Source organism: Artemia franciscana, chromosome 20 (assembly GCF_032884065.1).
Source record: "Artemia franciscana chromosome 20, ASM3288406v1, whole genome shotgun sequence".
Lineage (NCBI taxonomy): Eukaryota > Metazoa > Arthropoda > Branchiopoda > Anostraca > Artemiidae > Artemia > Artemia franciscana.
The window spans coordinates 22,149,024-22,388,702 of NC_088882.1; the positions used below are offsets into that span (position 1 = coordinate 22,149,024).

General features: G+C 35.1%; 4 protein-coding genes and 1 long non-coding RNA gene across 9 annotated transcripts; 4 read left to right on the forward strand and 1 right to left on the reverse strand.

Annotated features, from left to right (window-relative positions):
- The first annotated feature begins 2,785 nt into the window (after window positions 1–2,785).
- LOC136039917 (ionotropic receptor 93a-like) lies at window positions 2,786–84,224 on the forward strand. Its single transcript, XM_065723907.1, has 15 exons — window positions 2,786–4,347; window positions 10,207–10,356; window positions 15,154–15,249; window positions 25,328–25,586; window positions 30,792–30,900; window positions 33,740–34,069; window positions 39,316–39,510; window positions 44,516–44,622; window positions 49,041–49,296; window positions 55,468–55,624; window positions 58,605–58,825; window positions 62,915–63,095; window positions 73,822–73,900; window positions 75,715–75,872; window positions 83,997–84,224. Exons 1-15 carry the CDS (start codon window positions 2,961–2,963, stop codon window positions 84,092–84,094), a joined length of 3,783 nt encoding a protein of 1,260 aa, XP_065579979.1. The 5' UTR covers window positions 2,786–2,960; the 3' UTR covers window positions 84,095–84,224.
- On the reverse strand, window positions 75,867–224,718 carry LOC136039923 (uncharacterized). 4 transcript variants are annotated; one of them, XR_010620590.1, is made up of 7 exons: window positions 224,601–224,718; window positions 217,297–217,441; window positions 189,105–190,357; window positions 166,835–166,982; window positions 163,237–163,336; window positions 84,236–84,384; window positions 75,867–76,015 (listed from the first exon to the last, which is right to left on the reverse strand). It is a non-coding gene; the product is annotated as an uncharacterized LOC136039923 (long non-coding RNA). The 4 variants fall into 4 exon arrangements; XR_010620587.1 differs by lacking the exons at window positions 75,867–76,015; window positions 84,236–84,384 and adding an exon at window positions 131,197–132,588; XR_010620588.1 differs by lacking the exons at window positions 75,867–76,015; window positions 84,236–84,384 and adding an exon at window positions 158,084–158,647.
- On the forward strand, window positions 115,446–126,943 carry LOC136039904 (TWiK family of potassium channels protein 7-like). Of its 2 annotated transcripts, none has more exons than XM_065723892.1 (3): window positions 115,446–115,545; window positions 121,667–122,308; window positions 125,347–126,943. In XM_065723892.1, exons 2-3 carry the CDS (start codon window positions 121,918–121,920, stop codon window positions 126,618–126,620), a joined length of 1,665 nt encoding a protein of 554 aa, XP_065579964.1. In that variant the 5' UTR covers window positions 115,446–115,545; window positions 121,667–121,917; the 3' UTR covers window positions 126,621–126,943. The 2 variants fall into 2 exon arrangements, with proteins under 2 accessions (XP_065579964.1, XP_065579963.1); XM_065723891.1 differs by lacking the exon at window positions 115,446–115,545 and adding an exon at window positions 116,084–116,198.
- Window positions 156,087–171,198, forward strand: LOC136039921 (zinc metalloproteinase nas-14-like). The gene is made up of 6 exons (XM_065723910.1): window positions 156,087–156,242; window positions 157,921–158,085; window positions 159,621–159,750; window positions 165,945–166,117; window positions 168,904–169,037; window positions 171,053–171,198. The coding sequence occupies exons 1-6, from the start codon at window positions 156,179–156,181 to the stop codon at window positions 171,131–171,133; spliced, it is 747 nt and encodes a 248-aa protein (XP_065579982.1). The 5' UTR covers window positions 156,087–156,178; the 3' UTR covers window positions 171,134–171,198.
- On the forward strand, window positions 183,255–197,057 carry LOC136039922 (zinc metalloproteinase nas-14-like). Its single transcript, XM_065723911.1, has 6 exons — window positions 183,255–183,365; window positions 185,191–185,355; window positions 186,875–187,004; window positions 191,672–191,844; window positions 195,330–195,463; window positions 196,912–197,057. The coding sequence occupies exons 1-6, from the start codon at window positions 183,302–183,304 to the stop codon at window positions 196,990–196,992; spliced, it is 747 nt and encodes a 248-aa protein (XP_065579983.1). The 5' UTR covers window positions 183,255–183,301; the 3' UTR covers window positions 196,993–197,057.
- Window positions 224,719–239,679: the final 14,961 nt, after the last annotated feature.

Here is a 239,679-nt window from a genome sequence, read left to right on the forward strand (position 1 = left end):
AGATGAGGCCATAACAGACTAAGCCTAAGATGTACGACTAAGTACTTTCCGTAGACTTGGTCTGGTACTGAATAGATATAGTTTTCGATACTTTTCAAATAATTGGCTATCTCAGAATTTTAAGTTGGTTGCAACTTAGTCCTCCATGGGCAAAGTCATAGTTTGGTGCTACAAAATGGTAGAACACGCCACTTTCCAGTGGCAAAATCTTTTTGGTCACTTTAAAAGGGCTTTAGAACATTTAATCTCTGTTCGAGTGAGCTCTTCCAATCTTCTAGAACGATCGGTTCGATATGATCATCCTGGGATTAAAACAAATAAACACGAATCCATGATCCTTCTTCTGAAAAAAAGCGAAATTCTGTAATTTTGTATGTAGCAGCTTGAAACCTCACACTAGGGTTCTCTAATATGTTAAATCTTGTGATGCGATCTCTTTAAAACTTTTACAACTTGCTTAACTTCTACAACTTTACAACTGTTTGATTCTATATCATATATTCTACATATATTTTGGATTATAGGTAGAATATTCCATATTCTTTTCTTTTCTTCATTCTTTTATTTCTCAATAACAGTAATCAGTAAGGAGCGACCCGGCTCAATAGTAACCAAAACTCTAAAAAATTGAATTTTGATATCAATAGCTACATCAAAAGCATGGCATTTTAATGCTGATTTTAAATATATAAGTTTCATCAAGTTTAGTCTTACCCATCAAAAGTTACGAGCCTGAGAAAATTTGCATTATTTAAGAAAATAGGGGGAAACACCCCCTAAAAGTCGTAGAACCTTAACGAAAATGACACCATCAGATTCAGAGTATCAGAGAACCCTACTGTAGAAGTTTCAAGCTCCTATCTACAAAAATGTGGAATTTTGTATTTTTTGCCAGAAGACAAATCACGGGTGCGTGTTTATTTTTTATTATTATTATTTTTTTTATCCCAGGGGTCATCCTATCGACCAAGTGGTCCTAGAATATCGCAAGAGGGCTCATTCTAACGGAAATGAAAAGTTCTAGTGCCCTTTTTAAGTGATCAAAAAATTGGAGGGCATCTAGGCCCCCTCCCACGCTCATTTTTTCCCAAAGTCAACGGATGAAAATTTTGAGATAGCCATTTTGTTCAGCATAGTCGAAAACCGTAATAACTATGTCTTTGGGGATGACTTACGCCCCCACAATCCCTAGGGGAGGGGCTGCAAGTTACAAACTTTGACCAGTGTTTACATATAGTAATGGTTATTGGGAAGTGTACAGACGTTTTTAGGGGGGAATTTTATTTTGTTTGGGGGTGCGGCTGAGGGGAGGGGGCTATGTTGGAGGATCTTTCCTTGGAGGAATCTGTCATGGGGGAAGAAAAATTCAATGAAAAGGGCGATGAAAACGTTTTGGCAAATGAAAGAAAGGAGTAGCATTGAAACTTAAAACAAACAGAGACTATTACGCATATGAGGGGTTCTAAAAATACTTTAGCATAAAGAGCGAGGTATTTAGGAGGAGATAAATACCTCGCTCTTTATGCTAAAGTATTTTTAGTAATTTCAACTATTTATTCTACGGCCTTTCTGATTCAGGGGTCATTCTTAAAGAATTGGGACAAAAATTACGATTTAGTGTAAAGAGCGAGGTATTAACGAGGGTACAAACCCCCTCGTATACATAACAAAAATATAAGATTATGAAAGTTTGTTACCTAAGTTAATTCTTAAGTTACGTATATTTTTTACTAATAAAAACATTCGTTAAAAATTAAAAGTTCTAGTTGCCTTTTTAAGTAACCGAAAATTTGCAGGGCAACTAGACCTCCTTCTCCACCCCTTATTTCTCAAAATCGTCTGATCGAAACTAAGAGAAAGCCATTTAGCCAAAAAAAGAATTCATATAAAAATTTCATTTTAATAATTTATGTGCGGAGAGCCAAAACCAAACATGCATTAATTCAAAAACGTTCAGAAATTAAATAAAAAAAAAATCATTTTTTTAGCAGAAAGTAAGGAGCGACATTAAAACTTAAAACGAACAAAAATTACTCCGTATATGAAATGGGTTGTCCCCTCCGCAATCCCTCGCTCTTTACGCTAAAGTTTGACTCTTTGCCACAATTCTACTTTTTAAAACAATTAAAAGCTTTAGCGTAAAGAGCAAGGGATTGCGGAGGGATTGCCTGAAAACTTGTATAATACCTTTAAAGGAGGGAATAATGAAGTATTGCCGAATAAGATGGAATGAGTTATTTTCAATGGTTCCATGGTCTGGAAACTGAACCTGATTTGACTTCTATATCGGGAGGGGGGTCCAAATTCTCTTCATCATGATGTCTGACTGCTGGAATGTCGTCTTCTAGAAGAAGCTGCTGAATATAAACCAAACTTGATAGGATATGATGGCTGGTGTCCGATTAATGTATCCCCAGGATTTTTTACTATTCTTACCTTAGAACGGGGGGGGGGATTCTTTGTCATCATGATCTCTCCGTAATTCCAAACTGTTTGTTAGACTATTTACTAGATGAGCTGGCGGAATTCAAACAAACCTGGCCATCAGCTAAAATTATGAAATAGATTATTATGCACTGGACAGATAGTAAGCTAGTATGAGCTTTATTTGAATGAGAACTTATTCGAGTAAATAATGCTGTGTTTAAAAATGGATAGCAAATTAATTTCATGCATCAAAATTTGATCTTCGCTCTCTCTTGGTTTTTTGTTTTCGGATCTCTATTGCCTTTTGTTTGGCATGAAACATGAGTTTACCTTTTGTTGCATTAAATAAAATATGATTAAGTGAATAATAGAACGACAAAAATGGTAAAGTCTATTCAATTATTTCAGTTGCATGATAAGTATGCCATGCATTATAAATGGGATGGGAGTTCCGAGATTCATAGTATGCTAGAGATGATCAAGTCCGGATGAATTTCTAAGAAGTCTATATTATTCCTCCATTTCCTTGAAATATGTCTTTAGTTGGCTTTCTCGTGATGTATAGTCTTGTGCCTCTGGGTTTCACAGTTTTAATTACAGTAATAGGTGCGTCCGTTACAGATAAAAATGGTGTTTCATTATATCCTAGTGTGGCTGTTAATAAGGATTTTCGTGCGACTCGTATACACTTTAAAGACTCCAAAGCAACGACAAAAAAAGAGCCTACATTCCAGGCAAGGACCTCAAGAAGAGCAAGATCAAGAGTTGAAAAACGAAGGAATCAGCAGGGACCAGAATATATGCCATCTGAATCCTATGGTGCATCAGGGACAGGACCAACTAAGTGGGGAAGAAAAGCTAGTGAGGAGGACTTGGGATTACGAGGAGGAAGAACAACAGTGTCTGGCTCCAAACAACCCGGAGTTACCAGCCCTGGGCATTCGGAGACGAATCTGAATTTTCAGGCTGAGAGAAGTGAGGATTCTGTTCAACAGACTATTAAAGTTATAACGAAGGTTCAAGGTGAAACTTTTCTGAGTGAGTTCACGCGAAAAGAAATAGGTGATGATTTAAACCCAAGTCTTAAGTCTGTTAATCTGAATTTAGAAGAAAGTGCCACTCAGTCTAGCTCTTCGAGCCAATATTTTGAACGGGACCTTCCCAGTGAAGAAAGTGCAGAAATTTATACTGAAGCGTCACATGAAGCGTTACCACTGGAAAGCGATAGAACAGAAAATAATTTTAATGAGAGCCTCAATTTTGTGTTGAATGATCAAGTGACCATAAAACCTTCTAATGGAAATACTCTGGTATTTGGTGACTTATTATATTCTCTAAACATGTCTTATTCGAGATTGGAAATTCAAGACATGTCAAAAATTGAAGCTAAGCAAGTATCTCACACTCAACTGAGTGATCCAAAAAATGTAGGTTTTGAAAATAAGGCTCTTACAAATTATGATCATGAGTTTAACATTCAAATTTCTTCATCAGACAACGCAGAAAGAAATGAAAACGTAGCAAATGAAGATGAAGATCCTCTTTTTATGGATTATGGTCTTCTTGATTCGTCAGCTGTCTATAGGCCATACATTTTAAGCTCTTTCAATACGGGTCTCGATAATATCCCCTTATCGTCTCCTCGGCTCGACCGGGCCATGACCCATTCAAATAATGTCCAATTTTTCCAATATGGGTGTGACAGTTTCTCAAGTTATTGCGATTCTGTTCATTCAAAGCTATCTGCATTGACGGCCAGTTCTAGGTCGACAGACATAAGTTTAAATTCGTCATCTGTGTCCTATACTAGTAAGTTAGAGATGGCCATTGAGAATATACTGGATGAAGGAATTGGATTTTTCGGTTCTGATGTGCCTGAATATATATGGAGACCCTTCGATGGTGTGTCCTATAATATTGGTAAGTGAACTTCGATTTCGATATGAAGAAGAACCAATTCTGATTTTAACTTTTGTTTTTGTGTCTTTTTTATCGTGTCTTTGAGGTTTTTATTAATGCTCAAAGTGACTATTAATTGGTCAGTTGGTCAAGTTTATAGATTCCCTTGTCTAAAATATGCAACGTGAAAATGTAAGCAAATTGTGCTTTGCTCTGAAGGTCCTCGTAACCTCCTTATTTGTTCTCGATAGTTTAAAGTCTGTTCAAGATGTTGAAGGACTATTTGTCTACTCGTTACTCAGCAAAAGGATTAGTTTTGGTTATTTTGTGGTTAAATTATCCCATTCCTGTTGAGGTTAAACGAAGAACCTCTTATTTTTGCAGAAATATCCTGCTCAACTCTAGTAGGACGAGGACCAAGGTAGATCAAGAAAAGGAACGCCAGGCCAAAATAAAATGAATATGAGGGAACACTCTTACTTCTATATTGGATTGTGGGAAATAGTGTTCAATCTTAATATTCAAGCGAAAGTCTTTTAAAAGTGTCCAAATTGCTTTGGTTTGCTTTTCTGTCCTAGGTAGATTTGGTCTTGGCTTATGTCCGGTCTCCTTACTAGGCACTAGGTATACCAGCACTTAACAAGGCTAAAAAATTATTTTTGATCTTCAGTTTATTTTCATTGCAAATGACAAGAACGCAAAATCTAAAATAATTCATAATAGGAAATGGTTTAAAACATTAATCTAGATGAGAAAAACACTAGTCTTCTATCTGTCAAGTGCTATGTAAATCCTTAGTGTCTAAGGAGCTTTTGTTAAGGTTGTGGTGGTTGCCTCGTTTCTTTCAAAACACCACAAAAAAAATACTTCTTTGAATTAAAATGGAATAGTTGTGGGGCATCAAGTCATGGCTAATTGTAGAAAAAGCCAAGACAGATAGTCTAATTGAGTGAGAAGAAAAACCTGGCATTAATTAAAGTCCATTTGAATTAAAATGGAATAGTTGTGGGGCATCAAGTCATGGCTAATTGTAGAAAAAACCAAGACAGATAGTCTAATTGAGTGAGAAGAAAAACCTGGCATTAATTAAAGTCCATTTGAATTAAAATGGAATAGTTGTGGGGCATCAAGTCATGGCTAATTGTAGAAAAAGCCAAGACAGATAGTCTAATTGAGTGAGAAGAAGAACCTGGCATTAATTAAAGTCTATTTGAATTAAAATGGAATAGTTGTGGGGCATCAAGTCATGGCTAATTGTAGAAAAAACCAAGACAGATAGTCCAATTGAGTGAGAAGAAAAACATGGCATTAATTAAAGTCCATTTGAATTAAAATGGAATAGTTGTGGGGCATCAAGTAATGGCTAATTGTAGAAAAAGCCAAGACAGATAGTCTAATTGAGTGAGAAGAAGAACCTGGCATTAATTAAAGTCTATTTGAATTAAAATGGAATAGTTGTGGGGCATCAAGTCATGGCTAATTGTAGAAAAAACCAAGACAGATAGTCCAATTGAGTGAGAAGAAAAACATGGCATTAATTTCCCCCACCCCCCTTCAATGCCGACGTTACCGTTTCCCACTTATGCTACACCTCTCATGTTACTCCATAATGCCGAACTAGAGTCAATCTGTTGGAGGGTCTCCCCGGCTCGGCACGCTGGGTTCTTCCATTATAATTGAAAAAATCAATTATAATGGAAAATTTTCCATTATGTCACTCCACAATGCCGAACTAGATTCAATCTGTTGGAGGTTCTACCATGTTCATCACGCTGGGTTGAGTAAATATATATATATATATATATATATATATATATATATATATATATATATATATATATATATATATATGTATATATATATATATGTATATATATATATATATATATATATATATATATATATATATATATATATCTATATATATATATATATATATATATATATATATATATATATATATATATATATATATATATATATATATATATATATATATATATATATATATAAATCAAGTTCTAACCTTAGTTAGTTTTTTGAAAAAATATCTGTCTTTTGTCATTGATTCAAAGATGTTCTTTATTATTATGTAAAACTTTCAATATTTAAACTTGTCTACCAGTTAAATTTCACTTCCAAAGTTTGATAAAATATTTGGTATTTAGAACCAACAAAAATATATTCAGAATCACTAGGAGGTTTTCACCAGTAAAAAAAACTGAAAGTTTCTTTTTATAGAAAATATATAATTTCTGAGTCAATTCAAACTGCCGTTCGGCTCAACTGAAAATTGAAATTTGTCACAAAAAGACCTGACGACCTTTTTCTTTTTTTTTTTCTGCTCTCAAAATACATGTTTTGTAAAATAATTTCTCTGTAGCTGCCATAACCAAAATATTGGTTTTTTATGGCGCTTGGTATTAATCATGTGACATATAACAATCGCAAATTCTGTCGGTCTGTCGGACCCGGTTTTGCTACTTTAGGCACTTCCAGGTAAGTTAGGACGATGAAATTTGGCAAGCGTATCAGGGACCGGACCAGATTAAATTAGAAATAGTCTTTTTCCAGATTTGACCATCTGGGGGGGGGAGTGGGGGTTCCGCTAATTCGGAAAAAATAGAAAAAATGAAGTATTTTGAACTTACGAACGGTTGATCAGATCTTAATGAAATTTGATGCTTGAAAATTTATTGTATCTCAGAGCTCTTATTTTAAATCCCGACCGGATCTGGTGCCATTGGGGAGGAGTTGGGAGGGGGAAGCCTAAAATCTTGGAAAACACTTAGAGTCGAGGGATCGGGATGAAACTGGGTGGGAAAAATAAGTACAAGTCCTAGATACATGATTGACATAACCGGAATGGATTCGCTCTCTTTATAGTAGTTAAAATTAGAAAAAAGAGGTATTTTTAACTTACGAACGGGTAATCGGATCTCAATGAAATTTGATATTTAGAAGGATATCGTCTCTCAAAGCTCTCATTTTAAATCTCGACCGGATCTGATGACATTGGGGGGAGTGTTTTTTTTTGTGGGGGGGCCTAAAATCATGGAAGACGCTTAGAGTGGAGGGATCGGGATGAAACTTGGTGGAAAAAATAAGCAGAAGTCTTAGATCCGTGATTGACATAATTGGAACGGATCCGCTCTATTGGGGGGGGGGGGGTGATTCTGAAAAATTAGAAAAGTGACGTATTTTTAACTTACGAAGCAGTGATCGGATCTTCATGAAAATTCATATTTAGAAGGACCTCGTAACTCAGATCCCTTATTTTAAATCTCAACCGGATCCAGCGTCATTGGGGGGGGGGAGGGTTGAGGGGGAGACAGGAAATCTTAGAAAATACTTAAAGCGGAGAGATCAGGATGAACCTGGATGGGAAGAATAAAAATAAGTCTAAAATACGTGACTGACATAACAGGACCGGATCCGCTCTCTTTGGTGGAGTTGGGGGGGGGGGGGTAATTCGGAAAATGAGTTATTTTTAACTTACGAACGGGTGACCAGATCTGAATGAAATTTGATATTTAGAAAGATCTTGTGCTTTAAAGCTCTTATTTTACATTCCGACCAGATCCTGTGACATTTGGGGGAGTTGGAGGGGGAAACCAGAATTCTTGGAAAACGTGAAAATTGGGGTATTTTTATCTTACGAATAGGTGATCGGATCTTAATGAAACTTGATATATAGAAGGATCTTATGTCTCAGATGGTCCATTTTCGACTAGAATTGGATCCGGGGACATAGGGGGCTGGAGGAGGGAAACAGAAATCCTGGAAAACGCTTAAAGTGGAGAAATCGGAATGAAACTTGATGGGAAGAATAAGCACAAGTTCTAGATACGTGATTGACATAATTGGAACGGATCCTTTTTCTTTGGAGGAGCTGGGGGGGTGTTAATGGTGAAAAATTAGAAAAATTGAGGTATTTTTAACTTAAGAACGGGTGACCGGATCTTAATGAATTTTGATATTTAAAAGGAATTCATGTCTCAAAGCTCTTATTACAAATCCCTACCAGATCTCTTGACATTGGGGGGAGTTGGAGGGGGAAATTGGAAATTTTAGAAAACGCTTAGAGTGGAGGAATCGGGATGAAGCTTGATGGATAGAATAAGCAAATGTCCTAGGTACGTGATTGACGTAACCTCACTGCATTCGCTCTCTTTGGGGGAGTTGGGGGGAGGGGTTCAGTGATTTGGTGAGTTTAGTGCTTCTGGACGTGCTAGTACCATGAAAATTGGTAGGCGTGTCAGGGAGCTGCACAAATTGACTTGATACAGTTGTTTTCCCAGATTCGACCATCTGGGGGGCTAAAAGGAGAGGAAAAATTAGAAAAAATGAGGTATTTATAACTTAAGAGTGGGTGATCGGATCTTAATGAGTTTTGATATTTAGAAGGACATCGTGACTCAGATTTAAATCCCGACCGGCATTAAGCCTCTGATTTTCTTTTTAAATCAATCTATTAATTCTTAGAATTTTGGTAGAGCTCATACCATATGAGCTCTTGGCTCTTAACCCTTCTTGCCTCGTCATAAGTGCCATATGACCTCTTAGCTCTTGTTCATAATATCTGAGGTTTTGTTATAATCAAGTTCTTTTTATAATAACGAAGAAATCTTTTGTAACATCATCGTTTCTTGATTATTTTCTGTTTTTTTGGTTATTGAACCACTGATAATTCTTAAAACGCGCTTTTCTTAAATGTTGCCAGTGTTTTTTATTTACTCAGTCAGCCCACAAACAGCTCCTGAAACGTTCTTAACAATCTTTAGATTACTTACGAAATGCTTTGCGCTCTAACGTGTTTTTGTCCAATTCTCTACATCGAAGAAGCCGGTTTCCTTTTTTTCCGCCAATTTTTGGCTGGCTTTAATCTTATCTGTACTCCTTCCATATTTCTAAGGCTTAGAAAAGTGCACAGAAGACATATCTACACCCGTCTTAACTTCGGAAAAAACATGTTTTTCCCTAATTTTCTATTGAATCTGCTTTTCTTTGACTAGTTTTAGAAAACAGAATTTAAATTATTTAAGCAGGATTTCAAGCCGCATTAAGGTTTTTTTTTCAATTTCAGATGCTATTTTCTAAAATTTTCAAGACCTTATAAATCGGGATAGACTGGGATGGAGAAGAAGTGTGTATATCTGTGTTGGCATCAGTTGGTTTGGTGTTGCAATATGTTGTTAGTATTTGTAGCAGTAGGATCTAAATTAATTTGCCTGAAGACATTCATACATCTATCCAAAAACGTTAAACGACTTGAGTGACAGTTATGAGTTGGGTATAGTTTGGTAAAGACGGAGTTTCAGACAGAAAAAACTCCTCTGACATGAACAAGAACATGTTACTACAATCAGTTGAACAAAGTGTGGTTTAAGTAGAAAAAAAAGCTGTCAAGACTGAAAACAGGGCCTTTAAAGACTTGTAATTGGCTAAGCATTATAGAAATAGAATCTTGCTATCACAATAATAGTGTTATGATTTTTTGACTTCTCTATATTGTTCCCTCTATTTTCTCCCCCTTCAATTTTTAGACATCCACCCAATCGACGAGAAGACGCCAAAAAGATATGAAACTTTTATAGTATATTGAATTTTTGGGCAAAAATGATACTTTTATGGCAACAGTTTTTTCAACCCCCCTTATCCTGTTGGGATAAAACTTGTAGGCTAGTCTCCATTCCCGTGACTAATTTTTTCTGGGTTTTCATAGAACAATATTTTACTTTTCCATTGATCGAGACCCTAGAAGAAGCAGGAAAAAACTTGGCTATATAGCTTATGGTTATGAATATATAGGTAATCTATTATGTGAGCTTGCTACTCCCTGGAATTTGGAACTTTGAAATGTTTCTTTCTTTCTTTTAGGTATATTGTATGATCCGTCGTTTATAAGAAGTTGGAATATATCAGTTTTGGAAAAATTTACTAGGGATATTAGAATGAAATTTCCAGATTATTCATTTAAGTCAAATTTTTCTGTAAGATTGCTGGTAATAAATGAGGAACTACCTAAAGGTAAATCTTTCCTTGTTTCAACCTTATAATTAATCATGGAAAAGAAACTTCTATATGCAAGGAATGTGCAATGTATTTTAAGATTTGTTGTTTTCGAAGGTGTTTTCATCTCCTTTTTCTATTAGTTCTTTGATTATAATACGTACATGAAAATCATTCTTTTTTCTATTGTCATCATTTTTTTTTTCAGTAAAGCTTGCCTTATTTAGGAAGGATAAATTAAACAAAGGATAAATCCAAGTCTTTTTACCAACTTTCATTTCATTGTTTAGTTGATGATTAAACAGGGGAAAATACAACAAAATTCACTTTGCCCGACAACCAGAACTTGTTTTAGTTTTGCGAAGACGTTTATGGTAAACCGAACTAAAAGGGACCCTCCCGAAATCTAAACCCTTAGGACTCCCTCGTCCTTCAACTGTCGGTCTCTCTTGACTCTATTCAGGAATTTCATCACCTGATGCCTAATCAGCGTCAGGACCGTCCCCACACGCAAACCTTAGGGTAAACTGTCTGTTTCTGTTCAACCTATTCCTGAATCTCTTACCTCATCACCTGATAACTTATACCTAATCTACCAACCCGTGTATCTGATACCAATTTACCCCGCTCCTGCCAACGGCTGACAATTAGCATTGCTAAATGTCACCCCCTTCAATCCAATGCCGTTTTCATAAATCAAGCTTCTCTTTCCGTTTCAGTTTCTATCTCCCCAGACAGCAAAGATGACGGTGACATTGGAGGTACTACCATCGATAGAAAAAAAAGTTTTGGAGCCAGCTCCTCCGAAGCGCCCTCGTTTCCAGTGTATAAGTTCTGGATTTGAAAAGCTCGTAACAAAAGTGTCTGTGGCCCTCTCCTCTCCGAGAGACGTCCCCTTGCCGCCATTTTATCATTCAAGATATTCTATCACTGACGAAAGGAAGTGGCACCGTTGTTTTGATCGTCATCCTAGTCGCAGGGAGAACCATCCTTTATTTTCGTTATCTTCTTTGTTTTGAACCCAGAACTTAGGAGGGGTGCGTTGGGATTTTTTATTTCAGTTCACTCTGACCTTTTCATTTTTCAGACCTTTTGGCAAGATGTTACCGCACGTGATTTCAATTTGTACAAGATTTTCGTTGCTTTTATAGCATTTAGTTACGAGGCATACTTTTATAAAGATTACTTTTTAATTACTTCTATAAAAAAGGGTAGAGTGAAACCTTTGTACTTCAAGTGTTGTTTAAGATTTAGCCAGGAAAGCGTGCCAACTTCTTCTACTACTAACAAATCACTGCAACACCAAGCCCTCTGAGGCCAACACAGTTGCGCACGCTCCTCCTCAGTCATTTTGTATCCTGAGCTTCCTCTTTTTCCCCTACTAAGAAGTACAAATTTCGTTCAGATTATTTCTTACGACCTCTTTTCGTCCCATTCCGGATGACCTGCTTTTTTTTACCTCAGATGAATCAAATAGTTTGTGATAACGAACTGTAAGTAAGGAGCGATGCGGCTCAATAGTAACCGAAACTCTAAGAAACAGAGTCTTGATAACAACAGATTAATCAAAAGAATCAAATTTTGATGCTCATTCAAAATATATTTCATCAAGTTTAATATTACCCACCAAGAGTTACGAGCCTGAGAAAGTTTGCCCAATTTTCAAACGAGGGGGAAAACACCCCCAAAACATTAAGTGATTTTAATGAAAATCACAACGTGATATGCAGCATATCCGAGAACCTTACGGTAGAGGTTTCAAGCTCCTATATGAAAAAATGTGAAATTTTGGATTTTTTCCCAGAAGAAAGATCGCGGATGCACGTTTTTTTTTTTTTTCCAGGGGTGATCATATTAAACCAGTGATCCTAGAGAATCGGGACAGGGTTCAATTGATCGAAAGTCTAAACTTCTACTGCCCTTTTTAAGTGACCAGAATATTGAAAGGCAGCTAGCCCCCCTCCCACACCCCTTTATCCCCAAAGTCGCCCAATCCAATTTTTGAGACCGCAATTTTGTTCAGTATATTCTAAAGATGTAATAACTATGATGACTTGACCCCTTACAATCCCCGGCGGAAGGACTGTCAGCTATGAACTTCGCACGTTGTTTACATGTAGCATTAGTTATTGGGAAGTATACATATATTTTTTGTGAAGGGGGGGGGGTATTATTCTGATGGGTGGGGTTACGTGGGAGGATATTTCCATTGAGGAATTTTTCGTGGGGAAAGGAATTTTCCGTGGAGGGGAAATCGGATATCTTTGCATCATTTAAAAAAACGATTAGAAATTAATTAAAAAAATAAGTTTTTTCAACTGAAAGAAAGCAGCAACATTAGAACTTAAAACGATATTATTACATGTATATAAGGATGTTGGCCGCTCTTCAATACCTCCCTCTTTACGATTATTATTCTACTTAAACGGTCTTTGTTTTACATGAGTCATTCTTAAATAATTGGAACAAAAAGTCAAACTTTAGCCTAAAGAGCGAGGTAGTGAGAAGAGGGAAACCCCCTCATATACTTAATAATTTCTGTTCGTTTTAATGTTGCTCTTTACTTTCAGATGAATTTTTTTTCTATGCCGCCGATCTCAGCTTATCTCAGCTTTTTCTGCTTTCGAGTGAGAAGCTCCGTTCTAACAGGCAAGCAGGCAGGCACCACTTTCAAACTGAAGATGGACTAAAATCTATAAGTGTTAAATATATGCGGCAGTTACCCGGCCCCACAGCCAATATATCTTCTTTGAGTGATAAATAGAAAAATTTACAGAAGCAACAACGTGGCATTTTCCCACGGGTCCGAAAGTGCTGCCATCTATGGTTTCTACCCATTTCTGTTCGTGATTTCAGCTGGGTTTATCATTCGGTTTTTCGGACTTGGGATTATGGTAGAGAAATGGTATCAGATGTGCCTAATAAACTTTAAAATTTCTCTCATTGCTAAAGAAATTGGAGCTTATCCTTTGCTCCTTTCTAAGTGGTGACGTTAGAAAGTTGGCCTACAGCAAAAAAAAATCAACTTTTTTTGTGCTGCTCTCGCAACACAATGATGTATATAAACGGGGATAGAATGCACCCCTGTTTAACTCCTGATTCAAAAACTAATTCCTACCTCAACCGTAGTAAAAGTGTCTCTGTACATAGTAGTAATCACCTTATTGCATTTCCCAGGTATATAACACAATAATATACAATCAAACACTTTTCATAATCTATAAAACTAAGGACTAAAACAGTCTAGTAATTCAGGCACTTCTCAATTATAAATCCTAGAGAAAAGTTTTGGATGACACTTCCTCTCTCGTTCCTAGATCATGATATTCTCTTAAAACATTGTCTACAGCATTTTTAAGTTTAAAAAATATCTTGATGATAAGTAAATCCTTTCCGACAGAATCCCAAGCTAATGCCTCTATAATTACCACATTTATTCTTATCACCTTTCCTATAAATAGGTTTTATTAAACGTTCCTTAAATCGTCAGGTACTTTCCTTTTTTTCAGAAACTATATCTATAATCTTCAGTAATTTATCTCTGAAATTCGATACCATATTATTTTAGAAAATAATTTGCCACAGTATCAGCTCTTGAGTGCTAACCTTTTTTTTGTATTGTCTCTATCTGTTTCGTGCAAAATAAGTCTTTCTTCACTTCCAAATAGTCATAGACATTTTGTTCTTTTTTATGTCATTTCCTGTAACTGTATCACGGTTTAACACATTCTCAATACGTTTTGCCCATCTCACTTTAACACTTTCCTAATCATTAATTGAGACCCCGTTCCTATCTTTAACTGGTATAGGTTCAGATTAACTGCTCCCTCTCAGTTTCATTAATATGCCAGTACAATGTTTTATTATTATGCCACCTGGCTGCATCTTTCGGATCGTCGATAATTTTATTCATAGCCTTCATTTTACACCGGCTTAGTTCATATTCTAATTCTTTCTCTGCATCCCTTACATTTTTCTTATTCACTCAAATTGTTTTTGTCTAATCCCCTCCTCTTTTCTACCTTAAGGCTTAATGCCTTTTTACCAATGTTTCTAGCTGCGTTTCTAACTTTCCACCCTAAGAAACCATCTGCCAACGTGCCTGGTGTGCTAAAAAGACTACTAACTAGAAAGAAAAGCGTATATGGAAGTTCTGTAATTTAATTTATTCCTAAAAATAAATACAATTTTTTAATGTGGGGTAAAAAGTAAAATGGCTATCTCGAAATTTTGATCAATTGTCTTTGGAGGCTATGGGGGGGGGGTAGAAAAAAGGGAAATGGAGGATGTCTTGTTGTATTCTAATCACTTTTAGCAACATGCTCTGAAAATTTTATTTTAATACCCATAGCCGTTCTTGAGTTTCGCAGATATACCCTTGTAAGAACCTGAATGCACGTATTGTGTTTTATTTCGTTCAACATCCTCTTTAACTTCCCCTGAAATTTTCAACTCAATATGCTTTGCTCCTTTAAAATTACAAAACAAGTGTTTAAGCTATTGTAAATTTACATTATTTACGGCCCCTGCCCTAGGACGTATTGGGGCTAAGTTATCCCCGGAGACAAATTTATTGAATTTTTTTTTACTCTTATGTACAATATTGCTGTCTAGGAGGGTATGGGTATTGGGAGGCTGGTTTCTCCTCTGTCATTTTTTACTCTTAAAAGGTAAAATCTAGTTGTGAGTGAACCTTAGACACGCAAAGTAAATGACCGAAAGGAGTGTCCCATTTGTATTTCGAAGTGACGATCCTAATTAATCCCACTATATTTAAATATTAAAAATATTTAATATCCGTTTTATATATGATAGATCTCCATGCCATATTTAGCTTCGGACACTGCTCTTCTATTCGATATTTGGAACAGCTTTACGAAGACATGGATGTATTGCATGTTGCAACAACGGGTAAGTGGTTTATAAAATAACTGGAAAGCTTTATTTATTTTTTTTTATTCAGGCTTTTAAATAAAATGATTATAGACATAGTGATTGCTGTCTAAGTTTGAAATTTGTTTTTGCTTTGGTTCAATACAATTTAGAAGGAATGGGTTGTTTTGCAACTTCTCACTATTTAGGGCTACTACTCTCTATCTAAAGATAAACATGAAAGGCTTATTCGAATTGCCCATTGTCAGTGCTTCCGAATTTAAAACGAAATGTTGAATTTTTTCATAAAAGGAATATAGATAGATATTTAGAAGAAAAAAATTGTTAGATCTTGGTGGATGAATAAAATAGTTGCATTATATTTTTTTTTCTCTGCTATGTTCTATTAACCTGCATCGCTACTTTTAACTCTTTCATGTTTCGTTTTACTTTTTTCAGTGCTATCATTTTGATTTAATTTAAGCCATATAATGTTTATTTATGTTTTTCCTTTGCTATCATTATTGTTAATTTTATGATTGTTGCTGTTGTTAATATTATTTGCTTGAATGTGACATGAAAAACCTAAATAGTTTATTTTGTGTGATTAAGGGTGTCTTGGACAGGCGTTAGCTTCTAGAGCTTATAGCATGTTGTATTATTTTTGTTGTAACGTCTTTTGTTAATAAATTCAATTCAAATCCAGTTCATTATACGGAATGTATGTCTAGTGTTACTAACAGTTCTACTATTTAGAATAGTAGCACACCAATTTGTTGGACAAGGAGAGAGGCCATTTGATATTTTCGATTAGAGGGTGTCTGTCTATTCCCTTAAAAGGTAAATTGTCAAATTTCTTTTTTTTTTTCATGAATGGTCCTTCATGCCAGCTTGCACGGGAGATTAGTACATTTGGAAGAATCTACCAAGATTATGCGCTCAATAGGACTCAAAAGAAGGGGGGAGGGAGTAGTCATAGCTCTCTTTCCATTGCAGAATTTTTTGAAGTTTGGAATAAAGAATCGTATTCATGTACGTACTTGAACGAAGGTGGAAAATAGGGGGTATCCATTTGTCTAATGAGCCCACCTCTATAAAAAGTCTAAATAACACGATATGGAGAATATCTTTGTGCATTTTAACCAATGTCCCTCCCTTTAAACAATCATAAGGCTACACAGTTCCGTGTGTAGTTTACATTTTTAACTGCAACGCCCATAAATACCGGGGAGCTTGGGGGCGTCGCGGCTCCCCTTAAATTTAGGACAACCCTTAATATATTGTAAACGGACAAAAGTTAAACAAAAATCATAACTTTTATTTACAATGAAAGTGAAGAGTTATGTAAAAAAACTCAAAATGAACAAAAATTATCTTCTACATAAAAGAGCCTGCAACCCCACTAAACCCCCTCTCATTGGGCCGAAGCTTAGATTAAGAATTACTCACATTTTAATTTGAGTCTTCAATACGACGAACCTTTAGCCTAAAACCCCTTAATGGCCCTTCGAATATAGGATAAAGAGTGATCTACGTCGATATTAACCGAAATGTTAAAAAGGAATTTTAATGATAATATACGAAAAAAAATTAATGCTAATATTGAATGGACAAAATTCAGCCTTATCAATTGTTCCTTAAAACATATGTAAGATTTTTTCGTTTTGCTGATAATTTTTTCATTTTCCTTTGGATGGTCATGAGTGTATGTTCATTTTCTTTTAAATACTTCAAGGGATGATCTTATTAAATAAATGACCATGGAATATCAGTAGAGGGTTCATTCTAATTGAAAAATAAAGTAGTTTACTTTTTATGCAATAATAGAGATTACACGACAACAAACTGCAGACTTAAACCATTTTTTTTTCTGAAAAACAATAAATTAGTTGAGGGAGCAAACCTTTTTTTTAATACTGCTGATTTCGGTTTATTGTAAGAAAGCGGTATGCATCTAACCTCCTTGGTTTTTAGGAAAAGCGTGAACCTTTGGCTGGACTGATATACATGACGTAACAATTTTGGAAAACTGTGTACAATTCTTGCCTGGCCCCAAAATCATGGTTGTCTGTTGCCCTTGAGCTAAAGCCTATCCTGTGAGAGCTGAAATGGTGTTTTACAGTCTGTGTCTGAGGGAACTATCTGAAGCTGTTCTGCCAAGCTTTTGTTTCTTTGCACCGTGTTTCCGCTTTCGACTAGAGAGCTCTATTTAAGTAGGAAAGCTAGCTGGCAGCAATTTCAAATTCAATTTAGTCTGAAATCAAAAAGATTAACAATTATGATGACTCCTTGGCCTATTACCAAACGTTTTCTTAGAACCCTTGATAGAAATATCTACAGCCCCAGAAAGGAATATTATCTTACTGCTCCAGATGGGCTGTCATCTATTCTTGCAAGACATTCCTGTTTGTGATTTCGTTAAGTTTACTGTTCCATTTTATTTGCATAGAATTGGGACAAAGGAACAGTATCACATGTGCTCCCAATGTTTAGCAGTCCTGTCTGTACTTAAGAAATTTGAGATTGGTTCATCCTTTTCTACCAAAATTCCTTCGTAAGTTAGACAATTTTGATATCTTCGAGGGTGTTACAACTTTTTTGAGTTGCTCCTACCGAAAGAAAAGAATAATGACTGCTAAAAAAAAAATAATAATCTATTTGAGCCAGTGGGCTCTTAGTTCCTCAAGACTCCTCTTCCCTGCTTTAGCAATGCCAGCTTCACATGAAGGACGTTAGGTATGTTGTGTTTGAGCGGGGATCACAAGGACTGTCGATCTATATATGTAACTCCAGGGAAAGGTAAATAATTTCCTAGACCACGCTGCTTTTCCATTTACAGAATTTAAGAGAGAAAAAACACGTTCGGTGGTGTTTATCAACGGGGAAAAAATTCACAATTAAATTAGATTAAACGCACCATATAACGAAAAATAAAAAATAAAAAATAAATAAATAAAAGCACATCATAATAAACCCCAAAATACTGCAATCCCTGTAAATAGCCTGAATAAGCACAGAGGAATTTTCAAAGATAGTCTAGGGTACACCGAATTATATCTCATATAATTTCAGCCTGGCAATGAGAAATTTTAATAACCTCCAAAATATTGCAACCACTTTAATAGTCTGAATAAGCGAACAGAAATGACAAAAAAAAACTGTCTATCAATCTTTTGTTATTTCTGTGTACTTATTCAGATTATTTACAGTGATTGCAGTATATTTGAGGCCATCAATATATGTTGCTAAACTGAAATTATACAAGTGACAATCTGATGTACTGTAGACAATCTTTGTCATTTCTGTGTGCCTATTCTGGCTATTTACAGCGATGGCAGTATTTTGGAGGCTATTAAGATGTGCGTTTTATTTTTATTTATTTTTGGGTCTTTTTATGGCACTTGGTATTAACCAAGTGACATATAGCAATCGCAAATTCTGTTGGTCTGTCTGTCGGTCCCGGTTTTGCTACTTTAAGCACTTCCAGGTAAGCTAGGACGATGAAATTTGGCAGGTGTATCAGGGAACGGACCAGATTAAATTAGAAATAGTCGTTTTCCCGATTTGACCATCTGGGGGGAGTGGGGGCCCGTTAATTCGGAAAAAATAGAAAAATAGAAGTATTTTTAACTTACGAACGGTTGAACAGATCCTAATAAAATTTGATGTTTGGAAAGATATCGTGTCTCAGAGCTGTTATTTTAAATCCCGATTGGATCTGGTGACATTGGGGGGGGGGGGTTGGGAGGGGGGGAAACCTAAAATCTTAGAAAACACTTAGAGTTGAGGGATCGGGATGAAACTTGGTGGGAAAAATAAGCACAAGTCCTAGATACATGATTGACATAACCGGAATGAATCCGCTCTCTTAGGGGTAGTTGGGGGGGGGAATTCTGAAAAATTAGAAAAATGATGTATTTTTAACATATGAACGGGTGATCGGATCTCAATGAAATTTGATATTTAGAAGGATATCATGTCTCAGAGCTCTTATTTTAAATCCCGACCGGATCTGGTGACATTGGGGGGGGGAGTTGAGAGGGGGAAACCTAAAATCTTGGAAAACACTTAGAGTGAAGAGATCGGGGTGCAACTTGGTGGGAAAAATAAGCAGAAGTCCTAGATACATGATTGACATAACCGGAACGGATCCGCTCTCTTAGGGGTAGTTGGGGGGGGGGGGTAATTCTGAAAAATTAGAAAAATGAGGTATTTTTAACTTACGAACAGATGATCGGATCTCAATGAAATTTGATATTTAGAAGGATATCGTGTCTCAGAGCTCTTATTTTAAATCCCGACCGGATCTGGTGACATTGGGGGGAGTTGGGAGGGGGAAACCTAAAATCTTGGAAAACACTTAGAGTGAAGGGATCGGGATGAAACTTGGTGGGAAAAATAAACACAAGCCTAGATACATGATTGATATAAGCGGAACGGATCCACTCTCTTTGGGGTAGTTGAAGGGGAGGGGGTTAATTCTGAAAAATTAGAAAAAAATAGATATTTTTAACTTACGAACGGGTTATCGGATCTCAATGAAATATGATATTTAGAAGGATGTCGTGTCTCAAAGCTCTTATTTTAAATCCCGACCTGATCTGGTGACATTCGGGAGAGTTTGGGGTGGGGGAACCTAAAATCATGGAAAGCGCTTAGATTGGAGGGATCGGGATGAAACTTGGTGGGAAAAATAAGCAGAAGTCTTAGATCCGTGATTTACATAATTGGAACGGATCCGCTCTATTGGGGGGAGGGGGTTAATTCTGAAAATTAGAAAAAATGACCTATTTTTAACTTACGAAGGAGTGATCGGATCTTCATGAAACTTCATATTTAGTAGGACCTCGTAACTCAGATCTCTTATTTTAAATCTCAACCGGATCCATTGTCATTGGGGGGGGGGGACCGGAAATCTTAGAAAATACGTAAAGCGGAGAGATCAGGATGAAAATGGAGGGGAAGAATAAAAACCTGTCTAGTGACTGACATAACCGAACCGGATCTGCACTTTTTTGTGGAGTTGGGGGGGGGGGTTAATTTTGAAAACTGAGATATTTGTAACTTACGAAAGGGTGACCAGATCATAATGAAATTTGATATTTAGAAGGATCTTGTGCTTTAAAAGCTCTAATTCTAAATTCCGACCAGATCCTGTGGCATTGGGGGGAGTTGGAGAGGGAAACCGGAATTCTTGGAAAACGTGAAAATCGGGGTATTTTTATCTTAGGAATAGGTGATCGGATCTTAATGAAATTTGATATTTAGAAGGAATTCATGTCTCAGAGCTCTAATTTCAAATCCCGACCAGATCTTTTGACATTGGGGGGAGTTGGAGGGGGAAATCTTGGAAAACACTTGGAGTGGAGAAATCGGGATGAAGCTTGGTGGATAGAATAAGCGAATGTACTTGATACGTGATTGACGTAACCGTACTGGATTCACTCTCTTTGGGGGAGTTGGGGGGAGGGGTTCAGTGATTTGGCGAGTTTGGTGCTTCTGGACGTGCTAGGACGATGAAAATTGGTAGGCGTGTCAGGGAGCTGCACAAATTGACTTGATAAAGTCGTTTTCCCAGATTTGACCATCTGGGGGGTAAAGGGAGAGGAAAAATTAGAAAAAATTAGGTATTTATAACTTACTAGTGGTTGATCGGATCTTAATGAATTTTGATATTTAGAAGGACATCGTGACTCAGAGCTATTATTTTAAATCCTGACCGGCATTAAGCCTCTGATTTTCCTTTTAAATCAATCTATTGATTCTTAGAATTTTGTTAGAGCTCATACCATATGAGCTCTTGGCTCTTAGCTCTTCTTGCCTCGTCACAAGTGCCATATGAGCTCTTAGCTCTTGTTCTTTATATGTTGCGTTTAATGCAATGCAACTTTTAACTTTTTCTTTTCCCGTTGATAAAGGCTCTAGGATGGCGAGTCGAAATGTTCATATTTTTATTATTTAAAGTTTTTTGTTCAACAGTCTTATTTAGATTATACCCGTTTTTTCTCTATTAAATTCTGTAATTGGAAAGGTAGGGACTTTGCACCTTGTTTAAATTAAAAATGCTCAATGATTATTAGCTTGCTTTATTTGATGCAATTGGTTGTCTTTTGGTCTGTTAAGAAAATTTTATTGTTCTCACTGTAAAGTTCTTATCGAAAAAACCGGCATGCTATACCTTGTTTGAAGCAAAATCAAACAGTAATTCGGTCTGTTTGTTCGGAGACACCAAGTGGACTTTTGACCATTCTATTACTACGCCCAATACAAAATTTTCAATAGAATAGCGAGTAGATACTTATTTTTTTTATTGTTGTCTTCATATTTATGAGACCAACACACAGGACCAAAGGGACAGATAATGGTGGTTTTATTTATTCCCCTTCTTCAACCTTCAATCTGCTTGATACTTATAGGGTGAGCAATATCAGCCAAGGAAACGGAGCAGATGATTTTTAGAAGTTCCTACCGCTTTTGAGTACAGTCTGCACTCAGCAGTTAAAACAATCGCATTCACTTGAAATTTGGTTAGTGGGTACGTACAGCCAAGTAACGTTCATCACAAAGCTTCAGACCGTTGAACCTTAAAGCCCAGGTGCCAGCAGGCTTTAAAGTTTCTTTGTTCGGGTTTCTAGAGTCGACCCAGCTCTAAATGGATACCTGGAGAAATCTGGGGAAGGTAAACAGGAAGGGTGTGCGAAAGCACAGGATGGTTGGCCCCCAACTCCCCATTGCACTTTCTGGCTGAAGGGTCAAGAAACGGAGATCAGCACCGCCGGTAGGGATTGTAAAGTCTAATGCCGTATTCTTTACCTTTACCTTTTGTTCGGGTTTCAGCTCTATCACAAAGAGTGACTTGTGAGGAAGAATCGCAAAGCTTTTTCTATCTCGGTGATGCGGGGTTAAATACTTACCGCAGTTGATCAACCTTTTATTCGTGTACGATACATTTTAAGGTGGGAAAAGTTTCTTCATGCAAGGTGTTAAGAAACCATTATAAATGATAATGCAATATAATGTTGTTGTCTTGCAATTATTTTTCAAGTATTTTATCTTTTTTATTATTTTATCATTTATATTATTTTTCATCAGTATTTATCAGTATTTCATTCAGCATTTCAGTATTTCATTCAGTATTTCAGTATTTCAGTATTACATCAGTATTTATATTATTTTTCAAGTATTTTATCGTAAGGTTAAATACTTACGGCAGTTGATCAACCTTTTATTGGTGTCCGATACATTTTAAGGTGGGAAAAGTTTCTTCATGCAAGGTGTTAAGAAACCATTATAAATGATAATGCAATATAATGTTGTTGTCTTGCAATTATTTTTCAAGTATTTTATCTTCTTTATTATTTTATCATTTATATTATTTTTCATCAGTATTTCAGTATTACATTCAATATTTCAGTATTTCATATCATTATTTATCAGTATTTCAGTATTTCATCAGTATTTATATTATTTTTCAAGTATTTTATCGTAAGGTTAAATACTTACGGCAGTTGATCAACCTTTTATTGGTGTCCGATACATTTTAAGGTAGTGAAAATTTTCTTCATGCAAGTGGTTAAGAAACGATTTTAAATGATAATGCAATATAATGTTATAGTTTTGCAATTATTTTTCAAGTGTTTTATCTAGTAATCACTCAGTGATAGACCTAACATCAAATTAGTGTTGCCATCAGTTATATACTTGACAATTAATGAATTTGTGCGTGTAATTACAAATTATAAGTTAAGGCGAATCAGTAAAGCATAGAGTTGGATACGTGATGCCGTTAAAAAACATGGATGTCCATAATTAGAGTATTCGGTTTTAAAAATACATAATATTAATATCGAAAATATAGCGCAGTTTGACACCGCTGTTTCGGAACCTATCATCATTTTGTCTATATATTTTTTTACGCAAAAAATTATATGACTCAATCATTTTTAAAGGTTTCAGAGAGGTTGAAAACTATGGCAATTAGTTCCAGGGTGAATAAATAAAATTAAAGGTTTCTCAAGTTGCAGTTTCAATGACTAAGCTGACCACATATTGCTGAAATAGCTCACGTTGCCCAAAGGAACTAAATTTATCTTTAACCCAAGTAGGCAAAAATGCTATCGAGTGACGATCTTGAGAGTCCTTAACTGCTCGTAACTATCGAAAAAATACCATTGTAACTTCCCTGTTTCAGAGGATGCACTGCCACGCAGCTGTATTTTTGTCCCCAAGACGTATGTAGTTCATTCACAGTGAACGGTTATTATAGATCGTTTATTCAGTAATGTTAATGATCATACAGCATTGCAGAGTTGTATATAATCTATTATAGAATATCAGAATTTTTTCGTCCAATAGTGAATTTATTGGCCAAAAATTTCAATTGTTTACTGATATGCTTGAAAATATGTTTAGGCGATGGTTGAACCCTAACCCACGACATCATAAATAGATCTTCAGGTAATTAAATAGATCATGGTAATCAAAATATTACTTTGTTTTACCACATTTACTGCGTTTTACCTGTTGCACCCATGATGTCAATTTATGCTTTTAATTGTGGATTTATTTGTGGAACCTAATATGAAAAAAAAAGAAGAAACAATATATCTAGCCCAAAAATATTCAGTTACATTCATAGATAGGAACACCCCCACTTTTTTTTCTTTCAAGGCCTCCAACTCCTCTCCAAAAAATGTGACTAGAAAAATATTGCAACTGAATGTACAAAAAGGGTACTTGGCCGAGAGGCAGAGCTCCCCTTGTATTGTACATATGGAGTTTTAATTGAAAAAAATTAATTTTTAAACATGAAAAATTGACAAATGTTGAGCTTAAGCCTAAAGAAAACTATAAATTTGGTGGTAAGTATAACAGTGTGTAATACTTAATATCCTCCTACTCAAAGATTTAGAATGCCTGGAGGGCCATTGCGAAATAGTTTAATATGAATAAAGTGTTGGATTTAAGTTCATATTTAATATGAAGTTCATATTAAATTTACCATCATATTAAATTTATTATTAAATATTGTTCATATTTTAAGTTCATATGTTCAGTTTAATATGTTCATATTAAATATGTTCATATTTAATATGAATGCCATCTTAAAGAAGTATGACTAAATATTTTAAAGAGATCTGAGTAAGGCTGGTGAAGATAAGCAAAAAAGTCATGCAGGGAGGCATGAAGGCTAAGGTGCTGTCCGATCATGGTGCTTGTCATTTGTAAGGACGGAAGGCATGAGCTATTGACCTTAGGAAGCAGAGAGACTTGACAAAAGCCCGCAAAGTTTTCAAGCCAAAAGACCTGCAAAACAGTAGTTTTTGTGAAGTTATCTATAATTATATTTATCATAGTAATTATATTGTATGCTCGTATCATAATTAATTATAATAACTGCAGTTATAGTTTATGGACAACCTCGCACAGATCTTTGAGAGCTGCTTGAACATAATTACTGTTTTCAACCGGGATAACTATGTACCTATCCACCGAAAGAACTGCCCGCAGTCGGTCGTATTGATAAGGATTTGAAAGCCTTTTCACTTTTAAATCAGAACTGGTTCAGTATTCTTAGGCACAGAAAAGGCAAATTGGTTGTTTAACTTTTGTACATATAATATTTTTGCAATATCTGATGTTAAGAATTGCAAAACTAATAGAAAAATTACTGTTTTTCTTGCAATTTTTTTTTCACCTGGAAAAAAGTACGTCGATCTTACCCAAATAAAAGCCACGCTCTCATTGTAGACATATCTTTTACTTCAAAAATGTACTGCTGGGTTGAATCATTTCTATGCCTGAGAGGGAGGGCCTCTACCTCACCTTTTACAGGTATTACAAAAAGTTTCATATATTTGGGCATATTAAAAAGCAATGAAACGATAATAAATTGTATATTCGTATTTAGTGTATATGAAACCAATGGATTGTTATACTGATTGAAACATTGCAGTGTTATATAATAGCTCATCTTTAGTAAGCGATTTTATATTTTTTTTTCTTTTTCCAAGAATAATTCCATTAGGTTAAAAATCGATAGTGTGAACATACAGTTTTATTTTTGCAGAGTACTATTTTCAGCAGAGGCTAAGCGAATTACTTTATGTTTCTTTAGATTCTGGGTGTCCGAGATCAACAAGAACTTTGTTACATGCAACACCTATGATTCGCTGGGGCACCCACCTGCGTCAAATAGTGTCAGATATGAAAGAGGACAAAACATTAATGTGGACCGATGGCTTTCTTATCTTTACGGGTGATAAGTTGCAAAGTCACGCGCTGGAAATTGTTGAATCTTTAAGAGATCATCATTTTGGTAATCCGATTTCTGTATCCATGGAAAATGTGAGGGACCCATCAAAAGGAATCCAGGAGTAAGGTCTTATTTTATGTTAGAATCACTGGAACTGTAATGATTATAGTTACTAATATTAGTTACTGGTGTCAGATTACTTGTATAAGTGTAACTGGGACTTTCCATGAAGAGGGAAGGTCTCAATAAATAAAGGTAAACAACTTATGAACTTTATAAATAACAGAAGACTGATGGAGATGAATATTCAATTTTAAGCAATGGAATATAAGCATACTTTCCTTTAGTGCTCGAAAATATATGAGATAGTTAATGCAAACTGACATAAGATATATTGACAATTTTTTATTAACTGAAGGGAAGGGGCGCTAATCCTTATCTGTGATTAAAAAAAACAACAAAAAACAGTTTTTCAACTGAAAATAAGGGACTAATTTAAAACTTGAAACGAAAGAAATCATTCTGAATATGAGGAATATTGCCTCCTCTCAAACCTCTCGCTTTTTACGATAAAGTTTCCTAGCGCTTCAAAAATTCTTTTTAGAGTGAGATCAAAATGAACGCAGGAGTTCAGCCGTTGCCCCCTCCCCATCTTCTAACCGTTTAAAGTTCTAAAGCCTATTATGCCATTTACCTTTATCGAAAACAGTTTGTATCTTGATCTGTATGCTTTGTTTTTCAAATCATTGACGACAAACAAAAAATATAGGACTATGATAATCAAGAAGACTGGAAAAAACTAGTGAAAATTAACTGAATATTTAATGTATAATTACATTGATCTATGGAAATTCAGAAATCAGGTTTTATTTTTACTGTTAGTTTTTTCTTTTTCAAAATTATATATGTAAGAAAAAAACATAGACAATAATTTGTTTTCAGTAAAGTGCAAATGGGACAATAGGATTTATATTTTTAAATGGTTAGATGAGGGTAGACTAGACAGTAGCTAAACTCCTGCTTGAAGTAATTTTTGTTCGCTTTAATTTGTTCGTTTGAAGTAATTTGGTAATTCTCCTCCGAAGTTGCTGGGGTTCATTTCTTATTTCATGTGTTACCGAAATTTAATTGCAAAGTTAAATTCCAAACTTTGTTGCGATTTAAAGGTAGTTATATGCAGACGAGTATGTGCAGTGCTTGCAGCAGGTTCCCTCTCCTCCTCTGCCTATTGGTTGAGACAGCTGTAGAACACTGCTGATAGACATTTAGACTATGATAGATGGAGATGACAATATACGGAACTAAAGGAACTAAAAAGATAACCTTATGTGAATGAGCAAAAATGTCCGATCTTCAAGAGCGAAATGATTAGACACAATAAATTTAAGTGTATCACCCTCAGCCGCTCCTTAGATAGGGTAAGACAAGATATTTAACTTATCTTATGTTTCCAACTATTATTTTTCAAAATCCCTGAAAGGCTGGTGGAAAAAACCTGGAAACCCAGATTTTCAATACCAAAACTCCTAAAAAAGAAAACATTTTCTGACTTCTTTCCAAATCGCTAGTAAAACCTTGTTTTGCAGACTTTTAAGATCAGTTTTCAAAAAAAACAAAAAAAACTGGAAACTGAAGACAAGTTACTTTTACCGAAGTATCTCCTTATGACGTTCATAATATTTTAAGTAACGACTAGTTGAGTTCGGATTTATTGATGGATTTCTCTGCCATACCCAGGAATCTGGACCATACGAAGACGAGCTGTCTGTTAACAGATCTTTTGAAATAATGTATAAAAATGAATTTGAGGAATAGAAGTTACTTCAGATGTACTTCGGGTTCAAGTAACACAAAAAAGGATAAAAAATAAAATTACTTGGGTATTGTCCATAGTAGTGTATTAAGTTTTAATAAAGTTTAGAGTCTAGCAAGACGAGTAAGAGAAACAGACTTCATTTTAATTTTTATTAGTGAATGACTAATCTTTATTAGTTTTTGTCTGCACATCAGGGACGAATATGATGATCAATTTTTTTTCTTAGCTAGTTTTATTAATAAGTTCACATTTCATATCACACCAATAAGGGACAATTTATTAGTTGCATCAGCCTCCAGATATACTGGTCAAAAATCAGGAGAAGGGGGAGTTATAGCTCCCTCCTCCAATACCTATTGTTATTTTCCTAGATTTCAAAGTTTAATTTCAGGAATGCAACTTCTTTCAGTCTCTTGGAAAAGTAGTTATTTGCAGAGTATAACAGAATGTATCCAGATTCGATTCAAAACTTGATGTATCAAACACAGCCTTTCAAATATGTAAACTTTAGTGTCTTGCAAGTTTTTACTTTTCTAAAGAAAAAATATACGAAGTTACATATATGATTTCTTTTCAGTCAAAATGCACTAGAACCATCACTACGCTACCAGGAAGTAATATGAAACACAAACCTGATAATTCAATCAAACTTTAAACTCAAAATCAGTATAAAAAAGGGATAGGTCAGGGTGAAGTCAGATCCTCCAAGAACAAAATAGCAATTGAAAAAACTCTTTCTATTCTGAAATAAAGAGATGTTTTCATAATGGACCTAGCAACAAGGTAAAAATATATAAATCAAGATCGATTTTTCCTTGTGATTGATCGAAAACATCGAAAGATACAGACAAAAGAAATATCGTTGTTTACAATTTTAAGATTAAATTTTTGTATGTGACTTTATGAAAAAATTTAGAGATTCAAGACAGTAGAAAGCTGAAGAAAAAATTGAACTTATTGTTAGGTACGTATGCAAGTTTTTTTTTATGTTGGGGAGGGGGGTAATAAAAACTAATTTGTTTGATGATTTGAATAAAAAGTTACTAGAATACAGAAAATGGTACGATTTTTCTTTAGGGGGGAGAACCTGCTCTCCTCGTTGCTTCTATTTATTTTTAGTCTGAGTCAGCAATTACTAGACTAACCTCATCACCCTTGTCCTTTTTTTCATATGGTAGCTGAAAGCTTGACTCTTTTCTTGTGCAGAAGTAGCTGCTCTTCTCTGCAAATGCATGTGGCACTTTCTTTGGTCCGCTTCATACGTATTCTGTTTTCAGAATTCCGCGAAAAGTTTCTATTTTAATTCTGTTCCGCCTGTTTGCTTTATCATTTTCACTGTACTAAAATATCTTTCGACGGCAACGTTGGTCAAAGGAAGAGAAAGCACAAGTAGTACTGCCGATCTTAAATTTGTGAATAGTTCCGTTCCGTCGGCGTTTTTCTTCGAAAAAGTCAAACGCGAATATTTTTTTTATATTGTTTACTATTTAATAACAATTTATTGACAAAAATTTAACATAAACACGTCCCCTCCAAATGCCACAGTATGATATGGAGGAGGGATAACAAAAAAAAAACAACTTAACATAAACCTCAGAAGGGGTTTAAGAACAAAACACAGCTGCAATATCATATACCCTGTAACCACCCCCTTAACACTACACACTCAATTCCTTCCTTAATTCATCCAATAAAAATAAAATACTGCATTTAGTGATTTAATACCAATCGATCAACTTTGAATCCTATTACAATAATCCTTAAAATCATATTTAGAAAACAATTCATAATTTAGCAGCTTTCAAAATCACTGAAATCACTATTTTTAATATTTTCATTTAACGAATTCCATAGATTAGCCGCTTTTAAAAAAGAGAAAACCCTGACCTAGACAAAACTAAATTATTAGCATGAATTTCGTTCACTGACCTTGTGCCATGTGAATGAAGTTCATTAACTTGCGTGAACAAACTTAGAAAAGAAGTAGAATTGCTTCTGACGCAATTATACATAAAAATATCAATATAAAAGTCATGGAGAGCAGCCGCTGGGAGTATTTTTAACCTAAAATAATCCTCATGACACGATCTAGAAGGGTTTAAATTAGTAAGTATTCTAAAAATAATATTTTGCAAAACTCGGACTGGACGAAAGATTGAGGAGAAAGTTACCAACCAAATGAACAAATTATAGGGGTGCCTAATACTAAAGTATAGCATACAGATTATTTACTTCGGAAAACAATGTTTAAGTTTACAAATTATGCCAACATTTTTGCTAATATATTTGAAACTTTCACAATATGATCTTTAAATGAGAGTGATTCATCAACAACAATATCAAGGTATCAAACACTGGAAATCCTCCATATTGCTCCCCATATTGCCCATTGCTCCCCAGCTCCAACTGAAGATACCCATGCATAACAATTACCAGACCGTCCAAAAACTACAAAATGATATTTTAGTATTTTTCACATCCATGAGATTTTGTGTCCGCCACTTTTGGTCGGTTTTGTTTGATTCCCCTGATTTTTTTTCATATTTTCGAACTAAGGGTTGGAAGGAATCAGGTTGAAGTGACTGTGCTGATACAGGGTGGATCATTTCTGTATAGTAACAAATTTCATAATCAAAATAAAATAGAGTTTCGATATGTGCATAGCTTCTATGTAAAAAAAATTGTACAAGAACTTCGTTGCTGCTCGTCTTAAATTTAATATGAATCTTTAATTTTCTAGAAAACTTTTTTAAGATATTTTTTTTATTTATTTAATCTTTGTTTACTTTCTATTGGTATATCATATTAACCAATTTCGACCTGAATTTAGGCCTCTTGCCCTAATATCTTGGCTTGTCTTACATCTAAAATCAGAATTTCTGTAGGAAATACCTATTCTCTTCTTTTGTCAGTTTATCAATAAAAATTATTGACTAATTAATCGTTAATCAGGCACAAACGAAAGAAATTTTTGATCTTGTGACCTCCAAAAACGTTGATATTTTGGCAATATTCCCTCTAACACCTGCTGTTATCGGCATAATTCCCATTTTATCAACTTGCATCTCGCTCTTAAATGCATGCCCCCTTAAGAATAAAATATTACGCATACGCCTTGTGGTGATTCTGGAAATTTGTATTTATATCAAGTATAAAAAAAAAAGTTTTTAGCTTAATAAAGATCAAATTCGTAAGAGATCTATTCAGTTAAAAATGTATTACCACAGAAATAAACCAGGATGGCAATAAGCGGGGAGGGATTTCCGTTAAAAACATTCTTTGTTTTGGTGTTTTCATTATAAATATTGGAAAAAATTTCCTCCTGCCCTAGATTCTGAGAAATACCTTTCTTTGTGCCTTCATTATCCGTTAATTGGTGCTCCTAAACTGTACAATAAGGAAAAGCAAACTTATTTCACGAAAAATCCTGTCCAAAATAACAGTTGCTTCAGCTGATCTCTTTCTAATTGATTCTTTTTCAAACTGTATTTAATGTGTATTTATCCATAGGCAAAACAAGTTTTCCGAGACGCTGAAGCAGATTCCCTTCAGTATTAAAGGGAGTAATTACATAGTTGTCACCGATTCAGAAGACGCAGCCGTCACTATTTATCAACTGGTAACTAGATGTTTTGATAAGCTACTGAATTTCTCCCTTTAGCTGCCGCATTTTAGTACTTTTTTTCTTGCCATCTTTTCTGGTCAATTTCTTAATTTTTGCGTTTTTTATTCCACTCTTTATCTTGATGTTTGTAAAATGAATATGAAAGATTTATTAATAAAACTTGGTGACGACAAAATACCACCTTGGTCAATCGAGAGTAAAGTTTGATGTGTTAACTTCATGTATAAATAAACAAAAATCAATGCTAAGTAATCAAAAATCAATAACCTTTCACACTGAGCTGTAGAACTTTTACACTAGCGTAGCTTAAGACTTTACTTTAAGTTACGTAATGCTACAAAGCAAGTTTTTTCCATAACGAAAGAAGTGCCAAATAGACGTGAACTTTGCTTGGAAGTTTAAGGTACTTAAATTTATTCGCACTACGGAAAAGTCAATATAGCAGGAACGAGACGGAGTTCTTGGATGAGTGGTTAATAAATTTGAAAACAAACTAACAATGTTTTCCTTGGCGTTATGTGACTTAACCAACTAACATAGATAGTACGTACGTGGCGTGAACACCGCTTGAAACATAGGTTGTCAAACAAGAACGAAAACAGAAATTGGGCGAGAAAAGTAAGACAAAAAGCAAAATTAAAAGAAGTTGAAGAGGGCAGTGCGATTAGAATACAATCCAAGAGTAAAGCTAAAATTCATCATTTGTAATTTCTTACAAAAGACAATCTTCAAGACACACCTTTTCACTAAAAAGTATTTTTTTTATAGCATTATAAGTCCCTCCTCGAATCCTCTTAGTAGTACCAATACCTTAAAAATACAAAACTAGTAGCTGTATTTATTGATCACCCACATTTAAAAGCAAACAAATTTAAAATCATAACTATGTCTATCAGTCCTTAAGTTTGAGCAGCTAAAAACTAAAGATTTAATTTTGGAGCTTTGTACTGCCAATTACCGTTAATAAATATCTGCCACAGCTGTTTTCCAGGATGCCTTTCCGTCATAGGACACCCCTTCCACAGTGGAACGAAAATTACTTGAAGTCAACAGTATTTTTGCTTATTTCCAAATCCCTCTGTTTACTGTAAATATCTTTCGTCCCGTTTACTCACACTGAAACGACCCAAATGAAAGACCTTGTCTTTACATGATTTTACATAGGAACTATTAGACAAGGTTTACTATTCCTATTTTTAATAATCCAACTCAATTATTTTCACATAAAACTTCCCAATAAAAAATTTCTGTATATATTTGCTTTATTTATTTTCCCTTTTTTATGAAATTCCTTTCTTTTTTCTCTTTTTGTTCTTTCTTCTCTTTTCCTAAAAGCAACGCTGTTCTCACTCATACACACATTAATTCTAGACTATCTTTCTCCACTAATAAGACTCAAACTCCCTCCTTAATTTTCTTTCTCACTTCTTTTTTTCATACACAGTGTGAAAGTACAATTCAAAATCAGAACAATATATTCTCCAATATTTTCTTATTTTCAGTAATTTAAGTTTTTTCTTTCCAAACCTTCCTTGGAGACCACTTTTTTCTTCTCCACACATAATGGTACATGTTTCCAATAATACAACACAAAGAATTTTTCCTTTTCACCTCCAGCTCCAAATTTACATCAAATTTTACCAGCTTCTTCTTTTCCTCTTCACTTTGAACCATAATACCATACTTTTCACTTAAATTGAAATCAAACTGAAAAAATGCCTTTGTTCTCTTTGCACGTGAGGAGCTCATGGTTTAAACCGTCTTCTGCTGTCACCAAAAAAAAAACAAAAAAAAAAAACACTTTCTGTCTTCATATTTCAAGAAAAGTGACAGTCTATTTCAGTAAAGCAAAATCATATGTATCACTTGAAATATAAGCTCCTTTACCTTTGGCTCCATAGGGAGTGACTGTAAATTTCTTAAAGGGCTTTCAAAATTTACCTATAGTTCTTTTGATTTTGCGTGATATTCACCATTTTCCTCTTCGAGAGTCAAGATTCTGGTTATCTCCTTTTGTAATGCTCTACTATCTACAGTGAGAAGCCATTTTTCTTGCAGCTGCTTAAGTATTAAGACTGAATCTCTCATGAAAGCTGGGGCATTTATCTCTGAATTTTCTTGAGTAGGGGGAGTAACCACTTTCTAGTCATTTCAAAGTGTTCCTGTGGTCCATTTAAAAATTCAGCTATCATTCGGACAATGATATCTTGACACATTTATCGAACATCGAAACTACTTTCGTCTATTCTAGATATTATATTCTTCATTTCTTGAATATGTTCTTCTATTCTAGATATTCTAAAAACACTATTTTAAATTATTTTACATGACATTTAATACTAAATCCACTCATATACAACAACCATCATACTTACATAATACACATACATAAATTCTATTCTTTTGCAAGGAAAAAAATTTTGGTTGTGGCCTTGAAGGTATGCTAATATGGGCCTTGGATATTTAAACATCCCAATTTTTTTGGACGAAAGAGCATCTGCTAAATGATTTTTTTAGATTTCCGTCCCATATATAACGCCACATTTATTTATTAATATTTTTGGCTTTAGATTTTAGGAGAGGTATTACTGGGGCCAGATAAAGTATTTTTGAGATGCAATACATGTTGATATGAAAGTTGATTTCTGAAACAAGAAGAGATTCCTACCTTTATCGTCCCCACATAGCAGACACTGAATCACAACAAGTTTCTCTTCCCATTCACAGTTCTCTAAAGAACACTTTTTTAAATTATGCATTATTTCAGCCAAATTAAAGCGCTTTTTGATCACTTTAATCTACTTCAAATCTCTTTAATAAATTTTATTTTCAGGCAATAGAAATGAAACTTTTAAATCCGAAAAATCAATGGCTTTTCATCTTCCCTTCGCCGATGGTCAATATGGAAAGTTTGACAAAAACTTTCCTTGAAATGACACTTGAAGGGCATAATATTGCAATGATTTTTGACCAAAGCACCAATGAAAAGTGTAAAGATTTGCTACGCTGTTTTACGGAGAGAATTTTCGAACCTTTCCTTATGGCAGTCAATAGAACACTCTCAGAAGAACTAGAATTTTATAACTCCGTTTCTGATGATGAGTGGCCCAACCTCAAATATTCCATAGCAGAAGTTAATCTAAAAGTAAAAGAAAGAATTCAAGTAAGATTTTAAAGTAATATTATTCTTTTTGGTCACTTTTTCTTCAGGGTATTAAAAGAGCCACAAACACTAACAAGAACTAGATCATCACCGAAAGTACAGATCCATTATGATAGAAAGAAACTTCTGCAATGTGATTGTTTTTTTTTTTTTTTACTTAAGACGATTTGACAGAATACTCTTTTAAGAGTACTGTACTATATTTTCCGAATACGCACATGTGCGGAAAATAAAACTGAACTTACGTATTTATCTTGTAACCAACCAAGTATACTCCTGCAAAACCATTATTATATGAGAGCTGGCAAGAAAATAATTTGGGTTTTGGAAAAAAAAGTAAATAAGCTAAGCGAAGAAACAGTTTTTGTGCACATTCTTGAAAGTTCTGCCTGTAAAGAGCTTTCGAAGGTGTTAAAAATTGAGTGTTTCCTCTAACAAAGCCTCAGCTTATTGTAAGCCTGTTTATGAAGCATCATGGCTTTAAACTTGAAAGAATTTTCCTGGAGACGGGAAGAGAAGGAGGAGCAACCCATTTCTTTTTGTAATTTTGCGCTATTTAATTCAGTGCACGTCCAGCTGGGGAATTGAAACGTTTTTTCGTTTCTCATTTTTTTTTTCCAAATAATTTTTTATCTGATTTTCCTATAAGATATATATATATATATATATATATATATATATATATATATATATATATATATATATATATATATATACATATGTATATATATATATATATATATATATATATATATATATATATATATATATATATATGTATATATATATATATATTGATATATATTGAAATTTTTGCGAGATTTTGTTTACTTTTATAGTTGACTTTTTTTCATTTTTTGTCGAATTTGAGATGCTTTTGTGTAAATGGTCGTATAAATTTCAGATTGGGCTCATTTGATTGGAAACTGAAAGCTATGAATCCCTTTTTTGGAGTGAAAAGTGATCGGAGGGCATGTAGACTCCCACAGGCTCTCTTTTTCTCAAATGCATCCAACCAAAATTTGAGGAAGCCATTTCTTCAAAATAGTCTAAAGATCAAATAAGAAATACTTCAGTATAAACACTACCCCCCTGAATCCATGGGAAGGATTTTAAGATATGCCCCAGGGGAATAAAAGACTCTTGTGGAAGAAGTGGCCGTATACACTTCAGAGGCAGGTCAAACGACTAGAAATTGAAAGTTCTACTCTCGCTTCTTAGAGTAAAAAGCGACCAAAAGGCAACTAGTTTCCCCCCCCCCCCGCCATGCCCTTTTTTCTCCAAATAGATCCAATTGTCTTTGCGACAGGTATTTTGTTCAAAAAAGACCAAAGATCATATAAGAAAACTTCAGGGTTGACAAAATCTTTCGGAGCTCGTGGGCAAGTATCGTAAGTTATGCTCCGGGGGCATTCAAGGTTTATATGGAAGGAGAGGTCTTATAAACTTCGGAGGAGGGATATTCGATAAGAAATTGTAATTTTTAGTTTCACTTTAAGAGTCAAAGAGTCCATTGTGCTCAAAATAGTCCAAAGATATTGTAACATAGTCTACGGGCTTGATGTAACCCACACAGCCCTGAGGCAAGGGATGGAAGTTATGTCTTGGGTGCACATAAGGTTCGCGACTAAGAGGTGGCCATATAGACTTTGGAGGAGGCTCATTTATTGGAAATTGGAAGTTATATTTTCCTTTTAAAGAGTCAAAAGTGACCGGAGGGCAAATAGCTTTCCCACGCCCTTTTTTCCCCAAATTCGCTCAATCCAACTTTCAAGATTGTTCAAAACAGTCCCAAAATATTTCCATATAACAATGTCCATATAACAGTACCTTCGGGGTGGACACAATCTTCAAAGCCCGATGCAAGGTTGTAAGTTGTGTCTCAGGGGCATATCAGGTCTTTATGGAAATGGTGGTCGTATAAACTTTAAAGGTAGCTTATCTGATTGAAAACTGAGAGTTTTAGTTCTTCTTTAAGAATCAGAAGTGATCAGAGGGCGACTAGATCCCCACGCCCTCTTTTTCCCTCGAAATTTAGCTCAAAATAGTCCAAATGTCAAATAACTGTGGTTCTAGGTTCGAACACACACGCACCCCTCCAGCCCGCTATAAATTATGCTAGTTACCCATGGTTAACATGTAATGTTTCTAAGGAAGGCATAACCGTATATACTTTGGAGGAGGTTGATTTGATTGGAAATCAATTTTTTTTCCTTTTTAAGAATGAAAAGTGACCAGAGCGTAACCAGTCCCCTCCTTTCCTAGCACACGTTTTTTCAGCAAATGCGTTCGATTAAGATTTTGAAATAGCAATTTTCTTCCAAATTGACCAAAATTCAAATAATTATAACTTAGGGGAAGAAAAATCCCCTTTAGCACAGGGGCAAGGTTTGTAACTTATGCACGTTGCCCATTGTTAACAAATAAGGCTTTTGTTGAAGGGGTGGGGGTGGTCGAAATAACTTTGGAGGGGGCTCATTTGATTGAAAATCGAAACTTTTTAAGAGTCAAAAGTGATCAAAGGGCAACCAGTCCCTCCCACCACCCAGCCCATTTTCTCCAAAGGCATCAGGTAAAAATTTTGGTATAGCCATTTTGTTCAAAATAGTTCAAAGGCCAAATAATTATACTTCTGCGGTCGAACCCTCTCTCATCCCCAGGGGAAAGGGCTGTGAGTTATGTAAGTTGCTTACTGTTACTTTGATACTTTCTTTATTTTGATGCTGTGATTTACTGATTTACCGGGCAATTTTGATTTACGGGACAAGGGTTGTAAGTTATTCATGTTGCTTATTTTTATTTTAATACTTTTTTTACTTTGATACTTTTATTTAGTTTTGTTGCTTTGATGAAATTTCGATGCTGACGAAACTTTTATTTTAAAATAGGAAATTTCGAAAAACTGAAACTTTGACAATCAAAAACAATCAGAAATGAATTTAAGAAAAATTAAAACAAAGTTTTTCAAAGAAAAGTAAGGGCCATATTAAACTTAAAATCAGTAGAAATAAAAGCTTATAATAATAATTCAAACTCATTAAAATATTTTACTATTCTATATTTTACTATTTTACTAATATTTTAATATTGTAAAATGTTTTTAATATTTTAATATTTAATATTTTATGTTAGCTCATTAAAATACGTTACTATTAAAGAAAAAATGAAACCCAAAACGAATGGACATTAAATAAACAATAATAGCCAACAAACATACAGCAGGTGCTAATGAAAATAAATTAATGAGTATTAAGACGAATAAACTTAAATTGAATATGCAAATCAATCTTAAAACGAAAAAAAATCACTAGTAACAAGATTTCGGCTACTGCTCCTATCCCTAACTGTAAAAGTATAAAGCCTACTGTGTCATCCGTGCTTTACTGAAAACTATATGTGTCTTGAATAGTCTTCAAAATACTGATAAAATTAAACAGAATATTTGATGTATAGTGGTATTAATTTTTGAAAGCTCATCAACTCAAGATTTTATTTCACTGCAATCGTCATTTTATTTTCATTGTTGTAATAAGTACAAAAGAAAATATTGTGTAATATAATTCGTTTTTGATAAAGCGCCAAACACGCAGTAGACTTTAGACTTTTACAGTTACGGAAACTGCAGAAACCAAACTCTTGTTCGTAGTGAAAACTATATTTGTCTTGAACAATCTTGGAAAGAACTAATAAAATTAAACTGAATATCTAATATCTAATAATATTAATTACTGAAAGCTCATCAGTTCAAGATTTTATTTCGCTCTAATTTTCACTTTTCAATGTCGTTGTAAGTACAAAATAAAATTTTGTAATATAATTTATTTTCAGTAAAGCGCCAATGACGCAATAGGCTTTATACCTCTACCGTTAGGGAAGGGGACAGTAGCCAAACTCTTGTTTGTAGTGGTTTTTGTTCGTTTTAAGCTTGATATGCATATTCAATTTAAGTTTTAATTGTTTTAATGTTTATTTATTTATTTATATGAGCACCTGTTATATGTTTGTTTGCTATGACTGTTTAATTAATTTCTGTTTATTTTGGGCTTTATTTATTTTCTAGTATTAATTTTTTTTCGTTTAAGCTTGATTCGCATATCCAGTTTAATTTTTGCTCGTTTTAAGATTTATTTATTCATCTAGATGGTACCTGTTGTACGTTTGTTCTCTATGATTGTTCATTTAATTCTGTTCGTTTTCGGTTTCATTTGATCTTTAATAGTAAGTTCAGGTCGTTTTGAGTCTGAATTATTATAGGTTTTTATTTCTGTTAATCTTAAGTTCAATATGGCTTTTACTTTTCTTTGAAAAACTTCTTTTTCGGGAAGTTGTTTTTTAATTAATAAGTCTAAATGAAGAAACGGGATCTTCAGCAAATAGAAACTACAATAAATAATTAAGAAAACTGAACGAACAGAATAAAGAGGAAAAGGCGTTTTGATCAACTTCAACAATGAAGTAAAAATCTTTACAAAGATCACCACCAGAGGCGCCATTTGGACCAAATCTTGGGGTGGGCATAAACTCCATCTTGGGCCCCCCCAACTCACTTCGTGTCGCGTAATCATCTAGGAAATGGGCATTCGACAGAAATCGAGAATTTTATTATGTATCTTACCTACTTTCAAAGTTTACAATGATTAATAGCAAATAGCGTAATTACCCCAAGGGTCGTCAAGTAATTACGCTCTTTGGTTAATAGGCGTGCAGTAATTTCAAATCAATTGGACAGAATGGATTATGTTGGACATGATGGATTATTATGGCCGGCAAAGGGCCCTTTGTGGTGGAAGCTTTGGCCCCCCTGGAAAATCTGGGGTGGGCATTTGCCCACCCTGACCCCCCCCCCAAATGGCGCCTCTGATCACCACAAAAAAAGGTAGTGCAATGGCCCCTAAAACGTATCAAAATGCTAGCATTTTTGTCATGCTTTACTAAAAAAGTAGTCATTTTTATGGTATAACATTAATGAAATTGAATGCTGATGAAATATCCAGCACCTTTTTTTTTTGCATTTTTGTAACCATATACTATTATTACCGCAACCTAATATGATATTTTTGAGGGGTTTTAAAGGTGGCTAAACGCTTTTACTTGTAATAAACATATCTTAATATAAAACTGACATAAAACATAAAACGATTAAAAGTCGACATGAAAGCCACGAGCAAAATTATAAACAGGAAGTCCCTAGACGTGTGAGTAATGAAGTTTCAATGTACTACATAACTGTTTGTTTTTTTTTCAAGGTTATATTGAACATCAGCTGTGATTGTGGTTTGAAATACGTTGTTAGGTCTGCTGAAGTAAAGAAAAGACGTCAAGCTAACACCGTGGAGGTTGGTGAATGGACACCATCTTTTGGACTACGCCACCTGGATGATCTGTTTCCTCATGTTACTGGGGGTCTTCGTGGGAGAGAACTGATCATTACCTCACTGGATGTAACTAGTTTTATATAATACTTGTAGCTGGATGAGTATTTATTTGCATACGTAAAGCCAACAGGGCTGAGAAACTGCAAAAAGTTGTTGCTGACGCATTGAATTTTCATTTCTGTGTTTCATTTATTTGTAGACTCTGAATAAATTAAACAAAAATTTTTCCATGAAGATTAAGGAGTTTACTCAAAACTTAAAATGAACACAAATTAGCTTGTACTAGATGTCAAACCTAAAACGAGCAGGATTTTTGACGAATAACGAAGGCATATCTAAAACCAACATAAACTATAGCAAATGAGGGGGAATGTATCCATCCCTAAACCTCTTAAATTACTATAGTGCCATCTTCACTTTACTGAAAACTCAATAAAAAGAATAAGTTGAGAGATTTCAGACGAAGGTTGAATTGACTAAAAACGGATTTAAAATGGAATAAAACAATGCGATTAATTTGAATCAGTAATTCAACGCTTACTTTGCCAACATTTCAAGCTAACAGAATTTAATTACTAAGCATCTTTTTCATAAAAATTAAAAACTACCTAGCTAAACATAGTATTTTCCATAGTATTTAGTCGTATTTTCTATCACAACCGCCTTCGAAGGAGAAGGTTTCACCCTTCTCATGCGAGGGTATCGTAAATATTTTTATAGGGGGGGGAGAGGAAATCTGTAAAACTATTTCCAGGGTGAGGGGGACTGAGGTTTGTAACGTGCTGTTTTTGTTGCAGGAACCTTTTATAATTTTTAATAACTTTACGCTTTATTGTTGGTTACAGAGGGGAAAAGGACCCCCAATTGCCCTTTCCTGTTTGTAGTGTCATTCCTGGGTAGCAAGAAACTTGATGAAAATATAAACTGATTTGTTAAAGAAAGAGTGCAGTTTGAGTTTCATTTGTTCATCACATTTTAGTCATGCCATTCTTTTGATAAGTTCCATTTTTTTATGAATGATCATTGAAGATATCAAATTATTACTCTGTCAATTGAAATAACTCTATGCGGGATTGACGAAAAATCGTTTTTTTTTATGGCAGAGATGTAGAGTTAATAAAACCGAGTACAATAAGTTAAGTTTTTACATGGATGGAACTTCACAGACAAATGAGAAGGAATCATATAAAAAGAGAAAGTTGAAAAAGGTGATAAAGTAAAAGAATGATTAAAACAAAGCAAACTTTCACTAATGGTTTCAAAGTTAAGTTTAAATAGAAGTTGCTATAAAGACAAAAATCCTGAGTAATAAGAGAACGAGTTGTGAAGTACCTTGTCAAAAATATCTCAGTTTTTACCTGCTGCGATTTATTATCAATAGTTATGCATTAAAACAATCTTTTTCTGTATATTTTGTGAAATGGATAATATAGCCCGGCTTTGTCCTTTACATTAAACTGAATACACTGAGTTGAGCTGAAAAAGTATGGCTTTTTAGCAAGGTTGTTTTTAACCAAGTGACACATAGCAATCGCAAATTCTGTCGGTCTGTCTGTCGGTCCCGGTTTTGCTACTTTAGGCACTTCCAGGTAAGCTAGGACGATGAAATTTGGCAGGTGTATCAGGGACCGGACCAGATTAAATTAAAAATAGTCGTTTTCCCGATTTGACCATCTGGGGGGGGGGGGAGTGGGGGGCCCGTTAATTCGGAGAAAATAGAAAAATTGAATTATTTTTAACTTACGAACGGTTGATCAGATCTTAATGAAATTTGATGTTTGGAAGGATATTGGGTCTCAGAGCTGTTATTTTTAAATCCCGACCTGATCTGCTGATATTGGAGGGGGGAGTTGGGAGGGGGAAACCTAAAATCTTGGAAAACACTTAGAGTGGAGGGATCGGGATGAAACTTGGTGGGAAAAATAAGCACAAATCCTAGATACATGATTGACATAACCGGAACGGATCCGCTCTCTTTGGGGTAGTTGGGGGGGGGGGGGGTAATTCATAAAAATTAAAAAAATGAGGTATTTTTAACTTAGGAACGGGTGATCGGATCTCATTGAAATTTGATATTTAGATGGACCTCGTAACTCAGATCTCTTATTTTAAATCTCAACCGGATCCAGCGTAAGTGGGGGGGGCAGTTGAAGGGAACCAGAAATCTTAGAAAATACTTAAAGCGGTGAGGTCAGGATGAAACTGGATGGGAAGAATAAAAACCTGTCTAAGATACATGACTGACATAACCGGATGTGCTCTCTTTTGGGTAGTTGGGGGGGGGGGGTAATTCTGAAAAACTAAAAAAATGAGGTATTTTTAACTTACAAACGGGTGATCGGATCTTAATGAAATTTGATAGTTAAAGGATATCGTGTCTCAGAGCTCTTATCTTAAATCCCGACCAGATCTGGTAACATTGGGGGAGGGGAGTTGGGAGGGAGAAACTTAAAACTCGGAAAACACTTAGAGTGGAGGGATCGGGATGAAATTTGGTGGGAAAAATAAGCACAAGTCCTAGATACATGATTGACATAACCGGAACGGATCCACTCTCTTTGGGGTAGTTGGGGGGATTAATTCTGAAAAATTAGAAAAAATTAGGTATTTTTAACTTACGAACGGATGATCAGATCTCAATGAAATTTGTTATTTAGACGGATATCGTGTCTCAGAGCTCTTATTTTAAATCCCGACCGGATCTGGTGACATTAGGGGGGAAGTGGGGGGAGAGGGAAATCTAAAACTTGGAAAACAATTAGAGTGGAGGGATCAGGATGAAACTTGGTGGGGAAAATAAGCACAAGTCCTAGATACATGATTGACATAACCGGCACGGATCCGCTCTCTTTTGGGTAATTGGGGGGGGGGGGGGTTAATTCTGAAAAATTAGAAAAAATGAGGTATTTTTAACTTACGAACGGGTGATCGGATCTCAATGAAATTTGATATTTAGAAGGATTCCATGTCTCAGAGCTCTTATTTCAAATCCCGACCAAATCTGTTGACCTTGGGGGGGGGGGGCTGAAGGGGGAAACCGAAAATCTTGCAAAATGCTTAAATATGTCGTAGATACGTGACTGACGTAATCGGACTGGATCCGCTCTCTTTGGGGGAGTTAGATGGTGGGGTTCAGTGCTTTGGCGAATTTGGTGCTTCTGGACGTGCTAGGACGATGAAAATTGGTAGGCGTGTCAGGGAGCTGCACAAATTGACTTGATAAAATCGTTTTCCCAGATTCGACCATCTGGGGGGCTAAAGGGAGAGGAAAAATTAGAAAAAAAAGGTATTGATAACTTACGAGTGGGTGATCGGATCTGAATGAATTTTGATATTTAGAAGGACATCGTGACTCAGAGCTCTTATTTTAAATCCTGACCGGCATTAAGCCTTTTCTTTTTCTTTTAAATCGATCTATTGATTCATAGAATTTTGTTAGAGCTCATACCATATGATCTCTTGGCTCTTAGCTCTTCATGCCTCGTCACAAGTGCCGTATGAGCTCTTAGCTCTAGTTTTTCAGGTGGTATCTTTTTCTTCTTTTTTTTTGGGGGGGGTGGGGATATAGAAAAACTTAAGAAATGCATAAAAAATATTTATATGCATTTTTGTTACGTTTTTGAGACAGAAAAAAATTTGAGAAGAGGGTGATAAAACCCAGCCACCCTCCTTTGATACGATCTTGCTTTTAGTGGCAGTGATGTCTCCTAGATTTTTCGCCTTCAAGGATTGTTCCTCACCGAACGTTTGATCCATCATGAAGGAGATTCATGAAACTGACTAGAATCTAATTTCTATTGGTGTGAATGACATTATAGTAGAAGCTCTGCTAAGATATTAATCTCAAAATGCTTATAAAATACAACTGAAGACGTACCAGGGTACCTTTTTTTAATTTGCAAAAAATACCTAAATATATTTTGTTGTTGTGTAACTATGTTTATGTAAACCAAGAATTGTCTATTTAAACATTAGATAGACTTGTTATAAAATGTTTTTCCCAAATTAAGATGAAAATTTCTGGTTATGGCTCTCTTGGTAACAACAGAAATACGAATCCACCAGAATTGAACCTTATATAAATCAACATGAATAAGTCCACGATTGACGTTTTTGTAGGTTTTGGTATCAAAGCACATGATCAAATTTTCACTTCGTATATTCCCTAAAACATGAGAATTTATGCAAAATGCGATAAACAATTTTTTTGCGGTCGAACACTAAATATTTATTCTAGTAAAAAATTGGAATGCACAGAAGATTATTTTTAGTGATCAAGCGCATAAGCAAACATAAGAAAACCGTTTGTCAAAAAAAGGACACCCTACATATTATAGGTGACCTTACATATACATCTAATTTTTTATGCTTATAATTAGAATTTCTAGGCTTTTCCCTCCCCTCTGGAATGTCATAATTTGACTGATATTTGCTTGTATTCGCTATAATGTTCATGTTATACCCGCACAGTTTTGGGATGTTCTCTTCTTGTAAGATTTTTTTTTTGGGGGGGGGGAGTATGAAAGAGTTTTTGTTCAGGAGATCTAGTTGTTATTTTATAACTGGATCCTAATTTTTTGTGATTGTGAATTACAATATGAATAATGACTTTATTCGTTCTTTATGTTTTTGTATTTTATTTTGTGCCTTTGCTCTGTATCAAGGCGAAGATAAATGAACAAGTACTTTGTAACTAGCTAAATGGTTTGAATTCACGATTAACTGTTCACGATTTGAAAGGACGGAAGCCCGCTCTCCTCAAAATCCCACTTTGAGGGCTATTCAAAAATGTGTCCTTGTATAGCGCATTTAATATTTTTGATACGTTATCATGTTATTCTTGTGAGCTCCTTGATTTTGCTATAACACCGAACTGTTAGTCTAGTGTTCTTTCAATGTACCCTTCAATAAATTCAGTAGCTTATCTTAATAGCTATAGTCACTTTATAGTCACTTTTATTCGTTTCAGGTTTCTTGTCTTTTTTTAGCGACATTCATTAAAGTATCAACTAGCTTTGGCTCATTTTTTTCTTTTTCTAGGGATTTAAAATTTAATCTACTATTTTTTTAGTACACTCCGTGGCAGAAATTCGTAAGAGATGAGAATGAAAATATAACTCAATACACTGGTCTCATTTTTGACATGATAAATCTGATGAAAATGCATTTGAATTTCACGTAAGTTCTGGATCCTATATAGATTTCTTTTTTAATGTTTTTGTTTATTAGTTATTCACAATTAAAAAAAAATTAAATAAGATCTATGTTGAAAAAAGTAATAATCTCATTTCTAGTTTTATGCCATTAAAAAAAAAAGAGAAAATGGGATGTTCATTAACTCACTAAGTAGAGCTTGTGGAAGGGCTAAGTGAAATATAAATATCAACATTAACATTCAAACTGAAAGAAAGTCGACAAAGAATGAACAGGGACAATATAAAGGAAGAAAAGTAAGGGATAAATTCAAAAACTTTCTTTCAACTACTAAGCATATTTTGGTAGATTTTTTATATATATTTATTTGGTAAATGGTTAAGTTGTAATTTGGCAAACTTACCGTTATAAAATATTTAAAGATGATACTCATGAAGGGGCTGGCTCAGTTATCTACTGATATAAAGTTTTTATTATCAAGAAAACAAAGACACAAGCATAAGTACTTTTGGAAATAAAATATTTTGCTGTATTATTATGATGATGCACAATCAATTAAACCTCAAAAGTGAGTTGGACCTCAGAGGGTTCTAGAATTTGTACATTTGGTATTGAAATTTTAGGTTACGTTAATAGCGTTAACTTAAAGCAAACACTATTGTTGAAAAACGTAATTCGATAAATACACTCACATTAGAAGATCCATTTCATACTTGTCCATAAATGTTAATAGTGCCCTTTTCCCCTTACTAACGGTGTAAAATTTACCCCCTTTTTCGATGGATCAGTGAAAACCTGAAAACGCTAAAATGTATAATTGAAAAAAATAATATAAAAAAATAAATTTAAAGCAAAGGAAAAAAATTCTTGGAAAGTAAAAGACATAAAATATAGATTAAACATGCAATTATAGAGAAGAAATAAGCTTAAAACTATAACCCTGTTCAGGCACGTATTTAAAATCTAGCTTAGATAGGGGTGGCGTTTTCTTTTGGGAGGCACAAACTTAATGAGAGCTCAAAAAAGGCTAATTAAGAAAATATAAAAAGTTAAAAGGAAATAATAACCTTATTAGTTAGTCAATAGTAAAAGAAAATGAGTAACCTCGTTCCTGCCATGTTTTACATAATTTCTGGAACCACGCTTGCTAAGCGTAACAATATAAGAAAACATCATGAAGAAAAAATGAAGATAATCACAGCCAGTTAAAAAGAGAACACAAGGCAACGAGATCTCTGCTTAATCAACTTCGGTACAGAATTCAGAATGAAAGATAGAAACACTGATAAAAGCCCTTGTGAGAATATAAAAAGAGAAACCTTAAAAAAAGGCTCTTTTCAAAAAAAAGCTGGGCAAAAAAAGCCCGCATTGAATAGGTATTCAGACTTTCAGTTGGGAATTTATTTCATTTAAAGCTTTTTGAATGCTAATCGCTTATTAGGCATGGTATTATCAGAGTACCTATTAGGTTGCGAAGTATGACTCTTTTTATCCAGTTTCTCCAGTATAATTCTCCAGCATCTCCTTTGGGGATAACTTTTTTGGAATTGATTTTTATTTGAACTACCCCCCCCCCATAAACCTGCGTGAGACCTTTTAAAAACGGTATTAATGGATGCGGTACTAAAGAAAATGAAGTTGTCAGGTTTTTTGTCATAAAGGTGTTGAGCCAAGATGAAATCAAAACTTTCGGGTCTTCGACGTAACTTGATGGATATGTCTATTGGAAGCTCCGAAAATCTCTCTTTCTGGGTTCTATGGAATCTACCGGTCATGTGGACTTTGGATCTACGTTCAGTGGGGGGGGGGGCTTAATAGCTGTGGTACCTCTCAGCTATAATCGTGCTAAATGTATTATAGAAGACTGTCTACACCCGAAAAATATCAATGCAAAAAAAACATCATTCAAACGTTACAATAGGCTGTAAAAATCTAGAAAATAGTAAAAAAAAAAAAAAAAAAAAAAAAAACAGGAAATTTGCCGTAACAAACGGTTGAAGGCTGAAGGGCAGAGAAAACTCTGGCAGGATTTCTTCACTTTTATTATTTGTGCGTAAAATTCCTTTTTAGAACTGTTATTTTTTGGCATTTCCTGTCTTGAATATTAAGCCTCGTTTTTAGGACTGCTGCCCCTCTTTGGGGCTAAATTTTGCAATTGTGGTTTGGATGTTTCTTATCAATGAGTTTCTTTTTTGTGTGTATTTTCTCAGTTGTTGAGTCTGATAATTGTCCTCTTTCCAATTACTGATTTCGCTATCTTATTTTAAGACTTAATAATTTGGATTTTTGACATGAATAAATCTGTGGTTCCATTTTTATTAATCACGTTGTTTGCAATAACTTCTGTACTTCATATAGTAAATTAACTTGAGCCTTGTCAAATAACCCAAAAGGATGAATTAAATGAAAATCATAGTAAAATGAAAACAAAAACAAACTATAGGGCGTTTTAAGGAGTTTTGTTGACTGAGATCCCTACATACAAAATTGGCCTTTGTTTTGTGTATATATTTTTTAAAGCTATGAGTTGCTGTTGTGCAATTCCACCTACAACCACCAGGAAACCTCTGATGGCAATGGATACGTCAAAGGTAGCTACCAGACTCTTCCTCCAGATGGCCGCGTCCAGACTGTAACCTACACTGCTGATGATTATACGGGGTATGTTGCTGATGTTCAGTATTCTGGCGAACCAAAATATGATTACAAGCCAGCATACAAGCCATCTTATCCAGCACCAGCATACAAGGCTCCAGCATACCGAGCACCAACATATGGCCCAAAATACTAGTACCTGAAAAATTAATAATGAACCTATTTTTATATAACATTTTTAGTAAATACAAAATAATCGAACTACCACGGTATTCTTAGGTTTAGACAAAGAAAAATATAACCTCTTTTCCTATTGAGTGCTTTCATGCGATAGCTTTTGAAAACCAAAGTATGCTAATCTAAAAATAGACTCTATAATCGGTTTGTTTGGTAAGACATAATAGTACATCACATAAATCAATAAAGTTGCTGTTGTGCTGCAGAATCTTGCAATGGATTAAACTCAACTAGAAATGCCTCTTCTCTATCAGAAAAAATTGGAGTGTTATTCCAAGTTTTTTTTTTCTTTTTTTAGTTTTGCGGCGATTGGTTATAAAATTTATTTATATATTGAACAGCCATTATTCACATAGCATAAGATGGAGTAGAGGAAAAAGAAAAGAAGAAAAAAGCGAACAAGTAAAACAAAAACAGATGTACGAGGATTCAATTACTGCACTAAGACTTGTCATAGCAACTACTAACTATAAAAATAAAAAATGAACTAGAATCAAATTTAACTAGTACTGCACTAAATATGGTCATGACAAATACGTACAAAAATACTATTTGAGGTATCTAATCACAATAATGTACAAAATACCTTACAATTCTTCTTGATCTCCCCCATATTATTAAGAAATTCCAGTTTTTGCTGAGAATTAAATAACCTAGATGATCAAAAGTAGTTGCCTTTCAAGATAAAGGCTTGCTTGGATGGCTAATATTCCTCCTATCGTACAGCCTGCTGTCAAATGCGGGTAACTATTTTGTTCCTTTTTTGCCGGTCTTTGCACCAGAACAGTAAAGTCCGCGTTCTTAATCATAGCGGTATAATATTACTGAAAGCTGCTTTACTTAGACTGAACCTAGGCAAAACCCAGATCCGAGAATAGGTTCAGTGGTGGGTTAAAAACACTTGATGAGATTGAGTCGGTGGCTCCATGCGGAGTATGAGTGCCAGCTATGTATGTTAGTGCCAGCTTTCTAGCTCATCAATAATGACATTGCTCACCGTCCAGCATTTGTGTTGAAGTCTTCTTCCATGATTTGCTTAAATGAATAGTGGCTTTCTTTTTATTAATTTTTTTTTCTGATTTTACAGTAATGTCTCTCCGATGGTGGTAGTCTTAACTTTGAGTCGAAGACAGGCTTACATGGTCAAATTGTTACTTTCTCTTTTTGAAAACAAACAAGCATCTGTAACCTAATTTATCTTGCAAAATGTGAATTTAAACATGCAGGGATTTGTGACGTTTAATACAGGGTACTTGGACATGGTAATTTAGGTGGCATAATGGTCCTCCTTTTTTCCTTAGCTAAATGCTCTTCCTCTCAAAAATGCTCCTTTTTTCCTCCATTTTTTTTCCTGGAGGTTTTCTTATGCTAGCAAATTTTGAAGTGTAATTTCAAAGTTAATTATTTTTCAGATTTTGAATCACTGTATAAGGTTAATTCTGTCAGCGTATACATTGCAATCAACCTTTCGTTTTTTGATCATTGATTACTATTGGCACTGGTAGTTCTTTATTTACAGTTCATTACCACAAAATGTTTGACAAAGGGAAAGAAAGAACAAAGCTATCGGTACATCTGTGTTAATTGATGGTAATTAGATATTACTTTAGGTACACCGTAATTGAACCTATGGATGGCTTATGGGGAAGTCCGGTTGGTCGTAATAGATGGAATGGTATGGTGGAAGTAGTCCGAACAGGAGAGGCAGATGTTGGTGCTGCTGCGTTCACTATCACCGAAGAACGTCAAAGAGCGATTGATTTTTCGATACCGTTTGATCTTCAGCCCCATGGATTCATAGCTTCTCGCCCGGATGAAATATCACGAGCCCTGCTTTTTATTCAGCCATTTCAGACAAGTACCTGGGTAAAAAAATTTGTATTCGATTTTTTTTTTTACTTTAGATTAAGCCTGGAATTTTCTTTGCGTATTTCATACTATTTATTCTTTGCAGACATGTTCTTCATGCTTTGCTCTTATGTATAAATTCGATATCTTCATAAATACTTTATAATTAAGCTTATTTTTTTTCAAAAGAAAAATGATATAAAAAAGCATGGATACAATGCATTTTAGACAAAGTAAAATCAGGTTCTAGTTTGGCTTAAATATTGATTTGGTATTTATGTGTTATTGACATTGTGAGAATCCCGAATGAAATATGAAGTCCAAAGACCATAAAAACTAGGAATCTATCACTAACTATAGATGTCGGCACTGGATTGAAAAAAAAGTTCAATTGAAAAACAGAGCTCTGAAACCAAAAATGTAAAGGGCCATCCAATCAGACACTAACTATTTTGCAGGAGCAACACTTACTTGTTTTTTTTCCTTTTCTTTTCTTGTGCAACCTATTTCAATATATTGCAGGAAGGTGGTAAGGGTGTAACCCCGGAGGTATTTACTGGTACTGTAAAGATCTGGCTGAATTGACGAATGTGATGTTATATTTTTGGGCAGCTCTGTATAATTCTTGCCTGGGGTAAAAAAAATGCTTTTTCCTTGTCCTTAAGCAAGCGCATACAATTTGACTTCGGAAGCAGACTTTTACAATCTATGTCAGAGAAGTTTATTGAGCAGTTGCGATTATCTTTCGTTTCTTCGAGCCATATTTATTTTTTAAAATAGAAAGCTCGAAATCTTCCAGGCAGCATTTTCAAATTGAAGTTATATTAACTTATGAAAGTGATTAAGATATATGAGGGTTCTTTGGCCCCATTTCTAAAGTTTGTTTGTTATAATAATAAATAAAAAAATAGATTAAAAAACTTTTTTTCATGGGTTCAAAATTGCTCCCATCTACTTTTACAAGCCATTTCTATTTGTGATGGCGGTAAAGTCAACTGTTTTATTCTCTGTGTTTGGTTCTGAGGCAGAAAAATAATAATAATACGTATGCTTCCTTAGTTCTCTCATTACTAAAGCAATTTCAGGTTCCCCTTTGCTTCTCTTTTAGGGAAGATGTTAGAAAGGGGTCTTAGAGCAAGAACATCAACTTTTGAACTAAGGAAGAACAATTTCTTTTTGTTACACGGATAGTACTTCTTGTAGAGTTGGTGAACGTAAATTAAATCAGTTTTTTTGCAAAAAAATTTATTCATGAAATTATTGTCTTTGAATATTTTGAGAAACTGAAAATTTCTTGGCTGTGGTAGATATTGGAAGAAAAGTTGATAATGACTGTGCTCAAAAATGAGCCACAACCTGATTCTCTGCAAAAACTAGCTGTCAATGTTGAACACTTGATGCTTCCGTCACCCCCCCCCCCTCTTCCACAACCTGCAGAAATAAAGGCAAATCGTACCTTTTGAACCAGAACCCCGCACAGATTTTTAATTTGTATGATTGAAGAGCCAATGTGGGCCAGTTTCCTCATCCCCCATCCTGCTTCCCATAGTTCCAACGTCATTGCAGAAAGCGATTTATTATGTAATTTGCGTGAAGAGGAATAGCGCAGGAGTTTTTTAATCGTTTTAATTTTAAGATCTCTGTTCTCGGACACCACCCCGCATCCTCCTTCACCAAATGTTTAGTAAAAAACATAGGCATGTTGCATCTTATTTGAATCAGAATTTTCACAAGACTTTTCAGTTGGCACTAGTAAGGATCGCAAAGCCGGTTCATGACCCCTCAAACAATCCCCCTCGTGTCCCTACACACACGAAATTTTGGTTGAAGGGCTGGCAATTTGCACCTTTTTTGAAACATATATATATAAGGATTTTCTCCTATGTATTGATGAGAACCTAATGTGGAGCCGTTGCCCCTTCAACGGTCTCTATCCCCCCTCGCTATTTTAAAATGTAGAGGTGTGCTTTTTGCACAAATTTGAGGCACAAAGTGGGCCTGTGGTCCCTCAAATGCCCCTCTTTGTCCCACTGCCAGGTTTTGGTGGGAAAGCAGGCATTTTACGCCCTGTTTGTAGCGGAATCATAGAAGAATTTTTAGTATATTCGATCTGTACAAAAAGGGGCACTTGGCTCTTCCAGGACCACCTGAAACCATTAACTTTTCAGCAGAAAGGAAAACAGTTTTTCTTCTCTCTGATCAGCTTGAAAATTTATGGGGTGAATGGTATGTACCCTGGATCAATAGGGCATAAGAATGACGATTTTCAGAGGCATATTCCCCTTCTCCAACCTCCAGTTTGCTTGAAACTTATGAGGCTAAGGGAATATACCGGATATGTTTTAATAAGAATCTTAGAGCTTGTTCGTCATTTGGGATATTGAGTTACATATCTGTGTGAATTGGTCTACCTCTTATCCGCTTCAGATACCTTTCAGGATAGGGAAGTTTGTCTTCATGCAAGTGCCTATGCAACGAATATAAATAGTAATTCAGCCCAATGATTTGCAATTGTTGGTAAAGTATTTTTTTTTTTTGGAATTTGCGTAACAACAAATAGGCTAATCTTTACGTTTTGAATGTGAGTCTTAAAAAGTACAGCGGGTGATGTTTTATTTTATGGATTTTCTGTTTTACCATCTTTGATCAAGACACATTATGTATGAAAACAAGCTATATCATTGCAATGGCTGGGCTGATCGATATGAATCTTTCAGGGATTAAATAAAAAAAAAAAGTTTTTTAACTAAAAGTAAGGAGCGACATTAAAACTTAAAACGAACAGAAATACTCCGTGTATAATAGGGGCTGTTCCTCCCTCAACGTCCCGCTCTTTACGTTAAAATTTGACTCTTTCTCTCAATTCTACTTTATTAAACAGTAAATAACTTTAGCGTAAAGAGCGGGACGTTGAGGGAGGAACAGCCCCTTTCATACACGGAGTAATTTCTGTTCAGTTTTAATGTCGCTCCTTACTTTCAGTTAAAAAAACTTGTTTTTTTTATTTAATTTCTGAACGTTTTTGATGAACGTTTTTTGCTAAATGGCTTTCTCTTAGTTTTGATCAGACGATTTTGAGAAAAAGGGTGGGAGAGGAGGCCTAGTTGCTCTCCAATTTTTCGGATACTTAAAAAGGCAACTAGAATTTTAATTTTTGACGAACGTTTATATTAGTAAAAAATATACATAACTTACAAATTAACTTACGTAACGAACTTCTATATTCGTATATTTTTATTATGTATATGAGGGGGTTTTCCCCCTCGTTAATACCTCACTCTTTACACTAACTAAAGCTTTAATTTTGTCCCAATTCTTTAAGATTGACCCCTGAATCACAAAGGCTGTAGAATAAATAGTTGAAATTACTAAAAATACTTAAGCGTAAAGAGCGAGCTATTTAGGAAGAGATGGACCCCCCATATGCGTAATAATCTCTATTCGTTTTATGTTTTAATGCTGGTCCTTACTTTCAGTTGAAAAAGCTTTTTCATATTTATTTTTTCTTTGTTTTTTTAAAAACAATGCTAGAAAATCCCGCCCCCTCTTCATGGAATTTCTCTTCTCCCTTGACAAATTCCTCCAAGGGAAGATCTTCCCACGTAGCCCCGTCCCATCAACCCCGTACCCCAACCACAAAATCATCCTGAAAAGGTCTTAATTTCCGTTAGAATGAGCCCTCTCGCGACATTCTAGGACCACTTGGTCGACACGATCACCCCTGGAAAAAAAAAAACAAACAAACAAATAAACCCGCACCCGTGATTGGTCTTCTGGCAAAAAATACTAAGTTCCACATTTTTGTAGATAAGAGCTTGAAACTTCTACAATAGGGTTTTCTGATACGCTGAATGCGATGGTGTGATTTTCGATGGTGTGATTAAGATCGTATGAGGGGTGTTTTTAAGGGGTGTTTTCCCCTATTTTCCAAAACAAGGCACATTTTCTCTGGCTCGTAACTTTTGATGAGTAAGACTAAATTTGATTAAATTTATATTTTTAAAATCAGCATAAAAATCCGATTCTTTTGACATATCTATTGGTATCAAAATTCCGTTTTTTAGAGTTTTGTTTACTATTGAGCCGGGTCGCTCCTTACCACAGTTCGTTACCACGAACTGTTTGATATATTTCTGGGTTCTGTGGGTTCCGCTGGTCATGTGGACCTTAGAACTGCGTTCGGTAGGGGGCTTAACAGTTGTGGCACCTCTCACCTATAATCGTGCTGTGTTATAGAACACTGTCTACACCTGAAAAATATCAATGCACTCAAAAAACTTTATTGAAACCTTAAAATAGGCCATAAAAATCTAAGAAATTGTAAACTTAAAAAAAAAAAAACTGAAATATGCCGTAACAAACGCTTGAAGTCTAAAGGGCAGAGCAAACTCTGGCAGAATTTCTTCACTTTTATTATTTGCGCGTTAACTAAAGGTGTGTATTGATAGAAAGCAGAAGCTCTCGTAAATTTTGCTTTCACATTCCTTCTTAGAACCGTTTTTTTGGCCTTTTCAGTCTTGAATTTTAAGCCTCCTTTTTAGGGCTATAGCCCCTCTTTGTGGCTAAATTTGACAATTGTAGTTTGGGTGTTTCTTGTCTTTGTGTATCTTTTTTGTGCGTTTTTTTTTCTAGTTTTTGAGATGAAACATCAGTATGACAATTGCCCGCTTTCCAATTACTGGTTACGCTATCTTGTTTTGAGACTTAATCATTTGGATTTTTGACATGAATGATCTTGTCGTTCCATTTTTATTAATCATGTTGTTTTTAATGACTTCTGTACATAATATGGTTTATCAACTTGAGGATTTTCAAATAAACGAAACGGATGAATTAATTGAAAACCATAGGAAAATGAAAAAAAAAAAAAAAAAAACTATAGGATATTTTAAGGAGTTTTGTGGCCTGATACCCCTACATACAAAATTGGCCTTTGTTGTGTGTAAACCTTTTTTAAAGCTATGAGCTGCTGTTGTGATTGCAGTTCTGCAGGCTGTTGCAATGGGTTAAACTAAACTAGAAATGCCTCTTCTTGTAGAAACAATTGAAGTGTTATCCATGAAACATATGAAGTGTTTTCTTTTGTTTTGTTTTTTTTAGTGTAGTTTGGATGTACAATTTTTTTTATTTATTGAATACCCATTATTCACATAACATGATAAGACGGAGTAGAGGAAAAAGAAAAGAATAATAAAAAGTAAATAAATAAAACAAGAACACATGCACTGCGCTAACACTTGTCATAGCAGCTACTAATTATAAACTAATTATAAAACATGAATTAGAATCAAATTTAAATAGTACTGCACTAAATAGGGTCATGACACAGATTTACAAAAATACTATTGAATTAAAACAGGATACCAATCATTCTATGAAGAATTAAGTTTTTGGTTACGCTTGGCAATTAATTTTGAAATTGCAAGATCAGGATCGGCGAGATTTAATTTTCGAATCAATGGAGAGTTTCGATGCTAAGGGGGTAACTGAAGCAAATACTTAGCGAACCGAAAGAAAATGAACCGGACTTTCAGACAATTGGTTCTAGTAAACAGCTAAATTTGTTCTAGTTGTTCTGTTAAAATGCAATTTGTTAACATTACTTTTCAATGTCTCCTAACTACGTAAACTGATAGTTTGAAAATTTCCCCTCATTTAACGATATAATTTAGCCATTTGTGAAGGGAATTACTTTGAAGCTTTTTGTTGTCGTTGTTTTTCTCAAATGTTTTTTTTTATGTTTAGGTTATAAGTCTTCAAAGTTTCATAAGTCGTAATACTGACTGTAATCCCTTTTTTTTCATTAATTTTTTTTCATAATTTTCATTTTTTTTTCAATATCGTTTATAATATCAGTTTTAATTATTTTGACAGCTAATTTGTTCCTAGATTTCTTGATTTCTAAGAAATCTCTTCACGTTTATTCCTCTATCAGTATGGAATGTAGGTCCCGTTACTTAAAACTTCAATTGACAACCAATTGATTTTCAGCTAAATAAATCAAAGAGATAGGGTTGAACTGGGTTCATATCAATGTTTTAAATATTTTTTTGGTGTAAATCTGAGCTAAGTTCTGGTTTAGTAAAAAAAAGAAAAAAAAAGAAAAAAAAAGATAGCCACGGATAAAATATGATAGATGGAAATTGATTCTTGCTACTTTTTAATGATAACTTTTATTCCTTTGAACAGATTGTTTTATTTCTTATGGTTCTTGCTATTGGTCCAGTTCTATGGCTGATCAATCTGGCAAATCCATATTACGAAGTGAAGAAGATACGTGTTAATGGCAATATATTTAAATTGAAGAATGTCGTTTGGTATTGCTCGGCCTCAATGCTTAACCAAGGTAAATACATCTTTTCCATTCTCGATCTGTGCTTAGGGGGGCTAAGGCTGAAAAGTAATGGGTTGGGAAGGGGGTTGGGGAGGGATATTTATTCCATTGTCCTCCAATTTTTATTAAATATGAAGAGCAAGAAAACAATCGTTAAAGCCTACACAAATCTTATGTTTCAGAGCCAATGCAGCATTGCTGGGTAAAGTAAAGAGTGGTGCCTCCATGTTTTTTCCCTACCACTTCATATGAATGGGATGTCTGTCGTTTTTTTTGTTAGTTAAATACCTACTGCTTGAGGATTTTGTAGTATGAGTAATTTATGAATGTTGAAAAATTGTAAATGATTAACGTTTGAATCCTCATTACCTTTCTTGGCAGGCAAAATATGAATAATATTCCTTTATTAATCTCGCTCTCGCTCTCTTACGCCCTCTTTCTCTCTCTCTCTCTCTCTCTTTCTCTCTCTCTCTCTATCTCTCCTATCTCTTACTCTTCTTTCTCTCTCTCTCCTCTCTCTCTCTCTCTCCCTCCCTCCCTCTCTCTCATTCAACAATTTTTGGCAAGCCTACCGTTTGTTACATACCCATTTAATCAGCCTTGTCATTTCTGAATGAAAATATTTCAAGTTTGGTAACACATTTTTTGTGGACTGACCGCAAATATCCTATGCCTGGTATTTTCTTTTGGTGAAATCATTCCTAATTTAATATCTCCTTTGATATGGGCGGATCGAATGCATTTCCAGCTCATCAGCTCCTTTTGGTCTGCAGTAATCGAAAATACTCCGAAGTCGTTATGCCTAACTCCTTTCCGTCTATGCTGAATAAAAAATATTCCAAATCTGGTTATTCCTTTTGTTTTGGGCTGCTACCTTCCTGTCCTGTTAGTTTTAGGCTGATGGGACAGCCGAAATTTTTGCATGCATTTACGTCATTTCATTTAAGCTACTACCCGAAATTAAGCTGCGTAAGTGATCAAAGTTCTTGAATGAGAGAAAAAAAAATATTATTTACGATTCCGTTGTGTGTGCACATGAGAAGTTCAGAGAGAGTTTGAATCCACATACACCCACTCCTAGTTCAAAACAAGTGCAACGTACTACCTACTCTACTGTAACCTATTTGAAAATGGGCTTCTATATTTGTTGCTTCTTTGTTCTTTGGTTGTGGTTCGCTCTTTACTAGGTTCTACCCCTGGGGGGCATTTGTGAAAATAGGCCATTTTCAAAGTTCGGGGCCCTTATCTCTGAAGCTGTGGGGATCACGTAATCTATGGAGGCATATTTATTAGACCTTCTGACTACTCTGAGCAAAGCTGCTGTGTTGAAATTTCGACCCGATGCCATGGGAGTTAAAACTTGGCACAAGGGGTAGTGAAAGCTTGGGATGTTACGAACGTATTTCTTCCTTCAATCATGCATATTATAATCCCTAGCGGGGTTCTGGTTTCAAAAACGTGTGGCTTGTCCCCTCCTCACTCTTCCAAAATATATCTGTGAAGAGTCGTGTAAGTGCATAATTTGGAGCCCTTATTCGTGTAGAGGTGTGGATCAGGTGCCCCTTGAAGTCAAACTTGATGGAGCTTTTGAAGATTCTGAATAGAATAACCATCTCCAAATTTCGGTCCTGTGTCCTGGGGGGCTTTAAAAGTGCCTGGAGGCAAAAATGGGAATGGGAGAATATGTGGATACTCTCTATTCCCTTTAGCTTTCAAAAGGACTCTAGAACCTTCGATATTCAATCGAAGGAGCCCCTTCCCAAGTTTGTATTACCACCGTTATATAGGAAGCTGCCAGTAAAAACATATTAGAGACTCATCACTCCCTACTTAGCCAATGTTGTTGCATCGGCTCTGGAATGCAAATATGAAGCCTCAGTTTTATATAGGCTGTAAGTAACTTCTTGGATCTTTTGATTTTTTGAGGGAAGTAGCTACTTTAAGGTTTTTATCTGACGCCATGGGATGCTTCTGAAATGCCAAGGGCAAAAAGAGTCTGGTGGTAAGGGACTGGCTGCTTCTCGAACTCTTTAAACCTTAATAAAAAAAGAAAGGAACTTTTAATTTACCCCCTCGTGGGAATTACTATCATGTTTCCATTTTATTCGGAGCGGCTAGGGAGCCGTATGGCATGATATGCCAAATCGGCACGATAATTTTTTTTATAAAATCGGCATACTAATATTTTCTAGTGTAAAAAAAAAGATCTAGATGGGTCACAATTTTGGAAAAGTTCGCTGTCCTCTCCCAGCGTTCTGAACATATTTTTCTTAAATCCTTTGCTAACTGAAATTAAAGAAAAAAACAGGAAAAGTGTCAAAATGGAGTACAGTTGAATAAGGATGAGTGAATATCAATCACGTCGTTACTATTCTAAAACGTTCCAACCTGGATTAATTTTGCATTGAAGTTGATCTCCTATTTGTATAAAATTTGTAGGCAGTGATTGTTTAATTAATTTGCCTCCTTGCAGGTCTATTGAACTTTGCAGGTTTACTAAACAGGTCAACCGAACTTTGACAGTGATCTGAGCAAGATATTCAAGTAAAAATGTAGTTTTTTTTTGGGATAAAATTTCTAGCAAAGTAAGTCCATTTTTCCTTTGTATAGCTCGGGGGTGTCAATTTACGAATTGACAAGGCAAAATACTAAAAAAGTAAAATGAACATCAATACAAATAAATCTGCTAAAATCATACAAAAAGGGTCTTTTCTTGTGTGAATCTGGGTATGAGGGGATTAAATATTTTGTGGGGAAAGGGAGGGATGAGGCTGAACACCGTTTTTATGCCTAAAATGTGCTTCACCGAGCTAAGTTCGGTCCCCTGGTACTTTAAAATAATACCAAAAATAGGACTTTGACGCGTCTAAAGTTGAAATATGAGCATTCTAAAAAGATATTTTAAGAAGGTTAATAATACTCAGGTGGTAAAATTGGCTATTTATTATCCACAACCAAAACTCTGGTTAACTACCCTTTTTATTGTACATAGGACAATCAGAACTGCCGTCTGCAATTTCTGGTCGAGTTCTAGTAACTTTTTGGTGGCTCTTCGTCATTGTTGTTTTGGCATCATATTCTGGTGAGCTTGTGGCTTTCTTAACATTTCCAACTTATGAGTATCCTATCAAGACTATTGATGATATTCTTGAACCTTCGAATGTGCTTACATGGGGTTTTCTGGAAGGCACTGCTTTGTTCCGTTACTTAGAGGTAAGAATCAAACATTGCAGGAGAATAAAAAGTAGAGACAGCAAATTTAAACTATGACTCAATCAGTGAACACTAAAGGTGAATTGGCGGTAAATTATAAAATATTTTGTCTTTTTATGAATTAAATAAAAGAAAAAGTTTTATTTTAATGAAAATAAAGCGTGACACCAAAACTAAAAATGAACGTTGGACCAGCACATTGGGGATAGGATAGAAATAAACCATAAGACACGGTATGCATCCAGGCATAAAATATTATATCTACAATATGCCGGTAACAGGTTGGAGGATGGAGTTGAGACTTTCAGGTAGTATAGGATAAGAAAAGAGGGGACAGGCGGCTCCAAATTTTATGTTTAGAGGGGGAGCTGCTAAAAATGTTACGTCTCTGCTCCGCCTGAACATTTTGACACCATCAGTCACTTTGAAGTTTAAAATTCATCCAAGTCTGAAGATACTGTCAGTTGCGAGATGGACTAACTTGAAACTGTGAAGGAGTTTTTTTTGGTGGGGTTGAAGAGAAGTGAACCCCGAATTGGGCCTGTTGATAGGTGTCAGATGGTTAGGTTATGAAGATTACATTCAATCTCTTTGAGATTTTTGGTACTAAGAGCCTCTGTCGGACAAGAATCTCCTCCTTGAGAAATGGCAATGTAGAACGAAAGAAATATGTTATCCAGAAACCTAGGCTATCAAAACAGCTCAAGTGTATTATCTTAGTGTTAGGGCTCTCCCTCTTTTCTTTTCAAATAAATGAACTCTTTCCTTTTTTTATTACATTTGCTTATAGTATAATTTCAGAGGACAGGCTAAATTCTTGTTGCCAAGCCAGTAACCTCATAAGAAGTAAACACTCGGTCTAAAATCTATTCATGTCCGCTTGATCTAGGCCATTGATAGATAATGCTATTCAAAAAGCATGTGGATTTGAAGCCCTCATTTACCGGATTGGCCAAGGTCGTTGTAGGGTCCACCCCTACATAAGTTTTACTTGCGTGAATATGCTGATCTTTTATGTGTTTCGCTTAGTGTTCGTAGATCCACGTTTTGTCAGACTTGACATTTGGAGAGTAAAAAAGGGTTATTTTCTCAAACCTGACAGGGTAAGGGTAACAATAAGATCGTCTAAGCTGACAGTTTCAATAACATTAGTAGCATTATTAGTAGTAAAGACTGTGGGAGCAATGAAGATATTAAAAGTAGAATGACCAAGAATCAGGGTGTTTTTTTCACAGTTGAAAAAAGTTTGGAAGAATAGGAAGAATATACCCTTGTATCTTGCATTGATTTTGCCAGTGTTCAGCTTACAATAACATAATCAGTAAGGTTAACTGTCTTAACATCGTGTATATACCATATTAACTTATGGGCCATTTTATGACCAAATACTTTATTGGCTATGCCTAGATTGTTATACCTACAAAATTGCAGCAGTTTGTAGCCATTACTGTTTTCTTTTCCTACACTAAATTTACCTAGGCTGAAACGAAAAGAAATTACAATGAAAAATTAATTCAAACTTAAAACGAACAGAAATTACCACAAACACGAAAAGGGCTAATGTTCAATTGCGCTTTGCTGTTAGCCAAATATATTTAAAAAATTTTATATTTTGTATTTTTAACAATAATAAATAAAAATTGATGACACTTCAAAGAACTAAAAGTGATATATATTAAACAATCAGTCTACTTTCATTATTTTTTTTTAGTAATATTAATTATTTAGTCATACTTTTTCTTTTATTGTCGTTGTTAGCGTTTCAGTAACTTTTCGTTTTAAGTTCGAATTATTATTTGACTTTATTTATACTTGTGTTTGATTATAATATGACTATCTACCTCTCTACCTCTTTTTAGATTTTTTTATGACTTAATTCTGAAGTTATGGTCAATGCTTCTAGTCAAGGGATGGGTAGACTCATGTACGAGCTACATTATAACTCCATCTTTACGATAAAACCGAAAGTACGCATGACTATAGCGCTATTACATAAACCATTCTTTATTTCTAGAATTGAACAATGCTCAACTGTCTAGCATATGGACTTAAAGGCTGAATTTTTTAAATTAAAATTTCGGAAGCTTAAAATACGTAGCAGTTTCAAATATATATTATAAATCTGGCGAAAGATACAAAGATGTGGTATCAAATAGTTAGGAATGAACTAGTCTTAGCACACGTTTTTAAACCAGTTTCTTGGCATTTTAGTTTTCCACTTCTGGAAAGATATGACATAGACATCAGGACAAAGCCAAGTCACTCATCAATCTTGTTTTTTTTGTTATATATATATATATATATATATATATATATATATATATATATATATATATATATATATATATATATATATATATATATATATATATATATATATATATATATATATATATATATATATATATATATATATATATATATATATATATGTATAAGTGTGACTTTCCTTTGGTCCAGCCTTAAGGCTCGTGGACCTGCAAGAGGTTTTCCTATTTCAAATAGTGTTTCCTTTAAAATTTTTTGTTAAACAAAAAATAATTTTGTTTTTCTTAGACACCTCCTATTTAAAATTTTAATTATTTGTATTTTACTTTATAAATTAGGCAGCCCTTTTTAAAACTGAATGCCATTTTTAGGTGTAAATATGATTATAATTGTAGCTATCTTTGTTTCTTTTTTACTTTTTGTAGCAATGCAGTTAAAATAAGAACTATTGCATTCTAACAACATAGATATCAAAATGAAATAAAGTAAAGTAAGAGATGTAAGCACAACAAAATTTTTATGAGGAAAATTACTCTATTTCAATTAAATTTTATTCACCGAGCTAGTGATAATTAATCTTTGCAGAAGCTCCTACAAATTTTTCCAAAGAATTTCAAGGCGAGAACTTCTGTCAAAATTCCAAATTGCTTAACTTGAATCTTTCATGTTAGAATCTTCACTAAAAGGAAAAAATAACGAAAATATTTTAGTCGAAAACATAAATGTTAAAATTTCTTTAACTGTCTAGTTTTAACTCAACCCCGTTTGTCTCCACTCTGTTCAACTCAAATCAATTCAGCTTAACCCTGGTGCATTTAGAACCCCATTCAATTTAACTCACATTTAACTCAACCCCATTCAACTGGGTCAGTCTTAACTCAACGTTCATTTCAACTACCAGAATTCAACTGAACCCTTTTCGATACAACTCAACTACCATTTAAACGTACCCTAATTAACTCAGTAATATAAATGAAGAGCAAATCTTTTGTTGCAGATGATAAAAGTTTGCCCTAAATGAAATAGTCTTTTTTCATTTATTACTTAATGTTGAGTGTCTTCTTTTTTGCTATTTTAAGGAACATAGGGATGTAATTAATGTTTGTTTGTATTGTCGCCCTGCTTTTGAGCCAGTCTCCCTGCCGGGGATGTTATGTGAATAGTTTTAAATATGTATAGTTAAAGAATAATAAAGAACTTGAACTAAGTTTCCAGCCTTTCCGAGCAGATATTTTGGTGTGTTTTCATATCCCTTTAATAGAACTATCAAATATAGAAGATTATTGCTAGTTGAATTATGTTGAAGTGAATTGGGATTACCTGGACAGGATTTTGTTAAATAAGGCTAATCACGCTTTTCAAAGCGTGATTAAGAGTTGAGCTGAATGGGTTTCAGTTGTGTTGCGTTGGGTCGTATGAGATTTAGTCGAATGAGGGTTGAGTTACATGGTCATCGTTTTGAACACGTTGAATTTGATATTGTAGCAACTTTGAGGAGTAAGATTAGACTAAACGATTGTTAAGTGTTCTGAATCAATATTAGAAGTGTTTTCTTTTTAGACTGATGAGGTATGTGTAATGTTTAGTTGTCCTTATGAAATTACACAACCCGGTAGTACTCATGATTTCTTTTTTCGAATTTATTGAATTGATACTAAATACCGGTGGGGAAATCAACTATGCAGACTGAAACACTGGAAAACTGGTTCACTGGAGATATTTATTCTACAACAGGTACTTTTAAACGAACATTGTGACAATTCTGTTTGTCATTTTGAAATTTTAAAACTAATCTTTTATTTAACTTTTTCTTTAATATAGAATTCTGATGTTGATCGATATAGAGAATTGTATCGTGGTGGAATTCAGCATAAAAAGCTAAGTGACGAAGTATTGTCCATGGTTAGATCCGAAGATCATGTTTTTATAGACTGGAAAACCAGCCTACTGTCTCTCATGAAAGAAGAATATTTAAAGTCAGAAAGATGTGATTTCTCTTTGGGTAATTCTCTATTTTTTATTAGTTTGTCAGCAGTTTAAGGAGAAACAATTGTTTTTGGCTAATGTTTTTTAATCCTCTCCTTTGATTCTTTTACGGTTGGTTTTTATTTTGTGAAAGTAAAAAAAATCCGTTAAAATGACAGAAGCGACAAAAGTGAGCCCTAAAGAATTATCTATTAAATAGCAGTTATTGTTGCCATCAAAATCTTTTATTTTGCTCTTTTTTCAGCTAGTTATTGAAGTAATTATACTTAAGCCGAGAAATGTTTCGTTTTTACTAAACTGTTTGAAATAAAGCGACCTGATGTACTTTCACTAAGTTCTTTCCTTTCTCTCCCAAGTCAGACGCGTGTATATAACTATATTTCGTTTAATTGAAGGCAGTAAATCAAAAGCTATTATGTTCTTTTTTTTGTCAATCTAATAACCCTATCATTAGATATAATCTACCTTTGTGTAAATGCTTAAATGGAGGTAAAGAAGAATTTTTAATATGAAGTAATGGAGGATTTATCTTTGTCAGTGTGTTAGCATCGTTAGTATCTGCCGGGTTAACACTGCGATGAGGTTTTTCTGTATTTGGTCTTATTTGATATTCTAGAGGCAATCCTTTTTTTTCTAAAGTTTCTCACAAAATTCCAAGTTTACGTCGAAGAAATCGTGTTCAATTCGTGCCATTTGTCCCTCGGCTTTTTATGATTGAAATTACAATATCAAAACAAAAACTTTAAATGTCATGAAATTTCCTTACATCTTTTCCTCTTGGTTTGTTTTTACGATTACAAATGTCATATGGGTCTTATAACATTTTGCCATAAACAAATTCGGTCATTGTTTTTTATGGAATTTGGTATTAACCAAGTGATATATAGCAATCGCAAATTCTGTCGGTCTGTCGGTCCCGGTTTTGCTACTTTAGGCACTTCCAGGTAAGCTAGGACGATGAAATTTGGCAGGCGTATCAGGGACCAGACCAGATTAAATTAGAAATAGTCGTTTCAAAATAATCGTTATTTTAAATCCCGACAGGATCTGGTGACATTAGGGGGGATATGGGAGGGGGAAACCTAAAATCTTGGAAAACACTTAGAGTGGAGGGATCGGGATGAAACTTGGTGGGAAGCATAAGCACAAGTCCTAGATACATGATTGACATAACCAGAACGGATACGCTCTCTTTGGGGTAGTTGGGGGAGGGGGTTAATTCTGAAAAATTAGAAAAAATGAGGTATTTTTAACTTACGAACGGGTGATCGGATCTCAATGAAATTTAATATTTAGAAGGACCTCGTAACTCAGATCTTGTATTTCAATTCCGACCGGATCCAATGTCATTGGGGGGGGGGGTTGGAGGGGGAAACCTAAAACATGGAAAACACTTAGCGTGGAGGGATCGGGATGAATCTTGGTGGGAAAAATAAGCACAAGTTCTAGATACATGATTGACATAACTGGAACAGATCCGCTCTCTTTGGGGTTGTTGGGGGGGGGGTTTTAATTCTGAAAAATTAGAAAAAACGAGGTATTTTTAACTTACGAACGGGTGATCGGATCTCAATGAAATTTGATATTTAGAAGGATATCATGTCTCATAGCTCTTATTTTAAATCCCGACTGGATCTGGTGACATTTGGGGGAGTTGGGAGGGGGAAACCTAAAACTTGGAAAACACTTAGAGTGGAGGGATCAGGATAAAACTTAGTGGGAAAAATAAGCACAAGTCCTAGATACATGATTGACATAACTGGAACGGATCCGCTCTCTTTGGGGTAGTTGGGGGGGGGGGGTAATTCTGAAAAATTAAAAAAAAAATGAGGTATTTTTAACTTACGAACGGGTGATCGGATCTCTCTGAAATTTGATATTTAGAAGGATATCGTGTCTCAAAGCTCTTATTTTAAATCCCGACTGGATCTGGTGAAATTGGGGGGAGTTTGAGGGGGGATGGAAAACGCTTAGATTGGAGGGATCAGGATGATACTTGGTGATAAAAATAAGCAGAAGTCTTAGATCCGTGATTTACATAATTGGAACGGATCCGCTCTAATGGGGGGAGGGGTAATTTAAAAAAATAGAAAAATGACATATTTTTAACTTACGAAGGAGTGATCGGATCTTCATGAAACATCATATTTAGAAGGACCTCGTAACTCAGATCTCTAATTTTAAATCTCAACCGGATCTAACGTAATTAGGGGGGGCAGTTGGGGGACCGGAAATCTTAGAAAATACTTAAAGCGGTGAGATCAGGATGAAACTGGATGGGAAGAATAAAAACCTGTCTAAGATACGTGACTGACATAACCGGACCGGATCTAGTCTCTTTGGTGGAGATGGGGGGGGGTAATTTTGAAAATTGAGGTATTTGTAACTTACGACAGGGTGACCAGAGCTTAATGAAATTTGATATTTAGAAGGATCTTGTGCTTTAAAGCTCTAATTTTAAATTCGGAAAAATTAGAAAAATGAGGTATTTTTAACTTACGAACGGATGATTGGATCTCAATGAATTTTGACATTTAGAAGGATATCGTGTCTCAAAGCTCTTATTTTAAATCCCGACCGGATCTGGTGACATTGGGGGGAGTTTGGGGGGAACCTAAAATCATGGAAAACGCTTAGATTGAAGGGATCGGGATGAAACTTGGTGTGAAAAATAAGCAGAAGTCTTAGATACGTGATTGAAATAATTGGAACGGATCCGCTCTATTGGGGGGGGGGGGTGTTAATTCTGAAAAATTGGAAAAAATGATGTATTTTTAACGTACGAAGGAGTGATCGGATCTTCATGAAAATTCATATTTAGAAGGACCTCCTAACTCAGATCTCTTATTCTAAATCTCAACCGGATCCAGCATCATTGGGGGGGGCAGTTGGGGAGGGGGATGGACCGGAAATCTTAGAAAATACATAAAGCGGAGAGATCAGGATGAAACTGGATGGGAAAAATAAAAATCAGTTTAAGATACGTGACTGACATGACCGGACCGGATCTGCTCTCTTTGGTGGAGTGGGGGGGGGGGGGGTAATTCGGAAAAATGAGGTATTTGTAACTTACGAGAAGGTGACCAAATCTGAATGAAATTTGATATTTAGAAGGATCTTGTGCTTTAAGGCTCTAATTTTAAATTCCGATCAGATCCTGTGACATTGGGGGGAGTTGGAGGGGGAATCCGGAAATCTTGGAAAACGTGAAAATTGGGTTATTTTCATCTTACGAATAGGTGATCGGATCTTAATGAAACTTGATATATATAGAAGGATCTTATGTCTTAGATGCTTCATTTTCGACTCGAATTGGATCCGGGGACATAGGGGGCTGGAGGAGGGAAACAGAAATTTTGAAAAACGCCGAGAGTGGAGATATCGGGATGAAACTTGATGGGAAGAATAAGCACAATTTATAGATACGTGAAAGACATAATGGGAACGGATCCGTTCACTCTGGAGGAGCTGAGGGGGGGGGGTGTTAATTTGGAAAAATTAGATAAATTGAGGTATTTTTAACTTAAGAACGGGTGACCAGACCTTAATGAAATTTTATATTTAGAAGGAATTCATGTCTCAGAGCTCTTATTTCAAATCCCAACCAGATCTGTTTGACATTGTGGGGAGTTGTGTGGGGAAATCTTGGAAAACGCTTGGAGTGGAGGAATCGGGATGAAGCTTGTTGGATAGAATAAGCAAATGTCCTTGATACGTGATTGACGTAGCCGTAGTGGATTCGCTCTCTTTGGGGGAGTTGGGGGGAGGGGTTCAGTGATTTGGCGAGTTTGGTGCTTCTGGGCGTGCTAGGACGATGAAAATTGGTAGGCGTGTCAGGGAGCTGCACAAGTTGACTTGGTAAAGTCGTTTTTCCCAGATTGGACCATCTGGGGGTCTAAAGGGAGAGGAATAATTAGAAAAAATGAGGTATTTATAACTTACGAGTGGGTGATCGGATCTTAATGAATTTTCATATTTAGAAGGACATCGTGACTCAGAGCTCTTATTTTAAATCCTGACCAGCATTAAGCCTCTGATTTTCTTTTTAAATCAATCTATTGATTCTTAGAATTTTGTTAGAGCTCATACCATATGAGCTCTTGGCTCTTAGCTCTTCTTGCCTCGTCACAAGTGCCATATGAGCTCTTAGCTCTTGTTTTTTCTCCCATTGAATCGACCGGATGCTTCTGACCACCCTTGGAGGTAATAGGTATGCTAATAAGGGGCTTTACGAACTTTTTCCTGCATTTTTTTGTCTTTTATAAAACATACAGATTATATTATGCATAAAAGATCAACATTAATTTCATTTAGGCCTATCTTAGCAAAAGCATTCAAGTTTTGGCCTCCAGTAGCAAAATGCAAACTATAAAGCTAAGGCCAAAGCTGTTCTCGAAGAAATTTTTTGCTGTCCTGAGTCCGGCTTAACCACCTTATAAGACGTTTGGGAATTCACTAGCTAAACTCCTGGGACTTTGAGATGGATTGAAAAATAATGACAGTCTGTCCAATGAGGGACAAAAAGATGATATTTTGTTCAATGAAAGAATAAACAATGACAGCTTGTCTTATAAGAAATAAACAATGACAATTCGAGTCCTTGGGCTAGAATTCTCCGGCGAAAGTACTCTATGGCCATGTCAAGTTATTTATCATAAAAACAATTAGTTATCGTAATGCATTTCATGTGTTTATCTTTCATCAACTAGACTGTCACATGACAACGTTTCATCGTTTTTTCTGCGTCATTATTTATATTTGTCATCGGACGGAGTGTCCTTGTTTTACATGTCATCCTACTAAATGTCATTGTTTTCCGTCATTTAACAGATCCTCATTAGTGAGATTTTAGCACGCACTCCCCCCTCCATCTTTGCAGGTAACAGGCTAGTTTATAAGGTGTTTTCATAAATCTTCCATTTACGCTCTAGCTCCAATGAAAAAATCCAAAGCTGAGGCATGTTCTTGAGGACTTTTTCTGCTGATCTTTAGACTGACCTGACGTACCTAAGAGGTGTTTTTGTCGAGGATTCATATGCCAAAGTCCAAACGATCAGAGATAAAAAAAAAAAAACTTTTTAACGTTTATTATAAAAAATTTGAATTTCATAGACAAAAATACTTATTAGAAAGTATTCTTCAAGGGATGAAAAACAAAACATTGCTCATGCTATCTAGCAGTTTTTCAAGAATTTTATCAGGCTTATTTGGGTAGTGCTTATTCTCTACGTTGCGCAGTAGTCGTGCTGAATGAACTTTCCAGCTTTTCTTGTTTTTAACACTCGCACCAATACAAGTGGCGCTGATTTACGTATAACATTTGTGTTATGGAAAATCGTCGGAGTGCCTTCTTCTCAGTATTATTTTTTCTATGGTATTAGTCCAAAGGGAGGAATTTAAACATTTCGGCAATATGCGAGACCGTACAATCGCGAGGACGTATCAGGGTGATTCAAGACTGGATTCCATCCCCTCTTATTTTCGGGAGCAGTCTCGACAAAAAAACGACAAAAAAAAATTTAAAGCTAAATTAGGAATTTTTCAGGCCGTAGATCGTAACAATTTGACAATGTGGAAGATGGATGGAATTATTTTAGGAAAATAATTTTTAAAGTCGCTGATGGTGTCTGAGGGAAGAAAGTTAGGAACGCAGCTAGGAATACTAGTGAAAATGCTTTACGTTTAATAGGGAGGAGGAGGGGCTTGTACATGAAATATATGAGTGATAGATCATACGAAAATAAGAGGAATGCAAAAAAGCACAGAAAGTATTAAAATATGAACTATGTAGGTGTGATGTGGAGGCCATGGATAAAATTGCCGAAGATCTGGAAGGTGTAGCTAGAATATTGTATTAGCAAGTCAATAAATTGAGAGGGAGTAGTCAATTTGGACATATCCTAACTGAAGATAGGATTGGGAACAAAATTAAATGATAAGGAAAGGGATAAAGGGAGATTAGTAATTACAAAACGTTTAAATTTATTTGAGTGCCATCTAATTATTGTGCCCTTGTAGTATATTCTGGGATTTTTGAGGGGGCTGGGATTGTAAGATTCTCTGGTGGATTCCTTTTAGTGAATATCCCAGATGTCCGGGACGACTTGTTAAAGTGTTAATATGATAATTTGTTCTGACCTTGGTAAGGTTTTGATGACTAGCTCCAGCCTCTTTGGAGTAATATTTTTTATTTGGGTTTGATTTTAAAACATTCAGTTGGAAATAAAGAAAGAGCCCAGTTCAAAATGATATTTGTTGTATTGAAGGTAAATATGTTTATGAGGTAAGAAATAATGAACGTTATAATAGCCTATCAGTGATGCAGTTGAACATTTTCGTATTCTGATCAATTTTGGTTATTTTTTTTAAATGGATCCCTGCCAAAAGCCGTTGATCTAAGTGCAACGTGCGAGTCTCAGTAATAAGTTGGAAGAGAATCTCGTTTGTTTTTCTCGATTATTGAGGCTTCTTTAGCAGGCTGAAAGGCGCTTTCAATTGGAATGCTTCCTACGAAATATATACCCACAAGAGTTATTGAATTAACAGTGACTTTTATTGAATACATGTTTTCTTCCTTCTTTCCTTCCTTATGCTTTGGTCGAAGGACTTCAATTGTCCGGCACGACCTATTCTTCCTGTTGGCAAACGGGCCTCCAAAGATGTTCTCATCACGAGGCGACGCTGATATCCTAGTATTTTGACTCAAATCCCTTTCGGCTTTCTCTCTCTTTCTATGGTTGACGTCTAAGTCTTGGTGAGAATGCTCTTTAAGACGTAGTATATTTCATTTTACCCCGTGCCTGTCTTCCTTTTTTCTTCACCGTAATTCAATTGTAGTTAGCGATATTTCGGACTTTTCTATCGTATCGATTCTTTCGCTGCCTGATTCTTCCACTTCCAGATCTAATAGTTTGTAAATATTATATTTTTAATATTATAAAAATACAAATTTTTCTGTGAATGTCAGTGTGTCTAACTCCGGTTACAAATCTTACCATGACTCTACTTGCTTGAAATCCATGATTCTACTACCTGTTAAGCCTGTTGTCAATGGTTAAGTGTTGATTTCCTGGGGCTAAAGATTTCTTCGGTGATTTCCAGTTTGGTTTTCAGGCTAAACATTCTATTAATTGTGCATGTGTTTGTACTCCCTTACTTGATTTTACTCTCTGCTGTCGGTTCTGGTATACTTTAGGCAGCTTTGTTTATAGATGTTCAAAAAGTTTTTAGTTCCCTGATACATCACATTTTTCTTGGAAAACTTTCTCACTTTGGTGTACGGTTCTCATCATATCTGTTGGGACATATAATCTCAATTAGTGAATCTTTTCATTATACTTATCAGGTTGAATATGGAGTATTTCAAGGATCAGTTTTAGGTGCAGTGGTGTTTTTATTGCACTTGGTATCTACCAAGTGACATATAGTGATCGCAAATTCTGTCGGTCTGTCTGTCCCGGTTTTGCTACTTTAGGCACTTCCAGGTGAGCTAGGACGATGAAATTTGGCAGGCGTATCAGGAACCAGACCAGATTGAATTAGAAATTGTCGTTTTCCGATTCGACCATCTGGGGGGGGGGGGGAGATGGTTAAATCGGAAAATTTTGAAAAAAACAGGTATTTAACTTATGAACGGGTGATCGGATCTTAATGAAATTCGATGTTTGGATCCGCCCTATTTGGGGGAGTGGGGGGGGGGGTAGTTCTGAAAAATTAGAAAAAATGAGGTATTTTTAACTTACGAAAGAGTGATCGGATCTTAATGGAATTCGATGTTTGGAAGGATATCGTGTTTCAGATTTCTTATTTTAAATCCAAACTGGATCCGGTGACATTGTGGGGAATTGGGGGGGGGGGCTAAAATCTTAAAAACGCTTAGAGTGGAGGGATCGGGATGAAACTTGGTGGGAAAAATAATCACAAGTCCTAGATGCGTGATTGATATAACCGGAACGGATCCGCACTCTTTGGGGGAGTTGGTTGGGGGGGGAGGGTTAATTCTAAAAAATTAGAAAAAATGAGGTATTTTTAACTTACAAAGGAGTGATAGGATCTTAATGAAATTTGATATTTGGAGGAATATCGTGTCTCAGAGCTTTTATTTTAAATCCCGACCGGATCTGGTGACATTGGGGGACTTTGGGGGGGACCTAATATCTTGGAAAACGCTTAGAGTGGAGGGATCGTGATGCAACTTAGTGGGAAAAATAGGCACCAGTCCTAGACACGTGATTGACATAACTGGAACGGATCCACTCTCTTTGGGGGAGTTGGGGTGGGGGGAAAGGTTAATTCTAAAAAATTAGAAAAAATGAGGTATTTTTAACTTACGAAGGAATGATCGGATCTTATTGAAATTTCATATTTAGAAGGACCTCGTAACTCAGATCTCGTATTTCAATTCCGACCGGATCCAATGTCATTGGGGGGGGACCGGAAATCTTGGAAAACGTTTAAAGCGGAGAGATCAGGATGAAACTTGTTGGGAAAAATAAGCACAAGTCCAAGATATAACCAGAACGGATCCGCTTTCTCTTTGGTGGGGTTTGGGGGGGGGGAGGGGAGTAATTCTGAAAAATTAGAAAAAATGAAGTATTTGTAACTTACAAACGGGTGATCAGATCTTAATGAAATTTGATTTTTAGAAGGATCTTGTGCTTTCGAACTCTCATTTTAAATTCCGACCAGATTTGGTGACATTGGGGGGAGCTGGAGGGGGAAACAGGATATGTTGACAAACGCTTAGAGTGGAGAGATCGGGATGAAACTTGATGGGAAGAATAAGCACAAGTTATAGATATGTGATTGACATAATTGGAACGGATCTGTTCTCTTTAGGGGAGGTGGGGGTAGCTAATTTGGAAAAATTAGAAAAATTGAGGTATTTTAACTTAAGAAAGGGTGACCGGATCTTAGTAAAATTTGATATTTAGAAGGAACTCATATCTCAGAGCTCTTATTTCAAATCCCGGCCAGATCTGTTGACATTGGAGAAAAGTTGGAGGGGGAAGCTTGAAATCTTGGAAAACGCTTATAAATGTCGTAGATGCGTGATTAACGTAACCGTACTGGATCCGCTCTCTCTGGGGGGTTAGGGGGTGGAGTTCAGTGCATTGGCGAATTTGGTGCTTCTGGACGTGTTAGGACGATGAAAATTGGTAGGTGTGTCAGTGAGCTGCACAAATTGACTTGATAAAGCCGTTTTCCCTGATTCGACCATCTGGGGGGCTGAAGGGCGAGGAAAAATTAGAAAAATTGAGGGATTTTTAACTTACGAGTGGGTGATCGGATCTTAATGAATTTTGATATTTAGAAGGAACTCGTGACTCAGAGCTCTTATTTTAAATCCCGACGGGCATTAAGCTTCTGATTTTCCTTTTAAAGCAACTATTGACTCTTAGAATTTTGCCAGAGCTCATACCATATGAGCTCTTGGCTCTTAGCTCTTCCGACCTCGTCACAAGTGTCATATGAGCTCTTAGCTCTTGTTAATTTATTTTAATGACATTTTATTTCATCTAAAAATTTTAAACCGAAGATATGTTGTCGTTTTTATTTTCAAGCTAATCAGGAGCCCTCTGTTGTGACCGAGCCTTACGTTTCTTTCTGAGCGTGTTGTGTCATGGTTTGAGGTTAACTATCGCATGTTAAGTATTTCACAATAAAAGTTTCTGATTTTTTTAGAGTCTCTCAATCTATCCTTGTTATAAAAGAAATCTGGACCTCCTGAGGATCAATTTTTAGACCTGATGGTAGTTTCATACGTCTCGTGGGAATCCTGGTAGATGAAAATCTACCATTTAAAACTATAATGATATCTAGCTTAAGGTGGCAAGAAATTTCAATGTTCTTCGTAAGTTTAAGCACTTATATGGATGTCTATCTTTCCGTCTTTTACATGTTCTATTGTTTTTGTCCAAGAAAGGACCAGGGAAATGATTAAAGAGACCAATGTTTGATAAATAAGCTTCTTCTAAATGTTCGGTTTGTGTATCTCGCATCCTGTGCATATTTTGCTTTCTCTTTAGTCCAGGGGCAAATGCCAGCTGTTTTCGAGAGTCTTTCTTTTGTTTCTGATTTTTCGTCATATGCCCTTCTTAATGCTAATGATGTAAAAATTCTTCTACGTGGTGCGTTTGGTCCAATTTTAGTCCGGTAGCTTCAAGCTTAAAGGTATGGAATTCACTACCAGCTGCGGCACGGGGTAGACTTTGCTTGGGATTTCCAAAAAAAGGCATTGGATTTTCTTTCAAAATAGTCTAATGAATGGGGTTAATTTAATAGTAAATTGTAAACTATTTATCATTGTTATTGTTGACACACACGTTGTGTTTTAAAATTATTACAATTATATTTCGGTATTATGAAGACGGAGTTGTTGGCTGGAGTTGGTCTGTGCTGGTCAGATTCACATTATTTTGATTGTGTGATGTTGAGGTTTGGTTATTGGTGTCGTGTTGTACTAAAGTTACTAGTGGAATATAAACTACTGATTATTTACGATTTATTTTATATGTATTTTTTTATGCTTTCTTCCCTGTTTCCCTGGTAATGGAGCCTTTCGTAGGTGAGAGAAGATGGGCAATTTATTGTATGTTTAGATAAATTATTGTTGAATAAATGAACTCTGAACTCTGAATGTAATCGAGCACTTATGTGTCTAGGCAATGATTAACGTTGAATTTTTCATAAGAATGGATAAAAATGAATGTCATTGAACCTGCTTTATTTTTCTTTTTCAGGGAAAGAGGAGTTTCTAACAGAGAGAGTAGCACTTGCGTTTCCTAAACATAGTACAATTAGGGAACAAATTAATAAATGGTAAGGTTTTTGATAATCTGTAAAATATAATATAATATTACCGTAGTATTGTCAGTTTCATGTGTGCTAAAGGTGTTTGAAGATTGCAAAGGTGTTTTAAGGTAAGTTGTTATTTACTGCAATAGTCTCATAAATGTATCCCTTCTATGCATCTTAAACATATCTTCTGTTATCCCGAAATTCGTACCTTTGGATAAAAGTTTCTAAGACTGTGCACTGGCTTTGATTGTGATGACGGACCACTAATTATGTGACGAAATAAGATGATAGGCTTAATCTGATTTAGATAGCATAAGTGGAGGACGGCGTGATTTTCCAGCAAGATATGAAACATACCTAAGTATGATAAAAATATAATTCTTTAGAAATAAATTTTGGCTACTTATTTGCACACTTGGGGGGGGGGGGGTAAATTATAGCGGGTCTGCATGCCTGATGTGTTAGATACAATTATTCTGCATACTGTGTGGTAAGAAGTGTCTTCTATCTTCACACTGTCCAAATACTTTACTGATAAAAATTTCATAAAAAAGGAAAAAAAAAAGCAGCACTGATTAGACATTGAGTAACGAAGAGTCGCTTGGCTACCCCATTAGATATCGTACTATTACATCCGTATTTTTGTATCTGTCCCTCTCTGTAATAAAGGTCTCTAGTACTTTTGATGCATTTTAGGGCTGTTTAAAGGTTAGTATACATGGTTTAACTACCAGGCCCAGCATTTCTCGAGTTCTTTTCAATTTTAGCGGGTGAAATTATTTCTTGGCTCAATCATTTATGCGTGATATCATGGTTGCAGCAGTAGCTTTAACCTAGCAAAGAATGAGCCACTACCTATATTGAATGAAAATGAAAAGAAAACAGCATGAAACAAATGTTTTAATTTAAAAAGTTCCTCTTTAAAGCTACTCGGGAATGGTAATGATTTTCCAGGTTGTGGTTAAAAGTAAAATATAACTAGAAAGTTATTATTGGGAATTCAAAAACAGTTTATCCCGCCCCCACCCCCCAGAGATTAAATTTCGTCATTGAAAATTTTTCAAAAATTTTTAACACACCCCCCCTCCCCATGTTGAAAAGCTATAAAATCATTTTTAGCTTCTGTATTAGGTTAGGCTACTTATTTGGTATCTGTTTTGTTGGATATGTTTTTGCAAAGCATTTTTTAGCTGCATGGTCTATATATTTTCAAAGTTTTCCATTAGTGGAGGAAGGAGTGGGTCATGGAATCCCCCCAGAGCTCTTGGGCAATTCTTTCATTTGATTTTAAACAAAGTGATACTTCCGAGACAACATTTGTTGAAGTGTCGTATGGCACTATTTGTTAGAAACTGGGGTATTTATATAGGGGTGTGTATTTTCGATCAGTAGCTATATTTACCAAAAATACAAAAAAGCTTGAACTATACATTTTGTCGCATAATTTCCCCTGGACAGCCCCTCACACTACCGATCTTCTTCGCAAAAGCCTTGAAGGGTGGTAGTTCGAGTGCGTCCCTATGTTTTTTAGATCTGATCTCATGTGTACGAAACATGTTTTGTAGGTCAATAGTATATAATCAATAGCATAGGCTCTTAAGAAATGGGCTCATAATATGCGACACAAAATTAAAAACACATGTTTAAGTACTCATTAATTTTTGGAACTTAAAAAAATCGCTGAAACATTTGATTTTTTTCGTCGCCTAGTATTAGAGAGTAGATCATATTTCTATTTGTAAACATTGTAATGGATTGCTTTTAGATTAAATGTTAAAAATTAAATGTGTTTTTTCCAATATTAAAAGTCACGAAATATATTTATTTTTTACTAGGATAGACAAATATTTCACTGCCGGTTTGATTGAAAAATTTCGTGTTGACAACTGGCCGGCCCCTGATGAGTGCTCAACAACTGCACAAGGAGGAAGTGGAACAATGAGAGCAATCAATCTGAGGGATACCCAAGGCGCTTTCTATGTCTTATTGATAGGTAAGTTTCTTTAAAGCCGTCAGAAAAAGTATTAGCATTGAAAAAGAAATTCAGGTGTTCTTTTACTTCTGGAGTAGTTTGCTCTGGTCAGCTACATTGGGTCTGGTGAACACAATTGTGCAGTGGGGCTCTCGCAATATTAACTGAAAAAAAACTTTCAGAAAAAGAAGTTTTTCAACAAAAAGTAAAAAGCCATATTATATTTAAGACCAGCAGAAAGAAATTCCTGTAATAATTTAAACTCAAAACGACCAAAAACTTTTATTAAGAATTAAATGAAATCCAAAATGAAAAGAATTTAAAATAAACGATCATAGAAAACATATAGATTGAGGTACTAATATAGATGAATAAATGAATCTGAGAGCGAGTTAAAAATTAAATTGAATGTTCAACTCGGCTACTGCCCTTCTCCCCCTTCCTTAATCGTAGAAGTCTAAAGCTTGTTGTGTAACTTGCGTTTAGTTCTGACAACCTTTTGACAACTAACATGCACCTAGTATATTTTGATTGTGTTGGGCATTCCTCTCCAGAGCTGTGGGGAGTTATGTCATTCCCGATGGCATAATTAATTGAAATTTAGACTATTTTGAACAAGATGACTATTTCAAATTTTGGTCAAATGTTTTTGGCAAGAGGGCAGATAGAGAGGGTATGGGAAGAGGACTGGCAGCCCTCCAACCACTTTAAAACGCCATATCCTGAAAGTTTCCGTTTAATGTCCCTAGCAGTTCTTAAGGTATTGAAAATCTGCTTTTTGATAAGCCGGATGTACATAGTCCCTTTTGATTAGTTTAAGATACCCTCAATCTTCACCAAAAGTTTCACCTAAATGCCCTTGACATTTTATGATACACCCAAAATCAAAACTTTTTTCCTAATGATAAATCCTGCACATAAACAATTTATAATTTGCATAATTTACAATTCTTGTCCCGGGGGTCTGCAGGGTATGGTATCCCTTGAGCCATAGCTATTATACATTTTGACTGGTTTGATCAAAATAATAGTTACAAACTTTTGACTTTTTTTGAGGAAAGGGACTCATCAAAAGGGTAAGAGGGGGAAGGGCTGGTTTCCCTCCAATCTCTCTTGAATATCCCCTCAACATACATTGAAAGTTTCAACCTAATACCCTCAGCCGTTCCTTACATACTGCTGATATTCCATTTTTCCTAACCAGCAAGGACAAAGTGTACTCTGCTTGAGTTTGGCATTCTCTCAACATTTCTTTAAACTTTCATCTCTAAGCTTTTTCAGAGGTCGAGGATGAAACATTGATTTTCTTGATGAAATACCTTATATGTTCACATTGACCAACTTGCATAACTTTTAGCCGTTACACCAGGGGCTTTGGAGGGGTGTCAACCCTGGAGGCAAAGTTATTTGACCTTTAGGCTATTTAAAACCAAATGGCTATCTCAAAATTTTGATGCAATGCATTTGAGGAAAAAGACGTGGGGTGGGCTAGTTGCCCTCCAATCACTTTTTATTCTTATAAAGGGAACTAGAACTTTCGATGACCAATCTAATGGGCCTCCTCCAAAGTTTATACGACCAATTCTTCCATAACAGCCTTATATGTCAACAATGAGCAACTTCTTAGCCATTGTCCCAGGGTCTGTGGTGGTTTTTGTTAACCTTGGAGTCATAGTTATTTGGCCTTTGGACTATTTTGAACAAAATGGCTACCTCGAAATTTTAATCAGATGCATTTCAGGGAAAAGATCGTGTGGGCTACTTGCCTCCTAATCACTTTTGACTCTTATAAAAGGTACTATAATTTTCGATTTCCAATGGAATGAGCCCTCTGTAAAGTTTATATGACCACCCCTTCTATACAAACCTTATGTGTTAACATTGGGCACTTAGCATGACTTACAGCCTTTGCTCCGGGAACTGGGAGGGGGCTTGTCAACTCCGAAGGTATAGTTGTATTGCATATGGACTATCTTTAGCAACATTTTCTATTTCAAATTTGTGGAGGAGCCCATTGCCCTCTGATGACTTTTGACTCTTAAAAAGGGAACTAGAAGTTTCGATTTTCAGTCAAATGAGCCTCCTCCAAAGTTTATACGACCACCCTCTCCATAAAAACCTTATTTGTTAAGAATGGGTAACTTGTACAACTTACAACCCTTGCCTCGGACTGTGTGTTTTTTTTAACCCCAGATGCATAGTTAAGTGACATTTGCACTATTTCAAACAAAACGACTATCTCAAAATTTTGATGGGATGCATTTGGGGAAAAGAGGACATGAGGGGGGATGGTTACCCTCCGATCACTTCGACTCTTAAAAGGGGCACTAAAACTTTCTATTTCCAATTGAATTAGCCCCCTAAGTGGTTCATACGGCCCTTTCTATAAGAAATACCTCGGGAGAAAAGATAACAATAACAAATAAATAATGAAAATAGATAATAAAGAGACTTAGGGTTCTTTACTATGGACAACGGTATAGCGTTGCCTCTGATATTTAAACTCTTTCAGGATATTTCAGTTTTTACTCTGACGTTTTGATTCAAAAAATAAAGATGGTAAGTTTGTCAAAGCAAAAATATTAACGTTTCCAACTGAAAATCACAGAGACGCTGAAAAACTACCCACCTACTAACAAATTTTCAGTGCAGCACCTAGCCGCCTTAGGCCAATAAAGCAAGGCACACTCCTCTTCCATCCCAGTCAATTCAAGGCCTCCCAAACATCATTCGCCCGATAAGGTCCAATTTTTTTAAGCACTTTCTTGTGACCTCCTCTCACTCCATTTGGGACGACCTACTTTTCTTTTGGCCCTAGATAGCTGGCCCAAGAGGATGACTTTTGGGAATCTTTCATCCTTCATATGCAGAATGTGTTCTAGCCATTTCAACCTTTCTCTCACTATAGCACTTGAAAGCGGGATAGAATAATATTTTTGTAAAGTTTAAAGTGTGGTCAGTCAGACGGACAACCAGAAGAATTCCTCTGGAAAACATTTAACAAATCCTCCTTTGTCTTTTGGAGTGCCAACGCTTCAGAACCGTACTTACCCACTGTCATCATTGTAGCTTCCAATCATAGTTTGTAGATGTATCTTTCTGTTTTTCTAATTTTTTTCAACTTCAAAAACACACCCTGGGCCTTGGCTATTCTACTTTTAACATCTTTACTGCATTCGCCGTCGTTTCTAATAATTAAATAAGAAAAACCGGTTTTCTTAACCGAAAGTAAGGAGTAACATTGAAACATAAATGAACATGAATTATTCCGAGTATGAGAGGGGATGTTCCCTTCTCAATGCCTTGCTCTTCATGCGAAAGCTTTTTAGTATTACAAAAAAACTTTTTATTCTAATTAAACAACCCTTGTGTTTCAGAAGTTGTTCTTGAAGAATTAGGACAAAAAGTTAAACTTTAGCGAGGTAGATGCCCTTCATATACGAAAAAATTTCTGCTCTTATGGATTTCCTTTCTGTTTTTACGGAATAAAAACTGTTCGTTTTAGTTGTAACAAAACTTGTTTTTTATTTAGTTTCTGATCGTTTCTCAAATAATACCAGGAAATTCGCCAGCCCCACGATGGTAAAATCCCCTAGGCCCGAAAAGTATTCCTTGGAAAGCTTCTACCGTGTAAAATCCTCCCCCTGGACTATTCTATCCTCGCTAACAATTTCCCCAGAAAATCTCTTGCGGGCAATCCGGCCTGGAAAATCCTGCTTTACCTACTTTCATTTGAAAAAGGACTTGTTTTTCATTTTATCTATAATTTTTTTCGAATCATGCTGGAAATCGCCCCTCCACGACAAATAAAGTGAGTATAAAGAAAGTAAAGAAAGCATTAAATATGAATTAAAGAGTTGTGAAGTTGTGAAGTAGGCCATGGATAGAATTGCTGAAGATCTGGAAGATGAAGCCAGACGGCATTATAGTAAAATATTGCATTGACATGTTATTAAATTGAGGTGGAATAGTCAATCTGGAGTTTTCCCAGTTTAAGATAGGAACGGGGGTACAGTTAGTGATAAGGAAACAGTAAAAAAGGGCTAGGTAGAATATTTTGAGGATGCGCTAGAGTTACTAGAAAAGATGTAAAAAAAATGGAGAAGTTTATGACGCTTTGGAAGATTTTTTGGGGAGAGAGAACTAGTGACAGTACTGAACGGATTAAAAAATAATAAGGCCTCGGTTGCTGATAGTTTTGTGAGTTTTTTAAATAGGGTGGTAATGAAGTTAGAGATAACTTTATGAAGATTATGGGTATGATTTTGGAAAAGGGGGAAGTACCTAGCGATTTTAGGAAAACTCTAATTCAACCCCTCTATGAGAAAAAAAAAGATTGAGGTAATTATGGAGACATTAGAGACATTAGCTTGGTTTCTGTAGGAAGCAAATGCCTTAGTATGATGATACTCTTTAGACTCAGGGATACTGTAAATAAAGTTTCAAGAGAAGAACATTGTTGCTTTAGGAAGGGGAGAGAATGTATCGACTAAATTTTCACACCCAGATTAATAATTGAGAGCTGATTGAGTCATCAAACCCTTTCAATCCTCAGTTTTACTGATTTTGAGCCAGCGTTTGATTCAGCTGATTGATGAGCTTTAGCGAAGGTCCTATCCTTGTATGGTATATCAGAAAAATACATTAAAGTGGTTAGTCCCATATATTAGAATAACATTACTGCGGTTGCGGTAGGAAGTGATATTAACCCTTGAAGGGTGAGCACGCTTAAATTTTGTGACACCAAAACACATTTTTGCGCTTACCACAGAAACGGATGCATTGCGCCAACCCACTTTTCGTATATGCTAATATTATGATTAGCCAGTTCTTGTGCCGTCACTGAGGTTTTATTATGTGAACTAGTTGGGGAGATATTAAAGGTGTGTAGTAAAATTTACGAAACCTTACCATAGGAAAAGGGATTTTTTGATCAAAACTTGGTAATTACCAAGCTTCGTAACAAAGTTCGTCAAGTATAGCATATGAAAATGCTGAATTTGGCTATTTTCTGCTTTAACCTATTTGTTCCCCTGTTTGGGGAACAAATAGAAACAGGTTTACATCAATTTTGTTTGTAGCAGAACTACTGAAAGAACCTTATCGACTGACGGCAGTTGGGACTCCGGCAAATTCCGGAAGAGCTGCTTGTGAGCAAAGGGAGAATTACAAGAACCTTAATGTTCTGCTTCGATTAGGAGCTGACTCTAGTGTCTTACCTTGCTTTTTCATCAAAAATAATCTTGCTTCTGTCAACTTGCCATGAGGGTACCAGTTTTACATATCCAATCCAGAAGCCTGAGATCTTTGAATAATGTTGTTTACACATTTGACCAAATGTGTAGTTCAATGTCAGCCGCAACCACTACAAAAAGCCTTTCTTCGGTTAACACCGTATGAAGTCACACATACCATGTAACTCCAAGAACTGACACCAAACTTTTATTCGGTTCAAATTTTTTTTTGAAAATTTGATTTTGATATCTCCACATACTTATAAAATACACTTAAATGGTGAGTTTTAGAAGTCAATGTTTCTTCAAGTAGTAATTTTTACGAAAGCTTACCATCTACGTAACTTTTTGGGAGGCTTACCTTTCTAGGTTTAATAGCTTGGTTCGTATTAATTCAGGAGTTAAGCAGGGTTGTGGCCTATCTCCGTTTATATGGATCATTTTGGTGGATCTCAAGGAGCACAGTAAGGGGAATGGGAGAACACGGAATCAATTGGGGAAGTAAAACTTTCCAAGGCTTAGATTATACTAATTATCTAAGAATCTTAGGTGAAAATATTAGCAAAATGAATAAATTTTAAGAGGTTGTACAAGTTCAGGGTGCAGAAATACATTTGAGAATTTGTATTATGAAGACTAAGAGTCGCTAAGACTAGAAATAAGTGAAGGTGAAGATTTGATGTTGGGTAACAGGAAGATCGACCAAGTGGACAGCTTCACTTATATAGCTAGTATTATTAGTGAAGACGGTGGGTGCAGTGAAGATGTTAAAGGTGGACTAACCAAGACCCAGGTTTTTTTCTGAGTTGAAAAAAGTTGGGAAGCAGAGGAGGATAAGTCTACACACCAAAATTAGAATAATGGAAGCTACAGTAATGACTGTGATCATGAGGGGTTCTGAAGCGTCTGCGCTCTGAAAGACGTAGCAGGATTTGCTAGATGTTTTCCAGAGAAATTGCCTACGGATTATTTTGGGTACCTAACTGACTGGCCGTATTTAAACAGTGAGCTGTGCGAAAAATATGGGCCAATCTCGCTGTCAAGAGCTATGATGAGAGAAAGGTTGAGATGGCTATGAGATGTTCTGCGGATGAAGAATGATAGATTGCTCAAGATTTTCCTTTTCGGGAAACCTTCTAGGGCCAAACGAAAAGTAATTCACCCTGGAATGAGCTGGGAGATCGTCGTAAAGAAAGAGTTAAGGGAAATGGAACATCTTGGGAGGGTGTAAAGAGCTCGAATAGATTGGAATGGAAGAGGAACGTGCGCAACTGCGTTGGCCTCAAGCCAACGGCAGACAAGCCAACTTATTACGGCAGAGAGTTGTAAGTGGTAGTAGTAGTAGAGTGTACAGAATCAACGCCAGCCTGTCGTAGCACACTTGACTGATGGTCAGCTGGGAAGCACCTGGATTGGCGTTCGATTTTTACTGCCAGAAGGTTGGGTGCCAGCCTTCCTATCTGTCCCTTTACAAAAGACCCATCAACTGAAACGTCGATTCGACGCTCTACGTGCCATCAAAGGCTTTGTAGGATCTTTATCCCCTTTTTTATGCAATTAACGTCAATGAACAATTCAACTTTTGAATCACCATCAGAAAATTACAAATTAACTAGCTCACTTAACATTAGGAAGGTGCTCTTAAATTCATTTATCCACCATAAATACTTAAGAAGATACCAACACGTCTCTATACCTTGCTGACTAGAAGACTACTAATGCTACTAAAACCGAATTAAAACTGTACTAAGAACACTGCATTCCTGGCGATACAGCCGGTGGACGTTGTCCGTCATGAGTCGACTCAAAAATTTCTATCATTTCTTAGTTCTATGACTATCTACCTTAATTTTGCCCAAGGATGGATGGATGATAGACTATCTATCAACAAGTGAAAAGCGACATACATTTTAATACAATCATGAAAATGTCTTATGCCAGCTTTGCCTGTCGCTCAGACTATCTGTCTTGGATTTAAATTCAAAATTTCTTTTTGAACCTTCTTTTCATTTGATATGTCACGCTGCAGGGCCGACGCAGGGACCTTAGTAGTCAAGAAGCGTCGTTAATTCTTAAATAATAATAATAATAATTTCATTTGATATGCTCACTCAAACGGGTACCTAATTTTTTGGTTTCTGTTTCTCAACTCGTCCAAGCCCATCTGTTTGAAAAAAAAATACGTAATAACTGTAATTATCGCGTATTTTATTATTTTAATCATACTAATAGCACTTATGCCCCATTTCTACCAAATGTTCTTGAGGTGCAAAAACAAATTGACTTGCTTCTTTCCTGTTCTACTTCTCAAATATTCCGTGCATCCACTTTCATTATTAATAATGCTAAATATGTAAATGAAGCTGTTTCCTCAGTCAATTGCTTAAAATACTAAAAATCATAATCATTTATTTCAAATTCAAGTACCAAAGTCCATATCACGTTAATCTTCGAACTTTGTCTCATGTTCTGACCTCGTTGAACCTCCAAATTTAATTGGTTTCATTAATATTTTTACCTTGGACATGCAATCACATAAGGAATCTAAACTAAAGGTAGTTTAACTTCCCATTTAATGCTTTTCTCTCTCACAGGCCTTGCTATGCTTCTTAGTAAAAAGTTCATGCAAATTCTGCAAATAAACAGGGATAAAAGACAACACTACTCAGTATGACAACCCACTATGTATGTTCTTCGTCATTTCTAGTGACGTTTTTCTTTGCTGCAGTTTTAATGGGGCTAATCGATTTAGAAAGGGTTTCAATTAAGAAATATGTCGATGCAAAAATGGTCGTTTTAAAAATTTAAACTCAGTTTTTTTTTATTGTACTGTACTTTATTACTTGCAGCGGATTATCTATTTTAAAATTACTAAAATTTCTAAGAAAATTAATGTACCGTTCTGTTTCAGGGTTTATGGTTGCATTTGCTGCCTTTCTTGGTGAAAGGATAGCCAGATACAGGCGTAAGAAGCATGAGGAATCAGTTATTCGGCCTTTTTTAAATTGAGTATGGCAATCACAAACTCTTCACTTGGCCAATAGCTATTATATAAAAATAGTAAACCCTGGATTGATATAGTAGAAGATTATTTAGCCCGTTTGTTATTAGGTAAACAATAATATAATTGTATCTTTTATGCATTCCTACCTTCTTTAGCATTGAATTATTCTGAACATGGGACTTTATCGCTTGTACGTAGTTAGGTTATTGAGATTAAGTAATGTTTTAGAGTTGTTTATGATCGGCATCTGAAAGGTTTCAGCCAAGGACAAGCCCCTTCTGACTTATTTTCTATCCTAGAACGAAATACCATATTAAATCTTTGCTTGAAAGAATCGAGTTATGTCTTTGTTTGGATAAGCTACTTAAGCAGAATCACAGCATAAATACATATACGAACAGTACGGAAGAGGGCTATATTCTCCATTAAAGATTTTTGGAACACATCAGTCTAAGCCACTCTTCATGACTCCGCCTTCGCGCACGTGCAATGACAAATGTTTAGCGCATACATGTACATATAAATGTATACATGTAAATGTTTATCCGACTGAACGCCAAGGCAACTGAGACTATTGCTGTGAAGCGCACGGGGAAATCGTTTTCCGAGCGGTTTAATCTGTATGATTTTTGAAGAAACTTTTCGCTACTGTTACTATATATATATATATATATATATACTTGTGTTGTGAACACACTGTTTCAAATTGCAGTTCAAAACCTTTTCTCAAGTATTTGATCCAAGACTTCTGCAGGCACTCAAAAATCTTGGAAGCAACAGCAAAAAGTTTGCAGTAACGAACTGTAACTAAGAAGCGACTAGTGCTGATAGTAATAATAAAATTAAAAAAAAGTAATTTTGATAAAACTTAATACATCAAAAAAATTTAACTTTTAATTTTTATTAATTAAAAAAAACATATTTTCCGAAAAGAAGTTCTGAAATAAAAGTAAAGGTCATATTAAACTTATAATGATTCAAATTTAAAACGACCAAAAATTACTATTAAAGAATAAATGAAACCCAAAATAAATAGAAATTAAATAAACAATCATAGAAAACAAACTTACAACAGGTAGGCTACTTATGTAAATGAATCAATGAATCTTAAAACGAACAAAATATTTTACTATTAAAGAATAAGTGAAACCAAAAACCAACAGAAATTAAATAAACAATATAAGCATAGAAACATACAACAGGGACCAATATACATGGATAGATAAATCTTAAAACGATTAAAATTTACATTGAACATGTAAATCAAGCTGAAAATGAACAAAAATCACTACAAACAAGAGTTTGCCTACTACCCCCTCGCCTAACTGTAAAAGCGTAAAGCCTAGTACATCACTAACGCTTTACTGAAAACTATGTGTCTTGAACAGTCTTGGAAATAACTAATAAAAATTAAACTGAGTATTTGATATATAATGGTATTAATTACTGGAAGTTCATCAGTTCAAGATTTTATTTCACTACAATTTTATTTTATTTTCAATGTTGTTACAAGTACAAAAAAAAACATATTTGTAATGCAAATCGTTTTCAGTAAAGCGCCAATGACGCAGTAGGCTTTAGTATTTTTTAGTTAGGCAAGGGAGCAGTAGCAAAACTGTTGTTTGTAGTGATTTTTTTTCGTTTTAACTTCGATTTGCATATTCAGTTTAAATTTTACTCGTTTTTAAGATTTATTTATTCATTTATATTAGCGCCGGTTGTATGTTCGTTTGCTATGATTATTTATTTAATTTCTATTAATTGTGTTTCGTTTTGGGTGTTATTTATTATTTAATAGTAAAAGATTTGGGTATCGAAGTGACAATATCAACGTAACAAAGAATCAAAGTAAAGAAAGTACCAAAGTATCAAAGTAAACAAATTATCAATAAGAACCTTACGTAACTTACATTCCTTGCCCTTTAAATCAAAGTACCAATAAACAACTTCTGTAACTTACTGTCTTTACCCCTGGGGCTCCTGGGAGTTTGTCAGCACCCGAGTTACATTTATTTGGCTTTTAGACTATTTTGAAAAAAAATTGCTATCTAAAAATTTGATCGGGTGCATTTGATTAAAGGAGGGCGTAAGAGGGGGGGGGGGGGGCTGGCTACCCTCCGATCACTTTTGAGCATTAAAAAGGGAACTAGAACTTTCGATCTTCAATCAAATGAGCCTCCTCCAAAGTTTATACAATTACCCCTTCCGTCAAATCCTTATATGTTAATAATAAGCAACTAGCATAATTTATATCCCTTTACTCAGGGGCTGGGGGGATGTCTATCCCAGACCCAATGTTACTTTAACTTTGGACTATTTTGAACAAAATTACTATCTAAAAATTTTAATCGGATCTATTTGGGGGAAAAGGGTGCAAGGGTGGGGGATGGTTTGTCCTCCATTAACTTTTGAATCTTAAAAAGAGAACTAAGACTTTCAGTTTCCAATCAAATAGGACTCCTCCAAAGCTTTTACAGCCATCTCTTCCGTAAAAACCATATATGGTAGCAATGGGCAACTAGTATAAGTTACAGCCCTGTTTTTGGGTGCCGGGCCAGGGGGAAGTCAACCCCAGAGGCTTAGTTATTTTGCCTTTAGACTATTTTGAACCAAGCGGCTGCCTCAAAATTTTGGTCGAATTCATTTTGGAAAAAGAAGATGGGGGGGGGGGGCTAGTTGCCTGCTAATCACATTTGACTCAATAAAAGAGAACTGGAGCTTTCCATTATCAATCAAATGAGCCTTCTCAAAAAGTTTCTACGTCCAGCTTTTCCATAAAAATCCTATTGCGCCATGGGCATGACTTAAAGCCTGTGTCCCCTTGCTCTCGACCCCGGAGCTTTTTTTTATCTGATGCTTTCACTATTTAGAACACACATTATCTCAAAACTTTGATCAGATGCATTAGGGGAAAGGAAGATTTTGAAAAGAGGGTTGAGGGGGTAGGGGCTAATTGCCCTTTAATCACTTTTGAACTTTCGATTTCCAATTGAATGAGCCCCCTTCAAAGATGATACGACCACCTCTTTCTCCTGTGTGTGGGTTTGAGTGCGGGTATGAGTGTAAGTGAGTATTAATTAGTGACTGAGTGAGTCTGAGCAAGTGAGTGTGAATTTAAGCCCCCCTGTTAGTGTGAAAGCTTATATAGTTACTCCTTCCATAAAAACCTTATATTCCCCCCGGGAGCATAGCTCGAAATCTTTACCCCCCCCAGCTCTGGGAAGTTGTATTAACCCTCGGGGGACTGTTATATGATCTTTAGACTATTTTGCACAAAATTGCAGGAAAAATTCAATTGGGTGCATTTCATAAATGAGGGCGTGGGGGGGCTGGTTGCCCTACAATCACTTTTAACTTTATAAAGAAAACTAGAGCTTTCAATTTCCAATCAAATGAACCTCCTTCAAAGTTTATGTGACCACCCGTTCCATAAAAAGCTCACATAATCTCGGGGCATAATTTAAAATACTTGCTCTAGGCTCTAGGGGGTTTTCTCGACCTAGGAGTTTTTGTTATGTAATCTTTGAACACTATTTTGAACATAATGCTTATCTCAAAATTTTGATCAGATGCATTTGGGGAAAGAAAGGCTGGGAGCGGGCGGAAGGGGGCTTGCTGACTTCTGATCACTTATTGCCCTTCAAAAGCGAACTAGAAATTCCAATTTCCAATCGAATCCCCCCCCCCTCTGAAATCTATACGGCTACCCTTCTCATATGAAGTGCCTCTGGGGAAAGAAATTATAAATAAATATGTAAAACGTTTAAGCCTATGGCAATTTACTATAGGCAACTCATAGGCTCTCTAATTTTAGAAACATAAAATTCGTTAAGTTTAATATAACACATCAAAAGCTACTTGTCTGAAAAAATTTGCCTGATTTTTGGAGAAAGTGGGAAACACCCCGAAAACAGAAAACAATATTAATTTAATTAATACCAATAGATTCAGCATAATAGAAAACTCTACTGCAGAAGATTCAAGCTCCTACCTGCAAGAACGTGGAATTTTGTATTTTTCTCATTACTTATTACCTAATCCATTATTCCATATCACCCCCACTCCACCATTTTGTAAAACGTTTCTGATCTGGCGCGGTCATGAACTTGGAGACTCATCTCTAGGAACTTTCAAATAAGTTGATTTAGTAGCCAGACTCGGGACATTTTCAGAATGCATTCCCAGAACATAATTATAGCCTACAACTTCTTAGCAAAAACATTCTCGAAGCTCCCGAATTATTAATGTTTCTATTTACTCCGAACCATATCTTATAATAAACAGCTGCATCCTTTCTAATTTGTCCCTTTCCTGGAGGTTCCTATTCAAAGTCCTTCACAGATACTACCTTATTTCTAAAATCCCTCTTTGTATCCTAATATCTCTTGTGCCATTTTCCTGGCTTCTTAAAATTAGTTTTGCAGTATAAATTAGAAATATCTGTTTTCTACATTATGTACTACTTACTATATTCCTTCATACTCCCTTCTATATTTTTTCACTAAGCATAGGCAGTGCAATAGCGCCTAAGTAAAGAGCGATGTGGGCACAATCTATAATTATTATTTTTTTTCAACCAGGGAACTTCCTATAGAAGAAGTTATCATAGAAACTTCAAAAGGAGCTCATTCGATTGTAAATTGAAAGGGCTAATGCTCTTTTTAATAGTCGAAAGTGATTGGAGGCAACCAGCCCCCTTTGAGATAACAATTTTTTTCAGCGTAGTTCGAAGGTCCGGAAATTATGTCTTTGAGGAAGACAATCACATAAGAAGATCTTTGAGTTTGAAACATACCCCCAGATTCTATGGGCAATGGTTGTTAGTTATGCCTTGGGGGTATATAAAGCTTTTATGGAAGGAGTGGTCGTAGGAACTTTAGTGGAGGCTCATTTGATTGGAAATGTATATTTCTAGTTCCTTTTTAAGAGGCAAAAGTGAATGGAGGGCAACCTTTCCCCCAGCCCAAGCCTATCACTCCCCAAAATACATCTGATCGAAATTTTAAGAGAGTTATTTTTTTTTAGCTTTGTTGGAAGATTCAGTAATCATGTCTTTGGGGATCTCAACCTCCCCACAGACCTCAGGGCAATTCGTCCATTGTTTATTTATAGTATATGTTATTGAGAAAGGTAAGTATTTTGAACTTACTTTCCAAAAAGACGAAGGGGATTCAGGTGAGCCTTTCAGAGAGCTCTCGGGAAATGATAAGGGAAATGACCAATAAGGTTATATTTGCATTCTACTACTACTACCACTAGTACTACCACATTGCGTCATTTACAACATTGAGGGGGATTGTTTTTACGAAATCAAAAGACACTGTGTGCATGTACATTGTCAATAGAGCGTATCTTTAAAATTGACTTGGATATTAAGTTAAAACTTTCACAGAATGCTTAAACGGGAAGATCATCTGACCATAAGGTAATATGTGCACGCTACTGCTAATGCTAGTATCACTGTTACTTTTACTACTATTACTAGTACTTCAACTACTATTTCTATTCCAACTAATTGCAAGGCTATGAGCATTGAGATGAAAATTTTAAGATATACATGAACAAACATGCTATAAAAAGGAGATATCAACAATGTCATAGCAACGGCTAATCAGGGGTAGATCTAGGAGGGGCCCTAGGTTCCCCCCTAAGATTTTTCTGGACCCCTCATTTGCATTGCATTCTTTTTTCTTTTTTAATCTTTTTTTAAGTAAACATGTCAATTTGATCAGTTATTCGTAGCTGATTTACCCAATTAACAACAAAAAACAAAGCTCTCCTATGAAAATTAAGAGCAAAGTTGAAACTTAAAACGAACAAAAATTATTTATCTTCAACCGGTTCAGTATATATCTGCAAAATTGGCATTTGATTAGTGCTATCTTTCCCCTATTTTACGAACATGGAAACTTATGTTCAATATGAATCAGTTTTTATGGCACTTCGTATTAACCAAGTGACATATAGCGATCGCAAATTCTGTCGGTCTGTCTGTCTGCTTGTCGGTCCACGTTTTGCTACTTCAGGCACTTCCAGGCAAGCTAGGACGATGAAACCTGGCAGGCGTATCAGGGACCGGACCAGATTAAATTAGAAATAGTCGTTTTCTCGATTTGACCATCTGGGGGGAGGGCAATTAATTAGGAAAAAAAATAGAGGTATTTTTAACTTACGAAGGAGTGACCAGATCTTAATGAAATTTGAATTTTGGAAGGATATCGTATCTCAGAGCTCTTATTTTAAATTCCGACTGGATCCGATGACATGGGGGGGGGATTGAGGGGGGAACCTTAAATCTTGGAAAACGCTTAGTGTGGAGGGATCGGGATGAAACTTGGTGGGAAAAATAAGCCCAAGTCTTAGATACGTGATTGACATAACCAGGACGGATCCTCTCTCTTTGGAGGAGTTGGGGGGGTAGGGTTAATTCTGGAAAATTAGAAAAAAATGAGGTATTTTTAACTTACGAAGGAGTGATCAGATCTTAATGATATTTGATGTTTGGAAGGATATCATGTCTCAGAGCTCTCATATTAAATTTTAACCTTATCCGTTGAAGGGGATGTTGGGGGGGGCAGAACCTATACTCTTTGAAAATGCTTAGAGTGAAGGGATCGGGATGAAACTTGGTTGGAAAAAAAGCACACGTCATAGATACGGGATTTACATAACCGGAACGGATCTGCTCTCTTTTGGGGAGTTGAGGGGAGGTTAATTCAAAAAATTAGACAAAATGAGGTATTTTTAACTTGCGAAAGAGTGATCATATCCTAATGAAATTTCATATTTAGAAGGACATCGAAACTTAGATCCCTTATATTTTATCCCGACCGGGTCCAGTGTCATTAGGGGGGGGGGGGGGCGAAAATCTTGGAAAACGCTTAAAGCGGAGAGATCATGATGAAACTTGGTGCAAAGAATAAGCACAAGTCCAAGATAGATGACTGACATAACCGGGTCGGATCCGTTCTCTTTGATGGAGTTGGGGGGGGGGAGTAATTTGGAAAAAATAGAAAAAATGAGGTATTTGTAACTTATAAACGGGTTATCAGATCTGAATGAAATTTGATATCTAGAAGAATCTTGTGCTTTAAAACTCTCATTTTAAATCTTGACCAGATCCAGTGACATTGAAGGGAGTTGGAGGGGGAAGCCAGATTTCTTGGAAAAGGTGAAATCGGGGTATCTTACGAATGGATGATCGGATCTCAATGAAACTTGATATATACAAGAATCTTATTTCTCAGATGCTCCACTTTCAATTCGAATCGTATCCGGGGACATAGAGGGTTGGAGGGGGGAAACATAAGTCTTGGAAACCGGAAATCTTGGAAAACGCTTAGACTAGAGATATCGGGATGAAACTTGATGTGAAGTATAAGCACAAGTTATAGATACTAGATTGACATAATTGGTACGGATCCATTCTCTTTGGGGGAGCTGGGGGATGTTAATTTGAAAAAGTTAGAAAAATTGAGGTATTTTTAACTTAGAACGCGTGACCGGATCTTAATGAAATTTGATATTTAGAAGGAACTCATCTCTCAAAGCTCTTATTTCAAATCCCGACCAGGTCTGTTCACCTTGGGGTGGAGCTGGAGGGAGAAACTAGAAATCTTGGAAAATGCTTATAAATGTCGTAGATACGTGACTGACGTAACCGGACTGGATCCGCTCTCTTTGGGGGAGTTAGATGATGGTGTTCAGTGCTTTGGCGAGTTTGGTGCTTCTGGACGTGCTAGGACGATGAAAATTGGTAGGCGTGTCAGGGAGCTGTACAAATTGACTTGATAAAGTCGTTTTCCCCGATTCGAACATCTGGGAGGCTGAAGGGAAAGGAAAAATTAGAAAAATTGAGGTTTTTTGTAACTTGCGAGTGGGTGATCGGATCTTAATGAATTTTGATATTTAGAAGGACCTCGTGACTCAGAGCTCTTACTTTAAATCCTGACCGGCATTAAGCCTCTGATTTTCCTTTTATAGCAATCTATTGATTCTTAGAATTTTGCTAGAGCTCATATCATATGAGCTCTTGGCTCTTGTGACATCGTCACAAGTGCCATATGAGCTCTTAGCTCTTGTTCTTTGTGTCAAACGTTCGGTAGCACCGGAAGTTATAGCTATTTCGCTATTCACAGTGATAAATTGAAAAGTAGGTTTGTAGCTAAAAGGTCTAAATGGATAAAAATAAAAACCTGGACACGAACATAGATTGGATAATAGACGAAGACTGATGGCTGAATGTGCAAGGGGATTTGAGGATATTTCCAAATATTTTGGTAAAATATCCAAAAATACCTGGAAATCGACAGGTAAGTTTTGTCGAATAATAAACCCCTCCACCCTAAAAAAAATTCTTAATTTTAGTTTTATGACTAATTAAATAGCGAATGGCCCAACAGGGCTTTCGTTTGAATAAATCTATCAGTCAATTTGTTTTAACTATATAGCTAATTTGGTTGAAATTAAATGAGTGAAAGAGTTAAAAGAAATTTAGGCCAGAAACAGATCTATGGGGTTGAAGGGGGCGACTCTCCTCCCAAGGTACTTCTGGCACCCTTATTCCGTCCTTTTTTCTCTTTTAATCTTTTTTAAAATAAACTTGTCAATTTGGTACCCACCTCGAGTCACATTGGTGCCCTTTGTCCAGTGGCCCCCGTGCCCAAGATTTTGCTCTTGATCTGTTAGAGATTTAGACATGAAACTCCTCGTACGATAAGTTTACGAATCATTTCGTCATAAAATTATAAGGTAAACGTCGTTTTCAGGAAAAATCAATCATTTAGTCAAACTTGCTTGCTAGATCTTCATCTTCAGATTGTGTTTTCTTTTTTCTTTCTTTGGCATTTTTTTTTTATTCTCTTTCTTAAGAACCCGTCGATTTGCGGTACGGTTTCTGGGCGTCCATTAAATAAAAAAAAAAAACAAGTTTTTTTTTAACTGAAAGTAAGGAACGACATTAAACCTTAAAACGAGCAGAAATTACCCCGTATAAGAAAGGGGCTGTTCCCTCCTCAACGCCCCGCTTTTTATGCTAAAGTTTAACCCTTTCTCTCAACTCTACTTTTTAAAACAGTAAAAACTTTAGCGTAAAGAGCAGGGCGTTGAAGAGGGAACAGCCTCTTTCATATACGGGGTAATATCTGCTCATTTTAAGTTTTAATGTTGCACCTTACTTTCAGTTAAAAAAACTTGTTTTTTTTCTATTTAATTTCTGAATGTTTTTTAGTTAATCCATGTTTTCCGCAGATGAATAATTAAAGCGAAATTTGCATATTTATTCATTTGGCTAAATGGCTTTCCCATAGTTTTGATCGAATGATTTTGAGAAAAAAGGAGGGGTAGGGGACCCAGTTGCCCTCCAATTTTTTGGGTACTTAAAAAGGCAACAAGAACTTCTAATTTTTTAAAAACGTTTTCATTAGTAAAAGATATACGTAACTTACGAATTAGCTTACGTAACAAATTTCTATATTCGTATTTTTTTATTACGTACTAGCTGTTGGTGTGGCGCTTCGCGCCCCACTAACACCTAGTTGGTGGGGGTGCTTTGTGCCTCCCAAGCCCCCCCCGCACGCGTTAGTCGTTACGCGCCATATTAGTTACGCGCCATTGTAGTTGTGTCCCTCTGTCCCACCTGTGAATATAGATGGATATATATATATATATATATATATATATATATATATATATATATATATATATATATATATATATATATATATATATATATATATATTTTTAACTACGTAAAAACCGGCCGTCATGTATATTCCCTGTGTCCTGGTCGTCATTTGTGTCCCAGTGTCCCGGTCTGTAATTTCTTTTTGAGTCTCCCGATCGTCACTTATATTCCCTGTGTCCCGGTCGTCATTTGTGCCCCGGTTTCCTGGTCTGTAATTTCTCTTTGAGTGTCCCGGTCGTCATTTATATTCCTTGTGTCCCTTTGTCCTGGTTTGTAACGTGTTAAAGTCTTCAATGGCTCTGGTGGTGATTCCTCGGCACGCTTTCTTTTGGCATTATCTCTTTGAGCCGCAATCCTGTTTTCACGTTGTTCTTGTGATTCCTCTGCATGATTTTTTTTGGTAGTTTCTCTTTGAGCCTCAAGCCTGTTTTCATCGGCACACTTTCTTTTCTTACTTTCTCTTTTAGCCGCAAGCCTTTTCGCATTAACTCTTTGAGTCACTTCCTCGGCTGTTTCTACTGCCATTGTAGGATTTATACTAAAATTTCTCCTTGAATTAACTCTTTGAGCAGCTTCCTCGGCTGTTTCTTCTGCCATTGTAGGATTTATACTAAAATTTCTCTTTGAATTACCTCTTTGAGCAGCTTCCTTGGCACGCTTTCTATTGGTAATTTCTCTTTGAGCCGCGCTAACTCTTTGAGCAGCTTCCTCGGCTGTTTCTTCTGCCATTGTAGGATTTATACTAAAATTTATCTTTGAATTAACTCTTTGAGCATCTTCCTTTGCTGTTTGTTCTGTCATTTTAAGATCTATATTAAAAATTTCTCTTTGAAAGGCCTTCTTATATACTTATAATGACGTCATATGCAGTCGAAAAACATGACGTCAGTACACAAACAACTTATTTATATATATATGTATATATATATATATATATATATATATATATATATATATATATATATATATATATATATATATATATATTATAGATTCGCCCACTCGTCAATACCTCGCTCTTTACACTAAAGCTTAAATAAATTTTTTCCTCTGAATCACAAAGGCCTTAGAATAAATAGTTGAAATTACAAAAATACTTTAGCGTAAAGAGTGAGGTATTAGGAGGAGGTGAACCCCTTATATTCGTCTTAAGTTTTAATGGTACTCCTTACTTTCAGTTGAAAAAACTTTTTCATATTTATTTTTTCATTGTTTTTTTTAAATAATGCTAGAAAATGATGCGCCCCCTTCATGGAAATCTTCTTCCCCATTGACAAGTTCCTCCATGGAAAGTTTCCACGACATAACCCCCTCTTCCCCACCCCTCCTTCCAACCAAAAAATCCCCCTGAAAACGTCTGTACACTTCCCAATAACCATTACTATGTGTAAACACTGGTCAAAGTTTGTAACTTGCAGCCCCTCCCACGGGGACCATGGGAGAGTACGTCGTCCCCAAAGACATAGTTATAAGGTTTTTCAACTATACTGAATAAAATGGCTGTCTCAGAATTTTGATCTGACGATTTTGGGAAAAAATGAGTGTGGGAGGGGGCCTAGGTGCCCTCCAATTTTTTTGGTCACTTAAAAAGGGCGCTAGAACTTTTCATTTCAATTCGAATGAGCCCTCTCGCAAAATTCTAGGACCGCTGGGTCTATACGATCACCCCTGGAAAAAAGAAAAAAAAAAACAAAAAAAAAAAACAAAATAAACACGCATCCGTCTTCTGGCAAAAATACAAAATTCCACATTTTCGTAGATAGGAGCTTGGAACTTGTACAGTAGGGTTCTCTGATGCGCTGAATCTGATGCTGTGATTTTCGTTGAGATTCTATGGCTTTTAGGGGTGTTTCCCCCTATTTTCTAAAATAGGGCAAATTTTCTCAGGCTCGTACCTTTTTATGGGTGGGACCAAATTTGATGAAACTTATATATTTAAAATCAGCATTAAAATTCGATTCTTTTGATGTAACTATTGGTATCAAAATTCCGTTTTTAGAGTTTTGGTTACTATTTAGCCGGGTCGCTCCTTACTACAGTTCGTTACCACGAACTGTTTGATAATGGGGTTATGATAAGACAACTTACTACATTAATTTATGCTAAGGAGGGCTTTTTTGAACTGTCCCTGCCCCCAACCCACTCAAAAAAATCCTTAATTTTAGTCTTGTGACTAATTAAATAGCGTTATACTAATTAAATAATTAAATATTTATCTATTTATTTTAACTATATACCTAACTTGGTTGAAAATAGATGAATTAAAGATTTAAAAGCAATTTAGGCCAGAAACTGATCCATGGAGTGGGAGGGGGTGACCTTCCCCCCAAGACAGTTCTGACACTCTTATTCCTTTTTTCCTTTCTTTTAATCTTTTTCTAAATATACTTGTCAATTTAGTGTCCAACTTGAGTCACATTGGCGCCCTTGGTCTGGTGCCCCCCGCCCAATATTTTGATCTTGATCTGTTAGAGATTCAAACGTGAAACTACTCGCGCGATCAGTTTAGTAATCATTTCGTCAGAAAATTATAATATAAACCTCGTTTTCAGGAAAAATTAATTCTATAATTAAACTTTCTTGCTAGATCTTCATCCTCAGATCGTGCTTTCTATTTTCTTTTTTTGGCCGATTTTTTTTATCCTCTGTCTTAACAGCCCGTCGATTTAGGGTGCGGTTTCTGGGCGTCAATGATGGGTGTATTATAAGGCAACCATCCAATCCCCACTCAAAAAAGTCCCCTCCGCACTCAAAAAAATCCTGACTTTTAGCTTTGTGACTAATTAAATGGTGAATGGCCCAATAGGACTTTCGTGTGATAAATTTATCTATTTATTTTAATTGTATAGCTAATTTGGTTGAAATTAGATGAATAAAATAGTTAAAAGCAATTTAGGTCAGAAATAGATCTATGGAGTCGGAGGGGGTGACCCTCCCCCAAGATATTTCTGGAGCTCTTATTCCGTCTTTTTCTTTTTTTAATCCTTTTTAAAATAAACTTGTCAAATTGGTGCCCACATCGAGTCACACTGGCGCCCTTGGTCCACTGGCCCCACCGATTTTGCTCTTGATATGTTAGAGATTTAGACATGAAACTGCTCGCACGATCAGTTTACGAATCATTTCGTCATAAAATTATAAGATAAACCTCGATTTTAGGAAAACTTAATCATATAATTAAAGTTGCTTGCTAGATTTTCATCTTCAGATTGTGTTTTCTTTTTTCTTTTTTTGGTAGATTTTTTTTTCTTCTCTTTCTTAAGAGCCCTTCGATTTAGGGGACGATTTCTGGACATCAATGATGGGGGTATGATAAGGCAACTTACAACATTAATTTATGTTAAGATGGAATTTTTGTGAACTGCCCCTGTTCCCTCCTCACTCAAAAAAAATTCCTGAATTTTAGTTTTGTGACTAATTAAATGGTGAATGGCCCAATAGGACTTTCGTTTGATAAATTTATCTATTTATTTTAATTGTATAGCTAATTTGGTTGAAATTAGATGAATGAAATAGTTAAAAGCAATTTAGACCAGAAATAGATACTTCTCTGCTATATCAGACTTATGTTTTGAAGCAACTTAATGAGCTTGCTCCTAGTAAACGGTCGTACATCGTTGACTGCAGAATTTCTAGGTCGGCCACACTCACTCCAAAGATTATGCCAGAATTTAGATTGATTACACGCTTCAGATAGTCCAATATTTTCAGACCATTTAGGAGTTTCAGTGCAAACTCGGACCTTACAAGAAGGGACTGCCGAAAATTCAGCGCAACGCAGTGCATGAGTGATCTCTGCACAATAAATGTCTAATAGAATTTGCCTTTCACTCACCGATAGGGCTGATTTCTGAATGAGAAGTTGATAGGGAGCTTGAATCTTCTCAATACTTCCATCTAAGACAAATCAGTAAGTAGACTCATCGATATCATTCCAAGTAGTCTTAACAGTCCATTTTTTAGGTGGTGGCTTAGAGAGAATATCGTCTAATTCAATAAATGATTAGATGCGCAGAAACCGAAATCAACATTAAATAGCCCATTTGGCTTGATATCACTGGTACATAAAATAAAATCGGGATACACGCTTCAGATAGTCCACTATTTTCAGACCATCTAGGAATTTCAGTGCCAACTGGGACCTTACAAGAAGGGACTGCCAAGAATTCAGCACAACACAGTGCATGAGTGATCTCTGCACAATAAATGTCGAATAGAATTTGTTTTTCACTCGCCCGTAGGGCTAATTTTTGAATGAGAAGTTGATAAGGAACTTTAATCTTAAGACTTTCATCGGTAAGTAGACTCATCGATATCATTCCAAGCAGTTTTAACAGTCCATTTTTTAGGCGGTGACTTAGAGAGAACACCATCTAATTCAATACTCTTCAAAATAAGTAAATGATCAGATGCGCAGAAACCGAAATCAACATGAAATAGCCCCTTTGGCTTGATATCACTGTTGCATTAGTTCATTTATCTAGGTCTACGGACGTTCCGAGGGAAAAAGACTTAAACTTGCGCAAATGAGTTTTGCGCTTAATTTACCAAAATTAATTTTAAAACTATTTACGCAAAATAAGTGTTTCAAAAAACAATAAAGAACTCAATTAAACCAAAAATGAGCACAAATAAAATCAAATAATCTACCAAGCATAACACTACCGCAAATCACCACAAATAAATATTTTAAACCAAAAACGAACAGAAATTACAATAAATAACCGAGACAAACTTAAAATATGCAGGAATTAACACGATTAGGACTGACAACCCTCATGCCTTCTCAAGACAGAAAATAATCTGCACTTTACAGAAATTTTTTTTTAATGTTTTCACTTTTTTAACTTATAAATCAAAATTTTTAGACTTGAAGGAATAAATATAAGCACATGCATATTTAAATGCTAATGCATATTCATTTGCATTTTTTCCGTAAAGTGAAAATTATGTTCTGGTCTTGAGAAGGTATGGGGGTCGTCGGCCCTACTCATTTTAATCGTGGAAGAATAAAATAATATTTTATATTTTTTGTTTTTTTCCATAGTTTTGCTTGCGATTTTTATGTTGGAGAAACTGTTGAGCAATTTTTAACAACATACACAATCTCGAAAATCTTGACACATATAGTAACGTTTAATTTATTTTTATGCCTCCTACAATTGACCTGCGAAATATAACTTAATACTATTCCCCCAGAAATATATTTATGCTCTTTGACAACCTGGACACACTTACACTCTTCTCATTCAGTTTATTTGAAAACTAAATTCCTCGGTATTCTTTTAAGATATTGCTGAGATGTCTTGTTGGCAACCAGCATGCACACAGTGCTTTTTGATTTAATTTTAAAGCAATATTTAGTTTCAAAGTAGAATGGATGAATTGCCTGGCTGTGTGGAGTTGACATACCCAATATCCCTAAAGACATTAGTTACTGAACCTTTCAACTATGGTGAACAAAATAGCTATCTAAAAATTTTGATTGGAAGTGTAGGGAAAATTATGGGCCATGGAGGAGGGCCGCTCGCCTTTCAATAGCTTATGATTCTTAAAAAGGGCACTAGAGCCTTTAATTTCCAATCAAATTAGCTCCTTTAAAATTTCAATGATATTATGATAGAGCGGTGCTGGCTATGATATATATTGTATTCTCGTTTAATTGAAACTTGCCCTAAAGCTTCCCTAAGTTCAAAATCCAGCACAACTTACTCTGAAAGGTCTGACTTAATAATGTAAGCCGTTCTTGGAATATTTATTTAATCGTTATTTTGACAATCTACATGCTCATTGTTCATTTTGATTTAATTCAACATCCGTATAAATATTCCTTGAAAGCTTCACCTTAATACCCTTAGTTTGTGTAGTAACAATAGTTGTATTAGCAGTAGTAGCAGTATGCATATAGGGCCTTTGGCTTTCTTCAACATACCACCAACCGTTCCTGAAGCATTGTCGATGCGTCATCTTGACAGTGGATTTCGATTTAGTTCCATCCAGTTTCAATATTGCCTAAAATTGTCGCCTTAATACCCTTAGCTCCAGTAGCAGTAGTAGTAGCAGCGGTAGCAATAGTAGTTGCAGAAGAACTAATAAAAGAAGCTTTAACTTTAGTATCAGTAGAAAAATTAGTATTAGTAATACTAATTTTAACGCTTTAATAGGTAGCGTTAAGAAGAAAATATTTTCTTTTGCTAAATTCAACACCCCCCACAACAAGTCCTGTAAGTTTCAACTTCACAAACAAAACTGTTCCTAAAATATTGCTGATAAACCCTTTGATAACCTGCATGCAGACTTTACCTTCTCCCTAAAAATTCCCTGAAAATTTTCCTTTGTACTCTTAGGTATAACTGTAAAAGAAGTCACAATAGTAGCATTAATGTTAGTAATACTAGTATTAATAGTGACAGCACCATTACTAATAGCAACAGTAGTATTAAAATATCGCAATTTGGTCAGTTTAACGTCCCTCTAATCATATCCTGGATGTTTCAACTTGGACACAAAATGATCCAGCCAACTATCGGCCAGTATCGTTGCTGTCTGTTCTTAGCAAAATATTTGAGAGGGTGATGCTTTCTCGTCTTAATAATTTTCTTACTTCTAAAATTTTTTTCACGATTTTCAGTTTGGTTTTTGAGCAAATCTTTCAACTGAGCCTGCTTGCGTAGTTTTAATGAATAATCTTCACTCTGCTCCAGACTCCCTTTTAATTCCTGCCGCTTTGTTTCTGAAAGTCCGTAAAACCTTTGATTCTTTAGCCCACAGTGTTCTTCAATTTAAGCTTTCTCATTTTGGCGTAAGAAGTAGTGCGGTTTTTTGGTTAAAGTTTTTCATGTCTGGTAGAATAATTTCTGTTGATCAACTTTTTGGCTCACCAGCAAGTGCTGACCAGGGGTTCCGCAAGGATCAGTTTTAGGACCAGTACTGTCTTAACCTATGTAAATGACCTAATTTTTGTAGTTAGAAAAAAAAATCCTATTTTTTTTGGTCGGTCAAATTATCAGCTCCGTAGTTCTCTAAATATCCAAATTCCGCATACACCAACAATAAGATCCGACTTTAATCCTTTTGCTTTGTGGTTTACATGGAACACCTTTTCCCATTTGGGTCGAGAATGCCCCTCTTTTGGCACCTTCAAAAGACCCGTAAAAGATTTGTTGTTTCCATATGGTTAATTTTCCCTTGACGTATGTAGTGCTATCCACTTTTATTATTATTATTGTTAGATTTTTAGATGCTTTGATAAATTGCAATTTGATAAAGCTTATTTAATGAACTGTCTTTTTTTTGTTTTTTATTATATATATATATATATATATATATATATATATATATATATATATATATATATATATATATATATATATATATATATATATATATATATATATATATATATATATTTTATTGTTATTATTTTTTCCTCTCTATGTTTATGAAGCAAATGCTTTTCATATTAAGGATGTAAATGTTTAATGTTATGCGATCCTTTTCGTAGTCCCCCTTCTACAGGCTATGGAGTCTTTGTGGAGACTTATAGATTGTTGTTTGGTTATTTTACTGTTACATGGAAAATAAATATATCTATCTATCTATACAATTAGCCATTGTTACGAGATTGTCGATATTTCCTTTTGATAACCTGTATTTACTTCTTGAAATTTTCATCTTAATGCTCTTAGCCTTATAACTATCTACAATAGAAGTAGTAGTTGGAGTAATATTAAGAGTAGTAGTAGAACTAATAAATATAGCAGTACAAAAATATTTCCAAAAATATTGTTGATATGCCCTTATCAGCAATCTGTATGCACATAGTATGTTTTTATTTAGTTCTACTTTCCCCTCAACGTTTCTTCAGGTGTTTATTCCAAAATACTCAGGCTTAGTAGTACTCGCTACAGAAGGAGTAGTTTTAGCGGTAGTAGTGGTAGTAGTAGTAGTGTTAGCAGTATTAGTAGTGGTAGTAGCATTAGAAGTAGTTTCCACATATTTCATGTCGGTCAATTGATCTTCCCCTTTACGCATACTTAGAAAGTTCCAACTAAACATCGAAATTAATTCTTTGGATACGTCTTATTGCCAGTCTGAATGAACACAGTATCTTTTTCTTTATTTCAAATTTGCCCTCAGTATTCTCTCAAATTTTCACCTTCATAGAACTACCTTAATATTACTAATATCATAGTAGCAGTGGTGGTAGTAGGAGAAGGAGTGGCAGTATTAGTATTGTAGCGGTAGTGGTAGTAAAAATAGTTGCAACAGTATTAATAAAAGTAGTAGCATAGACCTACTGCCTTTTGGTCAGTTGAATATCCCCCTAATGATGCTCCGGAAGTTTCACCTTGAGACAGTAAGCCGTCCCGAAAATTCTGAAGTTGGGCCCTATTGACGGCCCATTTTTTGACACCCCAATCATCTTAATAGTGTAAACCTGGCAAGTAATGGCAATTGAAGTAGTAGTTGGAGAAGTTTAGCAGGAGCAATAGTAGTAGTAGATGTGTTAGGAAAAGTAAGAGTGATGAAAGTGCTAGTGATGGCATGCATATTTTAAGTTTTTGTCACTTCCTCTTCGCCTTTAAGCACCCTATGAAAGTTCCAACTTAATACCCAAATCCATTCTTGAGATACGCCCTTTTGACAATCTGCACGCATAAGGCATTTTTTTTAATTAGTTTAAATTTCCCCTAATTATTTTTCCAAATTTTCACCCTCTTACTTGTTGAAATAGCAGTAGTATCAGATGTATGCTGCCTTTCGTTCAGTTGAACATGCCACTCATGATGCCGCAGAAGTGTCCTCTTGATATGATAAGCCGTTCCAATATTGTTGATATGCCCTTATCAGCAATCTGTATGCACATAGTATTTTTTTTTATTTAGTTTTACTTTCCCCTCAACGTTTCTTCAGGTGTTTATTCTAAAATGCTCAGCCTTAGTAGTACTCGTTACAGAAGGAATAGTTTTAGCGGTAGTAGCTGTAGCAGTAGTTGTTTAGCAGCATTAGTAGTGGTAGTTGTAGAGTAGTAGTAACCTGCAAAATTGCGTTTTTGGTCAATCGATCATCACGCTTATCATTTTCTGAAAATTCCAAATTAATATACTTAGACATTCCTGAGTTACACCTTTTGACGACCCACATGCATATAATACATATTGATTCAATCCAACACTCCCCACCACATTCTCTGACAGACTCATTCGAATGCTCTTCGTCTTTTTTAGGAAATTAAAGGTCAAACATGACCACCTTTCTCAATTACAAATACCTTATGTAAACAATGAACGAATTGCCTAACTTATAGCGCTTTCCGTAATGGTTGTAAAGGATTTGAAACCCCCCAAAAGCATAATTACAGGTCCTTTCAACAATGTTAACATTTGTCTAAAAATTTTGATTGCTTGTGTTTTGGGAAATAATTGGCAAGGGGTATGGGGGTTGATCTTGTTGCCTTCAATCTCTTTTGACTTTTAAGAGGGAACTAGAACTTTCGACTTTTTTAATCGCACGAGTCCCATCTAAAGTTTAAATGACCACACATTTTATAAAAACCTTGTATACCCCCAGGAAACGACTTATGACCCTTGTCCTGGGCTGTGGGGGGTTCTTGTCAACCCTGGAGATATTGTTATATGCTCTTTGGACTGTTTTTTCTTTTTTCTTTTTTTTTTCTTTTTAGCAAAATGGCTATCTTGCAATTTCAATCAGACGGATTTTGGGATCGTAGGACTTTTTTTTTTTTTTTTTTTTTTTTTTTCTTTTTTTTTTTTTGAAAAATGGCTATCTTGCAATTTCACTGAGACGGATTGTTGGGAGAATCGTAGGGAAGGGGGAACTAGTTGTTCTCCATCGCATTTGAATCTTAAAAGGGAACTATAACTTAAAATTTCCAATCAATTCAGCCTCCTCTAAAGTTTATACGACAATCTCTTCCATAAGAAACTTACAACCCTTGCCTCCAGGCTCTGAGGGTTTTCTTAACCCCAAGAGAATGTGATGTACCATCGGATGGTACCATATGCATAATCGGATGGTACCATCTGATTACTTTTAGCTTATAAAAAGGGCATTAGAACTTCCGACTTCTAATTCAATGAGCCCCTTCCGAAGTTTATACAACCACCACATCCATGAAAGCCTTATACGTTAATAAATGGCAGCTAGTATAGCTTATAGCCCTTATCGTTATTGGATGTATTTAGAGCAATGATAGGGGGTGGGGATTGGTTTCCCTTCAATCACTTTTGACTCTTAAAAAGAGATCTAGAACTTTGAATTTCGAATCGAATGAGCCCCTTCCGAAATTTCTACGACAGCTCGTTTTATACGAAGTGCCTTGATCCAAAGATACAAACAGCCCCGCCTATGATACACATCAATAGATAGTAAGTAATGAAACATAAGCTTTTAAAATCACGAGAATAAGCCCTATAAAGCCTATGGAAACTATATATCCTTGGGTCAATATACTACGGAACATGAGTCAATTAAACTCAATAGTACACTTCAGACAGCTTTTTGTAAATTCAGTATCAAATCAAATAAATTACAAACGACTGTAACAAAACAATAAAGAAACACTACTTTTCAATAAAGGATTAGAATAATAAAAAAAAAATACCGAAAATTAAGATAAATTATTCCAATTTTACATTTCCTAGTTGATTCGGCAACTTGTTGATTTATTCGCTTTATTTTTTTTTTATATAAACCACTTCTAGACTTACAAAAAAAAAATCATCTTGAAGTTACATAAAAGTAATATTCATTTATGTGATGATTTTATATGCAATAATAAAAATTTCTGTTACCCTACAAACTTTATTATTGCTTTCACTTTTTTCCGAATTTCCAACTTTGAATATTCTCGCTCTGAAAAGACCAAATATTAAATCTTGAACAGAACAGTTACTAAGATAAGAGTTACTATGACGAATTTCTGTAATTAATATGTCTATCTTACACAGTCTATAGAGTGCATCCTAGGTGTGACTTTTACGCTGGGTTACTGTGTCACTAAACATATGTGAAATGGAAAATTTCTTCATGTTTTTCAGAGTTTCATTAAAATGTATATATATATATATATATATATATATATATATATATATATATATATATATATATATATATATATATATATATATATATATATATATATATATATATATATATATATATATATATATATATATATATATATATATATATATATATATATATATATATATATATATATATAACTTTCCAATAAGCTAAGATTTTGAAAAAAAGGTTTATGGTCAATGGAAAAAAAGCTTTGCAGAATTTACACTTGGGTTTGGGCTTTGGTTATTATTTCCTAGAAAATACTGAAATTTTATCAAACTATTCGTCCTAACAAACTGTAAATAAGGAGGGACGCGGTTCAATCCGAAACTCTAAAAAGGAGCTTTCATTTCAATAGGTATTTCAAAAGAATCGGCCTATTATCCTGACTGAGTTCAGCTTCAAAGGCTACGAGCATGAGAGAATTTGCCTGATTTTCAGAAACATCAAGATATCTTAATGAAAAGTACCCTGCCCGACTGCAGTGGTTTCAAGCTCCAATCTTCAAAAATGTGGATTTTGCATTTTTTGCCAAAAGAATGATCACGGATGCGTACTTATTATTATTTTTTTTCCATGAGGGATCGTTTTGAACCATTAGCATTAGAATATCAGGAGAGGCACTCCCCAGAAAAATCAAGGTACCTTAAGGAAAATTACACCTTCAGAAATTAGAAAGCCCGACTGCAGTGATTTCAAGCTCCTATCTTCAAAATGGCGGAATTTTACATTGTTTTGCTAAAAGAAGGATCGTGGATGCACACTTATAGTTCTAAATTTTTTTCCAGGGGGGATTGTTTCGAATCACTAGCCTTAGGATATCGAAATGGGGCTCATTTGAACAGAAATTAAAAGTTCTATTGCTATTTTTAAGTGAGTTTTTTAAGCGGGCGTAGGAGTGGGTAGTCAGCCCCTCTCTCGGACCCTTTTTTCTCCAAAGTCGATGGATGAAAATTTTGAGATAGCCATATTATTCAGAATAGTTGAACAGTCCAATAACTATGTCTTTTGAAATAACTTGACCCCTCCACAGCCCTTGGAGAAAGGTCTTCAAGTTATGAAATTTGTTCATAGTTTACATTTAATATTTATTATTGGGATGTGCGCATAAATTTTTCTGGTCGTGGGGGGGGGATAAAAAATTTTCCGGTATATAAAAATCTTCATTTCTAATTCCTTTCTCTTAATCGCTTTTACCCCACCGTAGAAATTTTTTTATATTAAATATACACGAAGGAACAGACAAACTTTTAATTGAAAATAGGACTCATTCTGACAGTTTTATGAATATTACATCAGGCGCACTCAAAACTTTACGAAAGGGAAAAGGCAAATGCTTAAATAAGCTTGCGGTGTAAATTGAATTAACATTTGTTTAGCAGTACGTATGGAAATTGGAAAGACATAGGTTGGACCTATTAAAATATGCCAATAATTTCGAGGAGCTAATTTTATTTTATTTTTTTTTATCCGAAGACACTAAGATCAAAAAAAAAAAAAAAAAACACACACAAAAAAGTAGAGAATATTAAAGCATACTAGAGCAATATCTGTTTTAGTCTAATCCCAAAACAGGAGTAATTTTGTTTTTTAACATAATCTGGCAAACAATTCACTCCCTGATGCACCGACAGTTCTGACCTCTCTTGTGCCTGGGACAAAATCTTGATTTATCGAGCCCCTCTCCCTGTCTCCCACAAAATTTACAGGCAAAATTTTAAGACATGTTTCATTTATTAACAAAACCATTTTCTATATATTCATTAATTAATACATTTTTAAATTATTTTCTAATTTAGTATTTAAATTATTTAATTGCTGTTACTTTTATTTTATTCATTAATTAGCTGGGTCCCGGCGGCTCCGCCGCCCGGCCCCAGCACGGCACGTTGCAGGCTTCTATATATGGATTCCCATTGTCCCTGGTGTTCTATTGCAGTTTCTTCAAAGATATTTGATCATTAAATCAAGCCCAATTTCTAACAATGATCTACTAAGCTTCAAAGTTTTGGTTTTCTTTTTTAAGGTTTTTGAATTCTTGTAACCCCTTGTTTTTAAATTTTAATTTTCTTTTGTTTTCTTTTTAGTTTTTTCCTTTTTTTAGTTTTTTAGTTCTTTTTAGTTTTTTTTAGTTGTTTACCTTTTTTAGTCTTTTATAGTTTTTTCTTCTTTCTTTATTTTTCTTCTTTACTTTTTAGTGTTTTTCCGGAACGTGCCCTAGCAACACATGTGCAAGGAGCTAGTTTTTAACTGCGTAAAACTTGCGGATATACAACTGGTAATTCCTGATATACTCTAGTAATTCCTCGACACGCATTCTTTTCTTTCCTTTTAGTTTTGTTTAGTTGTTTACCTTTTTTAGTATTTTATAGTTTTTTCTTCTTTCTTTATTTTATTTTTCTTCTTTACTTTTTAGTGTTTTTCCGGAACGTGCCCTAGCAACACATGTTCAAGGAGCTAGTTTTTAACTGCGTAAAACTTGCGGATATACAACTGGTAATTCCTGATATACTCTGGTAATTCCTCGACACGCATTCTTTTCTTAATTTCTCTTTCAGCCGCAAACCAGGTTTCGCGTTGCTCTTGTAACACATCGACACGCTTTCTTTTGGTAATTTATCTCTGAGCCGCAAGCCTAAGTCCCCCCCCCTAAAGCAACACGTATGCAAGGTGCTAATTTTTAACTGCGTAAAATTTGTGGATATACAACATTCTTCGCAGTCCCATTGTCTGCGCACATAAATAGATCGTTCGGTTTACCGACTCTAAAACATGCAACATATAATTGTCCATGGGAAAAACAAACCGTATTAAAATCTATACTGCATTTTTCTAATTATTGCCCTTGAGATTTGTTGATGGTGATTGCAAATGCTACTCGAATTGGGACTTGCAATCTTTTAAATTGAAAAGGCAGATCCGTTGGAATCATGGGAATTCGAGGAATAAAGACAGCCTCACCCTCGGAAGGCTCTGTCAATATTGTTGCCTCTATTACGTTTTCCATTGTTTTGTTTTTTTTACGGCAAGTCGCGTGCCGTTGCAAAACTTTGGTGGGTTAATATTTTGCAACAGTATTATTGGTACGCCTAGAGATCCCCTGGAGATCCAGGGAATTTAAAAATTCTGATGGAGAGTTAACCGCTTCATTTGATTCTAGAACTGTGTCAACTGATTTGTAAATGACTGCCTGGTCTCGAATCTTGGTAAGAATAATATTGTTGATTTCGTGGACGTCTTTATTCTTGGCTGCCAGAATCGCTCGTTCAGTTACCCATTTATGATTTTTATATTTGGTTATAATATTCAGAAATACCTTTTCAACCAAATCATTTTTGACGTCACTAAATTACAGAATTCAGGAGGCAGTTGTATACGTCCTGAAATTGAGTCAACTAGGAGCTTTCCGTTTCCAATTGCCAGCAATTGATCTGAAAATATTTCAGCAGAGTAATCGTTTTGCAATCGGACACGCATATTTATAGTTAATTTTAATGCATTATCGTGTACCCGTAAATTAGAATTTTTAAGGCAAGCATTCATTCCGTCTGCAGGTGTCAATCTAGGAATAACAGGTAATGTTTGCCTGAAGTCTCCCGCAATCAATATTAGTTTGCTGCCAAAGGGTTAGGAATTTCCTCGCAAATCTTGCAATGATCGGTAAAGAGCCTCGAGCGATTTTTGTGTGTGTCATTTTGCACTCGTCCCAAACAATAAGTTTGCATTGCTGCAATACTTTACCCATCCCAGATGATTTGGAAATGTTGCGCGTGGGAGTTTCTGTAGACTGCATATTCAGAAGCAATTTCAAAGCGGAATGAGCAGTTCTTTCACCAAGCACCAACGCTGCGGCTATTCCGGACGACGCAAGGGCCAGCGGTATCTCATTTTTGGATCGAATTGATGACGTAAACTGTACATTCCTAATCTGGCCCTTTCTCTTTGAGCCGCAAGCCTGGCTTTGCGTTGCTCTGGTGTTTTTTGCTGGGGTTCTCTTTTTGGTGACATTGTAGGATAATTGTACTTGCATTGCTTTTATAATACAGCGACACGCCTTCTTTTTCACTATCTCTATCAGCCGCAAGCCTGGTTTTGCGTTGCCAACATGACGTCATTTACAGATTTTTATCTTTTTTAGTTTTTTTCTTTTTTTAGTTTTTTTAGTTTTTTTTATTTTTTTACGTTATATTGAATATGACGTCATGCATAGTTCTTTTTTAATGTTTTTCTATTTTTTTTTTGTTTTTTTCTTTTTAGTTTTTTACCTATTTTAGTTTTTTTTTGTTTTTTCTTTTTAATTTTTTTCTCTTTCAGTCTTTTTCTTTTTTTTTTTTTTTTTCGTTTTTTTCTTTTTCTTTAGTTTTTGTCTTTTTTTAATTTTTATTTTTTATAGTTTTTTCTTTTTTAGTTTTTCCTTTTTTTTATTTTTTCTATTTTTTAGTGTTTCCTTATTTTTATTTTTTTGTTCTTTTCTTTTTTAGCTTTTCTTTTTTTTAGGTTCTTCTTTTCTTTTATTTTTTTCTTTTTTAGTTGTTTTCTTTTTTAGTTTTTTTTAGTTTTTATTTTTTTTTCATTTTTTTTGTTTTCTTTTAGTTTTTTCTCAGTTTTGTTTATAGAAAATAGGTTTTAATTCTTTTAAGTTTTTTTAGTTAGTTTTTTTTTATATATTGACGTTATACTTGGTGACAGACAGAAGGACCGACAGACACTACATTAATTATATAGATTACAAACTTATTAATAGAATATTCATCAATTATATTTATTTATTGTCTGCACCCTGAACTTTATTTTAATAAAAATGAAATTACAAAAATTACAAAATAATCATCACTGTTAGATTATTTATCTGAACAATCAAAGGTCTTTGATACAGTGAACCACTTTTGGACAAAATCTTTGGATTAAATTATAGAAAAAAAACAAGGGGTCGCTCCTCCTCAACACCTCGCTCTCTACGGTAACTTTTTTTTAGTACTTTTGAAAAAAAACGCTTCTTATTGTTCTAATTAAACGACTTTGTCTCTCATGAGTCGTTATCAAGGAATTGGGAGAAAATTCAAACTTTACTGTAAAGAGCGAGGTGTTAAAGAGGAGCAGCCCCCCATATACGTAATAGTTCCTGTTTGTTTCTTTTAATGTTGCTCCTTACTTCCAGTTGAAAGGACTTGTTTTCTTCTAATTAATTTCTGATCGTTTTTAAATAATGCCAGAAAATCTGGCTCCACCTCCACGGAAAAATCCATCCTCCCCATGGAAAAAATCTCTAGACACTTTAATCCTGGTGAAAATTCACCCTGGACTATTACCTTTAACATTCGCGAGCGTAAAATTGAGTTGGTAAAGAGGAAGCAAGACATAAGAAGAATTTCAAATAAGGATTCTGGCATTGTCCCCCAATGTAAAATTCCCCTGAAAAAATCACCCCCTGGAAACTTCCTTCCCAATGACAAATTCTCCCCGTGGAAAAATCCCCCAGCGAAAAATTTCTCCCCACCCGAAAAATGTATGCATAACTCCCAATAACAAATTTATACGTAAACAATGGTCAATTCTTTTTAAAATTAAAGACCTTTCCCCGGGAACTGTAGGGGGTCTTGATGTCTCCCAAGGAATAGTTATCGGGCCTTCAATTATGCTGAACAAAATTGCTATCTCAAAATTTTGATGGGGCCTAAAAAGCCCCATCCCCCATTTGAGAAAAAAGGAGTTTGGGAGGGGGCCTAGCTGCCCTCCAATGTTTTTGGTTACTTAAAAAAGCACTAGAGCTTTTAAATTTCATTCGAATTAACCCTCTTCCAATACTCTACAACAACTCAGTCGATAAGATCACCCCTTGGGAAAAAAAAACAACAAATAAACTCGCATCTGTGATCTTTCTTCTTGCAAAAATAACAAATTCCACATGTTTGCAGATAGGAGCTTAAAACTTATACAATAGGGTTTTCTGATGCGCTGAATCTAATGGGGTTTTTTCAGTAAAATTCTACCATTTTTAGGTTTGTTCCCCTTTTTTTCGAAAATCAGGCAAATTTTCTCAGGCTCGTAGCCTTTTATATTTCTTTACCACGAATTGTTTGATTCCAAATATTTAAAATTATGAAGTTCAAGATTTCTCATCAAAAGCTGAGAGCCTGAGAAAATTGACAGATTTTTGGAAAAGGGAGAGAAAATCATAAAGGCAAGCAACAGTAGTTCCGCAAGGGCAAGGGGTTCAGAACACTATTTATATCGTGTTTTATAATGAGTATATATAATGAGTATTTTAAATTGCGAACATGGTCCAACTTTTGCTTAAATAGCTATGGATTGGAGAGGGACAAACCCCCTTGCATTTGGAATAATTTCTGTTAGTTTTAAGTTTCAATAGTGCCCCTTAATTTCATTTAAAAATATTCCTTTGTCTTAAATCTATCAACGTATTTCAACGTCCAAGTTTATGGATATTATTAGATGGGTAGTGTTTTATATTGTTATTTCATTCTATATTTCATACCTAATATTTTCGACACTTTTTTTTTCATTGTGTTGAGGATAATATTTATAAAAGCAGAAAGAATATATCTTATAGAGCTAAAACTCAAACGGTACACAAAAGAGGTTCTTTTGTTTTACATAATATGAGATTCAACATATTAGAGAGCCTTGTTGTAGAGGTTTCAAGCTCCTATCAACGAAATAATGGAATTTTGCATTGTTTCTCCTTATGAAAGATCACGGATGCCTGTTTCTACTGGTGATCCTGTCTAACCATTGGATCTACAAAATCTAGAGGGAGTCATTTGAATTGAAATTAAAAATTCTAGTGCTATTTTGAAGTGACCAAAAACAATGTGCCGCAAGGAAGTAGCGCTTTCTCCATTTTGTGGCACCAAACTACGATTCGGCCTCGAAGAGGACGGGTTAAAAGTATCAAAAAGCTCTATACTGAGTTTTCCTGTTTCCGAGGAAGAGATTCTTCATGGTGGGGCATTCATTCCAGAAAAGTCACACAGTCCATGCAAATTAAATGGTTAACATAGACGTTTATCTTGATGGTTGATTTAATTACGTTGATTCATTTGTTGTTTTTTTTCATATTATGTTTAATGATATTTTATTGCCTATTAGCAATTAGGAACGAGGGGCTTTGATGTAAGTGATCTTTATTTATTTATGAGTTTTAGAAACAAGTATAAGAAGTTGTGGATCATAATGAACTTCAAATCTCCTTATACTTGCTTGGAACTTGAGTGACAGTCTTAGCCCCGTCATAGGGAAAATGTCAACTTTTTAATCTTAATAACTAACCTTTTAGGTTTCGCCTGGAGCTCCCTGGGGACAAGCTAAGAGCCATAATACTTGAAAACAACATATCCCTCTAAGCTATTCAATCCCAGAAAAGAGTCTCTCTTATTAATTAAAGCTGGCTCTTAAGTTTTGAATAAACACATCTGTGTTCGGCTATGTTTCGCTTCCATCTTTTGCTAAAATACTTACCTGACTGAATAAAATACCGAAAATCTTAAGACCCCCCCAGTCGAATACAACAAGCAAGACATTATATCCAAAATTAAAAAAATGTCATGATGAGGATTTTATATAAAGTTGGTTTAAAGATGAAAAACATTCTCTATCAGACTTATGAAAATAGTTGTTTAGTTCTCATCAGTTAAACTTTTCAATTGAATTTTTCAATTACTTTGAAGTAATTGACACACTTTTCGATTTTTCACGATTTTAAGCTTTGTTCGGATAGGAATGCATGGCGCCTTCATACAATTTTGAGATTTTGTGTAGAACGGCCTCATTGAAAAGTTAATAGGCAAGGAATCCACACCAAATCAGAAGTTTTCTATGTCAAATAAAAATGCTTCCATAAAGACATAAAAAAACCATTGTGTGCATGAATAATACTAAGGTAGAAACTAGGCTGAGAAACATGACTAAATTCTAGTTTTAGTCATCGGAATTATTAGAGATTCAAAAGAAAATACTATATGCTAATGCTAAAAAATGCTATAAGGTAGAAAATGAACTATGCAGTGCAAAACACTCATTTTTAAAGTATTTTTATCTTAAACTTTATTAGAGCCTTGTCGACTTTTCAAAAAATTCTCCGAAGTATTTACTCAGATTTCATTTCTAATGGTCAATTTCTATTGGGTAAAGTATATTCTCTGCTGATAGATCTTTGGATTTAGATAATAAAACAGCTAGAAACGTTGGCATAGATCGTTTCCAGACGTTAAAACACGTGATTTTTTCAAATTTGAAGTCACACTCCAAGAGAGTAACTTCCTCCGGATTATCGAAATAGACCAGTATTGCAATCAAAATGACATCAACTGGTCTAACTTCAACTTTATCTGTGAAGCAGAAAGACTCAAGTGAGACTAACAGTAATCAGAGATCATTTCGATTGTATCATCCTTTAGTCTGTCTGAATACCTTACGAATGAGAAAGATAATACAAAATAGTTTACTTAAATCTCACTGTTTCGCTAATTATGCAGTAGAATTGATTTTCGGAACGATATGGTAGAAATGGATATTAAAACCAGACAATATTAAAAACCACAAACAATTTGAAGTGAAAGTAAGGAGCAACAACAAAACTAAAAACGAGCAGAACATTATCCTATGCAGTAAAGAGACTGTTCTCTGCAAAACTTGCTCTGTACGCATGCACATGACTTTTCACCTCGTTGCTTCATAAACAAATGCACTAGCACAAAAATCTATGTAGCACAAAATTTAATTTTTAACTTATGGCTTTCAGAATGAAAAGGTTTATTTATTCGTAATTTGGTTAAACCTAAAAATTTTAAATTAAATGTTTTTTCAGGTTATCAGTAAATAAAACACTTAGAATCACGATATGGTTCAGCATACAGCACTCTTAAATCAGTGAACCTTTGAGTAAAAAATAGAAAATAACAAGTTTTTTTTTAATGAAAGTAAGGAGCAACATTAAAACTTAAAACGAACAGAAATTGCTCCGTATATGAAAGGGGCTTTTCCTCCTCAACGCCCCGCTCTTTACGCTAAAGTTTGACTCTTTCTCTTAACTCTACTTTTAAAAAAAGTAAGAAACTTTAGCGTAAAGAGCGGGACGTTGAGGAGGAAAAGCCCCTTTCATATACGGAGTAATTTCTGTTCGTTTTAGGTTTTAATGTTGCTCCTTATTTTCATTTAAAAAAACTTGTTTTTTTCTATTTAATTTCTGGACGTTTTTGATTTAATGCATGTTTTGATCTTGGCTCTCCGCACATAAATAATTAAAACAAAATTTGCATATTGATTAATTGCAATTATCGGAAGACTTCGAGAAAAAAGGAGTGAAGGAGGAGGCCAAGTTCCCCCTCAATTGTTTGATTACTTAAAAAGGCAAGTACAACTTTTAATTTTTTACAAACGTTTTCATTGGTAAAAATTATACATAACTTACGAATTAACTTATGTAACGAACTTCTATATTCGTATGTTTTATTGCGTATATGAGGGGGTTCAACCCTCGTCGATACCCCGTTCTTTACACTAAAGCTTAAATTTCCCATTTAAGCTTTAGTGACTTTGAGCTTTAAGCTTTAGAACTTAAATCACACTCTGAATCACAAAGGCCGTAGAATAAATAGTTCAAATTACTAAAAATACTTTAGCGTAAAGAATGAGGTATAACGAGGAGGTAAACCCCTCATATGCTTAGTAATTTTTGTTCGTTTTAAGTTTTAATGCTGCTCCTTACTTTCGTTAGAAAAAACTTTTCATATTTATTTATTCATTGTTTTTTCAAATAGTGCTAGAAAATCTCGCGCCCCCTTCATTGAAATTCTATTCCACCATAAAAATTTCCTCCATTGAAATATCCTCCCACGTAACCCCCCCTTCCCCCTCAACCTTCCCCCTAAACCAAAAAAATCCCCCAGAAAACGTCTCTACACTTCCCAGTAACCTTTACTATATGTAAACACAGGTCAAAGTTTGTAACTTGCAGCCCGTCCCACGGGGACTGCGGGGGAATAAGTCGTCCCTAAAGACATAATTATTAGGCTGTTCGACTATGTTGAATAAAACGGCTATCTCAAAATTTTGATCCGGTGACTTTTGGGGAAAATGAGCGTGGGAGGGGGCCTAGGTGCCCTCTAATGTTTTTGGTGACTTAAAAGGGGCACTAGAACTTTTCATTTCCGTTAGAATGAGCCCTCTTGCGACATTCTAGGACCACTAAGTCGATACGATCACCCCTGGCAAAAAACAAAAACAAAAAAAAAACAAACAAAAAAACAAATAAACACGCATCCGTGATCTGTCTTCTGGCAAAAAATGCGAAATTCCACATTTTTGTAAATAGGAGCTAAAAACTTCTACAATAAGGTTCTCTGATACGCTGAATCTGATGGTGTGATTTTCGTTAAGATTGTATGACTTTTAGGGGGTCTTTCCCCCTATTTTCTAAAATGAGGCAAATTTTCTCAGGCTCGTTACATTCGATGGGCATAACTGATCTTGACAAAAAAAATATATATATATATTTAAAATCAGCATAAAAATGCGATTCTTTTGATGTAACTATTGGTATCAAAATTCCATTTTTTAGAGTTTCGGTTACTATTGAGCCGAGTCTCACTACAGCTCGTTACCACGAACTGTTTGGCAACGGAAATTGAAAAAGTGGACAGCCACCTCAAGTACATTGTGAGTTTTGCTTGCCTGATTTTTAATGTTACTCCATAATCTTTTTTAACTATGTAACATCATATAGCAAATTATTTAATTCTGACGTCGATGGTTTGTCAAGATAGGAGAAAATAAGAATGTTTGACGGTCTACTGGAGATCGTTCAGTGAAACTGAAAGCCTCTATAAATCTCATGGACAGTGGTTAAACACAATAAAAAAGATTTAAAAAGGCATATAAGATCTTTGCATAAAATGAAATCCCGCCAAAGCAGGAACGTATGCTTAAATTAAAAATATAATAAAAATAAATAATACAGTGTTGTGAGGAACTCTTTTAATCAGTGCTAGTTTCTTTTATTTCTGAGTAGAAAACAGAAAAAAGATTATCTATTTTAATCTTGTTTGTTTGCGTCTGTGTCTCCTATTACTTCCCAATGGGTTGGCTTTTTCAATTTTACCTGTATTCATTTTTCTCAAGATATGCGTGAACTCTCTCTCGTGTTAAAGTAATTATTTGCTGCGCAAGTTCTTTCTTAATAGCAAAAGGTTAGCTATTTGGAGCTAGTACTATCAAAAAGGTGAAGAGAGTAATACATTCCTCTTCTCAATTATTATAAAGACGGATAGAATCAAAATGATATAAAACTATTTTTGTTTGTACTGGTTATGGTAATACTAACTTTATTTTATATAAACCGAGCTCTAACCAACTTTCTGTGTAATTAATTTTGCATTTTATATAAGCTTATCGGTTAAATCAGTCAGTTATTTGGTATCAGGGGTGGCCCTCTTGGGATCCATAGTTGGGGCCACAGACAAGAGGTATGTGATATAGATGTTCAACTGAGGAAGTTCATGATAACCAATGAATTTGGTACTTGTGCTTGTCCGTCTTCGTTTTTTCCAAAAATGAGCTCATGATCTTTGCCTTTTGAAAAAAAGCTTATTTAAAACATTTGATCCTAAAAAAAGACAACCAGGAATCAGTTGGATCAAAGCACAACAGCCAGGGGAAGGGGTGATAGCCCTCGTTTAAATCCCATCTTGATCATATTATACGGTTATACAATGTTATTACCTAAAAGCTTATAGAAAATCATCTTTTATCGTTTGTACTTCTCTACAGAACATTTTAGAGAAAAAAAAAGAAAATCTTGCGTAAACATTTAATTAAAAAAGCAATTTAGACCTGGATTTACCTCTATTTTAAAGCCAGCTATTGATGGACATTCTTATCTCAGTCTAAGGTATCGAGGAGGCTTTCTTCACTAATCAACAATATGAGGGAATGTAGTAGAAAATCAAGCATGGCAATTCTCAGCCAATTCTTAAACAGCTTGTGCTTGCCGATCTTCTATCAGCAACAGATGTAGTGGCAGCCACTTGGCAAAGATGATTAGCTTTCTTGAACTGCTGTCGCCGGCAACACCCTTCAACAAGGACTTCTTCGAAGCAAATAATTGTTAGGCAAAGGTGAACCAAAAGTCCAATCTTTGCTTAAGGAGCGGTAGGGTCTTGAGCTTCTTTATGGTCTTAGAAAAATGTAGCTCCTAGATCAATGTCTGGAAATGAGATCCTTTTTTAGGAGGCGGATATAAGAAGCAAAATAGCCGAATGTCAGTCAGGTAAGCTCTCAACTCGTCTCTCGTCACCTTATTGCTCTTATCACTCAAGATTCTAAAACGTTGTCTGTAAAACTGATGCGTTGAGATCTCGGCTGGACTTTGAGCTTGGCTGTCAAAGCAACATGTTCTAATTCTTTGTTGTAAATAATGACGAAGACCACACTGCCTTTCCATAATACAACTACAGAAGAAAGAATAATGAGGACTTTTTTCCCAAGACAGTGAACCAACAAAACCTATTTGAATATTTCGGCCCTATATCTAAGGGCCGTCTTCAGGAAAAAATAATAATAAACAATAAAACACTTACAATAAAAGTTTTCGATTAAAAATCCATTTCTTTTTTTAAATAAGCTTGGCATCATTACTTCTTAACGAAAAGTTCAGCCAAGACTGTGTGATAAAAGCTAACATTTTACAAGCTAAAAAGTTTCATTCATTGCACTAGCTGTATTTATATAAAACTGGAATAATTTCTTATTGCGATATTTGCCTTCTCTGCAGCTAATCTTGTAGTTCTTTTGGGATTGGGATTTTTTTTTCCTATTTTGTTTTATTTTGAATTAGATTATTTTCTATAATTAATTTTGTGTAAATAGGTTTGAGTATGTATTCACTCAAGACTCTATTTTGGGATGTATTATTATTTAAGTTTCGTTCGATTTCAATTGCCTCGCGGACAGTTTGATTCCTAGGTCATTGCTAATTAGAATTGTTTTGTCAAATAGAACATATTGGTTTGAATTTTCAAAAGTATGATTCCTTAAAGCTGAATCGAAAGGTATGGAGTTATTTTTAGATTTTAATGCTTTTTCAATACTTTCTTTGTGTTGCCGTAATCTTGTTCCTAAATTTTGGTGGGTTTGGCCAATGTAATAATTTCCACAACTACATGGTATTTGATACACCCCTGTTAGACAAGTAACTGGGGTTTTATCCTTACCAAAATCTTGAAGATTCATTATACTTAAATTACTTGTGAATACAACATGTAAATTGTTTGTTAAACACACTTTTTTCAGTTTTGAAGTAACTTTCGGAATATAAGGTAGGTAAATCGTATTCGTGGGTTTATTCGAACCGTTTACTGGTGTGGGATTCAAGGCTTTAGAAAAATGCATCTTTAATCTTTGAGCACTAACAGTATTTATGAGAGAAATTGGGTACCCGTTACCAAAAAGTATGTCTGTAATAAAATTTAATTCTTTTTTAATATACAGCTCTGAACAGATATTTAGCACTCTATATCTACACCTCTTTTAACCTGTGGAGGATGGTCAGATTTGAAGTGAAGGTATCTATTATTATGCTTATGCAAACTGTCCGCGAGGCAATCGAAATAAAGCGAAACTTAAATAATAATACATCGCTAAATAGAGACTTGGGTGAATACACACTCAACCCTATGTACACAAAATTAATTATAGAAAATAATCTAATTCAAAATAAAACAAAATAGGAACGAATGAAAACAAGCCCAATCCCAAAGAACTACAAGATTAGCTGCAGAGAAGGCAAATATCGCAATAAGAAATTATTCCAGTTTTTAATATTATACAGCTAGCGCCATGAATGAACCTTTTTAGCTTGTAAAATGTTGGCTTTTGTCTCACAGTCTTGACTAACTTTTCGTTACGAAGTAATGATGTCAAACCTATTTAAAAAAAATGGATTTTTAACCGAGAACTTTTATTGTAAGTGTTTTATTGTTGTTGTTTTTGTTTTGTTTTTTTTTGCTGAAGATTTTTGAATTGAAAATGGAATAGTTGTGGGAAAAGTCAAGTCATGGCCAATTGTAGAAAAAGCCAAGACAGATTGTCCAATTAAGTGGGCGTCAAGTCAAGGTTAATTTTACCCCTTTCATTGGAATTCTCATTTCATTTCATTAGATATAGGGCCGAAATATTCAAATAGGTTTTGTTGGTTCACTGTCTTGGGAAAAAAAGTCCTCATTATTCTCTCTTCTGTAGTTGAATTCTTTGATGATAATGTTTGATTGAATCAGCCTCTGGATCTATTTCCATACTTTTGGTAAACTGCTCTGCACTGATAGTTAAACCGTTCGATTTTCTCCCCAATTATTCTTTCTATTTTTTTTTATAACTGATGATGCTTATTTTCTCATGTTAAAATGATTCTGTCGCATTCTTGGCCGTTTACATGATATTCTAATTTTTCATACTTTTCATTATTTCTTGTACATGAGACGGACGATAATGTCCACATTGAGGATTGTGTTCAAAATACTGCTGATTTGTAGTTTTTTATATTCATCAACATTCTTTTTCCGCTTTATATTGTTAAGAGCTGAAAATATCGCATCAAACGATGCAATTGCTGTTTGTATGTATAGTTCTTGCAGTCCACTTGATCCGTCATACTTTTTGGAGATTGAGACTATTTTCAGTAGAAGACAAGCTCCGTTTAAAAGCCAGCAAGATATTTTGTTGATGAAGAGAAGAACCAGTACATTTCTTTTAGGATATTGAATAGCTCTGCTGTCAAGAAAGATAATTGGCAACTATGCTCTATAATGGTGTTTAGTATGTTGACATGGCAGGGATTTTTAGGCAGATGACGATTGAGAATTCCCGGTAGTTTCTGCTGAGCAGAAACTATATTGCATATTGTACTTACATATCAATAAGACTAAAAAGTTTACGCAGCCAAGTAATTTATCCCCTTGACAGTCTTCCAATTGCACTTTTTGGCATAACCAACCTGGTTTTGTCATTAACCTCCCCAACATCTAACAGTCTCTTCCTCTATTGATCCTTCCTGAGCTGATAGCACCGATTACAACTTCTTGCTTGTCGTAATTTGAAGTATGTTATACCCGTCATCAACAAATAAGATTCCGAATCCAAAATTTTATCAATTTTTTCTTATCTCTGATTTCTAATAAAAGTAAGTTAATTAACTCGTTCTGATTATATCTCTATGCTGACTACGAGCTACAATTGAAGCTATTTTGTGCCAAAATAAGCCATTTTTACTAGGCAGTTAGAAAATTTGACACTGTTTTCAGGACAACGAAAACGAATTGGACTGTCTCTGAACGGAATGGGTACCCAGAAACTGAATGAGGTCAAAATAAGCAACTGATACGACTGAACAAAACAGAGGGGTGCATTCTCCCCCCCCCCATCATTACCTTTCAGGCAACCCATTTCAAGAGAATACAAAATTGGTTGTAAAATGATCATAAATATTTGTGAGATTTCTTATTAGTTTCAGTCCTTTGATCATTTAACGAATGTTATTTAATAAACATAAATTGTCTGTTTAATCCTATAAATTGTCCGTTTAATGACCAGCGGACAGTGCCAAGAAGTACCAAGTCTGCTGTCATCAGCAAAACAAATAAAGACATCAGAAGATGTCACACTATAGTTGGCACTATGGGTAAGGGAAGGCCTAGGATGACAAAGTCTACTGCAATTAATAAATTTCTGCTTTTTTACAACAAAAAATATCATTTACGTAAACCAAAAATAGCAGAGGCCCTAAAACTGATCCCTGAGGGACGCAAAATTCACTTGTTAGAGTGAATGGAAAAGTGGATCGACAGAAATCAACCTATCATTAAAATAAGATAGAAACCAAGAAAATTTATCACCCTAATGCCAAAATGAGACACCTTCGATAGAAGAATTTCATGGGTTAAGGAATTGTATACCTTACGAATGTCTAGGAATTTAGCAGCTGGGATTAATCCTAAATCTAATACCGAATGTATAAAAGGGTCATAAAGGCATGTTCAGAAGAGTGCTTTATTCTGAAACCAAATTGAAAATCATGAAGAATTTTTTTAGATTTTAGAAAAGTAAGGAGACTAGAAAGCATGGCCTTTTCGATGATTTTATTAAATACTGATAAAATATGAATTGGTCGATAATTTGCTGGATCATTTCTTGGTCCACTTTCATACAGAACAGAACATAGCTTCCGGAAAAACACCATTTTTAAATGAAAAATTAATAAGTTTTGTTACAGGCACAACTATTGAAGGAAGAATAGATTTAACTACCTTAGTAGGAATAGAATCTGACCCAAACAAGGACGATTTTTTAAAGCCATTAACAATTTTAGTAATTTGACTTACTGTTACTGGCTCTAAAAACATAAACTTAACGCAAGACGACCCGAGGTAAGATCTTAAGTCCGGCTTAGGCTATATATTATAATATGCTATTTTGATGTATTTTCATTATATTATTTTCATGGCTGTTAATCTAACCTAATTTGTTAGGATCGATCGATGAACAGAATTTGACAAAATTCTTTGATCTTGACAAAAATTGATAAAATTATTTTTAATAAAAATGGTAAAGTCAAGCAGTATAATTGTATTCATCTGCTAATTAGACTATTCTTTTCACATGAAAACTATTTGAAAGAAGCCACCCAAAGTGCCTTTCTGATTGGATATGCATACATTTTGGGTAGATGTTTGTTTTGTACAATGTCTTTGTAAAAATTAAGCATTAATTTGAATCTATTTAATTACAGGTTGTCTAAGCAGTCTTTCCGTATTCAAAACTCAGTGATCTTTTAGCTCGAACTATAAACTGATTATGATCTAGTGACGAACTGACAAAACGTTGAAATATGCTGGTCTTTCCGTATTCAAATTCAGCAAACTTTGCGTATTCAAATAAACTGATTGTGATCTAATGATGAACTGACAAAACATTGGAATATGCTAACCCCATGAAGATTAAAAAGTACTTCAATAGAACATAATTTGTTTTGGGGTCAATATGTGTAATGTAAAGTGTACAACTAACGTTTGGAGTATTGTATTTAAAGTGCTGTCATCAAATTTCGGTCTAACAGCAGCTATACTGATTTATTTAGTAGTAGGTGCCGCTATTTTTCGGAAGTTGGACAAAAATGAAAAAGATGAAAGCGCTGCTGCTATTAAAAACATTCGGGAAAAATGTATACAAGAGTTATGGGATTTTACAGAGAGCTTGAATGTGCTATACAAGGAGAATTGGACTCGCGTAGTGGAGGAATCACTCAAGAAATTTGAGAGCAATATAATTACTTCTGCTATAATGCACAGTTATGAAGGCCCTAACAAAGGAGATAAGAACATCGACTTTGGGGAATCTCTTCTCTTTGCTGCTAGTTTGGTAACAACAATAGGTAAGCATCTCACATTAGTTTTTCTTACTTTCAAAACTGAAATTTTAGAAATTGTGTTCAAGAAATTAACCACGAAGGTACGAGAGTATGTGGGGATCCTGTTATTCTCACTGACATCTTTATTGAGCCTTTCAACTGTTTTAAACAAAATGTCAATCTCAAAATTTAGATCAGATATCTTAGAGGATGCAGGGGGTGGCACAAAGATTATGGAAGAGTGGCTGACTGACTTTAAATCGCTTTAACGACCAAAAGAGGACTCTGTAACTTGCAGTCTTCAATTTGAAAGACCCATCCTGGTTCATAGGATATTGCAGATACTGTATTTTGATAACCTGTATTTACAGACTGACTTTTGATTTATCTCTACCCTTTTCCCCGAGTCATAATCTTACATCAAGTGTTCCTTGAAAGTTTTAACTTACGATTCCAAGATATCTTCTAGATCCTAGGTAGATTCTAGATCTGTTCCCAAGATATTTTGCATACATCAACTTTACAACCTTGTACCATTTTTTTATTTATCTCATTACTTAACCTTGTATAATAGGTTCCATTGGATCTTATAGTGCAAAATGTTCTTTTAACCGTGATTACAGATGAAAATTCGTTAGATGCTTTCTTCTCCCTCTAAAATTATATATGAATTCCCTTGTCCCGCCATTTCCCTTATTTCTTCCGAATTGCCTGAAGGTTTCAACCAACTCTATTCCTTAATGTCCTAGACCGTTCTTGAAACATTTTAGATCCACGTTTTTACAGTCTGGTAGTACACAATATATTTTGATTATCTCGCTTCTGAAACGTGCATGAATTTTAAGTGTCACAGGAGCTTAAACTGCAAAAACGCTATTTTTACCTGAAGTAAAGGCAAATATTGCTGAATCCCTTCCCCACCCCCAGCACTACACTTCAGTTTCCTTCGCCACGCCCTCCACCTTCTTTTATCCAACAGCACCAGTAGTCTTAACTCCCTCCCTCCAAAAGCTGTTCCCTAGATACTCAAAACATGATATTTTGACAACTTGAGAAGTCAGGTCAGTCAATCTACCTCTGGATCTAAACCCCTCCCCCACCCACAATGTCAAAATTCAAAGTGGGATTGACATCCATCCCTTCAGTACGACCTCAAAGTTTCAGCTTAATACACTGAGTCATTCCTTAGGTATCGTAAGTAATCTGTTCTCTCTTGATTTACTTGAATACGCGTTTAGTTTACAAAGTATACCCTTGTGTATCTTTGGGAATCTTAGCCCAGCGAATGATCAGTAAGACCTCACTTTAAATTCAACAAAACAATAAAACAATATTTGGACTATTTCAGGACCCTTGGCACTCTTCTTTCCTAGCAAAATTTAAGGTTTTCTTGACTCAGTGAACGATCTCTGAATATTTCAGACTAAACAGACACCCACGATCAAACAAGCTCCCTTTTCCCCTTTAAAAACCATACGTAAAAAATGACAGCTTGCATAATTTGCGGTGTTTTCCCAAGGGGCTCTGAGGATCTTGTCATCCCTAGAGGTTTATCTGGTGAACTTTTTATCTATTTTGAACAAAGTGTCTATCGATAATTTTATTGGGATGATTTTGAAGGGGAGCGGGAGAGTAGGTATCAAAAAAGGGTACGAAAATGGTGCTGGTTGTCGTCCAATCACTTTCGATTCTTAAAAATGTCACTAAAAATTTCAATTTTGATGCAAATGAACTTTCTTCAAAAATTCTACGACCATCTCTACCATACGAAGTGGCCTGGTATAAAAATCCTATGGATGCCACTCCACTCTTTACTTAGGTAGCGCTATTGCGCTGACTACAACAGTCGGCAGTAACAATTAAGTAATGAACAAAAGGAGAAGGAGAAAGTGTTTGCATAGTATGTTACACAGAGTCTATCCCAAATTAAAACCATTTCTAAAATGTTTATTCAGGTTTAACCTGAAATTTCTCAGGATTTGGAGTGGAATATATATTTATTCAGGACTTATTATGGATATTTGTGCGTAAAAATGATCATGAAAAATGGCGTAGCGTTAATTTCACGTACAATGATGGAATATTTCAATTGAGTAATCATAGTGGATTGTCTGATAAGAGCAGGTATATTTTATTACTGGAAAAATGAGTTCTTAGTTCCTTCCATGGCTACAAGAGTATTGTATTCTTTAAAAAAGATAAAGTCAAAGTGAAAAGAAAAATAGAATGAAAAACAGTCAGCTGGACTATGGTCTGGAGTACTTCAAGAAAGTCAACACGAAAGTCTTTTCAGTCTAAGCAGTTATTTTTATGATAGTAGTTTCTTAGACCGCATTACAGTTCCATTTAAGATGAAATTAAATGTACAATGAAGGGTGAAACTTTTAATTAATACGGAGGATAATACTGAATAAATTAGAATATATATTCTAATAAAAGTCTGGATATTTCAGCTTTGCGTTCAGAAGCCATTGTCAAAAAGAAAAGAAAAAAACATTGTAAGTAACTACAACACACAGTAAAATAACAAGCGATGAATTGACGCTGTACCCCAAAATAGAAAAAAAAATTACATTTGACAAAGTATAGTGGTTGTTTAGTAAAAGTTCAAGCTCAATTTTTTGCGACTGTAGGTCCCTTTAGAATTTCTTTTCAAACTTATAGCAAGCCACAACTGAATTTTATCAGATGTGAAAATCTTTCGATTGTCCCCTTTTCCCTTTTTCCCTTTCCCTTTTCCTTTTGTTTCCTTTAATACTGTCTTATCTCTTAATTTATATTTTTGCACGCGGTAGCTTTTGTTGCGTGAGGTAAATAGTCAGGATTTCATCAGCACATATAATTGTTATCCGCTCATATGAATAGTTTTACTCGTATAGTTTATTTATATTTCATTTTATGTACTAGACATTTTACAGGCTAAAAGAGTGTTATTACACTGTATCTGAACTCACAATTGTGGATTAGACACCAAATTTCAATTGAATCTTCATCGGCTATAATATTTCCCGGCTATATAAATTTATATGTGTTATTGGCTTTTAAAGTATATTTCATTTCAGGTAACATGTCGTCCATACCTTCTTCAAGTTCTTCAAAAATAATTATTATCTTATATTCAACGTTTGGCATCCCACTCGCGCTATTATTTTTAACGAAAAATGGAATTTTCCTTGCTGATGTTATGCGAAAATTATTCTACGAGCTTTGCTGCTGCCAATTATGCACAGGAAACAGAAAAATAGATCAAAAGAACGAACTAGAAGAGAAGTTGGAGGAAAACAATGTACTCCATAATGTTAGTTTCATTTCTAAGCAGTTATATGCAGATAAGGATTTAGACAAAAAAGATGATGAAGTCACTGAAGACTATAAAAATAACTCTATAAAAGCATGCTCTCAAAAGGGAAATGGATCGAATGAACAAGGAAAGGTGGGAAAAGAAAATAATACATTTGTGACATCAAAGGTGCCTGACAGCTTTGAAATGGTTGAACACACACTGACAGAAGGTAAAAAGAAATTTGAACAATTAAAATTCAAGTCAGATTTTCAGAACGACTATTCTTGTAATGAGCCATACCTAAAAGTACAGGACATGCATGAATTCCATTTTCAACCTACCTTAAATAGTACCGAAGCTATTCTAGAAGAGTCACGAACAAAAAGAATTGAGCTCGAGCAACAAAAGTGCCCAGTCTCAGTTAATAATATTGCAGGGTTTGAGCGCACAAGCCCAATATCATTATTGCATAAGGAAGAAAATGTTAGTCTTCAATGTTCAGCCAGTGTGTCCAGTCTTACTAAAATTTCTTTTAATTCACCAAATGTTAGTCATGAGACTAAACGGCCGTCTACTGATCAGTCACGGCGTAAAAACTATGAAATGAAGTCTCCATTGGATATGAACTCGACTGAATTACTTTTAAAAACAAGGGACCTTTCTGATTTATCTCATTTTACTCGTATAAATTCTTTTAAGGATCGGCAAGATGATGAAAAAGTTGTTGTTAGAAAGAGTCCATCTTATCATGGAAAACAGAACGTAGAGAACTTTCATAAGTTTCCTGTGTCATTAATTTTAAGCATCATCATTCTCTATATTATTCTTGGAGGCTTTGTTCTCTCAGAATATGAGGGATGGACTTTCTCAGAAGGAGCTTATTTCTCATTCATGGCATTGTTAACAATAGGCTATACAGAGCCGGGAATGGTAGGACGAAATAATAAGGGTAAAGAAAGCCCTATCATAGTTTGTTTCTATTTGACTTTAGGACTAACAGTAGTGACTATGTGCTTAAACTTGGTACAAGTTAGAACAAAGGCTCAATATTAACAAGATTAATTGTGAGCAAACACGTATAAAAGGGAAAAAACAAGCATAACAGTAGGTCAAGTGAGACAAAACTGCATGGAAAAATATTTTTTGTTTGTTTAGAAGGTCTCTGCAATACGAGCTATAATGATTGTATGCTGTTCCTCTTAGTAGGCAGCAATGAAGAATTTCTGGATGGCTCTAGCTTCTTCGTGAAGTTTTTTCCAGCCATGATGAGACCATAAGGCCGACGAAAATAAAATTGAAAAGAGAATACACTTGTAGTTTAGGCAAACTAATGCATTATATTCTACTGGTTCTGATTACAGTGTGCAAAGGTAAAAGATTTTGTGTATTTCCTTTAGATTCGAATGATAAAAATATGCTAAGTACGTTTTAATACAGAGTGCATCAAGTTTCCTTAATTTAGAAGTAATTCACAACCACCTAACAACAATGTTTCTGTCTATGTCGTACTTAATCCCAATTCATAGTGAAAATCATTTTGAATATATGAACTTAATATTATTTCAATTGTTTTGACACTAAAGTCTAAAAGAAATATAAGTTTAAGATTGGCTTCGTTTAATATAGCAAAGGGTCCTGTATCAATTGTCCTTATTTTTCAGTCTATATTTAATCACATTCCTATTAATTTTGTTCTGCCCCAAGTTGTATGTGCTCGTGACATATTTGCGGGCGTATGGGTCTGTACATGTTATTTTATGATGTTTAGTTTTTAATTGCATCAAAATATACAGACAGAAGCTATTAAAAGTGAGGATTCGATTTTTTTTATTATTATTTATTTCCACTCTTCTTAGCTAAAAGGTATAATGTTGTTGTTTGAAGTATTATTTGAATAGCACTGATAAAATTAGGCTGTGGTGTTGGATTAAGAGTAGCCTACAATGCATGCTTCCCAGTATATACATAGTAGTATACTTTATAATATACACCAAGCGTAATATAATTTGGTAAACACATTAAGACTATTGATCAGTACTGGAAAAATTATATCTACCTTAATTGAAATTTCATCTTCTTGCGGTGGCTGAACTTATACTATGATTAACTTCGAAGACCACACTGCCTTTCCGTGACGAAAGTAAAACAGTTCAAAACAGGGATGATACCTTTTTATTGACAGTGAAATATAAAATTATTTAACTGGATATTTCGAACACATATACAGTGTTCATCATCAGCAGTAAAACTCAATCATCATCAGTTTTACTGCTGATGATGAACACTGTATATGTGTTCGAAATATCCAGTTAAATAATTTTATATTTCACTGTCAATAAAAAGGTATCATCCCTATTTTGAACTGTTTTACTTTACTATGATTATTAAAAAGGAGCACAGAATAAGCTTTAATCTTGCTAGCTGGATCCAAGGAGCAGTAACACATTTTAAGCAAGTCCTGATTTTAATCCAATTTTGATCGATTTCGAGTGCCTGCTAGCTTGTATGTGAGCCTGCTTGTTCACTTCCACCTCGAAAGGACTAAAAAGGACAACTTGGTGATATGGTACTTTTTTGGATTAAATATGACGGAAGAAAGTATCAGCGAAATAAACGCAACATGCGATAGGCTCTAAAAGTTAAGCTTGTTCAAAGAGCCCATAACACAACAAAGGTAAATTATCTAGGCTTGACACAGATAATAAATTAAACTTCAATAAACATAATAAGATTCATAAAAAACAGAAAAATGAGAAATGAAAAGAAAAGTAAAAAATAAAGTAAAATACAGCAATGCCTTTTAACAAAGACAACAAAGCATACCCCTAAAACAGACTAAATGCGTAATACCCTGTGCCCTTCTATGTAAAAGTAATTTTGCAAAAATCACACAAACCGGAGACTGGTTACTGATTTGCCACTAACTGATTCACCTGCTGTAGTACAGCTAAGAATATGAATAGCATTATTTCAAAATACTTTTATTAGTCAAATTGTTTTTGGGAAAATACAGGTTCAAATGCAAAAACATTAGAGGGTGTATGGGTGCATAAGTGGGAAATGAAAATTTCTTAGGACAGGCAAAGGAGATAAATATTTTAATTTTTTTAATTCCTAAAGTTTAGATAATTTCGAACTCATTTTCTCAATATATACCTTGAAAGGAACATCTTCATCTACCATATTACCTAAATAATTTACAGATAGGAATATTGGTATCATGGCATTTCCAACTATTATCCCTGTGATCGGAGAGCAAAACATATTGATAAGGAGAAAATTGTAAGTTCAGGCTTATCAAACAGTTCGTGGTAACAAACTGTAGTAAGGAGCGACCCAGCTCAATAGTAAACGAAACTATAAAAAACGGAATTTTGATGCTAAAAGATACATCAAAAGAATCGAATTTTGTCATTGTTATCAAAAGTACGATTCTGAGAAAATTTGCCTTATTTTGAAAAAGAGGGGTAAACACCCCTTAAAAGTCATGGAATCTTAACGAAAATCACACCATCGCATTCAGCGTATCAGAGAACCCTATAGCAAAAATTTCAAGCACCTAACTATACAAATGTGGAATTTCGAATTTTTTACCAGAAGACAGATCACGGGTGCGTGTTTATTTTTTTTTCCCAGGGGTCATCGTATCGACCAAGTGGTCCTAGAATGTAGTGCCCTTTTTAAGTGACCAAAAAATTGGAGGGCATTTAGGCCCCCTCCCACGCTATTTTTTTTCACAAAGTCAACGGATCAAAATTTTGAGATAGCTATTTTGTTCCGCATAGTCGAAAACCATAAAAACTATATCTTTGGGGATGACTTACTCCCCCTGGGGGAGGGGCTGCAAGTTACAAACTTTGACCAGTATTTACATACAGTAATAGTTATTGGGAAGTGTACACACGTTTTCAGGGGGACTTTTTTGGTTTGGGAGTGGGGTTGAGGGGAGGGCCCTATGTGGGAGGATCTTTTCTTGGAGGAATATGTCATGGGGGAAGAGAAATTCAATGAACAGGGCGCGGGATTTTCTAGCATTACTATAAAAAAAACATGAAAAAATAAACATGAAAAAGTGTTTTATTTCCAATTGAAAGTAAGGAGTAGCATTAAAACTTAAACAAACGGAGAAGAGCGAGGTATCTAGGAGGAGACAAATACCTCGCTCTTTATGCTAAAGTTTTTTTTAGTAATTTCAACTATTTATTCTACGGCCTTTCTGAAGAGGTCATTTTTAAAGAATTGGGACAAAACTTAAGATTTAGTGTAAAGAGAGAGGTATTAACGAGAGGACAAACCCCCTGATATACATAATAAAAATATAAAAGTTTGTTACGTAAGTTAATTCTGAAGTTACGTATATTTTTTACTAATAAAAACGTTCGTTAAAAATTAAAAGTTCTAGTTCCCTTTTTAAGTAACCGAAAAATTGGAGGGCAGCTAGGCCTCCTTCCCCATCCCTTATTTCTCAAAATCGTCTGATCAAAACTAACAGAAAGCCATTTAGCCAAAAAAAAGAATTAATATGCAAATTTCATTTTAATAATTTATGTTTGGAGAGCCAAAATCAAACATGCATTAATTCAAAAACTTTCAGAAATTAAATAAAAAAAACTAATTTTTTTAACTGAAAGTAAGGAGCGACATTAAAACTTAAAACGACCAGAAATTACTCCGTATATGAAATGGGTTGTCCCCTCCGCAATCCCTCGCTCTTTACGCTAAAGTTTGACTCTTTGCCACAATTCTACTTTTTAAAACAATTAAAAACTTTAGCGTAAAGAGGAAGGGATTGCGGAGGGGACAACCCATTTCATATACCGAGTAATTTCAGTTCGTTTTAAGTTTTAATGTCGCTCCTTACTTTCAGCTAAAAAAAAATATTTTTTATTTATTTAATTAATGTTTAAAGTCGAAGGTAATAACACTCAGCCAAAGCTTTATAAATCTTGTCGTCTAATAGAGTTGTAGTCTTACCTGTGACCAAAATTGAGGTACAATTTGCGAATAAGGATGTAAATATGCCTGTTTTCCATTTTCATGTTGATAACTAGAAAATTTTTACCTGAAATTGGTTGATTTGAGTCATTTATTCATTAAAAAGTAAAGTTTTCATAACTGAACCCTGTGGAGCTCCAAGCAATGTATAACAATATCTGATACATGATTATACAGCTTTACGTATTGACCCCGATTGGGTAATTGCATTCAAAGCGGAAAATCCTTCCGACAAATTCCATACACGAGAGGCTTAAGTAAAAGGAAGCCATGGTTAACCATGCCAAATGATTTCCCAAAACAAAAAAAAACAAAAATGCACCAACTTCATTGCCATTTTATAAACCCTGACTAATAAAAGCAGTAAGATACCTTAATGCTTAAACTAATTAAATTAATAAACTAATTAAACTAATTAAATTAAAATTTTTAATATAGTTTTCTTTAATAATAGTTTTCTTTAATTTGCATGTGTATTATGTCATCAATTTTAAATACTAGTATTATTCTGTCTGCTTTATTTTATTTACTTATTTTGTGCATGGAAAAAGGGGTTTTATTAAAATAAAACATTTAGCAAAAATAAAACATTTGGCAACGAACCCCAGGCTTATAGACTTGTAGGAGTAAACAATACCTTTACAAAACCCTATATATGCACTCAATACCAGTCATCCTTCCCCAGAAAAGAAGTAATATAAATAAAATAGTTTAATATGTTATAAATACTCACGACATAGTTGGGTGTCGAACACACAAAAACATTTAGCTATTCTTTCTCCACGTCCCATTCCTAAAAAACGCAAAAAAGCATCATAATCGTTCGAGAGAGAATTCTGCAACCAGGGACTGAAAATTCCTATGCAGAAAAACAATGTCCTTTCGGTTCACTTTGGTTTTCATGCAGCTCATCTGCTGTCGAAACAGCCTGAGGTAAAACTTCCCACACCCGAAAACTAGCATGTCTTGTCAAACAGTTCGTGGTAACGAGCTGTAAGTAAAGAGCAACCTGGCTCAATAGTAACCGAAACTCTAAAAAGCAAAATTTTGATACCAATAGGTATATCAAAAGAATTGGCTTATTATGATGATTTCAAATATATAAGTTTCAGAAAATTTAGTTCTGTCTATCAAAGGTTACGAGCCTGAGAAAATATGGCTTATTTTTGAAAAGGGGGAAACATCCCACATAAGTCATAGAGTCTTGAAAATCACACAATAAGGTTCAGCATATCAGAGAACCCTACTGTAGAGGTTCCTAGCTCCTATCTGCAAAATGTGGAATTTTGTATTTTGTGCCAGAAGAAAGATCACTAATGCGTGTTTATTTATTTGTTTTTATTGCTTTACCCACGGGTGATCCTATCGACCCCATGGCTCAATAACATCGGGAAAGGGCTCATTCGAACGGAAATTAAAAGTCATAGTGCCCTTTTTAAGGCTTTAGATTATTCTATAGCTTACTTAGTCAATAGATCATACGGATTAATCGTTACCCATAAGGATATTACAGGCAGAACTTGATCAAAAGTTTCACGGCAACATGACTTTCTAAGCATAGCAACGGAAATAAATACACGCTTAATTTATTCTCCATTCATAATACGCTATATCACAACTTGATAAGCTTTTGCTATCTCAGCCAAAGGCTATCATGATAAGCAAATGAAAACAGTTTCAGTTATGAACCATTACCTAGCAGTGCTTACAAATTCCCAAATAAAGCAAAAAGAGCTCATTTTACTATACAAATAAAGAAAAATCTACATTTTCCACGTTACAAGCTATTAGGTAACTTTCCCTAGGAACTCATTAAAAACGGGCTTACCGATCAAAGCTGAGCTAAAGCACAGTGGCAGTGGCACATTCTTCGCGCCATCGCTGCATAAGGTATCGTACTCTCTTTGCTGAAGTTAATATGTTGTTTAGTACCAAAGACGTTTGTTTTGTCCTAATCTTTAACTGTGCCATGGTGGTAGGAACCAAGGGCAATATATCAGCTATTTTTTGCTAGTTAGAGGCAGGACTAAAGAAGAAAAAAGGGTCGTTGAATCCAGAATAAAATTCGAAGCAAGATTGAAAGCTTAAAAATTAAACTAGAAATTTAACCACTTGGGTGTAAATAACTAACGTTTTTATTGACAGCATTGAGTTAAGTAATTTAAATAAAGCAGAATTTTTAACGTTAAGTGTAAACCAGCAAAAAGTTTGGTAAATATGAAAATTTAGTTATCATTATTGCTGTTTTTAGCACATAATTCCCATTTTACGAGCTATTAGTTGATACTTAACACTGTTAGTCAACAATCAGACAGTGGAAAAAAATCTTTAATCAAATTTTACATGGGCCTTAGTAGTAGTCATAGTCTTAGGTTATAGATTTCACCGTTTAAACAGAGCGATCTCATTTAATTGGCCCCATATGAACTGGAAATTTTACAAGTAGCAATCATAGTTACAAGTAAGGCCCCAACCTATATTATTAATAGGCATTAGGAGACACTAATAGTTTTAATCCAAAACTAGAAATAAACTAAAATTAAACTAGAAATATGATTGATATCTCTTATAAAATTTATGAATGCATTTTAAACTTAGTTTAAGTGCAGAAGGGTTAGGTTAGTTGAGGAATGATAATATTTAGGAGTTAAGTTTAAGGCGAAATGAAATTTATTTAGTAGCATATAGAAAGTAGGATTGAAAAAGCCAAGGTGTGTTGTAATATGGTATAAAGAAGCCAGCTTAGGGATATTAAGAAGATTAAAGTAGTTTTCAGGTTTAAAATTTTAGGTGTAATGCACTATAGATCTGAGAAATGAGGTTATGCAAAGCCAAATAGGCTAAAAATAGTACAGTTAGGATAAGAGATGACTAGGGACAATTATGTATGCAAATAGTTTGGTAGTTAGAGGTGATTTAGGTTGTTTATTTTTAGAAAGCGTAGGCTAATTAACATGGTTCGGCATTGAGAAATTTCTTTAGTGATGCCTAGGGAGCGGTTGATGAATACTGCTTATTTAGAAATGTTGGAGTACAGCTTAGGTAAGGGATGACCATACCAAGTTAAGAGTATGTTAGATGATTGCGGATTGATCATATGTGGGGGGATAGCTTAGGGCTGGCGGATATGAGGAGCCAAACAAGTGTATTAGTCTAAAGGATTTTTACAGGACCAAGAATTATAGGCATGGCAGGCCAAGCGCTCACTTTCAAATTCACTTGGTCTTTATTGTCAGTCAAAGGGTGAAGATTTGGGTGACGTTTTATTTATAGTGTGGGTTTGAATAAAAATGAAATTCAGCATTAGTTTGAAAAGAGGGCTGATAGTTTGCCACTAGGCCAAAGAAGAAAGTATATCGGAGGAAGGTCAAAGGTTGGTGCTTATTTCTATCCTATGCGTAAATATTTAAATGAGAGGGTGTGTCACTTGATGTGTGATTGTGGGGGGCTGAGTGATTGAAGACTTGAAGTGTTTGGTAGGGAGAATTTTGATTTTGAGTGGTCGGTGAGAGTGTGTGTAGATGAGTGTTTTATGGGGTGTCAGAAGTTTGATACGATTCCTTCATCCCACGATGAATCAGAGAGCTAGATTTCTGTAGGATTAAGTAAGAATTAGCGTAACTTCTGTGTTATTGTTCTTTGTTTTATATTTTGCCATGGCTTATGGGCTTTTAGTGCGAATAAATTTTATCCTATGCTATTCTATAGCCAGCAGAAAACGGAAGTTAAAATGGAGATTCGACCTGATCAATTTTCTTATCCAGTAAAATGATGTGGAATTGATTTTTAAGTAATGACAAGTTTTTTTCAAAAAGGGAGGAGGGGGTTTTTCAATAACATAAAATGGAGAGCTGATGCGAAAACGGAGCTTAGATATGAGCAAATATCTTTAGAATTATAGCAGTTAAGTTTCTTCTCTTTTTTGCTCTTTTCTTCAAGTTTGTTCCTTATCCAAACAGATTATTCATGTCAAACAAATCTTACCTAACCAGCATATGAAAGGATAAATTGGAAAAAAAAATTCTGATGGAAGTTAGAGGGTTTCAACAAAAATTATTGTTTCACAGTGTATACAACTTATACCTACAAAATTGGTTCAAGTTAACTCACCCGTGGCATCTTCCTATATTTGAAGAATTCTGAAAAAAAATAGTGTTTACTAAAACACAAAAACGGGCAAAACGAAACAGGATTACGAGAAGAAAGTCCTCAAATAGCCCGTAGTAAAGAAAGGACTAACTTATATGGCTGTCACTCCCAGTAGTCCTTCAGCGGCCACAAAATCAAAGCAGGTAATATTTTAGCATGTACCTTTAATTTTTTAAACAAAAACTCCCCTAGTTTTCACTAACGCACTAGTTTTTCTGATCTCTTCAAATTTAAGGAAATTTAAGTCAGTATTTGAAACAGTTTTGCTGATATATTAACTGCAAAACAATGATTTTTATTCCTTTCAAGGTTTCAACTTCACTATTTACTTTATCAGGGAAACTTCACTGTTTTACATTAATTCTATCCGTGTTTAGATTTCTGAGATATATACATTAAACCTAACAACAAAAGTTTTTTGTCACTTAGACGAAGAAAATAAAGAAGTTTAGATGAGTTTTTGTAAAAGTAGAAAACTAAATATATGTTCTACTTCGCAAATCCCTTAAAGTTCTTGCTTTAAAAGCGTGTAATCTTGTCGTATGAAGAAGGTATATTATAATTGACATCTTTGATACTAATGATAAAATATAATTATTTAAGAAATATTGTTCCATGATAAATACATAGAGAAATTTGGAAACTGGAGGATATTAAAAGAGTTTTTGAAGTATAGCTAATACATTTTTCCAGAAATTCGTGTTATCATTACAGTGATTTCCCTGCCAAAATGCAACATTAAATTTTAATTTCCCATAACAGTATATTTCCATCGTGCTTCATGTACTTGATAAGAGAACTAACTTTATGTGAACCAATGGGACAACACGCATAGTTGACAAGGCAATAGCACTCTGTTTGGCATCTTTCCAGGCCACCCTAAATACTGTTTTATTTTTAATTTTCATTTATTTTATTTTCATTTTTCTTAAGTTATATTAAATATTCTCATTCCTTGAATAGTGAAAGAAAACATAAACGTTTTCTTTTTATTTCCTTTGTCTTCTTCAAAGCCCAAGAGAGATTTTTTTAAAATAATAAGATTGTAAGTAACTTTTTTTCATATATTCCAAGAACTTATTAACTGCAATAAAAAAGTACCTGATATGGTGATTGAACCTGCAGCCCAGGGCTTCCACTTCTAGGGAGATTACCCTGTTTTAGGTAGAATTCACTTCTTTTAGGGACACTTATTTTGAATTTAGGGATAAAGGGAAATCTGGGGTAAAGTAGGGATTTTCAGGGAAATCTAGGGTAAAATAAGGATTTTAAGAATTCCCAAAAGAAGAAACAAGTCAAATAAAATACTTATGTACCACACTGTAGGTTTTGTGTGAAAGATGAATATTGTAGGAAATCAGAGATGACTAGGCATTCTCTGACCATGCAGCATATAAAAGCAAGCAATGAAATTGAGAGGAAGGCTGGCGTTGGCAGCATCGAAAAACTTTTGACTGTAGGCAGGAATTCCAAAGAAATTGAACAGCGCATCTGCAAATGTTTGACAGAACATAATCTGCCATTACATCTTGCAGACAGCTTGATCCCTCTCTTAAGAAAATTATTTCCAAAAGACCAGGCTACAACACGAGTCACTCTCGGTAATCAGAAAGCTACAAACATTTTGCAACAGAAATTTCTTTTGATAACACAACCAGTTAGTTGAGTTCCTCAAAGCTACTTTTTCTTGGTTATAATTGATAAGACCACTGATTGTATTGTTGACAAGAAACTAGCTATCATAGTATTATTTTTTAGTGAGAAAGACCTAAAAATTAATGTCGAAGTATAGGACATGGTTAAGTGAAGTGATAGATCGACTCAGGGTCTGACTACCCGCATCAAACAAGTCATTGAAAAAAAAACTCGATTCTCTCACAAAATATTGTTGGATTTTGTGCGGACACTAATCAAAACATGCTTGAAGTCAATAGATCTGCTTCAATGCTAATGCAAACCATGGAGCCCCATGTCATGAATGGGAAATGCTCATGCCTTCTCATTCACTTGTGTTCATCCTATGCATGCTTGTCACTTCCCAAGACACTAGAAGACTTGGCACCAAATATCTATGCCCACTTTTCCAGAGGCACTTCCAGGCAAGACAAGTGTACTGAATTTCAGAAGTTCTTTCAATGCAAAGTACTCTCAATTTTTACACCACGACAGACGCGTTGGTTGTCCCTTCAGGCCTGCATAAAGAGGCTTATCGAGCATTGGGTTGCTCTAACTCAGTATTTTACAGAAACCATGTTTGATGATACAAGTGCATCCAATGACCTTATCTTGTCAACATTACAAAGCAAGTTGACAAACCAGTACCTTGAATTCATGGACTACTCTTTCAGCCCTTCCAACGAATTTAACACAGTTTTTCAATCTGAGATTCCAGTTCTTCCCTCCCTAAAGGCAAGTGTCTACAAACTTGTGAATGATATTACATCTAACTTCATGAAACTGGACTGTATTCGCAGTGTTGGTGTGTTTTCTGAAATGGATCTTTATCTTTCAAGAGTACCTGCCTTTAGACCAAACATGTGGGAATAGTTGTAACCGATTCAGTGCAAGAAATTGTAGATGCTCAAGAGCCAATTGATAATAATGATCTCTTCTACCAGTCTTGTCGAAGATACTATTTAATCCTAGTCAAGCAGTTCCATGACCATTTCAAGCTCGAAGACGAAATTTATGAAATTTTTGCTCTGGTAGAGCCAAGGAATGCAAGAAATTTTTAGCCAAAATCTCTAAGGCTACTGTTTGCGAGATTTCCTGTTCTAAGAGCAAAGTGTTGGCTATAGAAAACGGACATAGAAGAGAGATCACAGGCAATGACTGATGTCACTGTGCTTCATTTGGGAGCTGCCCAAGTTCAGGACCTGACAGTTTAACAGTACTGGATGAAGATATATAGTCTGAAGGCTCACAGAGGCAAAATCAAGTACCCAAGTGCATATCACTGATCTTCTCTTTGCCTCCGAGCAATGTACCATCCGAGCATTCGTTTAATCTCATGAAATTGATCAAAATAGACATCCGAAATAGTATCGAGAATGTCACAATAGTCTCACTTATTCGAATCAATTACTGGTTGAACAAGAGCTAAGAGCTCATATGGCACTTGTAACGAGGCTGGAAGAGCCAACAGCCAAGAGCTCATATAGTATGAGCTCTAGCAAAATTCTAAGAATCAATAGATTGATTTAAAAGGAAAATCAGAGGCTTAATGTCGGTAAGGATTTAAAATAAGAGCTCTGAGTGACGAGGTCCTTCTAAATATCAAAATTCATTAAGATCTGATCACCCACTCGTAATTTATAAATCCCCCATTTTTTCTAATTTTCCTCTCCCTTCAGCCCCCCAGATGATCTAATCGGGGAAAACGACTTTATCAAGTCAATTTGCACAGCTCCCTGACACGCCTATCGATTTTCATCGTTCTAGCACGTCCAGAAGCACCAAACTCGCCAAATCACTAAACTCCACCCCCTAGCTCCCCCAAACAGAGCAGATACAGTACGGTTACGTCAATCACGTATCTGCGACATTTGCTTATTCTACCCACCAAGTTTCATCCCTATTTCTCCACTCTAAGCGTTTTCCAAGATTTTCGGTTTCCACCTCCAACTACCCCCCACTCCACCCCCCAATGTCAACAGATTTGGTCCGGATTTGAAATAAGAGCTCTGACACATGAGTTCCTTCTAAATATCAAATTTCATTAAGATCTGGTCACCCGTTCTTAAGTTAAAATGCCTCAATTTTTCTAATTTTTTCAAATCAAAAGCCCCCAGCTCATCCAAAGAGAACAGATCCTTCCAATTATGTCAATCACGTATCTATAACTTGTGATTATTCTTCCCATTAAGTTTCATCCCGATCTCTCTACTCTAAGCATTTTCCAAGATTTCTGTTTCCCCTCTCTAGCCCCCTATGTCCCCGGATTAGATTCAAATTGAAAATTAAGCATCTGAGACATAAGATCCTTTTATATATCAAGTTTTATTAAGATCCGATCACCCATTCGGAAGATAAAGATACCTCAATTTTCACGTTTTCCAAAAATTCCAGTTTCCCTCTTCAAATCCCCCCGATGTCCCCGGATCAGGTCGGGATGTAAAATAAGAGTTCTAAAGCACAATATCCTTCTAAATATCAAATTTCATTAGTATCTGATCACCCATTCGTAAGTTGCAAATACCTCGTTTTCTCTAATTTTTCCGATTTACTCCCCCCCCCCCCAACTCCACCAAAGAGAGCGAATCCGGTCCGGTTATGTCAGTCACGTATCTTGGACATGTTTTTATTCTTCCCACCAAGTTTCATCCTAATCTCTCCGCTTTAAGTGTTTTCCAAGATTTCCGCCAACCCCCCCCCCCCCAATGACACTGGATCCGGTCGGGATTTAAAATAAGAGATCTGTGTTATGAGGTCCTTCTAAATATGAAATTTCATTAAGATCCGATCATTCCTTCGTAAGTTAAAAATACCAAATTTTTTCTAATCTTTCACCATTAACCCTCCCCCCAACTCCCCCAAATAGAGCGGATTCGTTCCAGTTATTTCAATCACATATCTAGGACTCCTGCTTGTGTTTTCACCAGGTTTCATCCCGATCCCTCCACCCTAAGTGTTTTCCAAGATCTTAGGTCCCCCTCCCTATTTCACTGGATTCGGGGAGGATCCGGTCCGGTTATGTCAGTCACGTATCTTGGACTTGTTTCGATTCTTCACATCAAGTTTCATTCTGATCTCTCCGCTTCAAGTGTTTTCCAAGATTTCCGGTTCCCCCAACTCCCACCCCTATGACTCTGGATCCGGTCGGGATTTAAAATAAGAGATCTGAGTTACGAGGTCTTTCTAAATATAAAATTTCATTAAGATCTGATCACTCCTTCGTAAGTTAAAAATAGCACATTTTCTATTTTTTAGGATTAAACCTCCCCCCCCAACTCCCCCAAATAGAGCAGATCTGTTCCGGTTATATCAATCACGTATCTAGGACTTCTGCTTATTTTTCCCACCATGTTTCATCCCAATCCATCCACTCATAGCGTTTTCCAAGATTTTAGGTCCCCCCAAACCCCCCCAAATGTCACCAGATCCGGTCGGGATTGTCTGCAAAATAAACTTGAACTTCCGCCTCCCTCAGCCATTGGAGCTTACACACATTTTAAAAGAGTAACAACGCGAGTTTTTGAAGATTTCTGTAATTGAGCTACCAGCAGTAATATTTTCTTTTGAAATGACATTTCTTTTTTTGCTTTGCAAAAGGACCATATTAGGGTCTATGATGGTGAATGATGTTAAGTTGAGATTGGCAATGATTCGAAAACATTCTTTTGGGTTGGTTACAACGTCATATCTATTCCTATAGCGTACACTCTCGTATATTTTACTGAATGCTGAATTTCAAGTGAGCTTATAGATTTATTTTTCAACCTCCGTGTTTGCTTCTTAACGTTTACTGACAAAAGTACCAATGTACATTTTCATGTCCATTGACATTTCATGTTTTTAGAAAAAATTAGGTATCTATAACTTACGAGCGGGTGATCGGATCTTAATGAATTTTGATATTTAGAAGAATCTTGTGACTCAGAGCCCTTATTATAAATCCTGACCGGCATTAAGCCTCTGATTTTCCTTTTAAATCAATATATTGATTCTTAGAATTTTGCTAGAGTTCATACCATATGAGCTCTTGGCTCGTTCGGTCTCGTTACAAGAGCCATATGAGCTCTTAGCTCTTCTTCAACCAGTAATTGATTGGAATAAGTGAGTCTAGTGTGACATTCTCAATACTATTTTGGATGTCTGTTTTGATCAATGTCAGGAGATAAAACGAATGCTCAGCTGGTACATTGCTGAAAGGTAAAGAGAATATCAGTGATATGTACTTCTGCAATTCCGGGTACTTGATTTTGCCACTGTGAGCCTTCAGACTATATATCTTCATCCAGTACTGCTAAACTGACAGGTCTTGAACTTGGGCAGCTCCCAAATGAAGCTCAGTGAGTCGTCAAGCAAAACAATGCACTATAGGAAAAAGTAAAAAGTTTAACAAGATAAATTTTTATGAACAATTTTTTTATTCTCCTGTCAAAAAATTACTTAGACTCAGATTGATAAGGAAGTTTTATTTATTATCCTGTTTCTTTCAAAGGTTTTTTCTTACGTAAATATGTATAAATTACCAAAGACCAAATATGGGAGGAAAACCTTTATTTAAACAGTGATAGCAAAGTTTTTATCGTAATGTTTAGTATTAGAATTCAATTGCACGCTGACGAAAAAGTACGCCTAAATAACCAACAGTTTTGAACTGAGCATTCAAATATTGCTCTACAGTCTTGTTTGTGTGCTATTTCTGCTGATTTGGTGGCCTTTGAGAGGAAGAGAGAGGGAGGCCTGTTCCTCCTTAGTTATGTCCCAGCCTAGATTTTGAAAAGTCTTCTGTAAGATTTCAAAAGATTATGGGGTCTTTCCTTTGAAAAAAGTCCTTTTTGATATCTTCATTAAAAAATGGAAAAATTCTTTTCTAGTGTCATATGGCACCTTATGATGGCACTGACAATATAAGACATAGCTTTAAAAGAAGCCCTTAAACAGCTTTCTATGATGCTACAGTGCATCGCTAGTGACGAAGAAAACAAGTTGCAGCAGAAAAAAGAACACATGCCAATGCTGCTAAAGGGAAAAAGCGACGTTTCTTTTTGTTCAAGGTGGAGGGGAGGGGGGGATTTAAGCTCTCTATGCAAGGTTTTCGGCAATGTTTACTCTAATAGTGCAGTTTCAGTTTTTTTTCGATGCTATTTTTAAGGGATTTCAGGCTCTTTATAAAAAGTCCTACGAATTCGTTTTCAAAATAACATTTTAGCATTAAGATTAATCAAGATAATAGTTATTCATGGGTGGAGGGAAGGGAGGGAGCGGACACCTGTCTCCCTAAATCTTCCAATTTAAACTAGATATTAAAGACACTTTTTGAATGTTGGTATTTTTCTGTTGGGTGTTCTCTGGTAGATGGTTGAAAAAGCTGTAAATAAACATAAATTCCAAAATATCATTTTCGATTTTGACATTTACGTTTCGATACTCAATATTGATCTTTGGTCCGATACATAGATATGAGAATGACCCACGATCGGCAGGTTTTGAGTTTTTTGATTTTCCAGCAATCAATTCAAGCGATTAGACGTTGCTGAGTATGCCAAAGCAAAGGTCACTCATTCAACATCGTCCTGGAAAAAGACACTTAGAGATACTCCACCACTTTTCCTCCAAGATTCCCCTCTGTCCAATCAGTCCAAAGTACCAAACCTGGGCAACCCCGGTTCTGGTTCAGCCATTCCTGGCTTACGTTCGGCCAATTGACGAAAAAATAGAAAAGTGAATAGGAAAAATCAAAACTTGCTTGTCGGCTATAAAATTACGAAAGAATATGGCCAGCATAAAGAAACTACAGAATCAATTTCAATAAGGATAAAAAACAGCTAAAGAGCATTAATTTCAAATTATAAATTGACTGATCAAGTAAGCCGTTTTGCTATTCTTAATATTTAACCTGTCATTGGTTGCAGCTTCTTCCCAACTTCTGTCTTTAAGACACTAACCGTCTTGTCACTTAGTGCAAAGTCTCTTACTCTAGTCTCCTTCAGAAAGTGGACTTTAAGTTGTTCAGTTTCTATTTCTTTGATAATACTAATATAGTGAACAGGACTCCCTTTCTTTCTCGTCTGCTCAACCAGAATGTAATCACCAGCCTTGACTTTATCAGTGTCAAATTAGAAGCTGCGTCTTCAACTTCCATAGTGGGGTCTGAAGAGATGTTGTAGGCTATACAGGCTCATCTACGTCAGAATCGTCACTCCAGCTACGAAAAACATACCTTTGGCTTTTTAGCCTTTTCACTTCTCTGACTTTTTTCTCTCTCCAGGATCAGGGCTTTCTTGGCAGATAAAGTGTTTAACTAGCTTCCATTCAGTGCGGACGAACAAAAAAAAAACAACCTTTTCAGAATATTACTTTGTTCTTGAAGTGTAAAGATTGAATCATATTTAATATGTCACTCGCATGAAAACTGATTTACCTGTGTGTGGCTTTGTGCCAAGTGAACAAAGGATTTGCTGTGAAATTGGGTGGAAAAGACTAGCTTTGTTTATTTTGTTAATTATCGTACGCTATACTGTTTTGGATGCAAGAAAATATTGGAGAAATACGCTCCAGGCCTCCATGATCCACTGGGTCACCTTGAAAGAATTGTGATTGCCAACGTCAAGAATTGGGCCTGCCAACTTTAAGATAAATCTCATTTTTTTGGTTTTCTTTCGTTTTTCTTCTTCTCACGCTAATCATACCGTCATGCAAGCAGTTCAAATTAGTACCGGCGAAATCTGCAGGCTATCCACTATGGCCTCTACAAATTCTAAGAATTACAAAACATGATGGAAAGCGACAAAACTATTTAATCTTCTGCTACGGGGTCTTAACAAGCAAATTGTTTCTGAGAGTAATCTTGTAACGTATGAAAAAAAAGTTTAAGAAGCTTCTACTAAACTGCGAAGTAAACTCGCATTGATGAACTTGAGCATTTTCCGAGATTTACAGGTCGATTTCAAAAGCATTTTCTACACTAATCCTATCCGATGAACCTGCCGCATTACCTGTTTCACACTCTGCTTGATTTGTACGAATTTTCGCTAAAGAACAGAAGTTAGAGAAAACTAAAGAATCTATAGTTTCAGAGATATCTCGTTCAGGTTTCTCGTCAGTGTGGCGCGAGAGCACGATCTGGTCTTAAAGACTCTGCTTGTACTATAATTAATGAGTTGTACCATTGTATCTTGCTGAAGTTGAATCCCATTTTTAGACCGTATTGAACGACAGCTGAAAGTGTATAGAATACAAACCTTTAATATGGAGAATCGAACTGAAAAAATTGAAGTCAAGCTTGAAGATATGAATCAAGAAAATATTTTGAACAGACTTGCTTTCAACGTCCTGAAACAAATGCTAGGAGTTGACCTTTAAACGACTTCGCACAATGTCCTAACGACACAGATGGCATTGCTGGTATATCTTCTCGTGAGTTATAAAATATTTTCCGATTTAGAATGAGTGGGCCTCATACTGCCAGTGACAAAGTTGCTCTAGTACTAGTGTGATTTGCTAGCAAAGAAGTTGCTTGAAAAGTTTTCTCACGTAAGTATAAACTAGCTTGTTCCGGCATTTTTGTGTCAGAATCCTTTACAAAGCGATGTCGTGATTTGCTACATTCCGCAAGGAATCAGTTAGGCGTCAAACATGTATGGACTGACCGCGGCAACATACTAATAAAGTCGCCAGTTGAACCGTCTGAAGAGAAAATAAGATACCTTGGTGAATGCATTTCAAATAGTGTTTGTGCTGTTTCTCATCGTTTTTTTATTTCTCTTGTATAGCTTTTTTCACCTTTTTTCTTACTACTTTTTCGCAGACTTGGTTGTTTTCATTATTGTTCTCAGAAATTGTCAATTCTCAGTCTTCCAGTTTTTTTCTTAGATTTTCGCTTCTCATTTAAAAAGATTTGTTTTCACTATTTGTATTATTTTCATTATTATTCTCAAAACTTGTTGATTCTCAGTCTTGCGTTTTTTCTTACATTTTTTCATTTCATTTAGAGATATTTGTTTGGTTTGTGTACTCATTTATTGTTACTGCGTTTATGCTTGATTGTTTAATGAGCCGAACTTTTCGTTTAGAAGAGGTTTTGTCGACACTAAAAGCAACAGATCTTGAACCGTGTATGAACCAAGACTTTAACAGTTAAAAAATTGTACTTATGTTCAAAGTCCGCAGTTAAACCCCGGGGAAGCTGATTCGTTGGGTTTATGAGCCTGGAATTGTCACCTTAGTAGTGGTAATGAGGATGTGCTGCAATTTCTCTCTGATTCTCAAGGAAAATAAAGTTTTATTAGTATTGGTGATTTTTTTTAAGTCAAGAACACTCTCTCTCGTTGTATTCTCTCCCAGACTATACTTTAGAGATTAAAAACCAGACATCACTTCATAGAGGGGGAATTGCATGTTTGATTTCGAAGTCGTTGTCATACAAAGTAAGAAATGATATTGGTGTTTGCATAGAGGGTAAGTTTGAAGTTTTAGTCCGGAATGAGATTTGGAAAGTAGGAAGCTTTTGATTAGTGTTGTGTATAGGCCTCCGAGTGCTAACTGGGAAGAATTTGAGCGTGGGTTTGAATAACTTGCACATGCGGTGTCTCGAAGAGGTCATGATTTTGTTTGTATGGGTGGTTTTAACTATGATCTGCTTTCATTTAATGGCGTGAATCTTAATTATTTTAATTTGATGGCTGCTCATGATATTTGTTCCCCTTGTGAGTGTTCCAACACTTGTTACGGATAATTCAGCCACTCTCATAGATAATACTTTTGTTGTTTCTAAGTGTTTGGGCCGTAGTTATGTTGATGTTGTTTAATACCCTTATTCGGACCATTTCCTAGTTTTCGCAACGGTAGACGAATAAAAAGAAATGGATTAAAAAAGTGAAGACTTGGTCGTTAAAAAAAGAGAATTTACGTAGGTTTGGTGAAGATTTTAGCAGAAATGATTTTAGTAAAATTTTAGACATGAAAGATGACGCTTCTGGTGCATTTGATCGCATCACGGGAATCATACAGCCAATATATGGTAAAACTTGCCAAGGGAAATTTTTGAACACACATAAAGATGAGCTCAGGAAGCCCTGAATAACTAAGAAAATTCTTGAAGCATCAGATTTAAGAAATTAATTTTATCTGGATTGTTTAAATAATAATTGTGCTAAAAAACTGGAAGAATTCAAAATAATCCAACACTCATTAAACCTTCCAAAGCCTGAATACTAAATATATTTTATGGTTCTACTCTTTTATAATTCTAAACTGGAGGGATCAAAAGTTGTTGAGGTTTTCAAGAATTAGTATCACTCAAATCAACCTACTTCTATTACTTTTTTTCGTGTGATCTTGATTATTTTCCATTTTCAATCTGATAAGACTTATCAACAAAAACATTAATACAACTACAGTAGTGATTCCAAGATGGGTTTAAGCGAGGGTTAGCGAGGGTGTTACGCAATGACGGAGGGGGCACACGTGGGTGTTACGTAATGACGGCACAACAAGCTCAACGGACAAAAATCAGCACACAGCAAGTTCCATGAACAAAATCAGTATCACAGGGAAAAAATCAATGTAAAATTTCACGAAGAGAAAGATTTTGCTCGTAAAACTTGTTACATGTTCATTGGTTTTTTCGTGAAAGTTGTACATTGATTTTTTTTTCCTCGTGAAACTGATTTTGTTCAAAAATCTTGTTACGTGCTTATTTTTGTTCTTGGACGTGTCATCTAGCCTCAATTGACCTAAACTAGCATGCATAGGTTAGGGATAGGCTCCGCCGCGCATGGAACATTCCCCCAGACCTAACATAACCTACTATAAGTTCCTTGAATAAAATGAGTTTCACAAGGAAAGAAATCAACATAAAGCTTTAAGAAGAGAATATCAATATACAACACGTTTTCGCGAAAAAATCAGCACGCAACAACTTCCACGAACAAAAATGAGCTTAGAATCCATGAACAAAAATCAGTTTTACGTGGAGAAAAATCACTGTACAATATCCACAAAGAGAAAAATCAATATGCAACAAGTTTCATGAACAAAAATCAGCACGTAGCAAGTTCAAGGAACAAAAATCAGTACGTAACAAGTTTCAGGAACAAAATAAGTTTCACGTGGAAAAAAATCCATGTGAAACGAAAAACCAACATGCGACCAGTTTTTTTTTTAACAAAAACCAGCGAAAGAAGTTTCATGAACAAAAAACAACAGGCAACAAGTTGCATGGACAACATCAGTTTCACGAGGATTAAAATAAATTTACAAGTTTAACCAAGAGAAAAATAAACAGGCAACAGGTTTCACGAACAAAAATCAGTACGTAAGAAGTTACACGAACAATATCAGCACACAAGAAGTTCCCTGAACAAAATCAGTTTCATTAGGAGAAAAAAAAAATCAAAGTACAATTTGACAAAGAGAAAAGTCAACATACAACAAGTTTCAGGAACAATAATCAGTGCGCAAAAGTCAATGAAAAGTCAATGTACAGGTTTCACGAAGACAAAAACGATATGCAAGAAGTTTCAATAGCAAAAATGAGCAATCAGCAAGCTCTACGAACAAATAGCATGCAACAAGCTCCATGAACAAAATAAGTTTCATGAGGAGAAAAATAAATTTAAAAGCTTCATGAAGAGAAAAATCAACACGCAAAAAGTTCCGCGAACAAAACTTAGTACGAAACAAGTTCCATGAGAAAAGAATAGGCAAACAATAAGTTCCATGAACAAAATCAACACGCAAAAAGTCCCATGAAACAAAAAATTCGGAAAAATTAATGTACAAGTTTCAAGAAGAGAAAAATGAAAATACAACATGTTTCACGAACAAAAATCAGCACGCAACATGTTCCGCTAACAATAATCATCAAGTAACAAATGAGTGAACAAAATCAGTTTAAAGAGGACAGAAAATCAATGCACAAGTTTTACGAAGAAAAAATCGAAAGACAACAAGTCTTACGAAGAAAACAAAAATCATCAACTAATAAGTTTCTCCAATAAAATCAGTTTTAAGAGGAAGAAAATCAATGTAAAAGTTTCGTAAAGAGGAAAAATCAATATGCAACACGTTTCACGAACAAAAATTAGCACGCAGAAAATTCTACGAGCAAAATAGAATCAGCACGTAACAATTTCCACGATCAAAATCAGTAGCACGAGACGAAAAATCAAAGCGCAACAAATTTGACGAACAGAAATCAGGACGCAGCAAGTTCTACGAACAAAAAAAACACCAAGCAAAGAGGTTCATGAGCAAAATCAGTTTAACGAGGAGAAAAATCAATGTAAAAATTTAATGAAGTGAAAAATAAACGTGCAGAAAGTTCTACAAGGAAAAATCAGGAATCACCAGGTTTCACGAGCAAAAATTACAACGTAACAGGTTCCATGACAAAAATCAGTTTCACGAGGAGAACAATCAGCGTATAAGTTTCACAAAGAGAAAAATAAATATGCAACAAGTTTCACGAGCAAAAATCAGCAAGCAACTACTTACTCGAATAAAAATCAGCAGGCAACATGTTCCATGAAAAATATATCAGCTTTACGAGGAAAAAACAATGTGCAAGCTTCACAAAGAGAAAACTCAACACGCAAAAGGTTTCACGAACGACTATCAGCACATAGCAAGTTACACGAACAAAAATTCGCAAGTAAAAAGTTTTATGGAGAAAAATAAGTTTCACAAGGAGAAAAAATTAATATTCAACTTTCACGACAAAAAAAAATCAAAATGCAACAATTTTCAACAAACAAAAATCCGTGAACAAAAAGTTCCGTGAACAAAAATCAACACGCAATCAGTTTCTATGGACAAAATGAGTTTCCAAAGGAGAATAATCAATGTAAAACTTTCACAAAAAGAAAAATCAACAGGCAAGAAGTTTCACGAACAAAATCAGTGCACACCAAGTTTCACGAATAAAAAAAAAGCAAGCAACAAGTTCCAAGAACAAAATCAGTGTCACGAGGAGAAAAAATCAATGTAGAAACTTCACAGAGAGAAAAATCAACATGCAGAAAGTTTCACGAACAAAAATTAGCACGTAGGAGGTTACAGGAGCAACAAACCGCACTTAAAAAGTTTCATGAACAAAATCAGTTTCACGAGGAGAAAAAAAAATCAATGTACAACTTTGACGAAAAGAAAAATCAGCATGTAACAAGTTTCCCGAACATAAATCAGCACGCAAAGCGTACCATGGACAAAACCAGTTTCCCGAGGAGGAAAATCAATGTAAAAGTTTAGCAAAGGAAAAAATCGACAGGCAACAAGTTTTACGAACAAAAATCAATACGCAACGAGTTTCAGGAACAATATCAGTGTCACAAGGAGAAAAAAATGTTCAATTTCGCTCAGAGAAAAGTCAACAAGCAACAAATTCCATCAACAAAAATCAACAGAAATAAATCAATATACAAGTTTCAAGAAGAGAAAAAACAACATGCAACAAATATCAAGAACAAAATCAGTATGCAACAAGTTTCACGAACAAAAAATTAGTGTGTAACAAGTTCAATGAACAAAATAAGTTTCACTAGGAGAAAAATCAATATACAAGTTTCACGAAGAGAAAAATTTACAAGCAGCAAGTTTCACGAACAAAAATGAGTGCATAAAAAGTTCCACAAACAAAAATCAGCTCGCAACAAGTTCCATGAATTAAGTCAGTTTCAGGAGCAGAAACATCAATATACAAGTTTCACGAATGAAAAATCAACAGGCCACAAGTTTCAAGAGCAAAAAATCGACACGCAACAAGTTCCATGATGGAAATCAGTTTCAAGAGAAGAAAAATCAATGTAGGAGTTTCACAAGGATTAAAATCAACATGCAACAAGTTTCACGAACAAAAATTAGCACATAGCAAGTTCCAGGAACAAAAATCCGTACTTAAAAATTTCATAAACAAAACCATTTTCACGAGGAGAAAAAAATCGATGTACAACTTTGACGAAAAGAAAAATCTACAAGTAACAAGTTTCCCGAACAAAAATAGCAAGAAACAAGTTCCATGAACAAAATCAACACGTGAGTAGTTCCATGGACAAAACCAGTTTCCAGAGAAGAAAAATTAATGTATAATTTTCACAAAGGGAAAAATCAACAGGCAACAAGTTTCACGAACAAAATCAGTACACAACAAGTTCATTGAACAATATCAATTTCACATGGAGAAAAAATGTACAATTTCGTTCAGAGAAAAATCAACAAGCAACAAATTCACACCAACAAAAATCAGCACAAAACAGTCAATATACAAGTTTCACGAAGAGAAAAAACAACATGCAACAAGTTTCAAGAACAAAATCAGCATCTGACAAATTTCACAAACAAAAAATTAGTGCGTAACAAGTTTGACGAACAAAATAAGTTTCACGAGGAGAAAAATCAATATGCATGTTTCGTGAAGAGAAAAATCAACAGGCAGCAAGTTTCACGAACAAAAATCAGTACATAACAAGTTCCACTAAGAAATATCAGCTCGCATCAAGTTCCACGAAGAGAAAAATCAACATACAACAAGTTTCATGAACAAAAATCAACACGCAACAATCAATATACATGTTTCAACAAGAGGAAAATCAACAGGCAGCAAGTTTCACGAACAAAAATCAGTACATAACAAGTTCCACTAACAAGAATCAGCTCACAACAAGTTCCATGAACAAAGTCAGTTTCACGAGGAGAAACATCAACATGAAACACGTTTCACGAAAAAAGTCAACAGGAAACTAGTTTTCACGATGAGAAAACTGACCATAGGACATATTTTACGAAATAAAACCGGCATGCAACAGGTTTTACGAACAACAATCAACACGCAACAAGTTCAATAAACTAAATCAGTTTAAAGAGGAGAGAAAATCAACGTAAGAGTTTCACGAAGGGAAAATCGACATGCAACGAGTTCCACGAACAAAAATCAGCAGGTAACAAGTTTCTCGACTAAAATTATTTTCAAGAGGAAAAAATCAAAGTACAAGTTTCATAAAGACAAAAATCAACATGCAGCACGTTTCACTAACAAAAATTAACACGCCACAATTTACACGAACAAAACAAATTCCTCAAGCAACGGGTTCCATGAACAAAATCAGTTTCACGAGGAGAATAATCAAAGTACAAGTTTCACGAAGAGAAAAATCAAGATTCAACAAGTTTTACGAACAAAATTAGTTTTACTATGAGAAAAATCAATACATAAAACGTTTCACGAACAAAAAGAATCAGTACGCAATAAGTTCCAGAAACAAAACTCAACACGCAATACGTTACGTGAACAAAATCAGTTTCACAAGGAGAAAAATCAGTGTACAAGTTTCATGAAGAGAAAAAATCAACATGTAACAAGTTTCACGAGTAAAACTCAGCACGCAACAAGTTCGACAAACAAAACAGCATGCAAGAAGTTTCATGAACAAGGTCAGTTTCACAAGGAGAACAATCAATGTAGAAGTTTTACAAAGAGAAAAACAAGATGCAACAAGTTTTACAAACAAAAACAAGCACGCAGCAAGTTCCAAGAACAAAATCAGCACGCAACACGCACCGTGAACAAATCAGTTTCACAAGGAGAAAAACAAATGTACAAGTTTCATGAAGAAAAAATGAGCATACAACGTGTTTAACGAACAAAAATCAGCATGTAACAAGTTCCACGAGCAAAATCAGCACTCAACAAATTCAAATTAAAAACAATGATCATTTTTAGTTTATAAAGTTGTTTTTGTCGGTAAAAAGGTTGATAAACCTTTAGGCGTGAAAATGTGTAACAAATGGGTGTCATTTACCGGCCATAGATTACCACGGAGGCAGCCGCATACAAAATCTTGGAATCGATGGAACTTGGGAGTGGAATTGACGTGATCGAAATTGTGGAATTGGAGGGCAGAAGCGTAAAATCTGGAACTGACGCAACTGGAGCCGGGTTTAGAATTGGGATTGGAGGGGTATAGTGGCAACTGTAATTGAGTGAACTGGGATGGAAGCCAGCAGAATTGAAGTTGGAACCGTTGTAACCGGTGTCAAAAGCAAGGGAAATGGGATTGGGTGTCACTTTATAAAAAAAATATCTAAAAATTTCTTAGGAGCAAAGATAGTTGCCAGAAGCGCAGTAATGCTGTGCGGTGGAGCATTTGTTTCTAAAAGTGCAGGTAGTCCTACAAACTAAACGGTTAACATCAATATTTATTTTGGACAAACAGACTTTCCCACAGAAAAGTGGTATTTTCAAGCATTTTGTGGTGCACAACAGTGATTCTAGCGAAAAGAACGCCAAAAAGCTATTATGTGAAAATCCTGATATAATCAACTGATATAGACTTCTCGAGAAAACCATACGCGTATAGAGCCTCCTGTTTCAGAGGCAGTAATACCATACGGTGGCACATTGGTACCTAAGGGTTCAGGTAGTCCTACAAAATAACGATTAAAATAGACATTTATTTTAGCCAGACAGACTTTCTCACAGCAAAGCGGCGCTTTCAGTTATTTTGTTGCGTACGAAAAGAATCCTAGCCAAAAGAAGGCCGAAAAGCTATTGTATGATATTCTGAGACAGTCAATAGTCAAAAACCTTACGCATATTGAGCCTCCAGTTTCAGAGGCAGCAATACTGTACAGTGGCGCATTAGCTTCTAAAGGTCCTTGTGAATTTCCAACTTGGTTCATGCTGCAGTATCGAGTGATTTGCAAGCCAATACAGTAAAGGTCATGTTTGACTATCAATTGTCTGAATATCATCCTATAACCTGCTCAATCACTTACTCATGTTTTGGTTATCATAGTACATCTCCTGGTTCTTCAGCACCTCTACACTGTCAATGCTAGTGAAAAATCGATCAAGCCCTTTTTAGCGTGTGGGTAGATTCAATTCTGGATAAAAATAAGCATCCCTTTCTATCGATTTTTCCGGTTGCCTCAAAAATAGAATCGAATCTTTCTAGATATGCACTGGCACTGAAATTCCCCATCCCCCGGTTGAATTGGGTGTTAGGGGTCTCACTGGGATTGCTCGTTAGTCCCATTGGAGTGGATTTCTAGGGTTCTGGTGGAGTTGGATGTTAGTGAGAAGAGGGCGGAGACTGGAATTCCTCGCTAGAGGGTGGGCCAGCCAAATAATGTCACGGTTGGAATTGCTCACTAGGAGATGGGTCAGCCATAGAGTGTCAGAGGCTAGGAATTGAAAGAAGATACTACCAAGAAAAATTAACAAAATATAAATTAAGTTAAGTTTCTTGTTCTACCCCTCCATTTTCCTATATTTTGAGGGAACTTGGATCATACTCTAAGAAAACATCTTTAAACATTCTCTAAGAAGGAGTGTTTTCCAATGTTTTGAATAGCTTTATATCATTCTCTAAGAGAACATCTCTAGAAATTCTCTAAGAAGGACTCTCTAAAATGCTAGGATCATATCGCTAAAAAGTAAAGAATCACTTTGTCTGGGTTTATGATACCCTTCTAAAGCATTACTTAGCAAGTAGGTGCACTTCAAGTATAACCGAACTCTAGTAATCGATTTTCCACCCTGCAACTGAGTAATTGCAATTATATGGGCACATGCAGTACATTTAATCATTCTAGTATGCGAGACACGGATTTCTCCAAGCGCTGAATAGGCTATCGTGGGGAATGCATTAGGCGAATCAAAATCTTAGAAAGAGTTTCATTGTCCAGATGTCCAAGGCACAGTTCCACTGGATGATAACGGCCCGTTCAAATCCTAATGGGGACAAAAATTATCCTTTACAAAGGAACAAAAAAGGTTCCTTTACAGAAAACGCCTTGAAAGAAAAAAAAACAAAGAAAAAATCTCTTAAAGTATTATGTAACAGCAACGTGTGTGCTGTCATTACATAACATCCCAGGTGTGCAGTGTCACTTCGTAAAACCCAGGTGTGCCCCCCCGTCATTACATAACACTCACGTATAAGATTGCTTCGCATCCCTTATGTGCATCGTCATTACAGAACATCCCACGTGTGCGCTGCCACCACGTGATATCTCACATGTTCGCCACTATTACGTAACAGCGACGTGTGCACTGTCAGTACATAGCAACCACGTTTGCATCGTCATTACGTATCAACCAGATGTCCCCTCTTCAGATACAAGCGGGGATTTCTCCCATGGGCCCCTGAAGTCTACCATATCACGTGAGCTTGCATCAGATCCAATAAATCCATTAAACCACACAAGATTACATCTTCCTCAACGTAAAAAAACCGTCGCTATTACATAACCGACAACTGCGTCTCTTAGAAAACACTCCCTATAATGTAACAGGCAAAAGTAAACAAAGCCTAATATGCAACATTCAAAGAAATCCTAAACATTCCCAATTACGTAACAACCAAACCTCTATTAGGTAACAACAAAAAGTAAACAAATAATATTACGTAATAGCCAAAAGTGAATAAAGCCTGTTATCCAACATTAAAAGAAATCCTAAACATTCTCTATTACGTAACAACCAAGACCCTATTATAAAACAACCAAAAGCAGACAAACCCTGTTTCGTAACAACCAAAGTAAACCCTCCCAATTACGTATAAAACACCTACATCTCTTAGAAACCATTCCCTATGACGGGCACCTGCGTCTTGAGGGGATCAAAGGGATACCTGGCCGGTTGTATGGGTGCCTTGTGGGTAGTGTCTGGTTGTATTCCGGGGTTAATGGCCGGTTAAACCCATTATGGCATCACTACTATCCCAATCCCATCTAAATGCCAGAGCACGATTTAGAGTAGGGGAAATCAAATAAATGCTAAAAATCAGTAAAAATCACTTTTATCTTGGAATGGGTTTTAAAAAGGCGTAACAACAACATCATGTACCCTGCTATCATTAACTTAATAGTCATTACTTCACTCTCTCCTTAAAATTCATAATATAAAGATGAATGATAATTATAGGGTACATAATTTAATCACGTCTGATCAATTTTACATCCTAGCAATTTAACCATCAAAGTCATGCTTAGGATATAATTTATTTTTCAACAGCCTTTTAAAATCATTTGCATCACGACTAATTTTGATTTCCCTACTTAACAAATTCCTTAATTTAACCCCTTTGTAAGCCAAGGAAACACCGACCTAGACGCAACCAAATCATTAACAGAATATATTACATTACTTTTAAATTCAATTTATAACCTCCAGTTAAACTTGAAATCATATTATGGACAGCGTTATCCCCTTCTATAGAAGTCTTCGGCATTAAATGAAATGAAATATTAATACCTGCAGGTAAAAGAAAACTCTCAAATTTATACATTCTTGTTGCTGAATATTCGATTATGGGTTTGACCCTTTTTTTGAATAATATTAACCGAACGCTTCAGAAATCTTTCAAGGGTTCACCAGAAGATTCTCTACTTCATTTTTTATAACGTTAAACTTACAAAGTAAAGTAGATTTTCCACTTTAATATTTATGCATACACTTACATAAAAAGCTTCGATGACAAATACAAAATACTAACTTCTGATTTATCCAAGCGAGGTATTAACGAGGGTACAACCCCCCTCCTATACATAATAAAAATATAAGAATATAAAAGCTTGTTACGTAAGTTAATTCTTAAGTTACGTATATTTTTTACTAATAAAAACGTTCGTTAAAAATTAAAAGTTCTAGTTGCCTTTTTAAGTAACCGAAAAACTGGAGGGCAACTAGGCCTCCTTCCCCAACCCTTATTTCTCAAAATCGTCAGATCAAAACTAAGAGAAAGCCATATAGCCAAAAAAAGGAATTAATATACAAATTTCATTTTAATAATTTATGTGCGGAGAGCCAAAATCAAACACGCATCAATTCAAAAACGTTCAGAAATTAACTAAAAAATAACTAGTTTTTTTTTCAACTGAAAGTAAGGAGCGACATTAAAACTTAAAACGAACAGAAATTACTCCGTATATGAAATGGGTTGTCCCCTCCGCAATCCCTCGCCCTTTACGCTAAAGTTTGACTCTTTGCCACAATTCTACTTTTTAAAACAATTAAAAGCTTTAGCGTAAAGAGCGAGGGATTGCAGAGGGGACAACCCATTTCATATACGGAGTAATTTCTGTTCGCTTTAATTTTTAATGTCGCTCCTTACTTTCAGTTAAAAAAAACTAGTTTTTTTATTTAATAGCTGCAAAAACCAACAATTCATTTTTGATCAGGGTCTTAACTGTTCTTAATAATAGTAGTCCAATCAAATTGTGGAATCTACGGATTCCAACTAGAATATATTTCTTTATTGTTTGGGAGGATTTTTTTTTGGTCAAAGTTTTGATACACTGTTCGAAATACTTTTTTGTTTCCAACAAAACGAACTTGACACACACGTAGTTTGGAAGGTTTAGGAGGGGAAAAAAATTAGCATAACTCATATTGGTAACCATGATTAGCCTTGTGATATTATTTTTTGTTGACGTTGTAACAAATAAGAAGCACACCGCTCGAAATAAAAATTAATTGCAGTACAATGAAGCTAAATAGTACAATATAACTTACAATAAAATAGCCTATAATAGAAATTCAGAGCATGCATTTTCCGGGATGTCATTTTTTTCCACTAAGCTTACAAAAGACAAGAAAACTTACGAAAACAAACAACAAAAACCGAAAAATAAATATGATTATCTTTTGTTTTCGTAGATAAATACCAGATGGATTTCGTACAAAACAAAATAATCATAATGTTTACTTATAAAAATAGACAAACAGTTTTTTTTAGATAGATAAGTCTGATCGTTGCCTTAAATAGTCGAAATTTTTAAATTCACATTAGTCTTAGACAATGAAACTTCTGTTATTAACACTTTGCGTTGGGCTTATTTCTGCTTTACCCTCGAAACTAATTCGTAATTTCTTTATTTTACTGAACTTAACAAGTATAAGCTATTGTAGTTATAAGAATACACAGTTAGTACATCCTTAGATATCCAGCTAAATAATATAAGAGATTTTGTTTAGTAGATTAAATTATCCGTCTGTATAGAGCTTATTAGTGAAGTATAGTTCATAAAATCGATATACCTACCATGGACAACTAGCGTATCCAGAAAGGTGCCGGGGGGATGCCCTACCTCCAATATTTTTTCTGGCACACTCTTTCCCTTTTTTTACTATTTTTCACTATTTTTTAGAACAAATTTGTCTATTGGGTTAACTATTGGCACTTTTGTCACAATGGGCCACCGGGGGCCAGCCTCCAAAGAATTTGCTCTTGATCTGCGCCTCCTATGGAAACAATATTACAACAGTACGGAACCTTAAAATTAGATTGATTTATAATTGAAGAAAAATTATAAAGACCAGAATGATCTAGCCAATATAAATCTAAAAGTTCTTTTAATGATGTTCCGGAAACCCCCTGAAACTTGTGCTATGATTTATTATTATTTTTTTTTACCAGGAACATGATTGGTATCATTTCATTTATGTTTCTCCTGTTACTTGAACAATCACTTTTTATTCTTGCTTCAGAATTCCTTGTATGGACCTATTTCTCCGTCTGTCAGACGGAAATTTTTTACCTTTTACCTCTTCCTCTCTCAGCTAGTGTTTTAGTTTGTTCTGTTCCACCTCCCACAATCTACCATCTGTGGTGTTCACTCTTAAATCTTAGCTTTTTTAAATTGTTTGAGCACAATAAATTTTTTTTCCATAGATTGAACGACAGTCCGAACAAAGGACAAGAAACCCTTTTTATATAAAAAAAAAAAAAAAATAACAAAAGTTTTACTTTCTCGGAACACTAAACCAGTTTCCATGTTTCGTCTTTATCTTTAACCAGGGGATCATCTGATATGTGCGCGTAAATATATTTTATAATTGTAGATTTCTGAACTGTATCTTTTCCAAATTGTTTTATGCCTAGTTTATGGTGTGACTCCTAATTAATATAGTTATTTCTATCATTAACTGCTTTATTCAAAATATAAAAAAAAATATAACTTAATGTTTTTTAATTTCTCATTACTTTTTGGACTGCATTCAAAGCGTTTGGGTTTAAAGAAGCACACGATTAACGATTTGGACACCATTGCCATATAATTTGAAAAAATATGCTTAAATTAGAGTAAAAATTGGTTAAAAATTCATGTTTAGAAAAGATTTCAAGGACAAATTTGATTTATTTGAAAGAATCGACTTGTATTATAAGTTCAAAACTTCTTAATAGTTCAGTTAGTCCATACTTTAATGATGGCAGCGTATCACTTATTCTAAAAGTGTTATTCGTAAAAATACAAATAACTGTTTTAAAGGCTCAGTATGTTACAGAAAACATCTTATACACCCAAGCTTAAATAAAATAGTGAATAATGGATAGATTTAAGTGAGAGGGACTTTGAAAAGGGGTAAGGGAAAATATAAATAAAGAAATTTTGACGAAAAAATCAAAGAACTAAGATTTTGTGATTTTAGGGGGATACGGTACACGTGTCAGACTACCCCATGTATTCTTGTTTGGTTTGGAAGTTCAAATTTTCACAATGAAGCTCTTGACTTGATTAACTTTTAATGCTTTTGTTGTAGGAGGTGAAAGCTATGGAGCCAATCCGGAAGAGCTAGGTGATTACTATGAAGGGGACATCATGCTCGCTCCGGGCCAAAGTATTAATGACTTGAAAAATGGATTGGTGAATGAAAGATACCGCTGGTCCGGTAATGAAGTGCCATATGTCTTTGAAGATGGGTTTAGTAAGTTTCGTTTTTACTCTTTATACCTCAAAGAAGTACGTTTTAAAAGTTTGCTAACAAATAGTAATAAATGTGGTGCCATATCCACACCTTGAATGGACAGGAAGGCCATCAAGCCACTTGAGGAAGGGTTAAACCACAGTTCATTGTTAGTCATTTACAAAGCTATTATTGCCGTTAGACAACCAAAAATGATGTACAGTCGGATGATACGTTTATTTACGAAATACTTTCAGCTCCAACCATTAAATATGGGTGAACCGGAACATCATTGTGTATCCCAACGAAGTAGAATTCCCAAGTTAGAATACATAGAGAACAAATTATAAAGTTCATCTACTAAGTGGCAAATAACACTTAAAGTTTACGATAAACTTGACAGAAAGATTTACTAACACAAGATAAAGAAATTGTATCATTTGAGATCTTTTCTCCTCATAAATCAAAGCGAAATTCTGATCATGGAAGAAGATAATTTCCAAACTAAATTTGGTAAGAAAGGCAATTTGTATTTCAATTTCACAACAAATGGGTCGTCTTTGTCTGGTGAAGTACACTGTTACTGAAAAATACAAAAGGTAAATACTTAAGAAGTAAAGGCAAGGCTAAAAACCCTTATAACAACTCAAATTCGTTGTGTCGTAAGTAAGTTTGTGCATACCTTGCCTATAGTAAAATGAGGGTCAGATAAAAAAAAATTGTTTTGAAAACCAAGGGAAGGCAAAGTGGCATTTGATTAATTAATTAGTAATTAATTTATTGATTGGTAATAAATTAGTGTATTGCGGAAGTAAAGTTGAAATAAAATGAAACAAACTTACATCGTAGTAGTATACTTTGCAATAAAAAAACGTGAGACTATGAAATGCAATATGAAAACAAGATAAATAAAGATATGAAAACAAATAACTATGTTATCTGTTAGAGATTATCAGAGGCTCAGTGTATTAATTTTAGAACTTCGAGAGATATCAATGCACAATTTGGGCTTATGAGAAGGAAACACTATACAATTTTGAAAACAAATTTTTAAAAATCCTATTACACTTAATCATTTAATTTCTAAAAATCTTCACTTTATTCATCCTCCCCCCACCCTCCCTAATGTGAAAACACACAACCTAAATTACATGTTTGATATGCTTTTTCCTGTTTCTTGGCTTCTTCACTATTGCTTCTTTGCATTTATTTGAACAAAAAAGTGATGCAATCAATAAATGAAAAATACACGGAAAATGTACAATTTGGGCTACATATTTATATATTAGGGAGAGGGCAGTAAGACAAAATTCTTTAGAAATAATACAAATAAGTATTCTAGGAATTTTAAAGTTGTTTATAGTGTGTCCTTCTCAATAGCCACAAATTTGCATTGGTACCCTTTTATCGTTGAATGCCAACTATATTTCTTCTGATAACAAACTAAAATTAAATACATTTTAAAAGTACAAGCTCTTGAATCTTTTACGTATTGAGTAAAAATGGGTGGCTAAGCAAACATTACTTTGTAATAACTAGTTTTATTTTCAATTCAGCTGAAGAGGAATTGGCTTCCATACGAACTGGTTTTGCTGAATACCATGCTAAAACCTGCATTCGTTTTGTTGAGAGGACTGACCAAAATGATTATATCCGTATCACGAACCGTAACACTGGTTGTCACTCGTAAGTAAACTTAAGTTTTTTTTAAGACTTTTTAGAAAATATTTTAGAAAGGTTAACATCTACTCAGGTTTAAACAGTCTTAGGTTCAAAAAAAATTAAAAAGTCTTTTTAGGAAGGCTTTTCGCAAAAGTTACACGCCTTTTTCTTGGAAACATAAAAGAACAATGATTGTGCCTCATATGATGAAGCAGTCTAGTTTTTGAAAAATATGGTCTCTTCTGGTCAGTAAATGCAAACTTCTTGAAAATAGGGGAAAATAAATCGATTTAAAACGTTTAAATCTAAATCTATTTACATCCTGTTTTATTGCTTCTTCTTCGGAGCTGCTGGGCATAGCAATATCTTTTCCCAGTTTTTGAAGCTCCATATTGGCAGATTTCCAGTTTTCTTGTCAGAGTAGTGAGGTAATCGTTTTTCGTGACGAAATAGCTTTTATTTGATTTGTGTGGCTTAATGTGTTTATAAGATGACTTACCGCTAGGAAAGTACCAATCTTTTGGATTAATATGCTATTCACTTGATCACTATCATCTAAATTTTGGGCAAGAAAAAATTCGCCCAGTTTGAATCTCCTAGGAATCTCCTAGGAGAGGCATTATGCCATGAAGTGTCTGAACATATGAAGGATATACATGTTTATTTTTATGGTTGCTATGAAGTTGAGAGTTTGCGTAGTACGACTGAGATGTGCAATTAACTCTTTCTGTAGCACTTATAGCTGACCGATTGTCAATTTGTACTTTAGGCGTTTGTCGGGCAGAGGATACAAGCATTGAGAAAGGGAGATTTTATTCAGTTGATATTCTCAAACTTATCAAACAGTTCGTGGTAACGAACTGTAGTAAAGAGCGACCCGGCTCAATAGTAAACAAAACTCTGAAAAACTGAATTTTGATACTAAAAAATACATCAAAAGAATCGAATTTTTATGCTGATTCTAAATATATAGGCTTCATTAAATTTAGTATTTTTCATCAAAAGTTACAAGCCTGAGAAAATTTGCATTATATTGGAAAATAGGGGGAAACATCCCCTAAAAGTCATAGAATCTTAATGAAAATTACACCATCGCATTCGGCGTATCAGAAAACCCTATAGCAAAAATTTCAAGATCCTATCTACAAAAATGTGGAATTTCGCATTTTTTGCCAGAAGACGTGTTTATTTGTTTGTTGTTTTTTTTTTCTTTTCGCCAGGGGTCATCGTGTTGACCAAGTGGTCCTGAAATGTCGCAAGATGGCTCATTCTAACGGAAATGAAAAGTTCTAGTGCCCTTTTTAAGTAACCAAAAAATTGGAGGGCACCTAGGCCCCCTCCCACGCTCATTTTTTCCCAAAGTCAACGGATCAAAATTTTGAGATAGCCATTTTGTTCCGCATAGTCAAAAACCATAATAACTATATCTTTGGGAATGACTTACTCCCCCACAATCCCTGGAGGAGGGGCTGCAAGTTACAAACTTTGACCAGTGTTTACATATAGTAATGGTTATTGGGAAGTGTACAGATGTTTTTAGGGGGATTTTTTTGGTTAGGGGGTGGGGTTGAGGGGATGGGGCTATGTTGGAGGATCTTTCCTTGGAGGAATATGTCATGGGGGAAGAAAAATTCAATGAAAAGGGCGCAGGATTTTCTAGCATTACTATAAAAAAAAACAATGAAAAAATAAACATGAAAACGTTTTTTTCAATTGAAAGTAAGGAGTAACATTGAAACTTAAAACGAACAGAGATTATTACGCATATGAGGGGTTCTAAAAATACTTTAGCACAAAGAACGAGGTATTTAGGAGGAGATAAATTCCTCGCTCTTTATGCTAAAGTATTTTTAGTAATTTCAACTATTTATTCTGCCGCCTTTTTGATTCAGGGGTCATTCTTAAAGAATTGGGACAAAACTTACGATTTAGTGTAAAGAGCGAGGTATTAACGAGGGTACAAACCCCCTCGTATACATAATAAAAATATAAGAATATAAAAGTTTGTAATGTAAGTTAATTCTTAAGTTACGCATACTTTTTACTAATAAAAACGTTCGTTAAAAATTAAAAGTTCTAGTTGCCTTTTTAAGTAACCCAAAAATTGGAGGGCAACTAGGCCTCTTTCTCCACCCCTTATTTCTCAAAATCGTCTGATCAAAACTAAGAGAAAGCCATTTAGCCAAAAAAAAGAATTAATATACAAATTTCATTTTAATAATTTATGTGCGGAGAGCCAAAATCAAACATGCATTAATTCAAAAACGTTCAGAAATTAAATTTAAAAAAAACTAGTTTTTTTAACTGATAGTAAGGAGCGACATTAAAACTTAAAGCGAACAGAAATTACTCCGTATATGAAATGGGTTGTCCCCTCCGCAAACCCTCGCTCTTCACGCTAAAGTTTGACTCTTTGCCACAATTCTACTTTTTAAAACAATTAAAAGCTTTAGCGTAAAGAGCGAGGGATTGCAGAGGGGAAAACCCATTTCATATACGGAGTAATTTCTGTTCGTTTTAAGTTTTAATGTCGCTCCTTACTATCAGTTAAAAAAACTAGTTTTTTTAAATTTAATCTGCGCTGAGGCTATGGGTAATATACAATTGGTTTTGAATTGAACAATAGCCCACACGTTTGGAGTTTTCACAGTAGGGTTGACTTACTTGAAAGTTGTTTTCATTGTGGTCTTTTCGATCAAATTTAGTACAGGACCGATTTTGCAGTGAACATCTATGAAAAGAATGTCCATGTAAGTGGCACTTCGAACATTTAATAGACTTAGCTTTGTATGGTTTGTATTTAAGTTTTTGCCCAAATAAATATAAATCATCATTAAGCTAATGTTTAAGGAAGATATAAAATTGATTTTCAGGGGGATAACTATTCATTCAACCGTGTATTAAGCCGCATTACATGGATACGTAGGAGGTCTCTTCCTACTGCATGCAGCAGCTCTGCTTCTAGCTCTTGCTTTTCAAAGGGCAAATCAACGCCATTTACAACATATTGGAATTTTTTCTTGTTGATCTTAGTCGCTTCAATGCCTGAACCAGCAATGATGACAGAATTAGAATTTTGTAGAAAAGACGCTGCAGTTTCAATATTTTAAAATACAATTTGGCTCTTCTTGAGTTTTGAAAGTTTAGCTCAAATTTAGTTCGGCATACTGTAAAAATTACCTACCGTATTGCTGTGGCTCCATCAGCACTAAGTGGTGTATTATTCATCTTTTTTTTTATCAAAACTATAACGTAGTTTGGAATTATTGGTGATGAAGTATCGTAAATTTTTCTTTTCCTGGCTGGAGCTTCTTTTGGCGATACTTTAGGTTTGGAGGATCTTTGCCACTCCACAACATTGGTAAGATTTTGGAAACACTGTCTTGAAAATTCAAATTCTCCAAAAGGCGTGTCACTTGCACCTTTGGAAAGGAGCACTATCTTGGATCTAATGCATGAGGGCATTTATTAATAATTAACTTGGAGCACAAAAGTATGTTTTTAACTTACCTTTGCCTTCAAAATCAGAAAAATTATCCCGTGTTTAGAAACATGATGATGCATGCATTTGTTTATAAACGCAAAGTTTCGCACTTGCTGCCACGTTAAACTGTGAACAAAAATAAGCAAAATTAGTCTGGTAAATTTGACGATCCCATTCGTTCGCAAAATTAAAACATAAGCAAAATATTGATTCCTCGTTTTTTAACCACAGAGTACTTCCTGCTACGCAATATTGGCTTGTATAATTTTTGTCATACTATTAAACAAATTGGATGAGTATCTGGAAGAGTAGTGAGTGATTTTTCAATGAGAACGTTCATGATATTCAAAGAATCAAAATGTGTCATGTCTTGAAGATTTTATCGTTGTGTCTCAAGCCAAGAATTGAATTTAGTATTTGCGCTTTAAAAAATAAAAATTAAAAGGAATATTTTTGGAACAAAAAAATAAGGTTTCTATAGATCTCTGAGTAGAATTGGAGCACTAATGGGGTAAGTATAACAAGTTAGTATTAATGTCGTTCCCAATAGATATTCTTGTAGATAAAGCAATTAACTAGTAATTTATAGTTTATAATCTGGAATAGTTTTGAATTTTTAATATTCAGTGATACGAGCATTTTTTTTTTTCAATTCTCATACAGTAACCAAAACGCCAGTGTTATATCGTTACAAACTTCTAGTCTCTGGTTTTTACCTTGTTTATTGCTAATTAATGAAAGCGTTTGCCTTTTGCTACAGCAATTAGGAAATTTGAACTCTCTAAAGCACCATGACAGTATATCTTTTTTTGCTCATTTTCTGCTGTATTTGCTGCTGATTTTTTTAACTTTCACTTGCTAGTTGCCAAAACTGCTTAACTGCATGTAGAGGTCTTTTTCATTAAAATTTGATTTTCGGCTTTTCCTAAATTGGAAGAAGTATATAGTTGTTTTACTTTCCATTTAACCAACTTAAAGAATCAGAATTAATAATTACTGCCTTTAATACGGTAAATGCCAACTTCGGTTAAACTAACATCATTTATGGAACACATCCTCAAAATCTTTTTTTTTAACCTTCAATAGTCACCACTATCAGTTTTGCCTAAATTCCATCTTTAGCAGAAATCAAACCCAACCTGTAGAATATGTAATTAGAATTTTTTGATTTTGCATTAGCTTACTGCAATTTTGGTAACAGATTAGTAGTCAGCAAGATCAAATCCTATTCAATGTCAGCTTGAGGAAATAGAATAAACTGGCGATGATCGAGAGAAGTATTGTTGTTAGCAAAATCTTCTTTATCCTACATAGTTTTACCAACATTGGCAATTTGTTATAAGAATGGCTAATTGGATAATTAACATTGGCTAATTTGTTTAAGAAACTATATCTTTATTTATAGTCGTTGGATAGAGCTTGCTAACAGGCCTGCTAGACGACAGGTATACAAAATAAAATAAAACCCGCAGCGTACGTCGTACACTTTTATCTTAGGAGTCTTAGGACCAAAAGAAGGATATTTTGCCTCTATCTCTGAGCTCAGGATTCCAAGTCCACTTACCCCCCCCCAAAAAAAAGGTAAAAAACTTAATTAAAGTTTTTTGTAATTCTGTAATGTTTAGGTGCACTTTAAGTATTTTGATTTTGGATTTCTTCTATATTCCATTACCTGGTTTGATAGAACTAGACGTTTTTTTACTTATGTAATTGACGTCTTCTGATTCATGAATTCCTTCGTATTGCAATATTAGTTCAGATTTTTTTAATCAACAACTTCAACAATACTTTCATACAATGTCCCCCCCCAAAAAAAACAAAGACACATTTAAGAAGAATATATTTAATAGCAATACGTTTGGCACAGTTCTAGTACCATGGATCGTTTTTGCTAATGCTGGGAAATGAATTTCTGACTTGTCAATCTGAATTTGTGACTTTTCAATTGCGCTAATTGAAATGACAATTTTGAAGCTTTGATCACATGCTATATGGGGTGCCAGGGGGTTTTGGGTCACATGGGCTTCACGGTGCTACCTATGTGTCAAGAACCTTTATGTAAGAATGGCATGGACGGTTAGAGCTTACAATTAACGACGCTCCGACTTTTCGAAAACTTTAGTCTAAGACGATTGACCCTCGGGACCAATTATAAATAGGAGAGACGTCGTTCTCAACTAAACTGGTGCTCAATTATACCAAAACTCGGATGTTCGATTGGTACAAAAAATTAAATATGCTCAGTTTTTTTCTGATTAACTCATCAGATTAACTGTGCGTTACGTTGCCTCTATAAAAAGACGTATAACAAATGCTATATTTTAGCTATATCTTAGGAGCTAAAGAGCAAAGTTTATCTCTCGTCCAGCAGCCAAATTTGCTATGCAGTGCTATAATAGGCTAATGATTTGGCAATAGCTAGCTTTTATAATGAGCTGTAGGAATTTTCAATAAAGCCATCAGTTTAGTGTTTTAAAAATTTTGTACCACTAATTGCTACTGGTTGGGCTGCAAGACTACCTATATAGGGGCTATAAAAAATTGTAACAATGAAAAAAAAACATAATGAATAAGAGTCCAGATTTTGACCCCATTTTAGTGAGTACGATAGAACAGAAAACAAAAATTGAAAAATAAAATAAAAACTAAAAAAACGAACAAAATCAAAAGAGTAAAAACAATGCAAAATAAAAAAAAGTAACGAAGGAATTAATGAAACCAATGAAATTGAAAGGTATGTTGGCCGCATTGGAGGTGGACAGCAAGTGAACTACCAGTCCGGAAGTTGCATTACTCGATTTGGCACTGTGCTTCATGAGTTGTACCATGCTCTTGGATTTTACCATGAGCAGTCACGTTGGGATCGAGATGACTATGTTACCATTGTTTGGGATAATATCAATCCAAGTAAGTAATTTCTTAAATATAATTTCATGAACTTTTTAAAGTGTGACCTTGCTTGCAATATCTAAAATTTGAACAATGGGATTTTTATGAATTTGGTAGAATATGTTTCTTTGGTAAAGAAGTAAAAAGTTTTGGCCACTGGAAAATGCAACAGGCTCTTGAGCTTGACACAGGCTTGTGTAACTTAACAAATGCACAAGCTAATTTATTTTTTATTTATTGAGCGCCTGTTGTTCCAAAAATGAATTCACATCTTTGTGTTCCAAAAAATGCATTCGCAACTTTGTATTTAAGACACCCATCTTTTCCTGAAATTATTTACGCGTTGCATAAAATGCTTTGCATCTAAGAATTTAAACTTAACGTCAGTTTAATCTATCAGTTGTCGCAGCTTTTTTTCAGAAATAAACTGTATTGACAGTATTATTGTCAGTCTATAAAATTTGTTAACCGCCCCCCCTTTTCTCTCTTCTTTTACCCTTATATTTCAGCTTCACTCTCTTTTTTCTCAATTAGCCTGGGAAATAGTTCCTTCGCCTGAGCTTATGTGTTGAATCTAACCGAGTCTAATATTCTAGATTTCTCTCATTAATGTCCATCATACAAAATGAACGCCAACAGCCTGGTCTCCCCTTTACACAATTAAATCTACGATTTTTTTTTTTTTTTTTTTGAGCGTATAGTTTAAATTTGAGAAGAAGAAATACTTATACTTACCTCAAGAAATATAGACTATTTTACTTCCATGAATTTCTCAAGTGTGAAGAAAGAGTACTTCAAGTTCTCAGAAATTGCAGCATCATAATTCTATTTATCTTTACGTTAGTAATAACCGCTTACACTTCATCTGTCAACTTTTCTCTATCTAGAAATTATATAGTCTCTTATTCTGTTTCCGTTATAGAGCTTAGACATAATAGTTTTCATTAAATGTTTCTTTGTGTTTCCTGTGATACACAACGTAGAATAAAATTGCTGCCATTAGTTCTTGAAACACGAGATTTTAAATTATTAATATCCCAATTGTGTCTAGCAAAAACCTACTTCAAGTCCTTTTATACTCAACACGCGCGATTATTTATTTTTCTCTTAAAATGACGGGACTAATTGATCCTTAAATGCCCAACTTTTTTAAAAGCTTTTTATAGCTCAAATTTCAATAGAAATGAATTCTATTTATAACAGGTTAGATTTATCCCACAAAGTTGGTTTTGTTCACAGCTTCGAAGAATCAACCACTAGCATTAACTAGAAAAAAAAGAACAACTAGTAAAATATAGTTCACAGTATTTTTTTTTTCTCTTATTCTTTTCTGCTATAAGTACTTTGAGGTTTTTGTCATTTTATCTCTTGCAAAGACAGCTCATAGTAATGCTGTATGGATTGAATATTTAAATTTTGTTTTACTGTTTTAATTTTTTTTAAAAGCTTCCTCTATTTTTGAATATTTGTTTTCAACTTGAGAGACAAAAGAAAGCAACACAAAAAGCGAAAACATTTTTAGACAATTGGCTCCATCAAACCTTAAATAATAAAATATAATTAATCAATCAATTGTACAAAACGTTTGGAGTTTTCAAAAGCTTAAAAAAATATTGTAATCAGATAATTCCCTTCAACGTCCTGAAAATGCCAATTCTAATTCTACTTAAACATAACATTTCAAAACAAAATCGAAAGCGAAAATGCTGAGTCCTCATATTTTGGAGAGTATTTCGAAAATTTTACCCATGCAAAGAAATGAGCATATGCCCCAAAAACAAAAGAAATAAAAGCTATAGAAATTAAATCTAAAACAACAACTTCATGAACTTCAAAATGTTCAGGCTTCATAAAAAATGGAAAAAAAATTGAGAAATCTTATTCTTTTCATAAGAAATTTGAGCATAAAAAAAACTTAAAACACCTAAGAAATAAAGCATAAATACAAGAAATAGGATTTCAATCGTATACTTTACATTTAGACTGCGAATTTTAAACCGATTGTTTTTCTTTTGGACACACTTTGTTTTTTTTTTATACTTTATTGTCTTGTACTGTTATCCGCTTTTCTTGCTCTTTCTCATTTGCTAATTTTAGACCAAAATTATCAAGATGACTATGATATTTATTGTGCCATTATTTTCATTATTATTATTTTCAAGCTTGTTATTACAGCACTTTATTTCTGTTTCTGGTCTAGATTATTCCATTTAAGGCAATAATAAACATAATTACATGGGAGCCAACTAGTAATTTTTAAGTTATACTAAAAGTTCCATTGAGTAACGATTAGAGCAAAAAATACTAGCTTATCCTGCTGAATGTTGTGGTTTGAATGTGTTTGGCTTATCCATGGATACCAACCGATATTTTTTAGTTAGGGTACAAGTCTTAAAAATTTGCCTGAATGTGCGTGAACTACGATCTGTATACAAGAAAAGTTTTATATTTTCCATAATATTTGCAGTTTTGTAAATTGCAATTTTTTGCCATTATTATATATTCCGATATTTCAAGATAACAACATCTTCACCTCCTCTATGGGACGAGGCATTATTTGCAACTAAAATCAGGAATTAAATTTAACTGTGGGCCCTAAATGAATTTGGGGCGGGAGTAGAATTTATAAAAAATTTAAAACAACGGGCAAGTTGTCCGAAAAATTTTAAGAAGCATGAAGAAAATAGTAAAAAATTTTATGATTTTGGTAAACCCTCCTCCCTAGGTATGAGAATCTCTGCCTTCATGTCAGACTATGGTTCTAATAATTTCTATTTTAAGCTTATTATCTCATTTTTAATTAGACTACGATAACAACTTCAACATCTACCCTCAATCAACTGCTGATGGTTTTGGTCAGCCATACGACTATGGAAGTATGATGCACTATTCAAAAACTGCTTTTAGCATTAATGGAGAGGATACTATCGTTCCCAAGGTATATTCCTATTTAATTCTTTAAAAGAGAGAAACCGAGTTTTCTAAAATGAGTAAAATCTGGCATAAAGAAAAAATACATGTATAACTTATTTATTGTCGTAGAGCACTTAGAACCACTGTCCAATTTATTTATCGTTTTTGTCTTGAATCAAATTATCATATGGTTTTAGCAGACCTTTTGGAGCTAAATTTAAAAATTTAGTTTTAATCTTGGCATTAATACAGAATCTAGCTAATGTGTTCGTTAGTTTACTGTACAACTTTGTGTGCTTTAAACTTTCAAAAATGGTTTAATTGAAGTTTAAAATATGTAATCACAATTTTTTAGTCTAATTCTTTCTACATGATACCTATTTATATTTCACGGTTCATTTTGTTTGAAGAGTCCATATATACATACATATAAATATACATATATATATATATATATATATATATATATATATATATATATATATATATATATATATATATATATATATATATATATATATATATGAATATAACATATATATATATATATATATATATATATATATATATATATATATATATATATATATATATATATATATATATATATATATATATATATATATATATATATATATATATATATATATATATATATATATATATATATATATATATATATATATATATATATATATATATATATATATATATATATATGAATTGCATGAATTTGAATTGCAGAATTAATATTGAACATATTATGTTGACCTATGTTGCGATACAGTTGACCTATATTATACCTTTTTTCCTATATACCTTTTTCTGCCTAAAACCTTCTATATTCCGGTTGGTCTTATTTCTTAGTAGGAAGATTCATATATACTGCTCAGCATTAAAATAAAAATAGAAATTAAAGTCGGCCAAAGCATTAAATCTAAAATTAAAGTAAATGGTCAGCTATAGATTTTAAAGTATTTTTGGGCTTAGCATAAATCCAAGAGTGTTAATTCCTTTAAAAATGTTGCATCTTTTTTTTTTATAATGCAACATGAATCCTGATGAAATAGGATTGATTGCCTGGATAAATTTCTTATGAAAGAAGTTCAAATTGCGCCTACTAGGGTTAGGATGGTAGAAAAAAGTAGCTATTAAAATCTAAACTAGAGCCTATAAAAATTTCTTTGGGACTTTTTTTTGCGTTTCTGCTGGCTTAGAGCAATCAAAGCTTTTTGTTCTTTTGACTTTACTGCAACTTCTATTCTTGGTTATTGATGGGGATGGGTGTAGTAGCAAGCCAACGAATTTTCGTTTCCAATTTTTGTCTGTCTATATCATTGACTCGTGCTTTCTCAGCAAATGGGTTTGTGCCAGTAATAATAACATGGGTACACGTTGGGTATTCTATCATGTTATCTACATTACTTTATTAACTTAGCTTAGCACCGAAAATAGCAATTTGTATCTTCGATCTGAGGAACCTTTAAATTTCTTAACTAGCGAAATTAGCAAGTTGTGTCATATCCAAAGAGCCTTGATCAATGTTACTAAGAACACACTCTAGTTTTACCATGTTTCGAACCTCTGATTTAACACAAATTCAGGACTTTTTGTTGAAGGAGATACGAATTGGATCACTTTTAAATACACTGTGTTCTAACTCAAAGATACAGACTTTCGATGCCAATCTGCATATAGCCTTTCAGTATCAACCATTAAAACGTACTTTTGTCATAAAAATTGAAACGAAAGAGTAAACAACAAGAGTTAAGATCTAAGTAAGGCTATTTGAGAAAAAAAAGTATATATAGCTGTCTTGAAATATTTTTAGAGCTATTACATAGTCAGTCTCTAAAAAAAAAAGCAAAAAAAAAAACAACAACAATAACAACACAATCCACTTGCAGCTTCAGTACTCTGATGAGTTATAAGCCTGATTCAACTTTATATAAAACTTATTTAGATAAAATTATATACTTAAAAATAAAATGGCATACAGCCTAGTACAGTATGACTAAAGTTTATACGATTTTCTTCTAGGACCCCGAAGCTACCATTGGCCAAAGAGTTGGGTTCAGTGACATCGATCTTATTAAAGTGAATGCCATGTACAACTGTTGAAAATTATGTCTTAAAGTTCCCTTAATTATTCAAACTTTTAAAATATACTTCTTTTTTACACGAAATATATTTTTATAGATATCGAACGTTCTAAAAACAGAATGTATTTTTATCTCATGATGTAAAATATAATAATATATTAAATCAAAATAAAATGAAATATGATTAAATTAAAACGAATAAACCTTGTCATAAAAATTAGGGAGTCAGTTTCCCACTTCCACCTCAACCTCACCTGTTTGCACTAAAGAATATTAGTCCTTTACTGCTGGATAAGCTTTTGTTTGTATTTTAAAGAAAGTATTAGAGCCGTGGTTCCCAACTTGGCCTACTGGTGGGGCATGGCAATATTGTTGTGCGTCAGGGGCAGGTCGTGCACCCTTCAGCTGATTACACTTTAGAGCCTCAATTAAAAAAAACCTTTTTAAATGAATGACGTCACGTCCAAATGCATTTAAAGAGTAAAAAGGTGCATGATAATATTGCAATGAAGTTACGCATTGTATAAACGGTGTTGTATTCAGTTGATATTTTTCATTAGTTTAAAATATGCCAAGCGGAAGACCCAAAATAAGATACCAAATTGGTGGTGTTTTAGTGGAGCCAATTCAAAAAAATGTAGGGGGTCAGGGATTCTAGGGAATAGTCATCAACATCGGCCATCACATGATAATTATACTTTACCCATCCAACTTTTCAAAATTCAAGAAAATCAGAGCTTAAGGGTAAAAGGCTGACAAAGCGTCGAACAGAGGCATATTTTACATGAAACGTTGTTCCATCTGGCTCGTCAAAATGGTCTATCATCTCGAAGTACAGAAATTTACGGGAGTCTAATAAAACTGGCTGACTGATATTGTGTTTCCTAGTTGTTTGAAAGAGTCTTTTGAGACACGTGGAAATGGCTTGACTTCTCTTGTCCCGAGCACTGGGCTTAGATTTTGGAGACTTTGATTCCTTGATATCGTCAAAAGCCAAGAATTTGGTTTTTTTATGAAGTGTTTGTTTGTAATCATTTCTCAGCTTTTGGAATGTCTCATATGTCCTAAAAATTATTGCAAGTGCCTTATAAATCTGCCAACTTCTTGTTCGAAGTTGTTCTGGCAAACAATATACAATAACTAACACTTTTTCCACTACATTCAAAGTTGAAACAAAAGAGGTCAAGTTGATTTTTTCCAGTAGTCGTTTTGCTTCATTCGCTGCCTCACCCGTTAGAACTCTCAGAGACTGCGGCTAGCTAAGCAACAATACAATCGATTTGGTCTTCACCTTGGAAATAGAGCGGCATGTGTAAAACCAGTGAGTTTGGACGTTCCTTTGAAGCTCCAAAACTTTTTGCCCGCTAGTGAACTGGGATTCCACAAACAATTCATGGTAAGTGGTGCTGCATGATGTAACTATATGAAGTCTTTGCAACACAGATAAAAATCCTGACAGTTTTCTGAGGTTTTTCAGACAATCAGTTAAAGCCAAGCATAATCTGTGGGCGTGACAGTGTAAAAAAAACTACATGATGCACCTCCTCCTAAAGTTTCATTCACCACCCAACAAATAAGCTGTCATAACCTTGGGCAACACACAACATCAAATCTACAAAAACATTTTCTGCAATTTCACAAATCGAGGTGGATAAGCTTTCGGCGTCTAATTTTTACATGTGATTGCAGTCGATAGGTCACTTCACAACTTTCCCACTTGATATGTACCCGACTGGGATCGCTAATTCTTCTTTTCTACAAATGTCTTTTGTCTTTTTGACAGGAATAGCAAAGTATTTAGCTGATGTTACTTATTCGTCAGAACGCATCGAAGGAAGAACCTGGTGGCCAAAACAGCAAGTAACACGAAAAATGAACTTCAAATGATCTTGAGTCTGGATTTACTTAGACCATTCGCTAGACTTCTTAAAGTATCAGCACTAATTATAATAAATTGCTGACACACAATTCCTATGTCTTTTAACACCTAAATTTTGCTTCAGTAGACCAGAACCGACTAGACCGACTATCAGTATTCAATCCCTTCCTTCCGTTAGAAGTGGAAGCCAGTTAGTCAAAAACTAGGCATCAGCTCGTCAGTTTATCTTGTGTTCTGTCAGTGTATACCAACAGAAACCAGACTAATGCCTCGATAGTTACAACACTCACTCTTGTCATCTTTCTTCTACAGTGGTTTAACTAAGGTTTTCTTGAAATCATTAAGTACTTCCCCTTTTTCAAAAATCATATTCATATTCTTCAGTAGCTTATCCCTAACCTCAGAGCCACCATATTTAAGAAACTCATTTATCACACTATCAGCACCTGGAGCCTTATTATTTTTTAATCCTTTTAGTACTGTCGCTAATTCTTCCTCACTAAACAAATTTTCCTTCACATCCAAGGTATCACACTTTTTCATTTTCATCTATATCTTTTCCTGCAACTGTATCTCGGTTTAGCACATTCTCAAAATGTTCCACCCATCTTTTTTCAACTTTTTCCTTATCACTAATTGTGGCCCTATTTCTATCTTTAACTGGGACTAGTCCGCATTGACTACTCCCTTTCAATTTATTAACATGCCGGTATAATATTTTACTATTATGCCGTCTAGCTGCATCTTTCAGATCCTCAGCAAATTATCCGTGGCCTCCACTTCACACCTCCTTAGCTCATATTTTAAAGCTTTCTCCATTTTTTTTACATTCTTTTTGTTTTCATACGACCTATCACTCAGATAATTCTTGTACAAACCCCTTCTACTCTCTATTAAACCTAAAGATTTTTCATTAATATTCCTAGTTGTAGTCTTAGTACTCTTCCCTAAGACACCATCAGCAACTTCAAAAATTGTTTTTATAAAATTATTCCATCCATCTCCCACATTTTCAAACTTTAAACTCTCAAGTTTAGTATTCAACTGTTCTTGGATGTTTTTTTTCAAATTTTCATCCTAGAGTCTACCAACATCAAACTTTCCGGGAGGTAGTTACCCTTCCGAAATTTCAGCTTTAAATTAACCTTAGACACTACTAGATGGTGATCTTTACTTTTAACATCAACAACGGCACTCCTATACACCCTAGTATCTTGTATTGATCCTGCCTTACAATAACATAATCAATAAGGTTTGCTGTCTTACTATCACGTGAATACCATGTCAACTTATGGGCCATTTTGTGACCAAGCACCGTATTGGTTATAACTAGGTTGTTATACCAATAAAATTGCAAAATGTCTATAGCTATTACTGTTATCTTTTCCTACACCAGATTTACCTAGGCTATGATACCATCTATCCCTATTTCTACCCGCCTGGGCGTTAAGATGTCCTAGCAAAAACACCATGTTTCTTCCTGGTACCCTGTCTATTTACTCCTGTAACTGTAAGTAAAATTCATCTGAGTCACTAGTATCTCCATCAGTTAGTTCAACAGGGGAATATACTACTATAACTGATACCCTGAACTTTCATAATTTACTTATTTATATCTTATTATAATTTCCTGAACAGTCATAAAATGAGCAATTAGTATTCTATCATTAATACCTTCCCCGCCAAAACAAGACTTAGCAGCTTTATGATTCATCATGAGCCCTACTCCCTCTCTATGTACCCCATCCTTCCTGCCTGAGTAAACAAACTCTATGTCGCCTAATTTCATGCTTCCTACCCCTGAGATATCGATTTCTGAAACTCCTAATAAATCCAGTTCAAACCGTCTGAATTTGTCGGTCAAAATGCCGATGCGATAGTCATTTATTTAACGTCGTAACATTCCAAGTTCCAATTTTCATATTTTCTAAATCTTTGAAATTATTTTGGCCTCAGGAAAAGGATCCCGGATACCAGTGCAGGACGGGGACCAACATATCTTCTCAAATCTACACCGAAGCGCTTAAGCTGGCTTAGAAGCGGACAGCAAGAAGTCCCTGGGACCTCCAGTAAGTTGGAGGCTATGTGCAATCCTGGGCCCATCTTGGTCACAATATGGTTTTCAGCACTTGGCGATGCTTTTCTATCAACAAGAGTCAAAATCCTGCACAGACAGTCCCAAGCCTATTACCTCCGACTCATTATATATTCATGCCTACAAATAGTATGCTACTACGGGGAGGCAACCCAAAGTAGATAAATTAGCTAGGAAGAGCTTTTTCAGCCCAAAGACATCCATCGAAACAAACCAAGCGCATAAAAATATCCAATAATCAGAATCCCGTGCGAATGCTTTGTTGTTTACTAGGCTATAATTTCCTCAAGGGGTACCACTCCTCAAGTAGGAAAAGTTGACCGCAAGTTACCTAGTCTTGCAGGTACCCTGAAAGAGTCGAGGCAGCCCTTTACAGAGGCCGTTGTCCATAGATCTGGATCTTACTCCCTATCGCAGTTGTCCTCCTATAGAGGATCCTCCCACGATGGTGTTCTGCATTACCATGCAATTTAGCCCATTACTGGGAGAAGGTTTGTAACTCATGGGACGTGTGGACATGCCAATGGGCCCTGTTGAGTGTACATTTGAGGGGCTTTCTTCCTCCTCCACCTGTATTTATGACACCAGGAGAGGGTGCACCAGTTTCTATTATGGACCCCTAGGGACAAGGTTCATTCTTGGTCTGTGCCTGCTATGGAAATACTCTACATATCTGTAGGGCATTCCCCTATCTGTTGTCCTCTACCAAAAAGAACCTGAAAACAGACAAGTTGTAATGCCACGTTTCAAGTAGGGCAAAACCATTTTTCTTAATACACTGTGAAGCACAGGTTGACCTTCCTCAGCAATCAAAAGCATAATATAAATAATCAATTTTCATTTCTAATTTGAAATAAAGGGTTTTAATATTAAAAATTGTCGCTTTAATCTAAGGGTTTTAGTATGGAAAACTTGTGCGTTAGAAAAATGATATTTTCTCAAACAGAATTAAAGTTAAGAAAACGGTAGAGGAACATGTTTGGAAGCTGGTTTAACTGCTTTGCCTATCAACACCTTTCATCAAGACCTATTAGTATCAAGACATTTTTCTATAGAGGGGAATTTCTTCAGGAGAAAAGAATTTTCTACATGGAGAATCATCTGCAGGTAGAGAATTTTCAGCAAAAATTTTTGTGAGGAGGATTTTCTATTGAGGGGAGAAAATAACTCCTAGTACTATCTGAAAAACGATTTAAAATTGAATTGAGCTCACTGCTCAATACATTGTTCTTAAAGCAAGACGTTTGACTTTTGTCCCATTTTTAGGTCATTCTCTAAGAAATCATCTCTAAACATTCTCTAAGGAATTCTCCTATGTTTTGAACAAGTTTATATCAATCTCAAAGAAAACATCCTTAGAAATTCTCTATGAAACACCCTGCAAAATACCAAGATCATATTGCTAAGAAGTGAAAAATCGCTTTGTTTGGTCTATAATGCCCTTCTAAAGTATTACTTAGCAAGCAGGTGAACTTGAACACCCAACGTAACACCCAAGTGTGCACCGTCATTACGTAGTACAAGTTTAGAACAAACAACATAATTAAAACCTTTAGTAATATCTAAAATGAAGTTGTGGTTCGGTAGCCTTTATATAAAACTTGATTTATACAACTAAATACACTTTTGCTTGTTCTGTCTTCATTCCTTCCTAAAACCAGACTAATTGGGTGGAATACGCAAAATTTCTCAAGATGATCGCAAAGTCTCTTCTCAGCAGACTTTTCAATTATAGTGCTAAACAGGGGCAAAACTCAAATAGGTCGACAATTCGACAAACTAATCAGCTTAATTTCGTTAAATAAAGGAGTCACATCTGCTATCTTAAAACGATCAGGGTAAAGGCCAGCATTAAATCAAAATTTAGTCAATAATACAGAATCTTCCGGAATTGTGTTGCGAGAGCAACACTATGGTTTTATCGCGTTTTTTTCCTCTTATGCCGCCGATGTCGGCTTATTCCTAGAAATTGGTAAGGGACTAACCTGGGCGGTTTTTAAGGAAAGTGTGGACCTCAGGCCGGATTGATGAATATGGCATTACATTTTGGAAAGCTCCGCAGAACTCTTGCCTGAGGCCAAAAAGGATGGTTTTTGCTTGTCCACGAGCCAGAGCCTATGGTGTGCAAAGTGAAGTGGAGTTATGTAGCCTATGTCAGAGAGAAGTATCTGAAGTTGAGCAGCCAAGCTTTTGTTTCATCAAACCATGTTTCTGCTTTCGAGTGGAAAGCTCCGTTCTAGCAGGCAAGCAGGCAGGCACCACTTTCAAATTGAAGATGGACTAAAATCTACAAGTGTTAAATATATGCGGCAGTTACCCGGCCCCACAGCCAATATATCTTCTTTGAGTGATAAATAGAAAATTTTACAGAAGCAAACAAGCGGCATTTTCCCACGGGTCCGAAAGTGCTGCCGTGATTTTCGCTGGGTTTATCATTTGTTTTTTTTTCGGACTTATTGAGGTAGAGAAATGTTATCAGATTTAACTCTTAAGCTTTAATAATTCTGTCATTGCTAAAGAAATTGGAGCTAATCCTTTGCTCCTTTCTAAGTGGTGACGTTAGAAATTTGGCTTTCGGCAAAAAAAATTCAACTTTTGAACTAAGAGAGATATAATTTTTTTTTTTTGACGGCAATCGATAGCTCTTGATGAGCTGATCAAGTATATGTCATCCATTTTTTTGAAACAAAAATTCTTTCATGAGATATACTAGTTTGAAAGTTTCAAGGGGTTGACAACTTCAGTAGTAGGGTACACACTGAAACCAAAAATAAGCTGATACCAATTGTGAGACATGTAGGGGACTTGTAAGGAAAGGTCAGCTGTTAGCTCATAATCATCTTCGGCAGTGAGAGTTGGTTCCAGTGGTAAGACATGTAGGGGACATGTAAATAATAATCGTCTGTTAGGCTACAATCATCTTTAGTGAAGAGGGGTTTGTAACTTTAGCTAGTTGGTGTAGCCTACCCATACTCACTGTAACCTAGAATTAAGTATTTACGCAACGGGTACAAAAGATAACGTAAAACAACGAGGCAGTTTCGTAATAATTAATAGAGTGTCATCTATGGTATTTTGATCCTGAAAACTTATGGATAGCTTTATAATACCAACTAGATTATATAAGGTATTGTTCCAAGTCTTTATCCGTCACGATGTCTACGATTGAAAAGGATAAAGTTCAGCCGGCTGCACATTCAATTTAGTCCCTTCTTTCGATATTCTTTTGTTATTGTTGTTTTTTTTCAACGCTGAGGAATAGCCTTTGATCATGTGATTACTGATCGCGTTCTTCTTTGAACATAACGTTTTAAAGCTTCGATAGGCTGGCAACTTCAGCGTTTAACCGATAGCAAAAAAAACAAGACCAAAGTGTTGCTCTCACAGCACTTTATTCGGCGAAACCCGACAAAGGTTGCCGCAACACTTCACGTTGCTCAGGCAACGTAGGTCTAGTTTGAATTCAATTTATAACCTCAAGTTTAACTTTACTTCATACTACGGGCAGCATTATCCACCTCTATAGAAGTCCTCGGCATTAAATGAAATGAAACACCAATACCTGCAGGTAAAAAAAACTCAAAATGTATACATTCTAGTTCCTGAATATTCGATCATAGATTTGGCCCTTTATTTGAATTAAATAAAAAAAACAAGTTTTTTTAAATAAAAGTAAGGAGCAACATTAAAATTAAAACGAAAAGAAATTACTCCGTACATGAAAGGGGCTTTTCCTCCTCAACGGCCCGCTCTTTACGCTAAAGTTTGACTCTTTCTCTTAACTCTATTTTTAAAACAGTAAGAAACTTTAGCGTAAAGAGCGAGCCGTTGAGGAGGAAAAAGCCCCTTTCATGTACGGAGTAATTTCTGTTCGTTTTAAGTTTTAATGTTGCTGCTTACTTTCATTTAAAAAAACTTATTTTTTTATTTAATTTCTGGACGTTTTTGAATTAATGCATGTTTTGATCTTGGCTCTCCGCACATAAATAATTGAAACAAAATTTGCATATTAATTAATTGCAGTTAATCGGAAGATTTTGAGAAAAAGGAGCGAGGGAGGAGGCCTAGTTGCCCTCCAATTTTTTGATTACTTAAAAACGCAACTAGAACTTTAAATTTTTTACGAACGTTTTCATTGGTAAAAAATATACGTAACTTACGAATTAATTTACGTAACGACCTTCTATATTCGTATGTTTTTATTGCGTGTAAGAGGGGTTCAACCCTCGTCGATACCTCGCTTCCTCGATTCCTTAAGAATGACCTCTGAATCACAAAGGTCGTAGAATAAATAGTTGAAATTACTAAAAATACTTTAGCGTAAAGAGTGAGGTATAACGAGGAGGTAAACCCCTCATATGCGTAATAATTTTTGTTCATTTTAAGTTTTAATGCGGCTCAAAAACTTTTCATATTTAGTTTTTCATTGTTTTTTTTTCAAATAATGCTAGAAAACCCTGCGCCCTTTTCATTGAAATTCTCTTCCCCCAATACCAGTTTCTCCATGAAAATATCCTCCCACGTACCCCCCCCCCCAAAAAAAATCCCCCCCTAAACAAAAAAATCCCCCTGAAAACGTCTGTACACTTCCCAGTAACCATTACTATATGTAAACACAGGTCAAAGTTTGTAACTTGCAGCCCCTCCAAAGGGGACTGTGGGGGAGTAAGTCGTCCCTAAAGACATAGTTATTAGGTTTTTTGACTATGGTGAATAAAATGGCTATCTCAGAATATTGATCCAGTGACTTTTGGGAAAAATGAGCGTCGGAGGGGGCCTAGGTGGCCTCCAATTTTTCGGTCACTTAAAGAGGGCACTAGAACTTTTAATTTCCGTTGAGTCCTCTCGCGACATTCTAGGACCACTCAGTCGATACGATCAACCCTGGGAAAAAAACAAATAAACACGTATCCGTGATTTGTCTTCAGGCAAAAATGCAAAATTCCACATTTTTGTAGATAGGGGCTTGAAACCTCTACAGTAGGGTTCGCTGATACGCAGAATATGATAATGTGATTTTCATTAAGGTTCTATTACTTTGAGGGGGTGTTCCCCCCTTTTTTGAAAATAAGACAATTTTTCGAAAATATGACTTCTACAGTAGGGTTCTCTGATACGCTGAATCTGATGGTGTGATTTTCTTTAAGATCGTATGACTTTTAGGGGGTGTTTTCCCCTATTTTCTAAAATGAGGCAAATTTTCTCAGGCTCTTAACTTTTCATGGGTAAGACTAATCTTGATGAAACTTATATATTTAAAATCAGCATTAAAATGCAATTCTTTTGATGTAACTATTGGTATCAAAATTCCATTTTTTAGAGTTTCGGTTACTATTTAGCCGGGCCGCTCCTTACTACAGTTCGTTACCACGAACTGTTTGATAATATTCACCAAACGCTTCAGAAATCTTCAGAGGGTCCACCTGAAGATTCTCTTCTGTATTTTTTATGGCACTTGGTATTAACCAAGTGACATATAGCAATCGCAAATTCTGTCGGTCCCGGTTTTGCTACTTTAGGCACTTCCAGGTAAGCTAGAACGATGAAATTTGGCAGGCGTATCAGGGACTGGACCAGATTAAATTAGAAATAGTCGTTTTCCCGATTCGACCAACTGGGGGGAGTGGGGGGCCCGTTGACTCGGAAAAAATGAGGTATTTTTAACTTACGAACGGGTGATCGGATCTCAATGAAATTTGATATTTAGAAGCATATAGTGTCTCAGAGCTCTTATTTTAAATCGCGAACAGATCTGGTGACATTGGGGGGAGTTGGGAGGGGGAAACCTAAAACTTGGAAAGCACTTGGAGTGGAGGGATCGGGATGAAACTTGGTGGGAAAAATGAGTACAAGTCCTAGACTCATGATTGACATAACCGGAACGGATCTACTCTCTTTTGGATAGTTGGGGGGGGGGTTAATTCTGAAAAATTAGAAAAAATGAGGTATTTTTAACTTACGAACGGGTGATCGAATCTCAATGAAATTTGATATTTAGAAGGATATTGTGTCTCAGAGCTCTTATTTTAAACCCCAACCGGATCTGGTGACATTGGAGGGAGGGAGTTGGGAGGGGGAAACCTAAAATCCTGGAAAACACTTAGAGTAGAGGGATCGAGATGAAACTTGGTGGGAAAAATAAGCACAAGTCCTAGATACATGATTGACATAACCGGAACGGATCCGCTCTCTTTGGGGTAGTTGGGGGGAGGGGTTAATTCTGGAAAATTAAAAAAAGAGGTATTTTTAACTTAAGCACGGGTGATCGGATCTCAAAGAAATTTGATATTTAGAAGGATATCATGTCTCAGAGCTCTTATTTAAATCTCGAGCGGATCTGGTGACATGGGGGGGGAGAGTTGGGAAGGGGAAACATAAAACTTGGAAAACACTTAGAGCGGAGGGATCGGGATGAAACGTGGTGGGAAAAATAAACACAAGTCCTAGATACATGATTGACATAACCGGAATGGATCCGCTCTCTTTGGGTTAGTTGGGGGGGGGGGGTTAATTCTGAAATTTAGAAAAAATGAGGTATTTTTAACTTACGAGAGGGTGATCGGATCTCAATGAAATTTCATATTTAGAAGGATATCGTGTCTCAAAGCTCTTACTTTTAAGTCCCGACCGGATCTGGTGACATTGGGGGGAGTTTGGGGTGGGGAACCTAAAATCATGGAAAACGCTTAGATTGGAGGGATCGGGATGAAACTTGGTGGGAAAAATAAGCAGAAGTCTTAGATACATGATTTACATAATTGGAGCGGATCTGCTCTATTGGGGGGGGGGGTTAATTCTGAAAAATCAGAAAAAAATGACGTATTTTTAACTTACGAAGGAGTGATCGGATCTTCATGAAACTTCATATTTAGAAGGACCTCGTGACTCAGATCTCTTATTTTAAATCTCAACCGGATCCAGCGTAATTGGGGGGGGGCAGTTGAGGGGAACCGGAAATCTTAGAAAATACTTAAAGCGGTGAGATCAGGATGAAACTGGATGGGAAGAATAAAAACCTGTCTAAGACACGTGACTGACATAATCGGACAGAATCTGCTCTCTTTGGTGGTGCTGGGGGGGGGGGGTAATTTTGAAAATTGAGGTATTTGTAACTTACGAAAGGGTGACCAGATCTTAATGAAATTTGATATTTAGAAGGGTCTTGCGCTTTAAAGCTCTAATTTTAAATCCCGACCAGATCCTGTGACATTGGGGGGAGTTGGAGGGGTAAACCGGAATTCTTGGAAAACATGAAAATTGGGGTATTTTTATTTTACGAATAGGTAATCGGATATTAATGAACTTTGATATTTAGAAGGAATTCCTGTCTCAGAGCTCTTATTTCAAATCCCGACCAGATCTTTTGACATTGGAGGGAGTTGGAGGGGGAAATCTTGGAAAACACTTGGAGTGGAGGAATCGGGACGAAGCTTGGTGGGTAGAATAAGCAAATGTCCTTGATATGTGATTGACAGAACCGTACTGGATTCGCTCTCTTTGGGGGAGTTGGGGGGAGGGGTTCAGTGATTTGGCGAGTTTGGTGCTTCTGGACGTGCTAGGACGATGAAAATTGGTAGGCGTGTCAGGGAGCTGCACAAATTGACTTGATAAAGTCGTTTTGCCAGATTCGACAATCTGGGGGGCTAAAGGGAGAGGAAAAATTAGAAAAAATTAGGTATTTATAACATACGACTGGGTGATCAGATCTTAATGAATTTTGATATTTAGAAGGACATCGTGACTCAGAGCTCTTATTTTAAATCCTGACAGGCATTAAGCCTCTTATTTTTCTTTTAAATCAATCTATTGATTCATAGAATTTTGCTAGAGCTCATACCATATGATCTCTTGGCTCTTAGCTCTTCTTGCCTCGTCACAAGTGCCATATGAGCTCTTAGCTCTTGTTATAAAGTTAAACTTACAAAGTAAAATAAATTTTCCACTTTTATATTTTTGCATGCATAAAAAGTGTCGATGACGAATACAGAATACTAACTTCTGATTTATTCAAGGCTTTCTAGGAACAGTGACGTTAATTCACCAGTACAACAATCCTAAAACAAACAACGAAAACGAGAAATTCGTACAATTACGTACAAAACTCAATAATCAAAATGTTTACTTATAAAAATAGACAAACAGTTTTTTTTATAGATAAGTCTGATCATAGCCTTAAATAGTCGAAATATTTAAATTCACATTAGTCTTATACAATGAAACTTCTGTTATTAACACTTTGCGTTGGGCTAATTTCTGCTTTACCCACGAGACTAATTCGTAATTTCTTTATTTTACTGAGCTTAATAACTATAAGTTGTTGTAGTTAATAAAAGTGTACTGATAATATATCTCTAGATATCCTGCTAAATAGTGTCAAAGTTATTTTTTCAAATAGATTAAATTCTCTGTCTGTATAAAGCTTGTTAGTATAGTATATTTTGTAAAATCGAAATACCTAACATGGACAACTGGTGGATCACGAGGGGACCCAGGGGGCTGCCCTTCCTAATATTTTTTCTGGCGCAATTTTTCTCTGTTTTTGTCTTTTTTCACTATTTTTTGGAATAAATTTGTCAAGTGGGTCAATTATTAGCTCCTTTGTCACGATGGGCCTCGGGGGCCCAGCCCCCAAAAATTTTCTCTATATCCTCCCTCCCCATGGAAAGAAAATAAAAACAGTACAGAACCTTAAAATTAGATTGATTTATAATAGAAGGAAAACTATAAAGACCAGAATTACTTAGGAAGTATCATCTAAACAGTTCTTTTAATTTTGTTTTAGAAACCTACTGAAACTTGTCCTATGATTTTTTTTCAGGAATGTGAATGATATCATTTCATTTATTTTTCCTCCATTTATCCGAACTATCACTTTTTATTCTTGCTTCACTATCCCTTTGATTGACCTATTTCTCCGTCTATCTCTCTTTTTCTCTGCATTTCTGTAATTCCTTTTATAATTTTTTTCCTTTTCGACCTTCCTCTCTCAACTAGTGTTTTAGTTTGTTCCGTTCTACCCCCCACAATCTACCATCTGGGGTGTTCACTCTTGAGTCTTAATTTTACATAATACATTGTTTTTTTTTTTCAGCGATTAACCGACAGTCCTAATAAAGGACTAGATTTTTTTTTTATCTAACAACGGTTACACTTTCTCGGAACCACCTCCCACAATCTACCATCTGGGGTGTTCACTCTTGAATCTTAACTTTTCTAATTGTTTGAGCATAATAATTTTTTTTCATCGATTGAACGACAGTCCGAACAAAGGACAAGAAACCCTTTTATATATATATAAAAATATATATATAAAATAACGAAAGTTATACTTTCTCAGAACACTGCACCAGGTTTCATGTTTCGTGTTTATCTATGACCAGGGGATCATCAGTTATGTTCACGTAAATATATTTTATAAACGTAGATTTCCGATCCGTATCTTTTCCAAGTTAATTTATGTATAATTTATGATGTGACTCCTAATTAATTTAGTTATTTCTATAATTAAATGTTTTATTTAAAATATTAAACAAAATTTAACTTAATGTTATTAATTTCACATTGCTTCTTAGACTGCGTTCAAAGCCTTTGGGACACGATTTCAGACTTCATTGCTGTAAAATTTGAAAAAAATATTTTAAATTAGAGTGAAAATTTGTTAAAAATTTATGTTCAGAAAAGATTTGGAGTATAAATTTGATTTGTTTGAAAAAATCGTTTTGAATTTCAAGTTCAAAATACTTTGTAGTTTAATTAGTCCATACTTTAATGATGGCAGCGTACCACTTATTCTAAAAGTTTTATTCGTAAAAACACAAATTACTGTTTTAGAGGATCAATATGAGATGGAAAACATCTCATACACACATGATTAAATAATATAGCTAATAATGGATAGTTTTACGGGAGAGGACTTTTGAAAAGGGGGTAAGGGAAAATATAAATAAAAAATTTGACAAAAAATGTAAGATATATAATTTAGTGATTCTAGGGGGATACGGTGCACGTGTCGGACCAACCCATGTGTTCTTGTTCGGTTTGGAAGATCAAATTTTCACAATGAAGTTCTTGACCTGGTTAACTTTTAACACTTTTGTTGTAGGAGGTGAAAGCTATGGAGCCAATCCGGATGAGCTAGGTGACTACTATGAAGGGGATATCATGCTCGCTCCAGGCCAAAGTATTAATGACTTGAAAAACGGATTGGTGAATGAAAGATACCGCTGGCCCAGTAATGAAGTGCCATATGTCTTTGAAGATGGGTTTAGTAAGTTTCATTTTTTACTCTTTATGCCTCAAAGAAGTACGTTTTAAAACTTTGCCAACAAATAGTAATAGATGTGGTGCCATATCTGCGCCTTTATTGGACAGGAGTTCCGTCAAGCTACTTGGGGAAGGGTTAAACCACATGTCATTGTTAGTCCCTTACAAAAGCTGTTATTGCCAGTAGACAGCCAAAAATGTTGTACAGTCGGATGATACGTTTATTTACGAAATACTTTCAGCTCCAACCATTAAATATAGGTGAACCGGGAAATCATTGTGTATCACAAAGAAGTAGAATTCTCAAGTTAAAGTACATAGAAAACAAATTATAAAGTTCATCTACTAAGTGGCAAATAACACTTAAAGTTTACGATAAACTTTGCAGAAAGATTTATTAACACAAGATAAAGAAATTATATAGTCTGAGATCTTTTCTCCTCATAAACTAAAGCAAAATTCTGATAATGGAAGAAGAGAATTTCCAAACTAAATGGGTAAGAAAAGCGCTTTGTGTTTCAATTTTACAACAAAGGGGACGTTTCCCGGCGAATAGTAAGAACACTGTTACTGAAAAATACAAAAGGTAAATACTTAAGAAGCAAAGGCGAGGTGAAAAACCTTTAAAACACCTCAGATTCTTTGTGTCGTAAGTAAGTTTGTGCATACCTTGCCTATAGTAAAATGAGGGTCAGATAAAAAAAATCGTAATAAAAACCAAGGGCGGGCAGAGTAGTATTTGATTAATCAATTAGTAATTAATTTATTGATTAGTAATAAATTAGTGTAGTTACCGAAATAAAGTTGAAATCAAATGAAACAAACTTACATCGTAGTAGTATACTTTGCAATAAAAAAAACATAAGACTATGAAATGCAATATGAAAACAAGAAAATAACTATCTTACCTAATGGGGATTATCAGAGACGCAGTATATTAATTTCAGAGCTTCGAGAGATATCAATGCACAAATTGCGCTATTGAGAAGGAAACACTACAAAATTTTGAACACAAATTTTAAAAATCCTATTATACTTACTCATCTAATTTCTAAAAACCTTCATTTTATTTATCCTCCCCCCACCCTCTCTAATGTACAAACACTTAACCTAAATTACCTGTTTCCCATGCTTTTTCCTGTTTCTTGACTTCGTCACTATTGCTTCTTTGCATTTATTTGAACAAAAGAGTTATGTAATCAATAAATGAAAAATGCAAGAAAAATATACAATTTGGGCTACACATTTGTATATTAGGGGGAGGGGAGTAAGATGAAGTTCTTTTATAAATAATATAAGTAAGTATTTAAGGAATTTTAAGGTTGTTTATAGTGTCTCCTTCTCAATAGTCACAAATTTGCATTGATATCCTTTGAGCTTTGAATGTCAACTATAATTCTTCAGATAATAAAACCAATTGAATGCATTTTAAAAGTACGAGCTCCTGAATCTTTTACGTATTGACAAGTATGGGTGGCTAAGCAGACATTACTTTGTAGTAAGTAGTTTTATTTTCAATTCAGCTGAAGAGGAATTGGCTTCCATACGAGCTGGTTTTGCTGAATACCATGCTAAAACCTGCCTTCGTTTTGTTGAGAGGACTGACCAAAATGATTATATCCTTATCACAAACCGTAACACTGGATGTCACTCGTAAGTACACTTAAGTTGTTGTTTTTTTTTTATCAGTTATCGACTTTTTAGAAAATATTTTAGAAAAGCAGTCTTAGGTTCAAAAGAAAATCAAAAAGTCTTTTTAGGAAGGCTTTTCGCAAAAGTTACACGCCTTTTTCTTGTAAACATAAAAGAAAAATGATTGTGCCTCATATGATGAAGCAGTCTAGTTTCTGAAAAATATCGTCTTTTCTGGTCAATAAATGCAAACTTCTTGAAAATAGGGAAAAATAAATATATTCAAAACATTCACATTTAAATCTATTTACATCCAGTTTTATTGCTTCTCCTTTGGAGCTGCTGAGCATAGCAACATCTTTTCTCAAATTTTGAGGCTCCATATTGGTAGATTTCTTGTCCGAGTAGAAAGAGAGGTAATCGTTTTTCGTGACAAAATAGCTTTTAATTGATATATGTGTCCAGATGTATTTATAAGATTACTTAGCGCTAGAAAAGTTCCAATCTTTTGGAATTCTATACTATTCACTTGATAATTATTATCTAAATTTTGGGCAACACTAAGATACGCCAGGTTGGAATCTCCTGGGAGAGGCATTATACCATTAAGTGTCTGAGTATATGAAGGATATACATGTTTATTTTTATGGCTGCCTTGAAGTTGAGAGTTTGAGTAGTCCGAATGAGGTAGGTAATTTACTCTTTCTGTAGCACTTATAGCTGAACGATTGTCAGTTCGCACTTTAGGTGTTGTTGCGACAGAATATGCAACCATTGAAAAAGGGAGATTTTGTTAAGTTGATAATCTCACAATATGTGCACTGTGCTTATCTGTAGGATACAATTGTTTTTGAATCGAACTATGACCCACAATTTTGCAGTTTTTATAATAGCGCTGACTTGCTTGATAGTTGTTTTCATTGTGGTCTTTTCGACCACATTTAGTAAAGGACCGATTTTGCGGCGAATATCTATTGAACAAATGTCCATATAAGTGGCACTTGGAACATTGAATAGGCTTAGCTTTGTACGGGAAGTTTTTGCCCAAATAAATATAAATCATGATTAAGCTCATGTTTAAAGGAGATAATTATTCATTAAACCGTGTATCAAGCCTCATTACATGGATAGGTCGGAGGTCTCTTCCTCCTGCATCCAGCAACTCTGCTTCTAGTTCTTGCTTTTCAGTGGGCAAATCAACGCCATATATAACATATTGGAATTTCTTTTCCTTGTTGATCTTAGTGGCTTCAGTGCTTGAACCAGCGATGATGACAGAGTCAGAATTTTTTTAGAAAAGACGCTGCAGTTTCGATATTTTTGGAGTACAATTTGGCTCTTCCTGAGTTTCGTAAGTTTAGCTCGAAGTTAGCTCTGCATATTTTAAAAATTGCCTTCCGTATTTTTATGAGTCCATCAGCACTACTTGGTCTATTATTTATCTTTTTTATCAAAACTACAGCATAGTTTGAAATTATTGGTGATTAAGCATCGTAAATTTTTCTTTTTCTGGCTTGAGCTTCTTTTAGCCATACTTGAGGTTTGGCAGATCTTTGCCACTCCGCATTATTGGTAGGATTATGAAACACTGTCTTGCAAATTCAAATTATGAATAAGGCGTGTCACTTGCACCTTTGGAAAGGAGCCCTATGTTGGATCTAATGCCTGAGAGCATTTATTAATAATCAGCTTAGAATACAAAAGTATGTTTTTAACTCACTTTTGCCTTCAAAATCGGAAAAATAATCCCTTGTTTAGAAACATAATGTCGCATGCATTCGTTTACCAACGCAAAGTTTCGTTATTGTTGCCACGATGAACAGTGTACACAAATAAGCAAAACGAATCTGGTAAATTTGATGACAGCCAAGGATTGAATTCAGCATTTGAGCTTTAAAAAATAAAAATTAAGTAATAAAAGGAGCTTCTTTTGGCGATACTTGAGGTTTGGCAGATCTTTGCCACTACGCATTATTGGTAAAGTTTTCGAAACACTGTCTAAAAAATTCAAATTATCTAAAAGGCGTGTCACTTGTACCTTTGGAAAGGAGCGCTTGATGGATCTAATGCCTGAGTGCATTTATTAATAATCAATTTGGAATAAAAATTTTTTAAACTCACTTTTGCCATCAAAATCGGAAAAATAATCCCTATTTTAGAAACACAATGTCGCATGCATTTGTTTACCAACACAAAGTTTCGCCGTTGTTGCCACGTTGACTAGTGATTGCAAATAAGCAAAACTAATCTGGTAAATTTGACGATCCTTTTCGTTTGTAAAATTTAAACATAAGCAATCTATTGATTCCCCGTTTTTTGACCACAGAGTACTTCCTGCTAAGCATTATTGGCTTGTATAATTTTGTCACATTATCAAACAAACTGGGTGAGTACCTGGAAGGGCAGTGAGTGATCTTTCAATGAAAACGTTCATGGCATTCAAAGAATCAAAATGTGTCATGTCTGGAAGATTTTATGTTGGTGTCTGAAGCCAAGAATTAAATTTATTATTTGTGCTTTAAAAAATAAAATAAAGTAATAAAAGCAATATTTTTGGAATAAAAATAAATAAGGATACTATTGATGTGTGAGCAAAATTGGTGCAATAAAGTATAACAAATTAGTATAATTGTCGTTCTAAATAGGTATTCTTGTAGATAAAGCAATTAACTAGTAATTTATAGTTTATAATCTCGAATAGTTTCTAATTTGTAATGTTCAGTGATACGTGCATTTCTTTTCAAATCCCATCTAGTAACTAAACGAAAGTGTTATATCATTACATACTTTTAGTCGCTAGTTTTTGCTAGTTTACTGCTAATTAATGGGAGTGTTTGCCTTTTGCTACAGTAATCAGGAAATTTGCACTCTCTAGTGCACCATAATAATATATCTTTTTTTGGCTCATTTTCTGCTGAATTTGCTGCTGATTATTTTAACTTTCATTTACTAGGTGCAAAACTGCTTAACTGCATATTATAGCTCTTTTTCATTAAAAGTTTGATTTTGGGCTTTTCCTAATTTGGAGGAAGTATACAGTTGTTTTACTTTCCATTTAACCAATTTAAAGAATCAGAATTCATTTTTACTGCCCCCTGATACAGTAAATAACAACCTTGGTTAAAGAAACATCTTTCGTAAAACACATCCTCGAAACCTTTTCATTTGAATCTTTATAAGTGGCCACTATCAGTTTTGCCTAAATTCCATGTTTAGTAGAAATCAAACACAGTCTGTGGAATATGTAATTAGAATATTTTGATTTTGCACTCGCTTGATGCAATTTGGTAACAGATTAGTATCCTCTAATCCTCTTTGATTTGAGCAAGATCAAATCCTTTTCAATACCAGCTTGTGGAGATAGGATACCCTTCCTGAAATGTTTAGGTGCACTTTAAGTATTTTGATTTTGGATTTCTTCTATATTCCATTACCTGGTTTGATTGAAACTAGACTTACTTTATACATATGGACTTGACGTCTTCTGTTTCAGGAAGTCCTTTGCATTGTAATATTAGTTCAGATTTTTTAAATGAACAAACTGAACAATGCTTTAGTACAATGTTCCAAAAAAAAAAGACACATTAAAAAAATATATATACTTAGTAGTAATAAGTTTAGCACAGCTTATGCAGTCATTTAATGATAAATTGAATGACAAACACTCTAATAATCTCTGAATGATTATTAGCCAAAATAGACGCTATTTGCCTTTATGTGTACAGCTGGTGATAGACAAGGTGGAAGTTTCAAGGGTTATTGGCTTACTTACTGCCCTAACGGCAAGAAATCAAAAATAAATATATAACATGAACAGTTCTAGTACCATGGATCGATTTTGCTAATGCAGGGAAATGAAATTCTAGGGATTCACTTATTATGTCATCCCAAAAGACATGTTTATACATCTAAATTGTGTTAATTGAAATGGCAATTTGGAGCTTTGATCTCATGCTATATGGGATGCCAGGAGGTTTTAGGCCACATGGGCTTCACGGTGCTACTTATGTGTTCGGAACCTTTATGTAAGAAGGGCAAGGACGATTAGAACTTACAAGTAAACGACACTCCGACTTTTGAAACCTTTAGTCTAAGACGATGAACCCTGGAGACCAATCATAAATAGGAGAGACATCGTTCTCATTTCAACTGGCGCTACTGCTCCGACTATACCAAAACTCGGGTGTTCAATGGGTACAAAAATTAAACATGCTCACTTGTTTCTGATTAACCCAACACATTAACTGTGCGTCACGCTACATCTATGTAAAAAACTATAACAAATGCTTTTGTAAGAGCTATATTTTAGGAGCTAAATAGCCAAGTTTATCTCTTGTCCAGAAGCCAAACTTGTTATGCAGTGGTATATTAGATTTGGCAATAGCTAGCTTTTATGATGAGCTGTAAGGGATTTTCTAAAAAGACATCAATTTAGTGTATTAAAGAGTTTATAGCACTAATTGCTACTCGTTGGGCTGCAAGTTTAGCTACATAAGGGTTACAAAAAAACCTAACTATGAAAAAAAACCATAGTGAATAAGAGTTCAGATTTTGACCCCATTTTAGTGAGAATGATAGAACAGAAAATTAAAACTGAAAACACAACGAAAAAAATCAAAAGAACAAAAAAACAATGCAAAATAAAAAAAACCTAATGAAGGAAATAATGAAACTAATGAAATTCAAAGGTATGTTGGCCGTATTGGAGGTGGACAGCAACTGAACTATGCGTCCGGAAGTTGCATTACTCGTTTTGGAACTGTGCTTCATGAATTGTACCATGCTCTTGGATTTTACCATGAGCACTCACGTTGGGATCGAGATGACTATGTTACCATTGTTTGGGATAACATTGATCCAAGTAAGTAATTTCTTAAATATGATTTCATGAACTTTTTAAAGTCCAACCTTGCTTAAAATAGTTAAAATTTTACAATGCCTTTTTTATACATTTGGTACAGTATATTTCTTTGGTAAAGAAGTAGAAAGTTTTGGCGACTCGATGCCTCAAAAGCCTCTTGAGCTTAAAACAGTCTTGTGTAACATAGCAGTTCCAAAAGTTGATTCACATCTCTAACTGTTGCATCTTTGTATTTTAGACACTCACCTTTTTCTGAGATTATTTACGCGTTGTATAAAATGCTCTGCATCTAATAATTTAAACTTCACGTCTAGTTCAACCTATTAGTTTTCGCAGCTGTTTTTCAGAAATAATCTGTTTTTATAGTATTATTGTCAGTATATAATATGTGTTAATCTTAGCCACACCCCAATTTTCTCTAGTTTTTCACCCTTATATTTCTGCTTGACTCTTTTTTTCCTCAATCATATAGAGCCTGAGAAATAGTCCCTTCGCCTGAGCTTCTGAGTTAAATCTTAACCGAGTCTAGTATTCTAAATTTCTCTCTTTAAAGCCCATCGTACAAAATTAACGCCTTCAGTCTCCCCTTTAACGACCTTATGTACGAATGTTCTTTTTAGAGCGTATAGCATTAACTTGCAAAGAAGATATACTCATATTTATGTCAAGAAATATTAGACTCTTTACTCCATGAGTTTCTGAAGTGTTAAGAAAGAATACTTCAAGTTCTCAGAAATTACAGCATCATAATTCCATTTATCTTTACGTTAGTAATAACCGCTTTAACTTCATCTATCAAACTTTTCTCTGTTTAAAAATTTTATAGTCTCACATTCTGTTTCCGTTTCCTAGAGCTCAGATATAATAGTTTTCATTAAATGTTTCTTTATATGTTCTGTGAATATACAACATAGAGTAAAATTGCTTCCATTAGTTCTTGAAACACGAGATTTTAAATTATTACTATCCCAGTTGTGTCTAGCAAAAACTTATTTCAAGTCATTTTATACTCAAAACGCACGATCATATATTTTTCTCTTAAAATAAAGGGGCTGATGGATCCTTATATGCCCAACTTCTTAAAAGCTTTTTTAAAGCTCAAATTTCGATAGAAATGAATTCTGTTTATAATAGGTTAGTTTTATCCCACAAAGTGGGTTTTGTTCACAGGTTCGAAGAATCAACTACAAGCTTTAACTAACTAAAATAATAATAATAATAATAATAATAATATGAACAACTAGTAAAATTGAATCGCAGTATTTTTCTCATTCTTTTCTGTTATAGTACTTGTGTAAGTATTTGTTTCATCCTTGAGTGACATTAGTAAGTTTCTTACTGTTTCAAAAATTAGAGCTAAGAGAAAGAGTCAAACTTTATCGTAAAGAGCGGGGCGTTGATGGGCCCTTTCATATAAAAAGTAATTTCTGTTCGTTTTAAGTTTTAATGTCGCTCCTTACTTTCCGTTAAAAAAACTTGTTTTTTTTATTTAATTTCTGAACGTTTTTGAATCAATGCATGTTTTGATTTGGTGCGCTGGATTCGGATCCTTTGTCTGAGAGGACGCTGGTTCGAGTCCCAATGTACCCAATTCTTCAGTTTGGGACGGGGGTCAGTGGCGTGACTCTGTAAGCTTAGCCAGAATCGACCCAGCTCTAAATGGGTACCTGGAGAAATCTGGGGAAGGTAAACAGGAAGGGTGTGCGAAAGCACAGGATGGCTGGCCCCCAACCCCGCATTGCACTTCCTGGCTGAAGGGCCAAGAAACGGAGATCAGCACCGCCGGTACGGACTGTAAAGTCTAATGCCGTATCCTCCTCCTAGATGAATAATTAAAACGAAATTTGTGCTTTTTTTTTTTTTTGGCTAAATGGTTTGATAGTTTTGATCGAATGATTTTGGGAAAAAAGGAGCGAGGGAGGAGGCCTAGTTGCCCTTCGATTTTTTGGTTACTTAAAAAGGCAACTAGAACTTTTAATTTTTTACGAATGTTTTTATTAGTAAAAGATATACGTAACTTACAAATTAGCTTACGTAACGAACTTCTGTATTCTCATGCTTATATTACGTATATGAGGAGGTTTACCCCCTCGTTAGTACCTTGCTCTTTACACTAAAGCTTAAATTGTGTCCCAATTTCTTAAGAATGACCCCTGAATCACAAAAGCCGTAGAAGAAATAGTTGAAATTACTAAAAATACTTTAGCGTAAAGAGCGAGGTATTAGGAGGAGGTGAGCCCATCATATACGTAATTATTTCTGTTCGTTTTAAGTTTTATTGCTGCTCCTTACTTTCAGATGAAAAAAATTTTCATATTTATTTTTTAATTGTTTTTTTTTAATAATGCTAGAAAATCCTGCGCTCCCTTCATGGAAATTTTCTTCCCCCGTGACAAATTATCTCGACCCCCCCCCCAACCAAAAAATTCCCCTGAAAACGTCTATACACTTCCAAATAACCATTACTATATGTAAGCACTGGCCAAAGTTTGTAACTTGTAGCTCCTCCCACGGGGACTGTGGGGGAGAAAGTCGTCCCCAAGGACATAGTTATAAGATTTTTCGACTACCCTGAATAAAATGGCTATTTCAGAATTTTGATCCGGCGACTTCGGGAAAATAATTAGCGTGGGAGGGAGCCTAGGTGCCCTCCAATTTTTTCGGTCACTCAAAAAGGGCACTAGAACGTTTCATTTCCATTAGAATGAGCCCTCTTTCAAGATTCTACGACCACTGGGTCGATACGATAACCCCTAGGAAAAACAAACAAACAAATAAACACGCATCCGTGATCTGTCTTCTGGCCAAAAATACAAAATTCCACATTTTTGTAGATAGGAGCTTGAAACTCCTGCACTTTATTTCTGTTTCTCGTCGATATTATTTTATTTATGGCAATAATAAACATAGTTATACGGGAGCCAACTTCAAGTAATTTTTAAGTTATAACTAAAAGTTCAATGGAGTAAAAAAGACTAACTTATCATACTGAATGTTGGGGTTTGAATGCGTTAGACTTATCCATGGGTACTAACCGACATTTTTAATGAGGGGCCAAGTCTTAAAAATTTGCCTGAATATGCCAGAACTACAATCTGTATGCAAGAAAAGTTATATATTTTCCATAATATTAGCAGTTTTGTAAATTGCAAACTTTTACCATTAATGTATATTCTGATATTTTAAAAATTAATAACGACATTTCCACCTCCTCTATGGGACGAGGCATTATTTGCAACTAAACTAACAATTTAAATATATATGTATTTAACAGTGGGCCCTAAATGAATTTGGGGCGGGGCAGAAATTAGAAAATTTGAAACAACGGGTTAGCTTCCCGAAAAATTTTAAGAAGTCTCAAGAAAATAGTAAAAATTCTGTTATTCTGATAAACCCTCCTCCCTAGGTTTGAGAATCTCTGCTTTCATGCCAGACTCAGATTCTAATAATTTTTATTTTAAGCTTAGTATCTCATTTTTAAATAGACTACGATAACGCCTTCAACATCTACCCTCAATCAACTGCTGATGGTTATGGTCAGCCATACGACTATGAAAGTATGATGCACTATTCAAAATGGGCTTTTAGCATCAATGGAGAGGATACTATTGTTCCCAAGGTATATTTCTATTTTAATCTTTAAAAGAGAGAAATAGTTTCGTAAAATGAGTAAAATTTGGCATAAAGAAAAAAATACATGTATAACTTATTTATTGTACTAGAGCACTAACGAACCACTGTCTCAGTTTATTAATCGTTTTTGTTTGAATCAAAGTATAGTATGGTTTTAGTAGACCTTTTGGAGCTAAATTTAAGTATTTAGTTTTTATCTTGGAATTAGTACAAAAATCTAGCTAATTTATTTATTTATTTATTTGTCACCCAAACGATACATAAAGTAATTATAGCGGAGTAAGAATAAATAAAAAAACACAAAAATAACAATTAATGTCGGACATAACATTAAATCTTAATTTAAAGTAAATTGTCAGCTTTAAACTTTAAAATATATTTGGGCTTAGCATAAACAAAAGAGTGTTAATTCCTTTAAAAATGTAGCGTCTTTTTTTTTACAACTCAAGATGAATTCAGTCAAAATATGGATTGATTGCCTGAATAAATTGATTATTAAAGGAGTTCAAATTGCACATTCTAGGGTTAGAATGATTGTAAAAAAAAATAATTAATTTTTAAAATCTAAACTATAGCCTATAAAAATTTCTTTAGGATTTTTTTTTTGCATTTCTGCAGAGCTAGAGCAACCAGACGTTTTTCGTTCTTTCGACTTAACTGTAACTTCTATTCTTGGCTATTGAATGAGATGGGTTGTAAGTAGTAAGCCAACTAATTTTTGGTCCCAATCTTTCTGTCTATTTCATTGACTCGTGCTTTCTTAGAAAAAGGATTTGTGCAAGTAATTATAACATCGGTACACGTTGTATGTTCTATTATGTTACTTACATTGCTTTATTGACTTTCCTCAGCACCGAAATTAGTAATCTATATCTTCGAATTTAGGAACCTTCAAATTTGCTGGGTAACGAAATTAGCAGGCTGAGTTATATCCAAAGAGGCTTAACCCAAGTACCCAAGAACAAACTATAGTTTTACGATGTTTCGAACCTCTGATTTAACACAAATTTAGGACTTTTTGTTGAGGGAGATACGACTTGGATCACTTTTAAAATACATTGTGTTCTATCTCAAAGGTATGGGTTTTCGATGCCAATCTGCTCAAAGGCCTTCAATACCAACTATTAAAACGTACTTTTGTCATAAAAAAATCAAATGAAAGAGTAGAGAACAAGAGTTAAGATCTAACTAAGCCTATTTGGGAAAAAAGGTATGTATAGCTGACTTGAAATATTCTTTGAGCTATAACATAATCAGTCTCTAAAAAAAAAAAAAAAATAACAACACAATTCACTTGCAGCTTTAGTATTCTAATGAGTTATAAGGCTGATTTTAATTTTATAGAAAACTGATTTAGGTAAAATTATATACTTACAAATAAAATGGCATACAGCCTACCTAGGTATGACTAAAGTTTATACGACTTTTTTCTAGGACCCCGAAGCTACCATTGGCCAAAGAGTTGGGTTCAGTGAAATCGATATTATTAAAGTGAATGCCATGTACAACTGCTGAAAATTATTTCTTAAAGATACTATTATTATTCATGCTCTTCAAATATACTTATTTTTTACAGAAAATATATTTCTATTGAGTTCGAATGTCTTAAAACAGAATCTATTTGTGTCTCATGATCTGAAATATAATATTAAATTAAATTAAAACGAAATATAATTAAACTAAAACGAATAAACATTATCCTAAATATTAAGGAGTCAGTTTCTCACTTCCACCTCAACCTCACCGGTTTGGACTACAGACTATTAGTCCTTTACTGCTGGACAAGCTTTTGTTTGTATTTTAAAGAAAGTATTAGAGCCGTGGTTCCTAACGTGGGACGCACGCCCTACTGGTGGGGCGCGGCAAGATTGGTGGGTCAGGGGATGGACGTGCACCCTTCAGCTGACTCCACTTTAGAGCCTCAATTTTGAAAAAGAAACTTTTCCCCACGAATGATGTCACATTCAAATGTATTTAAAGAGCAAAAAGGTGTATGATAATATTGCAATCACGCTATAAATTGCATAAAAGGTGCTGTACTCAGTCAATATTTTTCATTAGTTTAAAATATGCCTAGTGGAAGAACTAAAAAAGATACCAAGTTGGTGGTATTTTAGTGGCGCCAATTCACAAAACTTTAATGTGGGTGGGGGGAGCAAGGATTTTTTCCATTCATTATGGAAGATATGAACAAGAGAAGAGGATTGAGCAAACATAATTAAAACCGGGGGTTACGCTACTTCGCTGTTTGGCTGATCCTCAAATAATTTATCCAAATCGAGTGTCTCCTCTTTTTCAACTGCCATGATCATGCGATTACTGAGTCTGTCATTTCCCATTGCCAATCGCAGATAATCCTAAACACATCCTAATGCCCAGAAGAACAGTTCATTACTGGCAGTTGTTAGAGGTAAAGTAGAAACTAGCTTCATCAGTTTTAGCCCTCCAGAATAGGCAGTATTGAAAGGTCAGATAAGATTTCAATAGCTCAGAGTAGATCAATTTTAAAAGTGTCACAATTTGAAAGATGCAACGTTGCAAGAGAAAGCTGGGATTCTAGGGCATAGTAATCATTATTGGGAATCACTTGATAATGATACTTTACCCTTTCAACTTTTCAAAACTCCAGAAAATCAGAAATTAAGGGTGAAAGTCTGACAAATCGTCGAAAAGAGACATGTTTTACATGAAACGTCATTCCGTCTGGCCCGTGAAATGGTCTATCTCCTCGAAGTACAGAAATTTACGGGAGTCTAATAAAACCGGTTGACTGATATTGCGTTTGCCAGTTGTTGAATTTGAAAGAGTCTTTGAGACGAGTGGAAATGGCTTGACTTCTCTTGTTCCGAGCACTGGGTTTCGATTTTGGAGACTTTGATTCCTTGATATCGCCTAAAGCCAATAATTTACTTTCGTTTTTGGTGAATTTTTTATTTGTAATTATTTCTCAGCTTTTGGAGTGTCTTTTATGTCCTAGAAATCAGTGCAAGTGCATTAAAGTCTGCCAACTTCCTGTTTGAAGTTGTTTTGACAAACAATATACAATGACTAACAATTTCTCCATTATATGCACAGTTGGGACAAAAGAGGTCTAGTTAATTTTTTCCTAAGTTTTGTTCCTATGCTGCCTCAAAAAAAAAAACTTGTAAAAAAATTGTATGGGGCACCTTCTCCTAAAGCTTCATTCACCACTCATAAAAAATAAGCTGTCATAACCTTGGGCAACACACAACATCAAATCTACAAAAATATTTTCTGTAGTTTTACAGATCGAGGCTGATAAGCTTTCGGCGTGTAACTTTTGCATGTGATAGCAGCCGATTGGTCACTTCACAACTTTTCTATTTGATATGTACCCGACTAGGATCGCTAATTGTATTTTTCTACAATTGTCTTTTGTCCCGTTGATAGGAATAGCAAAGTATTTAGCTGATTTTACTTCTAAAATTATGCGTTGCCGCGTGGCACTTCCTATCAGTGGGATTGCATCGTTTTGGTGGTGATGACGGTAATAGTGAACAAACCGACACTTTAACTTGGCTTTTAGCTTTTGGTCACGTTTAGATATTTCCTCCATCAGTTCAAAAATATTACCCCGATTTGTGGATGTTTCTTATTCGTCAGAATGCCTCGAAGGAAGACCCTGGCGGCAAAAAAAGCAAATAGCACGAAAAATGTACTTCAAATGATCTATATTTTCCTGAACCTCTTGAGATCTGGACCGACTTAGTCCATTCGTTACACTTTTCGAAGTATCAGTACTAAATACTGACACAACATTCCTGTGTCTATTACTACCATCGTTTTGCTTTAATAAACCAGAACTGCCTTTCCACTTACAAGGTTCTGCCTCGATGAAAGCTCTTTATCCAGCATTTTTCGAAGCCGTTACAGCCCAACTAGATCTAGTGGCAACTAGAAAAACAAAACTCAGGATCCAAGTTTTACGAGTATTCAATCCATTCATAAGTCTTAAAGAAATACGCACGGAACTTCCTTCCGTTAGAAGTGTAAGTAAGTAAGTAAGTAAGACGGCACTAGACCCTTAAGGTCCAAACCGGCGGTGCTGATCACCATTTCATGGCCCTTCAGCCAGGACGTGCAATGGGGGTTGGGGGCTAACCATCCTGTGCTTTCACACACCCTTCCTACTTACCTTCCCCAGATTTCTCCAGGTACCCATTTAGAGCTGGGTCGACTCTGGCTGAGCTTACAGAGTCACGCCACTGACCCCCGTCCCAAAATAAATAACTGCTCAGAACTGGGATTGAACCCGTGCCCCTTGGACACAGAATTCCCACGCCAGCGCGCCAACCACTCAGCCAGGACGGCCTAAAGAAGTTGAAGCCGGTTCAGTCAAAAACTAGGTGTCAGCTCATCAGTTTATCTTTTTTGTTGTTGTTCAGTGCTCAAAGTGCACGGTTACTGGACACGATTTCCCTTACCCGTAATAATCTTTCAGAAACAAGTGGAACAAAAAATAACACATGTCAACATAATAAAGGGCTCTATATTACCTAACCCGTTGCATGTTCCAGTAGCAGTCGAGAGTCTCTCCCAGGTATCTCTACGACGCGTCCTGGCCAACCAGCTCAATCTATTCTTGAGAGATATCCGGCTTCCAGTTCTAAGGGAAGGAAATTCAGTGCGTATTACTTTAAAACTCAAAGATCATGACAACGAATAATGCAGCAGAAAGGAATTTGTTTTGCACATTTCAAAACAAGGTGGTCTAGTATCGGTCTATTTGAGATTGTCCAGGATGAGGGCTTACATTTCAAAACAAAGTTATTGAAAAGTAACTGTAAAAAGTCACACTAAGAAAAGTAACAGCGCTATTTAACGGTTCCGAAAAAAACAAAAACACATAAGTGAACAATAGAACTGACCAGTCATTCAGTCTTGCTCTTCAATATAGCACATGGGTAAATACGAAATAGCTATTAAATAGAAGTAGAAACGTCTTTTTCCAAATCTAGGGGGCGTACCCCTGCACCCGTCTCTAATTGGCAACACTGTGGTCTTTCAATCTAGGTGAATACAAGTAAAGTTTCTTATAACAAAATTTTAAAATCAAGAGGGGGCATGAGGATTTCAGAAATGCCTAGGTGGGGCATGGAACAAAATTGTTTGGGAACCACTGTATTAGAGCAAGAAATGAAGGTTTTGAAAATCAGCCTATATGACAATCCATAAAAATTCTGAAGGATTAATTAATCAACCTAAAATAATTTATATTGCTTTTTAAAAGTCATCTGGAAGCAAATATTCACCTTAAATTCAAAATTAACAAATCTTGAAGATTAGCCATTTTGTATACTGCCCAACAACTCCTTGCCAACATACCAAGACAACTTACGTGCTTAGACATATTTCCTAAGAAGTTGTTTCGAAGATATCAGATCCAAAGCGACTATTTTTATCTATCTGCAAATATGCAGATATCTTGAATTAACTATTTATCAGTAGATATTCCATTTCAATATATGCAGGCTGCAATTGTGATGGCAGCAACTGTATTTACATTGATAAATAAATGGGAATGAAATGATATATATCTATCTTTTCCATCTGATTTCTCTCCAATAAGCAAATAAAACAGTACTTGCCAATCTCATTAAATACCTCTATAATGCAATATCCTCCAATAATTCTGTATGAAATTACTCACACTGACTTAAATACCACCTTTTGATTAATTTCGACTCTTTAACCCAGTCCTTCCCTCTAGAGAAAACATAAGAACAAAAAAATTCCTACTCAGAATAAGGAGCAATATAAAAACTTATTCATAATAGAATTTATTCCGTATATGAAGGGGCTGCCACTTCTTCAGTCCCTTACTCTTCATGCTAAAGTTTGTTTTTTAGTATTTAAAAAAAAGCTTGTTATTCTACTTAAACGACCCTTGTGTTTCAGGATTTGTCTTTAAGGAATCGGGACAAGAAGTCAAAATTTACCGTAAAGACTGACGTATTTAGGAGGGGGCAGCCATCCTCATATACAGAAAAAATTCATATACAAAAGTTTGTTTTAATAATATTTTTCCTTACTTTCAGTTGAGAAACTTGTTTTTATATTTAATTTCTGAACGTTTTTCAAATCATGCCGGAAACGTTCTCTCCGCGGAAAATTTTTCTCGGGAATCCCCCTCCCTTCAGTAAATAGTTTTCCCAACGGAAAATTTCCCATGAGCGATTTTTTCCAGGGAAAATCTCCCCAGGGGAAAATCTCCCGAAAAATTCCAACCCTGCTGAAACCTTTCCCTGGATAATTCCCCGGAGCCAAAGAGAAAGTAAGAGAAGTTTCTGGGGGGCTCACCTCCCATGAAAAATTCTTCCCGTGGAATATCCTTGCTGCAGATAAACTTACAGCCCTTTCCCCAGGGGTTTTGGGAATTACGTCATACCCTGAGGAACAGGTATGGGACCTTGCCAGTATGCTGAACAAAATGACTGTCTCAAACTTCTGATCAAATGACTTCGGGAAAAAACAGCATAGGAGGGGGCTAGTTGCCCTCGCATATTTTTGGTCACTTAAAAAGGGCACTAGGACTTCAATTTATGACAAACAAATGAACAAATACACACAAATCTGTGATCTTTCTTCTGGGAAAAAAAAATACAAATTCCACATTTTGTAGAAAAGACCTTGAAACCTCTACAGTAGATTTCTCGGATATGTTGAATCTGATCGTGTGGTTCATTAAGATTGCTTGAGATCTTGGGATATTGCCCTCTTTTTTTAAAAATCAGGCAAATTGACTCAAGATCGTGGCTTTTGATGGGTAACATTAAACTTAACGCATTTTATATATCTGGAATCAGCCTAAAAAGCAATTCTTTTGACAGATATATTATTATAAAAATTCTGCTATTTGAAGTTTCGGTTTGAGACTAGTGTGGTTACACTGATTCTTGACATAAGCTTTTTAATTTTTTTTTAACAACAAATCAGATCTCTTTTTAGTGAATGAGGTCAATACGTTTTTCTTTAACAAACCAACAGTTAAAACAAAATATAATACAGCAAGATTCTTATAATGAAATGGTTGATCAATATTCTTCTACATTCAAGGCCGTAACACAATAGAGGTCAGGATGGCTTCAGCTTTGTAGAAGGTCAAAACTATTCATGTTTGCAATCCATTTATGTATATAATGTTTGAGATAATGCTGCAAAATATGCTGCAAGATTTTGCCCTAGGTGTAAATAACAAGCCAATGTCTTGATTTTTTAGTAGAAAAACCCAAGAAAATTTGCTCTCATTCCTTTTATTAACCAATTAAAAAAAAAAGATGTCAAGTCAAACAAACAGAAATTATTTTGAAGAGAAGCCTTAAAAAAAGAATTTTCAAGGAGAATTAAACAGCAGTAAACGAGTGAGCAAATGAACAAAATTTACAATGAATATCCAAATTGAACATAAAAGGAACAGACTATTCCTCAAACAGGAGTAGGACTAATTCCCCTTAATCCTTCTATAGGTCAAAGTGTCATTGGCGCTTTACTGAAAACGGAAATATTTCAAAAATTTTCTCTTTCATAGCTTTAATAAATCCAAACTAGCTCATACTTCCAGGAATATGTGTAATTACACATTGAAAGCCATTCTACTTTCATTTGCTCTTTTCGTTAATCTTCGTTATTAAGGTGATTTTAGTTCTGTCTTTTTTCGACGTTATAACACATGAAAGCACACTTCTTGAAATAAAACGTGTTTTCAGTTAAGCAAAAATGACGCTCTTAAAATGTTGTACTTATAATATAATGTACTATAATGTTGTACATAATTTCTGATCACTTTTCCCATTTAGTTCAAATGTATCAAGAAAAAGAAACGAAATAAAAGTCCAACAAAGACAAAAACCAGTTTCATTAATTTTGTATTAGTACCAGCTATATTTTAGCGTCGCAAAGGATATTATCCTCTGTTTTAATGGAAACGAAAATGAGAAAAGGATACTTGTCTTCTAAGCCGTAACCGTTTAAGCTTTTAAATGACAACTAGGAATAGCAAAACCTCTTCTTTGAACTTCTTAAAGATTGGTTAGAGGCAAGTGTGTAATGGATTTGGGTGGAAAAGTAAAATGTGTATTTCATTGGAGCAATAATTAAAATGTAGAATTGAAGTACGTTCAGGGCCGTATCTAGGATTATTTTTGGTGAGGGGAGGTACAATTTTTGTTATATTTTTGCTACTCAGACAAACATTTCAGGGAGGGGGGTTTGAAACCCTCCTAGCTGCACTCCCTTGGACAAGGCCTTGAATATTGGTTACAAATGGTTTTTAATATCCATCATAAATAATGATAAGGATTTATTTTTATTGTGTTTGCTGATTACAGTTCTAAGGTTAATACTAAAAAATAGATGTCGCAAATTCAAAAGGTGTCAACAGATTTCATCCGTAGGTTAAATATTTCATAAAAGGTTGCCAAATATAATTTGGTTCAACTTGTGTTGAACCAAATTTTGGACAATATAGATCTTTTGGACAATATAAAAAGAACTACAACAAGAACCACAACTACTAAAAACTCACTACAGCACCAAGACGCCTAAGGCCAACACAGGTACACAAGTTCCTCTTCCAAATCAATCTCTTTAAAGCCTCCCTCTTTACACCCTCTCGGGCAATTCCAATTTTCTTCAATCGTTCATTAAGACTTCCTCCTCTTCCACATTCTAATTTTAGTTTGGCCCTGGATGGTTGACTGATAATGACGATCTTTGGCAATCTGTCATCCTTCTTCCGCAGAACGTGTCCAAGCCATCTTCATTTTTCTCTCATTATATCCTTAGGAATCATTTTGAATAATATTTTCTGTACAGTTTACTGTTTAAAATGCGATTAGACAGACAGGTTCCCAAAACGATCTGTAGACAATCTCTCAGGAAAACATCACGAAAATCTTCTTCTGCCTTTTGGAGCCCCCACGCTTCAGAACCATACTTGACCAGTGCCATCACTATAGCTTCCAATACTATAATGTTGATTAGAGAACTTATCCTCCTATTCTTCCAAAACAGTGATAAAACAACCTGGGCCTTGGCTGTTCTACTTTTAACGCCTTCATTACATCAACCGTCTGTACCAGTAATACAACTTAGATAGCTGAATATGTCCGCTTAATCGATCTTCATGTTACCCAAAATTGCCTCTTCACCTTCATTTATTCCCAGTCCTATTGACCGAGTTTTCTTAACATTAGTTTTCCAACCTATTCTTGCACCCTGGACTCTCAAAACCTCCAAAAATTCATTCATTTCCTGAACATTTTCATTTAGGATGCTCAAACCTACCAACGACGGGAGAGTTTTACTACTCCATTTGATTCTCTGCTTAGACTGTTCCTCTCTTGAAACTTTATCCACATATTCTCTAAAAGTATCAGGCTTAGTTAGTAATTTGCTTTCGACAGAAACCAAGCTAATGCCTTAACAAATTTTGTCAGTAGGTGTTCAGAAGCAAAAATGAAGGTGGAAAAAAATCTTTAAACTCAGCCTTCGGTGAAAAGTGTGAGTTTGTGCGCAATAGGAGTCGTTGTGACGCTTTAACCGACCCAAAAGAATGTGCTCGAATTGTTCCTATGCGAACCAATGGTGTGCTTGCAGGCCCAAAGGTTTTGCAAACTCACAATGAGGGAATAAAAAAAGTCTGCAAGTGGATGCCTACACACTATGTGGAAGAAAATTTCAATGTGAGTGTTTTTAGATATTTTGTGGAAAGCTATTTCATTCCAAGAGCGCAAGTCATGGTGATTCGCTTTTTAAAATTTAAAAACTACAAAATTAGAGTGGAAAAAAAATGTCATGTCACCTGTATCGGATAAGTGTATTTATGTGCGAACGGTGTGAAGTTGCTACCCTATGGACACTACCTGACTTTGGACCGAGATATATGTGTACAATGTAGACATCGTCTAGGTCTAGAGAAAACTCAATAGATGGAGAGATCCATTGAACGACTCGACAATTCTTTATCTTTAGGTTGGAGGGCGGTCCTTTCCGCATCACAGCAGTGTTTCTTATGTTCCTTTCAAGGTAGAGCTGTTGTTATTGTTGAATGTTAGTGTTTCTTTATAAAATTGAACAGAAATTGTTTTGTAAATTACGTATTATATACGTGCCCCTACTGTCGGCCCGGGCAGAGTGTCTGGCGTTCTTCCAGCCGTCACCAGCGGTCACTGCGCCCACCAGGGGAGGGGGCCTTTATAGGTGTTATTTTTTTTGTAAATAAATGTGATATTCAAATTTTTAAAAAGAATTGTAGTACTTTTATTGTAAATAAAAAACATGAATTATTCTTAAATTTTTGTTTTCTAACATAGGAAATTATTATATGCTTAAAGGATAGATGTATTTTACAGATAGTTACATTTTGACATAGAGGAGAGTAGTATGTATAAATTTAAAACTCTATTCACATACTTTCTTTGCGGGCCATCAATTTCTGGAAAAACGATGCCATTGACAAAAATAGTTCAAAATCATAATAAAACATTTTAAGAAAATTCAAAAAAGTCTACTATTGCTACAGCGTCTGGCAAGACTCCTATGATAAAATAAAAACTGTTTCACCAAACACAAAATTCATACAGGGACTTCATTACAGGGATCATAGAAGGACCCCCTCTACGATGATTTGAATAAAACAAGCAGTTTTTGGACGAACCTCATACTCGCCATCAAATTCATAGAGGGAAAGTAAGATGTTAGTCCTGCCGATTTCTATCTCTGAAATACATATTATATCCTGAGAAAAGACGTATATAAGATATAAGAATTAAACCACTTGATTGGCCATTCCTCGTCGAACATGAATGGGTAGAAGCGCTTAGCTCTGGTGGATATGCCTATGGCACACTAAAATACAAAGAATTTGGTAGTACGAATGATTTGTGTCGTGCAATCCATAGAAGAATCTCTGCTACGAAGAATGGTGCATTCAAATGTAACTAGTCACTGGAATACTACAAGATTTAAATTAGCTCACCCACTGACTATAAAACTATTCATCACAATAATAACCTGAGAGATGTTCTTCGTTTTAAACCGAATATAATCGATGGTAAAAGTGCTGGAACTGTCAGTAGGATGTATCTTGTTATTTTTGCAGACTATCCACCCGGTTTCTCCTCGGACAGTTGGATATTTCTTTATACGTCCTTTGTTGAGACATCGAGAGTTGGCAATAGCCCACGATCTTCAATAGCGTTCAAACCAATGGCGTAGTTAGGCGGTGGAGCGAGGACGTACACTCGTCCCCGGGTGTGCCATCTATTAGAGTGCCATTTGGATAAACATATTTTTAATCCTCGGGGTAATGGAATGACGAAAAGCTGGAAGTATCTCGGGAGATAAAGTTGCAACTTTTATTGAATGACATAGAGGTCAAGTGGATCGCAAGTTTTTACTTGGGACAGGGATGGAGATAATTCAAAAGACACTATATGTATCCCAGTTTCAAAATAGAATAGCTGTGATATTTAGAGAACGACTTGGGTGATCAATATAAAATTTCAGAGTGTTGGTAAGGTATAGGACTCTCTTGCCAAATCTTTGGGTTTAGGGGGAGGAGATAAAGGAACAAAAATGTTTTCGTTTGCGGGTGATATCCAGGTGTACAAACTCTATACGCGGCTTCTACAATGCACGCTAAATAAGTCAAATATGGGAGAGAGTGAGTAGAGAGAGAGAGAGAGAGAGAGAAAGAGAGAGAGAGAGAGAGAGAGAGAGAGAGAGAGAGAGAGAGAGAGAGAGCGAGAGAGAGAGAGAGAGAGAGAGAGAGAGAGAGACAGAGAGAGAGAGAGAGAGTGTGAGAGAGAGAGAGAGAGAGAGATGAAAAACACAGACACAGAGTCATACACACAAACACAAAAAGATAGGCACAGAGACCGGCAAACACAGAAACAAACAATCAGGCACAGTAAGAGAGAGACAAAAACACACAAGCACACAGAGCCAGATACATAAATACACAAGGATAGACACAGACACGGGCAAAAAAGCAGACAAACACATAGGCAGAGTGTTAGACAGACAAAAAACACACAAAAACACACACAGTTAGACATAGAGAAAAGCAAACACTCATTCAAAGACACCGGCATGGTGAGAAAGAGACAAAAAACCCACAAAAAACAGTGTAGATGTTAAAACAGGTTGGCTGCAGGTATCCGGAGTCTGACGCGTTGGTTACGGATGCCTGGGTTAGTGATAAGTGGGTAGCAGGTACCAACGCTTGGGGAGGTCGCACTTTTAGCGTTCAAGTGGAATTTTTTGAGGATTTGTGTGTCTGACTCTGTGTATTTGTGTTTGTTTTTGCCTCTCTCGCCGTGCATCCGTTTTTGACTGTGTGTTTGCCTGTCTATGTGTCTATCTATGTGTGTTTTTGTCTCTGACTCTATGTGTTTGTGGGTGTTTTTGTCCCTCTCTTGCCATGCCTCTGTGTTTGTCATTCTCTGTGTCTGTCTTTGTATGTCCGACTCTGTGTGTTTGCTCTTTTTTGCCTCTCTCTCACCGTGCCTATGTGTTTACCTGTCCCTGTTTCTACTTTTTTGTGTTTGTACGTCTACTCTGTGTGCTTGTGTGTATTTTCAGTCCCTCTTTCACTATGCCTGTGTATTTCCCAGTCTGTGTGTCTATATTTTTGTGTTTGTGTGGTAGACAGTATGTATTTGTGCGAGTTTCTTGTCTCTCTGTCTCACCATGTCTGTGTGTTTGACTGTGTGTTTTCCTGTCTCTGTGTGTATATTTGTGTGTTCGTGGGTCTGACTTTTTGTGTTTGTGTGTGTGTTTGGTCTCTCTCGAATCATGCTTGTGTGTTTCACTATGCCTGTCTCTGTGACTATCTTTTTGTGTTGGTGGGTCTGAATCTGTGTACTTGTGTGTGTGTTAGTCTCTCTTTCTCAACATGTCGGTGTGTTTGACTGTGTGTTTGCTTGTGTCTGTGTCTATCTTTGTGTGAGTGTGTGTTTTTTCTCTTTCTCTCTCTCTCCCACTGTGCCTGTGCGTTTTACTGTCTGTTTGCCTGATTCTTTGTCTATCTTTGTTCATTTGTGTGTCTGACTCTGTGCGTATATGTGTTTTTTTGTCTCTCTCCCCGTGCCTATGCGTTTGAGTGTGTTTCGCCTGTCTCTGTGTCAATGTTTGTGTGTCCGTGTGTTTGAATATGTGTATTTGTGTGTGTTTTTGTCTCCCACTCACCGTGTCTGTGCCTTTGACTGTGTGTTTGCCTGTCTCTGTGTCTATCTTTGTGTGTTTGAGTGTCTAACTCTTTGTGTTTGTGTGAGGTTTTGCCACTCTCTCATCGTGCCTTTAAGATTCAATGTGTGTTTGCTTGTCTCTATGTCTATCTTTGTGTGTTCGTGTGTGTGTCTTTTTGTCTCTATCTCACCGTTCCTGTGTGTTTGACTCTGTTTCTGCCTGTTTCTTTGTCTACCTTTCTATGTCTAACTCTGTGTGTTTGTTTATGTTTTTTTGCCTCTCTATCATCGTGGCTGTATGTTTGAGTGTGTGTTTTCTTGTCACTATGTCTATCTTTGTGCTTTTGTGGATGTGTTTTGTCTTTCTCCCGCCGTGCCTGTGTCTTTGTTTGTGTGTTTGCCTATTTCTGGATCTACCTTTCTGTGTTTGTGTGTCTGACCCTGTGTGTTTGTGTGTGTTTTATCTCTCTCTCTCTCTCTCTCTCTCCCACCCCCTCTCTCTCTTTCTCTCACTCTCTTTCTCACTCTTTTTCTCTCTGTCTCTCTCTCTGTTGATTGTGGGCCTGACCGTTTGTTTGCCTATCTCTGTATATGGACTTTATAAATAATATCCTGCCCATCTCTCTCAGACTCCTTTTAAAAAATAAATCCTGTTAACCTATCTAATACTCAAGTAGATGTCCCTATGAGCCTGGTAGTAGTACCTTTGACTCTGAAAATTCCTTTTCGCACGTCTTTGACTTTTGAAGAAACATTCTAAATGTTGGAGTTGCTAGCTTAGTATAAAAATACAAGAAATATAGCAAAGTAATGCAATGAAATATTTTTATTGAAATAAAGACATTTAGAGTATCATCATAAAAAAAATTAATGCTTTGAATCCATATCATGAAATACTTCATCATATTTTGTCTAGAGATGTCACAGTAAGCATGATATTTATCATGAAATAACTGAAAAATGCCTTAGGAATGATAATACGGAGCACGGGAATATCATGGGGATCCCAAACATTGTCAAAGTGGCGTGAAGATGCATAGTCTTGGCTCAAACAAACATTGCTTTTTCATTGAAACCTTTCAGAAATAACTGAGTACTCAAGAAAAAGTGTCTCTTTATTTTCTTCTTTTACGTGTTCCAATGACTAGCAAGAAAACGTATTTTGAGGTTGACATTTTTTTCTTATTATTACTATTGTAAGTAATGAGGCTTCTGCTGCATAAAGCGTAGTAGATAAGGCTCATTCAAGATGCGATTTTGCTAATACCAAGATTAAAATTACTACAAAGAAGCATGCAGGTGTCTCTATTAGAGCAATAAAAACGAGGTATTTTCATTAATACTCCCCATATCTCTTAACATGATTTAAATTCACCTCTAATAAAAATCCTCCGTCTCCCCTGGAATTGTTTGCTAGTGTGTGTCAGGCATATATTGTCACAGTGGCATGAAAATGCATAGTTTTGGCTAAAAAAACGTGACATTTGCATTAAAACCTCTCATAAATAACCGAGTACAAAAAGTCTATCTTTTTTCTTCGTTTATATGTTTCATTTACTGGCGAGAAAAATTATTGTGAAGTTGACATTTTTTCTTATTATTACTGTTCCAAGAAATGAGGCTTCTGCTGCAAAAAGCGTAATACCTAAGGCTCATTCAAAATATGATTTTACTAATACTAAGTTTTAAATTAATACAATGTAGTGTGCAGGTTCATTGGAAACGAGGCATTTTCATTAAGACCTCCCAAAAATATCTCTTGATATGATTTAAATTTGCCTATTATAACAACATTCCCCTTCCCTCTGGTTATTGGTTATTTGGGTACTGGAGTCTCCGCCTTTCTTTAGTTCGTGCTTTTTTCTGTATATTTTATTCTTTATAAACATTTTCACACTTCGTTTTTCCGTTTGTTCTGTTCTAAGTGCTTTTTTAGTGATTTCGTAGTTTAGTAACATTTTTTGTTAATAAGACTTGTATGTACAAAAAGCAGTATATGTCTTTTAAATTTCTTGTTCGAGGACGAATCTTCAATGCGTAATCATTTACGCAGTGGAACATCTCAAGACAATGTTGTGCAGCATCTTACTGATTCAATACCTAACTTAACCTGTCTAGGTCATGTTAGAACATTAATAACACTATAGCAAGCAGGTACAAGTCAAACATAACCTATTTCCAGTAATCAATTTTCTTCCCCGTAAACATAACCTATTTCCAGTAATCGATTTTCTTCCCCATAGGGCAGTTATTCAAGACATAGGAAACATGCCATCCATATATTTTTCAAAGCGTTTTGATTATAATGTATTTCCCGAATGAAAATATTACAAAGGTGTTCATGGTCCAGCTGTCTAGCGTTCCTTTTCCTTTAGGGGAAACGTCCTTCGAATCCTAGTGCGGACAAACATTTTTGGATTATAAAGATTCCCTTAGAAAAAAAATCTTGAAGAAAATGAAAACTCAAAGAAAAAAGCGCATTGAAAAAAATCTCTTAAAGTATTACGTAAAATCCAATATGTGTGCCATGTTTATAGCAGCCAGGTTTGGGCCATCATTACACAGCGGTCAAGTGTGTTCCACCATTACGTAGCCCCCACGTTTGTGCTGCAGTTACGTAATACCCTTGTGTGCCTTTATTACGTAACACTCACGTGTATATCCTCTTCAATTGCAACTAAGGGTCCCCCACGGGGCATGAAGAACCAAGTCACACGAGAATGCGTCATCATTAACATAGGTCTCTATTACTATTATATTATTATTACTATAATACTATATTACTATTACTAAAAATTCTCTGTTACTTAACAACCAAAGAAATATTAAAGAAAAACATCTGTTAACATATTATGTAACATCCCGCCTGTACACTATCATTATATAAGACTCATGTGTTCGCCGCGCCACCATTACGTAACACCTACATGTGTACTGCTATTACGTAACTTCCATGTGTGCACTGTCCTCGATTACAACTGGGGGTACCCAAAGGACCTGAAGAAACAAGTCGCGCGGGAATGCGTCATCCTTAACAGAGGTAAACATTCCCTATTACGTAGCCAAGCACCTGCGTCTTGGAGAAAATTAATAACACCTTCTTCTTGAGGGAATCACCTTTAAACTTCGTCGCGATCTTAAATCATTAAGGCTATGAACAGCATATATTAAGAACAGCGGCTATGGGTCATTCTAAAGTGCCGAGGGGATAATACTTTAAACGTCGAATCTTTTGCAATTTTTTTCTCCGTGCTTTTGCTTAAGAACTAGGATGTTGAGCTGTAGTTTAAACTTTAGACACAGTTTGAATCTTCAATCTAAATGACCGGTCTTACACAATAATCTATAAACAAAGTTTTACAATAAAAATTAAGAGGCATGGACGGGGTAGGAAAATTGAAACAAATTTCCTTTATTTTAATTTTAAAACCTTATTGAATCTACTTCTGATCGCTTTAGGTTTTATTGTAGCTTTGACTGTCCTTTAAAAAAAATCCTTGTAAAATGTTAATATGTTTTCGTTTTTATTAATTTTTATTTTTATTATGGCTTAAGTTTTTCTTTTTTATTATCCATGGAGAGACATTTTCGAAAAGCATTTTTTAAAGCTAATGAAGTGAATACTGTTAAAAAGATAGTTAACTACGAAAGCTATCCATAATTTTTGTAAACCGAGAGGGTCTAAGGTTTATTTAGTTTCTTTTTTCGATAAGAGTATCAAAAAATATTTATCGATAAGAGCGTCGGAAGCCTATTTTTTATGACTTAAAATAACCTCATAGTTAAAAACTTTATGTTTTTAGTTAAATGATTCTCAAGATCAGCAAAATTAATTGAGGTGTTAGTATCCTCTTGAACTGGTGAACCATGCTTATTTTTTCAGTTCTTTTTGCAGTTTTTCTGATTTTTCCAGGTTGTATGGAAACAAAGTATTCTGTTCATCAAGAATTTTAAATTTCATTTAATTTAGTAAAGTTTTGTTTTGAGCTTTGACACAAAGATTTTGGTAGTTTCCAGCCTCTTCTCTAAGCCTTTTACTGTGTTTCAATTAGCCTAAGTTATTTCCACTTCTTCTTGTCTCGAAATCGTTTTTTTTCTACATAAGATTTACCGGGGACTTTTTCTAAGAAATAAAGAATGTAAGAGGAATAAAAAATAAAGGATATTTTTCCTCTGCATTTGTAAATCCTGAATTCTAAGAAAAGGTGTCTTCGAGGATATGGTCATTGCATTCTAAGAGGTATAGTTTCGAAAAAAATTTCTCTCTGCTTGATGGGAATGATTACAAAGGAACCGACAACTTGTAAAATTATTTTCTTTTGTAAGATTTGTCTTCGTCTTGGGATTTAGGAAAGGATTGGTTTTAGCAGACTCTTTAGAAAAGTAGATCTTCAAATAAATATAAAAGGATGCAAAAAAACAAAATTCGAGCATGACAGAGTTTGCCAGCAAAAATTGAACATCTGATGCTCAAAAGATCACTGTGAAATAAGCTTATCCGGCAAGAATGTCTAAAAGAGACGAACTGTCAAGGCTAATGCCTCAAGTAGAATGGCAGGGATATGATTATATCATACACATGTGCCTCCACAAAGGAACATACGCAAAATTACGTTCCGGAATGAAAGCTTTACTTCAGTAGCTTTAATTCATCTGCACAAAACACCTGGCATGTGCTTGCCCTTACGCCAGATGCTAATTTTATGTTCCAATCGTTCCCTCAGCCTAGGAGCATGCAATCTTAAGTTTGAACTTCTTTAGAAATAAAACTTTATTTTACCACATTAAAGGCTTGTACGGAGACCACAGCTTCTCCAACATCTTTTATTTACTGGTAAATTTTTTTCCATTTCTCTTATCTTTCTAAATCAATGATATTTTGCCTCTTCCCCAAGCCTGGTTATAAAGGCTTCTTTTTATTGATTTACTACCCTCATTTTTAAATTCAATTTAAGACAATAATTGTGCCTATGATTTTTAATAGTAGTATCCCCTCCATGATTTTAATGTGAGCGATACGGGGTAAGCTCTTGGAGCTACTAGCCCCTCAAGACACTATTATGTGCATCTGGGTCTTAAACAACACTACAGTGCCCCTGTAACGGTACAGTACACCCGTAAGTTACGTAATATGGTTTGTTTAATTTTTGTTTTTACATAAAAGAGAGGGTTTTCTCCTTCTGTCTTTTTTTTAATGTGTTTGTTCTGTTGCATTGGTGATTTCTCTTTTCATCACTTTATTATATAATAGGGTTTGTTTACTTTGATTATTACGTAACAGGGTGTGTTTACTTTTGCAAATAATTCCTTTGGGTGTTTAAAAACCCTTAGAGGCCAGGAAAAAACCTTCAGATCACCTCAAATATGGACATGATCCAAATTGATGATAATCCCAATATTTTCATGCTTCACACACGCTTATACTTTTGCTCCGTGCACCATGGGCGCCGGCAGGGGAAGGGCAGGTGCATTTCCCCCTGAAAATTTGGGACCCCAAAGTAATTATAGGGATACCAAGGGAAAAACAGCTGAATAGGGGAAAACCATGTAAAAAGTGTTTGCTGCTTGATTGTCGGCTGCCTACCCATAAATTTGTATCCTTAATAAGGAAAATATAAGTTCAAATTTGTGACTGAGTGACCCCTTTCCAGTTTTTCACAGGCATTTTTTCTTCATGATTAGGTTGGAGCAAAAAAAAATGAGTTTTTCATAGTGATGAGTGGTAAGTAAAAAGAGATCTGTGTCAATAACGAAAGTATAAGAGCATTTCTATTAATATCATTCGATCAAAGAATCAGCTTTTTATGGTGATTCTAAATAGGTATTTGTTTATGAGTAATTAGTGAAGTTATTTGTCCACATAAAAGTTCGTTTAATTATAGAAAACACAGGGAGAACAACTTAATAAGGGGTAATGTCGGTAAAATATGACGTCAACTTTTACTTGCATTGCAAGAGTACCCATTAGCTGATATATGAAGCCACTATAATCAAAAATGTTTCTCCTGAACGGAATGCTGGGAATTTTGTATTTTTCTTCTGAGCAGATACATTTTTAGTGTTTTTTATTATAATTTTTTCCAGGAGTGATTGTATTTATCAAGTTGTCACTTTAAAACAGATTAAATTTCTTACAGTTATGAAGCATAAAGGTATCGAATATATCGGTTCTTAACATTCACAATCAAAATTTTTATTTGATTTTCTTAATTTTAGTTTTAATGTTTTACTTTTAACAAACTACTTTAACAAACTACGCATTATTTTTAAAACTTCTTAGAATTCTCAATTGATAGCAAATTCGTCCTCTTTGGGATAAAATCGTAGTTTGGGGCCCTAAAATGGCAGAAAACAAGACTTTCCCCTGACTTAATCTATATCTTCACTTAAAAAGAGCTTTAAATTTACGTTTGAATGAGCTCCCTCTAAATTTTCTTAGACCTTTAGTTTGATATAATCACTCCTGGAAAAAAAACAACAACAAAGAAACATGCATCGATGAAATTTCTTTTGAAAAAAAACGAAATTCCATACTTTGAAGATTTGAGCTTGAAATCTCTATGGTAGGGTTCTCTGATATGATGTATCTACTAAAGAGATTTTCAATAAGATGGCTTGCTTTTTTGGGGTGTTTCCTCTTTTTTCAAAAATCAGGCAAATTTTCTCAGATTTTTGGTTTTGAGTGGGTAACAATAAACTAAAAGAATTTTATATATTTGGAATCGGCATAAGAATCCAATACTGTGGAGGTAGCAATTGTCATGAGAATTCCTTTTTTAGTTTTGGTGAATATTGGTCCAAGTTACTTTTTACTTCCAGTTTCTTTTTTCACATACTATTTGCTAAGATACATTTATGACGATATTTTTTTTGAACTTTTTCATTTTATTTACTTGAATAGGACAATAAAAACAAAGAGGGTTAATTTGACAGCTGGGTAGTAAGTTCAAATTTTGTTTTCTTTCGCTATTCTATTTTTTTTATGTCTGAATATAAAAGGAATTTAAGTTCGAGGTGGGGGAATTGTTCTGTTTTGAAAGAGTCACATTTTACATGGCAGTTATGAAATCAAAACATGGTATCTATACAGGCAGGATGATGTTTGAGTATCTCTACGCCTTCTGTAACTATTTTAAGGCGAAGAAAATTACATGAAAGCGAGTCTACATCTGTTATAATCTACGGAAGTAATAAATCTTTCTGTAATTTTGGTTCAAGTTTGATTTTTTTTAAGATTAAATGCATAATAACTAAATATATTATTGATAAAATAAATTGGTCCCTTTACCAGGAATCCTTGTCGTTAAAAATGTACTGTATTTGTTTCATTTTGCACGCAATTAAACTGCTCTTTTTATTTGAGAGTTTTTCCTAAGTATATCTAAAAATAAACTTAGTCCTACGAAAACATCTCCTAAAATATATTCCCTGTCACCCAACCACAACTGACATTTTTGCGTTTGCCCCCCCCCCTGAAAAATTTTCTCCCAGCATCCTTGGTCTGCAAATAAAGGATTTTCCCACCATTTCTAGGATCAAAACCGCTATAGTCAGGGTTGCCAAAAGTTTTTGGGACTAAAGTGTCAAATTCTGCAAAAAAAAGGGGTACTTTTAGTGTCCTTCTAGAAAATTAGCAAATATACTTTAAAATTTTAAATGGTTAAAAAGTTTCAAAAAAGGCTTTAACTGGTTTTCTTGCAACTCCAGGGCCAGATTTATGCTCTTTTTTTCAAGTAAAAGCAAAGCGGTTCTTCAAATAAGTAAAATCCCATGTAAAACCTCAAATTGCCTAATGCGCAAAGAAGAAAAAGAATTCAGTACAATTTCTCAGGTTCTCTCGAACCTTTGGTTGTACTAGTTATTCTTCTTTTGAAAACTCAGTAAAGCCCTGTTTTTATTATGGCATTTTCCGGCACCAGAGCCGGCTTTGCTGCTATTCGGACGACAGTTTTCATTTTCGTCATTTTTGGCAAAAAATTCGAAAGCGCAGTCTTATTTCAGGAACTGCAGATTATGTCCTGTGGTGGCGCAGTGGATTTGACCTTAGCTTGGTAATACGGGACCCAGAGATCGAATCATGCTGCAGGAATGCACTGCAGGGCCGACGCAGGGACGTTAGTAGTCAAGAAGCGTCGTTAATCCGATACAATACAACTGCAGAAGATTCTGAATCATTTGTGCTGCGTTTACAGTGTTACAGGAACGTAAAGAAAAGTTGGAGTACAACTAAGATTAGTTGTACAGGTTACAGCATGTAAAGCGAAACATTTTTCACTGCCGTTCTTGCATCCTTTCATCACTTTAGGCAAAAAGCACATTTCGTTAGTTAGTGCTTGGTACACTGGATGTGATGTTCAGTCTATGACAGTATTACATGTTCTTGACAGTTACCAGAGATTTTTCTAGTGGGTTAGACTGTACCCATATGGGACAGGGTCTACCCTCTCAAATGCATGTGAACCTAAACTGCATATTCACCAAAAGCCTAATGTCTTAATTCAGGAAATCAACTGAGGATCAAATAGTTTGCTACTAGCTACTATCCAGGCCCCACCTCTGCATACTTCTGTAGACTACAAGTCATAAAACACCTTAAGCTTTTACTTACCAGCAGTTATATGCTTGCTTCAGTTTCTTATCAAGAAAACTTTTTCTAAACTCTCTTGAGCAAGTCACATGTTTCACCACGTTTGAATTTTCGCGCTTTTGAAGTAGTGCGGATACGAAAAAAAATCCCTAAGATGAAAACGAACCTGAAAAGCATAAAGCACAAATTAAAAGCAGTTGCAGTTAAGAAAAAACTGAAAATACATTCAAATGGTATTGATTTTGGCACGGTGTCCAGGCACGGTTGACCCAGAGTGAAAAAGTGTAAAGAAAAGCACTAAAATTGTCGCTTTGGCAACCCTGTATAGAGTATAGACACCTATTGATTTTTTTATGAACAATGGTTTGTTATACTAGTAGCATGACAAACAAAGGGTGTCCCACTATTTCTAGGAACAGAAGTGTCACGTGATCCACTATTGATTTTCTAGTAACTAATGCCTTGTTACTTTGCGAGCGGGACCGGATAATTTCCCATTTTTCTGGGGAGGGGGTTATGAAACCACGTATTGAAAGAACAGTTTAATCAGTCTTGAATAAATTTTGAAGATAGAACATGATTTAAAAAAAAGGGTTTATCTCAACGATACCAACAGGTATACCTCTATATATATAACCCTTCCCCCACCTAATAAATAAGGGGCATTTTACTCAAATTTAACCTACTATAACTATTTATAATGCAATAACAGCTAGAAACCCATCTCCTCCCCAATACAAATCCCCATCGCTGATAAATGTATCAAATTTTCATCGTGTCAAAAATATACTTTTCTCGTCTGTTATTTTAATGTGCCTTTCGCCATTCTAAAAGCAGGGTAAAATTACATCTCTCAACTATTCATGTTAAACCATAATCACCATTTGTTCCATATTCAGCTTGCGCCTTAATTAGCGCGAGCTGATATCATCTGGCATAGGGTTGAATATTTGCATAGAAACGGTAGTTTTTGTCTGCATAATCGACGACTTTAACTACTTAAATATTTGCGTAAAATGATGTAAAATGGCAAACTATTTTGCGCTAAACCCTTATTGTTTTATATTTAAATTCTGACTAAATCCACTTTCAACCGGAGAACATCTATTTGCTAAAGACGGTGAACAAGTGTGGCTTTTATAACAGCTGCATTCTATGGTGAAACAAATTGAATTCTAACGTGAAATTGTTACATAAATATATCTTATCTGTGCTTTAAATGAAGGTGCGGGTAATATTTTTCCCTATAGTAAATGAAAACGTAGTAAGCAAGGGACATTTTGGCTATAATAATGAATTATTGTGTAAGACCCCTCCCCCCTACATAGGGTTTGTGCAGCAATTTTCAGCCGATATTTTTCGATAGTGCATGGCTTATGCAGCTCAAATTTAAAAAGAGGTGCTATGATGAAACTAGGAACACTAAAATTGCTTCTATTACATTAGAACGCTGTTATATAAAAGTTTTAAGGCTCAAGAAAGAAATAAGTTTCATGAACTTTTTCATTTACTAAATTATAGAAAGAATAAACACGTAAAGAAAATATTTGCGGTCTGTTATATTCTCTAATTCAATTTTTTCCGTTAAATATTCCATTTTTGCCTTACCCCCCTCCTTATTGAGGTTGAGGTAGTGACTTAAATCCCTATAAAATTTTAAATTCCACTCGCTAACCCTTGGGATGCACATCATTTTCTAATGTTTGCCCCCATAGTCTTGTACCATTACGGCATTTTCCCATGTGTGGGTCTCGTCAAGAGGGATGTGACAGGCAATGGGGAAAGTAAGCAGGTACCAGGAGTATTATTTCAAAGGGCGGGGTTCAATAGGAATGAGTTAAATTTAAGTGGTGACATGCTGAAAATAAGATGTCTTTTTCACTTCATGAAAAACTCAATTTTTTCTTTTTAAGGAAAATTTCTGATCAATGCCCCCATCCACAAGAAATGCAAGAGCGAGCGAAGATGTCCCCCTACTATGGAACCTTCGAAACCACCGGTAACCATGCAAGGTGAAACTGCTGGCCCTTTTGTGGCCACACCACAAAGCAGAGAGATATTAACAGTAAACTTGACATTTTTTCTAAAAAAATATATTTCAATGAAAAGGTTGTGAGAAAGAAAAAATTTATTGTTGGATAACCAATACAGTTTGAATCAAACGAACTACTAATAATTTTAAAAAGGGGAATCATTTGAAGTCCACTGAACTTTTTAAAGTGTCAAAAGACTAAAATAAGGACTAAACCAAAGACGTATCGTCTACGTTATATGGAAGATGAAGAGATTCTTGGTTGATTTTACGAGTATGAACTGCAAAAAGTAAAAAACACTGGAATGTATCAGATTGAAAAGATATGAAAGAGTCAAACTCATAAAGTTAAGAGACAATTTCTTGTTCTTTGGCTATGATACAACTCTGATTTTGATTCTTGAATTGCCGGTGAAGACGATCACAATGCCTAATGATTTTTATGTGACACTTAAGTCAAATGTGTTTGACCCCTCTATGATAATTTAAACGAAAAAAATAATTTCTTGACGAAACTCTCAACCACCTCCAAATTTGATGGAGTGTATGAAGTCACTCTTATTGACTGTATTCTTAAAAATACATATAATATCCTGATAAAGGATCGCACTTATGACATAAAAGTTAGACCACATGATTGGCCACTCATTACCAAGGAATTAATAGAATCAATTAACTCGGTTGGATATTCATTCATCGCGTTAACGTACAAGGAATATCGTGGTACGAATGGTTCTTGTCGTGCTATCAATAGAAAAATCTTGGCTCATAAGAACCGTGCCTTCCACTTTAATTCAATGGAACCGGGCAAGATTTACATTAGTTCCCCCATTGACAATGATAAGGTTATTCTCAGCGATAATCTGAGCGGTGTTCGCACTTTAAACAAAATGTAATCAATAGTAGAAGTGTTGTTACAATCATCGGAATGGCATGTGTTATTTTGTAGACTCTCCACTTGTCTTCTTACCTGGCAACTGTATATTTCAATATGCCTCCTTTGTCGAGACATCTAGAGTCGGTAATTCCAATGTCCCCCTCCTCCATGCTATTGAACGAAAACCACTCATGAAGACATTCACCACTACAATATAAAGCATCTTCATTATATTCCAGTCAACACTTCATATTTAGAACTCTGTCAGTTAACATTCAGAAGTGAATTGGGGAGTAATAACGAAATGTTTGGTTGTAATTATATGTCATGTTCAACCCATTAGGTGAGATTGCAAATAGAAAAATTACTTTTGTTTGTCCTGATATTGATTGTAATCAATATCAGTTGCTGCGGTTGCTGCAATACCGGTTGCTGCGGATTTTGTGTCCTCTATACTATTGGGGTGCTGGGAAGGATTTTAAAGAAAGCGTTTCACAAACTCTCAAGTCCGGCGCCTGATCCCTCGGCGAGCGATTGAAATCACGTCAAAGCGGAAAAGATTTATAAATGATAACCAATTCCATTGACAAATACTCTTCACTTTTTTGTATTAATTTCATAGATCGCTTATGAATCGAATTATTTTTGAATTAATTTCATAGATCACTTATAAATCGAATTGAGCTTCTCCAAGTGAGATTGAAAAGTTGATTGCCAGATCACTGCACAGAATTGTAAATGGGATTCGATAAGAGAGGTATTTGGCAGGACCAGTGTTTCCTGCCCCAAAGTGTTCTTTAGTTTCTTTATTATACCAATGTTGCGGCATATCTTCAGCTCTACTGCTTGAATTTGGTGCAGGAATGACAGGTTCTCATCAAACAGGACTCCCAAGCATTTTGCAAAACGCTTTTCTGGCCGACTAATAAAAACTCTGGATGTTTCGCTACCACATATCTCCAGATGGTCACTTCCGACTCAGAAAAAGAAATAAAACTCAAGATTTATCAATGTTAATCACAAGTAGGTTAGAATCCATCCACAGATACTTCCCCTTGAGAAAAACCCTTGGCTTGGATATGAGCACTATTTTATCCCTTTCACAGAAGCCTAGTGTGGTATCATCGGAAAAAGCCACAAGCTCATCATTATCTACAGGCTGAAAAGAAGCTTCATCGGGACAAAATTTAGAGCAGCGAAGATTCTGGATTCTGACTTAGAAAGTCGGAATCCAGAACTTGGTTGGTCCATAAACTCATAGCCGTTATTGCATCTTGGGTGGAGTGTTCTGGTCTAAACCCAAACTGATGAGTATTAAGAAACCCTTTTTTCTCCTGAAACTGGAGTATCTGCTGCTGCAAGGGTTTTCCAAAAACTTTCTGAAAAATTGAAAGAATAGAAGTATGTCTATAATTTGCGGGAACAGCTCAAAAACCACCTTTGTGCAAAGGAAATATTCTAGCTTTCTTTAGCCGCTCTGCGAAAGTACCCTTTTTAAGAGACAAATTGATCAGGTAAGTAAGATGTTCCATAATTGCCGAAGCAACTGCTTTTAACAAATTAGTGGAGCGTTTTCCAAACTGATATGTGCGACTCGCTAGAGAGACACGGACCAGTCCAAGGAGAGGCACAAATATTGGCCAGGATTGACAAAAAATAAAATGAACTTATGGTAACGCAGTTACAAAAAAATATCTTAATCCTTTTGGGATTGACGAGATGTAGAGGCCCGGCGTGAACAAAATCTAGGTTCGGCATCTCAATGTAAAACTGGCAAGATTCTTATAGAAGCTGCTGGATACTCTGTTCAGGGATGATCACCTAGACGATCACTAAAGACGTTCTTGGCGATCGATAGTTTCTAAGATAGGTGCAACACGATTTACCTTACCAGTAGAAGAAGGAAGTGATGTGGCAGAACTGCTTATTTAATTGGACGTTTTCAATGGATCGAAGAGAATAAAATAACTGTAGATATATTTTTAGGGAAAATTGTTCCTGGCAAAGGCATATCCAGCTAAATTTTGAATATAATTGACAATTTTTCAATGAAAAAGGTATATAGTGGAGAGAATGTGCTTGTCGCTGTAGAGATAATGTAAAGTCAATGGCAGGACAAGAAACTCAACTTCTAGCACAAATTAAAATGAGAACACCTTAGGTTCTCTGGACATACTGCAGGCTCCACAGGAGCTCTCACTTAAAAAATATGACTGAGGAAATTAGATACTTTTTAGTATCTAAGTTCGTTCTTGGCGATCGATAGTATAATATCGATCTATAAACTACATAAAAACAACTATGTAAACAAGTTAAATTGTTTACAAAGCTGTATGGCTGTAAGGGAGCTACTTATGCTTCCCTTTTGCACTATTGTGAAGAACGCTATCTATCATGTGCCAAAGAGTTTCAGAGGATACATTAAAGTTAAAGAGATTTTTCCGTCCAGTCTTCCTTGTATGCTTTTTAGAGCAGCAATCGGTATACTTTCGTGTAAAAATGTTATGGAATTCCTCAAATCCTGCATTAATATCTTCTATATTCATAACATTATCCCAGGATGTGCTCTCACGAACTTATTTAAGGGTTTCAAGGTTCTCATCATTTAATTTCCATGTGACAAAACCCTGCGTAGGCGTGGCATTGGGCTTAGGCATTGGGCTGCATTTTAAAATTAGTAAGCCGAGGGAAGTAATCAGAAGTATCAAAAAGCAAGACAGAGTCTGATACTGGATGCAGCGTAAAAAAAAATATCGTCAATCAATGAGTGGGAGGTGGTAGTTACTTGAGCAGGTATCTTAGCTAAGGGGTATATGTTCGAGGCAGACATTATACTGAGTAGATCTATCGCACCTGATGATAGAGGAAGAATCAGACTGATGTTAAAGTCCCTATTAAGACCGGTTCACTTCCTTGTTTCTCCAGAAGATTAGATATTTGGCTTACGTTTTTCAAGAACGAAGAGACAGATACTACCGGTGGCCGGTATACTTCTCCAAGTGTTATTTTCTTCTGCAAAGGTAAAATTATGAGATTAGATTAACAAACTCCTTTAATATTCCGGGTTAATTCTTTATTGATAGAGGCTAAGTGTCCTTGCCGCATATAAATAGCCAAACATCCTCTGTCCATTGTAGATCTGTGCAGGAATTGGGAGAATAACCAGGTATTTCTGAAAGGTGTCGGTGTGTCTTGTTAGAAAAGTGTCACAAATCCCGACTGCATCTGACTGCAGCTGTTGGTAAAATTTCGCTACATCAGAAAACGAAGAGCATAACCCTTGAGATTTAAGCTGGAGAACAGTGATCTGAGAGTCGAAGCGTCCCCTAGTCACATTAAACACTCTTCATATCAGCTTCTAGGAAATTTAGTCTTTTAATTTTTCTTTGAGGTGGAGAATGTAAGGCACTTTACCCTGACCGTAAATAATTCTCAGGGCTCAATATGAGCAAATATGAGACAAATATGAGCAAACTAAGCCCTGAAAAAAACAAGCAAGATACACAAAAAAGTCAAGATTCTTAACAAATCCCCGAAGGCAATATGTCTGTGCGTTCCCCTGTTATGATGCAATCAGCTCCTTACTCATTCTGTATTTTCTTTTCATCTCTTTTTTTTAAATAAACATACCTCACCCTAGTGACAAGGCCGATACAGTTGCACATACCACCAGCAACATCTATGTGCCATCAAGAATTTTAAATTTATTTTTATATTTCAATTACTTTCAAATGTTATTGATGGTTCAGCTTCACTCCCGAAGACCCTTAAGATGTTTTTGCACATATCTTAGTCGTTTAATCAGACATATGACTTTGTATCCTTATTTTCATGTCTGTTTTTAAATAATTATACCTTATTATAGTTGAATAGTACGAAGGGTGACAGAGACTTCTGCTGAAAGCAAATCAATGGTCTCATTCTGGAAGATTTTAGCATAGATAGGTAACCTCGCATAATTTATTCCAAGAATAATTTAACCAGGCTTCAATTCTAGGCATATATCTTACTAGAAGATGAACAAACTGAACGAAGTTGCCTTGGTGTTCTTCAATTTGTCAAAAAGCATTTCTTTGTCTCGCCAAGGTCCTTGAGACTTCCAAAAACTATTACACTTTTTCTGTTTGTCTCTTCATACTAGGCTTGCTGCAAAAGCTTACTTCGATTGCCAGTTGATTGCAAGTTAGGCATTTTAAGACTGGTCTCTCCACAGACCATTAGGGAATCATGAATGCACGAAGCAGAAGAGTGTATACTTCTAGATACTGTCTCACAACAGGTAATATTTAAACCAGCCCCGGTGGAAGCTACACTTTTTCTTTTTTGTTTTAACACTGAAGCTGGGAGCAGACTCAACTTTTTTTTATTGTGACTAGACGAAATAAAGCATTTTATCTGCTCTTAACTACAGCTTACCTACTTACTTCTGGATCTTTATGAACAACAGCAGTTAATAGTCACTCAATTTTGGCAGCTTCACTAGTGCCTGAAATGTTAAGAAGTTCGTCAATAGAATCAACTAGTTTGTTTGTTGCATAGCTCAAACGCAGATAGTGATGCAGATTGTATTTCCACCGAGATATTTATTGAACTCAACATAGGGTTTTCCTGGACATGTCTATAGGTGTAATGAAATGCCTAGGTGTAATGAAAAGTTTTGTTAATAGAACACACAAATAATTTTTACGATTTAACTTCGCCTAAAAGGGTAAAATATTTTTGGCTATTTAAATAATGTCACCAGCATATTACAAACAACAAGTTTTAGTTTCACAATATTTATATAAATGTTGTTTTATACTAAAAATATTGTTTGTTTGCTAAGGAAATACTGATATAATTCAAATTTTCCGCATTGTTTGTTTGATTACTGTTCCTTTAGACTTTGGCCAAGAAAAGTTATTACCAAAGTATAATGTTTATTCTCTTTAACGAGATTAGAAAAGGATTTCTAGTCACGGAATTTAGAACTTTACAGCAAAATAGGTAAACACACAAGTTCCTTATCGTGACAAAACTCCAGCGTGTAATGTTAAATTAGTATTGATCTCTTTTTTGCAATAGGTCTTTAAATATTTTGTCGCATTGAAGCTTTATAGCAAGGCAGAAGCAAAGAATGGCTATAGGGCTGCTTGTATTTTCCGTTTCTGTATTTTTCTAAAATATCTTCTGAGGAATATTTTCTGAATGAACAAATTATACGGGTTCAGCCGTAACATTTAACTGAATGCTCGGATTGTATGTGGATGTATAACAAATGTAAGATTGTGTACCCACAACAGGATTTCAAAAATCTTTAAAAATATCCGAAGTAAGAGAAAGCAAAAATATAGAAGCAAATGTCCACTGAAAGCTTATGGAACTTGTGAAGATCTCCTTATATAAAAATTGTTCATTGTAGATCAAATTCCGTTGATTTTTGACAGTCTTTATGTATGCGCAATCATGTACTTTGTAGATATTCATCAAAGCAATATAACATATATCTATTACGCACAAAAAGCAAAAACAATAATGTGAATTGCAAAACATTGAAGAGAAAAGAAAGCAAAAACACAACAAAAATAACTTTAAACACTACAAGAAACAAAATTGATTAACTAGTTTCAGGGAGGAAAAAAAACAAAATAGGATCGTAAAAAGAAACAGAATTCCAGGTTCTTCTAACACATACAGCATCAGTAAGACCATTTTTTTTTAGTTAAATTGCAATGCTTCTTTTGGAATAAATATGCAGTAACAGAAAGGAAGAGAATAGCTGAAGAACTAAAAGTTTGGTACAAACTAGATAGACTCTTCCGATTAAATATACCTTTATTTTGCGAAACTTCTCCGTGTGCTACCACAGATTATTAACCGCTTTATTTATCAGGATTAAACAAATAGAATAAAGAGAACAACCAAAGGGAATTCCCAGCCAAATAGCTGAATTAGAGCAAGGACGAAAAGTATTATCAAGATCTAAGGTGGACACATGGTATGGATTATTATAAAATAACCTCATATTTAGAGGGGTTAATTGACAGGCCAACGGAACCAAGATGTGATTTAAGTATGGAAAAATGTTCAAATAGGCTCATAAGAATAAGGCTTAATAGAAAATAGGCGTAAACAATAATGTGAAGTATGGAACACTGAAGAAAAAAAAAAGCAAAAAACACAACGAAAAGAAACTTTAAACACTACAAGAAATAAAATTGATTAACTAGCTTCAGGAAGGAAAAAAAGCAAAGTAGGATCGTAAAAAGAAACAGAACTCCAGGTTCTTCTAACACATCAGGCATCAGTGGGAACATTTTTTGAGATAAATTGCAATGCTTCTTCTGGAATAAATATGCAGTACCAGAAAGGAAGAGAATAGCTGGAGAACTAAAAGTGTGGCAGAAACTAGATAAACTCTTTCGATTAAATATACCTTTATTTGGCGAAATTTCTCTTATTCTACCCATGAATTATTAAACGCTTTTTTTTTATCAGGATTAAAAAAAATCGAAGAAAGGGAACAACCAAAGGGAATTCCCAGCCAATTAGCTGAATTAGAGCAAGGAAGAGAAGCAAACAAAAAGCAAACTTTCGCATGCAAACCGATTAGGGTTCGCGTAGCGCAGGTGCCGATCTCCTGATTCTCAGCCCTCGGCCGGGGTGCAATGCGTGGTTGGGGGCAAGCCATCCGACGCTTTCCCGTGCTTTTCCCTAGATTTCTCTAGGTACCCATTTGAAGCTGGGTGGACTTTTGGCTTGTCTTACGGGGAAACGCCACTAACCCTCGTCCTAAACCAAACGGTCGGCACCACCGAGATTCGAACCAGCGACCCTTCGCTCGTGAGTTCGGCGCGTTAACCACTCGGCCACGGACGGACGAAGGAAGAGAAGCATTATCAAGATCTAAGTTGGACACATGATATCGATTATTAAAAAAATAAACTCGCATTTAGAGGGGTTAATTTACAGGCCAACAGAGCCAAGATTTGATTTAAGTATGGACAAATTTTAAATTACGCTCCTTTGGCTACGGCTTAATAGAAGGATTTCATCTACATATGTGATATGTGATAGATCGACATCATCATAAAAAATAGAGACTGGCAAAGACCGTATGCACTGAGCTTATACGCATTTAACGTATTAGCTGCACTGAGCCCCTTTACAAACGGGAATTGTGTTTAAAAGCCCCTGATTCCATTTTACCCGAACATTAACCTCAGAATACCAATACCATAAAACTGCCAGGGTCGAATTATTTACACCAGATAAAGAAGACAATGTAGGATATTAGAATGAATAACATAATCAATCGCTCCAGAAATATCCATTGTTAGGCAGTACGATACGATACTTTAAAAATAAACACAATTATAACTCTTTACATTACATATCTACTGCACTGATGGAAAACATGCGTTTTTGTTGGCGTGCAGTAGTAAAAGTTAACCATTTTCTAAACACACCAAAAAATAAAGTAATAAATAGCTAAGAAAAAAAGAAAAAACATACCAAAAAAAAAGATCAATCTCCTTCACAATATCCCCCCATAAATAAAAAAAAAATCCAAACTGTTGGAACAAAAAGTAATGTGGCCACAATGTATTTTTTTTGCTTTTTTGATTAGACCCGGCACTTAGTATCGAAAGCGTTGTCGTAAAAACTTCTAAAAGGGCTCATTCGATTGAAAATAGAAAGGACCCGTGCCCTTTTAATAATCAAAAGCTATTTGAGGGCAACTAACCCCCTTCCCACGCCCAACATTTCAACAAACGTGTGAAATCAAAATATTGAGGTAGCCATTTTTTTCAATATAGTTGAAAGATTCGGAAATTATGTCTTTGACAATGAGCCCCCACTCCACAGCCCTCAGGGCAAGGTTGAAAGTTATGCCCCGGGGGGATTTAAGGGTATATAGAAAGGGTCGGAAAATTCGGAAGGGGGCTCATTAAAATGCTAATCGGAAGTTTTAGTACTCTTTTTGAGATTCCGAGTGATCGAGAGGTGGATATCCTATACACAAACACCTCGTATTTTCCCGAAGTGCATCTGACATAAATATCGGGATGACAATTTTTTTTCGTAGAAACTTCAAAAAGAGCTCATCCGAGTGAAAATTGAAAGGGCTAGTGCCCTTTCTGACAGACAAATTGGCTGGAGGGCAACTAGCCCTTTTCCCACGCCCACCATTGCCTCAAACACATCCAATCAAAATTTTGAGATTAGCATTTTGTTCAAAGAGGTCCAGAAATTTAGTCTTTGAGGATGGCAACCCCCCCTAGAGCCCTTCAGGGCAAGGGTTGTAAGTTATGCCATGGGGGCATATAAGGTCTGCATAGAATGGGTGATCGCATACACTTCGGAGGGAGCTTCTTTGATTGGTAATCAGAAGTTCTAGTGGACTTTTTAAGATTCAAAGTTATCGGAGGGTGTACCCCCCCACTCCTCACATTTTCCCAAAGTGCATATAATAGAAATTTACAGATGGCGATTAGTTGCCTTAGAAACTTCGAAAAGAACTCATTCGATTGGAAACTGAAAGGGCTAGTGGCCTTTCTAACCTTTTCTAACCTTACCACTTTTCAAGATAGCAAAAAGTAGCTTGTATAGAATTTTACCAAATTTCTTTCTGTGAAGGGTGTAAATGTTTAGTTTCGTCACAGGCTGTCTTATGTGCGTATTACTGCATATAGCAAGATTCTGATGATCGCATTTTGTTTCTTTGTCACCGTTAGAGAAGCGCATCCACTTTTTGGTTTTTTAAAATCCCCTCCAACGAGGCTAAAAATGCGTAAAGTGGGCTTGCTTACAGGTAACATTACCTATAGAGCGAAGCGTATTAGTCCATGAGCCCCGTGGGCAGCGGGGCGAGGTCTGTATTCTATATTTATTCAACAAAGAGTGATAAAACTAAATAAAAACTCCAACGATGTAAATTAAATTAATATAGAATACAAACCTCGCTCTGCTGCCCGCGGGGTTCATGGACTAATACGCTTTGCTCTATAGGTAGTGTTACCTGTAAGCAAGCCCACTTTACACGTTTTTATTTCGCCCCATGGAGGAAGAAGGAAAACCAGAAATGGATGTGCTCCTATAGTTAGCTTTTTAAGTACTATAGTATGGAAACTATGCTGATTCGCAGCACAGTTTCCAGTCTAGAAAGCTTGTGATGAAACTAAACATTTACCGGGAAAAGTAGTGGAGCACTCCGCCTCTGCTTAAAAAAGACAAATGCATATGTATTTCATTTAATGAGGTTTAAAAAGCACTTTTCTTTATTCGTTTGTCTTGTTTCCTTTTCTACAAGTATGTTTTTGTCTACTTTTCAGATTGATATTCATTCTTTGTATGTGACTTATTCATGCTAGAAGCTAATTTAGGCTAAAAATTTCTTACCTACATTGGGCTCCCTGGCTAGTCCCAAAAGTGCGATTGAATTTGTCAAAGCTTAGAGACTTACTCCTCCCGTCTGTTTGAAGAAAACGGATTCATAATTGACGCTTTGTTCATTTCTAACTTACATTTAGTGGGTATAAAAGTCTTTTGTTTGTTAATAAAGGGACATCTAAACACCAGCATAAAACATCATTTAACAGTTTTTAGTGAAGACAAGAGGGATGATAGTGTTCTCAGTCCCTAAAGTATTATAATAATAGCAGAAATCCATTAAGTATTATTAACTGAAAGTTAGCTATTTAAAATTCGTAAGAACGAAGATTGATTCTGTTTTTGGAAAGAGTCAACAAGGGTTGCTGGGCTGGCCTTGGGAAGAAATGGACCCCTCTCTTTTTTGGAGAATTCTTGAAACGTTAGCTTTGTGTGAAGTACTTAAAAAATATGTGTTATCCATTCACAGTCTCAAAAACTAGCAATTCAAAAACTTTGCTTAATTATAAACCTTATTTTTGCAATAATAAAAATAGTACTTATGTTTCAATGTGAACAGGAAAATTTCATTGTGAAGAGACCCAAGTAAAATCCCGTAACTTATGCTATTTAGGGCAATGTGCATCTGGCAGATGAGTTTGCTGAATAAAATCTTAGGTTTAGATCTAGAGTAATTGTGGAGGGTTACCCATTCCTCCTTGAACTTTAAAAAAACCTTTTGAGGGATACTTTTTTATGAAATATACCTTTTTTGGTATTTCTCTTCAAAAAAACAACAGGAATTTACTCCCCCCCCCCCGTTCACTGCAATTTTAAAAAGACCCACACTACTTTAGCCGTCCAAGCTCTATTCCCGTTTTTACTGGAGAAGACCGAATGGTCTAATATACGTCCACTGTGGATTAAAAATAAAAATGAACATTTGACCGTCTAACGTTGTCAGTTTAACTGCTTTAATGAAGGATGATCAAAAACGTAGCTACTGTGCCCATATCACTCTTTATTTAGGCAGTGCTATTGTGCTGCCTATGATTGCAGTTTTTTGGAGACTTATATGTGTTCGTTGTGTTTTTATCTTTTTCTTTATATGTTTCGTTTATTTTAAGTTAAGTTTAATTTTTTCCTTGTTGGTAAAGGCTGTCGGATGTGAAGTCTAGATATTTGAATTTTTATTATTTAACGTTTGTTGTTATTTGATTTTTCCCCTTACAGTGTTCTATTTAACTTATACAAGTTTTTTTTTAATTATGATATCCATCCTTGAAATTTGCGATTTAAATTCGACAAACAAAGGTGACAAGCAATGATTTCAGTTGTGGATCATTTTCATCCACATATTCGATCAGCAAAACCTTTGCTGGTCGCTCAAGCAAAATTGTCTCCCGTGTTCTTTCTCTTGTCCGATTACTTTTCCACTTATCCGGGTTTAACCCCTAAAAGAAAACCACAAATACTTATCCGGCCACGTGTCACTTGAAACGGTACAGATAACTACGAGAATAACAACATTTTGCACATGTAAAATATATTGTATTGCTTGAATGCTATGTGAAGTTCTGACAAGGAAGAGGCTGGGGCTTTGGGCCTGTTTCTAATTTTAAAGGCAAATACACCTTCAGCAATTATTTCAGAACAGGGTAGCCTTATACAATTTGAGTGGCCAGAAATTTAATCGTAAGATTGCAAATTGTGGTTTTCATCTGTTTTTTAGTCATTCCATTCAAGATGCTTTGAATATTTTTATTGTGATGGATTGTCTTAATGCTCTGAAAAGGGAAAAATATTTCAATTGCATAGGATAGGAAAATTTCAATAGGCTAATCAATTTAAATTCCTAACCAGGGAAGTGTTTATTTCACTAAAAAATTACTGCCTGCTAAGAACTCCAATTATACAGCCCTGGTTTTGGCCCTTTAGGCTGTATCCAGCTCCTGATTGCCATTTAGCCTAACCCTCATTTTTTTTCTGTTACTCATTTCTTGCCCATATTACTAAGGGGTCATAGTTAAGCACTAGAGAAGTCATTGTTAAATAACATGTGCTTATGTATATATAGCTTTTTGCTGCTTATTCTTCTCTGGGTATACAATGCTTGATGTGGTAAAAGCCAAGAGAAGGACCTGTAGGCCTATAGAAGAAAACCTGTTAAAAAAAGGTGATTCTTTGTAATGTACATAATAATTAAAGTTAACACATTCTACATGCAGCCCTGCTCTACTTTAGCCCCAACCCTCCTAATATGGAAATCTATAGCTGATATTACATATTTCCTATTGATTCTACCAATCTGTCCCTCAACCCTAGTACCTGTTAATTAAAGCAACTGTGGCAAAACAAGAACTGGAAAAACAAGTAAAAGGTGGCAGAATACATTGGAAATATATAATTTGGGCTATATATTTGTAAATTAGGCATGTTGGGGGAAAATTTTTTGTTGTTCATATTTTGACTTACAAACAAAGTGAATATACCACTTTATGCCTTTTTGTATTTCTTTACAAATATAACAATTGCTTATATTGCTAATTCAAATTTAAGCACAATTAACCTAACCTAACAAATTGTGGCAGTGAAAAACATACATTATTTTGTCAAAAATAACCAAAAACACATACTTTAATTGAAAGTTTGCCATCAAAGAAGAAGAAAACAGTATAACATTTTAAAATTTACTAATCCAACTTAATTGTAGAAAATCAGTGCTTGTGGATTGTATAACATTTAAAAAATGGATTAATAATGAAACAGTAAGTTTGAGACCAATGTTTTAGGCTTTTTTTATAACCAAAAACTAGGAATATTTTGGTCATTTTTAATAGCTCAAAAAGTGCTTAAATTTGAACTTGCAATTGAAGCACTTATTATGTTTGTAAAGAACATAAAAAAAGGCATCAAGGGGTATGTTTACTTTATTTGTAAGTCAAAAATATGAGCAACAAAAATTTACCAATTATTAGTATAGAGCTGCATGATTTTCCCCTGGGTATGAAGACTAAGTGGAAGGTCACTTATACCTGATCCTGTCCCAACAGTTTTTACTAGGTTGAAAATAATCCAAAGAAAGTTCCTATTGAAAAGGAAAGAGCCCAAAAGTAAGATTGAATTTGTCATAGCTTGGAGGTTTGCCCCTTCAGTTTGTTTAAAGAAAACAAAGTCATAATTGAAGCTTTGTTCATTTCAACCTTAAGGGTGACCTACATTTGTGACACTTCATTAAATGGTTGTAAAGGGATACTTTTATTTATTTGTCTTGTTTGTTTTCTACATGATTGTTTTTTTAATCTTTAAATTGATATACATTTCTTACAAATTAATTAGTCATACCACAGTTCCATTTGCAATTTTTGACCTACTTTGTAACCTCTGTTCTCAAAATTGCATATAAATTAATTGAAGCTAGGAAACATAGAACTCAGGTCTGTTTAAAAGAAAATGGATGGACATAAGTAGTTTTAATACACTAAAGTCCTAGGGCCATGGCAATTAAAACCAAACAATGAAGATTAACTTTAAAATACTTGACATTGCATAAATATAACAGTCACAAAGAAAAACCACAGACAAAATTTACTTTTGTGCTCAGTTGCCAATCTGAGCAATTGCCCTGAATTTTTAAACCTTGCAAAACATTCACCAGCCATTTCTTATGACCTAAACTTTTGTCTATACATCAACAATTGATTAGATTAGATTAATTTATTTCAAAAACATGTATACAAACATTTTGCTACACCTGCTAAGAAAGCCCTGAGGGGCTTGTTGGCAGCAGGTGGCAGTCATCTCTACTCTACATATTACTACATACAAAGATTCTACTTATGACACTCACGCATTATTACTATACTTTTGCATCATTATCATACTATTCTTTTGCAAGGAAGAATCTCTTAACAACAGCCTTGAAAGAAGCCAAATGACTCGAATTTCTTATTTCAATTGGAATAATATCCCATACAGAGGGGGCAAAATTTCTAATCACGAAAGAAGCTCTAGCCGTATTTCTAAATGGGAGTACCAGATTTGATGCCCCTCGTGTATCGTGGCTATGAAGATGACAATTAATGGAGAAAAAATTTTCGAAAGAAGAGGGAAGTATATTATTAATAAATTTATATGTGAAAATACTAACTTGGTAGTCTCTTGTTTTTGAAATATCAAAAAGTTGATTCTTAGTATAAAGTTCATTAATATTATAAGTAAATAAACTTTTAGGTGATAAAAGTTTAACGGCTTTATTTTGGATTTTTTGGATTTTTTTATAACATGATACAAAATTACTAGCCCATAAAGAGCAACCATAGCAAATATACGGGTAAAAAATAGCAAAATAAAGTAACCGAAGAATATTATAGGATACTAGGTTTTTAACTCGGCGAAGCACACCCAGAGATCTGGACAACTTTGAAGCTATAATATTTGAATGTGTTTTCCATGATAGATTTTTATCAATCATAAAACCTAAATACTTTGTTACCTTTACTCTTTTTATTTGATTTCCGTTTATTATTAATTCTAAATTAGTTTCAATACTAGATATCCAAGAAAATAGAATGTAGTTAGTTTTATTATAATTTAATGTCAAAAGATTGAAATCTGCCAACTCAATAAACTCGGTCATTGCCTTTATCATTTTATCAAAAAGTAGATCAACTGATGGAGCAGCTACAAGTAAAAGAGTATCGTCTGCAAAAAGGATTATACCAGCTTCTGACAAATAATACTTAATCCAATCTATAAATGTTAAAAATAAAAGAGGACCTAGTATAAAGCCCTGGGGTACTCCGCAAGTTATCGTACTAGCTTCAGAAGTAAAACACCCATTCACCACAACCTGCTTTCGGTCACTTAAATAAGATTCAAACCAAGACAAACTCTTTCCGGTAACACCGATTTTTTCCAGCTCAAGTAATAACTGTTTATGGTCAATCGTGTCAAAGCCTTTTTCAAATCCAGGAATAAAGCAGCTGGAATCAGACCCGCTTCAAACGACGTATTTACCCAGTCAACAAGTTTAATGGTTGCCATTTCTTTGGACATTTTTTTTTCTAAAACCAAATTGAGTATAAGAATTGTATTATTTTCAACGTAATCAGTTAGCCTGGATCCTATCACCTTTTCATATATTTTTGAAAAAAAGGGAGGATAGAAATGGGTCTTTTGTTTGAAGGGTCGTCTCTCTTACCTCCTTTGTGCGATGGTATTATTTTAGCCACCTTCAAAACTTCCGGGAAAATTCCTTTTTCCATAGACTTATTAATCAAATTACATACAACTGGTGTTATAACTGATTTAGCAATCTTAACAGAAATCCCGTGTACGCCACTTGAGTTTGACTGGATACTACTGATAATTGTACTCACTTTGCTTATGCTACAAGCATTAAAAACCAGCTGATTTTCTACTAGAATTTCCGACTGAACTATTTTGGGAGGCCGCTTAATTCTTTTCCGAGCATCGTCACAAAGTTTCGCTCCCTCACTAGAAAAATAATCACATAAATAATTCGCAACATCATTTGGAGTAGTCAAATTCCCCCTCTCTGTTTGTAATTTATTAATAACTTCTATTTTACCCTTTTGACCCAGGAGTGAATTTACTGTTTTCCATGTTTTTTTCATATCACATTTATGCTTCATAAATTCATTTTGTAAATACATTTTTTTAGCTTTCCGTTTTAATCCGTTAAAGTATTCCGGAAATTTTTAAACTGCTGAAAATTAATGACAGATGTTTCACCTAGGTATATTTTATACAATTCATTTTTCCGACTTATAGAATTTAGAATGCCCTGTGTAATCCATGGTTTCTTTGGGAATTTCGTACTACCTCTTTTAAGTCTTCTTAGAGGACACGTGTCATTCAATATCTTTGTAAATATTGCAACAAAAATATCATACGCAACCGACGGGTTATCTTCTTCAAAAACTGGAGTAAAATCTGCATCATCCATTTCTCTCTCATATTTTTTTTAAATTATCATTTCTTAAATCACGAAAATATGTTTTATTTATTTGACCACTCTTATTTATAATCCTGTAAGATTTTTTTATTTTACTAAGAAGAAAAAGATGGTCGGATCCATCCGTGAGTAGAACATCAGCATACGAACTTTCAAGCAGCTTTCCATCCACAAATATATTATCGATAAGAGTCGCAGACTTATCAGTTACTCGTGTAAGAATAGTTATCAGGGGGTACTGGAATGATGAAATCATAGAGTTAAGAAAATCTAGGTGGCTTGTACTTTTAAAGAGGTCAGTAATGAAATCCCCCATTACTACTTTATATTTATGATCATTACTAAATTTCTCCATTAAATGCTCCATTTCCTCAATAAAAACATCCTCATTAAATGGCAGTGGCTTATAAACTAAACCAACAACTACATTTTTTGTCAGATTTATCTTCTATTTCAATAAAAGGAATCTCAAGTATTCCTTCAAGCCAAAGTGAGAGATCCTCCCTTACCCAATACGAAACTCCTTCTTTTATCAACAAAGCCCGACCGCCTCGCTCCATAACCTGTCATTCTTTTCTTTCACTAACATATCCTGGAAACTGGAAATCCCAAACTGAAAAATTATCCCTATTCGATACAAACGTCTCACATAGTCATATTACTAACGGTGTTTCTTGCATATCACTTAATATGTTACACAGTGTAGGGTACGCAGTCCTAAGGCCTTGGCAATTCCAAAATGCAAAAATAGTATCTTCTTTGACCGACCATTTCTTCAGAGACTGACTATCCAAAAAATTACTAGTTTTCATTGCTTGAGTATTATTTCCTTCACTTAAACTATCATTTGCAATAGAGGTGGATAACAATTGGTCAACAGACAGCCGATTACTTTCTAAGTCTGAAAGCCTGTCGGTCATACTATTCAGGATAATACTCTAGTGTGCTCAATAGTGCGAACTCTTTGATATCTTAATGACGAAACAAACAAAAAAGTTTTTGACACGAGATTAGCGAAACAAAGCAGCCAACCCCAAATAAACGAAAGAACTGAGGATGGATTCAACATGTCAGTACTGGTCACTGATCAGGTCATTCAGTGACCTAATTTTCAAGATGGCTGAACTGTTTTCCGGTTTGGCTAGCACACGGCCACCATCAGTCCAAACGTTCCGAGCTCCAAATTTGTCGCGTGCCAGATTCAGCAGTTGCTTACGTTTTGGCGTTAAATACTCAGATATAAATACTTTCGATCGGGCGAGCTTCTTTTTTGTTCATGAACACGCGCTTTGCATACTCAGATGAATGAAAAGTGACGAGAACAGAAGGGATAACATTTTCCGCTGATCTAACTCGAGTACGTAAGCGCTCAGATGACTTGATGTCACTAGCAAGCACACGGATCTCCATCTTAGCATTGAATAGCTCTAGAACGCTATTGGGCAGCGTTTCTCCACCTATCTGAGACAGTTCATGGATTAGAAGAACGTTCGATCTTCTTTCCTGTTCCAAATCGTCGTTGCGGTATTCTAGAATTTCGATGTGATTTTCTAGCGCCGTTATTTGAGCTTGAAACCCCTTGAGCATCTTTTCAATATTTGCAAATTTTGAACTGTAATCGAGACTTATTGCATCATAGATCTCGGTAACAATAGTGTTAATTGCTTGTTCACTGATCACGCCTTTGTCGCCTGAACATTTCTCAATCACCTGTTTGTGAATATCCTGACGAAGATTTTCTTTCAATTTGGCAATTTCACTCTGCGCGTTTACTAGGGTAGACGAGAGTGAAGATACACTGCTTGTCAAAGCAGCACCAACAATTCCCATTATTTCTTGATACACATCCGGAAATGTGGCTAGTTCAGTAAAAGCACCTTGAACTCCTTTCGACTTTTTCTTTGAAGCTTCGGGGAAATTTTCTTCGAACGGCAAAATGAATCCCTCACTCAGTGATGCTTTTTCGTGTGATCCGTAGCAAAATACTTGATAAAATTTTCCCTTCTTTGATGCAGTTATACCAACTATTCGAACAGGCCACAAAGGGTAGCCATAGAATTTGCCAAACGCAACGTCATTAACAAAGACATCGCAAACTTGATAATGTCTAATTTCCTGAGCTTCCAACAAAATGGGAAGTGCGGGACCCGGTACACCTGTCCCCAGCAGTTTAAGTACAAAAGTACGGCCGGTACCACTACGGCTCTTCTGTACCGTTCCCGCTCTCTTCTGCAGTTGGAGAGCTCGACAAATTAAATTTTTTCGCCAAAATAAGTTGATGTGGCAATACTGCTGGCCGATTAGTTGGCGTTGCCTGATTTTGATAAATTCTAAATGTCCAAACTTTTAATTAACAGGTATTTGTTAAGGAAAAAATAATTTCAAATTACTTTTAAAGAATAAGAGTCCGTAAATTTCCACTTGATTAAGCACAATTTATTTTATTTTCCTGTTCAGCCGCTAAATTCAGTGCTAAAATCAATGCTTAATTTTGAATTTCACTAAAGCAATTTCACTAAATTGTCGATAAATATCGGATAGTTTTAATTAAATTCGCACTGCTTTATCCCGACCTATATTATATAGGCCACTGATCATGAAAATATCTATAAGAAAATCCGCAGCTCCCAAGGGAATTTTCACTCAATAGCAAAATAATCCGCTTATTCAAATTATAATCCTTTGGTCACTGAATTAATTTATCAAAATATTAGCTGTAGGTTAGATAGAGACTATAATCCTTTTTCAATAAGTTATATCCAAAAAAGGTCCTCACACCATGAACTCTGAATCAACTCATTACTGGCATTTCTTTCTTTGTACTTATATTTAATGGGTTTAAAAGAATGCTTTTATGGGTAAGTCAGAAGCCCAGTAAAGGACAAAAGGGTCTTTTAGCCAGGAAGTGCAATGGGAAGCTAGGAGCCAGTCATCCTATGCTTTTGCATGCCCTTCCTGCTTACTGACCCTAGATTTCTCAAGGTAACCTTTTAAGGTTGAGCCAATTCTGGCTGAACTTACAGAGTCACATCACTGACCTTTGTTCCAAACCAAATAAACTGGTAATGCCAGGAATTAAACCTATTCCCTTTGGATAAAGGATTCTAAGCCTAGAGTGTCAGCCACTTAGGAAGGAACACAAATGTGACCAGAGAACAAAAATTATTTCAAAAAAGATAATATTAAAAAAAAGAAACTGAAGTAATATTTGCTGCCATTTTTCACTGCTGTCCCATAACAAATAAATTTTAAGACAGGTATCAACAAAACTCCATGAGGGATTATATTTACTTAAGATACAATAAGCAATATGAATGCTTAATTTTGCAATATTCTAGTCTTCAAATAATAAAAAAGGAAAATTTACATGTTCTATTTATTTTCCACCAGCTCATTTGAGCAGAATGATTTGTGACAGCAATATACCCAAGGTTGGCTTAGAATCTCTCTAAAATACTTTAAACAGAAGGAATTTTATAAACAATTATACTGATCAGCAAGAAGAATATTAACATAAATCTCTAAACTTGGCACTTTTTAAGACAATTTTTTAGTAAAGTAAATGCAAAACTTTAATGGTGTCCTATGTCATCTAAAAAAAAATAAACCCATTAAAATGTGTCAGATGTATTTTGATATAAGATGCTTCAAAGACTTTTAGTTAAATCCATGAAATGAAGGGCTAGACATTCCTTTACATTTTATACAACATGTACAAAGAAGAACAATTCAATTTTTTTCACAAAAGAAAAAGCTTGATGAAAAAAATAAATATATTTTTAAAAGAAAGCAACTGACATCAATGAAATCAAATAAAACAAAAATTCATGGAGAATAAATAATATCAGCAATATACTTAACCTATAATGAGGTGGCATAAAAGATTATTTCTAAATTTAGAAAAACCTGGTGTTATGGCTTGAAGTTCTGCTCAATCAACAGAAATTGCCTATTCAGAATTAAGGCCAGAGAAACAGAAATATAACCAAAAATTAAGGTGCCCAGAAAATTCAGAACCCTCTAGAGGGAAAAGAAGTGGAGGTAGGTACTTCAAAATACCTTCCTGGAACATACTTTAGCCTGTAGACACATCCCTGAAAGTTTCATTTTCTGAACCTAAACTCTTTCAAAGATAGCCAAAAGTAGCTAAAGTAAATTTTACCC

What these genes read in the sequence shown, in the direction of transcription:
- LOC136039921 (XM_065723910.1), top strand. Translation starts at nt 156,179, where the DNA reads ATGAAACTTCTGTTATTAACACTTTGCGTTGGGCTTATTTCTGCTTTA. An exon ending in TTGGGATAATATCAATCCAA is followed by an intron (nt 166,118 to 168,903) that starts GTAAGTAATTTC and finishes ATTTTTAATTAG; the next exon opens with ACTACGATAACAACTTCAAC. An exon ending in AGGATACTATCGTTCCCAAG is followed by an intron (nt 169,038 to 171,052) that starts GTATATTCCTAT and finishes ATTTTCTTCTAG; the next exon opens with GACCCCGAAGCTACCATTGG.
- LOC136039922 (XM_065723911.1), top strand. Translation starts at nt 183,302, where the DNA reads ATGAAACTTCTGTTATTAACACTTTGCGTTGGGCTAATTTCTGCTTTA. An exon ending in CGTAACACTGGATGTCACTC is followed by an intron (nt 187,005 to 191,671) that starts GTAAGTACACTT and finishes TGAAATTCAAAG; the next exon opens with GTATGTTGGCCGTATTGGAG. An exon ending in AGGATACTATTGTTCCCAAG is followed by an intron (nt 195,464 to 196,911) that starts GTATATTTCTAT and finishes ACTTTTTTCTAG; the next exon opens with GACCCCGAAGCTACCATTGG.
- LOC136039904 (XM_065723892.1), top strand. Translation starts at nt 121,918, where the DNA reads ATGTGTAATGTAAAGTGTACAACTAACGTTTGGAGTATTGTATTTAAA. An exon ending in TAGTTTGGTAACAACAATAG is followed by an intron (nt 122,309 to 125,346) that starts GTAAGCATCTCA and finishes ATTTCATTTCAG; the next exon opens with GTAACATGTCGTCCATACCT.
- LOC136039917 (XM_065723907.1), top strand. Translation starts at nt 2,961, where the DNA reads ATGTCTTTAGTTGGCTTTCTCGTGATGTATAGTCTTGTGCCTCTGGGT. An exon ending in CATTTCAGACAAGTACCTGG is followed by an intron (nt 49,297 to 55,467) that starts GTAAAAAAATTT and finishes TCCTTTGAACAG; the next exon opens with ATTGTTTTATTTCTTATGGT. An exon ending in GGCCTCAATGCTTAACCAAG is followed by an intron (nt 55,625 to 58,604) that starts GTAAATACATCT and finishes TATTGTACATAG; the next exon opens with GACAATCAGAACTGCCGTCT.